The 237,839-nt window shown below is 48.6% G+C and overlaps 1 protein-coding gene across 16 annotated transcripts; it reads right to left on the bottom strand.

The window, feature by feature from the left end:
* Window positions 1-8,616: 8,616 nt before the first annotated feature.
* On the bottom strand, window positions 8,617-186,992 carry NFASC (neurofascin). 16 transcript variants are annotated; one of them, XM_081225480.1, is made up of 34 exons: window positions 186,916-186,992; window positions 183,435-183,522; window positions 105,748-105,856; window positions 83,441-83,611; window positions 77,416-77,433; window positions 76,699-76,804; window positions 74,545-74,741; window positions 73,943-74,065; window positions 70,852-71,022; window positions 66,586-66,636; window positions 60,443-60,554; window positions 59,820-60,004; window positions 58,400-58,531; window positions 55,583-55,726; window positions 54,811-54,922; window positions 54,349-54,515; window positions 53,717-53,864; window positions 52,308-52,432; window positions 51,392-51,436; window positions 50,040-50,141; window positions 49,553-49,750; window positions 48,663-48,733; window positions 47,121-47,343; window positions 45,021-45,136; window positions 43,202-43,406; window positions 41,906-42,028; window positions 40,621-40,794; window positions 38,208-38,222; window positions 32,342-32,569; window positions 28,724-28,840; window positions 27,403-27,555; window positions 19,994-20,125; window positions 17,672-17,741; window positions 8,617-14,223 (listed from the first exon to the last, which is right to left on the bottom strand). In XM_081225480.1, exons 4-34 carry the CDS (start codon window positions 83,529-83,531, stop codon window positions 13,992-13,994), a joined length of 4,086 nt encoding a protein of 1,361 aa, XP_081081606.1. In that variant the 5' UTR covers window positions 83,532-83,611; window positions 105,748-105,856; window positions 183,435-183,522; window positions 186,916-186,992; the 3' UTR covers window positions 8,617-13,991. The 16 variants fall into 16 exon arrangements, with proteins under 16 accessions (XP_081081606.1, XP_081081608.1, XP_081081609.1 ...); XM_081225482.1 differs by lacking the exon at window positions 51,392-51,436; XM_081225483.1 differs by lacking the exon at window positions 66,586-66,636.
* Between the last annotated feature and the right edge of the window lie 50,847 nt (window positions 186,993-237,839).

Raw genomic sequence — 237,839 nt, 5'->3', positions numbered from 1 at the left:
ACTTGCAAAGCCCCCAGAAGCAGCAGCCAGTGCTCTCTGGAAGCTTCATGGACAAAGAGGCATGTGCCTGAGGGTCTGCAGGGAGCCTGCACTTTCTCCTGGTAGAGAGTGGAGGCAGCCGGAGTGGCCGGAGCTGGTGTGGCCTCATCCTGGATGCTTACCTGGGACAGGGAGGGGACTGTGACTAAAACCATGTGGCTGGGAGTAACTGAGGAAGGGTCAGACTAGAGCAGGTTCGCTGGGTCCAGCTTAGAGGCAGGAGGATTAGACTCCATGCTTCTAAACCTATTAAAAGAACAGGAAAAGAAAGAGGACGATAAGCAATTTCCTAAATGGGGATGGTTTTAATTGCAGTGTGGAGCTAATTTAGACCCAGAGAAAATTCCTTCTTTTTTTTTTTTGTTCTTTTTTAAAACATTGAAGTATAGCTGATTTACAATATTGTGTCAGTTTCAGGTGTACAATATTGTGTTAGTTTCAGGTATATATATATATATATTCCAGAGTATTTTCCATTATAGGTTATTATAAGATATTGAATATAGTTCCCTGTGCTATACAGTAAATCCTTGTTTTTTATCTATTTTATATATAGCAGTGTGTATCTGTTAATCCCATACTCCTGATTTTATCCCTCCCCACCCTTCCCCTTTGGTAACCATAAGTTTGTTTTCTATGCCTGAGTCTGTTTCTGTTTTGTAAATAGCTTCATGTGTATTATTTTTTAGCTTCCACATATAAGTGATATCACGTCATATTTGTCTTTCTCTGACTTCAGTTAGTATGATATTCTCTAGGTCCATCCATCCCCAAAAAACTTTCTAACACTGGCATGTCAGACAAGTGACAGGGGAGCGGTGGAATCTCTCTCAGGTGTCAGGGACTTGCCTGCCTGCCTGCTCTGGTGGCCAGACCTGGCTAAAGGTCCCCGGACAGATGGTCCTGGGGCACAGCTTTGTCCTTGCCTGGCAGACCCTCTGCTTCCTTGTTCCTGGAGCTGCAGCAGCTGAAGTATAGACGGGGGACTGGGGGTGGGGGGTCTGGGGACTCTGAGTCTCTGGAGGCCCTGGGCATCGGCCAGGGAGCCCCCAAGAGGAGGCAGTTGCCTGTCCATCGGGGAAGTGAACTGACCATCAACCGATGGCCAGTCATGACTGGGAGGTGAGCAGGGCCAGAGGGCAAGGGGCAGCAGACAGATGCAAGGGGTCATGCTCCTCATTTGCTGGAGTGCCATCTCTTTCCTTGTCAAAAATCTCTCCGGGGGGCCAGCCAGCTGACAGATGCGCCCCGGAGGAGGGGGGGCTGCCGGCCTCCTCCCCGTTGGCCAGCCGTCCCTGGCTTCTTCCCCCTTCCCTGTTTCCCTGGAGCCTGCTACATTGTTAGCTGGCACCCCAGGGGACGGACTTCAGATGGAGGGAAGCGGGTGTGTATTTTGTTCTGTGGTGGTGGGGGGTCTCTGAACCCAGAACCTATCTGGCTAATGAAGTCGTAATTACTCCCGGCCTCACTAATAGGATGAAAGCCGGGGGCTCCCTTAAAAGCCACTGATGGACCCACGAGAGTGTGCCTGACAGCTCTGAAGAGGGGCTGGACAATCAGAAATGGAAAGGGGTGGATGTTGCGGGGGACTGGGGGTGGGAGGAAAGGGTTGAAGAGGCTCTGCCCTGGTCTGGGGCCTACCTGCTCCTGGGAATGAAAGTTATACCTACATATTCCTCAGTTTAGGTTTCCTGAGAATTATCATATTGACTCTTCTGCCCCCAACTTTCCCAAACTCAGCACAGCTTCCAGCTGTCTGCTTTGGTGGGAGATAGAGGACCAGGGGGAGTCTAGGGCAGCTGAAAATCCCAAACGATTTCTACCTGTCTTTAGAATGAGTCTATTTATGTTTGTGTATATATATATATATATATATATATATTTTTTTTTTTTTTCCCCCTTGAAAAACCTTCAGCCTTTTCAAATGCAGTCTGGTTGGTCATAATTTGAAATGTGAGCCTGCTTTCCCCCAGGAGGCCTTAGCTAATGTGGAAGGCAAGGGCAGGGCATTCACGGGGGGATGTGTCAGGGCCAAATTTGGATTTAGCGTTAGATGTGGGGAATCCATGGGATGAGGGGATGGACCAGGACTCACACCAGCCCTCACATTCTGTGGGTCCAAGCCACATGCACATAACTGAGAGGGGCTGGGGTGACTCCAAGGACCCTGCCAACTAAAGACCGCCCCAACGGCCCCTGTGCACACCCAGTCCGGCCCATATTCTATCCCCTGCAGTTAGCCTGTGACCTTGACTACCTCAGCCACACCAGGGCACAGCCCTGAGGAAAACTTGGGAAGGACACCCACGTGGTTCAGGAAGAAGGACCTTTTGTTTTTTGTTTCCCATGGAGGTTGTTGCTGGGCCTTGGGAGGGTGAAGGATGGAGGATTTTAGCTTCTCTGGACCTAAGAGCTGATTGTATCAATGATGGTCTTTGCCAAACTCCCCTTCCTTGGGGAGAGGTGTGTCAGTGTTGAGCAGGAAGGAGCCCTGAGTCTTATACCTGTGGCCTAGGAGAGGTGGTTTCTCCTGTGCTGAGCTTGGGCATTGGGCTCCTAAATCTCAGGGGAAATGACCCCAGGGAGGTAACTATATCCAACTGCATCTGGACCAGGGCTGTGAGAGCTCATGGAGGGGACATTGGCTGAGTTCTGTCCTGTGGTCATTCTCCCTTGGGACAAACCCAGGCCTTCCAGACATCTAGCCTCATCCTCTTTTGCCACGTGGGTTGTCTGGTGGGTAGAGGGTTGTGCTGTGTCCTAACATCCAGGCTGGAGCTAGAAGGGGCAGGAGGGAGGGAGGTGAAAGATGGACAGTCCTTTCCAATAAATGAGAATGGGTTCCTAGGCATTCAAGGGAGACAAGAGCACTTAGGGGACTCAGGGAAAATTAATTAATGGGGCTGTAGAATGAACCTCTAGCTCTTAATACTCATCACTGGCCCTTACATCCAACCACTTGGAACGTGGTAAACTTGCTTTTAGGAAGACAAAAACTGCTTGCTCCCATCCCCTTTCACCCCACCCTCCCCACCCCCTCACCCCCAACCCAGTTGATGCCCCACAATTTAAACCACTAGCTGGGCAGTAAATACAATAATGCAGACAGCTTGAATACAAGGAGGGCCTGCTTACCCTGCGGGGACCATTGGGTCCTAAAGATCAGTGGATCACCCACTGTGCATGAGGTACCACAAAGGTACAGAGTCATGAGTTGCTGGTCCTGCCCTCCAGAGGCCTGTAGACTGACCAGGCATGGGGGGACAAGTTGGGCACTTATGCTGAAGGCCAAGGGGAAAGGGAGGCAGGAAGTTCAAGAGAAGCTCCTTGGAGAGAGACAGACCTGTGGGCCAAGGTACTTATAAAAGGAGGGGTTTGAGCCTGGCCGGAAGGATGGGAAGGACTTTTGAAGGAAGGAGTCAAGGTCAGGGGGAACATTCTAGAAGGCAGAAGGGGATTCATTCATTTATCTAAATTTAACAAATTATTATATAGTACTTACTATGCATCAGGCATTTTTCATATTTTAATTAATTTGACCCTTACAACAACCTAAAAGGTAGCTACAATTATAACCCCTGTTTTATAGATGAAGAAACTGAGGAAAGCAAGGTTAGGTAACTTGCCCAAGGTCACACAACTAGGACCTTACTGCCCTGTCTGCCGAGCCCTGGCTCTTTCTTGGTACTCAAGGCCGACTTGCAGAAGGATGAGCGCCTATGGCTTCCCTGCCCCTCATCACATGACCAGCAGCTGCATGGCACCCCAACCCTCTCCTGAGCTCTCCTGGGCTCTCTTGGGGTGGAGTCAGGAGCCCACATGTCCTGCTACAGCAGCGCAGAGCAGGAAGGGATAAACCATTGCCGGGTCCTGTGAAGAGCTGGCAGGGGCTGCTCTGGCATGAAAACTTTGAAGCACGTTGCCAGGGCTAATTCTTCACAATGATGCCCATTCATACCCAAGTGTAGCAGTGAAAGCTGAGGTTTCAGAGTCAGACGGACCTGACAGCTGGTTCTGGCTTTGTCACCTACCTTGGGCAAGTTATTCAGCCATGTGGAGCCACAGTTTCCTCATGAGTAACAGGATATAAAGCTACCTGCCTCAGGGAGCTGGTGTGAGGTTAAGAGAACATTTGCATAAAGTGCGCAGCCCTCTGCTTTGCACAGTTGGCCGGCGTCAACATTATTAGTTACTCTTCTCCTAAGTCACTTAATGTAAATGCACAGTGACCCAAATACCAGCTGGTGCCCTCTTGCCTCTTTGACATCTACATATAAATGGCTTAGTTGCCTGCCAATTCCATGGTCTGTGGAAGTCAAAGTCCCTCCCATAATTTTTGCTAATTCCTGAGGTCTTGTGCTCTGACGTCTACATTCTCCTGTGGTCTCTGCTTCATCCTGCGTCAATTTGGATGTAGAATTCACCAACTTTGCTAGTTTTTATAGAACGTCTACTCACACGAAGCTAATTCATCAATTGGGTAGATCTGACTGACAATTTGGGGGCACCAGGTAGGGCCACATCCCAGAGTGCCCAGCCTTCTCATTGTGGCCCTCTAGTCTAGGGATCCTCAAACTTCAGTTTGCCTCAGAATCACCTAGAGGGTTTGTTAAAACACAGATTTCAGAGTTTCTGAGACAGTAGATCAGGGTGGGGCCCAAGAATCTGCATTTTAATAAATTCCCCGGTGATTCTGATCCTGCTGGTCTAGGGACCATACTTGGAAACCACTACTCTAATCTTCCTTCTGTCTGTCTCTGCGCCTCAGCTGCCTTTTGCCCTGGGTTGCTCCAGAGTTCTCAAATCTCTCCCTTCTGCTATGCAGGATTCTCTTGCTGCTATCTGCAAACTCCCTACCCAGACCATTCCTGGACCCTCCATTTAATAGGATTCAGCCCTGTTAGAGGGCAACTGTGATTTTAAACATATACTAAGTAATTTTGTTTGTCTGTTTCAGAGTGAACTACTGCCCTGCCCTCCAGCCACAGCTCGCCCTCTGCTGTGGTCTCTTACTTGAGCCTGAGGGGTCAGAGCTCCCGTTTAGGGTGGGTAAGATGAGTTCCTGCGAGCCTGAGCCAGGACTGAGAGTCTGTTTGTGGACCCTGCCAGACTGTTCCCTGAATACACAAAGCTGTGCTTCTCTATCGTGGGGTCTGGGGCTAATCAGCAGCAAGTTCTGGGGAGGGGGGTGGGAGTGGGGGTGGGGAGCTGGGCCGCTGAGCCGCAGCTGTGGCTCCAAATTGCTCTGAGGCCCACTGCCTGGTCCGTGCTCCAGCAGGAACCTACATCAAACAAATGGGCTCTGATGCATTAAGTGGGGAGAGGGTGGCTGAAATGGGCCCTCCCCCACCCACATCCATCTTATATCGTGTTGAGCGGTAGAGGCTGACTTGATGAGAGGAACCATAACGAATCCTCAGATTCCATCCCTTTGGGGGCAGCTGGGCAAGAGCGGGTATAGCCTTCACTCTTAATAAAGACTGGAAGATGACTTGTCCCCTCCCACTGGGTCAGTTAATCCAACTCCACGCTGGAGATTAGCATTTCTAATGGGCTGGGAGGCGCAGCCTTCAGAAGACAGGGATGAGGGATGACAGATATTCTGGGGGTTCCCGGGGCTCTGAAGGGAGGCGGGCCTCTCTTTGTTTGGCCTCAGTTAAATTGAGGTCGATGTTCTTCGAATAAGGTGGTCGCTTCATCTCTCCACTTCTGTCCCCTTGAGAGGGGGCTCCTGCTCTAAAAATGGGCCAGTGGACCCCCCAAATGTCATATCCAAGTCCCAAATCCAAATATCCAAAGAGGATGACACAAAAGTCTCGAATTCACCTGGCCACTTCTTTCCTTAAAAGCCACAAGCTGTCTCTGGCATTCATTCATCCACTTATTCACTCATATTCTTTGATTTTGTCCTTGCTCTGTGACAGACTGGCCTGTGGATACAGAGGTGAAAAAATGGTCTCTTACACTTAGGATGGTCACAATTTAGTGAAAGAAACAGACAATAAATGTCGTATGACAAGCCCCAGTGAGAGATATAAAATAGGTGTTCTGGGGGCATAGCGAGGGGATCTCAACCAGACCGTGCTGATGTGTGTGTGTGTGTGTGTGTGTGTGTGTGTACTTGTGCAGTCATATCAGGATCAGGGAGGACCTTCTGAGACAGTGTCCCCTGCACTTCCTGTTAAAGATGTGTGACCCAGCACGGAGGCCACAACCTGCCTTCCAGGAGCCCAGAGAGATGATCTGTAAGGAGAAAGGTGATTAGAGAGGTATGAGAGCCTGGAATCAGGACTTACAAGGCTTGGCTGTGAGCATCAACTCCAGGGATTATGAATTATCCAGAGGGAGGTGGGTCTGGAAGGTTGAGAGGAGAATATTCCAAGTGGACTCACCTTTGGGCCATAATCCATTTGTTGAACCCACAGTTGTTGAGCCCGCTGTCCAGGACACTATCACATTGCTTTTGTCACCTGACTGTCGCCCATGACAGTCTGAATTTCCTGAGGACTGGAACTCTATCCTACTTACTTTATGTCATTAATCGGCGCAGAGTAGGTTATTAATAGGTGCTTTCTGAGCTCAATTGAATTTCCAAAGTTGAGGAGTCTGAGAAATCATTGCATGTCAGGGGAGCTGGAAATAGCTTGAAATGCCTAGAATTTAGGGTATATGTGAGGAGTAGTAAAAGATAAATAAATAAATAAATAGATGAGGCTGCAGACGTCAGGTGTAACCGTGGAGTTTAGGTTTTATCCTATTATAGCAAACAAGGTTATTGCAGCAAACAAGGTTATTGCAGCAGACTTGAAGTTTTCCAATAAAGAAGTGACGTGATCAGATTTGTATTTTAGAAGACCCTTCTGGCTACAGTTTCAAGGGGGAGCAGGCAACACAGGAGGCAAGGACACTGTCAATTCAGGATGAGGCCTTGGACTAATGGAGGGACAGTGCAAGTGGACACAAGGAGCAAGAGACAATCTGTGAACTTGAGAATGATAAGGTCTTTCTCATATTCTAACGAGTGAATAGGGAGGTTCAGAGGTGCTGTGGGATAAACCCAACGAGTTATTCAGAAGGAGCCAGACCTGGAAATAAGGTCTTATTTTATTTTATTTTTATTATTTATTTGTTTTATTTTATTTTTGCGGCACGCGGGCCTCTCACTGTTGTGGGCTCTCCCGTTGCGGAGCACAGGCTCCCGACGCGCAGGCTCAGCGGCCATGGCTCACGGGCCCAGCCGCTCCGTGGCATGTGGGATCCTCCCGGACCGGGGCACGAACCCATGTCCCCCGCATTGGCAGGCGGACTCTCAACCACTGCGCCACCAGGGAAGCTTCAATAAGGTCTTATTTTAATCTAATGAAGCAATAACCCCTCAAGTCAACGATCTTTTCTGAAGGAAGAATAAACACAGGTGGCTTGGATACCTGGATAGTTACTTTGTGGTTCTTTGTCCGAGAGATTTGGGTCTACATTTGCAGGGGAATCTTTTTATTTATTTATTTTTTATTTTTTAATTTTTTTTGCGGTACGCGGGCCTCTCACTGTTGTGGCCTCTCCCGTTGCGCAGCACAGGCTCCGGACGCGCAGGCTCAGCGGCCATGGCTCACGGGCCCAGCCGCTCCGCGGCATGTGGGATCTTCCCAGACCGGGGCACGAACCCGTGTCCCCCGCATCGGCAGGCGAACTCTCAACCACTGCGCCACCAGGGAAGCCCTGCAGGGGAATCTTTTTGCCCTTGTTTCCCATTACTGCCTATAAACCGCTAGTTATCTTTCTACACAGGCAGAACCACTCCACTCCCCACACTAACCTGAGGAAAGGGAGGGGGCTTACAGTGTCTGGGTGCATCCTCACGCTGCTGGGGTGATGGTCTTCAGCCACTCCTCAGGGGGAATGTGCGCAAGTACAGCCCGAAGTATCAAGAAAGGTGGCGTGGTGAAACTTGAGCGGTGTCCCTGACCAACACAGCCCTCTCTGTTTCCTTCCCTTCTCTACTTGCTTGTTGATTGAGATTCCTTTGAGTCTGTTAAGAGGGGGGTTTGGTTTGTTGTAAGCAGTTTTATTCATCCTTTCAACGATATGAAATGTCTGTTCTGTGTCAGGCACAAGGCAGGGCATACGCCAGTGTTCTCACATCTCAGGGCAGGCAGGGCTGCAAAGGAGGAGTGGCTAGGAGGCGGAGCTTCACTGCACATTCCTTTCCTTCTCCCAACATCCCAACACGGCACTTCTTAACAGGTGGCTGTGCGCAAGCACACGTCAGTTGCATGGAATCAGGGGTGTCTCTGTGGCTGAGCACATTCCTATATCACTCGTTGTACGTTGAAAACACTAACTGTGCCAATGAGTTTTCCAAGATAAGACCAACTTCAAGATGGGGGTTGGTATCGTGGAATTTCTGGGTATGCTGTGTGGTGCCCATGAAAAACCCCATGATTCATTTCTGTCATTAATCCCCAGACATCCCTCTTCTACCCACTAAGGAAAATGAACAAATTACATGGCCAGAGTCCATTTTGAACAACTTTTATTATACGTTTAGTGTTCTCTATACAAAAGAAATCAGTCTTTTTTTTTTACAGTGATTCAAAAAAAATTCTGAATAATTTGGCCTTTTCATTGCTCATGCAGTCGTTTACAAGTCCACATATTAGATGGTCCTCACGACCCAGAAGCCTTCCCTGCTGAAGGTCCAGCGTGACACCCTCAGATATGCATCTGTCACTGACAACGTTGGTTAATGCAAAACAACTCGCAAAAAGGAAAGAACACGATGTGAGAGGGGTTAAAACAAGGTGTGCCACGGTGAGTTAAATATTTAACCAATGGAAGAAAAGATCAGACCAATTTGTGGGTGTGTGGGTAGGTGGGAAGGGATGGAGACATTCGGAAAAGATTTCCTCACTGAAAGGAATAAACTGGAAAATGTGTGTGTTGAAGGGAGGTGAAGGGCAAGAGGTCCTCCAGGGCCCAGCACGGGTGAGGGTGGGACCAGGACAGAAGGCGGCCATGCCACAGGCAACTGATGCTCAGTGCGGGAGGATGTGAGGTTGGCAAAGAGCTGGGAGCTGGGCAGAGGGACAACACCGACTGAGGACATCGAATTTGGGAATCAGAAAGGAGAGCAGGGCAGGGTCACCTGATCTGCATCCTTTTTGAAAAAGAAACAAGAGAAGTGCACAAAATTCTGGATTTCTTCTCCCAGATTTTTGTATTTATTGCTTCACTGAAGTCTTTACACGTGCTGACCTCCAGCCCAGCAAATCCCGGGGGTGGAGCTCCCGTGGGCCCTGCTGCCCCTCGGCACCCTGCGGCCGTGGGTGGAGGGGGCAGCGCCCTGAACGCCCACTCTTCCGAGGGACACAGTATGCTGGGGGCCCGATGCGTTACGAAGCGAGAGACACCACCCTAGGGGATACTCTAGGCTTCACGGTGACAAACACCGATCAGCTCGTCACCCTCTTCTCCTGGCTTGGGTCTCCCCTTAACAGCACGGCTGGCTCACCACAGGCTGGCACAAACTGGCTGATCTGGGGACTCAGAAAAATCCGCTGATTTCATCTGCGGAGGTGTACGGGGATGTGGGAGAAGTGGAAAGAGACGTGGGAGACAGTGAACCCCAGGCCAGATCTTAAGTAACACCACTGCTCCCAAGGCGGCAGCTGCAGTGAGATGAAAGAACACTGAACAAGGAGTCAGAAGGCCTGCGCTCAAGCCCTACCTCACCTTGATCTACTAGCTGTGTGACCTCGGGCAAGTCCCTTGACCTCCCTGGATTTTAGCTTACGATGAGTACTTTCAATCAGATCAGCTCTGTGATTCCTCTGCATGCTGAAATCTGATCCTGTCTTAAGCTAGACCGCTTTGTACCTATTTCACTTCCATCCTTATCATTACAAAACATCCATTTAATACTAATGTACTGCTAGAGGGGCACTGGTTTTGGGTGTGGCTTGAGACACTGGGTGGTGGGGTCTGGTGGCTTCCCTGGACAGCTGTCCTGCTTTCCCTCTGTTCCTTCTCAGAACCCGTTCTTAGTAGGGGAGGGAAGGAAAGGGCACTGCCCTGGCTTGGGCTGGGCAGGCTGGGGACAGCCACAAGGTTGGCTTGAACTCCCATGGGGTGGCCCCTGCCTGGTTTCAAGGAGGGGCTGCCCAGGATTTGGGCTCTGCCCGGGGCACTGAGTGTCCTCCTGACATTTCAAGCTCTTTGTTTCATTCGTTCGACTCCTCTGATTTTCTATTTTAATCAAGGATCTCCCTATATGCTACTCTTAAGCCACCATGTAAAGATCAACCAGGATCCACAGGGTGATTTCTTTCCAGTGGACCTAGCTGGGTGGAACGAATTACAACACAGGCTTCTGTGTGCGTGGCAGGGGCTGCTGCAGTGGTGACCGAGGTATCACGGGCGGGGAGTGTGCTCTGGGCCCTCCCGCTGAGAAGTGATTCCTGACACCAGCCCCGCCAGCTGAGAGTCCAGGAAGCCTCCCCTTTTCAGCGTGTTAGTGGAGCAGCCTTGCAAAGACTGAGGCAGGTGTGTGAGATCCCCACGGCTCTCGTCACACGGGCTGTTTGGGATGCTCTGTGACTTGGCTCTGGTACTGCAAAGAGCCCCAGGAGCCTTAAAAAGCTGCTGCCTGTGCTGTTCCTGGGGAAAATTCGCTCTCCTTCGGATCAGACTCTGTCTCTCTTGGTTTTGCCTCCAAGAATTGCCCAAGTGGGGCCCAGCGTGGGTAGCCTCCTTCCCCTGCCCTGAGTTGTGCACGGCACCCCACACAGCCCTTCACATTTCATCTCCAGCGGGCCTGGCTATGGACTCATCCTCTTCAAGACAAGGTGGTAATCTGGATTGTTCCCCCGAAAGGGCCACCCTGCAAAGGGGCCTAGGTCTGCTGTGAGTGTGCCGGTGTGGCTGCCGGCTGTGTGCAGGGAGGCAGTCCAGCAGCTGGAAAAGCCACAGACATCTGTGCGTCTGTTCCCACCCCTTTTCCAGGGCTAACTGCGTGCACGGGAATCACAAAAGCACTGTCTGGGCCCAGGCAGCGGTCCCCTTTCTGGGTGATCAGTACTGGCACCAGCAGCCTCGCGGACCTTGGGACCGAGACCTTGGGACCTGCCAAGAAGGGGGTAGACCAAATGCCTCTGACCCCTCGGGGCAAAGGCAATGGACGAGGGAAGTGGCTGGTTTCCAGCTGAAACTCAACCATCTCCCCAAAAGCAAGGTAAGGAAAGAAGGGTCCCATTCACCACGACCCAGGCAAGGTGAGAGGCAGCTGTTCCCCGGCCCTGCAGTGGTGCCCTCCCCAGACACTGGCCTCCCCGCTCCTTTAGCTGGGCCCATGTCCCTCTGTGGGGACAGGTTTTCAAAGGAGGGACTGACAAGGGGAGAGAGAGGCACCAAAATACAGACAAGTTCAGCAACTTGGCCCAAGGGGCAGAGAAGAGAGGCTCAGGCAGCAGGACTGCCCCTGTCTTGCCCAGGCTTCAGGACCAAGTTCCCCCTCCAAAGCTCTTCCCTTTGAGCCTGGAGCCACTGGCGGCTTAAGCACTCAGAGTTCTCCCAACCAATGCCACTCTGTCCGAAGACTCAGTTCCACGACTGTCAGCCCGTCCCCCATCATCAGTTGTGTGGAGGACTTTCCTGAGGCAGGGGGACGGGTGTGACATCTCACGGTCCATCCTGCCCGAAGAGCTTACTTCCGGAGCAATGAGTTTACTAGTACGTACCGTGCCATATGGAATGAGGGCCTGAGAGACTGACTGCTCTCCTCAGATCCAGAGTGTTTTCTGGAAAGGCCGGTCCTTTAATTCAGCTCACAGGCACACTTCCCTGACATTCCCTAGGCTACAGGAATGCCCAGCAGTATCCAGGCAGGTGGGGGAGGAAAGCCAGGGGAGGGGACCCGAGCTGGCTCCCTAGCCCGCTACTATTCGCCCTGTCCCCTATCATCACGAGAGAGCTTCCCCCCAGGCTTCCGGGCAGCACACCTGGCTACAGCTTGGATCAAAGGACGGTTACTCGCTCAGGTTCAGACAACATAACTGGCTCAGCTCTGAGCTACATATTCTCACCTGCAGACAGAGTAGGTGTGCCTATGGGCTTGACCTTCAACTGACTGATTATTAAGTGATGCAAGCATTGCTAATACCTTTGCGGCTTAAACATGTGGCAAACGATGCTTTCTTTAATAATGTCTCTGAAGGACACAGCCCTGCTCCTGCCCAGGTCGCCTGGCAAGAAGCTGGAGGCTCCAATCAGAGGCTGTGTCTGTGGCAGGTGGTCCACGACTGGGGCTCAGCTTCACCCTCCTGAAACCGACTTTAGCTGCAGCAACAGCTGAAGGGTTACTCTTAGGCTCTAGATCTCTCTCTTCCTCTCTCTGAGGCTAGGTACCTTTGGTTTCAAAATGGAATAGGTGGGGAGCATGAAGGCAGTGCCTTGGGTCTCAGAGAACTGCAGGTCTGCGAGTGTCTCCATCTGGGGCAACGGGCTGCAGGGCACATTTGGAGTGGCTGCTTCTGGTTCTGCTGTGATGCTTGCATAGGCCGCCCCATTCTCCTTGAGACAGATGTCACTGGAGGCTTCAAGGCTTGCAGGGAGGGGCTGGGAACCTGGGAACTGCAGGGACAGGTCAGGGCTGCATAAGGCATACGAAGAGCGCTCCCAGGCCAGGCTTTACAGCACTGTCAGCGCCGCGTTCCTGCGGCGGCGGGGGATGGGGGTGGGTCTCCTGATAGGTAAATATCCTAAGGAAAGGACACACGGGCTCAGTCTTGGGGGCAGCAGGGCCCCATCCACACGCCATAAAACACCAGCTTCAACATCATACAGGAGCTGCTATCTGCTAGAGACGAAAGGGGGGGCAGTGCTTTCCACCCCCAAGCACACCAGCACAGCCTTCACATCGCAGGGGTCCATCTCCTGGAGGGCAGCAGCACAGACCCTGACCAGGTGGGCGGCACCCTCTCCTCTGGGTGCCGTGGGCGTGGTCCTCTCTCCCACATCCTGAGTTTCCCTGATGTGGGGGGGGGGGAGGAAGGAAGTCCAAACCTAGCCCTTTCCTTCTCTCTCGAGGTGGGCACAGCTCCCTAGGGACAGACGCCTGGTTATCCTCTGCTTGAGGTACACAGTCACTGGAGCTGAAGTCCTTCCCACTCCTGTTCCTTACACTCCTTCAGTCAGTGCAGCTTTTGTCTCAGACACTCCAGAGGAAGGGGCAGGGTAAGAGCCAGGAGCTAGAGGTAAGCCCACCTCCCAACTGCTTACCCTCTCCCTGCCAAAAATACTGTCAATTTCCAGAGAGGAGCCAAGCCCAGCTCAGCAACTGACGAGGCTGAGGTGGATGGGTTGGGGGCCAGGGGAGGCATCTGGCGAGAAAGGCATCCTTCGGAAATACGTTGGCCCAGCCGCGGTTTGAATACTATAGCTTTTCTGTATGTTCGTTTACGGATCAATCCTTTTTTTGCCTATCTCTGCAGTTTCCTGGGCGAGGATCCACCTATTCTTTCTTTTTTTCCAGGGACATTTCTTCAAAAGGAAAAGAAAATGGAGATGTTGGGTCTGGAGGAGAAGACCCACAAAGCAAAAATAAAGACAGTGAGTAAGTACCGTAACCAAGAGAAACTGGTGAGTGTGTGTGTTGAGGTCAAGGGCAGGCAGTGTGGGTAGAGGCTGGGGGTGGCTGTGAGGCTGAGCAAGGGACCTGGGCTCCCTCCAGCTGAGCTTAGCCATGGCTCCAGCTCGCCCACCGGTGGCACCCCGGGGGGGTCATCGGGAGGGGGCTTGCGGTTGGCTGGGTGGTCACTGGTCCTCACAGCTTGGCAGACTCCCATGTTGCACCCTTGTCCCTGAAGGTGGTGGCGGCTTTGTGGTAGGTCTGCAGTGGCTCATCTCCCCCTCTCCCCTCCTTCTACTTGCAAAGTAGTGGCTGTGCCTGGGGGGCTCTGTTAGGCCAGAGAATAGATGGCGTTGACAGGAGACGTGGCCTCTGAGCTTTCGTTGCCCTCCGTCTCTTCCTTGTCCTTTTTGACTGTGTACTGGCCGATGAAGGAGCCGTCTTCATTGAACTGTCCCTCGCCGCCCTCGCCATAGTCCACCAGGCTGTCATCGCTCTCCTGCTGCTTGATGGTGCCATCCAGGGACGTCTGGCTGCCCTGCAGGGGCTTGTTGTCCTCGTCACTGGATGGAGAGAGGACAGAGAGTCAGGGCTGGCCCACCCAGCGCAGCCCAAACCCAGGCCAGGCGGAAGAAGGCCCCCAGCCTCTTGCCAGGCATGCGTACCACACAGCTCAGACAGGACGGGACCTCAGGGATGACCCAGACCAGCCCTCACTCCCCTCCCTGTCCGGCCAGTTCTGCAGAAGGGAAGCTGAGGCCTAGAGAGGACGGCATCGTCTCCCAGGCGAGGGGCAAGCTGGTGCAGAGCTGGGATGGACCCACACTCCTGGACGCCGGGTCTGGGGTCCCCTCCGGGAGGCTGGGTCGCTCTCCGGGGTGGACGCAGGCAGAGGACGCCACCCCATGGTGAGGCGGAGCCAGCCGCTTGTAGGCCAGGGGGACAGGAAGGGTCAAAGAAGGGAAGTCCAGGACGTGGAGTTCTGGTCCCATGTGTGTGCCTGTGTGGTTCTGTGGCCTTGGGAAAACCCTTCCTTCTTACTGGGCCTTAGTCCCTCTATCAAGAGGGTTCAACTAGCTTTGACTCTCTGTGACCTGTGACTGTCTCTGGAAAGACTCTGCTCTTGACCCAAAGCAAGGGTCTGGGCCTTAAAGGGACAAACCTCTCCCTGCCTTTCCCCTTCTTTGTCTTGGTGGTGTTCCTCTCAGCTCTGGTTTATCCACAAACAGATGCTGTTGTTTCAGGGCTAGCAAGGGATGGAGGGAGGAGGGAGGGGCATGCAAATGAGGTAGGAGGGGCCATCAAGTTGAGACAAAACCAGCAAGACTCAGAGGATCCAGCTCAGCCCCCCTCTGAGGCCCCAGGTCCTGCCCTTAAGAGCCTCTCATGCAAGGAGAGCTGGTTGTTAAAGTGGCATCTATCCACTGGGGTGCCTGCTGTGCCCCCAGGAAGTGAGATACCCCGAGTGGGCCGGCATCTGCTCAGGCACCATATCCCTTCCCCTGGCTCTTTTAGGCTCAGAGGGGGGGACCAGGTGCTGCTGGCTGCACTTCAGAGGAGAGACGAGGTCCCGGCAGGGGGCAGCCGGACCAGCAGTGGGCATCTGGGTCCCGGCAGGCAGGACCACAGCGGTGCCAGGCAGTCTGAGCAGACACCCCCCACCCCCACTCCCCTGCCCCAGGCCACCCTTAGCCCTTCCTGGGCTTGTGGCAAACCACCGGCTGAGTTGCCATTAGAGTGGGCAGTGAGTTCACTTCTAACCGCAGCGCTGGTCAAAGACAGCTGTGGGGGGAGGGCCGCGAGCCAGAGGAGCTAGGCGTCAGGAGACGGAAGGCTATTAGCCCACTGCCCCCGTGAGCTGAGTGAATGCGGCCCGTTACCCTGCTTAACTGTGTTCTCTGACGGCAGTGCTGTGGGAGAGGCAGCTGAGTGAGGGAAGTGGGTGTCTGGGGTTATGCTGTATTTGTTCAGGGGGTGGAATTCACCTTTTGAGAACCAGCAGATTCTAATGACCAGGCTCCTTAGCCCACTTGCCAGTGTTTCTCACAGGCACCCTCTCCCCAGGGCCCTCCACTCCCCCTGCAAGGGAGTGACAATTGTGTCTATGTGGTTCTCGGGAATTCCAGGCCCCCAAGCTAAATGCAATCACTGAACAGGGTGGCCCAGTGGGGGTGGGAGGGGTCCTTAGTGTGTCAGGTTCTTGTGGGGAAGGAGGATCCAGGTCTGGAAAGAACAGACCTCTCCTAAGGGAAGCCTGAAAGAAACCCAATGACTGTGGCCCCCTGGTCCAGTCACCTGTTAGCCTACCTTCCAGGAGACCTTTGAGGACCAAGTGGACAGACAAGGGAGAGAGAAGCAGAGAGAGACACACCAGAGAGGTGCCTGGGCAGCAAGGTCCCAGACGAGCAGGGTGAGCCAGACCCCCAGCCTGTCCCGCCCAGAAACTTGGTTTTTCCTCTAATGTATTAATTTCTCCCCTTTCCCAGTTTCAGACTCTTGGACTCATCCAAGTGGGGGCTCTAGGATGGATGCCGCAGGCCTCCCCAGAGCCGAAGCCAAGGGGTGTGTATGTGCGTGCGCTTGTGTGTGTGTACATGTGTGTGCGTGGTGTGGAAGCCCGTGCATGCGTGCACCAGTATATGTGTATCCAGCCTCAGTGTCGGTGGGTCAGGGGGGTGGGGTGGTGAGGAGGCAGGTGTTTTCGCCCAACAGCTTCGGTGTCTGGTGGAGGAGAGGTACCTGAGGAAGTGGCTTCTCATAGGTTACCTGGCCCTGTATTTGAGGAGGTCCTCACCCTTCCTCACGCTGCACTGAGGGCCTGGGGAGAGAAGGCCCAGGGCCTTTGGAACTGATGGCCAGAGGATAGCTCCTGGCCCATGGGGAAGCTGGGCCCCACCAAGGGTGCTGAGGACAGCCTGGGGAGGGGTCTCTCGTGCTTGTTCTTTGGGAGGCTCCTGGGGATGCATGAATTGGATGGATAGACAAGGTCTATAAGCCGCCAGACGGGCTCCTGTGTGGGCATAGGCTCTGCCGCCCATTGATCTGATCCTGTTTGAGAGGCCGCTGATGGGCTGAGTGGCAGAGGCCGGAGAGAGAATAAGGAGAAGTCAGAGGAGGACGGGGTGACCTGGCCCCAGAGAGTGACTTGGTGGGGGTGGGGAAGGAGGGCTCCAATCAGAACATTTCCTCCCTTTGTACTTGGCCTGGGAACGAGACCTCCGTGACTCACCCTGCACCATTCCTTTACTCAAAGTCTACTTGCCAATAAAATGGACAGATCACAACTTTTGTTAAGCCAGATACAAAGGCCCGTCCAGATCTGAGAGGGAGCATGGGCATAGGACAGTGGCAGTAGCTGGACGCTGGTAGCTGGACGTTGGGCCCCCGGGCTCTCCAGTTCTGCGCTCGCTCTCTGAGTGGACAGCCCAGGAATCTTCCAGGTCACTTCCCAGCCTGGGCCTCGGTCTTCTCATCTGGGACACAGGCTCTGGACCAAGTGCCCCTCCAAGGCCTATTCGAAGCCACAGCCCAGAGGTGTCATTCTAGTTCCTGAGGAAAAGGCCTAGAACACCTCCCCACGCCCCCTTCATCCCTCACCTAGTTGAGTTTTAAAGACAATACAGCTTCCCCAGGTCGTCGTCTTCAGAGTTAAGGTGGGGTGTAGGCAGAGCGCGAGCTGAGAGCAGAGCTCAGGTCACAGCAAGGGGGGCCTGGGTGCGCTTTCAGAGCGCAAAGGTGGAAACACACGTACAAAGAATGCAATAAATCTGGGTTGTGCAGGTGAATGGATGAAATGCTGTTCATCGAATGAGTGTAGTGTGTTGGGCAGTGCTCCCCGTCCCCGGGGGGGATGGCGGGTGCTGTCACAGAGGCGGAGGTGACAGCCTGATGGGAGAGGACATCCGTGTAGTAGCGTCTCAGCCCAGCTGAGCAGCTCTGAGGGAAGGGGGCTGCCTCAGGGGGGGTGAGGAGAACCCACCTGTGTGGACAGGAGTCAAGGAGATCGCGCACCTGTAATCAAAGGAGCCATCCTCTTCTTTGGGGTCTTCAGGGCCGAGGGGGACATCCTTCTTTTCTCGCACTTGGTCAGTAAGGGAAGCAAAGACAGACGTGATGATTGAGCATGCTCCCGCTCTGTGGGGCCCCGAAGTACAGCCAAAGAAGCCGCCTCTGGGTTCCATGACTCTCCCTCTTATCAAGGCCCCATCCATGCCCCCCTTGTTCTTGCCTCCCACGGTTGGTCGGGTGCCAAGTGAATTCTGCTTCCTCCTCCCCGTCACTGGGGCTTTTCTTACATCTCCACTGACAACTGAAATCTCCGCCCCACCCGGCTCCCCACCACCGCTCCATGAGGTCTTCTCCAAACACCAAATGGATGCGATCCTTGGCACATTTCTTTTTTTTTCTTTTTTTGGCTGCGGCACGTGGCATACTAGATCTTAGTTTCCTGACCATGCCCCCTGCAGTGGAAGCGCCGAGTCCTAACCACTGGACCACCAGGGAATTCCTCGGCAGCTTTCTTAATCTGGCTCCATGTTATAATTATTTGTGCATTTATTTTGCCTGTAACAGAATGCCAGTTCTTGTCTCGAGGGTGGGGACTGTGTGTTTCTTCAAAGCTCCTAAGAGAGCGCCCTGGGCAGACAGGACACGCCACACACACCTCTGGAATGGAAGGTGCTCTCTTAAGTGTGACCTCACTTGTTTGTGCGACTCCCTCTTCCCACACCTCCTCTGTGATGCGTCAGCGTCCCTCCCAGGCCCTGTCTTGTGCTGTGCTCCTCCTACTATGCCAGCTGCACTGTCCTTGAGGGAGAGGTCACCTCTCCTTCTAGTATCCTTAGCACCCAGCACAGAGCCTGGCACACAGCAGACACTGAGGTGAGTGACTTCATTTCTTTCTAAGGTACGAGGCAGGATAATCACCCCTATTTTAGGGGAGGGAAGCTGAGGCCTTGAAGATGTCACATAACTAATTAGCAACTAAACAAAGTTTAAGGTGGAGACTGGAGCCCTGGCCTCAAGGCTCCTGGTTCACTCATCTTCCTAATGGATGGGGGGCTTCCCTTGGAGCTGGAGGAAAGGGGATTAGCTGTAAGAAGAACTTTCTGGAACGGGCAGAGGAAAGCTGAGTTTATCTGATCAGTTCTCAGGTGCATCAGTTCCCCCTGGAACAGAGGGTAAGCTCAGAAAGGCTGCCCTTCTCCTAACTCTGCCTTTCTGTCTTACAGAAGAAAACCAGCCCCAACACAGCACAACAAAGTGAAAGAAAACATCATTCACCAATAAAGAAGTATAATTTCCTGCCCTCCCTGACTTGAAGGAGAGGCGTAACTCTTTAGAATCCTAGGGTCTGAGGGCACACGGGCCAGGGGAAGAAAATAAAACAGAATCTCCTCTCTGAGTTGAGTTTTAGGGGATCGTGGAGGAGGATGTGTTCACAGAGATGCACAGAAGCTGGCACTTGGGGCACGTGGTGTGTGTCTGGCAATGGCTTTGGGGGCAGGGAGCAATTTCATTGTTCAGTCCAGCTGGATTTTCACTCTCAGGGTCATCCATTATCCTGTCTCCTGCCACCCTACCCACTCCATCACAGACAGATGGCTTTCTCATCCCTGTTTGAAAAACAGTCAATATTTCCAGAAACAAAAAAGCCAGAGGTCCTTGTCCTTGACCTTGGTTTGTCTGGGCTGGAGGATCTTCAGACCACAGAAGAGAAATACTGCTGTGGGACTCAAGAAAAGCTCAAAGCCATTTAAGGACTGGGGGTCCCTCTCAGTGCAACCCACCCCTCCGCCTCTGCCAGCTCCTCATATAGGAGCATCTGACCCTCTGTCGGTGTATCTGTGATTTCAACCCAGCCGTGCTGAGAGCCCAGCTCTGCGGCCTCTCTCATGCATGTGCTTCTTCCATCCAGACCTCTCTTCACTCCGGCCTCTCTCTTACGGTTACAGAAAATGCATCTCTCCTTCCCACTTCACTGGGACATAGGATCCTAATGAGATTCAGGCTGAAAGAAGCCAATTACTGAGCAGATGGGTGGTGAGTCAAGGGGAGGGAAGGTCATTCTTAACGGGAGCCAGGGCTCTTTCCATATCCTCGCTGGCTGCCTGGACTGCTCCATCCCCCCACCTCAGGCGAACTTAATTAACTCAAGTGCTTTCTGGCTACTCTTAAGATGCACGGAACAGGCAAGAGGACTGTACGTCCAAGCTTGGCAAGGACTGTGCTCACTGAGAGGGCGGAACCGCCTGGACCTGGCAGGGGACCTGGTGACTCGCAGGAAAGCCCGCTGGCCCTGTCCCCCAAGCCCACTCCTCTGACACATCTTACCTGGGTACTTGCCGCCTCGACTCCTCTTGATGAAACAGACGATGAGCAGGGTCAGCACCAGGAGGGCGACGGCGCACATGAGCCCAATGAACCAGCCCTGGGTGGCGATGTCCGCCTGGTTGTTGGTGTAGGCTGGCGGGGGAGGGCCAGAAGCAAACACGTGGTGAATGATTCACGTGGGAGAAGGTGAGGAGGGGAGGGAAGAACTTCAGTTATTTCATGTCCACGTTCCTCCTGCAGCCTAACAGTACCACCCAGCAGCCCTCTGGCCCAAACTACCCTACCCTACTACAGGGACAAAGAGAAAATAACTTAAAAGTCAAGGTCAAAAGGTCAGAAAATAGGCACAGGAAAGGGGTACAGGGAGCAGAATAAGCAGCAGAAAGCTGAACAGGTCCTTTAGGAAGGGAAGTTTCCTAAGGATGAGGCATGGCATTCTTGCAAACCCGATGGCTGGGCACAGCCTGGTGGGGAATGAGGGAAGGCCAGGGATTGACTATGATTTCCCACGAATGAGCCAGGGGTGAGCCGGCACGCTACCTGTCAGGAAACAAGGTCAGTGGTCCCATAGCAAAACCCCTGGAAGAACGCCTTCGCAGGCCTGCACAGGCACAGAGCAGCGGCCTGTCCCACCAGTACGGCCCTGAAGCCAATCGGGCTTCCCGGCAGTGGGTCGCAGGTGGGGTACAGTTCCAGGATGCCCTGTGCTTCCTCGTGTCTCCCCAGCTGCACTGTGGGCTCCCTGACAGCAAAGACAGTCCCCGTGCGGGTAGCCCAGATGGGCCGGTGGCGAGGTTAGGGCCAGGGCTGTGCCTTCAGCACACCCCATGCTGCCGCTTCCAGACCACTTCCATACGTGGAGACCCCTGTGACAGCGGGTCCCTCGCTGTCCCTGCCTGGACATGCGGAGACCTGTCTCAAAGTGGGCAGACACCTTCATGACGCAAGGGGCAGATGGGCGGGCCTGGAGACCAGAAGCAGATCTGATGGTGTCCTGGAGGACCAATGGCTAAGGTTAGAGATCAGAAGGGGTGGGGTGGGTAGGAGTCACTTGCCCTCTTCCTTTCTACGGACTGGAGAACAAAAGAAGCAGCCTTCCATGGAAACCACGACGTGGAGGACAGGAAGGATCACAGGGGCAGTACAGACCCTGGGTAACCCTGGGGCCAGCAGAGCGAGCGCAGTGGCCTCTGGGAGAGCCAGACAACATCAGGAGTGCTGAGAGCCACGCAGCCAGAGCTGAAGCTCAGGGCCTCCTCGGGGGAAAAGCACAGGCACAGAGGATGGACCCGGGGCCCGTGCCGTACTCTAGGGTCTGCATCACACACCACTTTGTGGGGCACGTATCTGGGTGCAGTCTACCCTTTGCTCTTCTTGGGCAGAGAAACTGTCTTGATAGCGTTCTCAGCATCGAGCCAAGGGCATTGCACCAAGATGGGTCTCAATAAACAATGAAGACTGATGCACAAGACCTTCCACGCTCTCTGTGCTCTGGCTGCCCAGGCAGCCCGGGATGGAAAGCAGCTGAGTTCCATGGGAACATGGCTGTGACTACCCTGATCCAGGTACACTGTGGGGCAAGTCCCATCCCTGCTTCCACTCCTGCTTCCGAAGGCCATTTCCTGCACAGGGTCAGAGAGGTCTTCCTAAACCCCATGCAGGATCAGATCACTTCCTCGCTTCAACCTCCAATGCTTCTCATTACTGTTAGGAAAAACCGTCCATTCCTTATCCTGATCTGCTGGGCTCCATCAGTCCCATCTCCCACCACCCTGGACACTCCAGCCACACGGGCCACTCCCACTCCTGCCTCAGGGCCTTTGCATCTGCTGCTCTTCTTTTCAGATGGCTGCCTCAGCAAAGGTCATCTCTTCAGAAAGGCCTTCCTGGAACTTCCCAGCTAAGGCAAAAGCCCTCTCCCCCACCCAGCCACTCTCTATCTGAGGGCTCGAATTTATCCTCTTCCTAGCACTTATAAGATAGCATTTGCTATCTTACTACTACTAACAGTTTACACCTATAAGCACTTCCTATGGGCTGGCATGACTCCAAGTGCTTTCCCATGATTATCTAATTTAATCCTCCCAACAACCCCATAAGGTGGATTTTTACTATTACCCCTATTTCACAGGTGGGGAAACTGAAGCACTGAGGTTAGTGATTTGCTGAGGGGCCCAGAGCTGGTAAGTGGTAGAGCTGAGCTGTGACCCCTGGCCGTCACAGCGCGAGTCTGTGCTCCTCACTCCACTCTCATCTCTCCACCCAGAGAGTAAGCTCCTTGAAGGAGGGACTGTGAGGGTTACTGTCGTCCCCCCAGTGCTGGGACACAGCCTGGAACATAGAGGCCCTTGATTCACATCGGCTTCCTGACTTCCTTCCCTTCGCTCAGTCCACTCATCCTCTTGGCCTGATGGGGTCTCTGCTTCCCTCAAACTCCACCCTGCCCTCCCTTCTGCATCACCCATTCCAGCACGTGACTCAATCGCCAGCTGTGGGTCCCCTTGGCAATTACTGCATCTTTTTGTGCTTGCCCTGAGCTTTGCTGGAGGAAGATGAAGACCCAGGCCCCTCACAGATTCACTAAGTCATACTTCAACCGGACCTCCTCTGCAGCCTGGCCACCCTTCCACTCCTTTCTCACTGCCCCTCCCAACTGCTCCCCCTCCCCCTCTCGCTGCCCCCACGTGACCCTCTCTCTGAGTCAGTGTCTCGGTGTCGAGCGCACCTGCTCTACTCCGGAGACCACTGAAACCTCACAGCCTCCATGACCGTCCCTTCCTTCTGTGTCCAGGTGGGCCCTCCTCTCTCCCCTCTGAAGGGACCCAATGCCTCACCTCCTTGGTGGCTCAATCCTGTAAGGATCTCTGAAAACTCCAGCATTTTCAATTTCTTCCTCTGTGCTATATCTCCTCCCTCCTGCTGTTAAGCACGTTGAAGCTCCTTGTATCTTAAAACAAAAAACCCTTGAGGAACCTGGCAGACTTTTTGGCTCTAGTGCATGCACTGTCCTCTTATAGGTAAACTCTTTAATCTTCCATCATCTCCAGTTCCTGCCAACTCCTTTCTCTGCCAAGACGCTAACCTCGAGCCCCTCTGTACTCAGTGCTCATCCACCATCACTGAGGGCATCTTTCCCAGACTTACCTCGACACCCTTGACTCTTACTCTCACCTGCCCTCCAGTCCTGCCCTTCCAACTGGTGATCCTTTTTTCACCTCTCATTGTCCTTCCAGCCGGTTCCACACTGTAAGCCCAGGGCTTGCTCCTGACATCTCCTTGGATGGTCCCTCTGCCCTCTTCCTGCCCCCCAGCTTCTGCCAGTGGCTTCACGACTCATCTCTAAGGGCTATCATTTTACTCCTTCCAACATGTCTCTCATAGTCATGTCACTGCCCCATTCTAAAGGAGTCCCCTCACCCCAGTGTCCAGCAGACCCCAAGGATACAATGACACATCATGTTATCATGTTCCCAGAACACTTCCATCATGCCAGGTGCTCTGGTCTTCCCCTCCCTGCATCCTTCCCATCCTGCCCCAGAGAGCCTGGATTGCCACCCTTCTTGCCCTCCACCTTTCCACATTGTACCCCCTCCTTCCTGAATCTCCCATTCCTCCAGCTCACACCAATCTCTGAACTCCCACTCCACCCCTATTTATTCTGCACAATGTAACATTTAATTGCTCTGTTTCCTGCGTTCGGATGTCCAATGATACTATTAAGGCTTGAGAAAAGGGGATTCCTTGGGCCCCCTCGTACTTAGCATGATGTTGGTCACCTAACAAGCAGTCATTGACTACTTATTAATGACCAATTTAATCCTAATATACTATGGCTAACCTGGGGTATCTCTTTCATTTTTTCCTGATACTAGCTGGAGGGTCACATGGATATTGGCTTGACCACGTGCCACCTGGGCACTGGGATGAAGGAGTCAGTCACTTCAACTTGTGTTTGGATGGTGGTCGCCACCTTTTACAGAGAAGTTGGTCTGAACGTCTGCAGTGACCTGTTTGCTCCACCATCTTGCTGAGAGCCGTCTCCCACGAGACTCCTTTCTCTTGGGAGAGAAAGTCACAATTCCAGGGAAAGTGGCCATATGGGCAATTTAGAAATTAAATGAAGCTTTCCATTCCTGACAGCACCATGTAAAGTTCAAATGTTACCTTCAGTCCTCACTGAAAAGATCAAAGAAATTTCTGTGGAGTTTGGACACAGAAGGCTGTTCAAAACCAAGTAGATTCTCTATGTTTGGTGATAGATGTTAACTAAACCTATAGTGATAATCATTTTGCAGTATATACATAGATCAAATCATTATGTTGTACGCCTAAAACTAATCAGTGTCAATGATACACAAAAACAAAGAAACCAAAAACCCAGTGGGATCTGGGGTAAGGTGGGCTCAACCAGACCCCATCAAAATGACTTAGTTTCTCAAGAACCAAAAGAAATTTAGGACATGATCTCACTCACAATGTGACCCTACACACAGACTCTGAGAGGAATAAGGCATTTTTGCAAGGCTTCAGGGCAGTTACATTTGTCTGCTAACACCGCTCTTAATCGATCCATTCAACATGTTTCCAGATTCCTAATGGACACAGTAATAGCAACATCCCAAGATCAGGGTATATTTACACTCACCACCTTTGCTGTAGCTAATGGAAGCCAGAACAGCACCCGTTCCTTGGGTACACACAGGTCTTCATAGCTCTTACTCTAGCCTAGAGGCCATATTGTGTGTGCCTTCCACACCACACCCTACAATCCTGCTCAGAAATGGGCAATTCACCTGCAAGGCAGAGAGTTCCCATAACTCCGAACTCTAATCAGGAGGAAACTGGTTTGGCCATTGGAGAGAGGCCAGTCACTCAGTCAGCAGAAAAATTATATTTCAGAAATAGGGCAGATGAACAAGTATGACACGGATGGGCTTTCTTCAAACGCAGTTTAGCTTGGCTACTCTCACTTAAGCATCATTTTACACCTTTCCATCTTCACCTCGCTCCATCCTGGGTTTCTCCCAAACACAGCAGAAAGAGGCCAAATACAAGTAGGTCCCCTAATGTCCCTCCTCCCGGAGTCCCTGAGGTCTAAGGCAGTTTGCTGTCTGTCTCGCTGGCCCCCGTCAGCCCCCCATCCCACCTGCCCCAGGATGTAAGAGCTGGCAGGCCTCCTGGAGTCCAGGGTTATGTGTTTGTGGCCCCTCGGGTCTCTTTGGCTTCAAAAGCTTCAAGAAGGTGATTAACTTCCCATGTGAGATCTTTCTGGTGAGAGTCAGGGAGCTTGTTAGCATTCTTAGTTGTTTTCTTCCATTTCCTTCCTGAACCACTGTAGCATGTTTGAGTCTATAGACTACAGTGATGGCCTGTGGTTGCCTAAATGACTAGTGGTTGGGCCCAGAGATGATCATAAACTTACTCTGATGAGGCACAGGGACCTGGGAGATTGTGTGAACTTGACTCTGGAGTCCAGCCACTCCTTTGTGTGTTTTCAAAGGATCTGAACACACACTCACAGACACACATGAACTTCAGAAAGTGGAAATATTTTCCTTCTCTATGTGGTTTGCACATAGTCGTTTCCAGCCAGCCAGTGAGGTAAGTGAGCTGTATGTACTCAGGGCGAGGGTCATACCTGCCCTCTCCAGCTTGCACTGGGAGGAACTGGGAAAACATGCAAGTGCTGAAGGCCTCAATCACTCTGAAAGCAAGCTATGGGATCAGTTTCTCCATAGCAACCACAGGAAAAGAGAAATGAATACCCGAGTCAATATTCAGGAGTGTGTTATCAATCATTATTATTATTTTTCTGTATTGCATGTTTCATATCTCAAAGCAGATTGGGACATACCCCAGGGCAGGGGCTGGTCCTTTTTGCTCTGGCTCTTTCTCCCCAACCCTCACCCACAGTCCCAGGGCTCAGCTCTGGGAGAAGTCGAAGTCTGAAAGCAGGCTGAGCCGGCTTTTGCTGCAATCCCTAGGATGGAACGCTATCCTCAAATCTCATCTTTGCTTTCTGCCTCTGTGCAGAATCAAATTTGTAATGAGTAAAATCAAATGCACGCACTGGTGAGCAACAGCTTGGGACCCCGACTGGGTCAGACAGAATCCGGCCACCTGCTCTGCTTGGTCAACTGTCCAGTCCCCCTGGCCTGGCTCCCAGGATGACCTGGCTGCTCACGGACATCCTGCCTGAGTTGGCCTGGTTAGCCTCAAGCAGGCAGCCGGACTCTCAGACTCCCCGAGTCTTGATGGCATGGGCATGCACAGGACAGGCAGAGACACAGGGAGGAGGCCGGGACACCCAGACCAGGAGGCACCAGGCTAGAAGGGGTGGAGTGAAGCCCTTATACACATGGGCAGTGACTCTCAAGATGCAAACTACCAAGATCGGCCTCGTCAAGCCAGGCACAGGGAGAGTAATACATACTTAAGTCCACATTCAGAAGTTCATATAAACCATTGTGTGTTTTTCCCTTTATCCTGTGTCTAGTAACCTGCATCTGATTAGGATGTGCCTTGAGGCAGGGACTGGTGCTTTTCTCCCTCAGTCTCTTTCCCTACACTCATCCTTACCCCAGGGCTTAGCAAACTGGCCACTTGGCTAGCTTGCCTGGCTGATTTTAAAGAGACACACAGACAGACAAGCAAGTGTCCTCACGGTCTCCAGACTGCCAGTCACCCTGATCAACAGAGAGATTTCCGAACCTTGTACCTTTTACTGAGCCCCAGTTGGTACAAGTGAAGAAGCTTCTCTATCCACAGCCCTGATAGATCCAGAGCTCTTTTAGAAGGCTTCTTCCCCTCCCCGGTACGACCAAAGGTCAACTACTTTTAAGCCACGACAAACTTGGGACAAAATTAAACCAAAACAACTTGTGTAACACACTTTCGAATTTTTAAACAACAGATGACAGTGGCAAGGTAGTGACATACATGCTGATCCTTGGTTTGGTTCCTGGGAGGATTTTTGGGTCAAGACCCTTGGATGGCCTATCCCCTAACCCCACGTGCGAGAAGCAAGCCCCTGTGCCTCCGGGACACACTGCCCCCAGACCCACACACAGGGACCATGTCTGCATATACACCAAGCCCTTGTGGTTCAAGCACAGTGGAGGCCAGGTGGTCTCCCCTGCCCTCATTCTACAACACCTCCGTTCCCCCCTGACATCCCACTCATCCCCACAGGGTCAGAAGCATGGTTTCCTATCTACTGGCATGCACTTTTGGCTCGTTTTGTCTTCCTGGGAGCTGCAGACTGACATATAAGAAGAGCCGAGCCATGTCATGCAAGGTGAGGAATGGAAGGATGAGTCTTCTTTCCGAGAAGAGACAAGCAGGAAGCCGACAATGAGAACAACATGCCCCATGCTTGTAGGGGACGGCCAGGCCAGATCCCCTCTCACCTGTACTGGTCATAAAGGTGATGACGGTACTGCTGATGCCCTCGTTGTCCCGGGAATAAACTCGCAACGTGTATGTCATACCGGGATAGAGGTCTGTCAGCTGTATGGGCTGGGCCTGGGCCTTAACAGGGACAGTTTTTTTCGTATGGTTGCCTGGGGAACAGAAACCTCAGTCAGCCTAAGGCTGGGCACGATGAGCTGGAGAGGCAGTGCTTAGGCTCCTGGGCACCTGTCAAAGGTAGAAGCATGGAGGGTGGGGGAAGGGGCCAGGCTGTCTTGCAGACCTGGAGGTCACTGGGCAGCTCCACCAGCTTTCTCACATGCTGACTCTCCTATACAATGGCCCTGCAGCCTAGGACACTGTTCCCTCTCCTAAAGTTTTCTGTCCTCACCCCAGTCTTAAGCGCTTAGCACATCATGACCTGCTTCCTTAAGCTCTCAGGGTGTCAGCCAGCGCTCCGTTACCCTGGAGAGGGTCAGAGAGCCAGTCAGCGTCCCTCACGGTAACCGGAGGTGAGACGGCCTCTTCTTCTCAGCTCTCACTCCTGGTTTCCCCTTTCATTTCTCGCTGCGTGGTGAATTCACACATCAGGAGAAGCGAGTGCCTGGGTGTCTGAAAAAGTGCGGACCAAACTAGGAATTCTGGATTCTGTGGATGTGAATCTCTCTCCAACTGCAGAGAACTAAGAGTTGACTTTGTTCTCCCTCAAAGAGCTTCGGGTGGATTTCCAGCACAAGCCAAATAGGCCAGCATGGTGGGTCTGAGCCCTCAGGAACAGGGGCCTTCACTCAGAGAAGGCAGATAGCCTGACCACACTTCACAGCCTCACAAATCTGGACGCTTGTTCCCAAGATCCAGTAAAGAATGAACAGCTCAGCTCAAGCCACCAGCTGAGACGAGTGACCCTGGACGGTGTCTCTGACCTGTGAGCAGCTAGTGTCCGTGAGCAAAGCACAGTTGAACCCCAAGTCTGGACTGGCCCAGCCTGTCTAGGGGAGACAGCTGAGAATGTGGATCCTGAATTAAGGAGATCCAAGCAAAGGTGAGATCTGGGGGCCACCAGAACCCTCATCCTGGGCAGGAAATGGACGAAGGGCCCCTCACCCAGGCCGCCCCCACCGCAAGGCACCCCTGGACCTTCGCTAACGGCCGCAGAAACCCCTTCCTCCTCCTCGAGCCTGCTCTTCCTACCTCGCCGCCGCCTGAGCACATGTCGACTTCATTAAGCCACAATGAAGCGGCTGGAAGGCCTCCCTGAGCCTGGGGGAGCGCATGGGATCTTTTTCAATGGCATCTCCACCACCCACGCAGAATGCTTACTGTCGATGTACTCAACCACAAAGTCAGTTCCGGGCCCGAAATTGTGCTTCCAGGTGATGTTGGCCCATTTACTGTTGGGGAGCACTGTGACGTTCCAGATGGATTGCTCATCGGGGGCTGGTAGGGGGGTTAGAAGAGGAGTTAGTGGTGAGGAGGGAGGCAGCACTGCAGACACACACACACACACACACACACACACACGCACGCACGCACGGGCAGCTAGGAAAGGGGAGAGGAGGAAGTGGCTGTGCACAGGGCCCGACAGAGCTCCAAGCTGCAGCCTTGGTAGCCAGGCTATAGGTATGAGCAAGTACAGTCAGGAGGACCTGTATGTGAGGGAGAGCCGGAAACTATGTGTCCACATAGGTGGGAGTAGGAATGAAAGAGTGGGCTTGATCCAGGCCATTGGAGGCTCTAACCTGGGTTTATTCCCTTTTTAGGTCCCTTGTCATGGATGTGAACAGTGCAGCGAAAGGGGCCAGTGAAGAGCCCCATTAGCTAGGACACAGATGGGGCGGGAGAGGTGTGCCAGCCTCTTTCCCCTCAACTATAGACATTCTACAGGAAGGAGAGAAGGTATCTTGAAAAGCCACTCGAGAGTCATGATGAGATTTGCAGAAAGGACAGGACCAAACAGGGGAAAAGCCTTAATGGGATCCTGAAACTGGAGGTGGAGAATGGCAACCTACAAGGGTGACTCTGGTCTGAGGAGCCCCTGGGGTCATTCTTGGTCCACAAGATGCTGAATTATTGAAAAATGGCCTCAGATTCTCTAAGGGGATTTGGGGCCTAAAACCCCAGGGCCCCAAGCAGAGACAGTACGAATCCTTCCTCTCCCTTTCATGGGCTAGAGGGGACCAGAGAAGATAACTCCTTCTTGACACCCAACGTTCAGTGGTCCAGATAGCAGAAGAGTCCTGCTCTGTTGCCTTCTCAGCACTGTATCTTTGAGGCCCGATCTCTATGTAACACAGAAGACATTAATTATCTAGTTCCTATGAGCTGGGAGATACTTTATCAAAGCCATCACCCTGTCTGAAACCACAGCCTGCGGACAGGAGAATGGCACTAATCTTCAAATGTAATCATTTTTCAAGCATCCCAGCGGGCTGATTACCCCATTTCCCAGCAAAGATTTAATAGTGGAATACTAGCATGAAGGCTTATATTTCAAAGACTTTACAAGTGTGGCTCCTCTATATTTTATTAGCATGCAAGGGGGCACTGTCACCGACTCACCTGTCAAAAATAAATGAATAGAGTACATTGGTGATGCATTTATTCATTATCTATTTGACATGTGACTGAGTCTGCAGGGCTGGGGAAGTGATAAAAGATCTCCTGGTCTCCACTTCAAAGAAACACCTTCTCTACTACAACCTTGTCAGTTGTCAGTTGCCCCAGGTGAATATGATTCATTTTAGAAAGAGATTCCATTGATGGCACGAGGCATTCTCCCTGCGGAGGGCAGAAGTCAGCCTTCTTTACTGATCTGCCAAAGGTTTCCGCTGTATTGGCTGCTTTAACTCAGCCCAAATCCCAGCTCCTTACAATCTCATGGCTCTCTCTAGTGGGAATGAATTATGATCAGTTATGATTTGGGGACTTGAGGTTTTTCCTCCTCAGCCCTGGGCCCTGGAAATAGCCACAGAATTTGGGTTTAGACTGTCTGACCACCAATACAACCCTGGCCCAAATCTGACTGTCTTAAAGGTAATGGAGATTGGGGCACTATTAGATAAGGTCAAGCAATGGGAAACCAAAATGATTTAGAGGTGGGAGCTGGAAGAAGGCACTGCCATCTAGAGAGACCAAGATGACGATCACTAAAGAACAGAAGAGCTCAAAGAAAGGCGCCAAGAAGGAAAGCTATCAATTACTACAAAAACAAGAGGAAGAAGTGAGGGGAAGCATGGACTGTCCTGTCAGCTCGTGGGATGTGAGACTTAAGGCGTATTCCTTGAAATCTGAAAAAGACAAGTTAAGGACAAAGAAAAAGTCCCATTTCACCACCCAAAAGAGTAAACGTAGGAAACATTTTGTCCTAAGTTGTAAGACACGAAAAAGATGAACTTTCATTTTGAAAACCCTGGACAACAGAGCCACTCTGCTGCATTGAGGGAGATGAGGATGTTGAGGGGAGCCCCTGAGCTCTAAGGATAAGGTCAGAATGTGGCCAGGCCCCCGCAGCATCTCAGGCTCAGTTAGCAGTTGGGATGTGAGACTCCATAGGCTAGTCCTCTGCGGCAGCGAGGCCAATCCTTCCAGAAGGAGCAAGACCCACTCCCTGTCTTCATTCTTGGTACATCTCTTCTGTGAACTCGGAGCATTAAAGTGGGGCACAGAGGCCCACCTGAATGCAAAAGAAGCCTCACTGTGGACCCAAAGAACACCCATCACCAAACTGCCAGTGGCAGCTTCTCATAGCCTAGCAGGTTTCTCTCAGCCAACTTTTCCCTATAGAACATGCTGTTTAAATTCTCGTTATTGCAGCTTTAAAGCAAATCAGTGTTTTCAAGGTCTGAGGAGCATAATGTCAGCTACGTGTCACGTGTCTCCCCTTATGGCTCGCACAACTCCATGTAATTGGATTAAAGAAGATACTCACACATGCATTAAGCCTCTATCCTCATTCAAGTGCTGAGAGAAGAGGGGTGGGATGGGTGACAGTGAGGCCTCGGAAGGTGAAGGGACTTGCCCAGGAAACAGAGGGGGCCTACAGTTCTACAGCTGCTGGAGGAGGGTTCTGGGTGCTTCCTGCCAGCCGCATCGTGCTGACTTTACAGCTGGCCTGTGGGCTCCACAAGCTAGACGCCCTCCCCTCCGTGGTAATAAGAGTGTTTGATGTCAGTTCTTAGAAGTACTGCTGGATTCCCGAGGGGGTCTCCTCATGCTGGAAGAACAGAGCTTCCTGGCCTGGCTGCGTGATGCAGGAACAGCACATTCTCTGGGCTCAGCAGGCCAGCCCTGGGATCGATTCTTACCACGGGCCCCTAGAAAGGCTGCGATTTTCCCTCCGTGTGTATATCTGGGGGCGTGGGGAATATGAGTGGGGAGAGCCGCAGAGCCCTCTCTTGCCATTACAGGACTCCTTGGTAATATCATTTCCTGCAAGCTCTGACTAGAAAAGTCTGTAAGTGCGCCTTTCGGGGAGAGGTGCAAGGGAGGCGCAGGATTCTGGGGACAGAGCTGCCTGGCATGGCTGGCCACTCCCCACTCCTCAGCCCTCTGCTGCAAGGCTGGGGCATCATGGCGGAGACAGGAAGCCTTCTCAGGCCGGTCGGCCAGTGTCAGGCCCTTCCCCACTCTCCCCCTTCTGGAGTGCTCAGCCCTAAGCTGATCCCTCAGCCTGTGGCTGGAGGCAGCCCTACAGTCTGGAGCCTGGGGGCCCTCTGTTAAAGAACAGGGATCCGAGGTTAGGACAGGGGCTCTGAGCAGTGGAGGCCACCATAGGGGTGGGCGCTCTGTGCCTCTAGGCCACCAGACTGAGAATCCAGTCTCCTGTGCTTTCAAAGCAGAAACAAAGGGAGGTGTTGACCAGCACCATCTGAGACTCCCCCCGTCCTATCTGGGGAAGCCTGTGGGTGGAGGGACGGGAGCACAGATGATGGGCAGTACCGGATTCTTGAATCTTAGTCCTGGTGGTGGTGGGAGGACTCTCCGTGGTGGTGGCGGCGGCAGTGGTTGTAGTAGTTGTGGCGACGGTGGTGGTGGCGATGGTGGAGGGTGCGACAGTTGGGATGGTGGGGACTGTTGTGGCTTCGGTGGTGGCAGCAGTGGCAGTGGCGTCAGTACTGCCCACCGTGCCCGTCACACCCACTGTGGTCGGGGGCGACGTGGGAGGAGCTAAGGGGGAAATGTAAAACAGCCAAGTCTGGTTGGTGTGGCCGTCCCCAGCCTGGACACACGGCCCCACGTGCAAGGCAGGCAGCCCGCAGAAGAGATGGAGCTTAGGGACCAGAAGCCTCCCCGAGCAGGATGGACTGGGTCAGACGGGTCGCCGTGAAAGAGAACAGGACCATGGCAAGGAAAGAGAATGAAGCCTGTGTGTTTCATTTTCTTCTCATGGTCTGTGTGGCTCAAAGCACCAGCATGCACACAGCCAAGGGAGGTGATGAAGACGGGACACATACCAAATCACTCAGACCCCAGGGATGACATGGAGTCCCAGGTCAAGCACCACCCAGCACAGGCCAAGCAGCACACTTGGGTGCAGGCCTGGAGCCCTGGCCTTGGAGGTGGGCAGGTTGTGGGGCCCTGTCCTGCAGGAGCACCGGGAAGCCTGCCATTCCCAACCATTCACTCCAAAATCACCCCCTCTCCTGCCTGCTTGAGTTCGACCACCACCCAAACCCCGTGACAGAGAGGGAACAATCCCCACCCTGTGGGCAAGACTTGCACCTTGGTTCGTCTTTCCTACCTCCACCGCCAGCCCCTCCCCAGGCTCTCAGCTCTTGTTCATTCCCTGGCCTCTCCTCCCTTCTTCTCTGCCCAGCGACGGTCCCAGATTACCCCAATCCACCCTGACTTGTAGTAACTGCCTTTCTCTCTAGGGCATCTGGGGTCTGGGCACCCGAAGCCCTTTCCCTTTGATTAGAATGTGGGGAAAGGGCACTGATGGACTCACAGTGTGGCCTGCGCTCAGTGGCACAATCTTCCCAGCCCACAGTAGATGCAGAAATCCCAGGACACGAGTGGGGCACAGGCTGGGCTGCTCTTTTGCATAAATCTTCAGAGAAGTTTAAATCTGCACTACCTCTCACTTCCTCATCTCCTATCCAAAGCTACCCTTTGTCGTTGGTCAGCCCTAACGGGCTAAGTCTATCATGACAACATTTCCACAGACCGTCTTTCCTTCTACAGAAGGGTTGTGGACACTAACAAAGGGCTGGCCTATTCCTCTTTAGTTCCAGTATTGCTAAAGCTTAGGGTATGAGAAGAATGATGGGCAAATCAGAGAGAAACAGAGCTGCCTCTCCTCCTTGCCCACTACCTCCTGTGATCTGACCACAGTCGACTTTCTAGTGTCACTGCTGATGGGGCGGAAGGCAGTGATGTTAAGGCATAAGTAGGTAACTCTAACTTTCAAGGAAGAGTGATATCCTACCTTATCTCAAATCTGCAGAAGATCAGGAAAATACTATCTCCACTCCCCAGAAGGGAGCCAGGGCAGGGAGGGAACCAGAGAGAAAATTGCCAGAAAGCCTTTCTCAAGAAAGAATCAAGAGATCCTAACTCTTCTCAACAAGAGCCTGACCAAGAAAAGCCCTTTCATTCCCCCGGGACTCCAATATTACAAGTCCCCCATAGAGAAGGAGGGACTGTTCCCAGGATCCCAGTCACTTCCCTATTTGTAAGATCAGAGGCATTATTGGGCCTGAGGGTGCTGACCACAGAAGTCACACTGGGCAGCTGAATATGCCCCATGCATTCCAGAGATTCCTGGACAAGGTCAAGGCAGACTGCGCCATATTCCCCAAACTCCAGTCAACTCGCAGACATCAGGAAGGGGGGGGGCGGGGAGGGGAACGTGAGGTGGGAAAAACTCTCCCTCTCACAGTCAGTATTCAAGGATGTATTTCAGTCCAAGGTGGCCCCACGCCTGGAATGCAAGCTCAGTGCTATAAGAGCTCAGCCTGAGGGAATTCGTCTATCCCACCCACCAAGACACACACACACACACACACATATATATACACGGGCCTGAGAGATCCACAAAGCAAAGGTGAGCTCCCTCTCAGGCCTGATGCCTGGCAGCTCCCATGGCCACGGAACACACATAGGCTTTCCCTGCTGTTCTGAGCTGCTGGAAGGAACCCTGAGAAGCTATTTTGTCCATCTGGATATGACTGCTCTGCTCTGGCTCCTTATCAATAGTGTATTTTCTTTTTTTTTTTTTGCGGTACGCGGGCCTCTCACCGTTGTGGCCTCTCCCGTTGCGGAGCACAGGCTCCGGACGTGCAGGCTCAGCGGCCATGGCTCACGGGCCCAGCCGCTCCGCGGCATGTGGGATCTTCCCGGACCGGGGCACGAACCCACGTCCCCCGCATCGGCAGGCGGACTCCCAACCACTGTGCCACCAGGGAAGCCCTCACTAGTGTATTTTCTAATAATTTCTAGCAAGAGCAATGTTTACAAGGTTTCCCTTTGCTATGACTGTTTAAAAGGCGTCATCAAAAAACTGAAAATGCCTTTAAACTTAAATCATCCCACTCTGTGCAGTGCAGAGACGCGGGCTTCCCTTCTTATGTGCACAATGGTGCTGCATTTCCCAGCCCCCGGAAGCTATTCACACTCTCACGTGGGCCCTGGTCCTCATACAAGCAGGTACACACGCTCATGCTCACACAGGGCCTACAGCCAGGCCCACACGCTTCCCTGGGCGCTCCAGCAAGCAGCCCTAGAAACAGAGATGCTGAGACAGGCTAGGCTAGAGCGAGTTTCTTCCTGGGCCCTGCTGGGCAGAGACAAGAATGAGCAATGACTGAGGATGCTTCCACACTCTCCTCCCCTCCCTCTGCCAAGTGTGACAGGAGGAAGGGTTTTCTTTGATGATGGCTACCTAGATGCTTATCCTTCAGCTCAGCAGCAACAATCAGGTATTAGCGAGAGGGGACCAGAAGGGAGTGGGAGGAAAGGAGGCACTTCCCAGGCGTCCTCTCAGAGGGTCCCCAGCACTGGAGGCACAGTGGAGAAGACACCTTGGTTGGCTGAGGTCACAGCTGGTAAATCAGCATCCTCTCTGGCCTACTCATTAGCTGTGTCTAGTGTCCCAGGGTTGGACAGGGCCAGAGAGACTGGGAGGGCAGAGGCCAGAAGGCAAGGCTCTGAGGGAAGGGACCGAGGAGTCAGGTGAGTGAGTTGTTATAGGTGGGAGAGGAGGGCAGGTTTTCCATGGGAAACTGTCCAGCGCTCAGGTCTACGGGGATTCAGATGATTGCAACCCCTGGGGTGGGGTGGGGGTAGCAGATAAACGGGCAATACGGCCCAGAAGCGGGGCTTATAGTCAGAGTGGCCCACAGGCTGGACAGACTCGTTGCTGGGCTAGGGTGTCATCTTCAGCCACAGCAGGAACTATGGGCTGGAGAACCACCCTGGTCACTGCCCAGTGGAGACCACCAGCCTGGCGACCGAGAGTAATGGGCAGCCACAGTGGGCCTGGAGCTGGAAGCACAGGACCCCTACCTGAAGGCAGAGTCAACCTAATGGGTTACCTAATGCACACTGGAAGGCACCCCAGCTATGGCCAAAGGTTTTCCACCAGAGTTTTGGGCGACACCACGCAGGAGATGGAGAAAATTAAGACAACATGTCTCTCATTCATCTTTCGTTGCCCAGCACCTGCCCTGGAGCTGCCCACCAAACACTGGCAGATCTGAGCCGAGTCAAAGACAAGGACAGCAGTTTCCAGACATTCCAAGGTGGAGGGTTCAGGCCAAACATGTCCACCTGGTGCACGGACTACCCTGGCCAAACCACAGATGGCCAGGACAGATGGGCAGCAACCCTAAGAGACTGCAGATATGGGTACATGAGAGGGATTATCTTTACCGGGTGAGATAGGAACAGATCAGTGTGTGGGGGAAATGCCCACGTTTGGAGAAGATGAGAGGGAAGGGAGCAGTGGGCTGGACTCCAGGCCCACGTCACCAGTATAGAACCTGAGCGCCATCACTTCACACCTGCAGGTTGTGCAGGGGGTTCTTACGCATTTAAGGCTGGGAACAGCTGATGTTATCAGCACAGCTCATCTACCAAGATGCGCGTTGTGCCTCTACCACCATGTCACATGGAAGCTGGAGCCTAGGAAACACATCTGACCGATGGACAGAGGCCCTGGCACCCTCTGCACACCAGGGTGAGCTTGGATCTTTCCTAAACGAGAAGTAGGAAGTGGGGTGTTTGGAATTACATCCATCCCCCTCACACCTGCCACACACGAGAGGGGCAGCACAGACTGGCACGGATGCCCACTGAGCAAAGCATACTCCCCGCAACCAGATCCACTTGCTTTGGGTCCTGGGTGTCAGATGGGGAAGGTGGACTGCAAACTGCCTGACCAAAGAGCTTCTAGGTGATTCACGTGGTACCCTCCCTGCATCTCCCCTTCCATCTCCACTAAGTCGCTTCGGCTGCCCTGAGCACCTGCTATAATAGTCCCAGGGGAAACCCTTATGCAATCTTGAATCAGGAAGTTAGGGCCACTCCCAGACTGCAAGGATGGCTTTCTCCCGGTCTCCAGGCCCAGGACACCTCTCTGCCTCACATCCCAGCAGAGGTGGGGAGGCACTGGCCCCTGCAGGCCTGGGTTATTTGGGGGCGGGGGGATGGAGAGGACTGGGCGTGGGAAGGATGATGGCAGTGCACCACCCAGATCCGACTGGTGGAGCAAACGCAAACCAAGGAAGCAGGGTGCGCAACAGAAACAGAATCAACCTAAAATGGCGGAGCAGGGGGAGGTAAATGAGTGAAGGTGGAGGGGAACCAAACCGGGTAAGGTGGCGTCCTCTTCCTAAGCCAACCCTCCAGTTCCTCACCTGGCTCTCGGCTCTCCCTGCTACCTAGAGCCTGAGAAGGCTCTGGCAAACCCTTGCCCTATAGCCTTGGTTCCGCCTCAAAGGAGGGCAGCAGAAGGCACCCTGGGGCCCCTGCCTAGTTCCTCCAGCTTGAGGACCGGCCTTCGGTGGTGATGTTCCGCAAACCCACAACATGAGGACTTGAGACAAGGACCTTGGCTAGCAGGTCACCTCCTGCTCCAGACTTGCCTGCCCAGCTCCTCACTGTGCGTCCACTTCCCAGACCCCAAGAGTGGAGACTGTTCTTAACACCCAAGACTCTGAGAAGCTGGGTTTCTGAGGGGTGAGTGGGCAATCAGTGCATGGCGTCCACTGAGACTCCAGGTCCTGGGGCACCTGGCCCCATCCTGGGACATGCAGGCTCGTTCTCACTGACTAGAAGCCATGGTGGATGGCAGAGCTGGTGCCAGGCCCCATGCAGCATGCAAGGCCAGCATGCACGGCGTGCTCACCCCCAGGCCACCCTTTCAGGGGATGGCAGCCTGACCAGGAGACGGGAGCCAGCTGCCCCCACTCCTTCTAGGGCGCAGCTGGCCACCCAAAGGCTGTGGACCCTTTCTCTGTGCTCTGAGATGTCAAGCCTGGGCAAGGCCCCAGGTGGCTCAGGGGAAGTAATCACCGCTTCAGAGAAAGCTGCAGCTCCAGAGAACAGGTCTGCAGCCTATGCATGTGGGGCCCCTTCTAAGCCAACCTCCTTCTCTAGCGAAGGGAGGAGAATGTGTTTGATCTCCTCTGGTCCCATCCTCCACATACATCCTCCTGGAGAGTCTGGCTTCCCAACCACTGAAAGGGTGAGTCCGGAGCATGCTTTCACCCCAAGCCTCTCCCTCCTTCTCCGCTCTGGCTGGGCCGGACTCCACCTGAATTGCCCCATGCCATGCCCATTACCTCTGCTGCTGGTACGGTACCTGCGGTTGGAGCAGCTTCAGAACACAGCGCCCAAGATAGCCAGAGAGGGAGAGGGCGAAAGAACGAGAGGGAAGAGAAAACAGCACAGGTGAAACCACAAGACAAGCAATCACAGGACAGAGAAAGTTCTGGCTCAAATCTGACCCAGACGGTGTGGCCAAGTGCTGGTCACGGCCCTGAGGATGCCACCTGGTGTTCGGGGATCATGTTCAACTCCACTGGGGTCTGACACGTTCCTACGGAAAACTTTCCTGGGTCTTGGAAACCTCTCTAACACACTCGCTTCTGCGTCTACTCAAGGACATCTACGAGGTGGCAGCAGAAGCAGTCCACCTCGAGTGCTGTGTTCCCAGGTCTCTCTCGGAGGGTGTGTCCTTTCCTAGCTGGGCTGGGGTGAAGGAGTCTGGGTAACCCTCAGTGACGCCAGGAATTGAAGGCATAAGGTACAGGTCGTCTAGGAGGACATCAACGCCTGTCAAAAGCATGGTTCCTTCATCCCCAGGGGCAGGCGTTGAATAGTGCTGGGGTGGGGGGATGGTGAGGGGGAGCGCATTTGGCTGAACGCTCCCCACACCAGCTCAGCCTCGGAAGGCTGGGGCATGTGATGGACTGGAGCCTGGAGCCACTGTCCTGCTGCTCCGTTGTATTGTATGAAGAAACTCAACTGGGGACTGAGAGCCCTAAAAGGAATTCCTGAATTTGCCGCAAACCCCTAGGTTGAGAAGGAAGTCTCTCTTTGTTCTCTTGTCCCCTGGAGCTGAAGATCCTTCCCTGGGGTGGTCACTGGGGCTGGGCAACGGGGCTTTGTTTATCTGATGTTCTGTAATGGCGGGGGGGAGATGGGGAGGGAGAAGAGGCTCTCTGTATGTATCTCCTTACAGAATTAAGTAATCAAGAAAGTGCATCATCCCTGGCCTGGCCTTTGGTAATAGGCATATATTAACCACTTACTCGAAGTCCCCCAGCCCTAATAAATTGCCCAAGTCCCCAGGAGATTGGAAGGGTACACTAGGAGGGGAGCTTATTGTGTAGCTCACTCCTGGGTTACAAGAGCAGAGAGGTAGAGACAAAGCACTGTCAGCCTTTCTCTACATTCTGCCTGCCCCCTCTCCTCTCCGCTTCAGTGCTGGCCTGCTGGCCAGGGAGGTGGGGCCTGGGGAGGGATGCAGGGCTGCTCGTGAAGCCGCACTGGGAGCCTGGGGTAAGGCAGCAGGGCCTGGAAGCACTGCTCCTCTCCTGGGTTGGGGGTACGGGTGCTCAGGAGGTCCAGTCAGGCCAGGGTCAGGCCACCGGACCTCAGCCTTCTGGGGAAAGCACTAGACAGGATAACCTGTTGTCAGCTTCAAGGATTCCTCATCACATCAGCCCTCCTTTGAAGTCTTCCCTTGCAGAATCAACCCCCCTCCCCTGCACAGCCACTGCACTTCTGCCATCTAAACATACAGAGCTCATGGTGAATTACAATTAGATATTCCTCTGGATGTCCCTCCTTCTAGACTGTGTGAGCTTATTAGCTTTATATCCTGTTTTGGGTACAGCGTCTGGCACCTCATGTTGTGGGTGCTCAAGAAATGGCCTTTGCAGAGACCATGGTACCTCTGGAGAGGCGGAGCCTCCACCCGCTGTCATAGGGGATCTGCCAATATCGAGGCCTCTAGTGGCTCGCCCGCCCCAGAGGTTCCTGGAAGCCAGAACGTGTGCAGATGGGCCTGGAGCCCCCTCTAGTGGAGTTCTCAGGCAGGCGCAGCTCTGGGGCGGGGTGCGACGCTGCTAGATGCCAGAACCCAGGAGAGGAACTCCTGGGCTCTCTCTGTGGAGCTGGTTTGGCAAAGGGCTGTTTCCAAACCCCCTTTCCTCTCCTCAGCCTGACAACTCCCTCAGTTCAGGCTGCAAGGAGGGACGACACCTCCTGCTCTACTCATGATCCCGGCAATTAGCTTCAGTCACAGCTGTCCCCCTCTCTCCTGGGCGTCACGCGTCCTCGAGAGAAGAAGGGGCGCCCCCAGAGCCCTCACGGGGCGGTCTCCATAGCACTGCCGCCTCCCTCACCAGGCGAGCATCGTCACTGCTCTTTGGAGTTTGTGAGCACAGTGACTTCCAGCACGCTTTCTCTCATCCCCTCAACTCAGCTACGATTCACACTCTCTTCCCTATCCCCCCACCACAAGGAAAGATGACAGATGTTAAGTAGCTGAGCAAGTCAAGGCCAAGTCGGGAACCAGGTCTGACTGCAACAGTAAGAAGATGTGTTTTCCAGATCCATCGCCGGTACCTACCTCTCGGCACACAGCGTGGCTCCCTCCTCTGGAGGGTTCCAGGGCCTTCAGCCTCTCCATCCCAGGAGGCCGGGCGGCCTCTAGGCATCTGAATTCCCCGGCACCATTCGCCCCGAGGCTGCCGCAGTGCACCTACCTTCATTCGGGGGTGCTGGTGACTCCTCTGTGACTGCTTCCCCAGAGCCCACCTGCGTCCTGGCACTGAGGGAAAAGCGGTAGCGCGACACGGGGTCTGCTCTTTGCATCGTGAACTTGGTCTGATTGGGAGAGAAGTTTTCCACTATCTGCTTTCCTACTTTGGTTCCATTAACTGGGGAGAGACAGGTAAGTGGAATTGAACTTTAGCAACATTGACCATGATGGGTTATACAATCTGCAGCTGGAAGGACGAAGCCTTCCCGACTCTGCTGGGAAGGGAACCCGTGGAACCTGCCCGTGATCTTAAGGACTCAGGGGAGGGAGATGATTCAAAGGCTGACGGCTGTGCAAGAACTCCTTTCCGGCTTTTTGATGACGCACCAGGGTAACACTTTTTCACTGATCTCATTACGCCAGCTCAGTGCAAAGTTATGTGGCTGATTCTGAAAGATTCAATTTTTAATCCTCAAGCCTTTTCAACAAGGACAGAACTTGAAGTTCCTTTTTTCCTTTCAAACAGAACTAGGGCAAAACCACTAGAGCTTTTCGTTGTTAATGCCTCCTTTGTAAAAGGCCTCCTTTGTCAAATACCTCAAAGGGGGAAGGTCAGGTCCAGAGATGGATTCAGAACCACATACAAGCACCCAGTTGGCTATTAAAATCCTTAACAGCACAATACCTGTCCTTTGAGCTTCACACTGAGGCACAACGTCACCCACTTTAGAAGACTTAAAAGTTTTTCAAATGAATGACGCTCCTGTCCCTGCCTGGTGAGGCTGAACTCTTTCGGTGAGGTCATCCAGACCCAGGCTCCTGACTGAGCCACTCCAAATTCCATGGCAGCTCTACATACAGCTGCCTTACCATAAATGGCATCTTATTAAGGTGTCCCCAAGTGTCGGTGTCGTGTGGATTCCTAAGCACGTACTATCTGCCCCATCGGATGGAAGGTCCATCAGGTAAGGAAACTTCTCTCCTAGACTTGTAGGTGTTAGAGACTCTAAGATTCCTGAGGGCAGGGGTTGAATCCCTCATCAAACCAGAAGTCCCCTTTGTCTCACCGGGCCGACTGGAAGCTCCCTGCAGGAGGAGGTGTGTCAGAAGAGCAGAGATTGGGTCTCACTTGCCTCCCCTAACCCTACAGGAAACTTTTCCCCTGGCCCCTCTATCCCTCCACAATGACCTCTGTACCCATAGGCTTTCTACCTTGATTCCTTAGGAAAAGTGTTGAGAATGGGGTTTCTGATTCTCAGGTTATCCAAGAGAAAGAGGGCAGAACGTACAGGCCACGTATTTGAGAGTATATCCAATCAGGATCCCATTGGGGTGTTCTGGATGATCCCATTCCAGGTTGATTGTCTCCAGGTTGGGCTGCCGGACTCGGAAACGCCTGGGGGCACTGGGTACTTGGGGAAGGAGGAGAGAGTGGGGGAGATGGGGGAGAGAAGAGGGGCGGGCAAGATGAAGAAAACACAAAAAACAAAGCACAAGTATGAAGGCATTGACCTCTGGGCAACCCCCGTGCTGGATCACTGTTAAGCCAGAACCCAGAGAACTACGAGGTGGCCAGCGCCCATCGCCCCATCCAGGATGGCGTTTCCCCAGATCTAGGACAAGCACGGCTCAGACTCGGTTTACATGGGGAAGAAGCCAGTCAAGTTCTCCTTTAGCCACTACCCTGGATTCAACACATGTTAGGCTCTGATCCTGCAAAGAAACCCCCAAGTTGGGCAGTCATTCCCAGGCAGGGAACCGGTTTTAGCCGTTTGGTAATAGAGGCTGCAGTTCCCAATCCTCAGACAAGGATTCTCACCACTGGGTCCAAGCATCAGGCCCTGGCCTCTGGGCTGAGAATGCCGGGTTCAGGGGTGAAGAGAGAGAAACCCATGATGGAACATGTGGATGGTGCCAAGAGCATGAGCAATGGGGAGAGGCTGGTGATGAAAACCAGACGAGGAGGGGAGACAGGAATAAAGAAACAAGAGGGGAGAACAGAGGAGAGGACAAAGGAGGAAGAGAAGAAGAATGGGGAAAATAATAGTTAAGAAGGGAGAAAGGAGAAACAGAAGAGGGCAAAGCCACTGCCCAGCTGGTTCAAGAGGGCTGGCAGGAAGAGGAGATGCGCCGGGACCTCGGCAGGTGTCTGCCTCCCAGGACCGGGGCGCCCACTGCAGGGCAGTCTCTTGACTATAGTGGTGTAACAAGAGTGAAGGTCCTCGGGTATGGTAAACCAACCAGGTGCCTCTTGGGGTCAAGGTGCCTGAGCTCCCTCAGGAGGTGGTAGGCAGGCAGCCCCGCCTCCCGCAGTGCCCTCGGGAGTCCGTGTGCACATCCCGTCTGGAATCATGGCCGCAGCCAGCACAGTCTCGTCTTGACGTACAATCTCCCGTCAGGGCGACCGCCTTGGTGACGGTGCTCCATGAGCACGGCGGCGCTGCTCAGCTCGCAGGTCATCCCTTCTTGAGGTCAGGCAGAGGTCAATTTGTGTGGTCCAGGCCGAGCCACGCTGGAGCCGCTCAGGGGCACCTGGCCGCGCCACCCTCGACCTGCCCTACCCAGGGAGCTGCGGCCGGACCTACCTCCTTCCGGGGTGGTGAACTCCTTGGTTTCACTGCGAGGCCCATCGCCTCGCCCATTGACCACAACCATCTCCAGCTTGTAGTTACTGTAGGGGAAGAGGCGGGACACCACGCCACGGAGGCGGTCGCCGGGGAAGCCGGCTTGCTGCCTCTTCTGAGACACCCACAGGCTCTTCAGCAAGCTGCTCTCCCTCCAGTAGTAGGCCTTCAGGACAGAGGCAGGCCGGTAAGGGTTCGGCCAGGCAGAGCCAGGTTAGTTGTTAGTGGTGGCGCTCGTGGTGACCGGTGTTCCCTTTGCTGGCCACAGGCTCCAAATCCCCAACGACCTCGTCCCAGAGAGGGCTGGGGGTGTCCTGACAGTCCCCATTCGTTAGCCACTAGCGAGTGGGAATTGATGTCAAACAAAATAAGAGTTTTTGGTTTCAATCATTTTCTGAGCCATGTCGCCTCTCTGGGGAACAGGCAAGTCAGCCAAACTTACAGCTGAGCGGCTCCGTCTTGAGACTTCTTTCCAAGCTGGGGATAGGTTGCTCAGGGAGTCCGTGCCAGAACCACAGATTTGAGCCAAGGGTCCAGGCACGGAAAGCTCTTTTCTGTGCTCAAAGACCGCATCACCTTGAGTTAGATTTAGTATGGTTTAGATTGGCAGCGGGCAGGAGTTGAAAAGCAGCAGGTTACCCCCGGAAGTCTGAATATAAGAAAGGGTTGATTTAATCCATTGAAGTCCAATGGTTCCTTTTAATACTGTTTAAAGACCTTTAGGATAGTGACATGGCCAAGCCAATGGGAGACCAGGCTGTGGGGTGGCAAGAGCTTGGATGGGATGGGACGGCCTGTGCAAGGCGGTAGTGTCACAGGTACAGTCGAGAGAGTCTGAGACATGGGGTCTGATGAGCAGTGGAGGAGACGCCCCAGGTCAGCTGTCACACGAGCATCACCCGGGGCCTCCAAAGGCAAGGTAAGGAGGAAGTCCAGACTTAAGAGGGGGACCCAAAGGGAGCTTTAGCCAAAAAAAATCTCTAGGCAAGTAGGTTAAGAGTGCAAGTTGGGGAAGATTTAAGCATATATATCACCTTGCCTTCCTTCCCCTACCTACCAAATCCATTTCCCGAGAAGAGACTGGCTCCCTCTGAGTGCCCCCAACTGTCCATCAGCCAACTCTCGATGACCCCTAAGCCTGTGTTACCCCAGGGCTACAGCCTCCCCAGGAACTTTTTAAAAAGAGCTACTCATCAGGGAGAGCCTTGCATACCCTGGGTTTTCTCTCCCTTCCCTTTCAAAGAGAGAGATGTCAGGGATGGAAGAGGTGGCCAGGGGAAGCCAAGGGCCTTGATAATTGGAGTTGGCTGTGACAACAGGGAAGGGTTTGTACCCTTCTAGTGGCTCTTCCGGTTAGTTGGGGCTTCATGAAATCAGACTGGGAGAGGCAAGCAGCCCAGCGGGGGCCATTAGGAGAGGGGAGGGGTGTAGCTCAGCGGTGCCTCAACACTGCTTCTGAAGATACATGTGTGTCCACACACATGTATTACAAGCATAATGTGCTATGTATGGTCAACCCAAACCCAACACCCTTCACATGATTTTCTGCTGAGCAGAATCTCTCAGCATACCCGGTGCAGGATACATCTGGGTGTATATATATTTTTTCTGGGTATATTTTTGAACAGCTAACCCTAGACATCATCTTCTTGAACCAACTCTGGATCCAACAGCTATCCCAAGGGACCCCTTCCAAATATCTTACGGCCCGCATCTGCTACCCCCTCGCCCTGGTTAGCGAGCTGGGTGGTTAGACAGGGCTTGGAGCTGGCTTCCTCACTCGGTACTCTCTGAGCTGGCCCTGGACCGTGTCGGAGTAGACGCGGTTCCACTGAAGGCTGATGGCTGTGCTGTTCAGGACTCGGATTTTAACATCAGTGGGTGCAGCCCTGGGATCTGCAATGTGTTGGGACAGAGAGTTGGTTATGCAGGCGGGGCTGGGCCCCCGACTCGAGAGTCCCCTCCGACTTGTTCTCTGCTGGCCTGCACCTCCGGCCCACTCTGGACACTGGGTACTCCCTGAGGGCAGGGGCCATGCCTCCTCCACCAGCCTGGACTTGGAAGAGTGTGGGGAGGCTCAAGACAAAAGGGCGGCCTCACAGGTGGAGGGCTCTGCCTACACGTTTAGAGGGCAATTATGTGCAACCGTCACACAGAGTCTCTGTTTGCCTCTCCATCCCATTGGCCACCCTTCCCCACCCTGCCTCGGGTCCCGGGAGGCTTGTCCTCTCTGGACCGTGTCAGCGGGGCTCCCCTGTTCTCAGGCTTCCAGATGGGTCTGCCCAACAGGCGGCAGCAACAGGAGCTCCCAGGGCAGGAGAGGGAAGATGGTATCTATTCCCCTGGCTGCCTCTTTGCGGGGAGGCAGGATGGCAATAGTGCACTCTTCTACACAAGGGCAGCCCTCGCTGGCCACGGTGACTCGCCCGCCGCCAGCCCCTCAGGGCCCGAGTGGTATAACAGCATCCTGCTGTCGCTGGCCCTCCAGCTGGTTTGCTGTACCTTGCTGTTGTCCCTCTTAACTCTGTCCTCACATTAGAAATAGTCCCCGTTGAGTGGCATTTATTTCCTGCCAGGGCCCTGCAGGGAACGTTACCTACAGACTAAAGACACCCTAACCAAGTTCAGGAAAAGATTCTGATCCTGTGACTACTTGCAAAGGGAGGGCCACTCCTCCCTCCCCCATACTGGTTCTCACCCCCGTTTTCTCTACTCTGCTGCAAAAGCAGTTGTGCTCCATCCTCTCTAAAGCACCTGCCGCAGGGGTACACGGATGCGATGGAAACCGTGAGGTGGTCCGTGAAGTCCATGGCTAGATGCTCCCTCTTCCATACTTACCCTCCAGTAGTCCCTACCGTCTTCTGTCCGGAAGTGTCTGCCACCATGGAGATGAGGAGTGGGACGGACGGAGGGCCTGCTGATCCCCTCTACTTATCTCCCAAGTGGGTCCAATACATACTCACTTCCAGGGAAGGGCCCAACCCTCACTTGCTCCCGTCTCGCCGTTATGAACCCCGCTGGCGCTCCTCCTGACCCCGGCCTTGGCCCCTGTGACCCTGCTCCTCCCTTCCTTCTGGTCACCTCACCCACCTACATGACTTCTTCTGGGATCAGACCCAAACACACCAGGACATGGATTGCCCTGACCAGGAGGGGCATCACCAACCCTCCTGCCTTGCTCAAAAGCCTACAAGATTGATGTGCGGGGGGCAGAGAGGCTACCGCCATCTGGAAAACCAGGCACATACTTCTACACATATGCCCAGAATTGTGTTGATCTACCCAGTGACAGCCTCCAAAGAACTTCTCTTTTTATGTTCAATTCCAAGGGCTAAGAGCAACACTGGGAATGTTGCAGTGCCTGGTTTGGAGCATTCCAGTCTGGGGCTCTGTGGACCTTGCTCCCTCAAGGATTCCCCTGGGGAGCCCAGGAGGAGTCTGGCCTGTGACCCTGCTTCTGGTGGAGGTGTCTAATTATGGCCTGTTGGGACGGATGGTCCGTGGTACTAGCAAGCCCTGGCAGTAAGGTAGATCAGAAGGCCTGGGTTCTATTTTCAAGCCTGACATTTGCTATTGTGCAATATTGGCAGGGGTTTCCCTTGCAGGGCCTCAGTTTTCACGTTGATAAAGTGAGAGTATTGGACTAGGTGACTAACAAGAATACTAACTAGTGTTCAGATGATACCATCTCTGCTCCCGGCATCACCTGGGGCCTGTCTGCTCTAGGTCACTGTAGGGGATTTCTCTTCCCTGGGAACCGAATGTCCTCCCAGGATGCTCTCGGAAGACCCCCGACCCACCCTGAGGTTCCTGGTCTGTGAGGGTGGCCTGTGCAGCCCAGCCGTCAGGGTCCTGGGTGGGGACAGGGGAGGGTACTCACAATCTTCTCCAGAGTAACCGATGACAGTGTCTGGTTCAGGGCCCTTCCCAAAGTCATTTTCTGCCTGGACTCGGATCTCATAGGGCACGTAGACAGGGGTCTGCCCCACCACATAGCGGGAGCCCCACACAGTGACATTGTTCCAGGTCTCTCGGGTCTCTCTCCGCCGCCACTTGACGATGTAGCGCAGGTTGGGGCCAAAGGCGGAGGTGGCGTTCATCGGCTGAGCAGGGAGAGAGATGGCAGGAGTGGAGAGGGTGCAGGCGAGGAGCCCAGGCCACCCACGGCTCGCACCCTTTCTGTGCCAGGTACCCTGCCCCAAACTGCCCAACAGCGGCCAGACCCCTGGCAAAGCTGGGGAGACCACGGCCCCCACTCTGAGTCCCCCCGGAGCCTGGAGTCCCGTGAAGCCAGCAGCATCGAGATTCACCACCCAAGCCCTAGTCCCTCTGATTCCACAGCCAGCCCCCTTGGCAGGTGCCCAGGGAGCGAAAGCTTTATTGTCGACAGGACTCTTTCCTGTGATGGAGCAACCAGGAAACAAAATATGGACAGTGATATAATGGCTCCAAAGTCAGAAAGGGGTGAGTTTGCTTCAGGCACAGCATGCCTGCTGCCAATGAACTCAAAATTCCAGATTTCAGTCCTACTTAATCCTTGCATGTCTGTCCTGTCCTTCCCAAAAGGCCGGAGCTGGGAGTGAGCATAACTCTGTTTTTGTTCCGTAGGGGCCTGGTCCAGGAAGCAGTCCTCCGGGAGCCTGGAATACAGAGCTGTAGACCAAGAACCGACCCTTGCAAGGTCCTGCAAGACGAGTCCCGGTGTCTTAAGTCTGGGCTCAGCCCAGTTGCCAAGGCTGCTGTGAAACCAGGCTCTCCGAAGACGGGGATGGTCGTGATTCCAAACTCTGTTATCTCCCTGTTTCCATTACTCACGTCAACAGCACAAAAATGTTAATATTTCAGTGGCTGAATTTGCATCTCTTAGACTTGGAAGGGGTTTGGAAAAAAGTCATTTTGAGGCCACATATCCCAGTTTTGGTTTGGAAAATGTGGTCAGTGAGCCGAGATGAAGATGAGCTTTTTCAATCCTGGCCCGGAGGACATCTTTTGAGTCACCTTGTCCATCCTGGACTTACAGATGGCTGGCACTGGAGGACCACTCAGAGGCTGGTCTCTCCCCACCACTCCCAGCAATCTCCAGTGATGGGCCCCCAGAACACACCAAAGCGAGGTACTGGTGTTTGGGCTAAATCTCTCCTACAGACTAATCTAAATTTCTCCCTCTTCTGAAGAAGCCCATTGATCCTGCAGGACTCTCTCTGATTTTGCCAGACTGACAGTCTCTGTTCCTTGGTCATCTCTGCTCCTGTCTCCTGTCTTAAATGTTGCTCTTAGACATTCTCCTGTTTGGTTTCTGGATGCTCAATGCAGAGACGAGTAGTCCCCGCACCAGCCAGGTAGTCTGAGCCACCCTGCGGCCTTGGAGTCACAGGGTTGTAAAGGGCAAGCCCATCACGGATGGGCTGCGAGGGGCTCTTACCGTCCACGTGATCTCCATGTTGTTCTTTCTGGTCCCCTCTCCCTTCACATCAGAGGGGTTGGACTCAGGGGCTGGAATCCAAATGGATGCAAAGTTCAAGTCCAGTCTGTGCATTACCAGGGCACAGTAAGCACCCTCTCTCCCCCAGCCTGACTGGTCCCTTCTACTCTCTGTCTTTTCTCAGCATCTCTCAACACACTCTGTCCAGTAAGCAGCTGAACTCGCTCTGCCACTTTCTCGTATGGGTGATGTGCCTTCCTAGCTAAGATTTAAACCCCCCAAAGCAGGGATAATTTCTTTTGAATGTTAATCCCTTACAAGACAGCATTTATCATAAGGCTTTCCACACTTTAGATGATCAGTACAGCCAACTCAATGTGGATTATCCCCTTTGTGGATTATCCACTAAGTATGTTTAATACAAGACTGGTTTACCCTGGCATTCAACATTTTTGGGGAGCATCTCCACCCTCAATGAACCAGCATGATTTTAGAAATCTAAACATTTCATTACCCAAGTGTGTTAAGAAACCTGGTGCAACCCCAGATGATATATTTCTACTGCAAATCTTTGCCATAGCTCTTCCCTTTAAAGCAGAGCATCAAGAATTATTCATAGTATTAGTAATAATAAAAATAACAGTTAACTTTTATTGTGTGCTTGCTATACGCACATCACGGTAAGTACCCGAATCCCATTTTCAAACGTAATCCTCACAACAGCCCCATGATGGAGATGGTGTTATTATTCTCTGTTTCACAGATGAGGAAGCTGAGCCTTGGAGAGGTTAAGTAACTTGCCCAAATTCATGTGGCTGGGGACCGGGAGAACTCAGTCTGAACTTGGGGTACCTGGCTTCAGCACCTCCCGTTAGCCCTCAAGCACTCACGTGCTCCACTGGTTCGGTAGCGCTCGGACGGGAGGCTGGGATGGCTGCTGCCCACCTCATTGATGGCAATGACCCGGAACTGGTAGTTGACATAGGGGGACAGCTGGAGGATGGCTGAGTTGACACTGCCTGGGAACTTGGAATGGTCATGCCAGACCCCTGGCTGGAACTGGTCCTCTTCAAACTGGACAATGTAGTCTGAGGGGGCAAAGGAAGACAGGGCTGTTTGGGGAGCTGAGTTAGTGAGTTCTTTCTCAAGAGCACTCCTTCACGGTCTCCATTAGTCTTTATAATCTCCCTTGGGTAGACAAAGGCACAGGTATTCTTCCCAAAACCCAAAAGGGAAACCAAGGCCTCCACACGTTCTGTCAACAGGCCAGGGCACACGTCAAGTGAGGCCGAAGTGGGACCAGAAACCAGGACCATGCCTCTGGCTTCCGGGCTGCCGTCCCTCTTTTCTGGACAGTAGCGCAGGGCCCCGGCTGACCTGTGATGGGGCTGTTGTTATCGTCCCCCGGGATCCAGGTCAGTCTCACGCTCCTCTCGGCCAGGTCGGTGAGCTCCAGGTCCCGGGGTCGGTCTGGCCGTCCTGGCAGCAGAGGGAGAAGACACCACGCAGGCCTCCAGCGTTAGAGCCGGCCCGTCCCTGTGCTGGCCTCAGCCCTGAACACTGTCCCACGGACAGGACTCTGGCGGGCTGAGGTCACCACCACAGGAACCAACCCCAGCCTGTGCCGGAGGGTCAGCACAGGGACCGCCCCCTTCCCTCAGGGTTCAAGGAAGAACAAGGAGAGAACGCCAACTTCCACCGACCCCCCCCCCCAAAATATCAAGGAGTGCAGGGCACAGGGAGAGCTGGGACCAACCCACCCCATTGCTGTGGATGTTCTCGGAGTGCAAGCATTTGGGAAATGCTGCCCTTTGCATTAGACCCATGTTCACAACCTTTAGGAAAACTGGTGAAGAAGTCTGGGATTTTGTCTCATTTTCTCATAATTATCTTCTACTCAGTGTGCCGAGGCTCTGAGGGGGCAGGAGCCCGGGGGGTGTTGGGAAAGCTGAGCAGGGCAGACCAGTTAAGGGAATAGAGGGGACAAAGACGGAGGACCAGGCCAGGGAGGAGACAGGGACTCAGTCTAGAAGTTTCAGTGCTGGACAGGACAGAGGCCCTAACAAGGGTGGGGGCAGCACCTCTTTGGGGCTCCAGTCTCACTGGATTTCCTAAGTGTGTGTAAGTGCCCTCCTGGCCTGGGGATAAAGCCATCTGGCCACTGACTGGTGAGGGTAGGCATGAGTTTTTTCTCCTGTCCTGGCTCCTTGAACCAGCTATTTCCACCTTTTGGCTGGTTACTGGAAGGATCTGGAAGGTGAGTCACCGGAGCCCACATTCATGTGTGTTGCACACGAATGTGTGCAGATTGGAAATGGGTGTATAGTAGATGTGAAAGGCTGCAAAAAAGATGGGCCTACAGATAACTCAAAGCAAGTGGGTTTCCTGACTGAACACACTTCAGAGGCTAAGCTGGGGGAAGAGAACAGGCCACCCCAAGGGAGTCGTGGGCATGGCCAGAGGTAAGGGACTGGCGACGCGGGGAGCGACAGCCGGACTTTGGAGCTCAGTCTGTGAAAGGAGCAAGAAGCCGGGAGTCGGGCTGTGATGGGCTAATAAGGTAGGTGACGTGGGCCTCTTGAGAGGAGTCAGATTTGGCAGGGAGCGGGGCAGGCCGCCCCTTGCCTGTACACAGCACTCCTGTCCAGCAGCGCCTTCCTCCTCCTAGACTCCTCCCTCCCAGACACCTGGAGTGCTTGGCGACGGTCCCCGGGATTAGTATGAATTACCTTTGGGCAGGGCAGCCAAACGGTTAGTTGGAGTGGCCTGATCAGCTGCAAAGGTAAGATGGGTTATCCAGGTTAGCAGGTTATCTGGGGATAAAGGTGTTCTCGAAGGGTGGGAATAGGCAGCCAAGGCTTGAACAGCCGCCCCTGCACAGCTTCACCCCTCCCCCACTTCCATGGAGGGTACCCCACCCTCACAAAGGCCTTCCTGTCCTCCCTCCACAGCTGGGGGTAGACACCCTGGGTCCTTCCTATCCTAATGCTACGACTGTGACTGGGCCCACTGTTCCCTGTGACAATGCAGGGACACTGCTGAGGGACGGGAGTGCCCTGAGAGTTATGGCAATAGGGGGCCCGGAGACAGCAGAGATGAGGAGGTGATTTGCTCCCCCGGACGGGAGAGGCTACGTCCCCAGGTCTGGGATGGCTTAGTATTTACAGTCTGGCCTGGACACGAGGGCAGGACAAGACAGGATCATCTGAAATGCACAGCACCCTGTGAAATCCCATCAGGAAAGGGGTGCAGAGAGGAAGGCTAGCAGAGGGTGTTGGAAGGACAAACACAAAGTTCAGTCTTGCTTCAAGGATGGATCGTTTTAATTGACTTAGTGGTTCAGAGTTAGCTGTAAAGTTGGTAAAAATGATCACAATGAGAACCCCCTGTCCATTTCCCTCTCTCCTTCAGGCACCTTTCAGGTGAGGATTTGGGCAAGTTAATGATTCCATTCAGGAGGTAAGGCAACCAGCACAGCTTGTTCTGAAAAGAGCAGCTTCCTAACCCTTAAACCAGGAGGCAGGAGGATCACCAGGCCTGGCTGGCTCGCTGACCACAGGCTCTGCCCTTGGAACCGTCCTCTGCTTCTCTGGCCTCGGGAAGTAGGGGGTGGGGATCAGCGCCAGTGTGGGCAGCGGCAGTTACCTAGCACGGTCAGGTAGGCCTTGGCCAGGTCTCGGTCCAGCTCGGTGCTGGCAACGCACGTGTAGCTACCCTGGTCCCGCTCGGCCACACCAAAGATGGTCAGGGAGTCCTCTTCCTTCTTCATCCTGCAAAGGTACCGGGGAGGGGTTGGGAGGAAGGCGAGTAGGGTGACAGTGAAGGGGGCAGGCAGCAGGAGTGCTGGGCACTGCCCGGCTGCTTTCTCCCTGAAGTGGGGACAGTGGGTCAGAAGGGAGGAGGCGGCGCTGTAGTCTGGGCTGGGCCGCCGCAGCCCCTCCTAGGGGACGTGAGGCTCCACCTCAGTGCTTCAAGAGAGGCAGGGTCTTCATGTCACCTTGAGCACTTATGGTGCTTGCTGGAGGGGACAGGAAAGTAGGTGGAGCCAAAGCGGCCCTGGGCCATATTCACTGTCCTCAGTTCCCGCACTGGGTCTGCTCTCTGTGCCTTTCCTGTGCTGTGCTCCCCTCCCGGATTAGGGCACAGTTAGGCCCACCCCCCAAAGGCAGGTCTTCTCGTACTTCCAGCTCTGTCTTCAGCCCAGATTGATGCCCAGGCTCAGCCCAGGTGCCCCGGGCTCCTCTGCACTGTCTCCCATAGAGGGAGGAGGGCACCAAAGAGCAGGGCAGACTGTGAGCATGGCTGAGGGCCAGAATGCCTGCACCCACCCGCAGGCTACGCCCCTGCAGAAAACCAGATCATCACTGGAAACAGCTGGTACCGATGTTCAACCTGCCCCGAGACAGACGAAGAGTCCGAGGGGAGGCTCGGATCAGCCGTTCTTAACCCTAGCTGCACATTACAAACACCTGGGGGGACTTTTAAACACTATCTATGCCTGGGCCCTCCCTCAACTCCAATTAAATCCGAATCTGGGATGAGGGATGGATGGGGCAGGCCTGGGCCTGGTAAACGGTCCCAGGTGCATTAAGGGCGGAGAGCGCCATTAACCACGAGGGTTAGAGTCTGCTCGGCCAACCCTGCCCTCTGCTGGAGAACAGGAGCACTGCAGGCAGGGCTGAGAGGATGGGGAGGGAGTCCTGGCTGTGAAAAGGAGGCAGGGAAAGGATCAAAATAAAGGGAGGAGGACAAGAGAAGAAGTGAGGGAAGAGAGGGAGAGAAGTGAAGACAGGAAGGCGTGGGAAGGAGAGGAGAAGAGGGAGGGAGGAGGAGGAGAGAGAAGCAGAGCCCTGACGGGGGAGAGGGGGAAGCTGCCGTGGGAGGGGGGTCTCGCCAGATGTGGAGGGAGTCGCTGAGGCTGTCACGCCCTCCTCAGCAGTTCCCCAGTGACACACATGGCACAGGTTCCCTGTGTTCTTCCATGCATCCCCAAGAGCAAGGGAAAAGAAAACGCCCAGAGGAGCAGCAGGAAGGAAGGAGGGAGGAGCAGAAACCTGTTCCCGATGTAGAGGGGCTCGTCATCCTTCAGCCAGTACACCGTGAGCTTCAGGGATGGGTCGTGCTTCACGCGACACTCCAGCTGCACCGTGGTGCCCCTTTTGGCGACCTGGTCCTCAGGCATCCGGTAGATCCTGGTGGGGTCTGTGGGGAAGCCCCCGGAACTCGTCTCTGCCACCCCACGCCCGTGCGGCCACACAGTGTGACATGCATGACCTCCAGGTTAGATGGACCACGGAAGTGGCAGAAATAGGATTCGGTTACATGAATGGTAGGGGACGCGCCTGGTATGGGGGGATCCCAAACAGTAGCCAATCCCCAAATCCTTTCTCTCCAGCTCAGGAACATAGGACGTATTTGCTGGGGTGGTAGTGGGGAGCTGGTGTGGGTAACAGGCGTCCCTGCCTAAGTCTATTTGGACCAGGCTGGTGATGACTCAGTGCTCGCAACACCAGGCCAGCCAGAGGCCCTGGCCATGAAACTTCTACGGAGAAGACACACAGACCTGGAGGGAGGTCCCATTAGGTGTGGCACATTTTCAAAGTGAGTGACACACATGGATAACCTTGAGGAGATGGCTTCCTTGCCCTCCCCACCCCTCCCTCTACCTAGCAACTCTCTCCTTTACCTTTGACCTCCAGGCGGACCTGGTTCTCAGCTTTGCCCAGGATGTTGGTGGCAACACAGGTGTAGATGCCTTGGTCCTCTTTGCGGATCATCTTGATTTCCAGACTGCCGTTCTCGTAGACATGGTAGTTGCCACCATCCAGGTTGCTTCCTTGCCCATTCTTAAACCTCACAACAGAGCAGCAGGACACACAGCATACTGAGAAAGGACCGGCCCGGGGGGCGGGAGGAGCCCCGAGCCCTGTGGGTCTTGCCTCCGACCACTGGGTGGCCTTGGCAGGTCTCTGGGCCTCGGTTTCTTTCTTTGCACAATAAGAGGGTTGACCCAGCTGATCTGCCACCTCCTCCCAGCTTCAACCCTTTAAGGCTCCCAGGACTTGCTGAATACCTCTCACGGGCCAGATGGAATGAGAAAGGCGAGACAGATGACCCCGTGGGGGAGGCCTGGTCTCCTGGAACTTACCATCGGAGTGTGGGGATGGGAGACCCAAAGAACGGGCAGTCCAGCCGCGTCCGGTTGTACAGGATCACCCTGATGAGCTGGTTCCGGGGTGACAGCATCCGAGGGGGCACGTCTGCAATCCCCAGAGAACTGACCTTGGGTGGGGAGTCTTCCTCTTCCTCTTTGTGGACCAGTCTTATCTCTCTGTTCCTTCTCCTCACAGCAGCTTTCTCAGTACCAGTGTACCTTCCCCCATCAACCTCCCTCCTTTAAGAAGCCTCTGAGGATTAGGTGAGGAAGGAGGAAGCTTATCCATCTGTCCTTCACCTACCCTACATCCAGTCCAGCTTTTGCAAAGGGTTCCCCCCAATTTTCCAGCAGCTTCTATACCTGCCCCTCCACAGCCCCAAGGCTTCTCCTAGCTGCACCTGCCCACTGCCCTCTCCCTGCTCTGGAAATGCCACGAACATATTCAGGACTATTTCCCACCGAGACCATGGAAAACCCAGGGAGTGTCAACATGGACACACCAAGGAGACAAGACGGTCCCTCCTCTCATCAGGGGAGGAAGGGGACTGAGACTGACTTTTGGCATGGAATCAACTCTGTCTGCACATCCAGCTCTATGGATTTTAAGTCCTCCATCCTCCCCGCAAATGTCATTCTGGGTCTCCGTGCTTCCCCCATCCTGCCGCCCTCATACCCCACCAGCCTGGTCAATCACCGGAGAAGAAAGTGTGCCCAGGAGGTGAGCAAGGTCCAGGCAGGCGAGCGGAGGGAGGGGTGCACTCACCCAGCACGCTGACGAAGGCGTTGGCCAGCAGGTAGCCGTGCTCGTTGGAGGTGTTGCACTGGTACACGGCCCTGCTGCTGATCTGGGTGTCCCGGAAGATGATGGTGTCCCCGGCCACCTCACGGTTTGGGTTGGGTGGTGCCGCTACAGTCGGAAAAGACACTCCTTGTGAGAAAGGGGGAGGGCAGGGCGAAGGGCACTTGGGACTCTGGCCAGGACTCCCTGGTAGGACTGGGGTGCTGTGGAGGCGGTAGCACTGGGCCAGCTCAGACCCAGCTTCCGGCCCACCACTGCCTAGCTGTGTGGCCTGGGTCCATCGCTGAGCCCACTGGAGTTTATTTCTCAATCCATCCGATGGGAATAGGAATCCCGGTCAAACCTACACAGCAGCTGGGCAGCTGTGGTTGACAGCATAAGCTTTGGAAACAGGAGGGGTTTGAATTCTAACCACACTAGCTGCCGGCGCTATTCAATGGCTCTGCACTTCAGTCTCCTTGTCAACTGAATGGGGATAACATACCACCTTGTGGGGCTCTTATGAGGATGACCGGAGATTCTCTGCATGTCATTAGCAGAGGCCTCAGCACATACTGATTATTATCGTTGTTATTATTTTATTTTATTTTATTTTTTTGCGGTACACAGGCCTCTCCCCGCTGTGGCCTCTCCTGCTGCGGAGCACAGGCTCCGGACGCGCAGGGTCAGCGGCCACGGCTCACGGGCCCAGCCGCTCTGTGGCATGTGGGATCTTCCCAGACCAGGGCACGAACCTGTGTCCCCTGCATCGGCAGGCAGACTCTCAACCACTGCGCCACCAGGGAAGCCCGTTGTTATTATTTTAATTCAATGTGCATATACTCAAATGTGTTTTGAAAAGGATAAAGCAATATCCAACTAGATGGGACCTACCACCTTCCCATCCTCTGAGCAGAGGACTCTGCAGACGTTCACAAAGTTAAATCCGGAAGTCGATGCCTGCTGAAAGCTGAATGAGTCCCTGTATTTGCCAAAGCTACCTGATCTCCCCAAGACGAGTGCACACTGAGAGGACAGTCCCTGCTGCAGTTCTCCTGGTACCACTGGCTGGGGATGCAGAGAGCAGGGGCTGGGGAGTGGCCGTGGGGTCTCACACCTGTCCCCGTTATCACTCCAAGACCCAGGGCAAATCAATAACTCCTCTGGGCCTCATTTCCTTCAGCTGTCAAATGCGGAAGCATCACTCCCATCTTTCCCCTACTCTGAGGAAGGTTAAGATAAGAAAATGATAATGAGATAATGAGCTGTACAAATAAAAGTTTTTTAGAAGTGTAAAGAATCCCTACTTCTCTCACCTTTCACCACCAGAAGGTGCCTTTCCTCTGTAAGATTTCGGGACTGAGCCAGATGACTTGGTTTGCGTGATCTAGGAACTCATCCAGGATCACTCAGACCTACCACAGAAGTCAGCAGAGAAGAACCCAGGGTCTGGCCCCGTGGGCTCCACGCCACAGATAGCAAGTCTGAGCCCGGAACTAGGGAATCAGCAGGTGAACAAAGCCGAGGTCAGCATCCTTATCATCCTTCCGGAGTCTCCACTCAGCAAAAAAGCACAAAGGAAGCCGATGCCAGCAACTTTAAGTCTCCTTGCCCGGCAATTCCCACAGACCAGCTTTCCTCCCGGTCACTCCCTTGGGGGACGGGGGACCTTTCCCTGGGCCAAGGCTCAGCTGTAAATCCTGAACTTTGCATTTATTTAATGGTGCTGTGAAGTTTAGAGCCTTTGTTTGCTTTGTCCCCAAACTGCTACCAGGACAGGGAGAAGGGCAGAGGGCAGGCCGTGTCCGTGTGTCGCTCGTATCCAGAGGCAGGATATTTCCTGGGATAGGCAGGGTAGGCATATTGCATTGTCACAGCAGCCCACAGCTTCCCCACTCACTAGCCATGTGACCTCGGGCAATTCCCTGCGCCATCAGAGCCTCATCTCCTCATCTTTAATGTTTGAGGTTAATGAGATAAGAGGAATGCACAGTGCCTGGCACACAATAAATGTCTAGAAAGGTGCATTCTCCTCTACCTGTCTCCCTGCCTCTCCACCTGTTTCTATCAGCTGTTGCTTGTGAGTTAGGCTCTGAGCTCTTGCCATCTATTTTTGGCCCCAACGGGTTGAAAACATTGTTTGCATTTCCTCTGACCCCTTAGAGAAAGTAAGGACAGGACACTTAAAAAGTAAATGCAACTGGAGTGACTATGATGTGAAAAGTTGACCTCTGGCTGGAAGGATCCCTGGAGTCACCCACTCCGGTATCTGGGTGGGACTACATCTTCCTGACGTCTGTGCGCACTCAGTAACTGCACTGTGCATCTCTGCTCTCACAGGGAAGTTTTCCCTCATTTCTGACCATATCTTTCATGTTGTCGCATAACCCTGCCTCTTATTTTGCCCTCGGCAGAGAGAGGGACTTGGGTAAATGATGGAAATGAGTTACCGAGCTCTCCTCTACCTCCTGAGCCCCAGCCATCACTCAGAGCCTATACTCTCAGGAGATACAGGCTGAGGTCTCCAGCCCTTGAACCGGGCTCTGTAGTTGGAAAGGGCAGAAAGCAGAAATTTACAAAAAACCCCAGGGAGCAGAAATCCCCTAAACATGGGAACATAACCACAGGCCTTCTGTTCTCTCTCACACACAAATGAGGCAGGTTTCCTGCCTCTTGAGATGTCCAAAGAGATGGGCTACTCCCTCACTTCTGCTGCAACAGGGCTGGCCCACAGGGATGGGGAGCTGGATCCTCTGGCAGGAGACAGGGCAGAGGCAGGCGGGAGAACAGTGCGTTACTCACATTGCAAAGGTTCTCCATTCACCATCCACTGGACGGTGGGCTTGGGGTTCCCGTTGGCTCGACACACCAGTCTCCCGTCCTCGCCAGGAGCCAGGATAAGGTTCTTGGGTTCGTCCAGCCAGTAGGGAGCAGCTGGAAGACAAGGACAGGCATAGGCAGGGGTGTCAGATGACAGGAGCAGCCAGAAGGAACCAATGGGCCCCCTCTAGGAAGGCAGGAGCCCCCGAGTGCCAGCCCCAGGCCCCCGCCACCTGCCCAGGGCTCATCCTGATAGGGTGACAGTCTAGGCTGCCTTTGGTCAGCTTGGCACTACAGATGCTGACTGATTTATTTCAAGTTCACAGAACAAGAGTTCTAAACTGGGGCTCCCTGAAGAGCTGTTAACAAACATGGGTGCCAGGGCCCATCTTCGACCTACTAAGTCAGAATCCTCGGGGATGACTGGGCGGCCAATGCGTTGAGAGCTCCCCAGGCTCTCGTGGTGTGCACCCAAGGGCTTGAGCCAGGGAGGGTGGTAAAGTAGCAGGGGTTGGCCCTCTGGATTCCTGCTGTTGTTGCTGCAGGATCAGACCATTTAGTAAAGGCCAGATATTCATTCTTTTAGACACTAAGCTTCGGTTAGAGCAGACGCTCTTAGCTGGCCACCCCTTCCAATTTTCTGGAAATGTTTGTGAATATGTGGATATGGATTTTTTTTGAGAAGAGGGTCCTTTGGATCAGAGTCCCAAAGATCTTGAAACCCCAATAAAGGTTAAGAGCCCCTGGTTCGAGCGTGGTGCTGAAACCAAGGTCACAGGTCAACCTGAGCCTGTACTAGGAAAGTTCTTACACTGTGGTTTCAGACCTCATCACCCCAATCATCCATTCAGCCCACCATTCAGACTGAGAAGTGACTAGTGCACCCCCGCCACCCGTGGTTGGGACCCCCACAGAGGCATGTGCTCTGTTGCCTACAACAGCTCAGGTGGCCCATCTATGCTTTGGGGGGAGGGAAGTGATTTTCTGAAAAATAATTTGGGCCATGATGACTTCCCATTTTTGAAAGAGAACCATACACAAGTACAGAGACAGCACAGGCCTAAGACAACACACCGTGAACAGGACTGTGAAATGAAAGACAGAAAGGTTCTGGGTGATCCAAATAGGCCACAGGAGAAAGTGCACCTGCTGGGCAATGGTCAGGGCAGATTCCCTCCCTTAACACCTCCCTCTTTCCCCCTCCCCTTTTACACACACACACACACACACACACACACACACACCTGGGGGTGACACCATTCCTGCAGGACACTATTGCCACTAATCAGCATGCTGGACATTTTCCCCACTCACCCTGCCCTCCAACCACCCTGAGAGAGAAGGGTGGCCATGGAGTGTAGTGCTGGCAAAATCATCGTAATGAGAAATACACACAACGTACCCTTTACTCTCACCGAGATCGTGTGCCGGATGCTGCCCATCTTGTTGGAGGCCAGGCAGAAATACTCCCCGGAGTCTTCCTCGGACACGTTGGTGATACGCAGGGCCTTGTTAAAGTTCTCAAACTTGGCCTTGTCAGACGGGAGGTCCCCACCTTTCTTGTACCATGCAATGTCTGGTGTTGGGCTAAGAGGGACCAGGCGAGAAACAGGGACTTATCACTAAATGTGGCTCTGCTATTATTGTATGGAGCCCGGGACACCCAGGTATCCTTAAAGTGTACTCGGGCCCAGGAGGATGCATGTCCTCTGAGAGCTGATGCCTCCTATGCAGAGGGGATGCTCAGCCACAGGGCACCTGAGGGACTTAGCTAAGGTCACAAGAGGGTCTAACACACATACAGAAAGCCTAGTCACCTCCTTTCCTCATTACCTAAAAAAGAGAGGCGGCCAGTGGGATGGAGATGACTATGATTTGCATCGTCCTCACTAGGAGCTGTTCACCTCACTTTTTGCATCACCACAACGCCCTCCACCCCAAAATGTGGCAAGAACATAGCATGCACAAACCCCCAGCCCAGCCTCCTGGAGGGTGGCCAGAAGTCGGGGTGCAAACTGTACGTACACCCCGGAGGCGATGCACTCCAGCAGGAGGTCCATGCCACGCAGCACCATCTGACTGCTCGCAGTGCCCTGGGGATACATGAAGCTGGGTGTTCTTTCTGCAACTCCTCGGGCTGAAACAGGATGGAACAAGCTCTCGTGAGCTTATTGCCCAGAGGGCTGACCCAGCTAGGCCAGAGCTGTCAGGCTAGAGAGAAAGGTTATCATGCCCTCTTGCTTACCCCCTTACCCTCAGAGGCACCAAGCCCCAGACCCTCCCTGCTGAGACCACCCCAAGGGCCGGGACATCATTAAATGAGGTGTGTTAGGAAGCGCAGGGCTCCTCGGCCCCACCAGCACATGTGTGTGAGCAGCTCTACGTTCTGACAGGATCTGCCAAGAGGAGCCCAGCCCCCCTCCCAGTTCAGTAAGCCTCTCTGGCCCTGCAACGGGGGAGGAGTTGCCTGAGCAGCGAGTAGTCTATTCCCCGAGCATCTCGTGTTGGGATCCGGAGGCCAGCACGGTGGCCCCCAGGGAGGCCATCTCAGCAGCAGTGGAAGAAAGAGAAGGAACATCTTGGGGCCACAGGATAACCTGCTCTTTGGGACCCTGGAGACAAGGAGCTGGGATGAAGCCACGGAGACTCAGATGAACAGTCAGAGATGCGGGGAGTATTATTAATGGTTTAGCAAAGACATGGAGAGAATTAATGAACAGAGATGACAGGAAATCACTTTGGGGCCAAGACCATTCTGCTTCTTCACTAATGACTCTGGAAGGGGGCTGGGGAGGAGGGTGTTAATTGGATGTGAGAGACTGGGGGAGGGGTGAGAGGCAAGGGGCAGCCAAGATGGAGGAGGCGATCTGCAATTCAACTAGGCTGGAGCAGCCGCGGGGTCTGGAATCAATGACATGCACACAGCTTTTGGAAGCCAGATGGCTCACAAGAGAGCGACGCTGTCAGGGTGGCTATTTCCCTATGGAAGGGGTCATGCAAGTCTGGGGACACCCCAGCGCAGTGGACCCTACCTTACCTCAGCCTCACCTCTCCCTCAGGGCACAGTTCTATGGAAGCGGATAAGATGGGACGGAGAAGAACAAGGATTTTGCAACCAGGAACCACAAAGCAAAGGGAAACTGGAGCAGTCACCCCTGCTCAAAAGGTGTATGACTGCAAACAAGAAGAGTTAAAAATAGAAAGATAAGCTGGGCCTACCCATGGGTTTCATGGGTCTTCAACTCAGCTGGAGAGGTGAGAGCTGGAGGGGAGGAAGGGCTGCCAGGAGCTGGGAGCCCTCAGACATGCCTGGAGGGAGAGCGAGGCATTCTTCCCGGCAGGAGTCAGGTAGTGTTACTGGGTGCTGGCAGAAGGACAGAGTGGCAGGGGGAACTCTGTGTCTGTGACATTGCTGGACTTAGTGAGCTAGCTACTGGCTGGCTGGAACAGCGGGGCTCCTGTCCTAGGGGCACCCAGCTTCTCTCCGTCAGCCTTCAGGGGAGTGCGTTTCATAGAGTTGGCATCTATTTTATCCTTCTGTCAAGGGGAAGAACTGATGAAATGTGGAGGGAGTTAGGCTACTGGCACAATATATGGCACATATATCGAGTGTTCAGTAAGTGTGTGTGGGATGAATAAATTCAAGAGGAGAAGAGACTAAAAAAGAAGGCAACAAGTTACCCCATGTTCTCTCTCTCTCTCTGTAGATATGCTCGTCTGTCCCACCAGCACACACATATACAACAGTGGCTACTGAAGGGGTTAATCCATTATGTGGTTAATCGGTTACCGTCTATAACTCTTATAGCATCCAGGTCTCAGTACCGAAGAAGCCTGATACCAAAGCAGCAGCTTCCTCCCACCCATCATCCCGGAATCACCCAAACGGTCAGACAACACAAGGTCAGGGGCACATGAGGAGGCTCTGGTGCCGGTTTGGTGAATCTGGGAGAGCTGCAAACCGTGGGGTTACGTGGAAGCTCAGTCGGCATACTCCTTCCACATGGGAACAAAACCTGTAGAAACCAATCTGTGACCCTGTGGACATTTAATTCACACCACAGTGTGCAGCCCTGCCAAGTACACATGACCAGCAAAGCATTAAGTAAAGGAAAGGGGGAAATGAACACCGAGGGCTGCTGTGGCTGCCCTGACACACTGCAGCTGTGACTATAAAAAGGTTATAGCAATACTTCATTTGTAGGATGTGGGCTAGCAGCCACAGAGTTGTTCCAAAGGAGGAGAAGCTACTGGGAAATGAGCCAAAGTTCAAAACTACAGGGAAGAACATCCTAAAGGCAGAGGTGGTAATCATCAGAGCTGCCACGTGGCCGTTTACTATGGGCCAAGCGCTGGGGCTCGGCTCCATCTCCATCACCATCATCACGTTCGATCCTCACAGCAAACTTGGGGGGTATGACTCCCATTTTCCACAGAGGAAGCTGAGGTTCAGTGGAGTCAACAGACTTGCCGAGGTCACAAGCCAGTTATATTTTGGATTGTGGACCATCTGGTGTCAAAGTTTGTGTTCTAGCGTCTATTCTATGTTGCCTCTCTCTTTAAAGATGGATATCCTACTTGTTCCTACTTCTGACAGTCAGCTTTGGGAAGATTTTTTGCACTCAAACCAAAGAATACCAAAATTCAAGGGCAAAAGACGTAAAGGAGAAAGATATTTTTGTCTTAATGAGCTGCTCTGGTGACACTCTTCCATGATGTTTTTCTCAAATATTGTTCTCACCATCTCAGCTGAGATTCTATCTCTCCTCGATGGCTATTAAATAAAGTCAGGCCCAAACTGGAAAAATACAAGCTGGGCTGGACATTAAGAGGCTCCAAAGACATCTCAGCTGGATTGTTAAAGCCACAGAAAGCTTGAAGAGGAGGCAGGGTGACACATGGTATCATTAAGGGATGAGAAAGCTGGACCCAAAGGGGAGATCGTGAAAAAATGTGGTCTTACATGAAAGGGATTTGCAGGAAAATTTACAAAGGATAATCCAGCTGGTGGTTTTGGGAGCTACTGCTCCCAAGGGAGGGTAGCTCATTTCTTGCCCTGGAGACGTAGACCCAGAAGGAGGGTTGGAGACAAAGGCGATTGATTACTCTATGAGACTCTATATGGTGGAAGACGACAGAGTCTTTTAGGGCATCATAGGATCCCACCACCTTCTCAGAGGTGGGGATCCCAGCCTCTCCAGCTTGATGACGCTTCACTGACTCTCCCAAATCTTCAGGGCTGGACCTAATATCTGATCATCTCAGAATCCAGATGCTAAAGGTCACATCTGTGAGGATTCGGGAAGAGCTTCCCATGCTGGCCCATCTGACCTCTAGGCCAAGGGCGGTCCATCCTCTCCTGCCTCTCACAAGCTGTGGTACAAGAGCAGGCTCATCAGTTTCCGGGGAAGTCTGGCCAGCAGGGGGACGTCAGGAGATGCCTCTGCCTCAACCACCTTGGCTTTAAAGAGCCAATGAAAAATGCCTCAATTGTCTCCTGCAAAAGTACGGGTCAAAATTGCTGAAAACCCGAGTTGCTCCCCCTCTGTCAAGTACTGTGTGTTAGCAGAAGAGAGTTCAATGAATCAGATGTGTCTGGAATCCACAAACAGCTTTTAGGGGCGGCTGGATCCTACCTTTAGCTGCTTGTGATTCTCAGAACTGAGAACTCATGGGCCTGGATCCCTGGCATCTCACCACCTCTCTGGCTCTAGAAACGGCTGACAAAACAACCGCAGAAGACAAGAAAAACTCTTTGTCTAGTAAATTTGATACCTTCTACTGCCAGGAAATCTCTTCCATAAATCTAACCCAAATCCCTCATGCTGTAGTTGCAGCTTTTTTCTTACCCAGTTCTCAGCATAGCTGAGAATCTGAAAAGCTAGTCTGCCCTAAAATTTCTCCCTCCTTAGTACTTTCTTCCCATAATTGTGCCTGCCTCTCTCCCCTAAGCTTCTCTTCAAGTTCTCCATGTCCCTCTTAATTTTAGGATCAAAGAACAATTGTACCTGATACAGTCAACACTAAGTCTTTAACACCATAATGGTAACATTTATTAATCACTGCTGTGTCTGACACCACACTAGGAACATAGGCACATTATCCTGTTTAATCTTCACAACAATCCTTTGGGGCAGGTAATACACCCATTTTGCAGATGAGGAGATTAAAGGCCTGACACACTAAATGACTTGCCCAAGGTCACTCAATGGTATGTCCTGGAGGCTGAGTTTAATTCAAGGCAGTCTGCCTCACAGCACACATCTTATCTTCCTTTCTCCTTTCCTGGGTGAATCCTAAGTGGCAAGTTACAAATTTTAGATCAGCTTCCCCCTGCTACTTAGCAGGTCAGGGGGCATCTGGCATATGTTCAGAGGATACCAAACCACTATAGAGATCACTAAACTATAGCTATGGGCTGGCCCTACTGTTACAAAAGGGGCATGCTTCAAAGCCAAGTTCAGAGGTGTACTGGGTACTGTTCATCATACTGTGTCTCTCTGTTCAGCTCCCTGAACTCAGGAAGGACCTTATCTTCTTTCCTTTCTTTTCACTTTCTGTCTCTTTCTAGAAGCATTCAAATTAGCTGTCCTTTGTTCAACATGTACCTCACTTTGACTTTATACCCTTTCCAGCTGGGGTCATACTTGGGTCAGCCCCACTCTACCTTGGATTGAGGAGATGAGGTCAATCTTCTTCTGAGCTCTTGTGAGTTTTGCTTGGTTTCATAGCCCTGGATGATTCTTATAACTCCTACTTTTTTACTTACAATAATATCTACCACTGGTCACAAACTGGTTTAAATGGCTGGAATCACTTAAACTTATATAATTGATGAAACAACTCTATATGCATGTCCCCCTCAGTGGTTTGTCTTATATAAAGCAAGGAGCTTGGACCAGATGGCCTCTAAGAGACCTTCTGGCTTTGATAAGACTCCAGCTTTAAGAATACTTCCATAACAGATTACCCGGAGTCCAATTGAGAAAAAGGCACATTCCACACCAATGCTCTGGGGCTCTTGACACAATGGTGGTTGGCCCCATTAGTTTGAAAACAAACAATGCCCCGAATCCAACAAAGGTCCCCTGCTTCCTCGGGCAGTAAATCTCTTTGGCAGGATCTCAATGTGGCTCTGGGTGCTCGGTGCCAAGTTAAAGCCTTTGCCACTCTCGCTGGCTCTCACTCCCTCTTCCCAGCCCCCACTCCAGACTCCGATCATTGTTTATATTAGCACATCACCATACAGACACTTCCTATCTGTTTGAGCCCACAATGACCCCCCTGGGGACCCGCAGCCTCAGCTTCCGCGATGGGAGCCAGCTGCCTCTCCAGAGCCAGCAAATGATGATTCCTCCGGCTGCTCAAGGAAAACAAGACAGTCTTGAGCCATGGTTGCGGGTAGCTCAGGTGTGGAAACAGCCAATTACTCTACTAATCAGCTTGAGCAACCAGTTGTGTGATGAGTTAGAAATACGCCTCATGGAAATTGTTCCATGACTTGCAAATGTGTGGGTGGATGGGCATTGGATTTGCATGCGCTCCCACAGGAGGAAAGAGACCCAGGTGCTAGATTGCAGTGGATGGTCCAACTTCTTTTATACTTACCTTGAAAGTGAACTCAGAGCTAGACTCTTCCTCCTATTTCCCAGATGAATTTTAAAGGGATATGGGACCTGTGAAATGGTACCCCCAGTAACTAAGGCTAGAGCCCCATGCAGGCAATTCATATTCAGACACTTAAGAGCTAGCTAAGCACACACTACAAAGCTTTCTGTGTTCTTTAAACCACTGATAGAAACGAGACCTCCCCTTTCCTCCTGACTGTGGGAACTCCCTATCCTCAGGTATTCTCCATCCATCCACCATTGGTTCCTAAGTTTCTACTGAACCCTCCAAGAAGCTCCTTTGAAGTCCTCCCCTGGCCTGACCAACTTGTCCAGAACTCAGACTGGAGGCTGGCACATTCGAAGAGATCGCACCTCCCCTCCCACACTGGCCACCTTCCTCCCCGTGAGCAGCGCTCTGGAGGTGGCGCCTTGGTATCCTGACCTGGCCAACTGTCACACTTGGCACCCAGCATGAGTTAATGGCATGGTATCAGTCAAGTTAGGCAAACTGGGGTTAGGACCGGCAAGGTTACTCCCAAGGTTACCACGGCGACTCACCACTGTACATGTCAGGGTGGTTTCTTAAGGACGAGTCATTATAGGGGTGGTCTGCAATAAACAAAAGAGGGTGAGCAAACAGGGACCACGGAGAGGTCATGGAGGCATAAACGGGAGAGAACAACAGAAATGCAAAGCCACAAAACAACCAGGGAGCACCAGTGGTCTTTTGCAAAGGAAACACACAGCATATTTGGAAAGGAAATACGCTTGGTGAAGAACAAGCAACACAAAACAGCCCCCGAAAGGGAAGAAAAGGTTAAATCCTGCAAAAGAAGGCAATATGTTTCTTTTTTAATAAAGAAATTAGGCTTGACCTTTAATTGCTTGGTCCTACTATGTTTCTAAACAAATGAGATAAGAATTAGTGGTATCCCGTAGCAATTGGAACAACCCTTTCCCACCAAAATCCTCAGTTCCCAGGACTCTGGATCAGGCCAGCTCCTGGGGTCGCTGAAGAGAAAGGAGTGTTAGTGAGCCCTGGGGCAAGAGCAAAACCCTACCTGAGCAGAAGTTAACTTGCAAGGGGTGGGAGGTAAATGAGGGGAGAAGACAGAGAGAAACAGATCATCAACAGAGTGGGACAGAGAGACCCTTGGCAGTGTCCAGCAATAATGTGCCGACCAGCAACAAACACTCCCCAACCTGTCCAGGTGGGCAGCGCCCTGGTCTCCAAGATGTGTCTGTTGGCAGAAAGGCCTCCTTCTGAGGAGGTGAGGAGTGGTCCAGGGAGGTGGGGACAGCCAGGCTGAGGTTCAGATTTTAGGATTAGAAAGGCAGCCTGGGACAGGCGAGAGAGTGTGAGCTGTGAGTTTTACACTTAGAACAGGGAAAGGCCTGCTGACTAAGATGGAGGTTCAGAGCTCTTCAGACTAGCTTGGGATGAAGCCATTCCTTAAGGAACAAGATCAGTGGGCTCCAATGTTAGGTAATTAAAACCTTTGGGCATTTCATCCTCAGTGAAAAAGACATTCTGGGATAGGCCACAATCATGCCAACATCCTTAAGTAGATTTTCGTTCTCCTATCACTGTCCCCTTCCAGCTACTGGGTTCACGTTTTGACAGTACCAACAGGGGGTGGGGAGTGGAACAGCCGACTGGAAGCCAAGCAGACGGCCCTGAGAAGCCTGGATGGAGCCCAACTGCCTGAGGGGGGAGAGGTGCTGCCAGAACATTTGCATATTTGAAGACAGATCAAATCCTGTTACAACTCATGCCAGGGAGGCAATGCGAGCTCTTTTCTGGGACCCACATTGCACTGCATCCCAAATTTGCTTAACACCTGCTAGAAGGAGTTTCATTATTCAGAACCATCCTTTAAAATGGAGAGAGTTGTAAGAGACCTAGCCTGTGTTTGGGAAGTTGGCTTGGGTTTATCTGCAGCTAAAGGTGGGAACTGATCTGCAGTGGAAAGAAGAGACAGGGTGGCAAAGGGGCAGGAGGGTTGAGTGGTAACGTTCCCCTCCTGGGGAGGACAGGGCACACACAGGTGAAAGGGCCCTTGCTTCATGCTCCCAGTGCCACCAGGTGAAACAGAAGTGACCAAGCTCAGGATTGACCTCTTGGTTTGTGGATTCTGGAGCACATCTGAGAGATTTAGGGAGACTTTCTGACTCCTTTAAGAAGGTCCCTGAGATGACAGACATTAGAAGGAAGCAGGGTTAGCGCTCCACCGTCCGCCTCAGGGCCATCCCTCCTCCCTCACCACGGCTGCCTCTTGTCCCCAGGAGGCACCCGGTGCCTGTGTGGTGTGGACAAAGTGGGACAGGCATCTCTTTGTTACTCTGACTTCACTGTTTGTCTTTGACAGCATCCCAAAACAAAATTTTAAAATGATTTTATATTGCCCAATATTTGGTATTAGATCCCTTTCTCTCCTTCCTTTAATTCAGGTAATAAAAACTGGGCTGTGATGAGATGTATTTCTTCCCCAATGGGCAGACTGTGAAAGAAACTCCTGGTGAGAACAGTCTTTGAAGCTGTCCCAACTTGTCTGTTTTGTCTTCCACCCCCAGACCTGGTTCTGAAGGTACAAGAAAAAGCTTGTGTCCTTTCCAGGCAGGAAAGCAGAGAGAGCACAACTGAGTTATTTTAAGCAACTGTGCCCAATTCTGGGCTGGCTCGGATGCCCAGAACTTGCTCCCAGCCAAAGCTGCCCTTGGGAGAACTCCAGGAAGCCGACAGGGTTCTGTTCCCATCACCCAGGGGGTTTCTCAGCATTTGGGGGAAAGCGGTTTCAGTGGGGTAGGGGACCCAGAAATGAAGCAGAAACAAACATCTCTTACCTCCTCTGGTAGGGAAAAGGAGGTTTCTGGAAAGTTCAGCTTGTAAATGTTGAAATCTCCAGCTGCTTAATTCTACAGAGGAAGGCTCTTCCCCACCTCTATCTCCCTGCTTCTACCCCACCTCTATCTCCCTGCTTCTACCCCGTGTAACAGTGAGGGCCTCTGCTCAGGACTGCAGATGGTCACCTGACTCAGTCCCCAAACAGCAGGCAGATTTCAAGGTGATGGCACTGAAAGCTATCCAGGGAGCATCTTGCTCTTGATATTCCTGTCTCTCCCACTGCCCAAGGCTGCCTGCTCTGTCCTGGCTCCGGAGGCCCCTCTGAGGTCCTGGGCAGACCACATTGTCCTCCCCAGCTCAGCCAGCTGGCAGGCGATCGCCCCTGCACTGAGGCGACACCTCAGACAACCCAACTTTCTTTGCAGGGGTCCTCTCTGGGCCTGGGTCCGGAATAAGAAAACCAGGGAACAGGTAGCAAGTGGATCGGAGCTGGGTGACCCTGCCAGGAACAAGGGGGGCTTGTCCCTGGGTTGCTGGCCATCGTGTTGGCTACCAGAGCACGGGCAACTCAGAGCAGTGTGTGGGGAGCTGTACAGGCAGGAAGGGGAGAATTAGAGGAGGGTGAAAGGGGGTTCAAAGAGAGAAAGATGAGGGGGAAAAGAAGAGAGAAAGAAAGAGGGAGGCGAAACAGTGAAGAAGGAAGTGAAAAAAAGGGAAGAACGTGAAGAGAAAGGAAGAAAGAAAAGGCCCACAACAGGAGAAGGGGCACGGGAGGGATGCTGCTTCTTGGGGGTCCCCCTCCGTGCTGCGGTGGAGACAGTGTGGGGCAGGGCTGACTCTCAGCACCAGGGGTTCCCATCACCGGCAGGGACTGGTGGGGAGAGAAGAGCCCACCTGTCCTGACCAAGGGGCGAGCTCACCCGCGCCTCTCCCCCGCCGCCTGTGCCCACCCAGGAGGCGTCGTCAACCACCCACCCACTTCCGGGGGGCGCTCCGGGGAGCCAGGGCTCAGCCTCTTTCCTTCGACCTGCGGAAACTGCCAGCGCCCACATGGGGCCCTCTGCCTGGCCTCCCCCATGACTGCCTCTGCCCATGGCATTGAAAACAACACTCATAGCTGTGTCAGACAGACGAAGGTCTTTGGGGGGCTTTTCTACAGAAGGCAAGTTACAAATCCATGGTATAAACCAACACAGCCACTTTCAATGTCCTGAGCAGGCTGAGGACTTTGCAGCCAAAGCTCCAGGCCGGCTGGCACCTGGCAAAAAAAGTGTCTCTCTGACCTGTCTTCTTTCTCTTCTGGTGGAGCGTCACAATGCTAAAATGGGTCAGGAAATGCTGATTCACTCTGGTACCAGCCAAACAGAATCAGGGAATAAAAATGAAAACAAATAAAACTAAAAGGTAAACCTGCAACTTTTAAACACAGCGACTCCACACGGTCCAGCATATACTTATTACAGAATCAAACACAATTCATTTTGCTGTACTCACTAATTTGGATATTCCATACTATTGCTTTATTCTAGAAATAAAGATAACCAAACAAGGACTAGAAATAATCAAGCTGGCTGCATGAGAACAATGGTGGATGACCACTTACAGTAGTGCTTCTCAAATTGTGGTGTGTCCCAAAACACCTGGAGAACTAATGAAGACCAAAGAGGCCCCGGACTGCCGGGCAGGAGAGGGCTAGGCTTAGGTACGTACGGGTGCCAGGTTTGTCAGGTTATTCTGATTCCACCAAAATTTGAGAAGCGCTGGTGTGGAGTAGGACCAAGTTTAACTCAAGGCTCCAGAATCAAGAGATGTGGCTGAAGAGCAGCTAAAGTCACTCAGGCACAATGAGCTGCAAGGATTTCTAGCTCACGATGGGGGACAAGGCTCTTCCCAGACCCAGGTGCCAGGGGCCGCTTGGGCTCAGCGGGCTGCTGCCCCCGACCCCCAGCTTCCAGCCCCGGGCAGGGGCCTGCACTTACTGGTAAGGACTTTGAGGTTGAATGGGTTCTTCTGCTGGATGGTATGGGTGAAGTGGAAGCGGGCATTGCAGCTGTAGTCTGTCTGCATGTCCTGCAGCATCACATTAGAGAAATACAGGTCTCCGTTATGGCCCTGGGAGACACGCTTGTCTTGGGTGATGGGCTCCATGGCTATAAGGAAGCAGAGGTAGAGTGGGAGGTTAGCAGTAACTATAACAGTAATAAAAATCATCATAGTTCTGGCAATTGAGCACCTACGGAGGGCCAGGTGGGGGCCCGGGAGCTTGACATTATTTGATTTAATCCTTTCAACTCTGAGGCAGGGCTTATTCCCATTTTAAGGATAAGAAAGCAGAGGATTTAACATGATCTGGGTCACAAAAGCAGTGAGAGGGGAGTAGGAGTTTGATTCAGATCTGCCTGCCCACCATGCTCATGCTCCGTGACCATGCTTTTCTATCTCCTATTCATGCCACAGAAGATCTGACTGGCTCCGAGGCCAGAGGGAGGAAACACAATCCTTCAGATGCTCCCCAAACTGGGAGTCAAGTTCACCTGTTTTATTTTTTAAACGTCTACTCATCCCCAAGAAAGAAAAAAGCACCACCAATTATAATTGCACGAGGTATACCAATCAATGATGCATACCAACAATTTTAGGACACCTTCCAATTTTAGAGATGTTAAAATATGAAAATGTGTGCTTTTTAGAATTAATGACATCATAGGAGTGGCTGAGAATGCTGACAACATAATCTACATTTCTTTCAAGCACTGCATCTGTAAACTCAAATGATCAGGTTTCTAGGCTGTTAGGTTTATAAAAATATACTTAATAAGGCTGACTGCTCATAGGTATCGCCTTCTTATCCCTACTGATTGTTTCTCAAGTCACCATTTCTTTTTTTTTCTCTTGAAAAGTGGTTCTCTTTTATTTATTTATTTATTTATTTATTTTACAATGTTGTGGTACTTTCAGGTATACAGCAAAGTGATTCAGTTTATTTATATATATATATATATATATATATAAAATACTTTGTCAGATTCTTTTTCCATTATAGGTTATTATAAGGTATTGAATATAGTTCCCTGTGCCATACGGTAGGACCTTGTTGTTTATCTATCAAGTCACCATTTCTTAAAGCATTTCTTAAAGGTTAATGATGCCAACTTTCCAATGATGGGCTGCTGAGCTTTTCAATTCATTTATCAAAGATTTACTGTAGGCGTCAGGCACTGTGCTAGGCACTGTTGAAAGAGAGAGAAATAAGAAAGACAGTTCCTACCCTCAAAGCACCTTCGGTCTAGTAGAAGAGACAGCAGATAAATGCAATGCAGTGTGGTGAGTGGGAAGCCCCAGATAAGAAGGGGATGAGCTGAGAGAAGGAACACCCAGTCCATTCCGGGGTTTGAGCTGACACTTGAAGGCTGCATGACATTTACCAGGCAGAAGAGAAAGAACCTAAGTGGTTTCTAAGCAGCAGGAACAGCGTGTGCGAAAGGTAAGAATCCACAGCCTGAGCAGGGGAGTGGGGGTGGGGAGAGGCAGGGGGTAGGGGAAGGGCTGGAGAGTCAGAGGGGACCACATCAGGAGCTGTGTGCCAGGGAAAGGAGTCTGGACTTTATGGGAAGTGATGAGGAGGCAGTGAAGGACTCTGAGCATGAATGAATCAGTTTTACATTTTTAGAAAGACAGGGGAGGCCAGGTACGGATGATTACTCTAACCTAGGGAAAAGCCGACGGTGGCCTGTGCTGGGTAGATGCTAGAGAGGATGGAAAGAGGAGGGCCATGAGATTTGCTCAGGAGGTAGCATGGACACAACTTGGTGTGATGCGGGGGATGAGAGGAGAGTCTGAACTGTTAGCTAACAAACCAACCCTCCAGCCTGTGGTCCACATATACTCACGGTGGTGAGGCAAGGCAGGGACAATGATTGATTGAGCACAAAGCCATCCTCACCTTGCAAAACAGTTGAAAGCAGCCTCTTTCGGAAGCAGGCTAATAAGAATTCAGAGATGGGGACTTCCCTGGTGGTCCAGTGGCTAGGACTCCACACTCCCAGTGCAGGAGACCCAGGTTTGATCCCTGGTCAGGAAACTAGAGCCCACATGCCGCAACTAAGAGTTCGCATGCTGCAAGGAAGATCCCGCAGGTGGCAAAGAAGATCCCATGTGCCGCAACTAAGACCCGGCACGGCCAAATAAATAAATAAATATTAAAAAAAAAAAGAATTCAGGGATGGAGAGAATGATGGGTGACAGGGAGGAGTATCTATAGATTGATGAAAGGATGGATAGATAGGGAAGAAGGAGGGGATGGGAGGTATTCAGGAAGGGAGGGAGGAAGGAAGCCAGGGTGATGCCCAGATAGATAGCAGTCTTCTATCCACCTTCATAATGCCCCCTCCCTTTATTTGACTGAAAACACAGGAATAAACATCAGTCCACAGCAGTTAAGTGAGCCTCTGTCCAAAACTGAGCCAGGACAAGCTCTGAATGATGTACTCTGTCCCCGACTCCAAACATTCTGTCTCCCCATCACTCCTTTATCAGAAGTTTCATTCCTGAATCCCGCTTCTGTCCTACAAGAAGAGTGAATCGGAGTAAATCCAGATGCACCAAAGACTGAAAGAGGAGGCTTGGTTTCAACCTGCCTTCAATTGGCCGACTGAAAACCAGCTTCTCCTCCGTCCCATTCCTTTCGCTCTTCCTCTTCTTCATCCTCACAAATATTACCGAGCACTTATTGTGTGTCTGGCCCTGTTCTAAGCACTTTGGATGTATTAACTCATATATCCTTACAATAATTCTATTAGATAAGTACAATTACCAGCCTTATTTTTTCCAGAGGAGGAAACTGAGGCCCAGAGATGTTAAGCAGCTTGCTCAAGATCACACAGCTAATAGCAGCCAGGCTAAAAAGTGAGCCCTAGCAACCTCTCTCTGCAAAGCCAGTGTTCTCTGCCACATGGCCACCTTATATCTGCTTCTCACAAGTCAAGGTCGTCTAGCCTTGGGAAGAGCCCTCCCCATTTAACACTCCCTAAGATTAAAAGAGAAATAAAACACCAGGCCCCCAAGACTTACAGCTGCTCATCCAGAAGATGACTGGGGACGGAAGTCCAGGTGGGGGGTTGCACTGGAGCGTCAAGGGAGCACCTTCTTGAACGACGACAGGGTCTAGGTTTTCCTTGGGCCACAGAGGAGATTCTAGGGAGAAACAGACAAAGGAGGATGTGATGAGGGTGACGGCTGGGCTGGGGCAAGGAGCAGGGTTAGAGGCTGGCACACAAGGAGGGCAAAGAGAAGAGGAAATGGGAGAACAAGGGAGGCATGAGAGAAGAACGGGGCCTATGAGTCCAAGCGAGGCGCAGCCCTTGAGAGGCGGGAGAGGCCTATTTCATCTGACTGAATGGATGCACATCTTTAAAGTCTCTTCTCCTTCCCCGCCCTGCGGCCGGAGTGGCCAGTGAAGTTGTTCACGACCGGTTTGGAAACTTCTTTTCCAAGGAATCTTTTTGAGTTGGGGGAGGTGAACCCCTGCTCAGAGGCAGAAAAGCAAGCAGGACACGTGGGGCACCAAGGTACCTGTAGGACAAGGGTGGGGCAACCCTTCTGGAATGACCCTCCAGGCCCTGCCCTCCACTGACCCAGAATCAGGGCATCCTGGGCCTGCCCCATGCACTCACTGGACACCTGCAGGCGGATCCTATTGGACAGGGCCGTGCCAAACTTGTTGCGGGCAAAGCACTGGTATTCCCCCTCATACTCCTCTGGCCGCCCGCCACTGCGGAAGTCGATCACCAGGGTACCAGACCTCCTCCTCATCGACACCCGGGGGTCCTTGGCGATGTTGAAGAACCTACTGTTGCGAGTCCAGTGGAAGCTGTGGACGATGAAGGGGGTGGGTTGGAGGGGGGTGGTCAGGGACGACGAAGAGTAGCAGGGTGGGCTCCAGGCTCCGAGCTCCAGGTCAGAATCACAGGGCCCTAGACTCTGACTCAGGCCCATAACTGTTCCTCCAGACCAATGGGTCCCAGCCCTGGCTGAGTAGCAGGACCTGCTAGAATGCCTGATAAAATGCCGGGACCCAGGTCCCACCCAGGTGAACCTCTGGGGCAGGTCCCTGACATTAGTAGTTTTATTACCCAACCCAGGCTGGGAGTCATGGCTCTAAGTGATAGATACCAAGTAGCCCCTGGGGGATTGTGCTCTTTTTTTTTTTTTTTTTTTTTTTTTTTTTTTTTTTTTGCGGTACGCGGGCCTCTCACCACTGTGGCCTCTCCCATTGCGGAGCACAGGCTCCAGACGCGCAAGCTCAGCGGCCATGGCTCACGGGCAAAGCCGCTCCGCGGCATGTGGGATCTTCGCGGACCGGGGCATGAACCCGTGTCCCCTGCATCGGCAGGCGGACTCTCAACCACTGCGCCACCAGGGAAGCCCGGGATTGTGCTCTTTAGAGGAGTAGGCAGCAATTTTGATTTTTTAAAATCCCGAGTCAGCTGCTACTTCCACCCCCAAGCATTCCCAACCTCCGACTAGGAATGCAAACCCAAATTCCTATTCCACCCGACCCGAACACATGAGGGAGCCAGCCCTGCTCCTCCTGTGTCTTTATTTGATAATCGAAATGGCCCGGGTTATCTATGCCGCTGCTCAGTGGATGCAGATTATAAAACGGTGGCTGTACATTTCGGAAGGAGCAATTTTGAAAGAAAGGGCAGCCTTAATAAAACTGAGCCTGGAGTGGAGAGACTAGAACATCCCTCTGCTTCGCCTGGGGGGACGTGTGTCTGCAGCTGCCCAGGACGTAAGTAAAAGAAGCAGGAGCAATAGTGGCTGCTCAGTGTCTCAGAGTCATCGTCCCTGCGAAGGACCGTGGAAGAAAGACCAAACCTCAGAAGCAAGGTCACCAGTGCCCTGCCTGACTTTTCAGGGTGACTCCTGCTTCTCCCGTCATGGGCAAGAGAGGCCCTGCTTGCTCCCGGGCTCACAGCTCTGGGCCAGACCATCTCAGGCACACCCGGGGAGGGAGGCAGAAGCAGGATGCCACACACCTGAGGCAGGCTCCACGTGCCTCATTGCTCCTGCTGACAGACACACTCTACGTGGGGGCCTGTCACCTCTGGGTCTGAATCCAGCGTGAGGCTCCTGAAAGCTCCAGCCTGTGGATGCTGTTTTGAAGATGGTGGACGTGCAGTGCATCCTTATCACCAGTGCTTATCGCTTGGTAGAAACGAACCTGGCCTGGGCAGTCAGAGGCCTGGGATTAGGTACTTCACATCTCTGTGCCTCCATTTTACTGCCTCTTCACCAGGACATGAGTCCTTCCCCAAAGGGCAGTGAGGTGGTTGAACAGACAGCGTGAGGAACATCTAACACAGAGCCTGGCACAGCAGGCTTGCAACTCGTGTCTGCTGACATCTCATGTGATCCTGATGTGCACATAAATAAGCAGAGACGAGCTCAGAATGAAAGACTCAAGTTAGCTTGAAGAGGAACTTCCTATAACCTAAGCATGGGGTGGATGCTGGGGACAAAGGCAGTGGGAAGAATGTTTTACTCAAAGTTGGAAAACTTAATACCTAGTCCTGGCTTTTTGGTGTGAACTTAAGCCAGTTAAGTTTTCTGGCCCCCAGTGTCCTCATCAGCTAAATTTCCTGGCTATCCAAATTGTACCTTCTACCTTGTGGGTGCCTAACAGACATTTTTTGAATGGATACATTTAATTTCTCAGCTGCTTCAACTATCATCAGACCCAGGGGGAAGGGGACGGTTTAAATGCCCTCTTCGCAGGCCCCTTTCCCTCCACCCAGCTTGGATTTACCTGCCAGTACACTCACCTGGGGGCAGGGTTCCCTTTTGCTTCACACTCAATCAAGATGTTATCACGGGGATCCACGATGTGGTCCTTCACTGACTGCTTGGTGATGGTTGGGGGCTGGGACACTGCAACAGCACACACAGTGGGCAGTCAGGGCTGCAGGGACCTGCCCTTGGCGAACGGCTGAAATTAAGAGCTTCAGGAGCCACACAGACAAGCAGGCAAGCGGGGGGTGAACAGTGCCCCATTCTAGAGACCCAGCTCCTTAAACGGGGCTGCAGGAAAGGGTGTGTGTGTCAAGGACTAAGCATAAGAAGAATCCCTTTAAGATCTCATAATATCGTTGTGAGAAACTGAAGGCCAGGCTTCTGTTTTACTCGTTCTTGTACTCCAGGGCTTAGTACAATGCCTAGCGTACAACAGTTCTTGACAAGTGTTTGTTGAATGAATAAAGAAGCCAAAAGCTGCTCGATTTCCAGAACCTAGCGGCCATTTCCAGAACCTTCTGAGCCCAGTTGGCCAAACTGTGGTGAGGTTGGAGCTGAAAGACGCTTCAGTCCCCAGAGAAGCCCTCCCAGGGTCTTACTTGTCTGCAGCTAAAGAGCCAGCTCCTCTCATTCCCAGTCCCGGACTCTAAAGTTCTCCAGGGATCTCCTCCCTGGCCTTTTCCCGCCCCTCCTTGCTGCCCTCCTAACTCCCAGAGGCACAAGTGCAGACAGGCACCCAGGGGACTTACGCTCATTCTGAATGCTTGCTGTTAGTTCCCGATGGGTTAGCATTGTGATGGGGGAGAAAAGAAGACAACGGTTATCGGTTATCTGTGGTCGGACACGACTGATCGCCCAGGTGGCCTCACACCCCAGCATACAGGGAGAGGGCAAGGCAGGCCTGGGGAGGGCAGTGTGCGGGCTGTCTCCTCCCAGCTGCGGAACTCCGTGAATAGCCAAGCAGGGGTGGGGACAGAGCCGGCAAGTGCTTCACGGTGAAGGTGATGCCTCCCCCAGGAGACCAGACTGCGCAGTTGAGCAGAATGACCACCTTCTGACCAGATGATGACGTCTCCAGGGATGTCTCCCATCAGGAGTGGCAATGTTGCTCAAAAGAGGCTGGGGTCCGAAGATGCAGCCTGTCATCTCCAGATGCCCCCGAGCAAAGCAGGTTCCTTAGCCAAGGGTGCAAGGGTGAGGCTGGGGGCACCAGGGAAGGAATGGATCTGAACCACCGCTACAGGGGGAAGCCCGAGGGGGCCCAGCCAGGTCCACAGGCCTCACTCCTCCCTCGACACCTTCTTCTCTTTCACACCTGAAAGCACCTTCTCTCCTCATGGTCTCCTCCTTTGCCATCCTTTGGAAAACTCGAGGGACGGATGAATTATCGTCGTCTGCTCATGGCAGAAGTACATTGTTCTACGGAAACTCTGCTTCTGAAAAACTCTGGGGGTGAAGCAGAGCCCACCACTCCTTTCTGTGCTTTTTACAAAGAGGGTAAAGAGGCAGGTGGCACAAATGTTCCCTGGCGCTCACCTGAGGTGTGCATGTGCTCATGTACAGGTGTGCGCACGTTTGGGGTGTGGGCTTCTCACACTTTGAGAAGCACGAGAATCACCTTGCAGGGGGGTCTGGTTAAAATGCAGGTTCTGACTCAGTAGGTCTGGGCGGGGTCTGAGCTTCTGCCTTTTTGACAAGCAGCCAGGTGATGCCGGTGCTGGTGGTCTGTGGACCACACTTTGAATAGCAAGGTTTCAGAAGTTTTAGAGGGTATATACTCTCTGGGGGGAGAAGGGCTTGGTTAAATTTGTCTGCAGAAAAGAGAACATGTGTTGCTATAACTTTTTCCCTTATACAATATATGTATTACATGATTATGTTACTGAATGCCATTCTTATTTCATGCTGGTGGGGATATCAGACACTGCCGGTGTTGTGAGCTGACCTTTTCCAAGTGATCGCTTCCTGGGGGAAGGCTGAGCCACGGTGACCTCAAAGCTTTCTGACTTGACTGCAGTGAGCTATGCAAGAGGAGTTTAGGGGCTCAGAGAGGGGGCGGCCTGGGGAAGGCAGAGTTAAGACAGGACTAAGAGATGCAACAGGAGCCACAGGAGAAAGAAGGGAGACAGAGAGGAGAGACGGAGGGTAGCAGGGATGAGGGCCCTGCTACACATGCTATCAGGAAGTGAAAGTGTTGAGGGTAAGGCTTATGGAGAGGTTCAAAACAATTCTTTCATTGGGCCAGGGTTGTGTGGCCTGTTCGGGCACTGAAGAGAAATTTTATCTGCTTTACCATGTGCCTGGGGCAGCCCTGGCAGGAAACAAAAAGGAAAAGAAAAGTCCAGGGGAACAGCAGGAATCTGTGGTTTCTGAACACAGGCTCTGTGGAGCTCCCCACTGCAGCATCTTCACCCATCTATGATTTTCCTGCCACGGCCCAAGAAAGGTAATTCTGGAAAATCAGTGGGGCTAGGCAGGGAGGGGGAGGTGGGGGGAAGGGACCATTGTCCGGAGCAGCAGGGCTGACACCTGACCCACTCCTTTGATAACCAGCCCAGGCCCCTGGTTTCTTCATCTCAAGACACAGTTGACGTCTCTTGGGTCCTCCTATCCATTTGAGGGCTCTGGCCTCACCCTGGATGGAAAGCCTGACAAAGGATCTGCTTTGCCCACATGGGCTTCAAGCCTCTTTTATATAAAGGTCAGTTCAATGGAAACAGCCCTAGACGTTGCCCAGGGAATCTCACGTTCTTGGAAGGGAAGTCACTCAGTTAAGGTCACACAGGAAGTTTGCTGCAGAATAGGAATGAGAATCAGCTCTCCCACTGCTGGTCGAGAGCTCTTTTTGCAAATCCATCCTTGGCCGGAGAGATGAGCTGGTCTGGTGGGGTCTTGGCACTCTGTTCTCCTTGACACTTTGGACAGAGCTTGGGGAAGGGGAGACGCTCAGGATGCTGTCCCCAGCCCCACACTGAAGTCAGGTCGGGGGTCTCCTGAGAAACTACTTGCCTAAAGAGGTAATGACATCTGCAGCCACCATGGTGCTACCAAGGGGTTTATTTCAGGGACACAATCAACCCAGAAGACATGCCGCCACAGGGAGAAGACAGTGAGGACAGCCTGCCTAGGGACAAAGGCGACCCATCTAGTCCCGGGAACGCCCCTGCCCGCCATGTCACACCACCTGCCCTTCTCTCTGTCTATGGAAGTTGCTGGATGACTACGTCAAGTGGAGAATGAATGTGCTCTTTTGACTTCCAAGGGGGAGGAAAAGTCTTCCAATGGTCTCTGCAGGGGGTGAGGCAGATGCCTGCCCAGTCTGCAAGGTTTCTTTATTCATGAACCACTTTTCTTTCCCTGGCTACCACCAAAGCAGTCATCCCTTGGAGGATGGGTGTGTGTGTGTGTGTGTGTGTGTGTGTGTGCGTGTGCGTGTGTGCGCGCGCCTTGCTGAGGTGTCCTGCAGCCTCACTGCCCGGGATGACAGTGAGGAGGAAGTGTTTCTCCTACCCCAGGGCCCTCCTCTGTGGGTTCCTAGGAGAAAAATGCCGAGTTCTTTGATGTGGGGAGGGAGCTGGAGGGGCAAGCTGCCAGCAGACTCACTTTTCTGGCAAAATCACTCCGGTGGACGGGGCAACCCTTTGCTTTTTCCAAAGGTCATGCTGTTCTGCTCGGGGTAGTGAGAGTTGGGGTACATGTGACTCGGCTGGCAGAGCAGTGGGAACGGGAGGCCGAGTGTTCAAGGAGGGATTGTGCCTCGGCCCATGGGGTCCGTTCCAGGAAGCCTGCTGCACCCAAGCTCCCCAGGGCAGAAGCAGCGCCCTGGTCCTCAAGGCACAGACGACGCCCTCGCAAAGGGGAAGCGAGTGGAGGGCACGTCGGGCCGGGGAGCCTCTGGCCTGAGCCCCTCAGTCCCTTCCAGCCAACACACAGAGAAAGTTACGAGTGCCTGATCTGAGGTGGTTCCCGTTGGCTATTGTGAGCAATGCTGCATGCACATGGGGGTGCAGATACCTCTCCTGCCTTTTGCAACAACATGGATGGACCCTGAGGTCATTATGCTAAGTGAAAATAAGTCAGAGAAAGACAAATACTGTGTGTTCTCACTTATATGCAGAGTCTAAAAAAGTCAAACTGAAAGAAATAGGGAGTAGGATGGTGGTTGCCAGGGGCCGGGGGTGGGGGAAGTAGGGGGATGCTGGCCAAGGGGCACAAACTTTCAGCTACAAGATGGATAAGTTCTGAGGATCTCATGTACAGCATGGCAACTATAATTAACTGTACTGTACTATATACTTGTAAGTTGTTATGAGAGATCTTCAAAGTTATCACCACACACACAAAAAGGTAATTATGTGAGGAGACGGATGTGTCAACTCACCCTATTCTGGTGACCATTTCCTACTGTATATGTGCATCAAATTGTCGAGTTGTACACCTTAAATTGACATATATGTCAGTATTATCTCAATAAAGCTGGGGGTGGAGGGGAGAAAGCCTGATCTTTCCCCAGCCCATTCCACTGGGGCTCAGCCCAGGGTGAGATGGAAGGATGGGCTCAGATAATCTGGGGGGCATCTATCCTGGGCCCAGGGGGAGGGAAAATCCTGGCTGAAGAGGACTTCTTCCCATGGCAACTGGGTATTCTCTGAAGGGCTTGCCTCACTCTTGTCTTGCATTCGGCTTTTGTAGACTCAGTCTGGAGACGTCCACACGGCCACTGTGCCTGCAGCAACCAGGGAGGCATACGTATGTATGAGGCAGGCTCTAGCGGCAGCAGCAGGAGTGCACAGCCCAGGGCACTGGGAGTGGCTTTGCAGAAGGACTCACCTCTTCATTCAGAGAAACACTGGCCCTGCCGCTATGAGCAGGAGAAAACAGCTTTGTTTCTCTGCTCCTCAGATTTCTAACCTGTCAGCTAAGGATAATATCTACTTCATGGATTCGCTGTGAGAATCATGGGAGATGATGCCTGGAAAGCTCTTAGCTCTCTATTAAGCACACGGCAGCTGCTGTTCCAGGGAGAATAACAGGGGCTCCAAGAGGAGCTAAAAGGGGCCAGATTACCAGAGGTAGGGGTGCGGCATGTTGGGCCAGACTGGGGATCCAAGAGGCCTGGGTTCTTTCCATGAGTCCATCACCCGTTTGCTGTGTGACCTTGAGCAAGTAGGGACCTGAGTTCCCATGAACACATGGGAAGGGGTCCTGCAGACCCTCCTCAGGTTCCTGGCAGCTCTCTGGCCCACAGGTGGTGCTCTGGAGAGACTGACTGCGGGGGTCCTGCCTGGGGCACGGCTGAGCTTTAGGACTCCTTTAGGACTCCGGATTCCTAATGCAGACATCAAAGCCATCTGTTTATAGGTTCACCTTGCAGGAACCCCTCACCCACCAGCCCCGGGGATCAAAGTGGCAGGTGAGTGAATGAGGAGAAGTGGCAGAAGAGAAATGAGCCTTCACCACTTCCTTCATAACGCAATTTCCTCTGCAGCCCCTCTCCTCTCCAAGGACGAGGCCTTATCATGCTTCTTATTAGACTATCTGCCTGGGACTGTTAATGAGAAACTATCCTTGAGCCAGCAGTGCAGATGGTCTCCATGGGAACAGTCCCCTTTACAACTCCCCTCTCCCTCCCTCCCTAAGTGCGTGCAAGCGAGTGCGCACGCACAAACACACGTACACACATACACACGTTGGGGCCATAGGGAGGGCAGTAGGGACCTTGTCCATCTTGATCTGGGTCCAACTTAGAGTTTCTCCTGGCCTTCTCCATACAGAAGCACCCACTCCTCTGAGCAACTATTACTGGCCAAGTGGGGGGCGGGGAGCACCCCTCCCCAGACACCTGTCACCTGGAGAGAGCCCAAGTCAACACTGGCATCACGTGGGCCCCATCTATTCCTAGAAGCAGGGAACAGGGGACAAAGGTGGTATGTCTACATCATAGCACTGGGATGCCAAGACTTTCTGGCAGAAGTGTCAGAATTGTGGCAAAGGTGGTGCACATCTAAACGCAGAGCCAAGGAGCATGGCTGCCAGTCAATGGGCCATTTACAAATGCAACACCAGATATGGTTGGTGGAGACATGGCTATTAGATCAGCATTTTAAGCTTTCCTTTATGATCCTGATGGCCGAATAATTCCCCCACCCTGGTAAACAGATGCCATGGATTTTACTTTTCAACTTTACCATGGGAAAGTTGAAAACAAACAGAAGGAATCCATGCCTGGTTCTCCCATGGTGACATTATAATGGGGCTCTATTTTAATGTCTCATTTAGCCACAGTCTTTTGCAAAAGTAACCTCCTTCTCAACCCTCCCAGGCCATCTGTCCTCCTCATCACTTCAGCCAAGAGGACCTGGACATATGAGAAAGGCAAATAAGAGCTGTCCACCACGCTCGGCCCCTGGAAACTCCACTTCAATAGGTAAGTCAAGACGACGGAGGGCCGAGGGAGGGGTGTGGAGGGAAGAACTCCCCAGTGACACTCAGACTTCCAAACTCTGCCGTCTCTGGTCCCACTCAGCAGGCTCCAGGCAGCCATCCACGCAGCCATGGCCTTGAGAGACAGCACTGCGACTCAAGGTCTCAGGTCCCCAAATATGAGGCCACCTGCACTGATTCTTCAGAGGGAAACCCAGCTCTGAATCCAGAAGCCACTGCTTCCTCATCCCCAACCTTCTTTGAATGGTCTTCACTCTCCCCTGACCTTCCCTACCCTCCAATTCCTCTGCCACAAATCAGGAGAATAAAAGAGGACAGCGCAGGACTCACGATCCATAGGAATCTCGATGGCCCCGCTGAGGCTGAGCAGGCAGAAGAGGAAGGCTGTGTGGACCCAGGGCGGTGGCTGCTGCCTGGCCATCCTGAGCACTGGGCCTCGCTCCCTGCTCTCTGGCCCACAGCCTCCAGCCGCTGTAACTGGGCCTCCCGGACAGAGCTCAGCTGTGGAAAGAAATGTGATGACAGGTGAGTTTTTCTTGAACTCCTGGTTTGCTCCAGCAATCCTACAGGGCCTCGAGGACTCAAGGGTCCCCTTGGTTATAGACCTATGTTCTATTACAGGGTTTCTTAACCTTGCGCTATTGACTTTTGGGACCCAGTGATTCTCTGTGTGGGGAACTGTCTTGGGTATTGTAGGATGTTGAGCAGCATCCCTGGCCTCTACCCACTAGATGCCAGTAGAGCTCACTCCTGCCTCCAATCAAAAAACGTCTCTAGACATAGACAACTGTCCCCTGGAGGGCAAAACCACCCCCTGTTGAGAACCAGTATTCTAGAAGGAAGGGCAACTCAGCATAGAACAGTCATGAAAACGAACACTGGCCCCTAGGTCCAGCACCTAGAAGGTGCCATGCACTGAGCCAGTAGGAAATGCACCGATCTCACAGCCTCTATGAACCACGTGTGATGAGTGGACCCGAGGCCGAGTGTGTCCGGGGTAGTAGCTCAGAGACAAGATCACGGTGCTCTCCTTTGACCCAGAGAGAGGGGGAGGGGGCAGCATTGTGGGCCAGAAGTTTGGTAAGTGAAAACTTGGTTGCCCCAAAGACTTTCTGTAATTGAATGATTTCTGCAAATACTTTGTGCAGCTAAATATTTGGTGGTGGTCCCTGATGTTGTCCCTTAAGAGATAAAGGCAGTGCTGAGATGAGGGCCCAGGACAGGAGGCTCCAGGAGGTTGGCAGAATAAGCAACATTTATGACAGCACGATGTTCACACCCTCAAGCACAAGACATCATTCCAGGGCTTACAGGGGTAAGGGTTAAAAATGGCTGTCCAAGGAGCCTGGAACAGGTCCTTGAGAGACAAACCCTTTTCCCCTTGTCCTGAGAGAGAAGAGCAAGAATGGCCTACAGCTGAGGCTCAGATACTGAGCTATAAAACTGCCTGAGGCTCGGAAACACGGAGTTGTAAAAACTGGTCCATTTTGCTGTTCTACCTAGCATGGGGCCAAAGAAAGCAAAGAGGACAGTGGGAGGCAGTTTCCCCACAATTCCTCCAGCTTTGCTGGACCAACAGCCATCTATCAAATGGACACATTGTTTAAAACAACTTGGCAGCAAAACGAAGACTCTATCACCTGTACAACCCCACCATCTCCCAGCTTTCCAGACTGAGGGTGTAAGGCATGCCCTGTGCCAGGATGTGAGCAAACTAGAGGATGCTGATTCAGATTTCAGCAATTTCTTTCCTGGAAGCTGGGCCCAATACCAGCCTCCAACCTCACGTGTATTTCTGGACTCCATCTGCTGGTCTCCTTTCCCATTGCTTCCTCCTTGGCTTTGGGCACCAATATTTCACACCAATTACTGCAACAGCTTCCTAAGTGGTCTCTTCCCACTTCTACTCTTGCCTCTCTGGTTCATTCTCCATCCACAGTCAGAGTGCTTACTCCTCAAATGCAAGTATAAATAAGCCACTCCCCTAGTCAAGCTCACTAGCTCACTGCTGCTCCAAAGTTGAAGCTGAAGTCCGTGAAATGGCTCAGAAGCCCTGCATGATGCAGTCCCGTCTGCAAGGTTATTTCTTATCACCATCCCCTTGTGTTCTGTGTTCCAGCCAACATGGGTCTTCTACCAGGTCTTTCAGTGCATAATGCTCTGTTGTGCTGACTTCTGCACAGATTAACTTCTGTCTAGAACACTCTTTGCACCTGCCTTCTCTCATTAGGCTATGCTAAGTGTGACTTATGTGCCCCCTTGTCTGCGCTCCTGAACACCACTCATGACCCCCTATTATAGCACTTGTCACTTTGTATTCACTCTAAAAGTCACTAGTCTGTATCCCCTATAGAAAGGAAGGTACTGTAAGGGAAGGTGCCTCGTCTTGTTATTCCTGGAATACAGCATAGTGCCTAAAACATAGCAGGCACTCAAAACCATGTGATGGATGGATGAAAAATGAGCAAATAAAATAATAAACCACTAGGATCACAGGTTTTAAACCTGTTTCCCCATAAAACCACCAGGCGGCGCAGGAGAACACATGCTTTGGACCTGGGCAGCAAACTGTGAAGGCTTCCCATCAGTGGAGGACAAAATGCCCTCCCTACACAGGCACTGCTCTCCAGCCAGGGAACCATCCAGCTGTAAGAGAGTTAAGAAACTAGAAAATCTCCCAAGGTGGGGACTGTCTGGCTGGAAGGTATCACAGCAGGTCTTTGGTTCTTTCTCCTCTCTAAGATGATCCTCACACTGTCTCAAAAAGAGTCTGCTAATGCCTCTCCATGGCTCCTGTATTTCCAAAGACTAGACTCAGGTTATCCAACTGAAACCTTAGTGCTGAGGGAACCAGCACCAGGGGGAGGTTCAGCTTTCCTTCCAGGAGGACAGTGGGGATGGCTCCAGTCTTGGCTCCATGACCGCCATGTTTTGTTCAGGAGCTGCCAAGTGGTAGGAAGTGATGGGAAAGAGAAGGATATCTTATTCTGGGAATCTTGATGGAAACGGGAAGCCAGAAGCTATTCATTAACTAGATACACATTGGCAAGAAGAAAGTCCAATCATTTGGGGTGTCTTTAACTCACAATTTAAAAACACAGTAGGAAAAGAACAGAGAAATAATCACGTTTAGTTTGACAATTCTCTCTCTCTCTTCTCCTGGAATCCAATTTTTCCAATAAAATCTTTAAAAAGGAAGATAATTTAAAGAGCATTTAGCTTTATGCAATCCCCTTACTTCTCAGATGAGGAAACAAGAGCCGAGAAAGGGGAAGTGATGTGCTCAAGGTCACTGTGCGGGTTAGTGGCAAAGCTAGGAAAAGAACCCAGGTCTCCCGATTTCTAACTCAGGGTTTTTCCATCCAATTTCCCTGTCTCTCAATATGCATGACAGGTCCTAAGCAAGTTGCAATTTAAAAAAAGAAATGTATAGTTTGGCAGTACCTCAAAAAATTAAGCAAAGAATTACCATATGAGCCCGTATTTCTGCTCTTAGGTATATGTCCTAAAGAATTAAAAACTGGGACTCAAACAAGTACATGTACACACATGTTCATAGCAGCATCATTCACAATAGCTGAGAAGTGGAACGAGCCCAAATGTCCATCAAAGAATCAATGAATAAACAAATTGCAGGTTATCGCTAGGAGAGAAGCATACCATCCAGCTGGGGGCGGGGCTTGGGGGTGGAGTTGTCAGGGCTCTTCAAGGGAAATGCCTTCTAACTATGGAGCATCCCGTGGAGGAATAAGGAAAATCCCATATCCTTGAGAGGGCAGATAGAGGCTGCAGAAGAGGGGGTGGTGATGACTGTCTTGGGAAGTCAGAAGAGGGTGTGGCATTTTTCTGTTTAGCTCCACGGGAGCAAAAGAAGGATCAAATGGGAGGAAGTTCCAGAGAGGCAGATGCTTCTCTGAGATGCAAGGAAGAATAATCCACAGCCATCGTACAAAACCATTCATGAAAATGAAACACACCACCCACACACGCTACCACTATGATGTATCTGAAGGATCCTTTTATATCGAATCAAACAGGTAAGAGGTGAACTGTAAGGCTATAAAATACATTGAAGGGGGGCCTATTGCATGGGGAGTGAGGAAAAGAACAAAAATAAATAAAACCAAAAGAGAAATCTTGTGTGGACTGGTAGTGTACTATGAACTAGAGAATATGATTAATTCAGTTCTTGTGTATCTGAGATGCCTGTACCCCAATCCACTGTGTGAAAAGAAAAGCCAAAAAAAAAAAAAAAGAAGAAGAAGAAAGAAAAGAAAAGACAAAAGAGAATAGAGTCACCTGAATATGAAGTGTTCTGCATGTAATGTGCTGAGCTCACCGCTTTTCATAAAGAATCCATATGGCATTTGGTCAGGTGTGTCCCTGACAATGTGCCCCCGCAGGAGGGAAACTGGATGCTTATCAGGATCACCTGGGTACTCTTTAAATACACAAATCCTTGGACCCTCAAACTTCTAGGTAGGGCATCAAATCAAGCCTGCAGATTAAAAAAATTTTTTAATTTGAATGCCCTTAGAACCTCTGTTATCTTACATGGGGGTGTTTCACACACTTAGGTCTTCTTGAACTCAAGGACTTTAAATGTGCAAGCCCTGTGGGAGATGTGAATTCAAAATATCTAAGATGGGGCCCAGGAAAGCGCACGTGAGTTGAGTGATGATCAGCCACTGGTGGGGACGGCAGATATGACAGCCTCTCTTGGTTGAGTTCAACAGCATTGGCCATGCAGCAAAACCACCTGGGTTTGAAGCTGCTCCCCACGGGCAAGCACTGAAACTTTGGAGCTTTGTATTTCTCATCTGAAAAATGCAGATAATAGAAGCACCTATTCCAGAGGGTTGCCACTGTGACTTGATACCCCAAATCCTATATAAAGCACTTAACAAAGCATGGGGGCACAAGCTCAAGAAATGTTAGCTACTGCTATCCATCGGGCTTTGAACTACCTCCAGGACATTACCTGCAACAGCTCCAAGGAGCAATACTACTTATCCAACCGCAATCAGTGTGCTTTTCTATTTTTCCTTTTTTCTGGGTCCTGGTTTGCTTTCTTTCCCCAGACTGGGGGGCCCCTGGTGTTGATTCCACAAGCTGTCCCTGGCAGATGGATGAGAGGCCCACAGCTCCCACAAGCTGTTGCCGTCAGGAGCTCCCCGCATTCCCGCAGCCCCATTCTGAGCAGGCTGCACCGGTGTTCACAACACATCTGAAGTGATGGGGAGAAGAGACAGGCTGCGCGGAGACACGCCTCAGTCGGCAGGACCACGGCCCCTGAAGCAGAACCCACCTTGGACTTTTGGCCAGCAGTCAGCCGGCCATTCGTTCACTTGCCAGACCTGGTGGCAGGCGCCAGTCTAGAGAATATACAGGGACAAGAGCTGAGGTTTCTCTACTCTTGCAGAGCCTACGTCTCAGTGGGGAAGACAGGAAATAAACATTGAACAGCAACAACAACAACAAAATCAGGCAGCGGTAAGTGCAAAGAAGGAAATACAATCTGATCTGCACACAACGTTTACAGTAGCCTTTTCCGTAACTGCCAAATTTGGAAGCACCTAAGTTGTCCTTCAGTAGGTGAATAGATAAACTGGTCCATCCAGACAATGGAATTTTTTTTAGCACTAAAAGGAAATGAGCTATCAAGCCTTGAAAAGACATGGAAGAAACTTAAATGCCTATTAGTAAGTGAAAGAAGCCAATCTGAAAAAGCTACCTACTGTATGATTCTAACTATGGAACATTCTGGAAAAGGCAAAACTATGGAGACAATAAAAAGATCAGGGGTTGGAGGGATGAATAGGTGGAGCACAGAGGATTTTTAGGGCAATGAAACTACTATGTATGATACTCTAATGGTATCATTATAATTTGTTAAAACTCATAGAATGTACAATACCAGGAGTAAACCCTATTGCAAACTATGGACTTTGGGTGATAACAATGTGTCAATATAGGTTCATCAGTTGTAACAAATGTACCACTCTGGTGGGAATGGTGATGACACAGGGGTGGCTGTGCATGTGTGGGGGCAGGAGGCATATGGGAAATCTCTGTACCTTCTGCTCAATTTTGCTGTGAATCTAAAAGTGCTCTAAAAAATAGTCATTAAAAACAAGAAAAAAGAAACTATAGTGATGGTGATGTGATAAAAGAAAGTGAATGGTCAAGGAAGGCCTCTGTGAAAATGTGACATTTGACCAAGATATAAATGGCAATAAGGAGCCAACCTTGTAAAGATGGGTCAGAAAAACATTCCAGGCAGAGAGAACTGCCTGTGCAAAGGCCCAGTGGCAGGAAGCAGATGGGGACATGAAAGAAACTGAAAGAAGCCGGTGTGACTGGAGTTTGGAGGGTACGTGGGGAAGAACAGAACAAGTCATAGTCAGAGAGGGAGACAAGAGTATACTCCCAGAGGGCTGAAGGCCAAAGTAAGGAATTAAAATATATTCTAAGCATGTCAGGAAACTATTGTAGGGTTCTAAGTGGTGAACCGACCCGATAAGATTTGTTTGTAAAGACCACTCTGCTGTGTGGAGGGTTGAATGTAGATCCACAACACTGGAAGCAGGGAGACCTTGTAGGAGGTGCTGCATCCTCTGGGGCAAGGCCAGCCCCTCAGCTTCCAAACCCAGAAACTTCATCACACAAAGTATTCCTGGTGGTGAGGGCAGAGCTGAAAAATTCTGCAAAATCTTTTAGTGCTGGGTATTTACGATGGGTCCAGAGAAGCTGGGTGGCTTCTTTGGAAGTGCCTCAGGCCCTCTCCGAGGGGGAGGGTGGGTGGCTAGCTGCTTCACAGTCCTTGTTTTACATTGGGCTTTTGCATAAGGTTTTGTTTCAAGAAAGGATTCTGTTAGTAAAACAAAGAACTGAAAACCCCTGTGCAACAGCCTAACTTCCCAAATGCAGAAACCCTGCGCCCAGTGGCAAAAACATGTGAGTGCAACAGCCAGGTACAGGCGTGAGGAACAGCACACCAGGCTGGGGCCGCAGCACTGCACTGGAAACCGTCTGGCTTCCCGTGGCTAGCATTTCCTCACTGAGGCCTGGGGTGCCTTCTCGGGACAGCCTCACAATCCCTGACACCCCTGGTCAACCTGTGTCCATCCCCACCCCACCTGCTTCTGTCCTTTATGTCTCTCTTAAAATAAAACGTGCTTCGAAAGCCCTCCCTGATCAGGCCCTTGCATACCTGCCCAGTCTCATCCGCCGCTCCTCCACTCACCCCCAGTTATACTGAATTACTCCTAGTTCCATGAATAGTCCTTGCTCACTCACCCACCCACTGAGAGAGGACTGCACAGACGACGGCCACACCATCTACGACAGCAGGAGCCTGGCCCACAGCCTCTCAGCAGACAGCCCAGAGTGGTCAGGACTCGGGCAGTGACTACAGGCTTTCAGATATTTTTTTACCAGTATTTCCAACTCAAGACCAACCAGGGAAAGACAAATATGCTTCTCAGACCAATCACATAGGATGCCTGCTTCTACTTAGCCCACCTCCAGGTGCCCATGTCAGTCCGAGCATACAGGAAGCCTTCCCTTTCTTTCGCTAAAAACCTGTCCTCTCCCCTCTCTGCCTTTAAGTCTCTGCCAAAGCAAGTGATGGTGGCTGACTCCCTTGCTATAGCTCACTCCAAATAAATAGCCTCTGCTTGTTCTCATTTGGGTGGCATTTATTTTCACACTAACTTTACATAAATTATTCTCTTTTCCTAGTCTGCCTTTTCTGCTCTTTCACTCAACTTTCTGTTATCTTTCAGGCTCAGGGCAGGTGACACCACCTCTGGGAAGCCTTCCTTGGTTTCCCTGGAACACCCTATCCCACCAAGGCTGGATGCAGTCCTCATCCTCCTTGCTCTCAGAGAATTCTGGGATATACTCGCTGTAATGAGTGCTAGGTCTTGGTGTAGATTGTTGTCTCCCCAGTGAATTCCTTGAGGCTGTCAAGCACACAGAGAACCTAGTGGGCATTTACTGGATGTTTATCCAGCATCCTTGCTCTCCTCCTCCCACCCACTGTACCTGTGTTCATCAGCTAGCACTGCCATTACAAAATACCACAGACTGGAAATTCACTGTCTCACAGTTTTGGAAGCTGGCAGTCCAAGATCAAGGTGCCGGCAGGGTTGGTTTCTCCTAAGGTCTCTCTCCTTGGCTTCCAAATGGCTGCCTTCTTGCAGTGTCCTCACATGGCCTTTCCTCTGTGCAAATGCACCTCTGGTGTTTCTTCCTCTTCTTATAAGGACACCAACGCTATTGGATTAGGGTGCACCATAATGACATCATTTAACCTTAATTACTTCTTTAAAGGCCCAGTCTCCAAATAGAGTCACATTGTGGGTAGACCTTCAACATATGAATTTTTGGGGGGACACGATTCTGTCCATAATAGTACCCACATTTTTCTTCAGCAAATTTATCTCTGCCTCTTTCTCAGAATGATCCTACCCCAATTCCAGGGTTGGCTTGTGATTAGTTTAAGAAAATTAGCATTCCCTACCCCTCACCACTATGGTTGGTTTAGAAAAGGATACTTCAGCCAGCCAGAGGCAGTGTGCTTCATGTAGACTTCTGCTAAAAGCTCCGGGAAAGACAAGTTTCCGCCTTTCTTCTGAAAGAGATCCAGTGAGGAACCCCCCCTAAGGGGAGAGGATGGAGCTTCAGGGAGTGGGAGTAGGGGGGTCTCCAAGCATAATGTGAGGATACTCCAACACTGCAGAAGGCAGAGAGAAGACACAGGAAGACCTGATCCTTCGCGTCACTGAGTCACTGATGGAGCATATCCTACTTGGGGATTTTAAATTACTTGTGTGTTTATATTAAAAATTCTCTTGAATTTTTAAGCCAGCTGGAGTTGAGTTTTCTGTCACTTGGAAATGACAGTGCTATCAGAATCAGAAATGCCCCTAGTATGTTGGTTGAACACATAAGCTTCCCGTGACCTCCATTTTCTGTATTAAAAAAGCATTCCTCCCTCCACCTACCTGCCTGCCTCTGCCTGGACCCGGCCCCGACCCTCTGCTATCAATTGGTTGGCTAGTGGGAAGTTGCTGCATTGCACAGGGAGATCAGCTCGATGCTTTGTGACCACCTAGAGGGGTGGGTTAGGGAGGATGGGAGGGAGGCTCAAGAGGGAGGGGATATGGGGATATATGTATACATATAGCTGATTCACTTTGTTGTACAGCAGAAACTAACACAACAATGTAAAGCAATTATATTCCAATAAAGATATTTAAAAAAAAAAGAAAGAAAGAAAACTCAGGGCATTTCCATCTCCTGAGGCCCTTAAAATGTAGCCAAAGTGTGTACTGTGCTGGAAACAAAGGAGATAAAGCATCCCCCCGAAACCCTCCCGTGCTAATGGGGTGTGTGAAGAGGGACACAGGAGGGTGTCATAATCAGTGCTTTTTTTCCCATCTTAAAATAAATAAATAAATTGGGGGAAAAAAAACCCCAAAACTATCTGCTCTCTCCTGAATTTCCAAACTCTTCTCAACTTTCTCCCTGCCTTAGCAGAGAAACATCTTCATGAGTTTCTCTCATAATGAAATCATAACATCATTCTCTGCATCTCACAGCCTCCCTATATGTATGTACCTGAAGTTTTTTCTTCCATTTCTTCTCATAAAAGTTTTTTTTTTTTTCCTACAGTGGTCAATGGCTTCTGCCTTTACTTATTTCATTCCCATTCACTCCTCATCCAACGACATCCTGGAACTCTCCTGTCTGGACCTCCCACTGGCCAAAACCAGTGTTCTCAGTCTTTATCTTGCCAGACCTCTTGGAGGCACTAACACTTGTTAACCACCCCATCCATCCCTCCTAACATCCTTTCCTCCTTGGCCTCTGAAACACCACCCTGGACCCTCGTTTTCTCTCTGGGCCTTCTAACCTCCACGACGGCACTGATCACACTGCTGGATCCTCTTCTGCCTGATGTCCTCAGTGTCTCCATAAGGGTCCTGACCCTCCATCTCTATTCCCTGTCTTTGTTGGTGGTACCCACCTAAGTCACCAAGCTAGACACCTGGAATCACCCTTAAATCCCACCTCTTCTCACATCTCACATCCAGCCACCAAGGCCCTTGGACTGTTTCCTTCCTGGTGTCTCTCATTCCCCCTCCCTTCTGCATGTTCCCACCTGTTTACCTCCGATAAATATCATGTCTCATGAACCACTGCAATAACCTCCCAACTGGTCTCCTTCCGATCCATTCTCCATGTTGCTATTACAGTGATTTTTCTAAACCCCCACCTGATCATGTCAGTGCTCTGCTGCAAACCTTTCCATGTCTCCCCGTCAATCTATAAGACCAAATCCAAACCCCCAAGCGTAGCATATAAGGCTCTTTGAAATCAAGTTCCTGGAGGCCTCTCCAAGCTCACCCAAACCTAAAAGCTTCCTTACTGAATGCTGTGCCATTTTCTAAGCATACCACACCGTTTACAGCCTCCATACTTTATCCGTGCCATCCCCTGTGCTTGGAAAGGCCTTCCCTCCTTGTCATGTGATTAATTCCTACTCAGTCTTCAAGACCTCACTCCTCAGACATCTTCTGCTCAGTGAAGAATTCCTTGTGCTTAGCCTGTGCGCCCCACCCTCAAGCAGAGCTGAGGGTCCATCTCATCTCTACTGTAGCTTAAACCTGCCTCTCTGAGGCCCTTAGCACACTGGCAAAACTACGTGATTAAAGTAAGGGTTGGAGACCTTTTCTGTAAATGTCTAGACAGTAAATATTTTAGGCTTTGTAAGACAGACGGTCTCTGTCACAAATACTGAACTTTACTATTACAGTGTGAGGGCTGCCACAGACAATAAGTGAGCGGATGGGCATGGCTATGTTCCAATAAAACTTTATTTACAAAACAGGCGGTGGGCTGGGATTGGCTTGAGGGCTGTAGGTTGCTCACCACTGGCTTACGCTTTCTCCCCTCTTTGTGGAATTCGTGAGGCTCAGACAATGCCCTGATCATTTCTGTGTCCCTAGTGTCTGGCAGGGTCCCTGGCAGGGAACATTTATGGAAAGGAAGATCCAAGTAAAGATCTCAGTCCTGCCACTTATCTTTTGTCAATTACTTGTTTTCTAAGCCTTTTTAAAAATCTCAAAAATGGAAATAAATATTCCTGCTTTGCCTGCTGCAGATGCTCATTGTGAGAATCACATGAATAATGCATAGGAATGTGAAGCACAGTACAGATGGAAGCTGTTTCACTGTTCAAGTGACTCCACTACACACAGACCTTTATCAGGTAAACCTAAGTCCTGGAGAGGGCCTGTGATCAGCCCATCGTTCTGTCCATCTGCTGGCTGGTCTGGGGCTTAGCCACAGGCCACTCTCTGCCCTAAATCATCCTCCTGCTCTGGGAGCGAAGCCCAGGGGTGGGGTTTCTCGACCACTTCTCTTCTCCCCGTCACTCCACTTGCCTCCTCCTAGATTCCAGATTCCACAGGTGCCCCTGGGCAGGTGTGAAAGAGACTGTGTGTGTGACAGATGAATGGCTTGATGGCCTCCAAGGCCTCCCTGAGATTTGAGGATGGTCTCTGGGTTAGATTCAACAAGGTTAGAATCTGATGACCGACTGGTAGTGGATGGCAAGAAGGAGGATGGCATCAAAGTTTCTAGGTTGGGAAACTGGATTAGGATGACACATAACTGACATCAAGAATAAAGAAAGGGGAGGGACTTCCCTGGTGGTGCAGTGGTTAAGAATCCGCCTGCCAGTGCAGGGGACACGGGTTTGAGTCCTGGTACGGGAAGATCCCACATGCCGTGGAGGAACTCAGCCAGTGCGCCACAGCTATTGAGCCTGTGCTCTAGAGCCCATAAGCCACAACTACTGAAGCCCGTGCACCTGGAGCCCGTGCTCCGCAACAAGAGAAGCCACAACAATGAGTAGCCCCCGCTCGTCGCAACTAGAGAAAGCCCACGTGCAGCAACGAAGACCCAATGCAGCCAAAAATAAGTAAATAAATAAATAAATTTATTTAAAAAAAAGAATAAAGAAAGGGGAAAAGTCTGGAACTGGTTGGGGCTCAGGGAGATCATGAGCTTGGAACCAAGTTCAGTTCGAAATGCCCAGGGTCGCGAATGAAACAGCTCTGCAGGTAGTCTGAGGCTGTGCTCCCGAATTACTGCCTGGGGATATGCACACCAACAGATTAGTGCTATGAGGCCACGTGCCAGCAACTAGCTCTTAGAATAAACTGATGGAATGACTAGAATAGTACTACAAGAACCAACTAAGGAATACACTCACACATCACTGCCATAGGATATTGTGGGGGAACAGAGAGATAATAAAAGCCCGACAGAGCCAACGCAAAACTCAGCCATTCTGCATTAGATTTAAAAAAACAAACAAACACGCAGCAGGGTTTATTACTATAGGTGCCCAGAAGCAACCTGTTCAGAAATCAGAGAGAGGAGCTGAAACAAAAGAGGAAACAGAGGCACATCAAAATAAGTGAGGAAGGGCCGTGTGTGTGACGTCTGAAAAGAGCTCGGAAGTATTCCAGACTGGGCCAGGGGGCTCCCTGTAGAAAGGCAGGCAGGCCCTCTTAGCTGGAACTCAGGACTAGGATATAAGGAATTTCTCAAGTAATCTGTTCCCCGTACAAACCAAGAACTGTTGTAAATGATTTATACATAAATATAAATCTGAGTGGCTCAGGTTACTGCTATAATAATCACATTTTCCCTCACTTTCTGTTTTCTTTCTTGAAGAACAGAGAAAGAGCCAGTGTGTGGCCTCTATCACGTTTGTTTTGGCAGAAAAAACAGTCGAGGAACTGGCCTAAGAGACAAAATCTACACTCTCTGTGCACTGTGCAAGCCCCTGTGACCGGACTCCCGCCCTGCTCAGCCTCCTCTCCCGCAGGTCCAGCCCAGACCTCGCACCACTCCCCAGACCGGCCAGGTGCTTTCTGGACCTTTGGCCACACTCTGCATAGGCTGGAAGTGCTATCCCCTTACCTCTCTACAAGGCCCTCAGTGGCAACCTCTCCGCGATGCTGACCCTACTTTCCCATTGAAAGTGGGCTGCCATTTCCCCTGTGCTCCCCAGCACACTCTGTTCTAGGGGTCACTTCCTCCTGCCTGAGGGAATAGTTGCTCCAACATCCATCTCCTGCATCAGACTCTGAAATTCTTGAGGTCAGAGTCCATGTTTTGTCTCCCTTCGTAGTGAGACAGTGCAATAAATACTCATGGGGCTAGTGAACAGCCATCTTATCAGATATTTCCTACTACTGAGAGATATGCATCCCATCAATGAATTAGTATATTATAAACCCTTGATTAAATCACAAATGATAAAAACTGTTGTTACAGCATAAGCCTGAGTAATAAAAATAACAGCAATAACCTAATAATAATATCTATTAAGCATCCCATGAAGTAGATAGATCCTGTCCCTGCTCAGCATATTCATCTCCTTTTTTCCTGAAATCCTCCCCCACTCCCTCTCAGGGTTTCTGTCTGATCGCAGTCAGGCCACCCTGCTTTCTCCAACCCACAGACAGACTCTCAGAATCTTGGGATTCAGCCGCTCCAGGCACTAACCCCAGAACGGCCATCACCTCCGTTCCCAGCCTCCCCGCGTCCTCATCCCGAGCGCTTCCGCTTAGCTGCCCTGGTTCTGAGGTGACCTTCAGCAGAGGGTTGCCCTGGGCACTGTGGAGGACCCTCCTCCCTGCTTCTCTTCCTACCTCGGGCCCCTTCCTCCCTTCCATCTCTCATGCCAAGGAAGGAACCATGCAACAGATGGTGACCCGAGCCCACTCACTCCCTCCACTCACAGGCATCTGAAGGCCAGAGGGGTTTCCTAGGAAACTGGAAATGCCCCCTAGTAGTGATCATCAGCCTGTCCCAAAGGGACAGAGCGCCAAGCAGGGAGAAGGAAGATAGAGGGGTCTCTGGAAGAGGACGAGACAAGACGGGGAAGCCGCAGGGGGAGCTCCCTGCCTTCCTCTTGAGAAAGCCCCAGGGAAGCTTGATATCTCACATCTCCCCTTCACCGCCCATGAAATGACCGCAGTCTCAGCATCTTTACAAAGTCTCTCTGCCCGAGCAATCCTCCCACCTCCCCTTTATGGGGCTGTAACTACACCGAACCCTCCCGGGCCCAAGGACTTGACAGCCTAAGAAAGCACTCACCAGCCTGCTTCTAGATCTGCCTCTCCCCCTGCCCAGGAGGGGAGACCCCGCTTCCTCCCTGTGTGGGGTTGAACCAGTTGTCTTCTAGGATTTTCCAACAGCTAAAGACACCTTGTTATGGGATTCAAGCCCCCTCCCCCCTCCTCCCTTCTCAGGGTTGGAGGGGGTGGTCTCCATCTGCTCGGTGGCTGTGTTTCATGCTTGGCTCCCTTGCATGGTCGGGGGAGAGATCTGGGAGGAGTGAGGGGCTGCATGTTTAACCATTGGTAGGGTTCCGCTTGGTGGTAGCGGCACCAGCAGGTCTGGCCCCTCCTCTCCCTGCCTGGGCTAAGTTCACAGAGGCCAACAGGGTCTCAGCAGGAGTGCAGGGTGGGGGAACAACAGTATCAGGTGGCCCTGATTCCCGCCGGGAGCGGGTGGAGGGGGACACCTGGGTTTAGGATTAAGGATTTGGCTGAAAACAGCTGTTTCCTGCTCAACACCCAGAACTAATCTATAGGTTGAAACCTGAACCACTTGGCTATTTAGTAAGTTGGGGGTGAGGGAAGGAGGGGTCAGGAAAGAATAAAGGGGGAAGGGACCTTTTCCTCAAGGTGCCCACCATAAATATCTAGTGAATTTCTCATGGTCACTCCAGGCTCTCTGGGGCACAAAGCACTTGCAGGGCACCTTGGTGTGCAAAAGCCACCAGGCAGCCAGGCTCCATACGAAGGCTGCGCCCACCAGGAAAGTGCCCCCCTTCTAGGGGGAAAGGCGCAGGTACCTCACTGTGGGGGCAGAGCTGGTTGAGTCACTAAGTCAATAGAGCTTGGACATAAGAGACCTGCTGCATACTTTTTCATAACTGATTTGTGTGGATCTACAACAAATCTTTTAACCATCTGCTTATAGTGGACCTTTAGCTTATTTTTCTTTATTTTTTCTCCATCACCACAATGTTACAATGAATACCCTTGTACATACAACCCGATATATGGAAGAAGTGGGGTTGCTGCCTTATCCTGTTTCTTTGACCCCAGGCCAACTGGAGCCTGACACATCTTAGCCTGGCATAGCAAGACAGCCCAAAGTATACAGGCAGCTGGGTCCACAGCCCAGCCCTGAACAGCCAACCACACAGGCTGGCAGTTGCTGGGCACACTGGGAAGGATATCGCTGATGCTATAATCCAGCCAAGCCAGCTTTCTGAAGTTCTTTGGGGCTGTCCATTTTCTCCTCATTATTATTGCTTATTCATTCATCCTCCAAGAGGCAGGACTGGGAGACATACATGGAATGGAAAAGACTCTCAAATGTAGTCAGTATAGCTGCCTGTTAGCTGAAGTGACACGCTGTGCAGGGGCTGCCTTCAATAGGTTTGTGGATATCTGTGAATTTCCCTTATTCCGGCTCCACTCACTGCCCCTGCTCGGGGTTAACTGAGCTCTGACCAGTTTTCTTATAGAGATTAGCAGGTAAAGCAAATTGCAAAGGGAACAAAAGTTAACATGTAGGGTATGCAGACAGCCTCCACCTTGGAGACATCAGCTAAAGACACAGGAAACAATCTTCCCTCGGTGGGGGGAGAAATTCTGCCACCTCCAAGAAGGAGAAGAAGAGCCCCCACCTCTCTACAACTTAAGAACCAACTTCACACTCGTCTCCCTGTTTTCTACCCTCAGGGAGAAAGTTTCACAGCAATTAGACACACATCTTCTTTACAGCTGGAGGGAGAAGAGAGAGGGCTGTGAAGCTCTCCACCCGCCTCCAAGTCGGGGAGAAGACACCCGGGATAGCAGAGCCGGCTCCCCTGGGCCTGTTAGTAAAGGGAAATTGCTCTGAGGAAGGCTGGAGGGGGAAGTAGTCATAATCCTATGGACATAATCCTATGTGTCCAAGGGTACAGCCCAATATTTGGGGAGGGTAAGAAGGAGGGACCTGAGTGGGAGAGAAGGTAGAGACTGAAGGTAGAAGGCCTGAAAGGGAGGATTGGATTTAGTATGAGAAGACCTAGGGTTCCTCAAAACATGAAACACAGAATTACCACATGACCCAGCAATCCACTCCTGGGTATATACCAAAGAGAACTAAAAATGTATGTCCAATCAGAACTTAAACATGAATGCTCACAGTAGCATAACTGATCATAGCCAAAAAGTTGAAACAACCTAAATGTCCATCAACTGATGATGCATAAGTAAAATGTGGTATATCTATATATAAAGGAATATTATTCAGCCATAAAAAAGGAATGACATATGGACACATGCTACAACATGGATGAAACTTGAAAACACCATGCTAAGTAAAAGAAGCCAGACACAAAAGACCACATATTGTACCATTCTGTTTATACAAAATGTCCGGAATAGGCAAATCTACAGAAGTGGGAAATAGATTAGTGATTGCCTAAGGCTAGAGGAAGACCAGGGTTGGGGGTGGGAAGAGGAGTGACTGATAATGGGTATGGGTTTTTTTGGTGGAAGTGGAAGGTAATTAAAATGTTCTAAAATTAATTATGGTGATTGGTGCCCAAGTCGGTAAATATATTAAAAATCAATGCATTGTATACTTTATTTTTTTCAAATTTATTTTTTATTGAAGTATAGTTGATTAATGAGTTGTATATTTTATATAGGTGAATTGTATGGTATGTGAATTATATCTCAATAAAGCTGTTATTTAAAATATCAATGAGAAAAAAGAATTAATTACATAAGAACTTGGAAGACTTTGTTAGAAAATTGTGAAACTTCAAAAAGGGAAATGAATGATTAAATTTATAAAGGCAGTTTCAAATGTTCAAAGGAATTTAACTAAGTTTATTAATGGAATCAAACAAGAGATTGTTAAAATTTATGAGATTTATGAAGAGAATTGTAAAATTTGTCAGTTGAAATGAAAAGTTTAAGAAAAATTAGGTTTGGGGATTCCTAACTTTAACATATTGAATATTGATTTTTTAAAAAAGACCTAGGGCTAAGTTCCTGGATGCCACCCAGAACAAGTCACTGTTTGTCTAGTCCCTATCTCCACAGTAAACTGCAAAATGCTGTACAAAGGGAATGCTGCACAAAGAACAGCCCGAAAGCTCAATCTCTGTCTTGGCGGCTTTCCTGAAGGGTGATAGCTGTACAAATCCCTAGCCACCTTTCTTTCAAACCCCAGCTCCTCATTCGAGTCACTGACCAATGCGTTCCCAGGCTCCCTGAGTGGGGTGTCCATTTGGAGTCCGGGACTCTGTCCATCTGAGGAGCTACCATCTGGACCCATCTGCTCAAACGTCACTCATGTTAAGCTGCTTACTCCACCCTCTATTTGTGGGATTCCAAGCCTAGTTTCAACAGACCAGGGTTCTAAAGCCATTTGAAAACCACAGGATGAGCTCAAGCAGGGAAAAAAAAAAGGGGGTGGGGGGGGCAAGACTATTGAAGAAGCTTGGGATGAGGGAAAGAGAGATGACCTCCAGCCCTTTAACCGGACTGTGAGTTTCTTGAGGGTGAGGGCAGTGCCTTCTACCTTTTTCCTGTGTTCTTCATAGAAGCGAGCACCAGCTCAAGGCAGAACAGGGCTAGTGAAGAAGATGCAGACCAGGGGAAACACACCAGACATGGATTCTGAGACGCAGCTTCAAGAGTAAGTGACGTAGTATAATCCCTCTGGCACATGGAAGGGGCATGGACTTGCGAGCCGCACACCTGAGTTTCAATCCCACCTCAGCCATTTACCTACTGCATGGTCTTCAGCAATTTGTTTACTCTCTCTCTTAGAGCCTCAGTTTTCTTGTCTTTGAACGGGATAATACACTTACTTATTATAAGGTTATTGTGATGATTATTAACTGAGTTGATTTAATTCATTTTAAATGAATGAATGGGCTAATGTTTATGTATAGCATCTAACACAAGGCCTGGCCCAAACTAAGCATTCAAAAACTATTGGTCATTTCCCCTTCCCCACAAGTTACAGCTGGTGCAATGCTTTGCTACATGACTTTGGACAAGCTGGACTTTCGAACCTACAGATCTATTTTGTAGAGGTACAAAGTACACAATACCTGTGCTAATAACCATACGTTAGCTCTGTGGCCAAGGAGTTATTATTCACTCTTAGAGCCGACATACGGTGATCTGCACAAGTGTTGTCTACTGTGGACCAGAGAGAAGGGAGGTTCCCGCAAGATTCCAGACCAGCCAAAGCAGCTCTGCGCTGCCCTCTCTCCTGCCTTTACCCTGGCCTCCTTAACCAAAGTGCTTCAAACTCCTGGGGACCACCCTGCACGGCCCCAATCCTGCCCTTGTTCATGCCAGCTTCTTCCACCAGTGGTCCATGACCTGTGACATCAACTGCACCAGATTGGAGTCAACCTCAATGGAGCCAGGTCAGTTCTTCTGAGGCTTCCATCCTTCTATCAATATTGGTCTAGCTGCTGATATTCCACGGATTGCACAACGCTGGTGGCATTTTTAAGATTCCTGTCTGACATAATAAGGAGGCACAGGGAGGAAAGGACTAAGACAGCAGGAGGGAGTAGCATCTGTTCTTCCTCTCTCTCCAGCCCTCTGCATTCACATCCAACACAGTCATCGGTCTGGATCCAATTGCCATCCTGGCAGGCTTCTACAGGTTGGAGGAGATGTGAAAATACAGGCGCGTGGACGAGGGGAGGTGGAACAGACAGGGGAAGGTTGTTTCCTGCATTATAAGATGCACCATTTGTCTAGAAGTCCGGTGCAAAGTGCTGGCTATTATGCTCACACCGAAGACACCACTGGCTCCGGCGGTGTAGGGAAAAGCTTTGTGTTAATGCCCCGAATGAGCGCATACACCTGCTTGTAGAAGGGCCTCCCTTTGCTATAGTCTATAATCCTCCCATTAGAAATGGAAACTCACAGGGTGACATGCTGTCTCAAACCCAACAGCCCAGCCTCCAGTAAAAAGGTGGGTTTAGTAGGGCAGCAAGGAAGGCTGAGAGGGGTGTAAAAGCGATTGCATCACCTCAGCAGACACGAGGTAGACAGCACACGCTATTGAGGGGAATAGCTTTCACTGTTGCCAGCTGTGGCTCCACACCTAGCCCTGCACATCTCAGCACCCAGGAGAAGGTGGCTAAGCATGCATGCTGCCTCAGGGGCCCGGAATTGGTCCTGGGGCAGGGAGTGCGGAGGCAAAACAGTTCCTAATGCAGTTCCACGGCCCTTCCCCAATCACCCCACAGTGGTGTGTCCTGAGCCCACGTTGGCCACAGCAGCCTGTTGTAATGTTTCTGGAGAGAGAAGGCCCAGCTTCTTACCAACAGGCAGAGGGGCTGAGGAGTGTGAGTGCTATTAACCAAATGACCCCATTTGAGAAACTGAAGGCCTGGGCGAGCTGGGTGGTTCTTCTGCCTTGCATCAAAGGGCAGGTGTCTGCTCTGAGTGCCTGGCGAGGCCCAGGGGCTGAAGCACTGGGGCAGCGGAGACACGGGATGGGAGAGATTAGTCTGTGTGGGAAGGTGCCTCACGCTGGGGCTGCACGAGGAGTGGGGAGGGAGGAGACCTGTGCTGGGGAGCAGATGCGTGGGGCCGCTCCAGATGGCAGTGGCCCAGAACAAAAGGAGAGCCAGAGGGAAGCAGGACAGAGAAACAGAGAACTTGCTCCTCTGAGGCTTCCCAAGTGGAGAGACGAAATCAGATTCTTACCTGGAACCTGGCCGGAGGCTTGCTCAGAAACACCTATGCAGCCCCAAGCCACCCTGAAAACACCCTGCAACCCCAAGCCCAAATGGCCAACCGTGTGGGTCCCAGAGCTGGAGAACTGCTGGGATTCGAATTCAGGTGCTGCCGCTTTCTCAGCTGTGGTGCTCTGAGCATGTTCCTCCACCTTTCTGTATTTCTGTCACCAGTAAAATGTGGGTAACAATGGGCCCTATTTCATAGGGTGACTGTGAGGAGGATTCAATGGAAAATGCACAGCGCTGGCGGCTGGGGAGTCCTCCAGTGCTGATTCTGGCAAGGATGGCTGTTACCACCTCTAAAGAACCGGCTCAGACCCCTGCAGAGCGTAGTGGTCCTCACGTGGCCATACGTGTGCACTCTCTTCTTCTTCTGTTCAAAGTTTCCCTGTGTGTCTGAAGGTTCTCTGATCCATTGACTTCCTGAAGGTGTGGGTGCCTCAGACTGGAGGAGGCAGTGTGGCGTCGCAGCAAGAAAAATGGCCCACAATTCAGGACATCTGAGTGCTTTCTTTTTTTAAAAAAATTTATTTATTTAATTTATTTTTGGCTGCGTTAGGTCTTTGTTGCTGTGCGCAGGCTTTCTCTAGTTGCGGCAAGCAGGGGCTACTCTTCGTTGCGGTGCACGGGCTTCTCATTGCGGTGGCTTCTCTTGTTGTGGAGCACGGGCTCTAGGCACGTGGGCTTCAGTCATTGTAGCACATAGGCTCAGCAGTTGTGGCTCGTGGGCTCTGGAGTGCAGGCTCAGTAGTTGTGGCTCACAGGCTCTAGAGCGCAGGCTCAGTAGTTGTGGTGCACGGGCTTAGTTGCTCCGCGGCATGTGGGATCTTCCCGGACCAGGGCTCGAACCCGTGTCTTCTGCATTGGCAGGCGGATTCTTAACCACTGCACCACCAGGGAAGCCCCAGGACATCTGAGTTCTAATATGAGTTCTGTTGCTGTTCGTTTTGTGGACGTTGGAGAAGTAACTTCTTGAGCCTCACTGTATTCATCAGTCAAATGCGAATGATGACGCCAGCCTTGCCCACATCACAGAATTGTCGTGAAAGTCAAATGACACAACTAATGTAAATGAATGCACTGTAAAAATATGGTGAACCAATATGTGGTTCTAATTTTAGGGCTCGTGGATTAGACGGGAAGTGTCCAGAGGTGCAAGCTAGAATAGGTTTGCTCGGCATCAGGCAGGATGCAGCAGGGTGTGACTCTGGCTGCCAGTCAGGTGTGCTGCTGGGTAGTGACACTGCTATCATCAGAGAAGGTCGGGGGGCTCCCAGGTTCCTTAGGCAGGGATCTGGTTAGGCAACCCAGAGTGTGTGTGCCCAGGGAGGAGTGTGGAGGGGCCTTAGGAGGGGGCGCAGAGATAGAAAGTAGGGTGGGTTCATGAAAAAGTGCCAAGAGAGGGGCCACAGTGACCACAAAGCTGGACTAACCCCTGATTCTGGCACAAACCTGGGGATCTGTTCCCATGCTGTTTTGCATATATTTATAGGCCCATTATAATAACCTGTACGCTATTTTTGCAATCAGAGTCCTCCAAATACAAACCAAAAGAATGGTGTCCCCCCCTGCTACTGCCAGTATGTTAAAGTTCAATACTTAGTAACAGGTGATAAAGTCCTGTGGTCAGATGGATTTCCCTGGTGGTCCCCGAAACCTGACACTCTTCTAAGGCAAGTCGTAGACCTAAGAGAACCCATACAGAAACTACCTTCATAAAACAAGTATATCTGAGCCGCTGTTGATATGACAAATAATTTCATTTACTGAATACCTAGTATAAGCCAGGCACGGTGCAGGGCTCTTTATACGTTTAATCTTTACAAGATGTTCATTATTATCCCTACTGTATAAACCTAGAGTGGTTCGAAACTTTCCTACAGTCACAAAGCAAGGACAGCCAGAACCCATGTCATCAGCATATTCTGTTCCTACCTTTCAACTCCCTCCCTGCCTGCCTCCTCCCAGCCCAAATCTCCAACTCTTTCTGGGAGAACAGAAGCCATCTGAAAAGGGAGTTGGAGCAATGAGGCTGAAATGCCCACACTCAAGAACAGGGAAACCTTTCTCTGTTCAGGCCTCCAGGTCAGACTCCGCCAGCCCAGAAGCCTCCAGGCTGCTAGCGTCTGATTCAATGCCAATTACTCCTTGGTTAAATCTGTAGCCCTTCTTGCATGTACTCCCCTGCCATTCCTGCCTTGAGACTAAGACAGGAGTTGCTGGGAGCAGCAGGAAATTTTACCCCAGAATGGAACAATGCAGACCCTGGACACAGGGTGTGGCTTCAGTGATGTCAGCTTCAGCTGTTTACGGTGCCCTGGACAGCTGTCCATCTGCCAGGGCCCACTGCTCCGCCCAGAGGAGGAGTTCTCAGACTGCCCCCCATATGCTGGGGCTGTCACTCAGGAGGCTCCCAGGTTGTGGAGGCCAGGCTAAGGGGGAGTGAGGGCCACAAACACAGCTGTTTCCCAATTTTTCAATTGAAGTGAACAGTCGGGACAATGGCAGGGCTAATGCCGGCTCACTGCATCTGCTGGAGAAAAAGGAACAAATGCTTCCCCAAAGTCAGCCTCCTGGCCTAGGAGAGCCTTGAGGTCTGGCTCTGTGGCCAACTCTGGGGAGAAGGAAGGAGATGTCCCCTCAGAAAATTCCAGGGCCTGAAATATCTCTCATCAAAGAGAAGGGTCAGGAGGTGAGAATTTCTTCCCACCCTACCCCTGAGACACGGGGCCCAGGCCCAGGCCCAAGCCCCACTCACCGTCTCTGCCTCATTCAGCCTCCTTCCTGTAACACCAGAGGGGGCTCCCTTCCAGTCTGCAGCGGGAAGGAACACTCCAGCGTCCCAAATTGCACATAAGTCAATCAACCTGTCACAAAGCAAGCACAAAGAAGAACCCCAGGGTCACTTTAGGAAAGGAAAAGAAAAGACTTTGTGCTTTGCAGCTTGTTCATTCACTGGGAAATTACATCTTTGTCCACACCCATTTGGACAGTTTTACATAGCAAAACAGCATCTTTGTTCACAAAAATTCAAAGCACTCTGCAAGAAATGGGACAGATTCTGCAAGGTGCCTAAGCATGCTGGACTTTGGGAAGGGGGGATCATCTCTCTCTTCATAAGATTATTATTGTGGCCTGACATCATAATCAAATTGCTGAATCCCTAGTCACCTGAAGGAGTTAAGCCATTCCTCAAAGAATCTCTCCTACACCCAAGGGAGAATTTACCCATAATTATCTCATTAATTTTTTTACTTAGAACTATTATGTTTTTCTTCCCCATCTACAGATAATCAAACCAAGTTCACCATAAATAAATTACCCATTAAAAGGAGATCAAATTTTAGTGTTAGGAGACATGGGTTTTAGGTCCTAGCTTGTTTTATCATTTTGCATAGATCACGTCCCTACATGTGACTCATTTTCTTCATCTGTTAAATGGGGAGAAGGTACAGGACAGTAGGTCAGACCACTAGACTATTAGTTGGCATTTCAAGGGTTCAAGTCCCAGGTCCGGTCCTTTAGGGCAATCATTTAGCCTTTCTCACTACAGATAACATATCTCACTTAATCATTTGCTTTAACATTAAAACGTGTCTGCAGAAAATGGTCACATCCACCTTTGTAGAGGGGAATGCAGCAATATCTATCAAAATAAGTATGCATTTATTCTTCGTCCCAGTAGCCTCAGTTCTAGGAATCTTTTTGAAATATATCTTATATGATGCCCAAGTTGTGACCTACAGGATTATTGTCAAGTGAAAAAAAACACGACAGGAAAAAGTGTGCTTAATATGCTACCATTTATTTAAGAAAGGGAGAATGAATGCAAAGATATATATGTATTTTCTTATATTCTGAAAAGACAATAAAAGGATAAAGCATAAAATAAAATTTAAAGGACTTATAGGGAGGGGGAGGAATGAGGTGGAGGGAACAGGGATATTGAAGATACCTTGTTTTGTGGATTTGCTTTGGAACATGTAAATATCTGACATAATTATAAGGAACAATATTTTTTTTTTTTAAAGTTTATTTATTTATTTTTTAAATTAGTTTCTGCTTTATAACAAAGTGAATCAGTCATACATATACATCTGTTCCCACATCCCTTCCCTCATGCATCTCCCTCCCTCCCACCCTCCCCAAGGAACAATATTTTTGAAAGAAATCCCTAAAATGAAAGTGTAGCAAATGAGTCTCTATGTCCAGCTGGTTGGCATAACTACACATAGAGAAATTAAAACACAATTTGACTGTATATCCTTGGAGGGATATATCCTAAGAATAAAAAGAACTGCTCCATTCCCCCCACCCCAAAATCCTAAACTGTTTTCAACAATCATATTATTGATGAAGCTATGGTATTATTATTGTTGTTGTTATTCTGAGACTTTTGTATGTGTATTGTGGGATAAACCAAATGAGTAATAATATTTATATTACTGAAAAACAAGGGTTTCCTATTGCAAGAACATACAAATGTAAGCTCGATGAGATCAGGTTAAAATTTTGTAGTCCTGATTGTGAACTGGGAGTATCAGGATGAACTCCATGTTTTATGTTACATCCATCCATACACACACACACACACACACACACACACACACACACACACACACTGCCTAGCAAGGCCTAGAAACAAGGATCATCCTGGAAGGAATGAGTACCCCTAGCAATCAGATTATGAACTCTATATACCATCCCCCCCAAAGAAATCAGGCTTCCTTGGAGAAGGGTCTGAAGCAGCAAATATATAAGATGAGCCTAGAACATCTTGTCACACCATAAAGCAAACAAAGAGTCAAAGTTTACTAGAGTTGGGGGGACCTTCAAGATGGCGGAGGAGTAAGACGTGGAGATCACCTTCCTGCCCACAAATACATCAAAAATACATCTCCATGTGGAACAACTCCTACAGAACACCTACTGAACACTGGCAGAAGACCTCAGACTTCCCAAAAGATTCCTGAGGGCGACCTATACGCAGAGTTGGGGCCCAAACCAAAGCTGAACCCTGGGAACTGTGCGAACAAAGAAGAGAAGGGGAAATTTCTCTGTGCAGCCTCAGGAGCAGCGGATTAAACCCCACAATCAACTTGATGTACCCTGCATCTGTGGAATACCTGAAGAGACAATGAATGTTCCCAAGATTGAGGCGGTGGACTTTAGGAGCAACTGTAGACTTGGGGTTTGCTGTCTGCGACTGATTCGCTTCTGATATTTATGTTTATCTTAGTTTAGTTTTTAGCGCTTGTTATCATTGGTGTATTTGTTTATTGGTTTGGTTGCTCTCTTCTTTTCTTTTAAAACTATTATTATTATTTTATGTAAATAACTTTTCTTTTCTTCTTTTTCTTTTTCCTCCCTTTTCTTCTGAGCTGTGTGGCTGACAGGCTCTTGGTGCTCCAGCCTGGTGTCAGGCCTCAGCCTCTGAGGTAGGAAGCCGAATTCAGGACACTGGACCAGAGACCTCCCAGCCCCATGTAATACCAGTCAGCGAAAGCTCTCCCAGAGATCTCCATCTCAATGCTAAGACCCAGTTCCACCCAACAGCTAGCAAGTTCCAGGGATGGATGCCCCATGCCAAACAACTAGGAAGACAGGAACACAACCACCCCCATTAGCAGAGAGGCTGCCTAAAATCATAAGAAGTTCACAGACACCCCAAAACACACCACCAGATGCGGCCCTGCCCACCAGAGAGACAAGATCCAGCCCCACCCACCAGAACACAGGCACAAGTCCCCTCCACCAGGAAGCCTATACAAGGCACTGAACCAACCTCACCCACTGGGGGCAGATACCAAAAACAACGGGAACTACGAACCTGCAGCCTGCAAAAAGGAGACCCCAAACACAGTAAGTTAAACAAAATGAGAAGACAGAGAAATATGCAGCAGATGAAGGAGCAAGGTAAAAACCCACCAGAGCAACCAAATGAAGAGGAAATAGGCAGTCTACCTGAAAAAGAATTCAGAGTAATGATAGTAAAGATGATCCAAAAACTTGGAAACAGAATGGAGAAAATACAAGAAATGTTTAACAAGGACCTAGAAGAATAAACAGCAAACAAACAACGATGGACAACACAATAAATGAAATTAAAAATTCTCTAGAAGGAATCAGTAGCAGAATAACTGAGGCAGAAGAATGGATAAGTGACCTGGAAGATAAAATAGTTGAAATAACTACTGCAGAGCAGAATAAAGAAAAAAAGAATGAAAAGAATTGAGGACAGTCTCAGGGACCTCTGGGACAACATTAAATACACCAACATTCGAATTATAGGGGTCCCAGAAGAAGAAGAAGAAAAAAAGGGACTGAGAAAATATTTGAAGAGATTATAGTTGAAAACTTCCCAAACACGGGAAAGGAAATAGTCAATCAAGTCCATGAAGCGCAGAGAGTCCCATACAGGATAAATCCAAGAAGAAACATGCCAAGACACATATTAATCAAACTATCAAAAATTAAATACAAAGAAAAAATATTAAACGCAGCAAGGGAAAAGCAACAAATAACATACAAGGGAATCCCCGTAAGGTTAACAGCTGATCTTTCAGCAGAAACTCTGCAAGCCAGAAGGGAGTGGCAGGACATATTTAAAGTGATGAAAGGGAAAAACCTACAACCAAGCTTACTCTACCCAGCAAGGATCTCATTCAGATTTGATGGAGAAATTACAGATTTTTTACAGATAAGCAAAAGTTAAGAGAATTCAGCACCACCAAACCAGCTTTACCACAAATGCTATAGGAACTTATCTAGGCAGGAAACACAAGAGGAGGAAAAGACCTACAAAAGCAAACCCAAAACAATTAAGAAAATGGTAATAGGAACATACATATCGATAATTAACTTAAACGTGAATGGATTAAATGCTCCAACCAAAAGACATAGACTGGCTGAATGGATACAAAAACAAGGCTATATATGCTGTCTACAAGAGACCCATTTCAGACTTAGGGACACATACAGACTGAAAGTGAGGGGATGGAGAAAGATATTCCATGAAAATGGGAATCAAAAGAAAGCTGGAGTAGCAATTCTCATATCAGACAAAATATACTTTAAAATAAAGACTATTATAAGAGATAAAGAAGGACACTACATAGTGATCAAGGGATCAATCCAAGAAGAAAATATAACAATTGTAAATATTTATGCACCCAACATAGGAGCACCTCAATACATAAGGGAAATACTAACAGCCATAAAAGGGGGAATCAACAGTAACACAATAATAGTGGAGGACTTTAACACCCACTTTCACCAATGGACAGATCATCCAAAATGAAAATAAATAAGGAAACACAAGCTTTAAATGATACATTAAACGAGATGGACTTAGTTGATATTTATAGGACATTCCATCCAAAAACAACAGAATACACATTTTTCTCAAGTGCTCATGGAACATTCTCCAGGATAGATCATATCTTGGGTCACAAATCAAGCCTCGGTAATTTTAAGAAAATTGAAATTGTATCAAGTATCTTCTCCGACCACAATGCTATGAGACTAGACATCAATTACAGGAAAAGATGTGTAAAAAAATACAAACACATGGGGCTTCCCTGGTGGCGCAGTGGTTGAGAGTCTGCCTGCTAATGCAGGGGACACGGGTTCGAGCCCTGGTCTGGGAGGATCCCACATGCCGCGGAGCAACTAGGCCCGTGAGCCACGACTACTGAGCCTGCGCGTCTGGAGCCTGTGCTCTGCAACAAGAGAGGCCGCCATGGTGAGAGGCCCGCGCGCCGTGATGAAGAGTGGCCCCCGCTTGCCACAACTGGAGAAAGCCCTCGCACAGAAACGAAGACACAACACAGCAAAAATAAATTAATTAATTAATAATAAAAAAAAAATTAAAAAAAAAAAATACAAACACATGGAGGCTAAACAATACACTACTCAATAACGAAGTGATCACTGAAGAAATCAAAGAGGAAATTAAAAAATACCTAGAAACAAATGACAATGGAGACACGACGACCCAAAACCTATGGGACGCAGCAAAAGCAGTTCTAAGGGGGAAGTTTATAGCAATACAATCCCACCTTAAGAAACAGGAAGCATTTCGAGTAAACAACCTGACCCTGCACCTAAAGCAATTAGAGAAAGAAGAACAAAAATACCCCAAAGCTAGCAGAAGGAAAGAAATCATAAAGATCAGATCAGAAATAAATGAAAAAGAAATGAAGGAAACGATAGCAAAGATCAACCAAACTAAAAGCTGGTTCTTTGAGAAGATAAACAAAATTGACAAACCATTAGCCAGACTCATCAAGAAAAAAAGGGAGAAGACTCAAATCAATAGAATTAGAAATGAAAAAGGAGAAGTAACAACTGACACTGCAGAAATACAAAAGATTATGAGAGATTACTATAAGCAACTCTATTCCAATAAAATGGACAACCTGGAAGAAATGGACACATTCTTAGAAATGCACAACCTGCCAAGACTGACTCAGGAAGAAATAGAAAATATGAATAGACCAATCACAAGCACTGAAATTGAAACTGTGATTAAAAATCTTCCATCAAACAAAAGCCCAGGACCAGATGGCTTCACAGGTGAATTCTATCAAACATTTAGAGAAGAGCTAACACCTATCCTTCTCAAACTCTTCCAAAATATAGCAGAGGGAGGAACACTCCCAAACTCATTCTACGAGGCCGACATCACCTTGATACCAAAACCAGGCAAGGATGTCACAAAGAAAGAAAACTACAGGCCAATATCACTGATGAACATAGATGCAAAAATCCTCAACAAAATACTAGCAAACAGAATCCAAGAGCACATTAAAAGGATCATACACCATGATCAAGTGGGGTTTATCCCAGGAATGCAAGGATTCTTCAATATACGCAAATCAATCAATGTAATACACCATATTAACAAGTTGAAGGAGAAAAACCATATGATCATCTCAATAGATGCAGAGAAAGCTTTCGACAAAATTCAACACCCATTTATGATAAAAACCCTGCAGAAAGTAGGTATAGAGGGATCTTTCCTCAACATAATAAAGGCCATATATGACAAACCCACAGCCAACATTGTCCTCAATGGTGAAAAACTGAAACCATTTCCACTAAGATCAGGAACAAGACAAGGCTGCCCACTCTCACCACTCTTATTCAACATAGTTTTGGAAGTTTTAGCCACAGCAATCAGAGAAGAAAAGGAAATAAAAGGAATCCAAATTGGAAAAGAAGAAGTAAAGCTGTCACTGTTTGCAGATGACATGATACTATACATAGAGAATCCTAAAGATGCTACCGAAAAACTACTAGAGCTAATCAATGAATTTGGTAAAGTAGCAGGATATAAAATTAATGTACAGAAATCTCTGGTATTCCTGTACACTAATGATGAAAAATCTGAAAATGAAATCAAGAAAACACTCCCATTTACCATCGCAACAAAAAGAATAAAATATCTAGGAATAAACCTACCTAAGGAGACAAAAGACCTGTATGCAGAAAACTATAAGACACTGATGAAAGAAATTAAAGATGATACAAATAGATGGAGAGATATACCATGCTCCTGGATTGGAAGAATCAATATTGTGAAAATGACTCTACTACCGAAAGCAATCTACAGATTCAATGCAATCCCTATCAAACTACCAATGGCATTTTTCACAGAACTAGAACAAAAAATTTCAAAATTTGTTTGGAAAAACAAAAGGCCCCGAATAGCTAAAGCAATCTTGAGAACGAAAAACGGAGCTGGAGGAATCAGGCTCCCTGACTTCAGACTATACTACAAAGCTACAGTAATTAAGACAGTCTGGTACTGGCATAAAAACAGAAAGATAGATCAGTGGATCAGGATAGAAAGCCCAGAGATAAACCCACGCACATATGGCCAACTTATCTTTGATAAAGGAGGCAGGAATGTACAGTGGAGAAAGGACAGCCTCTTCAATAAGTGGTGCTGGGAAAACTGGACAGGGACATGTAAAAGTTTGAGATTAGATCATTCCCTAGCACCATACACAAAAATAAGCTCAAAATGGATTAAAGACTTAAATGTAAGGCCAGAAACTATCAAACTCTTAGAGGAAAACATAGGTAGAACACTCTATGACATAAATCACAGCAAGATCCTTTTGGACCCACCTCCTAGAGAAATGGAAATAAAAACAAAGATAAACAAATGGGACCTAATGAAACTTCAAAGCTTTTGCACAGCAAAGGAAACCATAAAGAAGACCAAAAGACAACCCTCAGAATGGGAGAAAATATTTGCAAATGAAGCAACTGACAAAGGATTAATCTCCAAAATTTATAAACAGCTCATGCAGCTCAATAGCAAAAAAACAGACAACCCAATCCAAAAATGGGCAGAAGACTTAAATAGGCATTTCTCCAAAGAAGATATACAGACTGCCAACAAACACATGAAAGAATGCTCAACATCATTAATCATTAGAGAAATGCAAATCAAAACTACAATGAGATATCATCTCACACCAGTCAGAATGGCCATCATCAAGAAATCTAGAAACAATAAATGCTGGAGAGGGTGTGGAGAAAAGGGAACACTCTTGCACTGCTGGTGGGAATGTGAATTGGTACAGCCACTATGGAGAACGGTATGGAGGTTCCTTAAAAAACTACAAATAGAACTACCATATGACCCAGCAATCCCACTACTGGGCATATACCCTGAGAAAACCATAATTCAAAAAGAGACATGTACCAAAATGTTCATTGCAGCTCTATTCACAATAGCCCGGAGCTGGAAACAACCTAAGTGTCCATCATCGGATGAATGGATAAAGAAGATGTGGCACATATATACAATGGAATATTACTCAGCCATAAAAAGAAACGAAACTGAGCTATTTGTAATGAGGTGGATAGACCTAGAGTCTGTCATACAGAGTGAAGTTAGTCAGAAAGAGAAAGACAAATACCGTATGCTAACACATATATACGGAATTAAAAAAAAAAAATGTCATGAAGAACCTAGGGGCAAAACGGGAATGAAGACGCAGACCTACTTGAGAATGGACTTGAGGATATGGGGAGGGGGAAGGGTGGGCTGTGACAAGGCGAAAGAGAGGCATGGACGTGTATACACTACCAAACGTAAGGTAGATAGATAGTGGGAAGCAGCCGCAGAGCACAGGGAGATCAGCTCGGTGCTTTGTGACCGCCTGGAGGGGTGGGATGGGGAGGGTGGGAGGGAGGGAGATGCATGAGGGAAGGGATGTGGGAACAGATGTATATGTATGACTGATTCACTTTGTTATAAAGCAGAAACTAATTAAAAAAATAAATAAATAAACTTTAAAAAAAAAAAAAAAAAAAAAAAAAAAAAGACATGATACCATAAAACTCCTAGAAGAGAGCATAGGCAAAACATTCTCTGACATAAATCGTACCAATGTTTTCTTAGGTCAGTCTCCCAAGGCAATAGAAATAAAAACAAACAAAAACAAATGGGACCTAGTCAAACTTACAAGCTTTTGCATAGCAAAGGAAACCATAAAAAAACCTAAAAGACAACCTAAGGAATGGGAGAAAATAGTTGCAAATGAGGAAACTGACAAGGGCTTAATGTTCAAAATATAGAAATAGCTCACACAACTCAACAACAAAAAAAACTAACAACCCAATAGAAAAATGGGCAGAAGACCTAACTATTTAGGTCTTTTTCTATTTCTATTTCTCCAAAGAAGACAAACAGATGGCCTGTAGGCCCATGAAAAGATGCTCAACATCACTAATTATTAGAGAAATGCAAATCAAAACTACAATGAGGTATCACCTCACACCAGTCAGGACGGCCATCATCAAAAAGTCTACAAATAACAAATGCTGGAGAGGGTGTGAAGAAAAGGGAACCCTCCTGTACTGTTGGTGGGAGTGTTAAGTTGGTGCAGCCACTATGAAAAACAGTATGGAGGATCCTTAAAAAACCAAAAATATGATCCAGCAATGTACTCCTGGGCATATACCTGGACAAAACTATAATTCAAAAAGATATGCACCCCTATGTTCATAGCAGCACTATTCACAACAGCCAAAACATGGAAACAACCTAAATGTCCATCGACAGACGAATGGCTAAAGAAGATGTGGTTCATATATATAATGGAATATTACTCAGCCATAAAAAGAACAAAATAATGCCATCTGCAGCAACATGAATGCAACTAGAGATTATCATACCAAGTAAAGTAAGCCAGAAAGAGAAAGACAAATACCATATCATGTCACTTATGTGTGGAATCTAAAATATGGCACAAATGAACCTATCTACAAAACAGAAACAGACTCACAGGAGATCAGACTTGTGGTTGCTGGGGCGGGGTGGGGGGGCGGAGGGAGAGGGATGGACTGGGAATTTGGGGCTGGTAGGTGCAAACTATTACATTTAGAATGGATAAACAACAAGGTCCTACTGTAGAGCACAGGGAACTATATCCAATCTCCTGGGATAAACCATAATGGAAAAGAATATTAAAAAAGAATGTATATATGTGTAAAACTGAGCCACTTTGCTGTGCAGCAGAGGTTGACACAACATTGTAAATCAACTATACTTCAATAAAAAAAAAAAGAAAATGGGGATCTGACATTGTTCATGAGAGGCATTAATATCACACTTGTCCCAGCCATGTGCACATGGGGAGAGGACTCGCAAACCAAGATTACCTGCTACTTAGGACCAAAGGGGAGGAGCATGAGACACAAGGCAACTGAAACCACTTCCATTCCCACTTTTTTTTTGCTTGTAGATGCAACCAAGTAAATCTTAAAAAAAAAAAAAAACTGGTAAAATATACATAACATAAAATTTACCATTCTAACCACTTTGTGTACGGTTCAGTGGCATTAAGTACATTCACCTTGTGGTGCAACCATCATTACCATCCATCCTAAGAACTTCTTCATCTTCCCAGACTGAGACTGTACCCATTAAACAATATATCCCCATATTCCCCCCTCCAGTGAGCACCTCCAAATAAATCATTTTAAAGTACTTGCGATAGAGTATTGAGTTTTAGTCAAAACATGTGGGTGGGCTAGGGAATCAGCTAGTCAGATTAGCTGTGAAGTCACTGAAGCAAAGACAGAACCCCAGTCCTCCAAGACTTTATTAACACAATGGGAGGATGATATTCTCAATTCCTGTACTTAGTTGGCTAATCCCACAACGCTTCACCTACTCTGTGCCCCCACGTGTATAGCTGCTCGTGGCTGAGGAAATACATACCTCGATGCTGCCTGGCTTCATTTTAATTCATGCTTTTGAATCTCAAGGGGGCCTTTAATGGCATGGGACAATCAAATGCATCTCCCCCTCATCTGCTCTCCCAGATGGCAATTCATACCTTCCCTTTTCTTCTTAACCCCCAACCTCTCCTTCCCCATTCTTTTTTCCTTTGTTTTAATTTTTATTATGAAGTATAATGAAGTACTATGAAGTATGGTGAGTGAATCTCCATATGCACACCAGCCAACATTGACAATTACTGACCCAAGGCCAATCATCCATTATCTAACACACACACACCCTTCTCCCCCACTTCTCCACTGGATTATTTTGAAGCAAACCCCTGTTACTGTATAATTTCATCTATAAATAGTGATTTTTTGGCATCTATCTCTAAAAGATGACCCTTTTACAAAACATAACCTTAGTAACATCACGCCTCCAAAATTATCAATAACTTTTATTATCAAATATCCATTCAATGTCTGAATTTCCAATGGGCTCACAAATGTCCATTTTTTTACTGTTTGTTTGAATCAAAATCCAAATAAGGTCCACACATTAGCTGATAATTATGTCTCTTTTAATCTGTAAATTTCATCTCTTTATTTCCCTTACACTTTGTTTTGAAAGAAACTGGGGTTGCATCTCTTTTTTTTCCCCTTCCCCTTCATTTTTTTTCAACTGGGATTCCCTCACCATTTCTTGGCTGATGGCCACGTTTATTCTTTGACAGAAAATAGAAGCAAGGAGTAAGAACTTCCACAGGTGCCACCGCTCCATTTGCCCACCTACCTCTGTCTTGTATGTTTCACCTTCTCTCCCATATCTGTGGATGACCCATCTATGCTCTGGACCCCATCCCCTCTTGCCCACTCAGCAACAGTGCTCCAGCAATTCTTCTCTTCCTCCTGCCTCATCATTACTGGATCTTTCCCACCAGCTTACAATGCTGTGATTTATCCCAACCCACGGATTAGCCTTCCCTTGCCCACACTCTTGCCTCTGGCTATGGCCCTCTTTCTCTTCCTTTACAGGAAAAATCCTTACAGACCTGCCCACGCTTACGTCCTCCAATTTCTCTTCTCCAAACTTCATTTAAACCCGTACCAGTCAAGATTCCCCCCGACAATTCAACCCAAACTGTTCTTATCAAGGTCACCTCAGTAGCATAAGTCCAGGGGTAAATGAACTCCGAGCTCTCAGCTTTCTTGCTCCCAACACAAGTGATCGCTCTGTCCCCCCGGAGCACTTCCTTCACTTGACACCTGGAACAGCACAATCTCCTATTTTACTCCTTCCTTATTGCTGTTCCTTCTCCATCTCATCTGCTGGAGCCTCCTCTTCCTCCTAACTTCTAGTGCTGGAGTGCCCCAGGCTCGGTCCCAGGAGGTCTTCTCTACATGGGCCCTCTGCCTTGGGATCCCATCTAGTCTCACAGCATTAAACACCATCTGTATGCTCAAAACTCCCAGCTTTACATCTCTAGCCCAGACCTCTCCACCAAACTTTGGACCCATGTATCTAACTGCCGACGTGGCACCTCCGACTGTATTTCTAACAAGGGTCTCAGAGTCTTAAACTCAGCTCCTGATCTCACCTTCTTCCTCCCACTCCACCGGCACAGTGGAGTCCCATTTCATTTAATGACAGCTCTTCCAGGTGTTCATGACAAACCCTCGAGTCATCTCTGACTCCGCTCTCTCCCTCTCACCCTGCCCCTGAGCATCAGCAAATCCTATCACCTCTTCCTGGAAAAGGAATCTGCTCTCTCCTCGCTTCCTCTGCTGCTCTGCTCCTGGTCCACACCACCATGCTCGTCTATTACCTTATTTTTCTCCCCCTGATCTTTGCTCCCATGTTCCCTTCTCAGTAAGGAATTCCTGGTCACTGCGTCTAAAATTACAAACCATCTTGCCCCAACAACCCTCACTGTCCTCCTTACCTGCTTTATTTTATAACTTCTTAGCACTTATTACCTTCTAATGTACCACATATTTTTACTTATTTTAGCTTGGTTATTACCTGTCTTTCCCTATTAAAATGTAAGTTCCTTGAAATACAGGGATTTTATCTATTTACCATTATATTTCTGACATCTAGAACAGTGTCCAGCCCATAGAAGGTGGTCAAAAATATTTGCTGAATAAATAAATACATTTATACATGTAGCTATAGTAAAAGGTATTTCCTCCACATAGGCCTCTGAACCTCCCCAGCACTTAGTCTGAAATGCAGCAGTTAGTATTATGTATTACTGCCACGACTCTTAGCCTTATTTCTCCTTCTAGACTCTGGGTTATCTGAGCCTGAGACCTGGTTTCCCACTTATCCTTTCTCCCCCTCAGCCCTACATAGTATTGGTCATGAATTAGCTGTTCCTGCCGCTCAGGCTCTCAGACCTGTGTGGACTCAATATTTATTTTGGCTAATATGAATCTCTTACATTTTAATAAACTTTTTGTTTTCACATATGATTTTTTTTTCAATATTATCACCACCACAACCATGTGAGGAGGAAAGGGAAGGGTATCTATCTCCCCTTCAAAAAATAACACTGGTTATTAAATGATTTAAAATTGTCAAAGTATTTCAGCATATTCACTATAATTGACCCTGATAACCTCCCAGTATGGTAGACATTACTGTCATAATTTCCATCTTACAGGTAAGAAAACTGAAGCTCAAGTGATTTTTAAAAATCCTTTATCTGGGGACTTCCCTGGTGGTCCAGTGGTAAAGGATCTGCCTTCCAATGCAGGAGACGCGAGTTTGATCCCTGGACAGGGAACTAAGATCCCACATGCCGCAGGACAACTAAGCCCGTGAGCCACAACTACTGAGCTCGCGCGCCTCAACTAGAGAACCCACGTGTCGCAAACTACAGATCCTGCACGTCACAACTAGAGAGAAGCCCGAGCACTGCAATGAAGAGACTTCACGCCATAAAGAAAGATCCTGCGTGGTTCAGTGAAGACCCTGTGTGCTGCAACTAAGACCCGACGCAGCCAAAAAAATAAGGAAAATTTTAAAAATCCTTTATCTGTGGGAAAGTGGATTCGCCTTACCCAAGGTCATACAGTTAGAAGCAGGAGAGCCAGGAATTGAAACTGGGTCTCATGATTTCACATCATGTGGTCTTTCCTGTCCACCATGTTTCCTTAGTTTAATATTGATGGGAAAACGGTGGTCCTGGTAGCAGAGAAAAGGAATGGAGGAGAATTTGCTCAAGGTGACATGTAAGTCATTTGTGGGACAAAAGCAAGAGCTTCCTGATTAGTCCAACATCGCCTTCAGTAGACCTCAAGTTCTCTTTCTCTCTTGCCTGACATCAGCAGTCATGGTCTCCAGGGGAGGTGCTAGGGAGGAAAGGCAGGGAGACAGAAGGATTCCATTTTTGCCAAGGATGGCCAGACAAATACAACGCATGCTAGACAGTGCTCTAGAGGCACAGCTGTCCTCCAGAGGCGGGAACTGGCCCAACCCGTGCCACCAGCCTCGCCTGCGCAGCGGAGTGTGAGTTGTGAGCCAAGCTGGGGTTTGGATGAGGGGAGCAGAGAGACAGCCTGGGTGTTGCCAGCTATCTGTCTCTGTTCAGGAGCTTCTCCTTCCCTCCTGCCAGGGCCATAAGGAGGCATCTGAAACAAGTCTTGGGCAGAGGAGACCAGCTCAACCAAGGCGGGCACAATCTCTGACATGACTGACTTCATGGCTTCCCATTTTACAGATGTGATGAGCACTTGCTGCTTTTGCAGCTTGCCAGGAAAAGGCAAGAAGAAGCGAAGGTTTCAGAGTCCTCCGGTGGCAGTGTGGAGTCAGAAAGGCTGTGACTTTTTTTTATAGCTTTGGTAACTTTGATCATTGTGCTCTTATTTATTCTCCTATGTCTGTGCTTTCTATCTCTCCCATCAGCCTGGGGGCTCCCTGGGGCTGGTCTGTCACTCCCCTTCAGGGTGACTTCATGAACACAGGAGCTGTGCCTCTCCTATCACATTGGGAGCTGTCCAAAGGCAGGGGCTGTGCCTCTCCCATTAGACTGGAAGCTACCCAAGATTAAAGGTCATATCTCCCAATAGCTTTAGAATCCCCTGAACCCCAGGGCTCCCATCTCCTCTTTTAACCTCCCCCAACACCAAGGACAGGGGCCTGTATTCTCTCCTTCCCTGCAATCTGACCTCTCAGAAATCCATGAACCACACAGGACCCAGTCAGGCTCCTGGGAGGAGATCAGGCGCTCAGCTCGTCCTGTGATGCCCAAATCTCACATATCTGGACTGAGATGCAGAGCACACCGGCTGCACTTGGTCTCTCCATTCCCTCCCTGCCTCTCCCTCCTGGCTTCTGGCCCCATGAGCCGTGCTGCCCACCCTGCGAGCAGAGAGAAAGGAAGGGTCTCTCAGCCTAGCAGCACAACCCTAGTTGAATCACAGAGTGCTTTGCCCTCACAATTAGTCGTTTCATGCTTCCTCTTACAGTTTAATGATAGGAAAAAGAAAAACGTTCTTCTTGAGGAAGAAGTCTACTTCATTTTTTCAGATAACAAGGGTTAACTATACAACTTACAATGTCTCCTTTTATACCGTATCTCCTAAGAAACTTAGGGGGGGAAATATCTGTGCTCAGATGGAATTTATATCTCCTCTCAGTTCATGGGTTTTATTATTTTATTCCAAATTTAATCTCCTTGTTTTATCTAAGCCATTATAAGAGTCTTCAAATCCTAACTTATACAGAGATGCATTAAAAATTATATTGTGTGTATATTTTGTCTTGTTAATTACCTGAGAGGACAAAATTATGTAGTGGTTCATAAAATGGGCTTCAGAATTAGAGACCTGGATATACATCCCAGCTTTGATTAGTTTACCAGTGAATTACTAACTGTGTGGCTATGGGCCAATTACTCAACCTATCTGAGCTTTGGTGGCCTCATCTATACATTGGGGACAGTATCTCTTCAATCCATTCTCACTGGATCTAAATTCCTTACCCTGGTTTACCAGGCCTTCCCCTCCTGGCTCCTGCCTATCCCTCTGCTCAGCTTCCATACTGTACTTCACAGCCCCACCTGCTCACAGGCTGTTCCCGTTGCCTGAAACTCGCCTCATCCCAGCCCCACCTGTCATCTTCTTTCCTGCTGGGTCCTCAGCACATCTCAGTTTAACAGTCACTGCCTGGGAGAGGCCTTCCTTCATCCTCTACTTTAGACCAAGCTAACCCCTGTCTGCTGGCCAGTGCTTCCCAAACTTCAGTGTACATATCAATGAATCACCCAGTAATCTTGTTAAAATATGGCATGTCTGGGTGGGGCCCTACATTTGTTATTTCTAACAAGCTGTAGGTGATCTGATACTGTAATCGAGCAGGACCCTGTGGGGCCTTCCCAGGACAGACCCCTATGCTGTAGCTTCTCTCTGAAGTACTTAGATAATAGCATCTGATGCGTATTTACTGGGTTGTTATACAGATGCTAAAACCACCACCAAATGGAAGAAATGGACTACATGGTGATCATGAGCATGTAGCCCCCAGACCTACTGGCACCTAAAGATTGATAATGTTACCTCTGTGACACCACCTTCAACCTCACCGTCAACCAACCAGAGAAATGTTCATGAGCTGATCACATACCTTGGGATGTCCTTCCCTCACCTTGCCTTTGAAAATGCTTTGCTGAAACCCTTCGGGGACTTCAGGGTTTTAGAGCATGAGCCACCTGTTCTCCTTGTCTGGGGTCTACAATAAACACTGCACTTTCCTTCACCACAACTGGATGTCAGTAGATTTCCTTTACTGTGTGCGGGTGAGTGGATCTGTTTGGTTCAGTAACAATGCTGCTGGGAGGAGTACCCTTGAGAGTGACGTGGCACTCCTGCATGCCTGTAATCACTTGTTTAATGATATCTGTCTTCCTGCTAGACTAAGGTCCCCTACTCCAGCCCCTAGCACAGTGCCTAGACAAGAAGTGCTCAAGAAATGTTGGCTGATTAAACTGAGCAATATCTATAATGTCTTTAGCCTGATTTCTAGTCAGACTAAAAAGGATTCAATAAATGGTGTCAGCCATTATTAATAATAATATTATTATATGCTCACTACAGCTTCTTGAGGCAAGAACCATATCTTTTACTTCTTTTCCACCCCAAATAGTTCTTAGAATGGTCCTAGACACAAAACCAAGGCCTAGAATGTGTTTATTGAATAGATGCCTAAAGGAACAGTGAATGAGAGACCCTGGTCCATGGCCCTTTATGAGTGTCCAACGTACGTAGAATGTCACCATTAATACATCCCCAGCCTTTCATATAAACCCAAACCCTCCTTTCTACCAATTCCTGCTTGTGGTTAGGAGCACAGAGTTAGGAGCACACACACAACAGAGACCAAAGAGTTACTGAGAAATCCTCAGAGCAAACAAACAAGTGACAGCCCAGGAAGGAGGGTATTGTTTTAAAAATTATTTCCTTAGTCCTCAAAGAACTGGAACAAAGCGGGATTGTGCTGGCTGCCTCCCCTGCAAGAATTCACATTCTAGGCCTGTCTAAATGCTACTCAGAATACAATTACTAAAGCCAACAGGCAGCAGCCACAGGCGGGGGCTGGGATGCTACCCCTCCCACCAGCTTCACAGCAACTTCAGGCAGTGAACTTCAGCTCTCTGCATTCAGCTTTTCTGATTACCCCACCCGGCTCCCTGCCTCCATTTTGTTCTTTTTGGCCTACTCCATGCTGTCTTCTTCAGGCCAGAGAGTGGGCAGAGCTGTGTGCAGTTCACAAGCTTCTAAACAAAATAATCTCAAGGAGACGAGTGGACTAGGCCATCTCCAGGCAACCTAACCCACTGGCAGAACGAATTCCCTTCATTCTCAACCTCCTACAGATTAGGGAGGAAAGTAGAAACCTGGGGAAGGCGCTTGAAGACTTTGTACCTCCAAGTAGGTGCTTATAGAGCTAGAGGGGCCACTTAACTTATACAAAGGGGGTTGGAAACATCAACCTGCAAATTCATATGTAGGGTCATAAGTATTTAAAAAATGAGTCTTGAGTGCTGATCTGCATTTTCTTCATATGAAGAAAATGTAAGAAAATAGGATTAAAATCAAACCAACAAATATTTACTAGGAAAGATACTGTGGGGGGTAAATAGAAATAAATAAGATAGGACACTGTCCATGTGGTTTACAATCTTCTTAGGGGGATGAGATAAATAAGAATAGTAAATAACAATGTGGTATTTAAGTAATGCCTCAAGGCTACAATATCAGAGATATTACATTTAAAAGTCAAATGAATAGTTCAGGGCTTCCCTGGTGGCGCAGTGGTTGAGGGTCCGCCTGCCGATGCAGGGGACACGGGTTCGTGCCCTGGTCTGGGAAGATCCCACATGCCGTGGAGCGGCTGGGCCCGTGAGCCATGGCCGCTGAGCCTGCGCGTCTGGAGCCTGTGCTCCACAGCGGGAGAGGCCACAACAGTGGGAGGCCCGCATACCGCAAAAAAAAAAAAAAAAAAAGTCAAATGACTAGTTCAGGTATTCCAGTTTATAGGCAAGGCCTTTCTGGAGACCACATCTTAAAGCTCACTTTTGTAAGGTGAAATCCTGTTTCGGTCACTCCAGCCACATTCCGTGTCGTCAGCTAAAATCAGAATGTGAATGAATAAAGGCACGGAGAATGGATGCCCTATTAGGCAGTACCCAAAGAGCAGAGATCAATGACACAAAGGGGCAGATGTGTTCAGAACCCTGATGTACAACAGCAAAAGTGCTTCGGAGTTCAGAGAAGGAAGAGCTTGTGGGAGACTCATGGGGAGGGGTGGTGGCTGCCAGGAGGTGGGATGGGGGCTCTTGAGCAAATTGTTAGACAGTCTAGGTCTTGGAAGATTAAAGAACGTGTAGAAATTAAGTCTGGCAGGAAAGTCATGAGTCATTTGATAATAGGTTGTGTTTGTGCAACGATTCAAGCCTGGTCTTGAGGGTAGGAAGGATGCCAGTTTGAATGGAGAGGAAAGTTCGTGCAGAAGAGCAGTGGAAGAGGACCTGGAAAGAACGTGGAAAACTTCGAAAGCTAGGCTAGAGGTTTTTTCTTTTTAAATTTTGCAAGTTACACAGAACACATTCTTGCAGTAAAAGATTCAAGTAATACGGAACCCCTCAACACCTTTTTCTCTCACTCAAGTCTCTTCTACATAGACAACACTGTTATTGGCTCGGTGGCTATCCTTCTGTCAGGCTAGAGACTTCATGTAACAGGCAATGGGGACTCACTGGAACTTTCTAAGCCAGGGACTGTGTTCAAATTGGGAACAGTCAGCAGAGGCGAGCAGGTGACTCCTCAAGAACAAAGTAATGCAAGGCACGAGGTTGAAGAGAGTGAATGGTGCAGGAAGAAGAGAGTGAGCAAACAAGCTTGAAGACGACATTGAGATTGACCGATGGAAACTGGGAAGGAGGGAGATTCATCACAGACAGAAAGGAGAATAGGTGGTAAAATATTTTAAAGGGAGGAGCTGAAGGGGAGACCAGGAGTACAGAGGACAAGGTCCACCACAAACAGAACAAAGATGATAGGAATACAGGGTTTCCAAAGTTAGGACTAGCTGCACCAGCCAAGATGGTGAGGCAAGTGGCTGCAATATTGATTTAGAACTGAGCAAAACCCAGAGGGCTGATTCAGTATCCCAAGCAGGAAAGGCCTCCAAGGAATAACAGAGGCCAACGAAAGGTGGTAGGCAGAAGGATCTAGTCAGTATTTTAAAACCTGACCTGTTACCTGCCTCAGTGGTAAAATAACTGTTCTTGCTACACAGTAGCCACTCAATAAGTGTTGGATTGAATGTTCTCAAGCCTAAGTTACAAGGACCAAAAATATGGGTATGGAAGACACCATTGGTTTCCTACCCAACACCCATCCCTCCTTCTTCCTTAGTTTTCAGGATCCCATTTTTTCCTGGTGGTACCAGGCTCAGGGAAGGTGAATCTTCCTCTTGCTCCAAGGGATGAGCCATGATTTGGCTAAATCGGAATGGTAACACCATCTCCTTTTGCTTGTGCTTGGTTTAGTAATGGCCAAGTTGGCCTATGAGACATAAGGGGAAATCAGCTGGGGAAACTTCTGACAAAGATTTTTATCTCTGTCAAAGATACAGCAGAGGCCTGACATTTTATTCCTTCCAAGAACTTGACTATTTTAGGATATGATGCTTGGAAGTATGGCAAACATCCCATAAGCATGAGGTGCTAAACCTGGGGACTAAGGATCAACAAACTTAAGATACCAAAGAGGAAAGACAACAAAAGTTGGGTCCTTTATAACATAAGTCCTGCCCCAAACCTGAAGCTACCTACCTTCAGACTGCTTATTATGAGAGGTAATTAAGTGTCCTTTTACTTAAGCCTCTGATATCTAGTCACTCTGTTCACAGTCATCTGAAGGCTGGCAAATGGTAACTGGTGAGATAATCAGCTTTTACTAAGTCCCTGAAATGTTTAACTGGGCAACAGAGTTCTTGCTGTATACTGGACACAGTGAACAAGAGGAGGGAAAGGGGGAGAAGCTGAACAGAGCAGGGAAAAAGCCTAAAACAGCTAGAGCAGCCCAGGAAGTAGGAAACTCAATTCAGTTCAAACCAGTGCAGTGCAATACAATGCAACTTAATTTAATTCAACAAATGTTACTCCCTGTCTTCTCTGTACAAAGCCCTTTGGGGAATAAAATGCTAAACACATGGCCCACGATGTTCCAGGAATCTCTTTCTCCTTTTCTTTAGCAATTATAGATTAAGTACCAAGCTCTGTTACTAGATCACTTCTTGGCCTACTTCGAAGGTTCTGTTTCCCTTCCCTGTACTTCAAACATGGCTGTTTCCCAGGGTCTCCCTCTCAAGCAATATCTTCTTAGTCTACACCGCCCTCCCCCAGAGAATCTTATCTTTGCCAATGGTTTTAATTACCTCCTACTTGATAAGGCTCCCAATCAATTTCTCATGTCCTTCCTTCTCTCCCACAATTAAATCCATACTTACAGTTGTTTACTGACCATCTCCGCTTGGGTCTCCCACAGGTACTTTAAAAACAACATAATTAAACCAGACCTATGATCTTCTCTACCAAACCTCTTCCTCTTCCTCATAGTCACATTATCAGTGAATGACACCATTACCCACTTGGCTAGACTTGAGAACCCTAAGCGTCCCATATCCAATTCCTATCTATAGATATTTTGGCTCCCAGGTATCTAATTATTCTATCCCTTACTATTCATGCTTCCTGCTGTGCTTTAGTTCAAGTCTCCCCAGGATCACTACAATACCTGGTAATTGTTTTCCTGCTGCCTAATAGTTATCTTTGAGCTTCAGCAAGGTATATGGTACAGTTCTGCTTTGCTGTGGCCACAGAAGTTGCAGACTTCCTTAGGACCTAGAGCATTTGGGTCAAAAGGCTAGGTGGATTTCCTCAGCCCAGCTCAGTGACTGTCACTAATTACAGTCTCTACTTTTCATCCTTTGTTCCTGGTTGGGTTGGGGGTCCTGCTCCCCATCTTGTCCCACCTGGTCCAGCAAGGTGAGTGAACATCAACTGACTACAGCAGAATGTCAGACTGTAGGACTCTGAGCTACTGTATATGCTTCTGGTGCTTGGGATTGAGTTGGGCTGCCAGTGGCATGAAGGCATGGGATGTGATGGGGAAGGGTTTGGGGGTGTCTAGAGGAGGGAAGCACCTAAGCTGGAGAAGCAGATGGTCCACTGAGAAGCCTGGGATTCAATGACACATCATTGAGGGGCATGAGCAGTGCAGCCAAGGCCTGGATGGCAGGAGTCCTGGGCTCTAGTTCTTACCAAGTCACTTAACCCTCTGGGCCTTTGTTTCCCTCCTTCACAAAACAGAGGTGTTACAAAGCAAGACTCTGTATGCTAGTCCAAGCTCCCCAACCTTAAATAATTCTGGATCCTTCTACCAGAAGTGAAATGTATGGGCCAGAGGTGAAAGGTGGGACTGTTTACCTATTTCATCATTTATATGTATAAACTGTGAAATTACATCATAGTTCCATTTGTAATGCAACTATATATTTCATTCATATAGTATAATGCTGTCCAGTAGAAATATAATAATGCAAGCCATATATGTAATTTTTAATTTTCTAATAGTCATATTAGAAAACTAAAAAGAAGCAGGCAAATAGAAACAGGTGAAATTAAGCTTAATATATTATATTTAACCCAATATTAAAAACTTAGCATTTCAACATGTAACCAATATATCAAAATTATTAATGAGATAGATTACCTTGGACACAGTTATTAAGTCTTCAAAATCCAGTGTATTCTACAGTTACGGCACACCTCAAATCGGGCCAGCCACATTTCAAGTGCTCAATAGCCATATGCGGCTAGTTGCTACTGTACCGGACAGCACAGCCCTCGACCAAGCAGCTGGTAGCAGCACATACCAGATGTGCAAGGCCAACTTACATCATCCTTTTGGGCCACCAGGTGACTGCAGCCACACGAGTGACTACAGGCATGACCATCAGAAGAATGTCCCAACCAAGCTCTGCTTAAATTGTTGACCAGAGAATTGTGAATAAATGATATGGTGGTTGTTTTAAGCCCCTAAGTTTTGGGGGTGGCTTGTTACGCGGCAATAGAAAACTGATACAGCAGTAGATAGTGCTGCTATCTTTACTAAAGAAACGAAGATCTTAAGAGTTCAAGGGACAAAGGGGTTAACTATTCAAGAGGGTAAAGAAGGGTGAATGTAAAAGTAATTTTCAAATTGGTAGTCAGTGTCAGAGATTGACTTTATTTCAATTCTGCTGACTCTAAGCCCCCTTTTTATGCTTGTACATTGCTTGCTAAACCATCACATGCCTACACAGATGCAAGGCACATCCTTGGTGCTAAATATTAACAGAGGAGTCTACAGAACCTTTTGCCCTGGGCTGGGTTAGGTGCAGGGCTCCATGGAGGAGGACTGGAGAAGATAACGTTTTCTTTGTAGACTAGTTTTGTTTGACCAGAGGTTGGGGCACGGCAAACTAAACGGCAGCTGTTGTTGCTACCTGGGCATCTTTCCTCTTCATCTCCATCCACAGGAAAACTAATAATGCTTCCTGGCACCACCCCCAGCCCCACTCTGTGCCCCACACTCTTGCTGGTATTGAAAGAAAATCTATCTTGCCTCCTGTCCATTGTGGTGTACGGGTGTGTGGTCAAGTGCCTCTCAGCCGCATCTGTCACCAGGGCCTTTGGCCTTTCCTTCCAGCCCCAGACACTGCTGTAGTGACACTGCTGTAGAGCTACGCACTTCCCACAGGCACCACCCAACCATGCCTAGACTTATGCCCACTTCCTGTACCTCCTGCTTCCGGCCCTAGGGCTTCCTATTTACACTGGGGGTTGAGACACAGCAGGGCCTACTCAGGGAGACTGGGCATGTGCAACCCAGAAATGCAGGGGAATTATGCCCAGTGGGATAAGCCTTTGGCCCATGGGAGAGGGGACCCCTTCCGCTCCTGACTGATTGTCCTGAGGAGCAGTCAGTTCTTCAAACCCTGAAAGACTGAACCACTGGTTGGGCTTGACACCAAGTGCTAGCCAGATCAATAAATTATCCTCATGTTGGCCTGCCCTTTCCCTGCATCTCGCCTTCTCCTTCACTTCTGTTCTCTGGGATTGTACTCTCTGATAAAGGTGCAGCACATAAGCCTTTACCTTAGGCTCTGTGTTCTAGGGACTCCAGGCCAGATGCCAAGTAATCTAGGATTTTTCCAGCTGGTAGATCTTTACGTTCCACCCTCAAATATGACGTTAGGCACCTTATGCTTAGCTGCCTCAATGAAGACCCAAATTTCTTTGGCTCCCAATTGAGGTAACACTTTCTCTACCATCCCACTCTGCTTGCCCAAGAAGGCCCGGCCCACGACCAGAGCACCAGACCAATGGGCAAACACCAGGGCATACATGCACTGTCATTCCCCTCTACCACTCCTCTTGGAAAAGGGCCCCTCACTTTCCAAAGACACAGACACTGTTTTTCTTAAGTACTTTTACTTATGATGCTTAAAATACTTCACTTCTCCCCTTCTCCTGGTATTACTTCATGCCTAGTTTAGGAACAAGAGCTTGAGTTTCACATGCTCCCTCGATTTACCTGTAAAATGCATGGGTTGGGTGCCTTACAGCCTGCCTTGTATTGTTGCCTAGATCTTCATGTAGAGCAGACTGGTTTTCTCAAGCATCCTGGAGGCACTGTGAAGGCACATGCCAGGTCTCACACAGCTCTGGCCCCTGGGCCACTCCCAGCACAAGCACTCCCGGAGCAAACACTATCTGAATGAATGGATGGGGGAAGGGGTGGAGGTTACCAAGGAGGTGTCTCAGGGGATTTAAAGTGCTGACCAACTCTTCTGCAGGTCCAACACCCGGCGAGTCAGCCGCATCTGCCTCCGTGCTGTGCAGCACCCTAAGCAGGGCAGCTCTCATAGACAGGGGAGACCCACAAAGACCCTGCTGGTCTCATGTGATCACTCTGTTACAGTGCAACCAGAAAGGGTAGTCAGTTACTGCGCGGGAATTACCCTTTTAAGCCGCAGCATGATGCTGAGAGAAGGTTGGGTCTGGTTACCATTAGTAGCAAGCACTGATGTTAATGGATTCCACAAATTTGTACTCTGAAGACCTGATGACAGCTCCCAGCATCCAGAGAAATCACCGACTACCACCCAGTTTACCTTCCATGACTGTTCCTGGGATCTGGGGACTCTTACAAGCCTCTATTTTAACCCGACTGAAGAAAACAAGGATGATAGACATTTGGAGCTGGACTACCTGCTTCTGGGAAAATGGCCTGGAGGAAGAGAAACACAAAGTCCTGGGATCTAACGAGACGTTTACCACTGTGGAGAGACATGGGTAAAGCAAACTGTAAACCATGAAACTCTATACAGAAAGGCAGTATCATCTGCTGATACAGAGTAAGTAAAAAAGATGCTATTCTGAGTCAACAGGGATTCTGTGGATTAACGACCACATCTGTTTCACTGTTCCCCTCTGTTAACCTGGATAACGGAGCACTAGAACAAAGAGTCATTTCTGATGACCTCAATAATGGGCATCTTGCTTTAAAATTTAAAAAGGAAGTAACCTAGCCACTTAGTTCCCTGACCCTGGATAGGGTGGAAAAATGATGCTGATACACACGTTTTAGGAATTCTACACCTGGTTGCTATTGATCTAACTGCACTGATAGAAGGATTTTATAAACCAACCACAAAGAAAATGCTGTACAGTCTTAATTTTCCTTAAATTTAAAAATATAATAATTGGTTTTGAAGTCTCACAATATCCTCTTGAGTCACCTAAAGAGACATTTGGGTTTTTGCAGACTTGGGCTGGAACCGTGAGTTGGCAAGTCTACAGCCTGTTCTTTCTTCTCCTTCAGCCCCCAACACTCTGCCAATTCTAGGAGTCGCTGCTCTAGATCCCTCCAGACAAGACTGGATCCCAAGGAAGACACATTCTTCAACCCTCAAGCTGGCACTTACTTGGAAGCAGAAGGCACTAGGCCTCCCAATTGGCCCCTCTAATTCCAGGGCAGCACAAGATTCCCTGGAGGTGGTGTAGCCCCAGAGACTGTTGGGTGGTGGCAAAAACCAATCCAAGTAGTTGGCTATTTCTTGCAAAATGCCCAGCCCTGGAACCCTGCCTGCCAGCATTCTAGCCCTCTTGTCACACTCATTCATTAATTCTACAAGTATTTCTTAATGTCTACTACATGTGAGGTCTTCCCACGCCACCACCTGGCATGCTGCCTCCCAGATTACAATCATATTCCATATAGAGAACTTAAGGTGCAGTGTAATGGGGTTGGACCCACTGATTCCAGATTTCATTCTGCAATGCAGTGGGAGTGTTTGGGGCTGGCAAGATTTGATGGACAAGAATACAAACTATCAGATAAATGCCCAAAGACAAAGAGGGAGGCAAACATGAGTGAAGACTGGTGGCAGTGAAGTCAGAGCAGAGCCAAGGAATAGAAGAGCAAAAACCTAGGAGACACTGCAGTCTCTGGTAGTAAACTGGAAATAACAGGGTCTCTTTATCGCAAGGCCTTAGGGCAGTTGATTCACCTTCCAACATTAGCACCAGATGGATAAGAGCCAGGGACTGTTCCAGCTCTGTTTACCCACTAACTTGTTAATAGCAGGTCCATATTTCTAGCCTCAAGCTCCCAGAATCAAAAGCAAATCAAGTTCCTCAAAAAACTAAATATAGGGCTTCCCTGGTGGCACAGTGGTTGAGAGTTCGCCTGCCGATGCAGGGGACACGGGTTCGTGCCCCGGTCCGGGAAGATCCCACATGCCGCAGAGCGGCTGGGCCCATAAGCCATGGCCACTGAGCCTGTGCGTCCGGAGCCTGTGCTCCGCTAAGGGAGAGGCCACAACAGTGAGAGGCCCACGTACCGCAAAAACAAAACAAAACAACAACAACAACAACAACAAAAACTAAATATAGAATTACCATGTGACCCAGCAATTCCACTTCTGAGTATATACCCCAAAGAACTGAAAGCAGGGGCTCAAAGAGATATTTGCACACCCATGTTCACAGCAGCCTTATTCATAATAACCAAGAAGTGGAAGCAACCCAAGTGTCCATCAATGGATAAATGGATGAATAAAATGTGGTGTATACATACAATGGAATATTATTCAGCCTTCAAAAGGAATTGAATTCTGACACATGCTTCAACATGGATGAACCCTGAAGACATTGTGCTAAGTGAAATCAGCCAGACACACAAGGACAAATACTGTATGATTCCACTTACATATGTACCTAGAGTAAAGTCATAGAGACAGAAAGTAGAATGGTGGTTGCCAGGAGCTGGAGGACGAAGAAATGGGGAGTTGTTGTTTAGCGGGTACAGAGTCTCAGTTGGGGAAGATAAAAAAAGTTCTGGAGATGGATGTGGTGGTGATGGCTGCATAACACTGTGTACTTAGTAAACTTAAAATGGTTAAAATATTAAATCTTGTATCGTGTGTATTTTATCACAATGTTTTAAAAAGAAAATCAAACACAAGTTATTCCTGTGATGAAATAAAAATCATGACACAGTTGTACTAAAGGGGATAACAGGCCAGATTATTTGAAATCAGGAAGGTTGAACAAAATCTTAAAACCTTACACTCACGTTAACTAGTCTCCAACCAAGAAACAATAATTTGAGAAGCACTGGACTGGGCTTACTGAATGCCTGGGTTTCAGATCCAGCTTTGTCACTAATCTAATTATACAACACTTGGTGAGGGAGCCACTCCTCCCTATACCTCAGTTAACTGACATGTACAATAAAGGGGTTAGTTTGATGACCAAAGCCCCTTTCAGTTAGGTCAGGGGGTCTCAGAACCTGGTCCAGGAGCAACAGCATCACCTGGGAGTATATTAAAATGCAAATTATCGAGCCCCACCCGAGACTTACTGAATCAGAAGCTCTGTGCATGAGCCCAGCCACCGGGGTTTGAATAAGCTAAGAGGTTTGAGAACCACTAACATAAAACATTTTATGTTTTTATAATTGATAATGAACTCAGTAAGCCACATTTTTAATAAAATAAAAAGCACAAATATCCAAACACATAAAACAAATGCATTAGGAAATGGAGAGGATAATCACTTTTTGAAAACATGAGATGTAAATATAAAGTAGCAAAATCATTTTTTAAACATCAGAATTAATATACCCAAATGAGTACTGTCCTTAAAATAATAAGAACATATCACCTGTGTTCTAAGGATGCAGTCGTTGCGCAAAACATTTTTAAAATTTTATTTGGAACCATTTTCTGAGTCCATGTAGAAGCTGGATGAAATCAGCTTCATTTGTTTGCAACTAAAAGTATCTTCATTCAGCTTGATCCTATACTTATTTTCTTGATTAGGCTGCTCCCCGAAATCAAATTCCCTCTAAGAAGAAGACTACCCCTCACTGAGGAAGAATGAACGTGCCACAGGCTCAGAGGCAAATTCCAAAGCAGAGCTTTGTTCTAAATAATGACAGACGTGTGTGTTTGGCATCTCAGAGTGCCCAGCTGGAAAGGGGCAACACTTGCTGCATCTGAGCTCAGACCTGAGAGCTGGCGGTGGAGCAAAAGACCATCCCGCCTGGCCAATCCCTCCCTTCAGAGTGAGTGGAATGGCCATCACCACTTCACAGGTGAAGCCGCTAAGGCCAGAGGGGCTGATGGATTTGCCGAAGGCGAGGGAACTGACAGGTGGAACCAGAACTGCGCTTTCCTAAAGAACCCTGCATAGGCTAAGACCTTGGAGCTCGGGAGTGGGAGCTGGACAAGAATGGAAGGCCCAACCCACCAGGCTATGATGTCAGATTGGAAGAGGAGTCTCCAGCTCAGCTGCTTTCTTCAGCAAACAATAGACTCTTTTGAATTTACCGAATATTTTGGCACCCGCCCTGGTTGATTCTTTCTCCTGCGGTGGGTTGGAAAATATTTCTAGCATCCCACAGAGTCCAGTGAGAGTGAAGAGAGTGAAAGATTCCTCTTCTATCTAGCCACACAGACTTTCTGGCCTTTGGGAAGGAGGAACCCATGCACCAAGCCCCTGGGAGGGCAAGGCGAGGGTGAGGATGGAGCTTTCTGTTCCCCCGGCTACTGGCCACTCGGAACTTCTGCCTGCCCCTCAGCGGGAGGACTTTCTCCTTGCTCCACGTGTGTTATTCTAAAGTGTTCACTTGCAGGGGCGGGGACATACTAAAAGTGGAATATTAATTTGAATATATATCAAGTTTTTTCCTAATCCACCCATAACTCCTCAAAAGGCCTTTAAAATCCTCTTCTTCCCTTTGCAGATCTCTCCCCATTTGAGATCTCTATGTATGCTGTGCACTTTGTTTTATATGTAATTCTCCAGCCAGACTACATGCCCAGTGGCTGATGCGTGATCCTCTTTACTTTTCACAGCATCTTGCATCGTGCTGGCACCCTGTAGGCACTCAGCTGTCCTGTGGTGCTGATGGGGATGCTAAGTTACCGTGCCTACTGGGGCTGGGTACTCAGATAAGTGCTCTGTGGATATGGATTATCTCAGTGAATCTCCACATGGTGCAAGGTGCCAGGGGCTATGAAATCCACTTTTCAGATAAGAAAACTGAGGGTCAAAAAAGTTAAGTAGTCTACCTGTTCAAGGTCAAGGAGATTAAGTAACCTATTCAAGGTCAAGGGGAGGGGCTTGGGTGCAAATCTATGTCTCCCTGGACTCCAAAACCAGAGCTCTTAACACTTAAACATGGCCTATTTCTCAAGATCCTAAATTAAGGAGTTAGACCCCTGACCTAATCTTCTACTTCAGGTATTCCTGCCCCAGCCAGGTCTGCCTGCTCCCTTCCTAACCTCCACACTCTCCTGCCTCCAGGCTGAGGGGAGGGTCAGGAGGAAGGCCCCTCAAAGCCCATGTGGTGGTTTTAGGAACCTCCACCAGGATGACTGACCCTGGAAGAACAAGCGGGAGGTGGACGGGAAGCTGTGGACAGAGAAGGGTAGGGCATCGCGGGGCACGGACATCTTCTTCCTCAGGCCTAGCTGCCTTTCCACTCGGGAGCCACTCTATACACAGACATTACTTGCAGGGCTGACAGTCCCCCAGACACAGTCCTGCCTGAAGCCTGACGGGGTGAGGAAGCCACATCACAGCCCCGTGTCCAAGGAGAATAACTGTCACTCCAGCAGAGAGCAGGATACATTTATTTTAACTTCTCAAAGCAAACCTCAATGTTTATGCGTGAGATGCACGGGCCAAAACCAAGGTGCTGAGGTATTGCTGCCCGTATCTCGTGGCCCACCTGGGTTCCTGTCCTAAACAGGAGACGGCAGAAAGAGCACTGAGCTGGGTGTCCCGACTCTTCTGTCACTCTCTGGGCCTCAAGCACCCCATCCCTACAACAAGGGGGTCGCTGCGTGGCTTGTAAAGGGCCTCCCAGATCCTCAGGTCTGCAGCCTGTGACCAGGCTGGGAAGCCACCTTGCCAATCACATGCTGCTGCACCAGCCGGGCTGCAGACAACGGAGAGCTGATGCAGGAGATAGGGCCGTATCCTGGCCCACTCCCTGGGAATTTGACCCCGCTCCCCCTCAACCTCAGGCAAGCTTTGACAGTCTCCCAAGGAAAATGCTGACCTCTGGTCTGGTTGATTCCCAGTTAAACAAAGGACTGCAAGCTGGTGAGCTGGGGACCGCCTTCCCCAGGCCTGGGTCATCTTCCACCTGCCAGCTGACTCCCGCGCACCCTCCATGCCCCAGCTGCACAGGCCACAGGAGGGGGGCCAAGGCTCCCTGGAGGGGATCCTGCCAACATGACTTCAGTGACACATAAGTGATGAGGAAGGGGCCAGAAAGCAGAGTTTATGGGTTACTGCTCCACTGCAATCCCAGCCCTTGCACAGCTGTCACTCAAATTCAGGCTTTCAGAGCATGAAGTTCCCTCAACTTAACTGCTTCACCTTGTTCTATCCAAGTTCAAACTCCATTTCGGCCAGGCACACATGCTCCCCAGTGGCCCGTGAGGGCTTGCCCCCTATGGCTTCTTAGTGTTACAAACCAGGCCCTCAAAGCGAGTCACCCAAAGCTCTTCTGTCCTGTATTAAGACCTGCCCCTTTCTTCTAACTACTGCTTAAGATCTGTTTTCCAGAAAGTCCTCCAGAGTCCACCTCCAAGGCACCCTACCTCGTGAGCCCTTATGTGCATGATTTCCAACAGCTACACATGGATTTCCCAAACTTGACTAATATACAGACATCTTCCAAAGGAAAAAAATCCCCAAACTCCCATGGGCACATCCAAGAACCCCCAGGGTCTGTATACCCCAGTGTAAGAGGTACTGCCTTAAGAAACCAAAATCTAATTTTATGAACAATGTCTTTCAATTGCAAAAGAGTTTTCTCTTTTTAAAAAATTTTTAAAAAATTTATTGTATACTTGATTTACCATGTGTTAGTTTCTGCTGTACAGCAAAGTGATTCATTTATACATATATATACATTCTTTTTCATATTCTTTTCCATTATGGTTTATCCCAGGAGATTATATATAGTTCTGTGTGCTATACAGTAGGACCTTGTTATCTGTTCTGTATGTAATAGTTTGCATCTGCTAATCCCAAACTCCCAATACATCCCTCCCCCACCCCCCTCCCCCTTGGCAACCACAAGTCGGTCCTCTATGTCTGTGACTCTGTTTCATAGATGAGTTCATTTGTGTCATATTTTGGATTCCACATATACATGATATCACATGGTATTTGTCTTTCTTTTTCTGACTGACAGAAGTTTTCTCTTTACAACGGGTGGAGTAATATAAAAGCACACTGTAAACATTCTCACAGAATCGAATGCAATCCTCTGAGCTACACGGTTTGTCACTTAGTCATCCAATATTTATTGAGTGCTTCACATGTGCCAGGCGATGCTCTTAGCAATGGGATTCAGGGGTAAACGAGACATTGTCCCAGCTCCGGAGGAGCAGACCTTCCAGGAGGGGAGGCAGGCAATCAAACAGTGAACAAGTAAATATGCAAGTGCTGTGAAGAAAAGCAGAGCAGGGAAAGAGGTTAAGTGAGGGGTGTGGGAAGAAAGGAAGGGCTGATTTGACACAGGGTGGTCAGGAAATGATATCAAAGTAGAGGCCTGAATAAGGTGAAGGAGGAGGAGGTGACGGAGGAAACAGCTCTAGGCCAAGGGAATAGCAAGGAAGGGCCCCAAGGCAGCAGCCAGCTGGAATCCTGAGGAAGAGCCCAGAGCCCACTGTGGCAGAAACCAGGGAGCCTGGGGGAGGACCGGGAGGGAAGGGCCCATGTACAGTACTGAGTACACCATGGAGGTGAGTCTGACTTTATGGGAAGCATGAAGGGAGGCCACTAGAGGGCTTAAAATAAGGAAGCCATGGCTTTTTCCTTCTCTGTCTTTGTCCCCTACCCTGTGTCTTCCTGTGCATCTGGTTGTCCCCATCAAACTGGGAGCCCACTGAGCGCAGGGGCTTTTCCCCTCTCATACCAGGAGCTCCCTCATGGCACAAATTATGTTTCCCCTTCCTTCTGATACGTCCTTTCAGGCTCCAGGATAGGGCGCGAACCCTAAACCCTACCTGCCACCTAAAGTGCAGCAGCTCCACACAGGTGTGGCCCACCTCAGGTGCACCGCTGCCCCCTGGCTCCCGGCTGGGCCACCTGAGGCCCTTAGAGGAGCCAAGGTGGCAGCTCAGGCAAAGCTGGTCCCTGCCCATCATGCTGAAGCGCCATGATGGAGAACACACCAACACCAAGCCCTGTATCAGTGCAACAGCCTTGAGGCCTCCACTGCCACCACCCAAGGGAGCCTCAGTTGCCCGTATCCAGAGCAACCGGCATTTGTGAGTTGCAGTCCCTGGAGGGCAGGCAGCATCACTCTTGCCATTTATTCTGAGTGGAGACACGCTTTTCTCCTGCTGGTTTGGAAGCGCTCAATTCCTAAAAGAGGTGTCCTCAGGCTTCCCTGGTGGCGCAGTGGTTGAGAGTCCGTCTGCCGATGCAGGGGACGCGGGTTTGTGCCGCGGAGCGGCTGGGCCCGTGAGCCATGGCCGCTGAGCCTGCGCTTTGCAACGGGAGAGGCCACAACAGTGAGAGGCCCGCGTACCACAAAAAAGAAAAAAAAAAAGAGGCGTCCTCATCCACTTTCATCTATTTCCTCTCTCTGTCAGCCAGGTACAAATGGAGATGATATGCTGATTTGAAGATGGGATATTCTCCTGGGTTCTATTTGAAGCTGATCCTGCATAAAATCTTGCTTCTATGTTTCCTGGGAACTCAGAGTGGGGACAACTAGAAAAAAAAAATCACACACCTGGAAGGAACTTGAGATGTTCCATTCTCCTGCCTCTGAGCCAGATGGTACCTGGTCCCATCTCACGGCAAAAAAAAAAACTTTTAAAAAATGAATTAAAATTAAATTAAAATGCTAATAATAAACATTTTCCTTTCCTTAAAAGAGATCTCAGCCTGGGACCCTGATTTCAACGTTTCATATTTCTTTTTGGTTAGGCAGGCAGAGCTTTCTACATTTATCTTACACTATAGGTTACAGCTTAAACATGGGTAAGGATGAGGGGCTTCCTGGGATGAGTGGAAAAGAGAGTCATAGGTTTTCTTTTTTTTTTGCGGTACGCGGGCCTCTCATTGTTGTGGCCTCTCCCGTTGCAGAGCACAGGCTCCAGATGCGCAGGCTCAGCGGCCATGGCTCACGGGCCCAGCTGCTCCGCGGCATGTGGGATCCTCCCAGACCGGGGCACGAACCCGTGTCCCCTGCTTCGGCAGGCGGACTCTCAACCACTGCACCACCAGGGAAACCCAGGTTTTCTTTTAAAATAAATAATTTACTGCCCCCTGCTACAGAGGTACTTGCTGATGCAACCTTGGAAAATATGTTCAAACTCAAAGCAGGCCTCCATGTGAAAGAAACTGGGCACACCAAGCCGACTTCATCCCAGAAAGAGAGGAATGGCACCACCAGCTGCTCTTGTGACTGAGGGCCCACCCCACTAGAACCCAAAACTATCTGATATCTGGACTAAGTCAAACCAGATCAGAAACTGTCCCTTCGTTATACTTAAAACCACTTCTCTCATTCCCACAAGTCCTCTCCCTTGAAAGATGCCCAATCTTCTTTTAAATAAAAACAGAACAAACCTAGCTCATTCTCTTCTCTCCATCCCTTTCTGCAGTCTCAGGAAAGAACTCTTTCTGAAGTTCCAGTCTTCACTCGTCCCCTCCTCCCAAAGAACTCCCGTCTTCAAAATAAAAATAAATCCCACAGTCCTCTGTAAAGTCGAGAGGAAAAATATACCTACCATTTGGCTGCCCCCAATCCTATGAGAAAGCACATCTCACGGGGTTTTATATACGCATGTTCCTGCAGCTTAAGAGACAGTCCCCTGCCCCCTCCACCTTCTCCAACCTGTGCCTGAACTCCTCATTCCGTTCAGATGCGGCAGCGCAAACACAATCAGCTCCACGCCCTGCCAGCTACGTGGGAGGCAGTGAGCCCCGGTTTCCTTGTCTACAAAACAGACACAATTGTACCCATCTTACAGATTGTGTTGGGGGGTATAATCAGACAATGTACGTAAAGTGTCTGGCACACACACGTTAGTTGTTACTAGCTGTTATTTTTGTGGACCACAAATTTCTCAAGAGCAGATACCAACATTACATAGTTGGATTCCCAGCATTTAGCGCAGTGCCTGGCACATGGTGGATAGTTAAAAAAAACTAAAAATTAAAATGTTTGTTAAATAAATCTAGTTGAAGAGGCCAAAAGCTTATTTCCCACTGGTCCCCGCTCCATCCTAAGACTGCCTTGGCTGTTCCCCTAAGGGAATGGTTATCCTCACATAACCTTCTCTCTTCCTACTCGGAAAAATTCCAATAAAATCAAACAGAAGAAGGATAATGCTCTAAGAAAGGGAAGCCTCTCTGCACACCACCTTGCCAGGACTTGCCAGGCCTCTCAAAAGAGTTTTCCCCTCCCCCTGCCTCCTGGATGGTGTTCAGTACCCAGACGAGTAATGAACCATCAGAGAGGATTCCAACCGGTGGCAATTAACACACTTCCAGCTGGGAACAGATTTAGCTTCATGATGCCCAGATCTACCGATTCCCCTTCCCTCTTCCAGAAAACACCAACTGCTGCCAGTCCACTTGGAAGGACCCCACAGATCAAAAAGAGGAACCTGATCAATGAAACAAGATTGGCCAAGTGTCCATGCTTGTTGAAGCTGGGTGATGGAGACATGGGGATTCATGATACTACTCTCTCTACTCTTGTACATTCTGAAAAATAAACAAAACCTTGATTAATAATTCCACCTTTTATGGAACTAGGGCAAGGAAGCCCAAAGGGTTACTCTTTTCAGATCATAGGGGGAACTCCAGACGCGGATTTCCATTATAAAAGAAAAGATCCAGGAAATACCTCTGGCATTTGAAAGGTCAGGGTGGTATTTAGGTGGTATATAGAAAGAATGTTGGCCTCTGTGAGCTTGGGCAAGTAACTTAACCTCTCTGCCTCTCCTCTGCTTCCTTACCCTTAAAACTCAGGCTCTGTCCCTACCTCACAGGGCTGTCCAGTGAGGCAAAGGAAGTGAAGCTTGTAGTACCGTGACAGCACCTTCTTTCCTTCCCTTAATGGAACAAAGATGTTCTATTGTATTCTAGTATTAAGAAGCTTAGTGGAGGACTTCCCTGGTGGCACAGTGGTTAAGAATCCGCCTGCCAAAGCAGGGGACACGGGTTCGAGCCCTGGTCCAGGAAGATCCCACATGCCACGGAGCAACTAAGCCCGTGCGCCACAACTACTGAGCCTGGGCTCTAGAGCCCACAAGCCACAACTACTGAGCCTGCGTGCCACAACTACTGAAGCCCGTGCGCCTAGAGCCCGTGCTCCGCAACAAGAGAAGCCACTGCTCGCTGCAACTAGAGAAAGCCCGTGCACAGCAACGAAAACCCAACACAGCCAAAAATAAATTAATTTTTTTTTTAAAAAAAGAAGCTTAGTGGAATCAAACTCCGGAAGTTAGCTGGTGGACAACAGTAACTAAGACGCACTAAAATGAAGGCCTCTAAAGAAAGGAACTTGACTCCATTGCCTGGGAAACCTGAGCTCCCAAATACCCGTCCAAGACTGAAACGTTTGAAGCGCATCATTCGTCATAGGCACTAAGTTAGAAGGGATAGGGAGGCAGGCTAGGAAAGAGAAATGCATCCCTCTCCCAGGCCTCGGGCGGCAGTAGGTTTAAGCAAGAGGGGATGCTAGAAGGGATTGCTGAGCATTTGAATACCATGATGACCAGACAGATATTTGTACACAAATGTTCGCAACAGCAGCATTATTCACAGTAGCCAAAATGTAGAAACAACCCAGATAGCCACTGACAGATGGATAAACAAAATGTGCTCTATTTATACAATGAAATAACATTCAGCTTTAAAAAGGAACGGAATTCTGATACTTGCTACAACATGGATGACCCTGGAAGACATTATGCTAAATGAAATAAGGCAGATACACAAATACTGATTCCACTTACATGAGATTACTAGAGTAGTCAAATTCACAGAAACAGAATGTAGAATGGTGGTTACCAGAGGCTGGGAGAGGAGGGGGAATGGGGAGTTAGTGTTTAATGGGTATAGAGTTTCAGTTGGGGAGGATGAGAAGTTCTGGAGATGGATGGTGATGATGATTGCACAACAAAGTGAATGTACTTCAGGCCCCTGAACTGTACACTTAAAAATGGTTAAAATGGTAAATTTTATGTTGTATATATTTTACCATAATGAAGTAATAATAATGATGATAAAAAAATACTATAATGACAACATCCTGGTTTTAGTTTGTATCCCTTTTTCCCAAGGGCTGAAAGCAACCGTAAAATATCCTCAAATAGGCCCACTTGTAGCATGGGTCAACTGAATCCCAGAAAGGTTAGGCAAACTGTAGCAAATCTTTAGCAATGTGTCCTTCTCCAGCAGGCTGCCACCTAGGATGGCTACTGCCGTGTAAGAGTCAGTCCTGTCTGCTGTCCTTCCCACCTGCCCAAGGACGGGGTGAGCTGCAGACCTGAGCACAAGCCGAGGAGCGTGGTGCTGATCAGCCCCAAGCCCCCTGCTGCTTGTCCTCTGGCACCTCCTTGCTGGGCAGGACAGCACACACCTCAGTGCCAGAGCCCTCAGGCTGGGCTTGACCAGGGTGTGAGGAGCTGGCCTGTTCACTCCAGCACCCCGACAGAAGCTGCCCTCTTAAGTCTGCATCTTGTGCCTCCCTGCCCCTCCATGCACTCAAAAGGACCCTGGAACTCCAGGGTGAATGGTCCCCAGGAGAGCGGCTTTCAAACCCACTTCCATGCAAAGAATGGCAGCAACAGTGGCAGCAAAGCCTGCAGCAGGAGAGAGGACAGCCCCCTGCTGCCCCAGCCCTAGCCCCGCAGGCTTTCCAACCCGGATCCCACATCCACTTCATGGTTGAGAACAGAATCCTCCACATCCTGAGTTCCTCAGCCATTGCCAGAATTCCCCGGAATCTCCTCTCCCTCCAGTTTCCCTAGACTCACTGCTGAAGCAGAGGGAAGGGAGTGTCTTTCTCCTGCCAATGTATCTGTGTCCACAAACGAGGGCAAAAACAGGCTGAAGGGCTCAGGGAAGGACTGAGAGGGTGCAGAGACCTGGGGAAATCAAATCACTCTTACTCTCCCCTGAGGCTTATCAAACCCTAGAAGTGGCACAAAGAGACCAGCCTATATACAAATATACAGATATCTAGAACAGCAGAAACAATCTACAATGACAGAAAGCCCTCAGAGGTTGCCTGGGGCCAGGGCCAGGAGGGAAACTGACTGCAAGTGGGATGAGGGAAGTTTTAGGGGAGATGAAATAATCTATATATCCTGATTGGAGTTGTGGTTACATGGGTATATACATTTATCAAAACTCATCTGACAGGACTTCCCCGGTGGTGCAGTGGTTAAGAATCCACCTGCCAAAGCACGGGACACAGGTTGGAGCCCTGGTCTGGGAAGATCCCACATGCTGCGGAGCAACTAAGCCCGTGAACCACAACTACTGAGCCTGCGCTCCAGAGCCCGTGCTCCACAGCAAAGAGAAGCCACCGCAATGAGAAACCCGCACACTTCAACGAAGAGTAGCCCCCACTCGCCGCAACTAGAGAAAGCCCGTGCGCAGCAACGAAGACCCAACGCAGCCAAAAATAAATAAATGTATTTAAAAAAAAAACCTCATCGGACTATACCTTTAAAATAAGTACACTTTATTGAATGGAAATTATACCTCAATACAGTTTATTTTAAAAGTTAAAAAGAAAAAAAGAGCTCGGGTAAGAAAGTCACATGCTTTAGTAGTAATTTAGGAGGCAAATCTTAAAGGCTCAGGAAGGAAGACAATACATCCCAAATGACTGTGTATTTACCAGACAATTCTGTGCTGAGTCTAAGAGACCTACAGACCCCTCCTCCCTCCGCCTCTCCCCACTAACCCCAGAATTTCAGAGTCAGGCAGACAAAGACCCCATCAGACCTCTCCTCAGGCTGATGGAAGTAGAATTCCAAAGGCTTCCTCCGAAGTAGTTAATAACATCCTGTCTTGGTTGGGAATTTGCGGAGGGGGGAACTGGGTGGCTGGTCCCTACCATTGGCTCTTAGTGTGTGCTTAGGCCCATTACCCTGCCACTTACATCTTCCCTTACAAAGAGCCCCCAGCAGGGGAGCTAAGAGGCTTGGGGAATGGGAAAGCTCCAAGGAGAGCCCAGAGCCTGGAGACTGGGAGCAGTGATTTTTATGGACTGTACAGATGCCCACACTCAGCGCTCCTGGACAATCTGCAAGAATTTTGCATTCACAGCCTGTTTTTAGGCAGGAGAAGCCCTTCAACTTTCTATTACTGTATTATTCAGGCACTTCCAGACCCATTTTTCTTTTCCCTTCTTCTGGCAAAATATAGTCTATTCTCAGGGACGCGTGACTTCTGGGAAGCTCACAGCTTCAGCAGTGTCCCCACACTCCTGGTCTAACCTGGAGGCTGACAGAGAGCAATGGGAGGCTGGGGTCTCCCTTCCTCCCTTCAGGGAGGTCCACAGAGAAGGGATGGAGAGTTACAAGGAAGGGACATGAACAGGATGCTTGGATTTGCTCAGGGTCAAAAATCCAGCTCCAGGGTAATCAAAATTCAGTTATGTCTACGTTAACATCCCCTATCCAACCCACCTTCTTCTAGAGGCTGCATGATTCCTGGAGAATTAAACAGACCCACACTCAAATTCTGACTCTCTCACTTAATCACTGTGTGACCTTAGGTAAGTCACTTAACCCCTCTGTTTCCCCATCTATAAAATGGGGATTGTGGTATCTGCCTCCTCAGATTATTGAAGACATACATCAAAAGCACAGGGCAAAAAAAAAAAAAAAAAAAAGACAGGGCAGTGCCTGAGGGCAGCCAGAGAGCATTATGCCACCCTCCTCCACCCAACCTCTTCATCCTGACCCTGCTCAGTCCAGAGCAAAATGGAAAGTTACCTCTCTTTTTCAAAAGTGATTATAAATGTGGGCTGACTCCATCACAGGGGCCTCCTTTAAGTTTCGCATACCAGAAAGAGAGTATGCTGTGTTCACACGGAAATGAAAATGTGGGCCTTGAAGTACTTTTAAATGTCAACAGATGTTTGCTTTAGGCATGCAAAGTGTACCGGAATCCATGAGAAGTATAAACTGGGTGAGATTCAGACCAGGGACGAGACAGAGGTGGGAAGGGGAGAAGGGTGCTGGCAGAGAAAAGGCAGGATCCGGGGCAGATGCACAGGACCAGGTGCCAGAAAGGCGTAGGGAGGGAGGTGGGTGCAGGACGGTGGGTTAGAACTGTAGGCAGGGCCCTGGGGAGCCTGGCACAGGGCAGTGAGGGGATGGAAGAAAGCCATGATTCGATTCCCAGGTCCCCGAAGTGCTGGTAACAGCTGAGCTGTGAGGAAGACCCATGAAGTCAGAAACCTGGCATAAACCAGAGGAGGACTCTCACCTCCAGAGACCCCGAGTAAACGGGGCCAAAGGCAGGGGTCAAGGAGACCTGAACCTTGAGCGTCCAACCTAGTGTTGGCTCCCGGAGCTAAAGGGGGTGGCGGCAGGAAGCAGCCAGGAGATTGCTGGGTTCCTTCACCTGAGCCAAGGTGAGCAGCAGGGGACAGAACCACCAGCACTTGGCAAGGACAGCCCCCGACGTAGGCCTGGCCCAGCCTAAGACAGTCTGGGCCTGGGAGAGAGACCGATGTGGCCACGAGGCCCTGGACAGAGGGACCTTCCTCCTCCTTCCTCCTGTGCTAAATGATTTCATGGATTTGTTCATTTATCTTCACAAAGGCCAAGAGGCAGGTGCTATTAATATCACACTCGACAGACAAGGAAGCCAGGAGGTCACCCCGCCAGGGGCAGAACTGGGACTGGACTCCAGACAGTCTGGCTCCACCAGCCACATGTCTGACCATTCTACCACACTGCCTCAAGGGTGCTGTACCCCCTCCTCACGGCAGCAAACCAGGGGAGGAGAGACAGCACCCCCATTCTCCTGAGGCTGCTCCATGGTACAGATCAGGGTGACAGGGGCAGAAACTGCATAAGCAGCCCTGCAGCTGGCTGCCAAAAGGAGCCCCCATCCCTGCCCAGATGCTCACGGATCTCACCAGGGGGCCCTTTGCTCTGGCCCCTACACTGAGTCGGCTTGGAGAGGCCCCAGCTGCCGTCGCTAAACATGTATCCACTACAGACGCCTGTGTCCTGTGTGGGGAGGCCCAGGAACAGGGGCCCTGGCAAAGATAAGTACTGCTTTCTGCGTGAGCAAGGCACATCTGCCTGGGAGTCCATTAACCCACAGGCCGATCCAGAGCTCCCAGGAGCCATTCCTCTCTCAGCCTTCCCCTTGGGGCCTAGGGAATTATCCAGTCTCCCCAGCCTTTCCACATCCCAAACCCCAGCTGGGCACTTGATGCGCCCAGAAGCCGCTGGTCGTTGACACCCATGTTACTGACACACGGGCTGGCATCTTTCAGGGACTGGCCAGGGGTCCAGGAAACAGAGCTGCGAAAACCCCAAGAAAGAAAATCCATCGAATGGTCACCAATCCAAAGTCTGGTCTGCAGGAAGGCCCCCTCCCCCTCCTGAAGAGCTGGATGCTTCTCAAAGGTCGCTAAGGAAGAACATTCCACACAGTTCCCTCTCACTGTCAGGAAATATCTGTGCAAGAACTCGGTCCTTGCGGCCACCAAAATAACACATGCTGCTGCCTTCTACTGGGGAGGCGGCACGGCACAAGGGCTCGAGGGAGCCGGCTCTTGTCCAAGGCGGACAGTGTGACACTGGGCAACGTGCTTCCCTCCTCTGGATGCCAGCAGAGGACAGCACAGGTTGTTGGGAGAGTTACAGGCGATGACAGAGGTCAAGGCTCCAGCAGTGCCGATCCCAGGGGATGCTCCCAATGAACGGTCACCACTGTTACGGCTGTTAATGGTGTCCCCATCACCGGGGAAGGCCACCTTACCAGTTCCTCCTGGTACACTGAGAGCACGGCGGCCGCAGAGCGCAGCGTGACTCAGCCTGCTGCCTTGATGAGGAAGGCCCCTGTCTCTGTTCCTGGACCTTCCAGGAACCTCCCACAGCAACTGACAGCCATAAACGTAGCCTGTAGGAACCCCCGAAAAGCTTGGTGGAGGACACTGGGTCATTCCTCCAGGCCAGGTGCCCAGCCGGGCCAACTCCCATTGGACTGACCACACACACACCCCTACACCTCACCTCCAGCTGTTTCTCCAGCGCTCACGTGCTCACTAAGTAGAAGAGCATCCAGCAGAGCAGATAAATCACAAAAACAGTGCTCCCAAGAGCAAGCAGATGCTTCTGAAAATAGTCACTGTTTCTTCAGACTGTGGGAGGCGGAAGGGGAGCGAGTGCCCAAGCGCCCGCAGGAGTGGAGAGCCCGGGAGAAGCATCCTCCCCTGCAGAGCCTGCCCATCGCCGACCGCGCTGAGGCCAGGGCCAGGGCAGGCGACACCAGGGATGCGTTGTGCTCACAGAGCCTGTCCTGTTTGCTTTGTGCACACGGGTGAGGGAGTAGCCCGCACGGCTCCGAGTCTTAGGGGGAGGTCCCCCCTGCTTTGGGGGAGGTTGTCCCTTTCTGGTTTGAGGCACGGATGTGATGGTCCAGTAACCTAGAATCAGCCCATTCTGGGCCGAATGCAGCCTCAAACCTTCCTAGGTTAAGTGGGGTCACTGGATCCTTAATCGAAACAAAAATTTAAAGTCACTGGGTCCAAATCCCTGCCACAGGGAGCCCTGCACCCATGAGGAGGGCAGGACAGACCGTCCCCTCCACCACCTTCCTTTTCCTTCCCATTTCACAACCAAACAAGCACACATCTCTCAGACAGAGTTGCTTGAGATGAAAGGGTTTCCTAACTCAAGGTAGCTCCTAGCGAGGCTGGTTCCAAAGGTCAAAGGGAGCGCCATCAGCTCCTGATGGAGACAGGTGACCCACGCAGCTGACTTCCCCCTTGCTCTGGTTCCGTACCACGTGATAGGGAACCAAGACTCCCCAGAACCAGGACCTGCTCTCCATCCCTGGAAGCCAGCTGAGAGCAAAATGGCCTATTCTCACTTCTTCCCAACCAGCAGCTTGTGCATTCCTGACCTGAGATCCAGAGATGCCAAGACTGAGACAGGCCGGGGTACAGAGAGAAGGCTGCTTTGGGCTGGTGGAGCCCAGAGTAAAGGGCTGAAGGAAAGAAAGGCAGAGACTCAGGAAAGACTAACAGAGGAGAGGACTGAGTCACAGAGTTAATGCGGGCTCTGCAAAGAGGTCCATAGGCCCGAGTCCTCCCTCTGCCAAAATGCTCTTCGGCATCTCCCTTTCCCAGACACCCCCGCCCCTCCGACCAAAGCTGCCCTGCCCACCCTCGCCCTTGCCTCTCTTCCTCCTACATTTCAGTTCATTCAGCACAATCGCTTCTCTCCCTTCTAGACTGCTTGCTTCACGTTCCTGATTCTAACACCAAACGGGTCCACTCTCTGGCTAGGAAGCTTCTTGCAGAACTTGTACACAAACACAACTCCAGCATCGTCAGGAAACCATTCACAATTCTAACACACGCCACTTCGGAGATTTTTGAGGCCAAAGCGGTAATACTCACCTGGAAGGAGGAATGGGGTGGGGATAGGAAGCCAAGGGGTAGGGTAGAGTCGCCCCTCCTAGCTCTGTCCTGAAGGAGTCGTGGCCGGTTCATGCAGCATCTTCTCAGTCTCCCTCCATGGGGATAGGTGGGGATGGAAAGCTAGGTGTTCCTTAGACCCCAGGCCATCCCAAGGGGCAGATGTAGGACTGAGCAAAATCCCAGCTGACCTTCCCCTTGGATACTAGCCTCAGAGCAAACACAGCAGCCCTGCCCTCAATGGAATCAAAATAACTCCTGGCTTCCCTGCTCCTTGCCACCTCCCACTGGCCACCTCCCCAGCCCTCCGTGGCATAAACAGGGCTTTATTATCTCAAGCCCACCACGTCCTCAGAGAGGGCCGTGAATGGAATGTCACACAGTACACTTGTTTATTAATAACCACTCATACCCCCAACCCGTTCGCTCACTCGCTCACCGCTGGATTCCCTCATGCATAATGGAGGAGTTGTGTGGCCCATGACACAAGCCAGGCTGTGCTGCTCAGGCTCCGAGGGGATAGACAGAGAGGGGTGCCAGGCTGGGCCAGGCTCCCCGAGGCAGGAGTGGAATGGGGAACAGGTCCCCCCAGTTAAGATTCAGAGGCGTGATGTTTGTGGGGGACCACGGTGTGGAGTGGGTGGTACCGCCTCCCCCCGCCATGAAACCCAAGCCAGGGACGGCAGCAGGTCACGTCACATTTACTCAACACCCACCCTGCCCGTCCACATCGTTCTGTGCTGGCCCCGCACAGAACAATGGCTCTCCGTAAACCTCAACTTCAGCCCACTCACTGGTCCACTTCTGCTCCAGGGCCTCAGGACAAACCTGTCTCTCTTCCACTTGACAGCCGTCACACATTTGATGGTAGCCATGAGTGTGCCCTCTCTCCAACACTCCAAATCTCCAGGCAAAGTACCTCCAGTCCCTTCAACCGCTCCTCATGAAACTATTTCCAGCCATTGCCCCGTCCTGCTTCCCCTACGAGGGCCAAACTTCAGAGGGTCAGGCTTTCCCTCAAACTGTAAGGCCCAGCTCTCCTATTCTGCTGGTGAGAGGGTACCCTGATAACATCCTTCTGGAGGAAAGCTTGGAAATACATTCAAAAGTCTTTAAAATGTTTATGCCCTCTGTTCCATAAATTCCATTTCTGGGAGTAGATCTTAAGTAAATAATCAAGGATAATTAGAATATATAAGTCACACAAATGTTCATCAGCATATGATGGTAAAGGTTATAAAGGTAAAAAATCAGAAACATCCTGAACAGCCATCACTAGGGGAAATGTTAGACTATGGCACGTCCATGGTTTGACAGGGTGTAGAGTATGGAAACAAGGGTTCTGGTTCTGCCATTTATTGGCTGTGTTACTTCAGGCGAGTTACTTAGCCTCTCTGTGCCTCACTCTCCTTATTTGTATAACCGGGATAATAAAAGTATCAATCTCAAGTTACAAAGGTTCAATGCTGACAGTGTCTGATAGATACGGTAAATGCTTAAAATAAAATAAAATAAAAAGGCTTGGATTCGTACTACTACCATAAGCAATGAAATACTACATAGCTATTAAAATGATGCAATACGGTAGAATAATATTTTAATAATATGAAAAATTAAGTGAAAAAAGGCAGATTACAAAAATAGGATAAGAATGGCTACCTTTGGTAGTGAAACTATAGATAATTTGCATTTTTTTGCTTTGTGCTTAATTATATTTTGTAAATTTTCTGCAAAGAACATAAATTACTTTTGTTAACAAGAATAAGTGTTCTTGTACTTATGGTGCCATCCCTAGCATGCAGCACAGGGCAGCCCTGGTCCTGGATGCCGCCCTTCCTCTGGGGAAGCCAATCTGGCATTGCCTCTGACCATCCCATCACACTGCTGCCTTGTATTGAGTGTCAAGTCAATAACCCAGCCCCGTGGCCCTGGCTCCCTCCAGCCCCACACCTTGCCCCCAGCCTGGCCTTTTCCCAGGGGCTGCTGTTCAGCCCTTTCTCTTGCCTGTAATGAACACGGGGCTAGTGGAGTCTGCAAGAGTGTGGGAAGGATAGTTGAGAAAGGCACAGACAGAGTGGAAGGTGCTGGCCCGAGGTTCAGTGCTGCGGTAGAGGGGTACCTCTCAGGTGGGGGGCAGAGGGAGCCCCTTCTCCATCTCAGCAGGGTAGGGAGGGGTTAATGGAGAGACCAGATTTATCCTACATTGAAGAGGAATAAAGGGAGGCAAGACTCTGAGAAAATCAGGCCAGCGTCCAGATTGGGGGTGCACCCAGACGGTAGCCGCCCCCCTCCACCATCCACTGCTGTAGAGTGTCTTTGGCTCTTCTCATGGAGGTAGCCACACTGGCCAATCCCTCAGAGCCGCCCGCAGATAGCAGCCCCTTTCTCAGCCCAGAGCAACGGCCCAGCGGAGAGCAGCGAGTGGGGAGGCCTGGCAGCCAGAGGGGAGGAATGCAGTAGAGGGCAGAAAGCTGCAGGGTTGGCCGGCCGGAATGTGGGTCACATTTGCAGAGGACGGCCCACCCCAGCCCAGAACGGCTGTAACAACAGCTGGCCTGGCATGCCTGGGGTAGAGTTCCGTCCCATCCTAGGCGGGGCAGCCGAGTCCCGCTCCCTAACTCAGGATCACTCCCCCGTCACCCACAGCCCCCTCCTAAGAGGACAGGTGTGCCACTCTTCCACACCAGAGCAGATCAGCAACGAAATGATCTGGGGGACTGGTGATTTTGCCAGAGTGTGGCCAAGGGACTGTCCATAGGATCGAGGGGACAGGGCGGGGCTGGGTGAGCCTGATGCCCTCAAACCGCATTTGTTAACTGTTAACTGTTGTGGCCAAGGGTCCAGTCTCATCTCTAGGGACATAACTCCCATTTTCCAGAATGAAAAGCAAATTCTACTACAACCAGAAACTTGCTGTCGTGAAGTACTTCGTCTAAAGTGGTTAAACAATAGTTGGGTGACCCCCATCAGAGGAGCTGTAGAAATCCCTGCACAGAGCAGGAGGTGGGCTAAGAGCAACTCTGAGGGCTCGTCCAGTGCCAACACCCCAGGATTACACAAGGCTGGAGGCGGCCGGCAGGAAGCAAATCATTCAGAAGTGAGCCTGGGATGAGAATGGCAGGTGTCCGTAGAGCAGCATGGCCTAGGATTGTACCACCCAGGTCTGTGGTCCACCTCTGCTGCACTGTGACTGCTGCTTGGATCTGTCTGTGGTTGTGCCTATGTGTGTGTGTGTGTGCGTTTGTAGTCTGTGTTAAGGCACACACCTTGGGAGGGGTTTTGGTCACCACGTGTACGCCCCAGTGAGTGTGAGCACACTTTACTTGGCCGTGTGTGTGTGAAGGTGTCTCAGTGTATGTATATCTAAGTACATGCCTACCTGCCTGGCTTGGTGGGCTTATGTGTAGGACTAAGGGTATCTGTCTGTCTAGTGGCATGTGCATGCGACTTACATTATTAGTGTGCCCCATTATGTGTAGGTATGTGTGGGTACTTGTCTGTCTGTGCATGTCTATAGGTGTTCCAGTTCACATATGTGGTATGGGATGGGTGTCTCCTCGGGTTTATAGGTTGGTATCATTGTGTAGGTATGTGAGTGCAAATATGTGTAAGTTATGACATATGTTTGATGTGTGGGTCTCTTAGTCTCATGCGTGTGTTTGTCCTGGTTTCTATATGCATGTCTGTGGGTATGTATGTCTACCTTGATGTCTGTACTACCTGTGTGTGTGTGTCTGCACATGCACGTGCATGGGTGTGCAGGAGCAGAATGAGGACCGGGGGTGGGGGGCAGTCCCATGGTCTCCCTGCCACTCTCCAGTCAGGAACAACACTGAGTGAATCTTCCACCTGCAAACCCTGCAGGGGCTCCCTGTTTCTGCAGAATAAAACCCACCTCCCCCAGGCTGACACCTAGGGAGCTCCACGTCACCGTCCAGTAATCTGACTGTACTTGTTTTTCTCCAAATGTCCGAGATAGCTCACCTTCACCTCTGCTTTTTTTCTGTTTCTCTGCCTAGAGTTCCCTTACCCTGTCTCTGCCCAACAAAATCTTACTCATCCTCTAAGGCCAATGCCACCTCCTCCAGGAAGCCAGTCCAATCCTCAGACCATTCCCGCCTTCAGCTTCCAAGCAAATTACGTATATCCCTCACTAAGCACAGATCTTGTTCTCCTTTCATTGCAATGATGGGTGCAAGTATTTCCTCCACTATCGGACAATGAAGAACTTAGAGTCAGGAACTTCATCCTGTCCTTTGTAGCTCCCTAGGTGCCTGGTTCAATGTCTGGTACACAGAGGCCTACAGTAAATGTTTACTGAACTATATGACTTGACTTTAGCTACCCAGCAAGCTGAAAATGGAAACAACATTTATATTGTCTTGGGGCCTTTAGAATTGGGCAAGTATAAGACACAGGCTTGCGAGTCCCCAGCCCTGGTGTGCTGTAGGGCTAGGAAAAACCAATTACCCTCTCCAGACTCAGGCTCTGTGTCTAAAGGAGTCTCTTCCGAGAAAAACTGCCCAAGGTCAAATGGGACAGTTGGGCCAGCTTCTTCATTCTTGTGAAGCATGGTTACCTAAGAACTGACCTCTCTCAGGGGCTGGGCACTGCTCCAAAAGTCCCATCCACACTGGAATTCACATGGCCGGCTGCTGCAGCCAGGATGGAGTCCAGTTACCAATTTTCCTTTAGCAACTCTACACGCACACTCCCAATCCCAAGGTTCTCTCATGTAGGTTGAGCTTTTGCACTGTGAGGGTGCAGCCTATTCTGCCTTCCCACCAGCCAGATCTCCAGCCTCTGGAGCAAGACCGTGGCTCATGTTGATGGGGAAGGGAGCAAGCAGCGCTCTTCAAGTCCTGGCACCAGGAGAAAGATCCCCTGAACAAAGAATTGAAGAATAACAGCGGTGTTTGACTCATACTTTGGGAAAATCTACCGGAAAGGCTAAAATTCTACCCCCAAAATTGACATTACTAAATGTTGGTAAAGATGTTGTGTAACTGGAACACATACACTGCTGGTAGAAGAATAAACTGGCACAGTCACTTTGGGAGACTGTTCAGCAGTGTGCACTAAAGCTCAGCATACTTACACCCTGTGGTCCAGCAGTTCTACCTCTGGGCATGCACCCAACGGAAGTCAGTACTTACCTCCATAAAAAGGCATGTTCAAGAGTGATTATATTCAAATTCATATGGAGTTGCAAGAGGCCCTGAAGAGCCAAAACAATCTTGAAGAAGAACAACAAACCAGAGATTCACATTTCCCAATTTCAAAACTTTAATATAAAACTACCGCAGTCAAATCAGTGCAGTACTGGCATTAGGACAGACCAGTGGAATAGAATTTAGAGTTCAGAAATAAACTCATATATCTATGGCCAACTGAGTTTTGACAAGAGTGCCAAGTCCACTCAATGGGGAAAGAACAGTTTCATCAACAAATGGTGCTAGGACAACTGGATTTACACATGCGAATTAATGACATTGGATCCCTACCCCACACCACACACAAAAATGAACTCAAAAGGGATCAGTGACCTAAATATAAGAGCCAGAACTATAAAACTCTTAGAAGAAGACTAGAGGTACATCTTCACGACCTTGCATTTGGTAATAGCTTCTTAGATGTGACACCAAAAGCACAGAAAACAAAAGAAATACATAAATTGGACTTCATGAAAATTTAAAACTTCTATGCATCAAAGAATACTATCAGTAAAGTGAAAAGATCTGCAGAATAAGAGAAAATATTTGCAAATCACATATCATAAAAGTTTAATATTCAGAATTTATAAAGAACTCCTAAAACTCAACAACAAAAAGCCAAACAACAGGTAAAGGATTGGAACAGACACTTCTCCAAAGAAGGTACACAAATGGTCAAGAAGCAAAAGAAAATAAGCTTAACACCATTAACCATTAGGAAAATGCAAATCAAAACCATAATGAGATACTACTTCACACATACTAGCACAGTTATAATCAGTAAAATGGAAGATAACAAGTGTTGGTGAGGTGGAGAAAGTGGAACCCTCCTACATTGCTGGTGGGAATGCAGTATGGTACATCCACTGTGGAAAACAGTTGGGCAGGCCCTCAAAAAGTTAAACATAGAATTACCGTAGGATCGAGCAATTCCAGTCCTACATATACACCCCAAAGAATTGAAAACAGGAACTCAAACAGATACGTACACACCAATGTTCATCACAGCATTATTCAAAATAGCCAAAAGGTGGAAAAAACACCAATGTTCATCAATGGGTGAATGGATAAACAAAATGTGGTCTATCCAAACAACAGAATATTATTCAGCCATAAAAAGGAAAGAAGTTCTGAGTCATGCTGAAAGACCAATGCATTTTGAAAACATTATGCTAAGTGAAATAATAGGCCAGACACAAAGGTACCACCTACATGAGGGATCTATGTAGTCAAATTCATAGAAACAGAAAGTAGATTAAGGTTACCAGGGGCTTGGGAAGCAGGGAATGGAAGTTGTTGCTTAATGTTTACAGTTTCTACTGGGGTGATGAAAAAGCTTTGGGAATAGAGACAGTTGTACAACATTGTGAATATCCTAAATGCCACGAATTGTACACTTAAAACTGTTAAAATGGCAAATTTTATGTCACAAACACACACACATTTACAGCAATAAAAAACATTTTTTTTTAAATCACTGCAGCATCCTTCCCTGCTTTGCTGTCAAACCCATCAGTATCTGACCCCAAATAAATAACGGTCAGGATTAATGCGACAAAGACATGAAAGAGATTTCAGAAGAATATTTCCCCAGAGGGCGATATTCTTCAAACCTTGGAGTGAGTTACTGTGATGATGGAGTGGTAGAGGGATCTATTTTTGAAATTCCACTGACCTTGTCATTCACTTCTCAGGCCTGGTTGTAAAAGGGGACAGCGTCACCAGCCTCCAAAGTGCCTCTGAAATCTCATGAGAACCAGACAACACATCTCTGACCCTCCAGGCCACTCTCTAGATGTCTTTAGTTCCATCCCCTTCACTGCTGACTTCAGCTATCTTTCTTTTTCTTTTTAATATTTATTTATTTATTTATTTATTTGGTTGCACCAGGGCTTAGTTGAGGCAGGCAGGCTCCTTAGTTGCGGCTTGCAGGCTCCTCCTTAGTTGAGGCTCCAAGGCTCCTTAGTTGCAGCTCACCGGCTCCTTAGTTGTGGCAGGCAGGCTCCTTTGTTGCGGTATGTGGGCTCCTTAGTTGTGCCATGAGGGCTCCTTAGTTGTGGCATGCGAACTCTTGGTTGCGGCATGGATGTTCCCTGACCAGGGACTGAACCCGGGCCCCCTGCATTGGGAGTGCGGAGTCTCATCCACTGTGCCACCAGGGAAGTCCCTTAGCTTTCTGAACAAGGAAGAAAAACACTACTATCCAGTAGGTGAAATATATCCAGAACATTCGCCTAGGAGCTTTGCCTGGAGTTCTCTGACAGACTTCCAAAGCTGGCTGAAATATTTAACCTTTAAAGGAAAGCCCTGGCTTGTCCAGGCTACAGCAAGAGATGTGCTATTTTAAAATTTTAAAAATTCAACTCACCAAGGCACCGGTTCACCTGTACGTACTGGTCACCAGCCTCCCTTCTCACATTGCCCCCAAAGATGGAGAATGATCAAAACAGACATTCTGTACGTGGTCCCCTTCCCAGCCAGACCAATGGTTGGAATACCCTAACTGCCCTACTAACCCTCATGAAGAGGGTTAGATACTCCCCACTGACCCCTCTCCTCCCCAGCAGTTGGGCAATACTATTTTGTGTTAACCACCCCACCACAATCCCAGGTTATATTTTAGACTTTGTCTCCCTAAAACTCCTAAAATGCATATCTTTCTTGATATCTTGGAGCTGTATATAATTCAACAACCATTCACATCATCTTTTTATTATACGCCTATAAGGCTTTCTGACGGATCTTTTAAATGAACACACCAGAATTTATACATTCAAATGAGTGCTGACTCCTTCAAAGAAGTCCCCTTGGGAGGCTATATACATATTCCAACAATGCACTTGCCCGTGCTGAGAACATTTCTGAAGCTTCTCCTTTGGAACTGCTTTAAAAGCCTGTAGCATATTCTTTTGATGCGCCCCCAAGGTGGCAAATTTTTATCCTATGTGGGTAGATTTGATGTTTTTTCTTACCTTGAAAGATAGGGCTAAGAATGGCAAAGATGGCTGGTGATGCAGTTGGGAATACTATTTAATGTTAAAAGCAAAGAATGAGGGCTTCCCTGGTGGCGCAGTGGTTGAGAGTCCACCTGCCGATGCAGGGGATACGGGTTCATGCCCCGGTCTGGGAAGATCCCACATGCCGCGGAGCGGCTGGGCCCTTGAGCCACGGCCGCTGAGCCTGCGTGTCCGGAGCCCGTGCTCCGCAACGAGAGAGGCCACAACAGTAAGAGGCCCGCGTACCACAAAACAAAAAAAAAAAGCAAAGAATAATTATCAAGGCAAGATCTCTGAAGGCTGTTCCTAGGGAGGATGCAGCAAGCTTCTGAGCACTGGATCCACTGTAATGCAGCCCTCAAGTGGTGCAGCTTTGGAGGACAGCACATGTGTGAATGATTAAGATCTGGTTATACCATTAAAAACAATTAGAGATCACTCCATTGTCACCATAGATTCCTTTGCTGTGTCCACTCACGTCACTGTGTCTGACCAGGCGCTAGGAAGTAGAAACTTTCCAAAAGTGGCTGCCAAAGGTCATAGCCTAGAGTGGGCATAGGGACCAGGCTGCCCCCTCTCTGAAAAGAAGACAGGGACTGGCACATGTAAAGACACTGGCAAAGTCTGGTGGGTCCTCGTTAAGTGAAACATTGAATTACTATATGACCCAGAAACTCCACTCCTAGGTATATACCCCAAAATACTGAAAACAAGTGCTCAAACAAAAACATGAACAGAAATGTTCATAACACCATTCACGATAAATAACCAAAATGTCCACCAACGGATCAATGGATAAACAAAACGTGATGCATACAGATGAAATATTATAGAGCCACAAACAGGAATGAACTGGGAGATTGGGCCTGACATATATACACTAATATGTATAAAATAGATAACTAATAAGAACCTGCTGTATATAAAAAAAAAGTACTGTTTCCTGCTGCAATGTGAATGAACCTTGAAAGCATTATGCTAAGTTGAAAGAAGCAGTCACAAAAGGCCACATATTGTATGATTCCATTTATATGAAATGTCCAGAAGAGGCATGTCGAGAGAACAGATTAATGGTTGCCAGGGGCTAGAGAGGGGAGAACTAGACAGTGGTGATGGCACACAGCACTGTGAATAAACAAGATGCCACAAACTGAACACTTTAAAATGGTTAAAATGGTCAGTTTTATGTTATATGTGTTTTATCACAAAGAACAAAAAGAAAAAAGAGGGCTTCCCTGGTGGCGCAGTGGTTGAGAGTCCGCCTGCCGATGCAGGGGACACGGGTTCGTGCCCCGGTCCGGGAAGATCCCACATGCCGTGGAGCAGCTGGGCCCGTCAACCATGGCCGCTGAGCCTGCGCGTCCGGAGCCTGTGCTCCGCAACGGGAGAGAGGCCACAACAGTGAGAGGCCCGCATACCGCAAAAAAAAAAAAAAAAAAAAAAGAAAAAAGAAGCTGGCAGAGTTTCTATGCTAATCTCTGGCAGGAGAGCCGTATGCAGAGGGCAGTGGTGCTGGCGCCGGATGGCAGCGCTCGCAGGCAGCAGTGCTGAAAGCGTCACAGGTGGGAGAGAAGAAAGGGTACAGGGCCACTGGCCCACACACCAGTGACAGTCACCAAAACCATCAAGCGCACAGTAAATGCTTTTTGATGGGCACTCAAGCCATGTGTGAAAAAAGATCCCCTGTGGTGAGAAGCAGGGACATTTCCCGAGATAAGGCCAGAGGAGGACATTTCTAATTCAGCTGCTTTTCCTGTCAACTCTAATCTCTGCCTGTAGCATCATGACCATCTGATTAGGACATGACTGCTATCTCTTTGGGGTCATCAGGGCTGTGAGCCTATGGGCTGGGGAGGGGGCAGGGAAGGCGCTGTCCTTCCCCTGGAGATAAGACTCCCCTCTCCACCAGCAGCTGCTTGTCATGAGGGCAACCCAGGCCACACTGCTCTGCAAGGCACCCCCTCCCTTCTTTCCCCAACTCCCCGATGGGCTCACAGATGCTCCCGGGGCATATCTGCAGGCCCAGCTGGAGGCTTTAGCAGGAAACTCACACACCAGTCGGGCAGCTGAGGCTGCTCTCCAGCCACCCGTGGCAGCCTCCAGCTTAGGGGTATGTTTTCCTAATCTTTGTGTGTGAGGATTTACAAATTCAGAGAACAGACAAGACCCTTAGCACCAATTACAGGACTAATGACATTAAGTCTTACATGGTTATTACCTACCCAGATCCCTTATTAGTTGTGACAGCCAGTGAATCAGGGGAGCAGTGAATTGTAATACATGTGAAAAATAACTTTAAAAATTCAATGGTCTCGGGTGGTGGTGGTGGTGGGATGAATTGGGAGATTGGGATTGACATATATACATTAATGTGTATAAAACAGATTACTAATAAGAACCTGCTGTATAAAAAAAAAAAAACTCAATGGTCTCTCTTGCTGAGGCTCAGTGCAGCTGTTGGACCTGAGATCCAGCCTCCGGGAAAGACTGGGAGAGAGACCCAGGCACACAAGGCCTGCTGCTGACTTAGTCATTAGCCCAGGCCTCCTTCGCACCTCGCTTTCATTTCTTGCACACACAATGCCAACATTTACTAGGTACCTACTATGTGGCACCATGGAGCCTAGAGTACAGGGGGGGAGTACAGACTTCCTGGTTAGCTGCATGCTTCTGGCATGTTCCCATCCACCGAGGCCAGGAGGAAGGGATGAAGGACGGACTTCTGTAGCCAATGACGGGCAGTGCAAGGATGACTAAGGCAGGGGAAGGCACTGCCCAGCTGCGCTGCTTGAGGGGATCTCCCCAAGGACAGAGGCACAGTGAGTGTGGCAAGAAGTTAATTCATTCCATTTGCTAGGAGACACCAAGGGACAGTGTGAAACAGGCTACAGGAAAAGCAGCACGCAGAGTGCCTGCACTAAGGCGAGAGGCCCGGAAGCTGAAAAGCCGGTGAAATGACCTCTGGAGGGTCTTTCCAGAAAAAGGAGTCAGGCTATGGCCCTGGTCATCCCCAACCCTGGGGCCACACCGGGGTGGGGAAGGAGCTGCTACAGAGTCCCCACACTGAAAGCAGGCAGGCTCCACCCCATAAGAAGGCTCCTGAGACACAAGAAAAATGAGGGGAAGGGGAGGGAGGGCGAGAGGAACCGAGTGAGGAGAGGCTTTGAGAGGCAACTGTCAGGCCAACCACTCAGGAGCCGCCTGTTGCCATGACGACGCCCTCCTGCATGGTATCCAGGAATAAATTACTGATCATGGACACTGCTTGCCTGCCTCCCCAAAGCCCCCAGTGCCCTCTTCAGTGCCACCATTAATCTCCCCTCCTCTACCTATTCTGTATTTGCCTGAAGGAGAGTCACTCGGAAACCAAAGAGGAACCAGGAGAAATCACCGGGGCCCCCTAACCCTCCATCCCCCCGCCTCTCTGCCTCCCTCGTCATTATCACCCTAGCTGCTCTATCCACCTGTTACGGGCTGAACTGTGACCCCAAAACTCCTATGTTGAAGTCCGAACCTCCAGGATCACAGAACGGGACTGAATTCTGGCCTTTTAAAGAGATAATTAAAGTAAAATGAGGTCATTAGGGTGGGCCCAAATCCAATATGACTGGTGTCCTTATAAGAAGAGAAGGTTAGAACACAGAGGTACGGAGGGAAACTCATGGGAGAACACAGGGAAAAGAGGACCATCTACAAGCCAAGGAGAGAGGCCGCAGAAGAAACCAATCCTGCTGATACTTTGATCTTGGACTTCCAGGCTTCAGAACTGTGAGCAAATACATTTCTGTTGTTTAAGCCACCCAGTCTGTGATACTTTCTTATGGCAGCCCTAGAAATACACTACCCAAATAAGACCCCCTTAAAGCCAGTTGTCATTTTGGGGTGTCAAACAGAATGAAAACATCATCTCAGCAGCACAGCCAGAGAACTTTGAGATCCCATGTGTTCACACAATGGGCTTCCAGGGCCCTGAAGCTGGGAGACAGAGGGCACATGAGAGGCAGGACAGCCCAGCCCAGAAACCAGCCAGCAGACCCGGTGCCAGGAAGGCAGGGCCAGTCTGTGCAGGAAACGGCAGCGGTCCTGGGTTCCTCTGCTTAGGATGACCACAGCCGAGTCATCCCACTTCTTGGGGCTCAGTTCCCTAACCTAAGAGAACACAAGGCTGCCCCGAAGGCAGACCCAATGTGCAACAAGGAATGACAAGAGCTAGAAGGGGCCAAGGCCCCCAGCCCAAGGTGAGTGGACTTAAGGCTCTATTGTGAGAAAGAGGCAGCACCTGCTGTCTAGTGTGTAAAACTGTGAGGGGTGGTCTTCAGGTCAAAGGATAAGCACTAGGTGGAGGCCGTGGAGAAACTGGAACCCTAGTGCATCACTGTGGGAATGTAAAATGGTGCAGCCCCTGGAAAAAACAGTTTGGTGGTTCCTCTGTAACTTAAACACAGAATTACCATATGACCCTACAATTCCACTCCTACGCAGACACCCCCAAAATTGAAAACAGGTGCTCAAACAAGTGCACATATACACATTTTCCATAGCAGCACCATTCACAATGGCCAAAAGGTGGAAACAATCCAAAAGTTCATCAACAGATGAATGAATAAACAAGTTATGGTACATACATACGATGGAATATTATTTAGCCATAAAATGGGATGAAGTCCTGATACGTGCTACAATGTGGATTAGTGAAAACTAAGTGAAAGAAGCCAGAAACAAAAGGCTACACATTGTATGGTGCCAGTACAGGCAAATCCATACAGACAGAAAGCAGATGAGTGGTTGCCAGGGGGTGGGGGAGGGGGAAATGGAGGGCAATTGCTCAATGGGTATGGGCTGTTCTTCCGGGGTGATGAGAAAGCTCTGAAGCTAGAGAGAGGTGGTGGTGGCACAACATTGTGAATCTACTAAATGTCACTGAATTGTTCACTGAAAAATTGTTAATGTTACGTCATGCAAATTGCATCTCAATAAATTCTTTTTTTCAGTTAAGCCCTAGGTATATGGGAGATCAGTCTCTCTATCTCGGCGTAGGCTTCACAGACATGTACACTCATGTGTGCACACATGTGCACACAATCAGGGATCGCTCAGCCTCCCCTGCTCCACACATACGCCTTGTCCTGCAGTTAGAGGTCTCCTCACCCTTCCTACTCCCTCTGCTTCCTTATTCATCATCCTCTCTCCTTTTCCCCATGTGAAGTCAGTCAGAAAGAGAAAAACAAATACCGTATGCTAATACATATATATGGAATCTAAAAAAAAAATGGTTCTGAAGAACCTAGGGGCAGGATGGGAATAAAGACACAGACATAGAGAATGGACTTGAGGACATGGGGAGGGGGATGGGTAAGCTGGGACAAAGTGAGAGAGTGGCATGGACATATATACACTACCAAATGTAAAACAGATAGCTAGTGGGAAGCAGCTGCGTAGCAGAGGGAGATCAGCTCGGTGCCTTGTGACCACCTAGAGGGGTGGGATAGGGAGGGTGGGAGGGAGACGCAAGAAGGAGAGGATACGGGGATATAGGTATACGTATAGCTGATTCACTTTGTTATACAGCAGAGACTAACACACCATTGTAGAGCAATCATACTCCAATAAAGATGTTAAAAAATATATTATTGATCTTTTAATGCTGAGCTTAAAGCCTGACTTTTCCACAGAGCCTTCCCCAATGACCCCAGTCAACAATGGACTTCCTTCCTCCCTCCTATCCCCACTGCTGTCTATCGGCTGTCAATGAGGGTCAATTATATTCGAGCATGGAATGGTGTTCCTGAGTCTTTTTCTGCATGTGTAACTTTTGTTCCCACATTAAGATTATAAACTTGAGGAAGGGACTGAGGCGCATACATGTGCTCTATCTGCCAAGCACTAACGCGGCCTCTGTGGTGGTGGCAGAAGCACATTGCTGGAGTCAGGTGGGCTGAGAGCTGATCCTGGCTCCACGCCTCCCTCATTGACTGAGCCTGAGTCTCAGGGGTCCTCATCCAGGCTCCCAGTCAGAGCTCTCCAAGCGCTGTAAGGAAGCTCAAATGTGGCCTTGCAAGTAAAGAACCCTGCACCCTCCAAAGCATGAGACAACGGAAGACACTCTTCATAAAGCACATGCTCCATAACCACTTGATGAGCACAGGGACCTGCCCTGCACATCATCCCCCCAGGGTTCCAGCGTCCCTGAAGGTGGTGGGTCTGGAGGAACAGCTGGCAGCACAGTGAGGCCTGGAGAGGGTTCAGCGGAAAACTGCTTCTCACCAGGGATTCACCAGGGGACCGAACGGCTCCTGCCTGGACAGGGGTGGAAGGTGACCCTGAAGGAGGAAAGACTGGGACTCTGGCTAAATACACCAACTCCTGATGATCCCCACCGAGAGAAAGGAGCAGAAATGCCCCCAGGTAAGGCAGATCTGTGCTAAGCTGGGACTGGAGTTCCTGTATCCCCCAGACGAATGGATGACCGGGGGAGGACTGACCAGGCTGGAAGGACTCCAAAGGGGTTCACCTCCACAAGGATGGCAAAGTGAAAGGAGACACTTGTCCTAGGGAGGCAGCCACAAAAGGGCTAATCCCAGGCTGGCACCCACCCACCTGTCCAAGGGCCCCCTCCCTCCTCAAACTACAACGCCTGCTGGGAATCCGTATGCAGTTTCTCACTGCAGGTAATTAGGTCAGCTTAGAGGATTTCCCAGGTCAGGAGGGTGGGGGAGGCAACGCAGCCGGGCTCTACCGTCTCAGGCCAAGCTCCCAAGCTCCCGGGTGCTGAGCTGGCCCCCTCCCCCAAGACAGGCACTCACCTCCTGGGTGAAGTGTCTGCCACAAAATGAAGCGGCCCAGGTGGGGAAAGTGGAAGTAGTTGAGGCCACCTACACGCAACCCCCACTAGCAGTGGGATGAACCCATGGCCCAGATAGCAGAATGAGCAAGGGAAAGAGAAGTGGCAAGGATTTTGGCTCTTGCCGAGAGTCTGTGAATAGGTTAGACAGAAAGGCCTGGAGGGTGGAGTGAGGCAGCCTAAGGGCAGTCAGCGAACAATCTAGCTGCAAGGTTATGCTAATGGTCAAGTCTAGGTTTTTGTTTTTTTTTACAACTTTATTGGAGTATAATTGCTTCACAATGGTGTATTAGTTTCTGCTTTATAACAAAGTGAATCAGTTATACATATACATATGTCCCCATATCTCTTCCCTCTTGCATCTCCCTCCCTCCCACCCTCCCTATCCCACCCCTCTAGGTGGTCACAAAGCACTGAGCTGATCTCCCTGTGCTATGCGGCTGCTTCCCACTAGCTATCTATTTTACGTTTGGTAGACAGACAGTCAGGAAGTCGGCTTGGAGCCCTTTCAAGAAGAGCAGAAAAGAAGCCAAATCGGCTCTCCGGTGGCCCATCTCTCTCTAGCCCCTCCCCCTTCCCTCTTTCCTATGCCAGCAGAGATCCAGTTGAGAAGCAGGCAGAAAGGGTGTGTCCTGAAAACCCCACTGAGAAACTCATTCACACCTTCACCAACGGGGATTCCCTTCTCACTCTCCAAGTGGGCAAGTCAAGAGCATCAGAGACTTCTCTCAACATGTCAGTGAGATCTGGAGGGGCTGGTATGGGTTTGACACCATACCAGGAGGTATGCACCGTGTGAACACCTGTGTTCAGGACACACACGCACACAGCAAATGCCTCCCTCAGATAGGAGCAGAACATGAAAGACTGGCTCAGGGTTATAAACCCTATGCTTCAATTGGCTTCATCTTAACTGCACCCCAAAATAATATGGGAGCCAGTTACTGAGCCCTGACTATAGAAAGATACAGAAAGAAGGCTCTAGGCTGGGGCTTGGAGAGGCCAGTCAAGTCTAAATGGGGTATATGGAGACACACACACACACACACACACACACACACAGAGGAAATGACCAAAGTTGAAGGGAATTAACATATAAGAATATAAGCTAATGTGATTATGGGGAACTAAAAGCAATCAATTATCTGCAGCAAATGTCCAGGCCTAGGATAGCTTACTTCTGAGCCTGAATGAATGCAGTGGGTACCCCACTTCTAATATGGGCTAAAGGAAATAAAAGCGTTTGTTTTCAGCCTCAACAAAAGAAAAATTAGGAAAGATAATCTGTGTAAAAATGATATGCAATAGATCATTCATAAACCAAATGTGGACTGTAGATTATCTAGGGTTTGGGCTTTCTGTGACATTGCTTCCCATCTGTTAATGTGGTCAGAAAAGAGGCAAGCCAGGCTGGGAGGAAGTGGCATGGAGACAGTGTCTACTGACAGCGCAGAAGATTCTTTAGGCTATGTGAGGCCTCAGGTGTGTCCCAACTCCAAGTCCGAGGGCCTTTCCTCCAGACCAGGCCATTAGCATCTCTTTCAAACATGTAGCTAAAATTCTGATGCCATTGAAGACACGCCAGCCAGCTCACCCAGTCGAGGCATGCCTAAGAGTTTGGTGAGAGCCCCCATGGTGCCACAGCAGTGCTCCCAGGAGTCCCAGGACCAGGCCCCAAACTCATCCATCCCTGGACTGACATTTGCCAAAGACAACTTTTAGCGGGGAGAGCAGTGACCATTTGGCCACACTCATTTCTGAGCCCCACTAGCAGGCTCCAGCCATTGAGGCCAGCAGAGCAGGCCACCATCCCAGGCCTGGGGTCAACTGGCCTCTGCTTAAACACTCCCTAAGACACAGAGCTCACTTCTTGCAAGGCTTCTCACTCCACTTCTTATTTGGAGGAAGCTCTTATAGGGTCAGATGATATCTAATGTCCCATCCAACTCTATAATCCAATAAGTCTAATGGTTAGGAAGTTCTTAGGTAAGTTGGACAGGATGTTGCTTTCTGTAGTTCTGACATCTGGACCCTCAAAGACCTTGTCTAATCCCATTTCCAACAACAATCTAGGGGAAAGGGGGCACACTGTGTCCACCCCCCCCAAACTATCATATTCTCCTGTTCTTCATCATGGTTTTCAGACCCTGCACCATCCTAGAATCCTAGTGTGTCAGAGGTAGAAGGAACCTCAGAAGTTGTTCTTCTTAACGCTTCCCATCTTTCTATCTTGTAATCACGCCAAGGAAATGATAACATAATTTGGTTATTTTTGCATATCTTTAAGTTTAAAAATATGCTATTTTAGATCAGATTATTATTAAAATTTTTATAAAGTGCAGTTTTGTTTTGTTTTGTTTTGTTTTGTTTACGGTATGCGGGCCTCTCACTGTTGCGGCCTCTCCCGTGGCGGAGCACAGGCTCCATACGCGCAGGCTCAGCGGCCATGGCTCACGGGCCCAGCCGCTCTGCGGCATGTGGGATCTTCCCAGATCGGGGCACGAAGCCGTGTCCCCTGCATCGGCAGGCGGACTCTCAACCACTGCGCCACCAGGGAAGCCCTAAAGTGCAGTTTTAACACAATCTTTAATAATGGTTATTACATGCATAAATTTGATTCTCCCCCTTCCCAATTTAGCAAGTCGCACATACTGTCCAATTTAGTTCAGGTTAACTATATAAGAAGAAGCATGATTTGTTAACACATTTTTAGATGGCATATTATATCATGTCAGGCTTGGGGATCAAATTACACTATAATAATTTAATCAAATGTTAAGATACAAAAATAGTCAAAAGCTGCTCTCATATCCTGAAGTTGGAAATTCGTATCCTCGGTGCTTTGTAAGTTTGAAATTTTGTTTCTGCAAGAGAGAAGTATTCGGACTAATTTACATGCACTTCTCTGTTATAGGTGTAAAAAGTGTTTATTCCCAGTAAATGAAAATCCACTTTAGGTATATTTATCACTTTTTTTGAGTATTAGAAACATCTTGATGTGCTATATAAAAATTCTGGTCAAATGAATACAATCTGGTAACCATCATCTTCTGGCAAATTTGTAGAATTATTATTATTGTGTTCCTCATTAGCTCTGTGACGTTCCATGTTTCCTGTCTCCATCCTGTCTTCCGGTTCATTATGGATAAACTCAACAATAGATGACTAAGAAGAGAAGCAAATTAAAAGTCTGAGGGCAAAAGCACCCTGCAGTCAGCAGTGTTCAGAAGATAATATTGTACCTAATCTCCTCGAAGTCCTCACACCTCACACGCTAGGAGAGCCCCAGTCTGTCTCATATTAAGGAGGAAAAAAATGGAATAAAAGTATTAATTGATTAAAAACAGAAATGAAGGGGCTTCCATGGCGGCGCAGTGGTTAAGAATCTGCCTGCCAATGCAGGGGTCACGGGTTCGAGCCCTGGTCCGGGAAGATTCCACATGCCACAGAGCAACTAAGCCCGTGTGCCACAACTACTGAGCCTGCGCTCTAGAGCCCGCGAGCCACAACTACTGAAGCCCACGTGCCTAGAGCCAGTGCTCCACAACAAGAGAAGCCACAACAATGAGAATCCCGCACACCGTGATGAAGAGTAGCCCCCGCTCGCCGCAACTAGAGAAAGCCCATACGCAGCAACAAAGACCCAACACGGCCAAAAATTAACTACCTAACTAACTAACTAAATAAGTAAATAACAGAAATGAAGTCAGATGACATTTTAACCACTTGAGAGCCCCCAGAGTTTTAGAATTACAGGTTAGGGAACAGGTCTTGTTCAACCGTCACCTTACCCACTGCTGCACTGAATTTTTTAATGAAGAAACTGAGGTCTACCGAGACGGATTTAGCTGAGGTCTCCTGGTGAGTCAGGGCTGAGTGAGGCTCAGTACCCAGTCTCCTGACTCTTGAGTTCTCTCCTCTCCCTGTGCAGCCAGCAGTGACAGGATGGCTCCCAAGCCCATTTGAGGGTGAGGCCCTGTCAAGGGACCAGACCGGAAGAGAGGGGAACGAGCTGCCACCAAATGCAGACTGTCCTGTTTGCCTGGTTAGGCCGCACAGCAGCAGGCACAGCTCTTTTCCCACAGGATATACGTGATAACTGTTTCTTGGATGAATAAATGGAATTGTAGCAGGGCCAGGATTTGTATACCTGCTTCTCCTTCTCACCCCTGGGTCATGCTGTATCTGCTCTTGTCCCCTTTCCACAGAGTTGGGACAGTTTCTATCCCATCAAGAAAGCAGCCCCTCACGACCCAGCTGCTGGCACCTCCCAGAGGATAAATGGACCAGGACGTGGTGTGGTCCACCACGCTGGCATAGTCCCTTCGGACGGCTCCAAAAACAATACCACAGGCTGGGTGCCTTACAAACAACAGAATTTACTTCTCACAGTTCTGGAGGCTGGGAGTCTAAGACCAGGGTGCCAGCACGGTCAGGTTCTGGCGAGGACCCTCTCCCGGTTGCAGACGGCTGCCTGCCTGCTGCGTCCTCACACAGTGGAAGGGATGAGCTAGCTCTCTGGGGTCTCTTATATAAGGGCACGGATCCCATTCATGAGGGCAGCACCTTCCTGACCTCATCACCTCCCAAAGGCCCTACCTCCTAATACCATCACCTTAAGCATTAGGTTTTCAACAGAAAATTTGGGGGGAACACAAGCTTTCAGACTATAGCAGGCTCACACTTGTGAAAATGAAACAGTTGGATCAGCGGTTCTTCAAGTGCGGTCCCTGAACCAGCAGCAGCGTCACCTGAGCACTTGTCAGAAATGCACATTCTTGGGCCCCACCCCAGAAGGCCTGACTCAGGAACTGTGGGGGTGAGGCCCAGCAACCTGTGTTCTAAGAAGCCGCCCAGGGGGCTCTGATGCAGGCTGAAGTCTGAGACTCACAGAGCTGCCTGTGTTTAAGGTCCCTTGTGGCTCTGACAGTTTCTATGGCAGCCTGGATAACGAGACAGTGGTCTGGAAGACGATGGTATCCAGGAACGCTGGCAGAGCTCTCGCAGCACCAAGTACTCTTCTGAACAGCCCACGTAACATGGCGTAATGCCCCAGTGGAAGCCAATCTCTGCAGGGAGGCTCAGACGCAAAGAGTTGAGGTTGACGGGCCCAAGAGTGAGGCCACATCCGCCTACTCAGTGGCTGCTGCCCTCCAAGCCTTGTTCAATAAAGCCCCAAAGGGAGGCCTGAGAAGCAGGCTAGAGGCAGACACCAATCCAGATGTGTGTAAACACACAGCATTTACCCAGGCCAACGGGTCTCCCTGGGCCACACCTGCCCTCAAGTGCTCTAGGACTCTCTTCCCAACGTGTCAAACCTGACTTTTGTACTTTGAACAGTGCAGAGTCGTTCAAATAATGGCTTGCACGGTGTTACTGCTAATTATTTGATTTACTAACAGCTGGGGCAGGGATGATAATGTTTCTAAGTTTCAGGTGAAGATCAGAAGCTAATAATAAAAAATAAATAAAAAAATAAAGATCAGAAGCTAGGCTGTAGCTGGGACCAGGAATGAAACATCCTGAGAAGGAGCAAAGGACCCTCCAAGACCCCTGTCCTTGTCCTCTGTCCCCAACAGCCGACTTCTAGCAGTAACTCTCAAACCAGGATAAGATCAACTGAAAACACGCACATCAAATCTTAATGGCTCTTATTTCTAAGTGATTGGGGTTTTTGTTTGTTAATTTTTTTCAAGTTTTATAACTTTTACCTTTATAACCAGAAAACTAACATTTAAGAAACATAAAATGTGGATTTCTGTACTTTACTGTATATATGCTTTACTTTAATACAAGTTATTAAAAAAAATAATGACAAAGGGGATTGTATCCAACCCACTGAATCTTTCTATCCCTGCTAAGAGGTAGCGTCAGTTCCTGGACAGGAAGGATAAGAAGGACAGGATGAATTCTCAAGACTTCCCTGGTTGGGGCTCTGGGTCCCTGAGTCTCAGTGTGTCCCTCTGGGAAATGGGGAAATGATCACTGTTTCCAGTGGGTTAATGGGAAGACAAAGGCAGAGCCAGAAATGAGTCCCTAAGACCCAGACTGCCCTCCACCTGTGTATTCATCTTCTTATCAACAACATAGCTGAGGCTAATGCAATTGTGTTCCTCTGGCTCTGGAGGGATCCTGTGAGCTTCTCCCTCAGAAAGAGACAAACCTGACAACTCCCACCACTACTCCTTACCCCCCATGCCTACTGCTCATAGGGAAAGAAGCAAAATACAAAGTGGTTGTCTTCAAATGGAGACAGAAGCGCATCCGTCACCAGGCCAGGGAAGAGTCTCTCATAACCTACTGGGTTTGTGGAATTTTCTGGAGAGAAAAGGTAGAAGGGGGTGGGGAGTGGCAGGAAAGAGTCAAGTCCTCTACAACCCCCCGACTTCCCAAGTGCGCCAGAGGGTAACCGACACAAAGGAAAAGAGGCTGGTGGACTTTGGGGGAAAGAGCGAGTCGGGACTGTCCCCTGCCTATGGAAGTCAGCAGCCCAGTGGGAAAGAGAATTCGGCCTGGCCCTCCCCCTTCCCCACTGTCTCACACCGGCATCTGGGGTAGGTGGCTGGAGAGGCGTGGGGCAGCAAAGGTGCTCTACAAGTAGACGGTGGTGAGACAAGTTTGGGCTACCAGCCGGGAAGCTGGGTTCTACTCCTCACTTTGCTATTAGGTTGTTGCTAGCTTTGAGCGAGTCCCTTCCTCAGGCTTCATCCTCCTCCTGTGCAAAGTGAGGGACTCCCCAAGCTCAGATGTCTAAGAAACCCATGAGATACTAAGGCTTCCCCATAACCGAGGAATCCATCAGCTGGTCAGACCTGTGCCTTTTACTCCAGCGGGAGGGAACAGGGTGGTGGTCAGGGTTACAGTGGACTTTCTGGCAGGGAAGGATCTTCTCAGCATTCAGAACACCGAAGGTTAAGAGCTCAGGAAGATAGAATCTGACTGGAATCAGAAGGGTCTGAACTGAAGCCCCGAACACACAGCTTACTAGCCGAGCGACCTCAGAAAAAAGCCATCAAGCTCCCTGTGCTTCCCTTTCCTTGCCCGTAAAGCAAGGCCACTGAAAATACTTCATAAGTGAGTGTGGAGTGAGACGCCTATTAAAAGCCCATAGCACGTAATAAGCTCTGAGTATCTGGAAGCTGCCATTATTCTAACCTCACTCTTCCTATTATTATTACTACTGCTGCTGCTGCTATGACAACAACCAGGGATGGGGGAGGTTACAGGCGACTAAATGCCTAGAACCCATGACCATAGTACACTTCCTGTCCTCCCACTGGTGGTCAGGCTGATAACCAAGGTCAATTTACACACATCTGAAAGAAGAAAACCACAGGGGCTCCCAAAAGACAGTCACATATCAGCCTTGAGTTATCTCCTCCCAGAATGAGTGCCCAGTAGAGAAAGAGATTTAGTTTTCAGGAAGCTTAACACCTTCCTTCCCCCCCTGCCCCCCAGCCCTACACACACAGAGCCAGCAGTCTTCCATCAGTACCATGGAGAATTCTAGGATAGACTGGGGCAAAGGTTGAGCAGGTGCCAGCTGCCCAGCTGCAGCTGAATATAGGGCTCAGAGCAGCCTACACAAAACAAATTAAAACTGAACAAGCAAGCTAGCCAGCAGCCACATAGCCAGTGGTCATGCAAGAAGACAATGGGCTCTTCCCAGGCCTGGCCACCAAGTCCCGTGGCTGTTGAGACCAGGACTTGAAACGCTGCCAGAGCTGGGAGGGTGCAGTGATGGTCACATGGTGTTCTGGGCCAGAGCTGCTTGAACTGCTCTCCATCCTCCTAGGGATCCAGGGCTTGCCTTATGCTAGACACCAGCTGAGACCTGTGTCCCAGGAGAAGCTCAGGAGAGAGCTAGACTGGGAATCCACAGGTAGATAATTTGGCTTGACTCTGCTCTGATTCATGCTGCTTCCTGAACTAGTCACCCAACTCTCTATGCTTTGGTTTCCCCACCTCTACAGTGGAAATGATACATTAGCTCAGGGTATTAACTTGGTGTGGCAAGGGTATGATAAGGATACAAGTAAATTACAGGAAGCAAAACGAGGGAACTGAAATGGCTTATTATAAGAAATGAACTCCCATACTCTGGACTGTTACGTGGTCTCACTTCTACCTCTGTTTCATTGATTAACCTTGTGCTGATTTCCTCACTGTGTCTGTGCCTCAGGAAAGTCACCCCTTTCTCCCCACCATCCTTTTTCCTTACAGGTGTGGCGAGCATGAAATTAGAAAATTAGGGCTTGAGGATAACTGGATTGTCCATTTCTTCTGAATTTCTACCTCCTCCCCTTTGGAGACACTCCCTAACGAGCTTGTTAGGAGCACAGAAAGAGTAAGAGCTCCGTCTTTCAAAGCTCCACTCTGCATCTCCTCCTTGAGTCTTCCAAACTACCATAGATTAAAATGAACTCTCTCTTAAACTCCAAGAGCTATGTGGTCCAAACCATACATTTTCATTTATTCTTTATTACTTTGTGTAATTAGTCATCTTGACCATGCATGGATGCCTGGTACGCTTGCTCAACTAGAGTGCAAGGTTTCTGAGGGCAAAGATTGCCTTTCCTTCTCCACTGTAATTCTCATAGTACCTAGCACACAAATAGCACCTATTTGAGGCTCAAAAATGTTTTCTGATTGCTCCCCAAAGTTGTTAGGTGTACTTGAATAAGGCAGGGCATGAAGCTACTATAAGGAAGGGAAGGCAGGGAAGTAACAACAGCAGCTCACTTTCATCGGCTACTTGTTATTTGCCAGGCATTATGCAAAGGGGTTCATGTGCATTATCTAATTTAATCTTCACATATCCATGCAGGGTAAGCACTATTTAACTCCCCAGTTTACAGATGAAAATTAGAGAAGATTTAAGTCATTCGCCAAAGATCACACAACTAGTGAATAGAGAGACAGACTGGAATCCAGGTGGCCTGATTCCAGGCCCTTGCTCCTGCACTATCTTCTACTTGCAAGACCAGATGCATGCCCTTGAGTATTCCACACTGGGAGCTGAGAAAAACAAACCTGGGAGGGCAGAAAGAGGAGGAAGAAGATAAATAATCTGGAGCAAAAATAGTCCAAGCCATCAGAATATCTTTAGCCACCAATGAGTAGTCCTTGGCCTGTTTTGGTCTGTCCCCAACATACCAGCATCTGGGTAGACCCCAGATGATGTCACCAGCCTGTTGAGAAACAAAGCATTCTTGCTCTCAGAAGCCCCCACTGTAACTTTTTAGGGTGCCATCCAAAAGCTTTCTCTTTATTTTTCAAGGTTTAAGAATGCAGAAGGGGCTTCCCTGGTGGCGCAGTGGTTGAGAGTCCGGGACACAGGTTCGTGCCCTGGTCCGGGAAGATCCCACATGCCGCGGAGCGGCTAGGCCCGTGAGCCATGGCCGCTGAGCCTGCGTGTCTGGAGCCTGTGCTCCGCAACAGGAGAGGCCACAACAGTGAGAGGCCTGCATACCGCAAAAAAAAAAAAAAAAAGAATGCAGAGGAACCATGGGATGTGTTCAGAGAGGGCCTTCCCAGTCTGACTCAGAATGGGGCCCTGACCCTACTCCCGCACCAGCCTTCCAGAACCTTCCAGAAGGATCCAGCAACACAGCATCATAGTCTTTTACTACATCTCCTTTTAGCTTGACTTCCCCCTAACCTGCACATTCCACATTCCCCAATGTCCGTGCATCATGAAGGCCCCTGCTGCTGTGAAGGCAGCCAGATGAAGAAGGAAAAGAGCCAGAGACCTGGGGCCCACCAGCCAAACCCACCCAAGTCCCAGAAGCCCAGTAGGCTCACGCTGATTCCTAAACTATCCAGGACAGGTTGTGCTGGAACAGCCACCGTCCGCGGGAGTGAAAAGATAAAGCACTAAGACCCCAGACCTCTACAGTCAGATAGGGTATTTAACGGTGTCACACAGACAGGTCGTGGGTGGCCAAGCTTCCAGGTGATAGGGGATTCATTGTTGAGCCCAGGCCTAACTGGAAGTCCTTACTCTTATCAGAGGGGCAGCATGCTGACCATGCACAACCAGAGATAGGAAACAGAGTTCTCAGAAACAGAAAACCCTAGGGACACTCAGAGAGAAAGAGAAAGGAAAACCAAAATAGAAAATGGAGATTTAGCAGAGAAAATGTTGAAGCAACACAATGGATAAACACTCTGCACTTAACAGTAAACACTAAACAATTCATAAACAAAGCTTAAGAGGGGTCTGGATGCTGTAATACTACTGGCTTTGATACAGGAAAGCAATATCTCAGCACAGAATTTCACGGAATGCATAAGAAAAAAAATCAGCCAAATTGGAACACAGCAAGAGGACGAATGTAGACCAGATACATGAACAGAGAGTTAGTCATTTCTCAGTGAGGAAGCAGAAATTTATATCCAAAGGCCCAACATGGGATATGTGTAGTTGCCTGTGTCGTCATGCTTGAGTTTCCTGTCCCAGTGAAATATATATATATATATATATATATTTCTCTCTCCCAGTGTGGATTCTGTCTCAGCTAACATGTGATGAGATCTTGAGTTAAAGAACTCTTCCAGGTAAAGACAGATAAGCACCTGGACTAGGTGGATCCCTCCATAACTGGTCAGACCGTGCAACTTAGCCCTCCCCGCTCTTTTACTGAATAGCTTAGCCAGGATGACTTCTGCCAGGATGTGTCCTTGTCATAATGGCAGCACTGCTGAAGCTAGAGAGGTGGGCAGAACAACGGACTTGGGATCTCCTCTCAGGGCTAAATCTATTGGAGAAGACCCCCCCCCCAACACACACACACCACAGGATAGGAGCACGAGTACCCGATGATGAAAATATTCTGTTGATGTTATATGTGTGGATGAAGGGAGGCTCCTGGGATTGTCCCCTTTTATGTTCCCATTTTCTTTTAGCACCAGAATGAAAGGTAAACCTCGGTAGGCAAAACAGACGAGAGCTGGGTTCAGTGGCTCTGTCAAGCAGAGAGGGGACTGCAGGACAGATGGTGATTCTTCTGTGCGGAAAGCGTCACAGCCTCCGCCTCGGGGCCTGATGAAGACTCAGAGCAGTGGTTCTACAGTGCCTTGTGGGCCAAGACTCAGAAGACTTCGGTGCCATTGGACCCTAACGTTCCCTAACAGAAGACTGGAGTTTCGGTGTTACCCAGACTCTTACCTCACTCTTCAATACAAGTGACTCCCAGACACAGAAACTTCTCAAACAAGGGACCATCAGCCCCATGTTGGAATTCAGAGTTGCCCATTTGGGTAACGAGCCAGGATTAGGAGACTCTGGAATCAGATCCAATCCCAGCTCTGCCACTTAGAGCTATCCTACTTTGGGCCCATTCTGAGCCCCCATTATTCCATGTGATGGATATAAACATCTAGTCCAAGGTTGTGATGAATCAGTGAGATGACAAAAGCCAAGCATCTAGCATAGTCCCTGACACAGGGCAGGTGTCCAGTCAACAGCTCGTCCCTTAGTCCCTGGCTGTCCTGTGGACAGAGGCACACATGGTGGGACCTGGGAGTGTCTGTAGAACAAGGGTTGGAAGGCCAATACCTATAGCTCAGCCAGCCACGTTTAAAATGAATTCTTACACAATCACTTATCTGTACAACACTAGCATTTATAGAGCCCTCTCTCCTATATTATTCTTATTTAAATAGTCTTATTAGGTAGGCATTATTGTCCCCAGTTTACAATTGAGAAAATTAAAGCTAAAGAAGCTTAGATAACTTGCTCTAGTCCTTTCAGATCCCTAATCCGTCTGGTTTTCAGATCCCTAATCCAGTGCCCTTTCTGCCACACCACAATGGAATAATCATCCATTTAATATATATTTCCTGAAAGTTTACTATGTTCTGGGCATGGATCCAGGGACTGGATACCCACTTGGACTGGTTCTAGGAGTAGCACTGGTCTGCTCTAAGCCAGCCACATTCTTTGATCCCTCACGGCTGGTGGTACATCCATGGGAGCAGTGGCCAGAGTGATAAAGCGAGCCAGTGACCACCTTCATGCTGACTGAGGACAGCCGTGGGGCAGGGCTGGTGAGGTAAGGCATTGTGTGCCTTCAAGGCACTTACCATCTCCTGGGGTAAGGAAGGAATAGCCAGGTGAAAAGCAGATCAGAGGGAGGAGAAAAACCATCCAGAGAGCCAGTGGTTCTCAGCCTGAGCTGTATATAAGAATCACCAGGAGGACCTTTAAACATTCCTGTGCCGAGACCCAACGCTTAGAGATTGTGAATTATTTGGCTTAGAGAGGGTCCCAGCATCAGCACATTTAAAATCTCCCCAGGTGAGGCTAACTCGTTGCCAGGTTGAGAACACACGTCTAGGGCCTTGCCAATCAGAGTGTGCTTTGCTCACTGGCAGTACTGGCATTACCTGGGAGCTTGTTAGAAATGCAGACTCTCAGGCCCAATCCAAACCTACTGATTCTGCCTCTGCACTTGAACAAGATCCCGGGTGACTCATGTGCTCGTGGAGGATGGAAAAGGGCAGGCTCCTCCCTGTGAGTCAACCAGAGAAGTCCCTCCCCAGCCGCAGCTGGGAGATGCAGCCCACCTGCTCCCCACCAGGCAGGGCACGCCCCTCGAGAGTACAGCAGGGGCCTCAGGTGACTTCGGGGAGCCACGTCACTAAGCTCTGCTTCTCTTGTCACCTCCAGGGCCTCACGTGAGCCTGCATCATGGGGCTCCAGGTACCAGAGCTGCTGGAGTCCCAACAAGCCCCTCTGTGACCAGGAGGGAATCTGAGAGCAGGACCCTGTTACTATTTCAGTGACAAGAAAAAAAGGAGTTTCTTCCCCTTCCACACAGTCTTTGCCCCCACTCCCCCTCCCCCCTCTCCGAGTGTCTTCACCACAGAAGAGGCAAGCTCAGGACAGCAGTGCCTCAGCACAGCCCCAGAGAGACAGTGAGCTGCCTGATCCACCATAAAGGCAGCACTGTCACTGCAGGCATGGGGGTGGCTGGTACCAGCTAAGCCTCATGAAGGAGGGAATCCTCAAGAGAAGGCCAGACAGAGAGACACACATAAAACGACCCTTCCAGCATCCTGCACCCCTCCCCCAGCTCTGTATCCCTCCTACCACTTCAGTCTTTGTTTCTGTCTATCAGTTGTGTGTGTGTATAATTTTTCACACATGCCTGCCTTTGCTCTCCCATTAGACTGAGATCAACCATCCCTGGCTCCTCCTTTGTCACTGCCCACAGTACCAAGTACAGAGACTTATGCCCAGCAGGGGCTTCATAAATATTATTTGTATTCATGCGCACACATTTTCTAGGAGTCAAACCGATAGCTCCAGGCTAACAAAGAGCTACTCAACAAGCAGGCATTTATTAAGATTATCAGAACACTGAGAGTCTATGGAAGAAAACTGTAAGGCATGGCTTCAAAAAGCACACACTCTGCTTTAGGAAACCAGACTTATACATAGAAAGCCTAAGACCCGAGACCCAAAGAAGTCAAACGTGTTTAGGATATGTGCACTGGCACATGCCTATACAATGGAAATTTTCTACTCCAGTCTTTTGACAGGTTATTATTACTTGCTTATTACTTGGCATTTTAAAGCATTTTCCCCCTCTGGTATCTCTACCACTGACCCACATCCCCATCCTGGGCCACATCCCCCATACCAGGTACACAAGATGAAATGATGCCTACAGTCAGAAAGGGAGATGGATCAAGACCAGGAACTTCTCTCTGCTGGATGCCCACAAACATCTGACGTAACAGCACAAAATCTGTACCCCACCTCACCACAAAGCCAAGTGCCCAGGGCCATACACACTGCATTGCTTGCCCACTCAAGGTTCCAAAAAGTCTCGGATCAGGTCCCTGGGACCAGAGCCAGAATCCAAGGAGCCTTCTCCCTGTCCTTGGAAGGAAAACCGCAGTGCGTCATGCATGGTTGTCCCCACTGTGACAATAAAAAAGGGCAAAACTCACGGTCAGGCGCGGACTTTCAGTTCAGATTTAGCTTGGGGTTTTCTCCAGCAATGTGTCAAACTCATCCCCATTCAACAGTCCATGTTTACTCTAAGTCAAAGAGGTTTAGGTAGGAGGGACAAATATGCAAGGGTAAGTGCAAATTGCAAGGATTCTGACATTAGAGCTGTGCAGTTTAATACAGTAGCCACACATGGCTATTTAATTTAAATTGAAAATTCAATTCTCAATCACATTAGCCACATTTCAAGTGCTCAATAGCCACATGTGGCTAGTGGCTACCATGTTGGACAGTGCAGATACAGAACATTTCCATCATCACAGAAAGCTCTACTGCACAGCACTAATGTTGAACATTTAGATGTTTCATTTGAAGCAATGAGTAGGGTCTTCTGGGAACTTTGGTTGCTCTCTCCAGCACATTGCTTCTTTCACAATGAAAGAAGCAATGTGCTGAGAGTCTCATGTAAATACAAAGACTCTAAGGCAAAATTTATAGGGCTACAAATTGGGCCATTTTAACACGCATATGTGCACACACATGGTCACTCCTTCTTTTTTTTTTTTTTTTGCGGTACGCGGGCCTCTCTCACTGTTGTGGCCTCTCCCGTTGCGGAGCACAGGCTCCGGACGTGCAGGCTCAGTGGCCATGGCTCACGGGCCCAGCCGCTCCGCGGCATGTGGGTCTTCCCGGACCGGGGCACGAACCCGTGTCCCCTGCATCAGCAGGCGGACTCTCAACCACTGCGCCACCAGGGAAGCCCGGTCACTCCTTTTTTTTTTTTTTTTTTTTTTTTTTGCGGTACGTGGGCCTCTCTCACTGTTGTGGCCTCTCCCGTTGCGGAGTACAGGCTCCGGACGCGCAGGCTCAGCGGCCATGGCTCAAGGGCCCAGCTGCTCCGCAGCATGTGGGATCTTCCCGCACCGGGGCACGAACCTGCGTCCCCTGCATCGGCAGGCGGACTCTCAACCACTGCACCACCAGGGAAGCCCCCGGTCACTCCTTTTTCAAAGGGTCGTTACTAGTTTCCCCCAACCCAAACTTTTGCTTTCATCACAAGGATTTGTAAGTCAGATCCTGCAGACCAATTTGCTGCCAGAAAGCCCACATGCTACCTAGTCCTAGCCAGAACAGTTTTCCAGATCCCTTTTGGGTGGTTCCATGCATCCCCTGGCTTTACCTTTTTTTTTTTTTTTTTTGCGGTAGGCGGGCCTCTCACTGCTGTGGCCTCTCCCGTTGCGGAGCACAGGCTCCAGGCGCACAGGCTCAGCGGCCATGGCTCACGGGCCCAGCCACTCCGCGGCATGTGGGATCTTCCCAGACTGGGGCACGAACCCGTGTCCCCTGCATCGGCAGGTGGACTCTCAACCACTGCGCCACCAGGGAAGCCCCCCTGGGTTTACCTTTTAACCTGGCATCACCAGGGAGAAAAATCTTGCAGATGGCAGCTCAGCACCCTGGACAGCGACAAGCTCCCGACCAGCCGACAAGCGTTTAAAAGTTCCAGTACTCCCCTTTTCTCCAAACGCCCTTCAGAAGCAACTATCCCCAGACACCACTGCCTGTGAAGGGATTTCCCATTCACTTCTCCTAACACCACAATCTTGTCTTTAGAGCAAGAGCAAGCTCAGCTAAGAAGCTTAAATGCTCCTCACCAAGACAAAGTCCAACTCCTTAGTCAGATTCAAGATTCTCTGGAGTCTGGCCCCAGCTGGTCCCTCCAGCTGTACCTTCCACTGCTCCAGCCTGGCCAATTCAATGCCTGAGTGTAAGTTCCCTCCTTTAAACCTCTGATTATGCTCCCTTACCCCACCAGAAATGCCATTCCCTTACCTTTATCTATTCAAATCCTACCCATCCCTAGGGACCCAGACCAGCCCGTTTCACTTCAAAACCTTCCCAAAGGACTTTAGTCTACTTTGATATCCTCTCTTCTCTGACATCTCAAAGCATTTCTAGTTTAGATCATGCTTTAAGGAACTTGATTACATACCCTCCGGTACAATTACTAGGTTCATATATAGTGTTTAAAGTGGCCTGGTATGTGGAAGAACTGACTTTGCCAGAAACTAGCCATTTTGATCAGTAAAATAATGATCTTAGACTAAACCATCTCTAACATTCGATGAGTTGAAGATTCCCTCAAAACAAGTTGCCACCCAGAAGTGTGCTCTGCTCATAATAAAGGCTTCAAAGACTAAAGAGCATTGTGTAAAAACAAGCCAAGGCACAGCTCAGAGCTGGGATCAGCCAGAGAGCCCTGGTTTAGCTCCCAACATGAGTCACAAAGGCTTCATTTCCACTCAGTGTGTGACGATGATCAGAAAGAGATCTAGTTTCTGTCCTTGCCTACGTCAGCATAGGAAAATTGCCTGTGGCCTCAGAGGCATTTTCCTTCATAAAGAACATGTCACCTCCAACAAGTGGAAAAATACCACACAATGGGTATTATAACCATGGCATTGTAACAACATCTCTCATGCAAACATGCATGGATAGGTCAACCAACACCTGACAGCAGTGTACTAACTCCATTACTAATTATGCATAAGCCCAGATAGACTATGGAAAATAACAAAAAGCATAATCTTTGTTGGTGCCCCGAAATAAAACTCTGACTAGTCTTACAAGTCAAGAGGTTCCAAGGAGGAGAGAGAACTGACTTAAAATTTCAGCTCAATATTCTACTTCTTGTCAAAGTGATAGTTATAGTACCTCCTCATGTTTAAAATCCTATTCTCAAAGCATTCAGTTTATGGATCTACATACAATAGGATACAGGGATGACTCTTTCCCTCTTGCACATGGAGAAATTAAGGCCCAGAAATGTTTAATAACTTTTGTACTGCAAATAAAGATCACACTAGAATGAGAATCTAGTTGGAATAATTTCAATAACATAAGCAGCATGCACACACGAACACACATATACATGTACACACACACATTCAAAGAACTCAATAATATAAAGCGATGAGGGCGTTCCCTGGTGGTCCAGTGGTTGGGACTCGGAGCTTTCACTGCTGAGGGCGCCGGTTCAATCCCTGGTCAGGGAACTAGGATCCCGCAGGCTGCCGAGCAAGGTCAAAAATAAATAAATAAATAAAAGTGGAAAATAATATAAAGGGAAGAGTTATGAAACTCACTGATCCTGGAACTGGAAGATTCCACTAAATACTTGCAAAAAAGTGCCAAAGCAAATTGGCCAGCATCGGTAAAGAAGGAACTCTCATCACTGGGAAAAGTCCTTGGAATTGCTCTGCCAGCCATTCACTCTCATCCCAGAAAGTCATAAGATCTGAGAACAAAGTTTAGCATCTGGTCAACCCACCCCAGTTGGCCTAAACTGGATCCAGGAAAGTGAGTTCAGCATGAAGGCCAGAATCACCCTGTCCTAAGCCCTTCCCCAAGCCAACCATCCTAAGTGCTCGGAGAGGGAAAGCAGTGAGACCCCAGTATGATCAGGCTAGAAAAGTAAAGGTTCCATTACTCAGGATCCTCTATGACTATGTCTCAATATACTGTTCCCTCACCAGGGAATTACACGCACCCACCACCCAAGCCATGCCATTTATTCATCATGACTCAAACATCCCCTGCGCACGTGTGCCTTTGAATCTGCTCCTCCTCCAGCAGCTCTGACCATTAAGTCTTCAAGTCTTGAGGTCTCAGGACCCATGCAAGAGGCTTTTACAGATGATCTAAGCCCAATATAACCTCCTGTCATCCTTCTAGCATTTACTGTCTGGAATTAGCAAATGTTTCTTATTTTTGAATATATATCTCTTATCTCCTTTAGGGTGGAGACGAGGTCTCAGGAGCCTCAATTGTGCTCCAGAAGATGGCGCAGTACCCCTTACCCACGTTCAATAAATGTTTGGTGATGATGATGAGAGTGCTAAGACCTCTCCAGAGGGTCATGTCACCTAAGGACAAAACTAGATATGCAACTATGTCCATGGGGCTGGGTGGGGCAGGCAAAACGAGCCCCAAAGGGAAACCTCCTGGCGGACAACTGCTCACACAGCCTTCCTCCAACTTCAGTGCCAGGGGCTTCCTCATTCTAGGACTGAGTCAGAAATCTTCCCTTCCTACCCTTGAGCCACTGATCCCAAGCTGTTTATCTCGTTAACTCTGTTTATTGTGATCCTGGTAAGAGGTTCTAAAGTCCTCCAAGCCCCTCTCTAATTAAATTCATTAGAACAGATTGGGGCTTTCTTTCTGCATCTCAGAAAAATTAACAACACGATTAGCATCATAATGGCGGGGAGAGGGGCTGCCGGGGAGGCCTTTCAGGAGGGGCTGGCCCAGTCTGGGAAGGGAAGAGTGAAGAGGGGCGGTGAAGGAGAAGGCAGATGCTCAGGCAGCTGCTTCCCGGAGGAGGGGAGCTACAGTAGTCAGGAAGGGCTGACGACGGTCTGAGGGGATGACCCCACCAGGCCCCAGGCATCCCCACTTTTTCATGGCTTTGGGGAGAGGAAAGGCAAGACAAGAAATTAATCAATGACATGAACTCCAGAGACACAGGCTTCTGGGACTAGAGACTTTTAGCAATCTTCTAGTTTTACAGAAAGAGAAACACATTTAAACTCTGTTAATGATGGGGCTGGAAGTAAAACATAAACCCCTCACGGTTTTCATGAAGGTGTCCTTTTCTATAAGGTTGTACTGCAGGAACCTGGGGAAAGCAGGCAGGGTGAGGCAAGTCACTTCTTTCCCAGAGAACCTGAACCCATCCAGTATTTGCTTAGACCCCTGTGGGTTCCCTCATCTAGAAAACTCTCATCTTCCCTTCCTTATTAAAATTCTACCAATTTTTCAAGGCTCAGCTCCATTCCCACCCCTCTCTGAAGAGCAGCTAGCATTGGTGAATGTTTACTGCCAGCCAGGGAGGGTGCTGGGCCCTTCACTGCCTTATCACATTTAATCCTTATTATGGCTCTGCAAGGTTCATATTAATACTCCCATTTTACAGACTGGGAAACTGTAGCTCCTCAGCCAGTAAGGGAAAGAACCAAGGTTTGAAGGCAGGTCTGTCTGATGTCAAAAGCTGAGCACTTTCTGCAATGCCATGTCACCTCCATACTGAGGCATAACTCCTTCCTTTGCAATTTTACTGTCCAGGGTCTGAAGACTTAATTATACAATGTCTTGTATTATTCCCAAGGGTTTTCACATGTTTCCATCTTATTTCCCCTATTTGAAAGCAGGAACCACATTTCTGTATCCTTCAGAAGGACACAGTAGGTACTGAGAAATGCATGCTAACTGAGCCCTTCTAACAGATTTTCCTAGAGAGGCTCGTACGAGTGGATAAAACATTCCAGTCCTACCAGGGTCAGAGAGATCACAGGAGACGAGCATGGGCTTTGGTGTCAAACTAATATAGTTTAAATTCTAGCTCTGCAACTCACTGTTCTATAATCTTAAATCACAACCTCTCTGGGTCCGTTTCATTATGGGTAAAACCAGAATCCTAACAATACTTTTTTTGTAGAGTTAACCCTTATGAAGGTTAAATGAGATGATGCATATCAAGCATATAGTAGGGTGCCTGGCACATAGTAAGCACTCTATAATGATGACTAATCTATTATGCCACTTTTATTTTTCCTAGCTTGTCTCAAAACCTAAGGAAAGGAGGGTAGTTCAAGAAATCTCAAGCTGGCTGGCACAGTTTGACCAATATCCCAGGTCAGCAAAGCTCTGGAAGTGCCTCCTCAAGCACCCAGCACAGCCATTAGCTCCCAGAGCCCTTCCCTGCAGCCCCAAGGACCAGGCCATATGCATCTAACATCTGCCCTTGCAACTAGGCCTGGGCCCTAGCTGAGCATCTGGAGTAAACGCTCAAAAGTTTGACATCAGGCTGCTCTAGCCAAAGCAGGGGTCTAGCCAAACAGTGTGGTACAATCATCCCAGGCCCTACAGCCCACTGGGCCCCCTCAGCCATGCTCTTACAATGCCAGGAATCCGTTTACCTCCAGTAGAGCATTTTTTTGTACCGAATTTTAATTTGTTTTCATTTCTGTGTCTCTCACTTGACTTACACACCCAACATCTAGCGTAGTTCCTAGGAGATTTTCAAAGGCTCAGGACACACTAATGAAATGAGCTAAATCATATGTGTAGGTGGGGGGGTGGATTCCTCAGACAGGTGAGGCTGGCTGTCTCTATCCTTAGGCTCTTTCCCAGTTCAGCTATGGATGTTCATGGTGACCTGTGCTCGAGTGTAACTTTTAAGGATTCCCCTGTCACTATCAACCTCCTCTCCCTTATCTGGACCTCTCTGATGACTCCCACCTGACTCTGACCTCCCAGAACTCCAAGACCCTTCCACCCATGTCAGAGCTCACAATATTTTTACTCACCTTGTTTCTGAGCACATACCTGAACTTGCTATTTCTCCATCAGCCCCCGGGCCTCTTTCCTCTGACTCACTCTGACATTCTAAGCATATTCTGACCACACTTTGCCCCTAAAATACAAAGTGTGGAAATGTAATGGCAGAGGAAACAGTAATGGCAGAGTTGAGTAGCCTTGATCTTGTCCCCGAGTTCCCCCTTCAGGCTGAAGCAGTAGCCAGCAGGGTTCAGCTGCACACAGAACATCCCCTCTTCCCCCTCAAGCTGAGGATCTGGTAACATCTTGCATCTTACCTTCTCCCTCACCTTCTCCCTCACATTCAACTTCCATGTCAGCCCTGAACCACCATTCTGACAACATCAACCAGCCCTCTTCCTAGCTGTGGAGGAGGGGGGGCTGATGCCACTGGAGTGAAAGATGCTGCTGTTCATCATCCCTGTCCCCATGTCCTCACTCAAGCTTATCTATGTTATTTGTCTGATTACTTGTCTCTTTCATTACACTGGCAGCCCTGAGAGAGTCTTTTGATCTCTATGATCCCAGCACCTAGCAGAGCAGCACACTGTAGGGTTTAATTAGTATTTGTTGAATGAATAAGTATGTAACCAGCCTTAAATTCCTCTTACTTCCTTCTCCCTTCTTCTCCCAGGCCAAACAGACTGAAGACTGAACTTCTCTGCCTCTCTCTTTCTAGTTTCCTAAGAAATTCTTTTTCTAAAGACTAAGTGATGATCCTCACACCCCAGGTCTTGGATGGTCTTGGAGGAGAGTGGCACCAGGGGAAGGGAACACATTGCAACAACAGAGTGATGGGAGTCTTGGAATCCTGTCTCTCAGTCACTGCAGAAATAGGACCACCTTCTATGCCTCGCCCCTTGGATATCCAAAGCCAGAACCCAACCCCTAGATACCAGCTACCTCTTCAATGTACCCCTGAAAGATCCAGCCTGGCCCCATAAGCCCAGCCTGCATCAGCCCACAGGGAGCTAGTCAGGTCTTGCTCCAGCTCTGCAGGGAGCTGGCTTCCCTTTCTGTGTGCCTCAATGTATCCCTGCTGTAGCCTCTGTGATGTCAAACAAGGGATGAGGGATGAGATGCATTGCACAAAACTGGGAGATGTGTACATTGTTATCAGAATCCCCCACTTAAGCAATCAGCATTTCAACGTCAGGACCTTCATCCAATCAGCTCTCAGAGACGGCTCCAGGTGATGCCTCCTCCCTGGGCCAGGAAAAGCTGGCAGCTCTGGGAACGCTGATGCCAGGGGAAGCTTCCTGCCCCACCCCCAGTCATGATGGGAGGGGCACAGAATGTTGACAAAGCAGAGGACAGCCAGTCCCCCAGCTGCACACCCGCCCCTCCACCCCTTGCTGGGCACTGCCTGAATCCCATTCAGAGTTGCTGTTCACGAGCTGAAGGAGTCCACTCATGTTTCTAAAGTGAGGGAGCCTTGCAGAGAAGGGCCAGGATCCGTCAGCAATTTGCTCTTAACCTCCAATTTAAGACTTGGGATATTAGCTGAGGTCCCCAGGGCAGGAATCGGGCTGCCCTGTTTCACATTTCCTGTTTCACAGGAAACACAATTTCTGGCCTAAGTGTGAGTGAGTCTCTTTCCTCATCTGTGCTATTCATTCTCATTCTCTCTCTCTTTTTCTTTCTAAACACGCGTGTGCACGCACACGCACACACACAAACACACACACACCTTCAGCTGAATCCAAACACAAGAGGAAGAAATTACTGCCTCAGAAGTGCCCGCTCTGTCAGGACAAAAGGTAGAATTATTAGATGCATAGCAGACCCCACCTCCATCTTCTTTAATTCTTCCTGCAATGCAAATCCACCAGATCCAATCATCCCCAAACCAGGGGAGACAGGTCTCTGCCTTCCTTCTTCTCCCTGCCCGCTGCTCCCACAGTTGGCATGACCAATCCCCAGGGTCTCCACACACATTTTTCCTGGGCTTCTCCTACGTATGCTTCAAGTTCGGTGGGTTGTGAACCTGCTGGTCTCCAGCTCCATACAAACAATTCAACTCCTGCCCAACCAGGTCCCAAAGCCCCGTGATCTGCCCTTGCCGGAGATTTGACTGGGGCCCAGCAGGGCGCATCACAGTTCCAAGGGTAGATAATACACACCAGGCCCTCATGCCTGGAGACAGACAGGCAGAAAAGGTATATTGTCATCCACTCCTTTGGACTGAGGAAGGAGGCATCTCTGCCCAACACACAGACACACACACACACACACACACACACACACACACACACCACTGCCAAATTCCAAGGAAAGAATGAGGAACAGAACCTGGCTCAGGGCAAGAGAGGGGCTGCCATGGGGACTAGAGACTAGGTGATTCAGCACTCTGCCCACTCAGCCCAGACCATGGGCCACACTCATGACAGCTCCCGATGCCAAAGTGCTGACTTGGAGGCTGAGGAAGAATCCTTTCTAAAATCCAAAATTCTCCAACCCTTCAGTGAGGCTCCTCATCCAGGCCTTTGCATCCCCAGGGCTCAGATCAAGACCAGGAAGAGGGTGCTCAGCCATCTCCTTGGACCCCTGCCCCAAGGGTCCTAGTTTCCCTATGCTTAACACCCCCCCACCCCATGCATCTAGGAAACAAACCTGAACAACTAGCGGAAGAGAGTAGCCGAAGAGGAACCTAAGAGAGGCCTACAAACACCCAGCATCCTTTGCCCCCAAGCCATGAATAGGATCAAACATACAGAAGGGATAAGTGGATTTTGCAACAGCGAGTACATGGGGCCTTCAGAGCCCTAGGCCTCCCCAAGCAGGGAAGGAGGGCCCAGTGGCAGGGAGGGGGGCTCGGTAAAAGCCATGTGGCTACAAAAGCACCAGGAAAGGCAGGTGGGAAAGGCGATGGGTGGCAGGCCAGCTAACAGCCAAGGGGGAGAAGATGGGGTTCTTGAGATGGTGGAGGAGGAAACCAAGAGGTAGTTGGGAAGGGGCTGAGACAGGGTGTGCAGAGGGGACCCGAGAAGGACAGAAGCTGTGAGGGAGCTGATGGAGAGACAGGCACACAGAGTGATGGGGGTATGAGCTGGGGACCAGAGCAGGGAGGGCAAGGAGAGAGCCTGGTGTGCGGGGCAGGAAAAACAGAAGGGACAGGGGTCACACAAAGTGGGGTGTGGAGGTAAACAGGTGAGGGCAGAGCTCGGGGATGAGGCAGGGACAGGAGGAAAAGGGGAAGAGAGTGAGGTGCGGGAAGGGGGAGGGGAAGCAGCCAGCGAGATAGAAAAGGTGTTGGGGCGGACGGGGTTGGGAGCTGGATGGGGTGGGGTCCAGATATTGACATACGATGGATTCAGGGCAGGTAACAGCGTGGAGAGAAGGGTCGGGGGTGTGGATGGAGGGGGATGGGGACAGGTCAGGGGATGGAGACAGACAGAGGAGGGCGGGAACAAGGGGGTGTCGCTAGATGGGTTTCCATGACCCCCGTTCTACCCCCACCCCCATCTCTCTGCTGTTCACGCTCGCCTACCTGCAAGGGCTCGGGCTCCGGCCCTGGGTGCAGTCGGTGCTGTGCGCTGCCGGCGCCGCCACTTCCCCAGAGTCCCCTGCAGCGCCTCTCGCCGCCAGCCACCGCATTAGGGCAGAGACCAGCCCGTGCGCGTCCCCGGGCGGCCTGCGCGCCCCCGACACCCTGCGTGCGCGCCCCCGCGCCCCTCCCTTCGCGCGCCGAGCGGGGACCAGGACGCTGGAGGAGCAAGGCCGGATGCTCCCGCGCCGCCCCGCCAGGCGCGCTGGAAAGCGATTGCAGGGCCTGGACTGGGGAGAAAAAGCGCCTCCTTTTCGCACCGACCCACGGGCCTCTTTGCGGACTGGCGTTGAAAATGATACTAATTAGCTCCCGTTTCCGTTCGCTGAGCGTCTAGTGCGAGCCAAACCTACAGGAGGAAATACGCTGGAGACCCAGGGGTATCACGTGTTTGTCCTGTATATGCCCCTCCACCATCAGACTGTGACTTCTTGGGGGCAGAAACTTGTCGAACAGCTTGTGTTCCCAGGGAGACTTGCTTCTGATAGACTCTCCAGGAACGTGTGTTTTTCTTTTGTTTTTGTTTTTAACAGCGGATGATCTTTTTTCTTTTTATATAAATTTATTTTATTTTTATTTATTTATTATTTTAGGCTGTGTTGGGTCTTTGTTGCTGCGAGCGGGCTTTCTCCAGTTTCGGAGAGCGGGGGCTACTCTTCGTTGCGGTGTGCGGGCTTCTTATTGCGGTGGCTTCTCTTGTTGCGGAGCACGGGCTCTAGAGAGTGTGGGCTTCAGTAGTTGGGGCGTGTGGGCTCAGTAGTTGTGGCTCGTGGGCTCTAGGGCACAGGCTCAGTAGTTGTGGCGCACGGGCTTAGTTGCTCCGTGGCATGTGGGATCTTCCCAGACCAGGGAACGAACCCGTGTCCCCTGCACTGGCGGGTGGATTCTTAACCACTGCACCACCAGGAAAGCCCCAGGAACGTTTGTTGATTGAAGAGTTGGTGGATCCCGAATTGAGGATGTGAGAAATGTTGTGACACCTGCTGGGGGTGGAATGGTCTTCTTTTAAAAATGGGAAATTTCATCTGCCTTAAGGGGGCTCAGGCCTGCCCGGACTTGAGTTAAGAGGGAAGAAACCCGGGACTGGGAGGCCAGAGATCCAAGGGCTCCTCCTGACTCTGTGACTGTCTGCCGTGGTTAAGACACTTCTTTGTGGGCCTCAGTTTTCTCAACTGAACAATGAAAAGTTGATTGGATGATCTCTTCAGGTACCTTCTGGCTCAGAAATGGAGACTGTGAGGCCCTGGCTGACAATTGTGCAGGCAGAGACCGGAGCTCGTTATCACCTGAAATTATGGAAAGATCTGGATTGGGACATCACAGAATCTTAGGCTAGAAAGAGCTCTTGGAAGAAACTTTTAGTCTATCCCTCATCCCAAACCACAGTTCCCTTGGCAGCGCCCCTCTGAGGTCCCATTCAAAACCACATTCAGCCCCCTTCTCTGTGCTCACACAGCCCCTGCTCTGGCACCACCTGCCTCTCTGTTGCCCCTTCAGCCTGTGAGCTCTGGGAGAGCAGGAATGCATCTTGTCCCCCATGCTGTCCCCAGCTCTAGAACATAGTAGGTGCTCAATAAGTACTTGCTGAAGGAATGAGTGACTGCCAGTGATAGTGAATCATCCAAATAGCTGACAAAATATCCCTTTTTAGGTGGCATTGCATGGTGGTGGTGAGACCAGCTTAGAGACAGCCTGCTGGGATTCAGATCCTACCTCCATCATATCAGATATGGATGAAAGTGGGCCATTTACTTATTTTCCTTTTATTTCTTTTGAAAAATATTATTAAATCTGTACAAGCACGTAGTTGAATTAGAGCCAAATCATTCTAGAAGATTTCTTCTAAAATGTTTCCCTCATGTTTTCCCCTCTCTAGACGTCATCTCTTTCAACTCTTTTGATCTTTGCTTATTGCCTATTTACTGCTGTATATCTAATAACATGCCATATTGCTACTTCTTGCTTCTGTTTTAGGCGTTATCTGCTTTTTCTTTAAAAGTCTTTATTGAATTTGTTACAATATTTCTCCTATTTTATGTTTTGGTTTTTTGACCGTGAGGCATATAGGATCTTAGCTACCCGACCAGGGACTGAACCCACAGTCCCTGCATTGGAAGGCAAAGTCTTAACCACTGGACCGCCAGGGAAGCCCCTAGGCATTATCTCTTGATTCCACCCTGTGATGGACACACTTCACCTCACATATACCCTTCCTGTCCTCCTCTCCAGCCTCCCAATCTAGTCATATCTTGACACTGGTTATATCAGAATTAGTATTTATTATGACTACTTAAATCCTATTCACAACTGACCTTTTCAGTTCCTGCAAACTTTTTGTTTTTTTTCTAGACTTAATAATTGTCATTTTTGTCTACTTGTTTTGTTTCATATATAATAAGTATCTATAATTCAACTCTAAACTCTCCATCAATTGTCTATGTCCATTTGTTCAGACCTTTCAGGTATTCTATTAATTTTATCTTCTTGAAGATTCTCTCCTAGAGCCTTCTGATGTGTTCCAGTCCCTGTTGGTTTCTCCATGCCCAATGCACTGCTATTGATCTCTCCAAGCTTCAGTTTCTTCATCTGTAAAATGGGGATAATTATTATACCTCATAGAGTTGTGAGGATAAATGAAATAATTCATGTAGTGTAATTCATGTAGTTTGTCATATAATAAGCACTTGATAAATATACTGATTACTATTCTAGACTAGAAAACCAAAGCTCAAGTAACCTACCCAAGTAATACTTCAAAGCCTACATGTGTCTGACGGCACCTAATTAAAACTATTATTTTAGGGTGAGAACTAAAAATCTTAGATTTACAGTATTAGAATCTTTCAGTATGGTCAAGTTGAAGGAACACAGGATTTTTCAAGAAAGTCCTGGCTGGCCAGCAGGGTGAACTTGGGCAGATCACTTAACCTCTCTAAGACTTATTTTTCTCATCTGTAAAATGGTGATAAAGTGAACACTAATGAGATAAGGCCCTTTGTAAACCAAAGTGCTCTGCACAAATGTTAGCTGTTACCAGCATTCTCTTCCTTTTCTTCACCTTTTTTTTAAAAACAGCTAAGAAAACCGAGGCTAGAGAGAAAGAAAATCACACAGTGATTTGGTGGTTGAAACTGAACTGGAACTCAAGTCTCACAGCTTTAGTGTAAAGAAATTAATTCTGGCCGGAGGGGAGTGCAGAACTGCCAGAGGACCTGAGGGTGGCGAAGCAGGTGTTTCTTTGGCTTTGGTGTCCCCGAGCTGCTGGCCTGTCCTGACTAGGGGATGGGCACCACCTGCTGGTGATAGACTGTGGGCACGGGGACCAGCCTTGGCTCATGCAGGCTGGTCTACTTGTGTGCCAGGAACAGGCTGAATCAGTAACAAGGGCAGAAAATGGTTGCTTTTTCTTCCTAGACCTTTATCTGGCCTTCGTGCATCCTTTTCTTCCCTGAGTGTGTCTCTCTAGTTCTGGCTGAAACCCCAGCAGGCATGGACTCTGCTGACCCTAGACTTGAAACCCCACTCCCCGTGTCCTCTGTCATGGTGAGTGTGAGTCACTGATGATTTTCGTATTCCCTAGCATCTCATGGCTCCCAACCAAATTGCACAAGCCATGCCTTACCCTGGGCTCAAGCCAAGAGAAAGCCCCTGCGCACTGTCTCACGTACTTGTAGGACACTGGCATTACAGGCCTGGGGAACGTTGAGGGACAGGGCCAGGCCCCACCAGTGTCTGTTGTACCCTCCAAGCCACCCTCCTCCACATGGTCCCCAGAAGATGTTGGGAACCGGACAGTTGCATGCATTATTGCTGGAGGTTTGACTTTATACAGGGCAATTTGGCAGTGCCCTCAAGACTTTAACGTAGCCTTTGACCCATCTAAGACTCTAGCCTGCAGAAACACTGGCACAAATCACAAAAATGTGTGCACACCAGGATGTTCAGTGTAGCCCATTCAGAGGGCAATGGTCAAATATGCTGTGATAATCTGTGCGGTGGAGAGATATGGAGCCACTTAAAAAATAATACACACACATATCCTTTAAAAAGAAGAGCAGCGTAATAATATGTAGAGTATGATCCTTTTGGGGGGAAAAAATAAAAGCCAGTTTACATAAGAGGGTGGAAGAAGAAGAGAGAGGGAATGATGCCGTGGACCTGTTCAGGAGCTGAGGACAGAGCACCTGGAGGAACTCAGGAGGGACCTGATTTCTGTGGAAGCTTGTCCCGTACTAGGCTCTTCCCATATGTTAGATCACTTAGTCCTCACAAAAGCCCAGTGAGATGGGCATCATTGTCTCCAGTTTACTGATGAGAGGCCAAATGAAGTTAGTAAAATTGCAACATCACACAGATGGGATGTGGTAAAAGATTAACTTTGCCCAAAGAGAGGCCTGGCCTTTGCCCTAGGCTTCTGGGAGGTCATCTCTAAACCCTTGGGATGTCCTCCGTGACAAGAGGGTCTTTGTCTACTTCTGGGGGCTCAGCCACACTAGATAGTCTATGCTAACAATGTGGTTTATGGTGGGGGCTTGGGGCACAACCACCAGAGGGCTGGAAACTCAGGTCAATCACATGAGCAGTCAGCCATGTCTACGTGACTGAGTCTCAATAAAGACTCTCACACTGAGGCTCGGGTGAGCTTTCCTGGCTGGCCGCCGTCCGTGCATACTGTCACACATCACTGCTGGGATTTAGCCGTGTCCCCACACCTCCACTGGGGGAGGACAACTGGAAGCTCTGTGTGGGGAGCTTTCCTGGGCTCCGCCTCTTCCCGTAGCTGACTTTACTCTGTATCCTTTTGCTGTAATAAACCCTAACCATGGATATACTAGCTTCCGGTGAGTGTTGTGAGTCCTGCCATCAAATTATTGAACCTGGGGCTTCCCTGGTGGTGCAGTGGTTGAGAGTCCGCCTGCCGATGCAGGGGACACGGGTTCGTGCCCCGGTCCGGGAAGATCCCACATGCCACGGAGTGGCTGGGCCTGTGAGCCATGGCTGCTGAGCCTGCGCGTCCGGAGCCTGTGCTCCACAACGGGAGAGGCCACAACAGTGAGAGGCCTGTGTACCGCCAAAAAAACAAACAAAAAAAATTATTGAACCTGAGGGTGGTCTTGGGGATGCCCAAGGTTGCAGTTAGTGACAGAGTGGGGGTGGTCTTGTGGAATGCTCCCTAACTTTGAAGATGGTAAGTGGTAGAATCTGGAGTCACACAAAGATCTCAGAGACGCCAGTGTGCCCCCTCCCCACTTCCCTGCACTCCCTACACTGGCACATTGTGTAACCAGCGCTGAAGGATAGAAATTCTAGCGTCCTGTGGAAGAACAGAGTGGTGGCCACACTAAGGGACAGCAAGGCAGGTGGGTGAGGATGTGACAAAGCAAGCTGAGTGGCACGCTCAGAGCAAGTACAGAAGGACCACATTTTAGAGAGATCCAGGAATCTATGCCCCTCACAGTGCAGGGGGTCAGGAAGGCAGGTACAGAGAAAGCCAATGGGAGAGGGACTGTCTTATCTCTGTGCATCCACAGAGCTTAGCACAGCACGCTGCTCAGAGCTGAAGCTCCATAAATATTTGTTCAACAGACGAATGAATGTTTGAATAAAAGCAGAGCTCCTGTGAGAATAGAGCACACTGCCCGGTGATGGGGACCACTAGCCACTAGTTTAAATTTAAACTAACTAAAATTACAAATTCAGCTCAGTCACGTTAGCCACAATTTCAGCCACAGATTGAAGAACATTTCTGTCATTACAGAAGGTTCTATTGAACAGCACTGGACTACATTATGACTGGTGGCACCTTGACTTGTGCAGTGCACAACCTTCACAATTGTTCAGGGCAGACCTCTGTGAATGCAGTACCTCCCAGTAGGTGGTGCTGTGCTAGCTCCTGGTGAAAGAATCACACAGACATTTATGGTCTAAGGCAGGCATGAGAACATCTAAAGAATGACCTGTTAACGCCTTCAGGCTAACTGAAGTAAAGAGATTATGTTTAGGTATTGCCAAACACATAAATAATGAATAGACCAAAGAAAAGAAATGTAAAGAGGTTTAGCTATCTTCACAGCCAGAAAACTGTCTGTTTCCCTTCTTATGTTTGAACTGAACATAACTCTGCTAGGATTATTTCTTGGAGAAGTAAACATACTTGACAGAAATAAACATGCCGGCTATTGAAATACAGCTCCCCCCAAAAAATATTTGCCTTCACGTAGCAACCTCAGAAGGTCTCTAACATGGTATCCACTGACATTCTAGGTGACATTTACAGTGATTTTTCCTGTTGTTTACCATAAACCATTGAAATGTCTTATCATTTGCAACATTTCAACCTCCAAATGATCTTTCTGACACTGCCTCTTGCACAGAGCAAATGCACAAAAATTCTTTGTTTGACCATGTTTCTTGGTTTTCTATCAGGGAAATATGGTCCCTGTACCTTGCAGGTCCTTTCCATCTTCTATAGGCTATGATTGCACACTGCTAAAGGAATCATAAGTCTAAATGGTTCAGGATGCCTCCTTCTGCACTGGACCAGACCCAACAGGTTGGGGCAAAGCAAAGGAGGCTGCACCTGCACTTTGCAGCAAGCCAGAGCCCTGCGCCCCAGACCCCAGGCCCCAGAATCCAAACTTCTCTGTTTCTGCCCCTCCCAGCCACTGCTTCCCAGCACAACTCCTGCTGGCTGCCAGCATCAGCATATGAGCCAGGAGCCAGGTGGTAGCAGCTGAGAGCCTGACCTGTGGGCCTGACCACCCCCAATTCGTTTATCTTATTTATGCCAATTTATTAGCACAAAACCCCTGGGAAAGCAGCAGGAGGAGGTTTCTGCTTTAAATAAGCATCAATATGGCATCATGTCTGTAAGCTCAGGCCCTGGGTGGCTGGCCCTCCTGCCTCCCACCTCCTCTAGGTGGGTAGACCCAGGAGAGTAGGTCTGACTGGGCAGATTGGCTGGTGTGTGCTTCTAAACCTTAAACCCAAGACTGGTCACAATTTTACAATTGTGTGTGCTGACTTCCGGTTAAGGGTCCTCTAAGAGTCCTTTTATAACAAAGAATCTGTCTATTAAATGGCAATGACTTTGTAAATAAAACAGCCTTAATAATTAAATCTTGCTCTCTCTCTCTCTCTCTCAGGTCTTCACATGGACTAACTCTTTCAGTTCTGAAGTGTCAGCAGCTGGGGAAATGCGATCTTCCTGCTGAGGAGCTCCTGGATCAGAATGAGTCCCCATCATTCACTCCCTTGTTGAAGCTGGGGCTGGAATAAGGGGTACCCACCCTCTCAGACACAAGAGAACATTTGAAATGAATAGATGAATAGCCATAACTTAAGATGATTCAAAGCACCTGAGAAATTTTCATGGACCATGAACTCCTTCTGCTTCATAGGGACCAGATACCATGACCAGGTAGATCGTACCTGCAAAAATGCAGGGGTCAAGGAGGGGGGAAAGAACCCCTCAGATACTGTTTCTTCCCTTACTAACACCCAGCTGTAAAAATTCCAAGAACAAACAAAATCTTCTCACCTACCCATCCTCTTGCCCAGGGAGAACATTCCTTGGACAGTCATTTGGCCATTGTGTACATATTTTTGTCTGTTAGGGGGAGAATGAAGCAGGGATGTGTTGGTAAATATTTAACAATGGGTTCACTGGGGAAAAAAAAATAAAAAAAGAGAGAAGCCCTGATGTGTAGCATTTTCTGATTTCTATGGTGTAAATTCTCCCACCATGGTCAATTTCGAGGTACCAATATGAGATCACTGAATGTGGAGTTGGGAAGAGACACGCAGTAAGTAGCTCACGATAATGTAATATTTCCAACGCACCAGTACAATAGACATGAATAACCTCAAGATCATAGACAGTAGTAAAGTGTAGTAGAATAATTAGGAAATGATGTTTTGCATTATTTCTTACTCTTCAATATAATTATTTAACTGTGAGGTTATATAATTTAATTTTAAGTAATGACTGTGTTTCACAACCAGCTTGCAAAGTTCCTGAAACTTTAGCAGGGGGCTCTTGTGAGCGGACACAGGCTGGCTCGGGCACACTACTGCCCTGAAGCCATGCAGTCACACGGCTCTGTCCCTGCTCTTGCCACTTCCTGGCCTAGAATTTCTAGTTTGTGTTTCCCACCACAACTTCAGCGAGGTCAATATATTAGGCCTGTTTGAAAGAAGTGGAAGTCAGCTGTGGAAGATGCTGCACAGCCGTGTTCGTGGCCAGCGCCCCCATCCCAGCTGCCATGAGCCCTGCAGTGATGGTCAAAGGCTCGCCCTGTGTCCTTCTCTGGGGGCTGCTCTGCCTGACAGGAGCAACCCCTCCCTGGGATGCCTGCAGGTTACGATGGCCAATAATCACTCATGCTGGGTGCAAAGCCTGGCGCCTTGCGCCAGAGAGGACTATGCCATGGAGTGAGTTACACCCAGAGCATCTGTGGATCAGGCCAAGGTCTTTACCTGAGACACAGCCTGGCTTAGCAACTTCCTTATCATCCTGCTTCCCACATTCCCTGTGTCTGAGAGCACTCCTTCCATAAGTCACAGGCACCCAAATCTCTGTCGTAGGCTCTGCTTCTAGGGAACTTGACCAAAGACACGAAGCCCCAGAGGGATTTCCCTGAAGTCGCTCTGTGACCAAGGCACGATTTGTACCCAGGTCTTCCGATGCCCAAGAAAGTGTTCTTGCCATCATCCCACAGCTGCTGCTTCTACTCAAGACTCTTCAGCGACTATGGAATGAAGCTGAAGCCCACACACCTTCGCATGGCGTTCAAGCCCCCGGTGCTCTGACTCCAACCTTCCTTTCCAGCCTCGTTTCCTAGGATTCTCGCTACTTACACCCTTGACTTCAGCCAGAGCAGACTGCCTTCTGTTCCTCACACCTGCTCTGGGTTTCTTGTCTCCATGCTTTTGCTTCTGTTGTTTATTTTCCAGAACAAATAAATTTAAATGTAGTAAGTGCCTACCGCATTCAAGACATTGTACTCTAGAACAGCAGTCTTCAAAATAGGGTAGATCTATCCTTGCAGGTAGCAGACTTCCCAAGAAGTATGTGCACAGGAGTAGTTTAAAGAGAACTGGTTTCCAGGTCCTCAGCTATTTGTGTCTTCCTAAAATTGTCTGAGAAGTGGCCTGCATTCAAAATAGCCCTTTTCTAGAACCCTCCTACACTGTTGGTGGGGATGTAAATTGGTACAGCCACTATGGAGAACAGTATGGAGGTTCCTCAAAAAACTAAAAATAGAGCTACCATTTGACCCAGCAATCCCACTCCTGGGCACATATTCAGAGAAAACCATGTTTCAAAAGGATACATGCACCACAATGTTCATTGCAGCACTATTTACAATAGCCAAGACATGGAAACAACTTAAATGTCCACCGACAGATGAATGGATAAAGAAGATGAGGTATATATATACAATGGAATATTACTCAGCCATTAAAAATAATGAAATAATGACATTTGCAGCAACATGGATGGACCTGGAGATTATCATACTAAGTGAAGTTAAGTCAGATAGAGAAAGACAAATATCATATGATATTGCTTATACGCAGAATCTAAAAAAAATGATACAAATGAACTTATTTACAAAACAGAAACAGACTCACAGACATAGAAAACAAACTTATGGTTACCAAAGGGGAAAGGTGGGGGGAGGGATAAATTGGGAATTTGGGATTGACATATACACACTATTATATTTATCAATAAAATAGATAACCAACAAGGACTACTGGGAATGCAGGGAACTCTGCTCAATATTCTGCCATAATCTAAATGGGAAAAGAATTTGAAAAAGAATAAGTATATGTATGTGTAGAACTGAATCACTTTGCTGTACACCTGAAACTAACACAACATTGTAAATCAACTATAGAATCAACTATAGTCCAATATAAAATAAAAATTAAAAAATAATAGCCCTTTTCCCACCTGACCAAAAAAAAAGAGGAAAAGCCCTCATCTTTCTCAGTTTTTACTGTGGTGCATATCCCTAAGGTATAAAAATGATTCAAAATACTGGTTTGGGGGAAGGCTCCTTTAATAATTAGGGCACATTTACCCTTAGGGTGCTCAGTAGTAAGAGACTGTGATGGAAACACATGGTTATGCAAGGTTGGCCTGGGCTTTGATGCCAGGCAAAGGGGTTTTAGCCTCGGTGCAGGAAGCAGCAGGGCCATTTGGCACCAAACAGCCAGATACAGGGATTTGGGCTGGAGTTGGTTTGGGGTCAACTTTTCCCTACTTCCATGCTTTACAACATGGGGTCATTAGTGCTGTAACAAGGGTTCTAGAACACAGCATATCTTCAGGGATCATCAGTTTTGCTCAGACTTGATGGGGACAGAGATGGGATGGTGGAAGTTTAGTACTCTAGCTAGTAAGTAATTGTATACATTTTTATATTAAAGTAATAATAGCTAACACAGATAGTGCTCACTGTATGCCTGTCCCATGTAAGAACTTGATATCTATTAAACACATTGAGTCATTACATCAAAGCCATGAGGAAACCAAGGCTGAAAATGGAGGTGAAGTACCTTGCCAGAGGTCTCCCAGCTGGCAAACTGAAGAGCCAGATTCAAACCCATGTGCTATGGCTCCAGAGTCTGTGCCTTTAACCAAAAACCAGACACCTTCAAGCAGATGTGTTTTAAAGTAGAAAGCAATATTTGACGACTGTTTAAGCTAAAGCTTTAGGTTTTCAGCTTTTGTGAACTGCTTCTTTTCCTAGGGGTGGGATGGTGGTTGGCAGGGGGGTGGATGGGTGGGGCATTGGTCACTCTGCTATGACCTTGGGGTAGTTGGTGGAGAAGCTTTTCCATCCTTCTGGTCTCTATTTATTCTGCTCGGTGGGGAATAAAATGGGGAACAAATGGGGGAGGGGTGAGGATGTCTTGAGAAGAAGGGATGAGGACAGACCCTAATCCTGGAGAATGCCATATGGGTATACATGAAGTTAGTCTTCTGTTTTCTAGCTCATTAGAGATGTTGGGAGAGATCAGTCTGGGAAACCTGCTGGAGGCAGGAGGGTAATGATACCTATTTCATCATCTGGGCTGTGGCTGTTCTGGAGAAACCCATCACCAGAGAGAGTGCTCTGTGTGCGCCATGCAGGGATCTGCCAAGGCAACCACAGGAGAGGAAAAAAGTGCAGAAAAGCCCCTAGAATGATGAGGGGCAGGGATCACAGTGAAAGTGGAGCCTGTGGCCAATGCTGACTTGCCTTGGTGAAAAGGAGAGAAGAGGATTATGCTAAAATGAGAAGGAAAGAGAGCATTTCTATATGTTATAGCCAATTACAAATATGCCTACAAAGAAATAGGGCAAGGAACTGATAAAAACATGAGTGAATATGTCCCTTGCCCCTAATTCTATTTTTTTAATTAAGTCTTTATTTTTTAAGAAGTTTTAAGTTCAAAATTGAGTGGAAGGTACAGAGATTTTTCGCATCCTGTCACTCACCAGGGTGGTACATTTGTTACAATTGATGAAACTATGTTGATACATTGTTATCACCCAAAGTCCATAGTTTACCTCTGGGCTCACTCTTGGTTTTGTACATTCTATGGGTTTGAACAAATGTATGAATGACATGTATCCATCATTACAGTATCCTACAGAGTGTTTCCACTGCCCTAAAAATTCCTCTGTGCTCTGACTATCCATCCCATTCCTCACCTAACTCCCGGCAACCATCGATCTTTTTACTGTCTCCATAGTTTTGCCTTTTCCAGAATGTCATACCGTTGGAATCATATAGTATGTAGCTTTTCCAGATTGGCCTCTTTCACACAGTGATGTGCATTTAAGGATCCTCCATGTCTCTTCATGGCTTGATAGCTCATTTCTTTTTAGTGCTGAATGATATTGCATTGTCTGGATGGACCACAGTTTATTTACCCATTCACCTACTGAAAGACATCTTGGTTGCTTCCAAGTTTGGGCAACTGTGGATAAAGCTGCTGTAACATCAAGTGTGCAAGTTTTTGTGTGGACATAAGTTACATACATCATGAAATGATTATCACAATACATTTAGTGAACATTCCTCATCTCTTATAGATACAAAATTAAAGAAATAGAAAAAATGCTTTTCCTTGTGATGAGAACTCTTCGGATTTACCCTCAACAACTTTCATATATAACATATAGCACTGTTAATTATATTTATTATGTTGTACATTACATCCCTAGTACTTATTTATCTTATAACTGGGAATTTGTACCTTTTGACGGCCTTCATCCAATTCCCCCTCCCCTCACCCCCCTACTCTGGTTAACCAGAAATTTGATCTCCTTTTCTATGAGTTTACTTGTTTGTTTTTGAAGTATAACTGACCTACAACACTATGTTAGTTCCTGCTCCACGGCATAGTGATTTGATATTTCTGTACATTTCAAAATGATCACCAAGTTAAGTCTAGCTATGTCACCATACAAAGATATTACATAGTTATTGACAATATTCCCCACACTATACATTTCATATCCATGACTCATTTATTTTGCAACTGGAAGTTTTACCTCTTAATCTCCCTCACCTATTTCTTTCCTCCCCTCTCCTCCTCCCCCCCTCTTCTTTGGCAACCACCTGTCAGGTTCTCTGTTTCTATAACTTTATTTCTGCTTTGTTATGTTTGTTCATTTGTTTTGTCTTTTAGATTCTACATATAAGTAAAATCATACAATATTTATCTTTCTCTGTCTGACTTATTTCATTTAGGATAATATCCTCTAGGTCCATCCATGTTGTTGCAAATGTCTTTCTTATTACTGAATAATATTCCGTTGTATATATATACATCATAGTTTCTTTATCCATTAATCCATTGATGAATACTTAGGTTGTTTCCATATCTTGGCTATTGTAAATAATGCTGCTATGAACATGGGGGTGCAGATCTGCTTTTTAGCTGGTTTTTCATTTCCTTTGGATATATGTTCAAAAGTGGAATTGCTGGACCATATGGTAGTTGTATTTTTAATTTTTTGAGGAACTTCTATGCTGTTTCCCATAGTAGCTGCACTAGTTTACACTCCCACCAACAGTGCAAAAGCATTCCCTTTTCTCCACATTCTGGCTAACAGTTGTTATTTGTTGTCTTTTTGATAATAGCCATTCTAACAGATGTGTCACTATGTTTTTTTTTTTTTTACAAGAGATAAACTGCTCACTATGGTTTTGACTTGCATTTCCCTAATGATTAGTGACGTTGAGCACCTTTTTATGAATCTGTTGGCCATCTGTATGCCTTTTGGAAAAATGTCTTCAGATCCCCTGCACATTTTTTTTTTAAGATGTTGAGATGTTAAGATGTTTATTTATTTTTGTTGTGTTGGATCTTCGTTTCTGTGCGAGGGTTTTCTCTAGTTGTGGCAAGCGGGGGCCACTCTTCATCGCGGTGCATGGGCCTCTCACTATCGCGGCCTCTCTTGTTGCGGAGCACAGGCTCCAGACGCGCAGGCTCAGTAGTTGTGGCTCACGGGCCTAGTTGCTCTGCGGCATGTGGGATCCTCCCAGACCAGGGCTCGAACCCGTGTCCCCTGCATTAGCAGGCAGATTCTCAACCACTGCGCCACCAGGGAAGCCCCCCCTGCACATTTTTTAATGATTTTTTTTCTGTTGAGCTCTATGAATTCTTTACATATTTTGGATACCAGCCCCTTATCAGATATATGATTTGCAAATATTTTCTCCCATTCTGTAGGCTGCCTTTCATTTTGGTGATGGTTTCCTTTGCTTTACAGAAGCTCTTTAGTCTGATGTAGAAATCTGTACTTTAAAAATAGGGGGTGGTGTCAGGAAATAGAGCTATATAGGAGTAACATTTGTATATATCACTGGAATTAAGCTAGTATAACTCTGAAGCTGATTATAACGAGTTAAGTTATACATGGTAAAAGGCCTAGGGCAACCATTAAAATAATAAATTTTTAAAAGTTTTTAAAAATTGAAGAAATTAAAATGCTACATTAAAAAGATTCACTTAGTGCAAAAGAAAACAGTGAAAGAGGAAAAGAGGAACAAAAAATACATGAAATGTGTAGAAAATGAAAAGCAAAATAACAGGTGTAAATCCAACTGTATAAATAAAACATTAAATATAAATAGGCCAAACAATCCAAATAAAGACAGAGATTGTCAGAATGGATAAAAAAAGACAAGATCCACCTATATTCTGTCTACAGGACTTACACTTTGTTTTGAAAGATAAAAATAGACTGAAAGGAGAAGATACACCATGCAAATAGCAACCACAAGAAAGCTAAAGTGACTATACTGACTGATATCAGATAAAATAGACTTTAAAACAAAACAAAACAAATGCTACCAGATATAAAGAGGAACATTTCGTAATGACAAAAGGGCCAATCCATCAGGAAGATATAACAATTATAAACATATATGCATCTAATGACAGAACACCAAAATACATGAAGCAGAAACTGACAGAAATGGAGAAATAAACAATTCAACAATAATAGTTGGAGATCCCAATATCCCTTTTTCAAAAACAGAACATGTAGACAGAAGATCAACTAGGAAATAGAAAACTTTAAGAACACTATAAACCAACCAGGCCTAAGAGACATCTATGAAACACTACCCAACAGTAGACTATATATCCTTCTCAAGTGCACATGGAGCATTCTCCAGGATAGACCATATGCTAGCCCATAAAACACATCTCAGTTGGACTATTGGGCGTTTATGTCAGAGAAATGAAAACATGCTCACACAACAAACTGTATATAAACATTCATAGCAACTTTATTTGCAGTAGCCAAAAACTTGAAATAACCCAGACGTTCCTGAACAGGTGAATGGTTAAATAAACAGCATTTTTATCATAATTATCAAAAGTATTATTGGGGCTTCCCTGGTGGCTCAGTGGTTGAGACCGCCTGCCGATGCAGGGGACACGGGTTCGTGCCCTGGTCTGGGAAGATCCCACATGCCGCGGAGCGGCTGGGCCCGTGAACCATGGCCGCTGAGCCTGCGCATCCAGAGCCTGTGCTCCACAATGGGAGAGGCCACAACAGTGAGAGGCCCGCAAATGGCAAAAAAAAAAAAAAGTATTATTATTACCTAAAACCACCTGAAAATCTCACCACCCAAAGTCAATTCCTGCTACCACTCTGGTGAACATCCCATCAACATCCTACAAGCACACACATTCTACACACAAACAAGTATGTGTGCACCTCCAACAATTGTCTATCCTCCCCACCCCCTGCAATGATTCTCAAAGGGAAGCTGAGGCTCCCAGAGGAGCATATCACAATTTCCTGGGGTGAGGAGTTGAGGAAAGCTGCATGGTTTGAAAACCTCCCAAGTGTTTCACCTGCACCCCACTACCTAGAGACTCCCTGGACACTTTACACAAATGGGGTCATAGCACATGCTCTTTTGTAAACTTTTTAAATTCTACGTTAAATTCTACCTTAATATACCTAATGGATGCTCAGTATACAGTTTTTGTTGTGGTGGTAGTGGTGGTGACAGAATTTTAAAACTAATTCCATGTTGGTGTTCTTTAGATTTTTTCCATTGAAAATATAAAATTTTTGCAGTGAATGTCTTTGTATATATAATTAGCACCTATATTAAATTCCTATTATAGAATTTCTCAATCAGTGGGTTTGAACATTAAAAATTGTTTAAACATAATGACAAAATACTTTCTAGGAAGATTGTACAGATTCACATACCCATCAATGCTTATTGTTGATAGTTTAGTCGTAAGAGTGTCCCCCACACCCTTGAAGTATTGCCTCCAGGCCCCTGACCTCAAGTAAAGATGCTAATGCTGCTCTTTAACCTCTTAGGTTACGTCACAGCCAGGAGCCTACCACGCCTCTTTTCCTTTGCCACAAGCAGTACCATTTGCTTCTCTCTGCTGCCACCTTGTGCTGGAACATGAGACGTTCATAAGGGAGGACCTGAGCTAGAGCAGCTGGCAACCCCTGACTTCCAGGAGCCTGTCGGCAGATCCTGACAATCTGTCCTAAATGGACCAGGACCACAGAGAGTGAGGCCTTTGAACTTCAGTGCAAAGGGAGGTCTGGGACAGAGCCCAGAGGAGACCCTGGTGTGAGGGAAGAAGAGCTCAGAGACCTGAATACTAGATCTGCCCCTGATTTGCTCTTGGGCGTGTGTTATTTCTTTGCCCTCGGTTTACTCTCAGCGAAATAGAAGTCAGCTTAGGCCAGTGTTCTGCAAACTTCAGGTGGTGACCTGTTAATGAGCTGTGAATTCTGTTTACTAAGTTGTGGAGAGACTTTTTTTTTTTAGTGGAAAGGACAAGATTGAAAATTACGGAAACGTCAAAAATACACTGCACATAGTAAGGGTGAGGTTTTCTGAACCTTCTCTACATAGCGTGTTTTGGGTTATGTTGTAAAACGTATTTGTTACTGAGGGTCTTGGCCATTATGGTTAGAAGGCCACTGCCTCAGGATCCTCCCAGCTGGAGTTTGCTGTTCTAATTGGGCTATTTTAGTGAGAAGGTCCCACCATGTGGAGGAAGATTTGGTGCTGTTCTGACACGGTCCTTTTTCTTTCCCTCCTCAGGAAGCCCCAGCTCTAATGAAGATGACTGGTGAGAGCTTCGCATGGGGCCCCAAAGCAAAAACAACAACAAACTACAGCACGTGAGCCAGAATTCCCTTAGAGCAGCTCCCTCTCAGGGGTGCCCAGCATGGGGCTGTCAGTGGAGGTGCATATGTCATTGACCTGGCAGAGGCACTAGATGGAGCCACAGTGCCAGGGAAAGACCCACCTCCCCAACTCATCACCACCCTGCTGGAACTGCAGAGGGCAGTGAGAACACACGAATCCGGGATGAGGAGGGTGCAGCAGGTCTAGAGGCCCTGGACGCTCTGACCTGGGTCCCCTTGTGTTCCAGAAGGCTGGAGTGGGAGAGGTTGTTTAGCCGCGGGAGCCTCTGATCCTGTCTCGGAGCTGGAGCCAGTGGGTCCTGCTATGGGTTTAAGGTTTGAGGCAGCCGCAGAGGGCAGGAGCTGCCACTAGGGGGCAGCAGAGCATTGATGTTGGAAGTGTGGGCTCTGCCCTCAAGGCTGGGAGCAAGAGATAAAGGGGTTTCAGAGGCAGCAGAGAGCAAAGGGCCTCCAGAGAAGAGGGGAGAGACTTTTAAGATAGGCGCCCACCAGGGGTGTGCTGGACCTAGCTCGCACAGCCAATGGTTGAATTTTCAAAACATTTGCAAGCCAGTTGTTAAACACAGCCATTGTTAAAACTTAAAATGAAACAAAGTATATTTTTAAAAAGGAAACAGACACTAAAAAGTCGTCACTTTCTAATTATTATACTACAATCTATTATCTATGTTCCTGAAGTTTATTCAGTCTGTGTGGTGAAAATGCTGTATAGCATTGTGCTACCCTGCACAGTGGCATCACACTGCCAGCCTGAAATCGGTCACAGTGGGAGAATTTACACTGTAGAAATCAGAAAATGCTACAAATCAGGGAGGCTCCATCTTATTTTGGAGAGCAGTTGTTAATTTTCCAGCACATCCTGTCTCCAGTTCTGTGATCTTCCTCCACCCCAAACAGCCACTCCCATCATCGTCAGTTTAAGAGAGTCTTCTCCAGAACAGGGAGATGCGAGACATGGCTTTGACCTTCAGCACTGAGAAGACTTAATGACTTTACCTGGACAAGCAGACATGGAAGAACTTACAACTGAGACCGGAGTTCAAAAGGAGGACGCTGGGGCAGGGCCGCACACTTCCCCATCTCTCCCACCCCACGGCCCCTGCTTCATGGGGAGCAGGTGGAGAAGAGATGATTAGCCTGAGGAAAAGACACAGGAAAGAAAACAGCCTGGCAAAAACTTGAAGGGCTGTCTGTGAGTGGTGGTTCAGATCCAGGATACAGAATTAGGGTGAAGAAATACAGATTTGACTTAATACGAAGAAGAACCTCAACTAGAGCTATTCAGAGATGGAATGAGATGTCTCCTGAGTGCAACTTCCTCCCCGTTGGATGGGGTGCATAAAAAGAATTGAAGACTTGTACAAGAAGTCAGCTAAACTCTTGCTACTCAAAATGTGGTCCACAGCTCAGTATCATTAGAAATGCAGGATCTCAGGCCCCACCACAGACCTACTGAATCAGAACCCGCATGTTAACAGATCCCCACATAATCCATAAGCACATGACAGTTTCAGAAGCATTAAACTAAATTACCTTTTAGATATCTTTGAGGGGGTTACTCATTACATTATTGCTTATAATGGCATATTACATGGAAATAATCTAACCATCTATAATTTGGAGAACTGGTTAATAAAGTAAATCCACGTGATAGAATCACTATTCACACAGTAAAAAGAATGAGATGACTTTTATACACTGGTAAGAATGAGATTCAACCTACATTATTACATGAAAAAAAGCTGTCATTCCTAAAATCAAAATGTGTTCTAGATCATCCATCAAATATTTAAAAATAGAAAGGAAACTCTACAAGAACTGGAAGAGTCATAAAAGAAAAGATTAATAAGCTCAGACATATAAAAACCGCACATTTCTACCTGGCAAAAAAACAAAACAAAATAGACACTAAAAAAGCTACGAGTGCAAATGACAGATAAGAAAGTATTTACAACATCATAAAAAGAGGTTACTTTAATAAATAAAGAGCTCCTACAGATCGATAAGACCAACAATTTCATAGAAAAAAATGGATGAAGGATTTAAACATTTCATATGAAAGGAAAGGCAAATAATACCTTTTATTTTTAAAAAATTTTTTGGCAGCGTTGGGCCTTTGTTGCTGCGCGTGGGCTTTCTCTAGTTGCAGCAAGCGGGGGCTACTCTTTGTTGCAGTGCACGGGCTTCTCATTGCACTGGCTTCTCTTGTTGTGGAGCATGAGCTCTAGGCGAGTGGGCTTCAGTAGTTGTGGTGTGCAGGGTTTAGAGCGCAGACTCAGTAGTTGAGGCACATGGGCTTAGTTGCTCTGCAGCATGTGGGATCTTCCTGGACCAGGGCTCGAACCCGTGTCCTCTGCATTGGCAGGCGGATTCTTAACTGCTGCGCCACCAGGGAAGCCCCAAACAATGCCTTTTAAACATGTGAAAGGATGTTCAACTCATTCAGGGTGCAAATCAGCACTATGATGAGACATCATTTTTACTCAGATTGGCAAAAATCAAATAAGTTTAGTACTGTGGGAAAGGAAGGAAACAGGTACTCTCATACAGTGGTATCTCTATGGAGGACTATTGGTAATAGCTCTCAAATTTTAAATGTACATACTCCTTGATGCAGCTGTTTCTGTAGATACACCTGTATAAAATGACATACATTCAAGAATATTGTAATACCAGTTACAATAGCAAAAAATTGGAAATAACCTGACTGTGCATCATCATAGCTCTGGTTGAGTTCATTTCTCACATGCATGCAATGGAATTATTATTTGAAACCATCAAAAATAACCCAGCAACTCTATAGGGACTTAAATGGAATAATCACCCACATATTTCTAATTTTAAAAAACAAGCTATAGAACATTGTAGTGTGTTGCCATTTGTGTTAAAATATAAACTTTTATATTCTCAGAAATCTCTGGAATGATAACATAAGAGACAGGTAACAGTGGAATCTGAGAAGGTAGTCGGGGTAGGAGGGAGCTGAACTTTTCAATGAATGCCCTTTTAAAATGATTTACAGTTTTTAATGCTTTCATTTTAAACTTAACAAAAATTCATTCACAGAGAAGATCTCCATGGTGCACACCAAGCACCCTCATCCCCTTCCCAGACTTGAGTGGATGGCATGTCCTGGACTCTGCCCTGTTCTTCCACTCTTCTCTCCCTAATTAAATACTTTCTTTTCTTATGGATCATTCAAGGCTCTGACTCCCTACCTCCAGCCTCTGAAGGCAACCTTCCCCTGGCTCTCAACATTTAGCTGGTGGGACGTGCACCCCTTTCTTCTGGCTGCTCTGGGCATTATTTGCTTCTCTACAGGTACCATTAGAGGTGTCTGTACTTCCTTATATCACCTAGCATGTCATCGGCCTTTGGTGATATCACCCCTCTCACCCCTGACACTCACAATCACACCACACAATGCAGTCTGTAATTGTACCCTGGCTGAGTTGCTCACTGGAGAACTGTGAGTCTCACCTCCCCAATGGCACTGGGAGCTCCTTGAAGCTGGGGGCCTGGGTTTGATTCATCTCTATGCCCCCCTCAGTGCTAAGAGCAGAGTGGGTGCTCCTGAAAGACGTCTTGAGTTCTCAGGTGATGGATGGCCATTCAACATAGGTAACACCACTGCTGTCTTCACTGCTCACCCCCCTTATACTGGCACTTGGTCCGGAGTGACTTGAGGCATGGTCACTCTCTGTGCTGCAGGGACTGTGGTTCTTTCCTGCAGAGACAGCAGCCTGCAGCTGGCCTCATCCCCAAGAGCTCAGAATCCTGACCCTCCTCCCACTGCTGCAGTCTCTGTCCCCCGCTCCACCCACCCAGCCCTCTGGAAAACATGTACAAGTGCAGGCAGGTGTCTTTTCTCTATTACTGCACTTCAATCCCACCCCTACCTGAACCATTAATATGTATGCACTGAGGCTTCATTTTCTTTTGTGAATTTCACAAGCTCAGGGGAGCTTTCACCAAATATTTATCAAGTGCCCACTATATGTTAGACGCTGTGGTGGGCACGGATTGTGAATAAACACTACACAGATTCTGCTCTCAAGGAGCTTATGGTCTTTGGGGGGAAAAAGTCACATGAGCAAAATGAATATAATGTTGTTAGCACAGTGATAGAAAGATGCCCAGGGTGTTACAGGAACACAGAGGGGAGGGGATTACCCTTTGGGGGTGGGTGGAATGAGCAACAATTTCCTGCAGGAGAAGGTTCTGAATGATAAATGAGAATCTGGGGTGCCCAGCCCAGGTTTTACAGCCAGTCTTCTCTTTAGCCTGATACTCTTCATTATCCTCCTCCCTTTCTTCCTCAGGAGAGGAGCTGTCCGACGTGGGGGAAATAAAACTGGTTTTGCTAAAGGGACAAGTGGAATGAAGTGAGATACTCATAGGTCAGTTGTGTAGAGTCTTAGACTGGGAGGGGCAGTAGCTTAGGGCGTAGGGTTGGAAGGGGGTGGAGGGGAGGCTCTGGGGTGATTAAATCTTGCCTTATCAAGAGTCCAGGGCTTCCCTGGTGGCGCAGTGGTTAAGAATCCGCCTGCCAATGCAGGGGACATGGGTTCGAGCCCTAGTCCGGGAGGATCCCACATGCCATGGAGCAACTAAGCCCACGCACCACAACGACTGAGCCTGCGCTCTAGAGCCCGGGAGCCACAACTACTGAAGCCCACGTGCCTAGAGCCTGTGCTCCGCAACAAGAGAAGCCACTGCAGTGAGAAGCCCATGCACCGCAACGAAGAGTAGCCCCTGTTCACCACAACTAGAGAAAGCCCGCACGCAGCAACAAGGACCCAACTCAGCCATAAATAAATTAATTAATTAATATTTTGAAAATGATGTCCGATTGTCATTAAAAAAAAAAAAGAGTCCAGCTAGAAGTCATCCTGCTCCCTTCCAGGGAAACTCCTCTCCAGTTCAGGCTCTGCCCTGTGGGTGCTCCCAGGAAAGGGGCAATGGGGCAGGTACACTCCAGGCTTGACGCCCAGGTGCAAGCTGACCACTCTCCCACCCCTTTGCTTACCACCCTTTGCAGAGTCCAGAGGATGACACGTCTTCTTCCCAGGATGCTCGGAAGTGTGGTCACACTGAGGGTACTGGCTGGCCAGCCGTGGGAGGATCTGACCCCATATGAGTACAAGCTCTTGGCTACACCATTTGAAGTGTTTGCAATATGTGGGACGTGACTTTATTAGGGGTCTTTGGAGGTTAGCACAGTCATCTAGGACTTCCTCCCTGGGCTCAGCTCTGGAGGAAATCTGGAAACCAGCGTGGACGGGAGTGAGAACACTCTGCTCCACCCTCTGGGAGGACTCAGCCTCAGGGCAGCCAGGGAAGGAGGGTTTAGACCCCTCTGATTAGGAACTTTCACCTTGAGACTGGCCCTGCAGAGCCAGGAAGGGGTTTCCTGAGTGAAATCCTCCAAAGCTGATTGATTCTCATGGCCCAGAGACCAAGATGTCAGCTGCCAGCTAACCTTCCCTTCACATGCAGACACTTGGGCTGCCACAGTGAAGAGCAGGCTTCCCGAACACTCAGAGGCTCCTCTCTCCCGCTTGCATCCACCACTCCCCACCCGGGCCCCCTTCCCAGATAAAAGGCTTCTTGTACAAAAATCTCCCATTTGAAGCACTGGGAATCCTATAAGCCGACTACATTAGCCACATGTCATAAATATTGATGCTCCTGTTGCTATGTGTGTCAGAGTGTATGTGTGCAAGCAGGGGAGAGAGGCAGACTTCAGGTCAGTGAAAGGCAGAACGTTCTAACCCTGAGCATGGTCTGGGGCGCCCACATGTGGTGAGCTTGGGCCTCTGGATGGGATCAAACAGAGACAAGTTGGCCACCATCAGGGATGATGCTGTAACCGGAGTTCTGAATAGGGTAGGAAGGAGAGATCTACAACCCCTCAGCCCACTCCAGTGCCCAGATGCTGTGCTTCTGTAGAATATAGATGATCACTGTGGTTTACAGTGAATTACACATGGAGACCCAGGCTTCAAGCTCCACACGCTCAGCACCAAGAAAGTGCTTTCACAGAGGTCATCTCATTCTGCCCTCCACGATGCCTGGAGGTTGGTACCAACCATCCCCTCAGCTCACGGAGGAGGAGAATGAGACTCAGAATGGTGACATGACTTGTCTGTAAAGAGCAGAGCTGAGATTCAAATTCAAGATCTTGGCTCCAAGACCAGTGCTCTCTTTTCTCTGTGACACAGCTGCTCAATCAGTCCCCCACACTGCAGGCACTGGCAACGTCACAACCCTGCCTGCAGGGGGTATGCCGCGCTGCAGGGGGTGCTTTGAAGATGGGGTAGGGGCACTGTGCATTGTGTGCACAGCACAGAGACCTGGAGAGGAGACTCAGCCGACCGGGCAGCCCAGGAGGTGGGAGGTTGCAAGGCTGGACTCCGCTCACCTGTAAGGGTCAGCAGGTGACCCCCAGTGCAGTCCCCGAACACAGCCCAGATAGGAGGCTGGGAGCCTCCTATCTCTCCAGAGTAGGATCACCCAGGATAGCATGAAGGGGTGACTGCCCTTATCTTTTGGTCTTGAGCTGAACCTCTTGCTGAACCTCTTGGAGCTTCTGCTCACTCTGCTGTCGACCTGCGAAACGGAGCTAGAAGCTGGCCCGCCTCCCCACAGGGCTGCTGTGAGGAGCGAGCCAGAGCTGGCGTCCGCGGGCCTCAGTCAGCCTGTGGAGGAGCAGGTGGCCAACAAGCAGGGAGATCAGGAACTGACCTTAGTCCTCTCCCTCCTCTCCCCAGCGCCCACGCTCTGATCTGGCCGGGGCCGCCCTCCACGTCCCCCGCCCTCACTGTGCCTCCTCTCCCCCGACCTGGAGTAGCCCCCCTGCACCAGTCCAGCTCCACGCATCCCTAAGGACCCCACCTTTTCCTTAGTGACTTCTCCGACAACTTCGGTCCTCATCTCCTTTTTCCAAAAAGTCTGAGTAATATCTTGGAGGTTACTGTACCACCGCTGCCCTGCTTGACCCTGGGTTATCTCCATGTACACAGTCCAGGAGGCTGATAGCAGTGATGAGCCTCCTAGCTCCTGAACACCCCTCCCAGCACCAAGCCCAGAGCCGGGCCCACCTGTGGAGGAAGCAAATGGAAGAGCTGGGTTCTCCCACAGGCCCTTAGCCTGCCAGGCCCTGGGCCAGGGCAGGGATATGAGCTTAGAGAGGCAGGGGGGAGATAGACAACAAGAAGCAATTATAATGCCAGGTGACAAGGCTGTGATAAGGCATGCACTGGTTTCTTGGGAGCACAGAGGAAGTTGGTGACTGAGTCTGTGTTGAGGGAGGGAGGTTGGATGTGGATGGGACAGAAAGGGGAGGAAAGGAAGGAAAAAGGAAGGGAAGGAGGAGAGAATTCTTCAGTCCAGCTAAGAAGTGTAATGGAGAGAAAGGGACATTTTCTCATCTTTGCCCCTTGCAGACTCAAAGGGGAAAAGGGACCTTGATCCTGATGGACAGGCTAGCAAAATTTGCCTCTTATGTAGCCGCGGCCCAGGTGGAGGCAAGGCTGGCGGGAGATTTCTTAGACCCCGTCCCCACTGGAAGATGCCATGGAAGATGCTCCAAAGGACCTGATCCGTCCAGCATCAGGTGGGGTGGGCCCAGCAAGAAAGCTGTGTGCCGAGGGGCCACACCTCGGTGGTCTTGTTCTCCTGGAATGGCGTCCCTACCTCCCCGCAGGCACTCCCAGCCCTCTTGCCGTGCTGGCTTGAAGACCCTGGAGAGCCTGGAAAGCCCCAGGGCTTTCAGACTTGACACTGGCAGCTGGCAGCTCTCACTTAACCCTGCCTTTTCCCTTGATGAGGAGGAAGAGTGAGGGTGGTCTCTGTAAGGTGAGACTCTGTAAGGTGTGGTGTAACGGGAAGCTGTCAGGGTTTGGAGCCCATAGTCCTGGGTTCAAACCCTCGCTCTTCCATTTGCTGGCTGTGTGACCCTGGGAAAGTCATTTCCCCTCTCTACACTGAGTCTTCCATGAGAAACGGCTGCACGATGACCCACGTCACCACCGAGGACTTGTGAGATTAAATGAGATGCTCTCTATGAAGGCACCTGGCATGGAGCATGTACTCCCTGTAGACTCAGCAAGTGTTTGCTTATTCATGCCTGACGTGGGCACTGCTCACCACTCACTGACTGTGACCCCATCAACCATGCTTCCATCCCCACCCATTTTCTAAAAGGAGGTTGCTGAGGTCTAGCCCTGATGGTCCATCAGAGCAGGACTGATGCCTGTAAGTCTGGGCTGGTGGGTGCAACATCGCCCCGAGGCAGGGGGCCTCCTTGGCCTCTAGCCGGCTCTGCCAGTGTGTAGCATCCAGAAAGCTTTGTTCAGGTTTGCCTAGGAAGCTGCCCAGCCCACCAGGTGGTACCAGCAGGGCAGCGCTGAGTGTGCGGTGGTCCCCAGGGCTTCCTGGCCTGGAGCACCTGGGCCCAGGAGAATGCATATAGCCTTGAGAGAGATGTGGTTGGCAGAGGAGGGTGGGAGGGAGTCAGGGGGCCTCAGAGGACCCAGAAGAGCTTACCCCACCTCCACACCCCAGCAGGTCACCAGGACAGCCAACAAGAGGACCTGGGGTTCCCAGCCTTCTCCTGCTCTCACCAGGGCCCCCTCTGGAAGGCCTGGGATGCATACAGTTGCCACAGGATGCCTGCTTCTGCTGCCCCCAACCCGGGATCTGGGCAGCAGCCCAGGCCAGGACCTTTTCATTCCTATACAGAAAATCTGCGAGTTGGTTATCCAGTCCAACCCTTCACCTCACAAACTAGGAAAATGAAAGCCACAGAGGCTGAGTGACTCGCCCAGGTGTGCAGAGCTGGCTGGTGGCAGAACTGTGGTGGTCAGTGGCAAAGTGGGAGCTACAGGTTGTTAGGAGAACGTCTAAGGAGAGGCACGTGGAGTCGGCCGCCTGGAGAAGGGCTGTGACATCGGTTGAGGAACTGGCCAGCCTGAGGCAGCTCCACAGAGAGGGGCTAGGAATGAAGTCCCTTGCCTGTGTTTCTTCTGCCTTCTGACCCCCAGCAGGACTCCCCTGGGCCAACACAGCAGAAAGCCTGGCAGGGTGGAGATCCCAGTGGAGAAAGGCTCCCTATCCCAGCCAACCGGAACCCAGCCCCTCTTGGACTGGAGAAAGCCTTTCTTTCCCAAGTTGCTTTTGCTTCTCCTGTGGCTTTATGGGAGCACTAGGGTCTCCTGGGAATTGAGGAGATGGGCCCTCATCTGCTTCCTCTTCCTGACCAGGTTCAGGAGCTGCCCCCAGGGTTTCTAGCCCCCCTTGGTCCCTACAAGATTCTGCCCCTCCTCCCTCTTTCTACCCTTAAGTCAAGGCTGCTTAGCCTTGGCGCTGTTGACATTTGGGACCAGATCATTCTTACGGTGGGGGCTGCATTGCAGGATGTTTAGCAGCATCCCTGGCCTCTACCCACTAGATGCCAGTAGCAATGCCAGATGCCTTCCCTGCACCCCGAGTTGTGACAACCAAAAATGTCTCCAGATATTGCCAAGTGAGTGCCCCCTGGGAGACAAAATTGGCCCCAGCGGAGAACCACTGCCTTAAATTGACTCTTCCTAGGGCAGACACCTGGGCCCAACCCTGCTTTTTATATTGAAAATGAAAACACTCTGTTTCCTTGCTTCCTAGGTACTCATCAGAGCTCTCAATTTTGAATCCAGTCAGTTACACAATTAGCAAACGCAAACACAGCCATTTGCAGGCATCAGCAGGCAGTAATTCTTGCAAAAGAGATACACAAGAATACATACATATACAATGGAAAGCTGTTTAAATACAGATAGGATGTATTTATTTATTCCTCACCTTGTTTCAAAATGGATGTAAGGCAGGTTAAAGTAAATTAAAACGAGTGACTGGAAATGAGACAAACTGAAAATAAGAGCGTGCATTTTAAATGGAGGTTCGTAAGCTAATGCACGAAATGAAGGATTATGCTCTTGCTAAAGATGGGCCATAAATTTAGCTCCATGCTCTTAGTACCCCACTTAAAAGGGGAAGCAGGACCAGTTACAGTGTCCGTGGGGAGCTTTTCATCACCAGGACCCTCAGCTCAGTTGCCCTGAGTCTGCTTTTTCATGGTGACCTGTCACTGGGCTGGCAGCACCTACTCACTGCGGCAGGTGGCCAGCAGGTCAGGGTCCAGCCTTGAGCCTCTCTTGGGAGGGGCTGCTGAGATGCCCAGGCCAGGACCAGAATTTTTAGGAGCTGGAGGGAGGAGCATACAGAACTGTCTTCCTGGTGGCTTCCAGGAGTGGAATGGAGCTCTGTCCTTCCTTCTAGGTACTATCATGCTCTTTAGCATATAACTTGTCTCACTTTGGGGCTGAGGACATGATACCCATTTTATGGATAAAAATAATAACAAATGTTTATTAAGCACTTAATATGGACCAGTCCCTCTGTTACATGCTTTATGTACATTATCTCATTTTTTTAATTTTATTTTTTATTGAAGTATAGTTGATTTACCATGTTGTGTTAATTTCTGCTGTATAGCAAAGTGACTCAGTTATATACATATATATTATTTTTTCATATTCTTTTCCTTTATGGTTTATCCCAGGATATTGACTATAGTTCCCTGTGCTATACAGTAGGACCTTGTTGTTTTTCCATTCTATATGTAGTAGTTTGCATCGACTAACCCCAAACTCCCAGTCCATGCCTCCCCCTACATTATCGCATTTAATCTTCAGAGTAACCCCATGAGGCCGGCACAGGTGAGAAAACTGAGGCTTACAGATAGGAAACTGAGGCTTGTAGAATGTTAAGCAACTATCCCACTCTCCCAGAGCTAGTAAACAATGGGACAGGGACTGAAGTGCAGCCTGGTCTTACTCCAGAACCTGTGAGCAGGTGGCCTGCCTCTCCTGGCTCTGCTGGGAAAGCTGGAGGTCAGAGAAGGAAAGGAGTCATACCCTAAACTGAGAGGCCAAGAGGGACAAAATCTCAATACGGAGTCCCAGGTAGTGTTTCCTCCACCCCAGGGAATCCTTGTCTCTGTGCTCAGGGGGAAGAAAAAGCTTGTTTTATGAGATGGGAACTGATCCTGTCTCTATTTTAAAATTAGATATTTTGTTCATTATGGATTTTTTTGCATTAATTTTGATCTTAAAAGTATTACATTAAAATATTATTCATCTTGATGACTGTTTTGGCATCCCGTTAAGTTTGCACGCCTGGGGCAAGTATAATACCTTACTCACCTCATCCTAATCCCGGCTTCCAGAGAGCCTGACACTGACCATCACCCACATTCCCTCACTCAGCCACAGTTTCCTTGTCATGTGAGAAGAAATAGCCTCTTCTTTGCCTGACAAACAGGGCTGAAGAGGCTGAAAAAGCACCAGAGGGCTTTTTCTTCCGAGAATCATACCAAATACTCCCGGACTTCACAATCTTCATCCTGCCACACTAGCAAGGATTATCGTCCCATGTTACAGGTAGAGAAACTGAGATTCAGGGTCAGAATTACTCATCCAAGGTCATACAACCAGGCTGGACTCATGGTCCAAGGCTTTACCCACCACCCCACCCCGCTTCTTTGTCCTGAGCTCCTCTGGTCCTGGTGGAGAGGATGGGTCAGGTGGCTCTGGTCCCTGATCACTCCTCTTTTCAGGAGGCTGAAAGCTGCCTCCTTACACTGCCTCAGCAAGCTGTGAAAGCCAAGCCAAGCCAATCTGTAGCAAAAGCAAATGCACTCTATGGAGAAAACAAGATGCTGTCCGAGTTAATAAGGTAACAATTTAATGTTTCTCTCGCCTACCCTCAGCTTCCCTCTTAAACAAGCTAGCAAGTGTTCACAGTTGTTGTTGTTGTTGTTGTTGTTTTTCTGGTACGCAGGCCTCTCACTGCTGTGGCCTCTCCCGTTGCGGAGCACAGGCTCTAGACACACAGGCTCAGCGGCCATGGCTCACGGGCCTAGCCGCTCCGCGGCATGTGGGATCTTCCCGGACCGGGGCACGAACCCATGTCCCCTGCATTGGCAGGTGGACTCTCAACCACTGCGCCACCAGGGAAGCACAGTTTGCCTTTAAGTAATTTAGGGAAGGTGTTTGAAATTCCCATCTGCCCTGCTCCCAAACCAGTGATGTTTCTTGTCACTGGCTAACAGCATTTAAAATATTTACAGCCCTTTCTCTACCCTGGGGTGTATCAGAATAAACCATTGTTACCACCAATAAATCAAAAATTAATCTCCAGAAAGCTCTATGCCTGTCCTATCCCTCAAATAACAGGTAGCAGAATCTATCCAAGCAACTGGGCATCAACAGAATTGTTGTTTCCCCAGCATCCCCAGGGAGGAGGTGAATTGCAGGTGAAAAATGCAAAGAAAAAGGGCCCCACACTGCACGCTGGCGGAGCTGCTCCACCTGGGATTGGGACTGATGCCTGGGGAGCCCTCACTGACATCGACCCCTGGCTCCTCAGCCCTAATTATCATACCAAATCCTCCCAGACACCACAGTTCTCTTTCACCCTGAAAATGCCTCTGTCATCCTGTGAAAAGTACCTCCCCCTTTGCTATTTTTTCTCTTCACTATTTTCTTTTCCTCCAGTTAGAGGTCCCTCCTCTCATCTTTTCATTCCCTCGCTTTTCCCTCTTGTCCAACTCTTTCCTTAAACTCTATTGATCTTTTCTTCTTCCTTTCCCTTTCCTGTTCCTTTGAAAGCTCCCTCCCTCCTTTTCCCTCTTTGCTTTCATGCCTTGGAATTCAGGATAGAACAGTCAGACATCTAACATGTATACTATGTGCTTGTACTATGCTGGGGAGGAGTGAGTTTCCAGAAGTATGTGCAGCATCTCTGTCCTACTAGTGCCCACCTTCCAACACCTGACTCTCCTTTCTCTGCCTTCTGGTCCTAGCCCCTCTGTGTGTTAACTTCATGTATAGCCTCAGCTCCTTAAACAATATGAAGGAAAATAAAAACAGAAGCTAAAACCTCTCCCCCATCCCCAAATGCCTGCAGCAACAGGGTATGGCATGAGATGGACAGAGGTTCGGGGCAGGGGTAAGAACGCAGGCTGGGCATGAGCTGGGGCTTTCCTCTGTGATGTCCCTACTCTTTTTTTTTTTTTTTATGTATAACTGAATCAATTTACTGTGCAGCAGAAACTAACACAACATTGTAAATCAACTATACTTCAAGTTAAGAAAAAAAAGAAATGACCAAACAGCAGAGATTACCAAAGCAAAAACATTGATGAAGCAAATACAATCTGCAATAATAAATACATCTGCAAAAGATGCCAAATATCATTAAATTATTATATAATTTAGACAGTAAATATGGTCTATTTTTGCTTCTTTCCAACAGAATACATTTGATCCCATTTTGGTTTATACAGCAGGTCCTTATTAGTCATCAATTTTATACACATCAGTGTATACATGTCATTCCAATCACCCAATTCATCACACCACCAGCCCCACCCTCCCGTGGCTTTCCCCGCTTGGTGTCCATACATTTGTTCTCTATTTCTGTGTCTCAATTTCAGCCCTGCAAGCCGGTCCACCTGTACCACTTTTCTAGGTTCCACATATATGTGTTAATATACGATATTTGTTTTTCTCTTTCTGACTTACTTCACTCTGTATGATGGTCTATAGATCCATCCACGTCTCAACAAATGACCAAATTTCGTTCCTTTTTATGGCTGAGTAATATTCCATTGTATATATGTACCACTTCTTCTTTATCCATTCGTCTGTTGATGGGCACTTAGGTTGCTTCCATGACCTGGCTATTGTAAATACTACTGCAATGAACATTGGGGTGCATGTGTCTTTTTGAATTGTGGTTTTCTCTGGGTATATGCCCAGTAGTGGGATTGCTGGATCATATGGTAATTCTATTTTTAGTTTTTTAAGGAGCCTCCATACTGTTCTCCATAGTGGCTGTATCAATTTACATTCCCAGCAACAGTGCAGGAGGGTTCCCTTTTCTCCACACCCTCTCCAGCATTTGTTGTTTGTAGATTTTCTGATGATGCCCATTCTAACTGGTGTGAGGTGATACCTCATTGTAGTTTTGATTTGCATTTCTCTAATAATTAGTGATGTTGAGCAGCTTTTCATGTGCTTCTTGGCCATCTGTATATGTTCTTTGGAGAAATGTCTATTTAGGTCTTCTGCCCATTTTTGGATTGGGTTGTTTGTTTTTTTAATATTGAGCTGCATGAGCTGTTTATATATTTTGGAGATTAATCCTTTGTCCGTTGATTGGTTTGCAAATATTTTCTCCCATTCTGAGGGTTGTCTTTTCATCTTGTTTATGGTTTCCTTTGCTGTGCAAAAGCTTTTAAGTTTCATTAGGTCCCATTTGTTTATTTTGTTTTTATTTCCATTACTCTAGGAGGTGGATCCAAAAAATCTTGCTGTGATTTATGCTATGTTTTCCTCTAAGAGTTTTAGAGTGTCCGGTCTTACATTTAGGTCTCTAATCCATTTTGAGTTTATTTCTGTGCATGGTGTTAGGGAAGATTCTAATTTCGTTCTTTTACATGTAGCTGTCCAGTTTTCCCAGCACCACTTATTGAAGAGACTGTCTTTTCTCCATTGTATATCCTTGCCACCTTTGTCACAGATTAGTTGACCATAAGTGCGTGGGTTTACCACTGGCCTTTCTATCTTGTTCCATGGATCTGTGTTTCTGTTTTTGTTCCAGTACCATATTGTCTTGATTACTGTAGCTTTGTATTATAGTCTGAAGACAGGGAGTCTGATTCCACCAGCTCCGTTTTTTTCCCTCAAGACTGCTTTGGCTATTCGGGGTCTTTTGTGTCTCCATACAAATTTTAAGATTTTTTGTTCTAGTTCCATAAAAAATGCCATTGGTGGGGCTTCCCTGGTGGCGCAGTGGTTTAGAATCTGCCTGCCAATGCAGGGGACACGGGTTCGAGCCCTGGTCTGGGAAGATCCCACATGCTGTGGAGCAACTAAGCCTGTGTGCCATAACCACTGAGCCCATGAGCCACAGCTACTGAAGCCTGTGAGCCTAGAGCCCATGCTCCGTAACAAGAGAAGGCACCAAAATCAGAAGCCTGCACGCCGCAACGAAGAGTAGCCCCCACTCGCCGCAACTAGAGAAAGCCTGTGTGCAGCAGGAAAGACCCAAGGCAGCCAAAAATAAAATAAATAAATTTTTAAAAAATGCCATTGGTAATTTGGTAGGGATTACACTGAATCTGTAGATTGCTTTGGGTAGTATAGTCATTTTCACAATATTGATTCTTCCAATCCGAGAACATGGTATGTCTCTCCATCTGTTTGTATCATCTTTAATTTCTTTCATCAGGGTCTTATAGTTTTCTGCATACAGGACTTTTGTCTCCCTAGGTAGGTTTATTCCTAGGTATTTTATTCTTTTTGTTGCAATGGTAAATGGGAGTGTTTCCTTAATTTCTCTTTCAGATTTTTCATCATTAGTGTATAGGAATGCAAGAGATTTCTGTGCATTAATTTTGTATCCTGCAACTTTACCAAATTCATTGATTAGCTCTAGTAGTTTTCTGGTGGCATCTTTAGGATTCTCTATGTATAGTATCATGTCATCTGCAAACAGTGACAGTTTTACTTCTTCTTTTCCAATTTGTATTCCTTTTATTTCTTTTTCTTCTCTGATTGCCATAGGGAGGACTTCCAAAACTATGTTGAATAATAGTGGTGAGAGTGAACATCCTTGTCTTGTTCCTGATCTTAGAGGAAATGCTTTCAGTTTTTCACCACTGAGAATGATGTTAGTTGTGGGTTTGTCATATATGGCCTTTATTATGTTGAGGTCGGTTCACTCTATGCCCAATTTCTGGAGGGTTTTTGTCATAAATGGGTGTTGAATTTTGGCAAAAGCTTGTTTTGCGTCTATTGAGATGATCATATGGTTTTTTCTTCTTCAATTTGTTAATATGGTGTATCCCATTGATTGATTTGCATATATTGAAGACTCCTTGCATCCCTGGGATAAATCCCACGTGATCAAGGTGTGTGATCCTTTTAATGTGTTGTTGGATTCTGTTTGCTAGTATTTTGTTGAGGATTTTTGCATCTATATTCATCAGTGATATTGGTCTGTAATTTTCTTTTTTTGTAGTATCTTTGTCTGGTTTTGTTATCAGGGTGATAGTGGCCTCATAGAATGAGTTTGGGAGTGTTCCTTCCTCTGTAAATTTTTGGAAGAGTTTGAGAAGGATGAGTGTTAGCTCTTCTCTAAATGTTTGATAGGGTTCACCTCTGAAGCCATCTGGTCCTGGACTTTTGTTTGCTGGAAGATTTTTTTTTTTTTTCCCAGTATGCGGGCCTCTCACTGTTGTGGCCTCTCCTGTTGCGGAGCAACAGGCTCCGGACGCGCAGGCTCAGCGGCCATGGTTCACGGGCTTAGCCGCTCCATGGCATGTGGGATCTTCCTGGACCGGGGCACGAATCCGTGTCCCCTGCAGCGGCAGGCAGACTCTCAACCACTGCGCCACCAGGGAAGCCCCTTGTTGGAAGATTTTTAATCACAGTTTCAATGTGATTACTTGTGATTGGTCTGTTCATATTTTCTATTTCTTCCTGGTTCAGTCTTGGAACCATGGACAAATTCTTAGAAAGAATTTGTCCATTTCTTCCAGGTTGTCCATTTTATTGGCATAGAATTGCTTGTAGTAGTCTCTTAGGATGCTTTGTATTTCTGCAGTGTCTGTTGTAACTTCTCCTTTTTCATTTCTAATTTTATTGATTTAAGTCCTCTCCCTCTTTTTCTTGATGAGTCTGGCTAATGGTTTATCAATTTTGTTTATCTTCTCAAAGAACCAGACTTTAGTTTTATTGATCTTTGCTATTGTTTTCTTTGTTTCTATTTCAGTTATTTATGCTCTGATCTTATTTCTTTCCTTCTGCTAACTTTGGGTTTTCTTTGTTCTTCTTTCTCTAGCTCCTTTAAGTGTAAGGTTAGATTGTTTATTTGAGATTTTTCTTGTTTCTTGAGGTAGGCTTGTATAGCTATAAACTTCCCTCTTAGAACTGCTTTTGCTGCATCCCATAGGTTTTGGATTGTCATGTTTTCATTGTCATTTGTCTCTAGGTATTTTTTGATTTCCTCTTTGATTTCTTCAGTGATCTCTTGGTTATTTAGTAATGTACTGTTTAGCCTCCATGTGTTTGTGTTTTTTACGTCTTTTCCCCTGTAATTCATTTCTAATCTCATAGCGTTGTGGTCAGAAAAGATGCTTGATATGATTTCAATATTCTTAAATTTACTGTGGCTTGAATTGTGACGCAAGATGTGATCTATCCTGGAGAATGTTCCATGCGCACTTGAGAAGAAAGTGTAATCTGCTGTTTTTGGATGGAATGTCCTATATATATCAATTAAATCTATCTGGTCTATTGCGTCATTTAAAGCTTCTGTTTCCTTATTTATTTTCATTTTGGATGATCTGTCCATTGGTGTAAGTGAGGTGTTAAAGTCCCCCACAATTATTGTGTTACTGTCGATTTCCTCTTTTATAGCTGTTAGCAGTTGCCTTATGTATTGTGGTGCTCCTATGTTGGGTGCATATATATTTATAATTGTTATATCTTCTTCTTGGATTGATCCCTTGATCATTATGTAGTGTCCTTCTTTGCTTCTTGTAACATTCTTTTTTTTTTTTTTTTGCGATACACGGGTTTCTCACTGTTGTGGCCTCTCCTGTTGCGGAGCACAGGCTCCGGACGCGCAGGCCCAGCGGCCATGGCTCACGGGCCCAGCCGCTCCGCGGCATGTGGGATCTTCTTGGTCCGAGGCACAAACCTGTGTGCCCTGCATTGGTAGGCGGACTCTCAACCATTGTGCCACCAGGGAAGCCCACATTCTTTATTTTAATGTATATTTTTTCTGATATGAGTATTGCTACTCCAGCGTTCTTTTGATTTCCATTTGCATGGAATATCTTTTTTCCATCCCTTCACTTTCAGTCCCTATATATCCCTAGGTCTGAAGTGGGTCTCTTGTAGACAGCATATATATAGATGGGTCTTGTTTTTGTATCCACTCATTGAGCCTGTGTCTTTTGGTGGGAGCATTTAATCCATTCAAGGTTAAGGTAATTATCAATATGTATGTTTCTATGACCATTTTCTTAATTGCTTTGGGTGTGTTTTTGTAGGTCCTTTTCTTCTCTTGTGTTTCCCACTTAGAGAAGTTCCTTTAGCATTTGTTGTAGAACTGGTTTGGTGGTGCTGAATTCTCTTAGATTTTGCTTGTCTGTAAAGCTTTTGATTTCTCCATCGAATCTGAATGAGATCCTTGCTGGGTAGAGTAATCTTGGTTGTAGGTTCTTCCCTTTCATCACTTTAAGTATATCATGCCACTGCCTACTGGCTTGTAGAGTTTCTGCTGAGAAGTCAGCTGTTAACCTTATTGGAGTTCCCTTGTACGTTATTTGTCATTTTTCCTTTGCTGCTTTCAATAATTTTTCTTTGTCTTTAATTTTTGCCAATTTGATTACTATGTGTTAAAGCGTGTTTCTCCTTGGGTTTATCCTGTATGGGACTTGCTGCGCTTCCTGGACTCAGGTGGCTATTTCCTTTCCCATGTTAGGGAAGTTTTCGACCATAATCTCTTCGAATATTTTCTTGGGTCCTTTCTCTCTCTCTTCTCCCTCTGGGACCCCTATAATGTGAATGTTGTTGCGTTTAATGTCCCAGAGGTCTCTTAGGCTGTCTTCATTTCTTTTCATTCTTTTTTCTTCATTCTGTTCCACAGCAGTGAATTCCACCATTCTGTCTTCCAGGTCACTTATCCGTTCTTCTGCCTCAGTTATTCTGCTATTGATTCCTTCTAGTGTATTTTTCATTTCACTTATTGCATTGTTCATCTCTGTTTGTTTGTTCTTTAATTCTTCTAGGTCTTTGTTAAACATTTCTTGCATCTTCATGATCTTTGCCTCCATTGTTTTTCCGAGGTCCTGGATCATCTTCACTATCATTATTCTGAATTCTTTTCCTGGAAGCTTGCCTATCTCCACTTCATTTCGTTGTTTTTCTGGGGTTTTTATCTTGTTCCTTCATCTGGTACATAGCCCTCTGCCTTTTCATCTTGTCTATCTTTCTGTGAATGTGGTTTTCATTCCACAGGCTGCAGGATTGTAGTTCTTCTTGATTCTGCTCTGTCCTCTGGTGGATGAGGCTATCTAAGAGGCTTGTGCAGGTTTCCTGTTGGGAGGGACTGGTGGTGGGTAGAGCTGGGTGTTGCTCTGGTGGGCAGAGCTCAGTAAAACTTTAATCCGCCTTACTGCTGATGGGTGGGGCTGGGTTCCCTCCCTTTTGGTTGTTTGGCCTGAGGTGACCCAACACTGGAGCCTACCTGGGCTCTTTGGTGGGGCTAATGGCAGACTCTCAGAGGTCTCACACCAAGGAGTACTTCCCAGAACTTCTGCTGCCAGTGTCCTTGTCCCCATGGTGAGCCACCACCACCCCCCGCCTCTGCAGGAGACCCTCCAACACTAGCAGGTAGGTCTGGTTCAGTCTCCCCTGGGTTCACTGATCCTTCCCTTGGGTCCCAGTGCGCACAGTACTTTGTGTGTACCCTCCAATAGTGGAGTCTCTGTTACCCCCAGTCCTGTCATAGTCCTGCAATCAAATCCCACTAGCTTTCAAAGTCTGATTCTCTAGGAATTCCTCCTCCCATTGCCAGACCCCCAGGTTGGGATGCCTGAAGTGGGGCTCAGAACCTTCACTCCAGTGGGTGAACTTCTGTGGTATAAGTGTTCTCCAGTCTGTGAGCCACCCATCCAGCAGTTATGGGATTTGATTTTGCTGTGATTGTGCCCCTCCTACCATCTCACTCTTGCTTCTCCTTTGTCTTTGGATGTGGGGTATCTTTTTTTGTGAGTTCCAGTGTCTTCCTGTCGATGATTGACCAGCAGGTAGTTGGGATTCTGGTGTTCTCAGAAGAGGGAGTGAAAGCACGTCCTTCTACTCTGCCATCTTGCTTCAGGCTCCTACTCTTTTTCTTTGCATGACTATGTCCTCAATGAATATGAAACTGAATTATTTTGTTGCTTTTTCCTCTGCTTTTTTCTACCCTTAAATTCTGTACTTGAATAGACTTGCTACATGCCTTCTGATAATGAGGTTCTTTCTCAACTTGTTATTATGTCTGTAACTACCTGAATTTAGAGAATTTATATTTGTCATGACTATAAAATAACACATGCTCAGTGTCGCGAATTTGGGAAAGGGAGAAAAATGCAAAGAAAAGGAAATCCTCCCATAATTCCACCACCTATAGATAACCACCATTATTAACGTCTTGGTATATTTTATTCCATTTCTTTTCTATACATATGTGTGTTTTTAATAGGGTTTTCACAAATGTATCATAATCAGAATGTTTTATGTAGGGTAGGGCCATACTGCAACAATAAAGATATCCTCAAAATTTCCCATGTTTTAACACATTAGAAGTTTACTTGTTGTTCCTATAATAATCTTGGCTGATTATTTAGCTTTGCAGGGTAGCTTTGCTTCACAGAGTCATTAAAGGCCGGAGCTTCTTCCATTATGTGGCCCTACTGTCTCCATAGGGCCTTGTTATCGCCTCTGCCCAGTTCTCAAAAAGGTGAAGAGAGCATGAAGGAGGCACACCCACTCTTACACTCTTGGCTCCAGGTGGCACATGCCACTTCTGCTCACATTCCACTGGTGTCCCCACCTAACACCAAGGGAGGCTGGGAAATGTAGTCCAGCCATATGCTTGGCTACAATCCCACTTCTGTTAAAAGAGAGAATATTTACATCCTATGATGCTTCCCACAGCTTCCCTAAGCTCCCCCATGTGGACTGTTCACCATAAATGCCTGTGCTCTCATACCTCACTTCCCTTACATGTGCATTCGCCCTCCTTTGTGGGTGCTGCCGCAGTGCTTGGAGCTCCCTTACCAACCCCAGTTCCCCTAGGCTCTCACATGTCACCCTGTGGGGCTAGATGACTCAATTGTCTCATTTAGACTGTGAGCATCTTGAGGGCAGCATCTGACAGACAACCAGAAGTCAATAATTTTGTTGTTGAGTTCTGCTGCAAAATAGGTACTTAATATGTATTTGCTAAGCAAGACAGGGAATAGTTTGGGAGAAAAAGAGAATAGGGGCACTGGTCAGCACTGCAGGGGCATCAGGAGTGATGAGCTCCAAGAGCCCATCTGATGGAGTAGGTGGGAAGAGAGCGAGGCAGGGGAGAAGTTCTGGGCTGGAGGTGGTAGCATAACCAGAGTGGAGGCCAGGAACGTTCACTCTCAACAAGCACTCTCCTATGGTAACTCCTCATCAGTCATTTCTAAGGGAATGTGATGAGGTGATGATTATTTAGACAACAACACAAAGACATTAGAGGAAAGCAGGAGAAAGCAGGAGTGAAACACCAAGAAAAAGTGGTGGAAGGGCTTCCCAGTCTCCACCAGTCAACCGCAAGGACCCCACCTCCACCCAGGCCTTGCCCCCCAGCCCTGCCCTTGCAAGCTGAGAATGGTCTAGAGTTTAGAACCTGGCTGTGCTTCTGGGTCCATGACCCTGCCTGAGATTTCACAGTGGCGTGGTGGAAGTGGGTTAAATAGGGAATGGGTTTAGAAGATGTAGGTACAACAAATGAAGTCTTTTCCTTTGAGCTGCTTGGCTGTGAATGGAGGAGGAAGGATACGACGTAGCTAGAATGGGATGTGAGGTCAATAAAGGGCTTTTGGAGGTGGTGGGGGAGGTGGTGGTCGTCTTGTGCTTCTTTGGTTTGGTTTGGTAGTAATTGGAAGGATTGGAGCATGTTTATACGCTGAAGGGGAGGAGAGAACAGAGGTTAGAAATATAGAAGAGAGAAACTGGACCCTTCAAAATGAAAAACACGTGCTCTTTGAAAGACACCTTTAAGAAAATGAAAAGACTCATACATATATATTTCATATAAAGATATTGGGTTGGCCAAAAAGTTCGTTTGGATTTTTCCATAACGTATGGAAACCCAAACAAACTTTTTGGCCAACCCAATATAAATATATCTTTATGGGTTGTAAGAGTGTTACAACTCAATAATACAAGAACCAAAAAAATGGGCAAAGGATTTGAATGGACACTTCACAAGAGAAGATACAAATGGCCAAGAAGTGCGTGAAAAGATCCTCAACATTTTTAGTCAACAGGAAAATGAAAGTTAAAACTACAGTGAGATACCACTATACATCCACTAAAATGGCAAAAATACTGACGATACCAAGTGTTGGTAAAAATACGAAACAAGCAGACTTCTCACGTATTTCTGGCAGAAGTATAAAATTATATGGCCACTTTGGGAAAAAATTTGGCTGTTTCTTAGAAACTAAACATGCATTTACCATACAACTCAAATTTTCACTTCTAGGTATTTACCCAAGAGAAATGAAAACATGTCTACATGAAGACTGTATATGTATGTTCACAGCTCATACAACTGCGAAAACAATCCAAACGCCCATCAACAGGTACATGGATAAATAAGTGTATCTATACAATGGAATACTACTTAGCAATAAAAAGGGTGAACTAATGATACACACAAGAGGATACATCTCAAAAACATTATGCTGAATAAAAGAAGTCAAACATAAAAAAATGAATTCCATACGATTCCATTTATATGAAATTCTACTACAGCCAAAACTAATCTATAGTGACAGAAAGCAGATCTGTCACTTTTCAGCAGTGGTTGCTGGGGAATTGAGTGCAGGTGGCAGCTTTTTGGGGAGACAGCAGTGTTTTACATCTTGACTGTGGGGCTAGTGCTTACACAGGTATATTCATTTGTCAAAACTCACCCATTTGTTAAAATGGTTGCATTTTACTGTATACGAATTGCACTTCAATAAAGCTGATTACACACTTTTTAAAAAATATGGGAGAGAGAGAATGACTGGAGACTAAGTCCTAAATGTAAAATGGGATCAAAACAATAGATGGAAAGGTGAATCTTGAATAGGAAAAGATGTACTTTCTCCTCTGAGCTATAAAAAAAGTGAGGGTGCGGGAGAATGGAGAGACCTGGGGGGTCTGTGGGGGCCGAGTGAGAAATCTCTCACGACCACAGCGAAAAGTAACCTTGCAACGTCAACAGCCCACAAGTTCTATCTCCCATGAGGAAGACTGTGATGGCCTGTATTTTTTACAGCTGTAAAGGCTGACCAGGTGGATTTCAAAGGTTATCCAGGACCACTACATGATGAACCCAGTGGTTCAGGCTGTTAGCTTGGGTTGACACCATTAGCCGGTATTATATTTGCATAAAGCCATTTTGTACTTGCAGGAAAAACATCAGGTCCTATAAAGCATCCAGGAATGTTAGAGATCTCAGGAAGCCTCTGACCACACACTGTTATGCAGCTGAAACAGCAGACTTTTGCTGCTGTCTTTTGCCTTGGGTTTTAGGGGTAATGAGACGTCCCAGCGGAGGCTTACACATGTTATTTGGAAGTATTGTGACAGCCAAGAAATTGGGCTGGTGTCAAAAGAAACCGCAGTGGCTGTTTCCTTTTTATTATTTTTTAAAAAGCAATTTTGATCTTTCAAGCCCTGTGAGAAACAAAGTTTACTAAATATACCTCTGTGGGGATGTGTGTTGATTCAAGCATTTATCTTGTCTCTGATCCCAGAGGATACCTTCCTCTTCCCCGGGCCTTCTCACCCTCTGCCATCACGTAGGTTTCCTCCTTCTCGGGGGCCCCCCTCCCCAGGCTTCTAAAAATCTGTGGGATAAAGAGCAAAGGATGGAGCCCTTTCTGGAGAAGGTAGGTTCAGCTCCTCACCCTGCCACATTTGCCTTATGATTACAAATGGCAGAAAACTGTCTTAAGAAGAAAAAAATGAATGTATGGCTTATGTAACAAAAAGTCCAGGGATGGGCCAGCTCTGGCTATGGCTGGATTCAGGGCTCAAACTTGTCACAAGGGCATGCATTTGGTCATCTCTCAGTTTGCCTTCCTCTATGTTGGCTTCAGCCTTGTCTCCATGTGTAGAAAGCTGGCAGCAAAAGTCTTACCTTGAATTCCTCTCAGATTCTTATACCTCTAATGAAATTCCAGAAACTGACTTTGGTTGGCACCTTTTGACCTGACTTGGGTCAGGTCACTGTCTCTGGGGAAATGCAATATGCTGGGTTGCTTAGGACCTCAACCCAAAACACATAGCCTGAGAGGAGTGGAAGTTCCCCCAAAGCAATATAACAGAATAATTACAAAGCAATATAATAGGATAATTACTACATGAAAGAAGTGGGTAATGGGAGTCCCAAACAACCAGTGTCTACCACACTCAGGGGCACTAGGCAGGTTCTTCAAGGCTGATTATCTGGCTCGGGCTACTGAGAAGAGAAAGCAAAGGTCAATGTGTTTCCTAATTCCTACAGGGCTTGAAAAAGTATTGCAGGAGCAGATATGGTACCTGCCAGTGCTCGGAGAGAGAGCTAAACAATTCCGCAGACCAGTTTACAAGGCTGTCCATGCTTTGGCCCCAATCTCTGTCTCCACTGCTCTAATTGAACCCTCTCCTCCAGCTTAACTGATCTCATTTTGCATGAATTAAAAACTCAAGTTCAAATTGCCCAGGTTCAAACAGCAACCCCACCATTTATTATTTGTATAATTTTGAGCAAACCTATTGCCTCATTTGTAAAATGGAAATTATAATAATACATACCTTGGGGCTTCCCTGGTGGCGAAGTGGTTGAGAATCTGTCTGCTAATGCAGGGGACACGGGTTCGAGCCCTGGTCTGGGAGGATCCCACATGCTGCGGAGCAACTAGGCCCGTGAGCCACAACTACTGAGCCTGCGCGTCTGGAGCCTGGGCTCCGCAACAAGAGAGGCCACGATAGTGAGAGGCCCGCGCACCGCGATGAAGAGTGGCCCCCGCTTGCCACAACTAGAAAAAGCCCTCGCACAGAAACGAAGACCCAACACAGCAAAAATAAATAAATAAATTACTAAACTCCTACCCCCAACATCTTCTTTAAAAAAAAAAGTACCTTATGGATATCAGGTTAAAAGGATTAAAGGAGTTTGTTCACATAAAATGCAACACCTGGAGGACAGTTTTTTGTTTTTTGTGCTCCTCTCTCAAATCCATTCTCAGCCCTTCTTTGCACCCCTTGAGGCCCAGGATACTCATCCCTTTTTTGGACTGCATCACCTGGGTGCCTCTGTCCTCTGGCTTCCAAATGGGTCTGACCATGGGGTTAGAGTATTTCTTACCTGCCCGGCACTTGTATCACAGCTCTGGCAGTGGCTGCGACCCTCCATGGACTGCAACTCTTGCCATGTCCCCTTCTCCATGTCTCCACTTCCCACTTTGTCCTTCGGTGACATTATTTCTTCCGTTACCTTTTCAGCCCTGGATAGTGATGGTTTTACACCATTGCTAAACCCTGAGTTCCTTAGCATCTTTCATTTGGTCCCTTAACCCTGCTCAGACCTCCTCATAGCTCTTCATTAAGATAGCTTTATCTACACCACCTGATGTAATGCTGTTTCCTGCTGAGACCTTGACTAGTACAATAGTTGGTAACAGGAGTGGTCCCAGAAAACAACCTTCAAAGTGAGATTTGGGGACCAGTTCTCTCAGTTATTCAATGAATGCATAAGTGACCTTATTGCTGGCAGAAATGGGACAATGGTAATCTGCACCATGATTATTCAAATCATCACTGAGAGTGATGTCAGATAGTCAGTGGAAGGCAAAGTTCTAAGTGATCAAGTGACCGCTGCACTTGATTGCTATGGCAACAGTGGTAATTACAGTAATTGTAGTGTGGGCTGGTTACTTCTGACTGTGTTAGAGAGTTTATGAGAGAAAGAGATATTGAGGAGCTTTAAGTCTTGAACTTCCAACTCAAGACATGAGTGTAGAACCAGAAAATTTCTGTGGTGGCCTTAAAAGAATCCTTATCTCTTGCAGCCTCAGAGAAGACATAACTGTGGGTCAGGCCTAAAGTCTAATTGTGTGGGTTGAAGATTGACAATGCCTGGTAGATGTACCACTTTGTCAAGTTTCTATGCTAATGTTAGGGCACTGGTTGGGAAGAGTTCTACATTGGGGTGAGGACATTTGGAATGACACAAATGAAACTGAGAGAGATGAACCCCTAGTCCCCCTGAATCTCCCTTGCTGGAGAAAGCAGTCCCTTGCATAAAGACTTACTTATGGTTTCACATAGGGCAGTTGCCTTGCAAGAGGTGTACTATGGCCCCAGCTTATCTCACTACCACCAGATTCACAATGAGAGTCACATCTCATCACAGCCCAGGGGAAAATTTGAAAGGTCTTCTGCAGGAGGAGGTAGTTATACTACAAAGGAATTGCGATATCTTTCCATTTGTACTGATAGGAACCTTGGGAACATGTATATGTGAATAGATTCCAAGAGTATTAGGCTGAGGAGGATAAAATATAGCTGGATTGGATCAAATGTGTCAATATGGGTGAATTTACCTGGGATTCAAGGTGTAATATTGCAGTTTAAGCAGTTGGGAGTGGCTCTAATAGTTTGCTTGGTTGAGTAATTAAATATTGGATTTAATAGTGCCTTATGTCTAATGAGGCTGAGCATTGCAGAACTTCCCTAGTACATTGTGGTAGGAATCCCAAGCTTAGGGAGATGGGAAATTGAAATGTATCTATTGTATGTAACGTGATTAATCCCTCCTCTAAGGCCCAGAGGATACTCCTCCCACAAAAACATTTAAAAACTCATCAGTAAGAAGAATACCAGCATCCTTGAAAAGCCCTGTGGTGGCTGTCCTCCATAGGTCAGAGATAACAGCGGGAGATGCTGCTATTGAACTAGGATCTCTAACACTGATTGTAAAAATGGGAACCCCCAGTGACAGACTACTGGAGACAGGTGGGCTCAGTTACTCTAATGAGCCACAAGAATAGAAGAGTAATCAGATTGTTTTGTTCCACATGGATTTATGGTGGTGGCTAATTGATCACAGGGTCCAAAGGAAGGAAATAGTTGTGCAACCTACTATGAAATGGCTTGATCTATATCAGCACAGTCTAATAGAAATACAACATGAGCCACATTCGTAATTTAAAACTTTCTAGTTGCCACATATTTAAAAAGTAAAAAGAAACCATGATAATAATTTTAATAATACATCTTATTTAACTCATATCTAAAGTGTTATCATTTCAACATATAATCTACATAAAATATTCCTGATGTGATACTTTACTCTTTTTTGGGCTAAGTGCTCAGTAGCTACATGTGACCAGTAGCTACCACATTAGATAGCATAGATCTATCAATATATCACTGGGAAAATTATTACTGAGGTGGATAGAAACCTGATTCAAGCAGCCATAGTGATAATTCTTAGTTTCCCACCCAGTTGGCCGAGAGAAGTTGTTTACAAACTCAGAATCCTTTGACTGAGGGAGAAGCCAGGTCCCTTTAAGGGAGCTTGAAACGTGACCAAAAGTGTATTCTGTAAATTTCTTCCAAGCCTTCCCCAGAGGTACCTGAGGGACCATTTGCTAGGGTGACTGGGCAGGAGAGAAAGGGAAATAAACAGCCCTGTGTAGGTGACTGGATACTAGCTCTGAACGGATGCTAATTTCCGGGAACCCTAAAACCCACCATGATTATCAGCCAGAGTGGAAACTTAGGAAGGTCTGATGATAAATGAAATCTTGGCATGAGCTCTCCTACAATAACTCTAGCGGGCCCATGGAAGAGACATAAGTGGCAACTGGCAGAGTCCCCACATTAGTTCCCTGATCCATGGAATAAAAACTACTGGGTGAGAAAGGCCAAGAGGAAGCCTCTGGAAAGCTGACTACCCATCCTCCTGCTTGCCAAAGAGCAAACAAAAAGCAACACCACATTCCTGGGGGGGTACTTCAGAGATTAGGGTCACCATCCAAGCCTTGAAAGATGAAAGGATGGTGGTTCCAGTCATATCCCTGTTTAATACCTATTTGGTCAGCAAAAAAGCCATATAGGTCATGGAGAATGACTATGGATTATGCTACACTTTATTAGGTAGCTGTTGCTGACTGCAGCTGCTATTCTGGCTGTGGGGTCTTTATTAGAGCAATGGCACCTGGTAGAGAGCTATTGACTTGGCAAATGATTTTTTTCTTTATCTGAATTAGTAAGAACAATCAGAAGCAGTCTGCTTTCACCTGGCTGAGACAGTGGTCTACTCTCATTGTCTTCAGGGTTATGTCAACTCTCCTGCTTTCATTTAATTCAAAGGAGCCTTGATACCTCACAGTACTTCATGCTGGTCCATTATGCTGATGACATCATGTCAGCTGAACCTAGAGAGCAGGATGCAGCAAGAACCCCTAAAACCTCTGTAAGGTATAGGCATAGCAGGGGATAGGAAGAGAAACCTCGCAAAATTTAGAAGGCGGACACATTGATGAAATGCCTAGGGATCCAGTGGTCTAGGTCATCTTGGGATAGCCCTTCCAAAGTCAAAGTTAAATTGCTCCACTTTACACTGTGCACCACAAAGAAAAAGGCCCAATGCTTGATGAGTCTCTTTGAATTTTGAAAGCAACATTTGGGTGATCTACTGTGGCCCATTTGCTCAGCAACTCATAAGGCTGCCATTTTAAGGTGGGTCCCAGAGCAAGAGAGGACTCTACACCAAGCCCAGGCTGAAGGACAAGTTGCTCTGCCGCTTAGGCCTTATGACCCAGGAGATTCAATGTACTTGAAGTATCTGAACTTTTGACCAAAGGATACCAAGTGATGATGTGACTTGAGCTGTTCATTATGAATTGGGTATTATCTTATGCTCCAAATCATAAAGTTTGGTGTGTGCAGCATCATTCCATTATTAAATGGAGATGGTATATATGAAACCAGTCCTGAGTGGGCCTGAGTGGCACAGGTCTATGGACTGAGATTCCCATTGCATCTACTCCTGCTGTTTTACCATCTCTTCCTCAACCCACATAAGTGGTCTCATAGGAACTTCCACCTGACCAGTTAACAGAAGAAGGATAAACTGTAGGCCTGGTTTTTAAATAAGTCTATTTCCATGTTGACACCAGCCAGAAGTGGATGGCGGATGCATTACAGCCCCACTAAGGGTGGCCCTGAAAGACAATGATGAAGAAAAACTTCCCAATGGGCAGAAACTTGGACAAAAATATCTCATTTGCTTGGAAAGAAAGGCGGGCTGAAGAAGAAATCTATACAGTCTCATGTGCTGTGGCTAAAAGATTAGTTGGATTGGTCAGGGACTTGGAAAGACTAAGAGTGGAAGGTTGATACAGCAAAGAGAACTGGAGAATAAGTATATTGATGAAACTCTTGGAATGAGTGAAGATTGAGGAGATAGTTATGACCCAAGGAAATGATGATCACCAGTGATCATTCACAGTAGAGGAAGCCTCCAAAAATAAGGTAGGTAAGATGACCAGCCTTGTGGCTGTAGTCAACTTCTCTCCCTATCCACCCTGCTTCTTGCTCTGTGGGCCCAGGTACAGAGTGGCCAGAGTGGCAGAAATGGTCACAACAATAGAGATTTCCCCTCCCCGAGGTTTCTGGCAATCACCACTGCTGAGTGCCCACCTTGCCAGTAGCAGAGGACAACCAGAAGGCTACCAGTCCCTTGGGAACCAGCTAATCACCTAATTTTATTGAATTATTTCCATCTTAGAGGGGGCAGTGCTTTGTCTTGATGGGAATAGATACATATTCTATAGACGGATTTACCTTCTTTGCCTGAAACTCTTCTACCAGCACTATCAACAGGGGACCTACAAAATACCTTATATCACCATCATGGTATCTTATATAAACTTGCCTCTGACAAAGGGACTCATATCAATACAGAAGTTGTGCTCATGCCCATGGAATTCAGTGATGCGACCATGGGCCCTATAATCTGGAGGCAGCTGATATGATAGAAGAGTGGAATGGCCAATAGGGGCTCACTTATGACTCTAGCTGGGTGACAACACCCTGAGAGATTGGGGTGTTATCCTATAGGATGCCATATATGTTTTAAACCTGACCATATGATGGTGCCAATTCCCTCAAAACCAAAATATAAAGGTCTGAGAACCAAGTGGAAGAGGCGAAAATGACACCTCTCATGATTATATCTAATAATACATTTATAAAATTTTTTCCGGATGTGCACATTCTCTTGGTTTGGGTAGGTTTCGAGATCTTAATTCCCAAGGGAGGAATATTCCCACAGGGAACACACATAGCCATGGTTCCATTAAATTGGAAGCTGACACCACCACCCCTAGCCATTTGGGGCTCCTCTTGTCACTGATCCAACAGCCAGATCAAGAGTTTCCATACTAGTTAAGGTGATTGGTTCTATTTACCAAGAGGAATATGGGCTGCTGCTGTCCCCCAGGACTACTGCTTGTTTCAGGGCCCTGTGTGGGGGATGGCTTTAGAATACCACCCACCAAGACCTGGTCAATGGCAGAGGGGAACCTCCGGCTGGCTCAGAGAAGCCCAGGCTGGAGGGCCCTCGTGGGTTCCATTCTCCATGCGTCTCCAGCCCTAGTGAGAAAAGACAGGGTGTGTGGAGTTCAATTCAGGTCAACAAACATTTATTGGAAAGTTTTTGGAGGTAACAGTGCAGCATAACTTACTAACCAGAACATTCATGAAATGAATTGTTCTGGTAAATTGAGCTTGCTAAGTAACTAAGTGTCATTCTGAAAACTCTTATTAAATATCTCTCTGAAATGTCTGACTCCACTTCCTTCCCACCATAAGCACTGCCTAGTGAGCACGGTTGATACTTCCTTTGATGAACAGGGACCTTAAAGGCCCTCAAGGTGATTATTTCCAGAAGACTAAGTCTCAAGTTGATAATGTAGATAAAGAAAGGGAAGGTGATGGGGCCGAATGAACTGCACAGGACAGAAGGTACTTTATCAAAAGATAAATTCCTGATATCAGCCCGATTCACTATCATTTGCCTCTGAAAGAGGAGTCCTGAAGGAACTCTGGTTAGCAGAAAGCTTTGGGAGCTGAGGATGTGTTGTTGTGATGATGATGGCTGTTCACCTGTGATCTCATGTTTATATGGTGCTCTACATGTTCATGCCTCTTTACATACTTAGGCTCTCATTTGTGTCTCATGTTAGCCCTTTGAGATGGCAAAGGCATGTTCTGTTATTCCACTGAAGAGTTGGAACAACTGAGGCACAGAGAGGCTGGTGGCAGACTAGGACACAAATCCCTTGAATTGCTACTCATTATTTCTTTGGTTTCTGATCTGAGGTATTCTCTCAGGCCTTGATAGTGGGAAGAAGACAACACACCTCCAATGATCTTGAGAGGGGAAAAAAGAGGCAGAAAAAAACCCCTCAAAGTGTTGTTTTCATAGCAATGGGAAAGCTGGGCTGCAGGAAGATTGGACAGTCAAGGGATTTCCCCCAAATTTCTACATGTGGAACTAAAAGTTGTATGTTTCCCCCACATGATCAGAACCCCAGGCAACACAGCACAAAGGCCATTCTCCGCCTACAGTGGCAATCTCCTGCCATTGCACTGATGTTCTCAGCCAGGTCTCTGACACGTCCCGTGAGGACAAAGACAGGAGATGCCTCCACCTTGGGAGAAAGACTGTGGCCAATGGGATGTACCTTTTGCTTCTTGCTGCTTCCCCAAAGGGAGGGGAACTGACCTTCTGGCTCTGACAAAATGGCTCTTCACAGTGGAGTAACCAGGGATGCAAAGAGCATGGAGCTGGCAGTCAGGAACCTGGGTTCAAAGTCTTGGCAATACAACTGCGGGCAAATCAAATGGGTTTTCTGTGGCTCAGCTGATTTCTCATGCACACAGGAGGGGACAATTATCCATGTTCCTCTTTAAGTCCAAGACTGCTCTGAAAGTAAGTGAGATCCTATGAAAAGAAAGATGTTCTGCACTTTTTAGAAACTGGAGGAATAGAGACAACCAACCAAGGCACTCAAAGATCCACTGCATTGGGTGTCTGCAGCGTTCTGAGGTTGCCGCCTCTTCTCCCTAAATTTCTGCCCCCTGCCCCCATTCTGCATCCGACAGTATGTTATCGTTTCTACCTTGGGTCTAACTGGTGTTGAGGATGAGGTGTACATTAATGTCTGACTGTAACCGGAATGAACAGGAGTTGCTTTTTTCTCTACAAATCAGTGTTCACATCTATAAACTGTAGAGGGGGAGGTTGAGGCAGGACAGTCAGTTCTATTAGATGATTCTGAAAGCCCTCTACAGTCTAACAGTCAGTGAGATGATCAACTCTGTCTCCCTAAAGAGAAACTTGCATGTTTCAGACCATGTCTGTGAAAAGCTAAGGACCAGACAGGCACAGGGAAGTGGGTAAGACATTTAGGAAGAGCAAAACGTGTGGAGGGGAGAAAGGATTTGGACTCCCAAGCAGCCGAGAAAGGGTTAGCCCAGAACGAAGAGTGGACTGCCTGCAGAGAGATGTCAGGACTGAAGGAAGTTCATGAGAGCAGCCCGGGAACCTGGGCACCTCTGCACCTGGCCTCCAGGCCTCTGTGCATCACGCTGGTGCTGTCCTCCCTGCAGACACATCATGTGTTTGTGCATGTGGTCCAGTGGGGCTCCTCACACTTGGAAAGCCTGGCTCTGCCCTCTCTCTTCAGTCCAGTGAAACCAAGAGGCAGAGTTGCTGATCTCCTCTGAGGACGGTGAAGGCAGAACCCAGACAGCCACAGGCCAGATACTGACTTAACATGGTGGGAGACCTTATATCTGAGCAGGGTGGACGAGAACATCAGAGCCCATTAGCAGAGCCGGCCACAACAGGCTCAGAGAACAAGTATGGCCGGAGGCCCTGCAAGAAGTCTTAGGGCTCACTCCTTACAAACACGGCTTTCACAGGTGCTTGTCCATCAGGCCTAAACACTTTTGCTATTAGGTTGATTTCCTCCAAGGAGGAAGATGTGAGGGCAAGGAGGCCCACATTCCTGAGGTTGAAGCTACCAAACAGAGTCCCACACCCTCCCTCTCAGCTCTGCAGTCTTTCAACAGAAAGCCTGAAGACTTTGGCAGGCACAGAGGGCATAAATGGTGAGACCCTCTGACTCCCTGGAAGAGCCAGGCCAGCATTTCTCAAAGTCTGAACCAAGAAATCACTTGTATCAGAATAAGCTGGCACACTAATTTGAAAATGCACATTCTTGGACTCCTTGCCAGTGAATCTGAATCTCTGGGGGAAATGTCATTTCTTAGCAAGCTATTCAGAGTGATTCTTATGTCCAGTAATGTTAAAAACTATATGACTACCCTCCATTCCTGGCAAATAGTAGACACTCAGCAATACTGTGTTGAAAGAATGAATGTATCATTGAATGTGTGTGAGGGAGAGAAAGCTCATTCTCAGCAAATCAAGAAGAAACAGAAGTGACTAGGATGAGAGTCAGGGTTTATTGGACCTGGAAATGGGTTCAAAGACTTCCAACAGAATCAACATTCTCCTATAACAATATATAGCATTTAAAAAATTTTTATTGAAGTACAGTTGATTTACAATGTTGTGTTTAATTTCTGCTATACAGCAATGTGACTCAGTTATACATATATACATATTCTTTTTCATATTATTTTCCACCATGGTTTATCGTAGGATATTGAATATAGTTCCCTGTGCTATACAGTAGGACCTTGTTGTTTATCCATCCTACATATAATAGTTTACATCTGCTAATCCCAAGCTCCCAGTCCTTCCCTACCCCACTCCCCCTTGGCAACCACAAGTCTGTTCTCTATATCTGGGAGTCTGTTTTTGTTCGGTTGATATGTTCATTTGTGTTGCTGTTGTTGTTGTTGTTGTTGTTGTTTGGCTGTGCCTTGCTGCATGTGGGATCTTAGTTCCCTGATCAGGGATCGAACCCGTGCCCCCTGCAGTGGAAGTGCAGAGTCTTAGCCACCAGACCACTGGGAAAGTCCTGTGTCGTATTTTAGATTCCACATATATGTGATATCATACAGCATTTGTCTTTCTCTTTCTGATTTACTTTGCTTGGTATGTTAATCTCTAGGTCCATCCACGTTGCTGAAAATGACATTATTTCATTCTTTTTAATGGTTGAGTATAAAAATATATAGCATTTTGTAGTTTACAAAGCTTTCAT

The sequence above is a fragment of the Mesoplodon bidens genome, assembly GCF_964165515.1.
Source record: "Mesoplodon bidens genome assembly, chromosome: 2".
Lineage (NCBI taxonomy): Eukaryota > Metazoa > Chordata > Mammalia > Artiodactyla > Ziphiidae > Mesoplodon > Mesoplodon bidens.
The sequence above is the reverse complement of the archived record's forward strand: the minus strand, read 5'-3'. Positions and strand labels throughout refer to the sequence as shown.

What these genes read in the sequence shown, in the direction of transcription:
- NFASC (XM_081225480.1), bottom strand. Translation starts at nt 83,531, where the DNA reads ATGGCCAGGCAGCAGCCACCGCCCTGGGTCCACACAGCCTTCCTCTTC. An exon ending in CAACCTCAAAGTCCTTACCA is followed by an intron (nt 66,637 to 70,851) that starts GTAAGTGCAGGC and finishes TGTTTATTGCAG; the next exon opens with ACCACCCCTATAATGACTCG. An exon ending in GAATGGAGAACCTTTGCAAT is followed by an intron (nt 55,727 to 58,399) that starts GTGAGTAACGCA and finishes TTCCGACTGTAG; the next exon opens with CGGCACCACCCAACCCAAAC.